Source organism: Amphibalanus amphitrite, unplaced genomic scaffold, assembly GCF_019059575.1.
Source record: "Amphibalanus amphitrite isolate SeventyFive unplaced genomic scaffold, NRLGWU_Aamphi_draft 001082F_arrow, whole genome shotgun sequence".
Classification (NCBI taxonomy): Eukaryota; Metazoa; Arthropoda; class Thecostraca; order Balanomorpha; family Balanidae; genus Amphibalanus; species Amphibalanus amphitrite.
In genome coordinates, this window is record NW_024882576.1 from 1 (window position 1) to 239,863 (window position 239,863).

The 239,863-nt window shown below is 52.2% G+C and overlaps 18 protein-coding genes and 2 long non-coding RNA genes across 28 annotated transcripts; 9 read left to right on the top strand and 11 right to left on the bottom strand.

Annotated features, from left to right (window-relative positions):
- Nucleotides 1-2,575: 2,575 nt before the first annotated feature.
- On the bottom strand, nucleotides 2,576-24,135 carry LOC122369889 (cyclin-K-like). Its single transcript, XM_043344997.1, has 9 exons — nucleotides 23,872-24,135; nucleotides 22,059-22,320; nucleotides 21,684-21,815; nucleotides 21,290-21,395; nucleotides 20,957-21,058; nucleotides 7,882-8,010; nucleotides 5,525-5,713; nucleotides 4,182-4,518; nucleotides 2,576-3,951 (listed from the first exon to the last, which is right to left on the bottom strand). Exons 2-9 carry the CDS (start codon nucleotides 22,275-22,277, stop codon nucleotides 3,762-3,764), a joined length of 1,404 nt encoding a protein of 467 aa, XP_043200932.1. The 5' UTR covers nucleotides 22,278-22,320; nucleotides 23,872-24,135; the 3' UTR covers nucleotides 2,576-3,761.
- A 4,441-nt stretch (nucleotides 24,136-28,576) lies between these two features.
- Nucleotides 28,577-44,280, top strand: LOC122369890 (dol-P-Man:Man(7)GlcNAc(2)-PP-Dol alpha-1,6-mannosyltransferase-like). Of its 2 annotated transcripts, XR_006254486.1 has the most exons (10): nucleotides 28,598-28,806; nucleotides 29,096-29,278; nucleotides 29,583-29,712; nucleotides 40,209-40,382; nucleotides 40,680-40,833; nucleotides 41,239-41,383; nucleotides 41,711-41,937; nucleotides 42,303-42,542; nucleotides 42,765-43,381; nucleotides 43,446-44,230. XR_006254486.1 is itself a non-coding variant. In XM_043344998.1 (9 exons), the coding sequence occupies exons 1-9, from the start codon at nucleotides 28,792-28,794 to the stop codon at nucleotides 43,297-43,299; spliced, it is 1,803 nt and encodes a 600-aa protein (XP_043200933.1). In that variant the 5' UTR covers nucleotides 28,577-28,791; the 3' UTR covers nucleotides 43,300-44,280. The 2 variants fall into 2 exon arrangements, 1 of the variants encoding a protein (XP_043200933.1); XM_043344998.1 differs by having other exon boundaries at nucleotides 28,577-28,806; nucleotides 42,765-44,280.
- Nucleotides 31,986-35,457, top strand: LOC122369893. The gene is made up of 3 exons (XR_006254488.1): nucleotides 31,986-32,471; nucleotides 33,889-34,052; nucleotides 34,400-35,457. It is a non-coding gene; the product is annotated as an uncharacterized LOC122369893 (long non-coding RNA).
- LOC122369892 lies at nucleotides 35,915-38,987 on the bottom strand. Its single transcript, XR_006254487.1, has 3 exons — nucleotides 38,782-38,987; nucleotides 37,727-37,800; nucleotides 35,915-36,786 (listed from the first exon to the last, which is right to left on the bottom strand). It is a non-coding gene; the product is annotated as an uncharacterized LOC122369892 (long non-coding RNA).
- A 42-nt stretch (nucleotides 44,281-44,322) lies between the features above and the next one.
- Nucleotides 44,323-47,053, bottom strand: LOC122369891 (cytochrome c oxidase subunit 7A, mitochondrial-like). The gene is made up of 2 exons (XM_043344999.1): nucleotides 46,802-47,053; nucleotides 44,323-44,663 (listed from the first exon to the last, which is right to left on the bottom strand). Exons 1-2 carry the CDS (start codon nucleotides 46,814-46,816, stop codon nucleotides 44,409-44,411), a joined length of 270 nt encoding a protein of 89 aa, XP_043200934.1. The 5' UTR covers nucleotides 46,817-47,053; the 3' UTR covers nucleotides 44,323-44,408.
- A 94-nt stretch (nucleotides 47,054-47,147) lies between these two features.
- Nucleotides 47,148-57,937, top strand: LOC122369894. 3 transcript variants are annotated; one of them, XR_006254490.1, is made up of 14 exons: nucleotides 47,148-47,442; nucleotides 47,877-48,208; nucleotides 49,112-49,244; nucleotides 49,645-49,807; nucleotides 49,928-50,337; nucleotides 50,593-50,826; nucleotides 50,989-51,285; nucleotides 51,637-51,828; nucleotides 52,100-52,222; nucleotides 52,378-52,578; nucleotides 52,759-52,899; nucleotides 53,175-53,996; nucleotides 54,279-55,280; nucleotides 57,843-57,937. XR_006254490.1 is itself a non-coding variant. In XM_043345001.1 (13 exons), exons 2-13 carry the CDS (start codon nucleotides 47,919-47,921, stop codon nucleotides 54,939-54,941), a joined length of 3,669 nt encoding a protein of 1,222 aa, XP_043200936.1. In that variant the 5' UTR covers nucleotides 47,427-47,553; nucleotides 47,877-47,918; the 3' UTR covers nucleotides 54,942-57,310. The 3 variants fall into 3 exon arrangements, 1 of the variants encoding a protein (XP_043200936.1); XR_006254489.1 differs by having other exon boundaries at nucleotides 47,427-47,553; XM_043345001.1 differs by lacking the exon at nucleotides 57,843-57,937 and having other exon boundaries at nucleotides 47,427-47,553; nucleotides 54,279-57,310.
- Nucleotides 57,938-58,906: 969 nt separating this feature from the next.
- On the top strand, nucleotides 58,907-60,226 carry LOC122369881. Its single transcript, XM_043344987.1, has one exon. It carries the CDS (start codon nucleotides 58,907-58,909, stop codon nucleotides 60,224-60,226), a length of 1,320 nt encoding a protein of 439 aa, XP_043200922.1.
- A 4,964-nt stretch (nucleotides 60,227-65,190) lies between these two features.
- On the bottom strand, nucleotides 65,191-117,678 carry LOC122369895 (tyrosine-protein phosphatase non-receptor type 14-like). Of its 4 annotated transcripts, none has more exons than XM_043345005.1 (18): nucleotides 117,576-117,678; nucleotides 111,053-111,511; nucleotides 97,996-98,114; nucleotides 92,199-92,379; nucleotides 90,586-90,761; nucleotides 89,450-89,618; nucleotides 88,130-88,288; nucleotides 87,602-87,823; nucleotides 86,822-86,956; nucleotides 86,183-86,439; nucleotides 85,193-85,343; nucleotides 84,648-84,784; nucleotides 82,917-83,082; nucleotides 72,883-73,011; nucleotides 69,193-69,957; nucleotides 68,161-68,285; nucleotides 67,345-67,438; nucleotides 65,191-66,199 (listed from the first exon to the last, which is right to left on the bottom strand). In XM_043345005.1, exons 4-18 carry the CDS (start codon nucleotides 92,376-92,378, stop codon nucleotides 65,546-65,548), a joined length of 3,519 nt encoding a protein of 1,172 aa, XP_043200940.1. In that variant the 5' UTR covers nucleotide 92,379; nucleotides 97,996-98,114; nucleotides 111,053-111,511; nucleotides 117,576-117,678; the 3' UTR covers nucleotides 65,191-65,545. The 4 variants fall into 4 exon arrangements, with proteins under 4 accessions (XP_043200940.1, XP_043200939.1, XP_043200937.1 ...); XM_043345004.1 differs by having other exon boundaries at nucleotides 69,193-69,960; nucleotides 117,576-117,677; XM_043345002.1 differs by lacking the exons at nucleotides 97,996-98,114; nucleotides 111,053-111,511; nucleotides 117,576-117,678 and adding an exon at nucleotides 95,577-95,928 and having other exon boundaries at nucleotides 69,193-69,960.
- Nucleotides 98,042-109,251, bottom strand: LOC122369882. Its single transcript, XM_043344988.1, has 3 exons — nucleotides 106,410-109,251; nucleotides 98,672-98,786; nucleotides 98,042-98,114 (listed from the first exon to the last, which is right to left on the bottom strand). Exons 1-3 carry the CDS (start codon nucleotides 109,249-109,251, stop codon nucleotides 98,042-98,044), a joined length of 3,030 nt encoding a protein of 1,009 aa, XP_043200923.1.
- Nucleotides 109,370-110,141, bottom strand: LOC122369897. The gene is made up of 2 exons (XM_043345007.1): nucleotides 109,470-110,141; nucleotides 109,370-109,397 (listed from the first exon to the last, which is right to left on the bottom strand). Exons 1-2 carry the CDS (start codon nucleotides 110,139-110,141, stop codon nucleotides 109,383-109,385), a joined length of 687 nt encoding a protein of 228 aa, XP_043200942.1. The 3' UTR covers nucleotides 109,370-109,382.
- Nucleotides 117,679-118,279: 601 nt separating the features above from the next.
- On the bottom strand, nucleotides 118,280-127,853 carry LOC122369896 (beclin-1-like protein). Its single transcript, XM_043345006.1, has 10 exons — nucleotides 127,700-127,853; nucleotides 127,159-127,317; nucleotides 122,329-122,522; nucleotides 121,588-121,800; nucleotides 121,026-121,213; nucleotides 120,627-120,746; nucleotides 120,204-120,357; nucleotides 119,793-119,909; nucleotides 119,590-119,687; nucleotides 118,280-119,301 (listed from the first exon to the last, which is right to left on the bottom strand). The coding sequence occupies exons 2-10, from the start codon at nucleotides 127,265-127,267 to the stop codon at nucleotides 119,163-119,165; spliced, it is 1,332 nt and encodes a 443-aa protein (XP_043200941.1). The 5' UTR covers nucleotides 127,268-127,317; nucleotides 127,700-127,853; the 3' UTR covers nucleotides 118,280-119,162.
- Nucleotides 127,854-131,339: 3,486 nt separating this feature from the next.
- LOC122369888 (ataxin-10-like) lies at nucleotides 131,340-139,610 on the top strand. The gene is made up of 4 exons (XM_043344996.1): nucleotides 131,340-131,749; nucleotides 136,744-136,857; nucleotides 137,342-137,463; nucleotides 137,749-139,610. The coding sequence occupies exon 4, from the start codon at nucleotides 137,977-137,979 to the stop codon at nucleotides 139,312-139,314; it is 1,338 nt and encodes a 445-aa protein (XP_043200931.1). The 5' UTR covers nucleotides 131,340-131,749; nucleotides 136,744-136,857; nucleotides 137,342-137,463; nucleotides 137,749-137,976; the 3' UTR covers nucleotides 139,315-139,610.
- LOC122369883 (rhythmically expressed gene 2 protein-like) lies at nucleotides 134,949-135,650 on the top strand. Its single transcript, XM_043344989.1, has one exon. It carries the CDS (start codon nucleotides 134,949-134,951, stop codon nucleotides 135,648-135,650), a length of 702 nt encoding a protein of 233 aa, XP_043200924.1.
- A 750-nt stretch (nucleotides 139,611-140,360) lies between the features above and the next one.
- LOC122369887 (zinc finger protein 574-like) lies at nucleotides 140,361-150,091 on the top strand. The gene is made up of 2 exons (XM_043344995.1): nucleotides 140,361-140,504; nucleotides 146,120-150,091. The coding sequence occupies exon 2, from the start codon at nucleotides 146,131-146,133 to the stop codon at nucleotides 149,173-149,175; it is 3,045 nt and encodes a 1,014-aa protein (XP_043200930.1). The 5' UTR covers nucleotides 140,361-140,504; nucleotides 146,120-146,130; the 3' UTR covers nucleotides 149,176-150,091.
- Nucleotides 150,092-150,441: 350 nt separating this feature from the next.
- On the top strand, nucleotides 150,442-160,943 carry LOC122369884. Its single transcript, XM_043344990.1, has 4 exons — nucleotides 150,442-151,404; nucleotides 153,148-153,160; nucleotides 160,116-160,163; nucleotides 160,920-160,943. Exons 1-4 carry the CDS (start codon nucleotides 150,578-150,580, stop codon nucleotides 160,941-160,943), a joined length of 912 nt encoding a protein of 303 aa, XP_043200925.1. The 5' UTR covers nucleotides 150,442-150,577.
- LOC122369899 (glucose dehydrogenase [FAD, quinone]-like) lies at nucleotides 160,750-169,201 on the bottom strand. The gene is made up of 11 exons (XM_043345012.1): nucleotides 168,855-169,201; nucleotides 168,050-168,205; nucleotides 167,503-167,708; nucleotides 167,066-167,255; nucleotides 165,812-165,943; nucleotides 164,578-164,873; nucleotides 163,936-164,092; nucleotides 163,546-163,715; nucleotides 162,961-163,155; nucleotides 162,352-162,554; nucleotides 160,750-161,750 (listed from the first exon to the last, which is right to left on the bottom strand). Exons 2-11 carry the CDS (start codon nucleotides 168,192-168,194, stop codon nucleotides 161,129-161,131), a joined length of 2,316 nt encoding a protein of 771 aa, XP_043200947.1. The 5' UTR covers nucleotides 168,195-168,205; nucleotides 168,855-169,201; the 3' UTR covers nucleotides 160,750-161,128.
- Nucleotides 169,202-174,394: 5,193 nt separating this feature from the next.
- Nucleotides 174,395-180,466, top strand: LOC122369898. Of its 2 annotated transcripts, XM_043345011.1 has the most exons (3): nucleotides 174,395-178,000; nucleotides 178,196-178,364; nucleotides 178,740-180,466. In XM_043345011.1, exons 1-3 carry the CDS (start codon nucleotides 175,358-175,360, stop codon nucleotides 179,837-179,839), a joined length of 3,912 nt encoding a protein of 1,303 aa, XP_043200946.1. In that variant the 5' UTR covers nucleotides 174,395-175,357; the 3' UTR covers nucleotides 179,840-180,466. The 2 variants fall into 2 exon arrangements, with proteins under 2 accessions (XP_043200946.1, XP_043200945.1); XM_043345010.1 differs by having other exon boundaries at nucleotides 174,395-178,364.
- A 2,981-nt stretch (nucleotides 180,467-183,447) lies between these two features.
- LOC122369880 lies at nucleotides 183,448-186,142 on the bottom strand. The gene is made up of 2 exons (XM_043344985.1): nucleotides 183,900-186,142; nucleotides 183,448-183,729 (listed from the first exon to the last, which is right to left on the bottom strand). The coding sequence occupies exons 1-2, from the start codon at nucleotides 185,598-185,600 to the stop codon at nucleotides 183,670-183,672; spliced, it is 1,761 nt and encodes a 586-aa protein (XP_043200920.1). The 5' UTR covers nucleotides 185,601-186,142; the 3' UTR covers nucleotides 183,448-183,669.
- A 306-nt stretch (nucleotides 186,143-186,448) lies between these two features.
- On the bottom strand, nucleotides 186,449-188,914 carry LOC122369886 (nascent polypeptide-associated complex subunit alpha, muscle-specific form-like). The gene is made up of 3 exons (XM_043344993.1): nucleotides 188,665-188,914; nucleotides 187,851-188,381; nucleotides 186,449-187,199 (listed from the first exon to the last, which is right to left on the bottom strand). Exons 1-3 carry the CDS (start codon nucleotides 188,728-188,730, stop codon nucleotides 186,555-186,557), a joined length of 1,242 nt encoding a protein of 413 aa, XP_043200928.1. The 5' UTR covers nucleotides 188,731-188,914; the 3' UTR covers nucleotides 186,449-186,554.
- Nucleotides 188,915-194,382: 5,468 nt separating this feature from the next.
- On the bottom strand, nucleotides 194,383-227,246 carry LOC122369885 (echinoderm microtubule-associated protein-like 2). Of its 2 annotated transcripts, XM_043344991.1 has the most exons (17): nucleotides 227,031-227,246; nucleotides 213,840-213,989; nucleotides 212,846-212,969; nucleotides 211,463-211,693; nucleotides 210,886-211,011; nucleotides 209,761-209,832; nucleotides 202,196-202,351; nucleotides 200,987-201,136; nucleotides 200,209-200,278; nucleotides 199,118-199,315; nucleotides 198,614-198,848; nucleotides 198,146-198,300; nucleotides 197,551-197,808; nucleotides 196,339-196,587; nucleotides 195,853-196,036; nucleotides 195,465-195,595; nucleotides 194,383-195,246 (listed from the first exon to the last, which is right to left on the bottom strand). In XM_043344991.1, exons 1-17 carry the CDS (start codon nucleotides 227,134-227,136, stop codon nucleotides 195,121-195,123), a joined length of 2,721 nt encoding a protein of 906 aa, XP_043200926.1. In that variant the 5' UTR covers nucleotides 227,137-227,246; the 3' UTR covers nucleotides 194,383-195,120. The 2 variants fall into 2 exon arrangements, with proteins under 2 accessions (XP_043200926.1, XP_043200927.1); XM_043344992.1 differs by lacking the exon at nucleotides 210,886-211,011.
- Nucleotides 227,247-239,863: the final 12,617 nt, after the last annotated feature.

Here is a 239,863-nt window from a genome sequence, read left to right on the forward strand (position 1 = left end):
CTCTATCTCTCTCTCTCTCTCTCTCTCCTCTCTCTCTCCCTCTATCTCTCCCTCTCTCTCTCTCTCTCTCTCTCCTCTCTGTCCCTGGTCTCTCTCTCTCTCTCTCTCTCTCTCTCTCTCTCTCTCTCTCTCTCCTCTGTCCTGGTCTCTCTCTCTCTCTCTCTTCTCTCTCTCTATCTCTCTCTCTCTCTCTCTCTTCTCTCTCTCTCTGTCCCTGGTCTCTCTCTCTCTCTCTCTCTCTCTCTCTCTCTCTCTCTCTCTCTCTCTCTGGTCTCTCTCTTCTCTCTCTCTCTATATATTTTCTCTCTCTTTTCTCCCTCCTCCCCCTCTCTCTTTATGTTTTCTCTCTGTCTCGTCTGTTGTCTGTCTGTCTGTCTGTCTGTCTGTTCTGTCGTCTGTCTGTCTGTCTGTCTGTCTGTCTGTCTGTCTGTCTGTCTGTCTGTCTGTCTCTCTCTCATTTTCTCTCTCTTTCTCCCTCCTCCCCCTCTCTCTCTCTTTATTTTTCTCTCTGTCTGTCTGTCTGTCTGTCTGTCTGTCTGTCTGTCTCTCTGTCTCTCTCTCTCTCTCTCTCTCTCTCTCTCTCTCTCTCTCTCTCTCTCTCTCTCTCTCTCTCTCTCTCTCTCTCTCCCTCCCCCCCCTCTCTCTCTCCTGCACTGGTTGCAACAAGATTAGTGTCCCCCCACGTCCAGTACAGACGACCGTCCACCTCACCCCGCCTGGATAAGCTCCCCCGGCACCCTCCGTCTGCCAATGTGCGCAGTACCATGGACGGTCAGAGACGCGACCTCCTCGGCCCAGGCACGCACCGGAAACCCCCGATACATGCGCGGCCGGCGCGCCCGAGATCAAATATAACACCACTCCTCCGGGGAAATCTTACAGATTCGGACACACTTAGGACAGCTCGAGGAAAAACCAATTTCACAAAAAGACGGCAAAGGTCACTATCTCGGTTCTGATCTGGGTCAATAAAATATTAGTGGACGACCTTTCACTGAGCCTCTTTTGGTCATAGCCACGATCACAAAGCTCTTAGAGCTAAATTACCAATATCGGCCTGTCCGAGCGCAGTGGACGGGTCTAAACTCCAACAAAGCGGGACATTGGTTGTAAATCTCCCTGTCGAAAACTCGCCACAGCACCCCATCAGCTCCCTGGTACTCGGCCGTCGGATCTATGATGTGTCGGGCCGCGGGTAGGTCTCTACAAGTCAGGTCACTGTGCCGGGACGGTGGGAAGAGGTCCAGGTGTAGAGGTCACCCCCGTCAGGAGGGACACCACGCGTTGCCGGTGCCCAGGGTTCGATAGACGACTGACAAGCACCGGCCAGAGACGTGACTCTCCATCCTGCGGCGACGGCGGCGAGGGAGACAGCCCGCCACCAGCGGCGGGCGGCCGGCCACGCCGCTACATCAGTGGCGCTGTTAGATCAGATCGCATTAGGTGAATGGGGGCGGCAAATGGGCGCAGGGCGAGGCGGAGCATCGCTCACGGCACCGCCGCCGGCTGACCCAGGGGAGCGCTCCCGCGGCGGCGTCGTACGACAGGGGCGCCGGAGGTCACAGGTCAGTAACGAGGGAGGGGCCTGAGAGGCCACAGATCAGAGGGGCGGGAAAGACCCGAGAGGTCACAGATCAGTAGCGAGGGAGGGGCCTGAGAGGTTACAAGTCAGAGGGACATGCCAGGGGAGAGAACAGACGAATGGAAGGGCTAAAGGAAGAGTCAGGAAAACTGTGTACAGGTTATTCGAAAAGGGTGGATTGGTAAGCTTTATGTAGGCCAGCTATGGAGTGAGGGCACGGGTGAAGAGGATGGTATCCGGTAGGACCACAAGACGCCTTATCCGATTTGTGCATTACCCAGCTCCAGACTTTGTTTGGAAGTGTTAGTGCCCCGCTGGTTCAAAGCCTCTATCGGGTGCTGCCGGTTCTCGTTACCTATACTTTATCCTCTCCTGAATATGCCATGGGAAGTGGGAGCCACCACAGGGACAGAGTTTTCGAAGGTTTGACCAGAAGGGACCCAGCGAAGTTGCTTGGGTGCAATAAAGTTAGAGCGTCGTTGAGGCAGGGTCCATCACCATTCAAACTATCCAGAGGTGAAGTAAATGCATTGCAATGCTATTGAAACCTCACAAATATGACATTTAAAGGTTACATTGGCTACTCAACCTCTCAGAAATCATCTGTCAAGTACTGCTGCTCCAAAACCGCATCCTGCTCGTTCAGAGGACATTTCTCCACACACCTACCCCAGAGAACCGGACTACACTCGGCCACAGCGACCACATACCCCTCCGACCGCCCCCTACCCGTCCAGCCCGACGGCTCTGACCCGACCACTTCCGAGAACAGTGTCGAGGTCCGGCGACCGACAGCGGCGAGCACAATGCACGCCTCATGTGTCGGCGCGCATTAACGGCGGCTGTTGGCGCGCGGCGTGTGAGTGCTGCCGGGTCCAGTCACGTCCCCGATCGCTGACCGCTGACCACTGGGGAGTGACCGGGGTGGCATACGAGAGAGAGGAGAGGGAGGAAGAGGGAGAAACGGGAGACAGACGGAGAGAAAAGGCCGAGTGGTGCGCTATAACAGTGTATTGTCAGCAAAGACAGAGGCGGGGGAGGGTCGGAGGCTCGGCGGATCACAAATCCAATCGGTACGGCCGAGTCGGCGGCAGTGGATCAGGACAATGGGCGGCGGAGCGAGCCAGTCGGCTGCTGACTGGTGGTCTGCTGTGAGGTACACAGTCAGCAGCTGACCGCTGATCACAGTCAGCAGATGATTGTGAGCCAGTGTAAGCAACAGTCAGCAGCTGGAGGCAACCACGGAGCCATCAGCAGCCAGACCAATTTTTGTGATATCGACTCTTACTGAGTCCAGAATTACCGCAGGGACTCTAACTATCACGGCACAGCAAAGGAAATAATGGGTAACAAGAGGGCACCCGACGCACAGTGGAACAGCCAGCACAGCACGCTTTAGTGCTCGGAGGTCAGGCGGCTCTGCCACTAAATCGCTCCATCCACAGCACAGCATTCCCATGTCGACATCGGCCGAGATAGCCCTTCCATCCGCAGTGCTCACGTCACCGCACTTAACAACACCTGAGAAATATCGGGCGCTTAGCCCGTTTAAGCTCAATCAGGAAAGAAGCTCGCTTAGAGCTATAACATCGACTAGCCATTAATTAACGAAAATTGATGAAGAAGCAGATCTAACGGAAACAGTAACAGCCACGAAATACACAGGATAAACACATCGCCGGAGAAGGAAATAGGACATCACAAGGCTGAAGAGATCAACAGCTCATCTGCTTTGGTCACTAGATAACACACCTCACATGAATGACTAGAACAGACATCCCGATCCCTGACACTAGGCCGCTCTCTTTGGGGTCAGTCTGGCCGTTCGCCACACCACTCGACGTCCGGGGTCAGGGTCGTCACCATCGATATTCAAGGAGAACACTTGTGTCGGAGGTCGATAGCGTCTGCCACACGGCCTCTCAGGGATTGGAAAATGATCCAGCGTAGGATCTGATATCGGCACCGCTCGTCTGGTAAGCGGCAGGACGCCGGTGGGCAGACTCACGTGGGTGGACTTCTGGGTACGGTAGGATCGGCCAGGGCGCTTGGCTCAGAAATGCTCTGGGATCAGGTAATGCAAATTAAGGCGAGGAGCACACATGACCCTGTTCAGCTCCATCGAGAGAGCTCAGCGACACAGCCGGAGCCGCAGTCGCTCAGCGGCGTCCTAAACCACCTACCCTCTGTTCGGTGGCATCCCGCCGGGCGGGAACGGTGGTGGCGGCGGCGGCGGCGCACTGCTGGGCGGGGGCGGCGGCGGCGGCGGCACGGACGCGCCAGGCGGCGGCGGGTACTTGGATGCCGGCGGCGGGGGCGGCGGCGGGGGCACCGCCCCACCCTTACCGTCCGCCGGGCCCGACGGGAACCTGGAAGAGTCGAGAAGACAAGTGTCAACAATTACTTTAGAATATTACTGTTATCGGGAACCACAGCATTTAGACACATGAAAAGCACGACGAACTATACCACAGCGATGTATGGGTTTTGGCACCGAGTCCCAACACTATTCTCCACTGCCATTGGCAGCACAGAGGGACAAACACCTTCCCGCGTCTAACTCCGACACCGAGCCCGCCCTCTTCCCTCTCCCACTCACCCGAACGGCGGGAACTGGGGCGGGAACGGCGCCGCCGGGCCGCTCGGTCCCGGAGGCGGCGGCGGCGGGGGCGGTGGAGGCGGCGGCGCCGCAGCTCCCGCGTGCGGCGGGTACCCGTACCCAAACGCCCCGCCCGGCGGCGGCCCGTAGCCAAAGCCGCCGAACTGGGGCGGCTGGCCGCCGGACGCGCCGGGCGGGCCGCCGCCGGCGGCGGCCGGGGCGGGGGCGGCGGCGGGGGCGGGGGCGGCCGGCGGCTCCGCCTTCACCTGCAGCGGCGGCGTGGAGGGCGCCGATTTTCGCAGCTCCCGGCCCGGCGTGAGCTCTGCGGCCGGCGCCGCTGCAAAGATAGTCCGGGTTACTGATGAGAAACGTGGGGTACGGAAGACAGACACAAACACATTACACTCACTTACAGACAAGCAGTAATCGCCACGCACTTCAGAATGTGGATCGCTCATGGTTGTTCAATACAATACAATACAATACAATACAATAGGGACAGGCATACAGAGAAGCATACATACGGCAAATACATCCAATAGCAGTGAGGAACGCAATATAAAGAAAGTATATACAAAACCAATAAGTCAGCTGCTAGCACACCAGGGCAGCTCCAATGAAGCGTAATGGTTTTTCCTAGCCTCCGACCAATCAAAGCCTGTCCGATCATAGACACATTCCCAGGTCATTTAAGCTGGCTTCGCACAATTCCAGACCACGCGTGTAAGCACGCACGATGCACGTGTATGAATAAGGAGAAATACAACATCAGCCTGACTCCTGAACACAATTTGGCATCCGGAGACTGCGTGAGTGAGTGAACGAGCGTGTTAGTGAGTGAGTGAGTGAGTGAGTGAGTGAGTGAGTGAGTGAGTGAGTGAGTGAGTGAGTGATTGCTTGATTGATGGATTGAGTGAAAGAGTGAGTGAGCGAGTGACTGACTGACTGCTTGACTGTCTGACTGACTAGCTGAACAAGTGGGATGTTCCTACCCGGCAGAGTCTGATAGGAGAGGCCGTTCCGCGCCCCCCGCCCTGCCATGACCGTCTGGCCTACCGGACCTCCTCCCTCATAAATAGACACTTCTCCGTATCGCCCGGCCCCCGTAAGTAGGCGCATCAATACTGAACGGCTCTCCCGGTCCCGCAGGAGCACGAACGTGCCCGTCTCCCCGTCCGGACGAGGCTGGTCAGTCTGAGGCTACGTGTAGGCACAGGTAAAGTCTACCATGCCCCGGCCGACCGTGGCTAGTCAGTCTGAGGCTCCGTGTAAGTATGGGGGATAGCCTGACCGAGCTAGGGTGCCTCTCGGCCAGTGTAAAGACAGTAGGAGGTGGCACCTACCCAGCGATGCCGGGTCGACTGCAGGCGCCAGCGGCTCTTGCTTTGGCACAGCGGCCGCAGCCGGAGCGGCCGCGGCGGCGGGGGTGGCCGGGGCGGGGGCGGGGGCGGCCGACGACTGGGGCGGGCTCTCGGCAGCCACACCTGCCACCTTGGTCTGCTGGTACAGGTCTAAAACCTGGTGACAGATGTCTGAAACAAAGAACAGACGCTAGTTATCTTCGGTGAAAATCCCGCTACGGGCCGCTACCCTGTTGGGCGTAAAGGTGCAGATTTCTGGAGTTCAATGTATAGCGTTCTCGGTTTCCAGAAATAACATATTTTTCTGCTCACTACACAAAAAAAAAACCGAAAATTGTTTCACCGCACGTCTGTAGCTACAACAAAATCTCCAGAGTTTTTTTTCCAGACTAGCCTATTTTGTTCGGCTCCACGTGGGCCATCTGGCCATCTGGACCCAGGAACACCCGCTAACCAGGAGATCGGTACCAACTACAAACTACACCCATTGGGCTACAATTCGAAGTAGAACAGCCTGAGCGCCGCTAAAACGCCCACCGAACACGGGCGGACAGGTCACCGGTCGGGGCCTGCACGACTGACTCCCACCGCTTCAAACTCTGGGAGGTCGTGTTCCGGCTCCGGCATCGTTCGTTACTGCTGTCAGCGGCCAGTGGGACTTTCATAGATAGAGGATGAAATGACTACTGGTTCCAGACAGCTCAGACCAGCGCAGACCAGTGCCGACCAGATGAGGCCAGTTCAGCTCACGTCAGATTAAGTCGCAAAAAATCTGGCCTATATTAGGTCAGTTCGTATGAAATTAAAGTCAGCTTACTCCAGGCCAGGTTAGTCTAGAGCTTAGCCTATGGTAGGTCAGTGCAGAGACACGCCAATTCAAGGAACTGTACAAATCAAAAGGTCGTGTCATATCAGACTACAAATAAAAAATCAAAAGGTCGTGTCATATCAGACTGACAGAAATTTACGGAACCAATTTGACCACCTTTGGGGATTCACAGCTGAGTCTAAAGTCTCCCGCCGAGTACCCGCCGTTAGGTGAACCGTAGCACTCCATACTCCGAGCGGCAGATGGCTGGTCCAGAGGCCGGCGCATTCTCCCAGTACCGGATCAAAGTAGCTAGACAGCCACCCAATGGATGACGCTAGTGCGTGCCCGGCAATCGCAAATCCCCCACGGAACGATTGCACAATGCTCAGAGGCCGGCGACAGAGGCACACACGGGAGACTGTTGAGCCGGTACAATAATAGCTACCTGAACCGGGGATATCCTGTGTCAATGTCCAGTCCACCGCGTCCCTGATCTAGGACCGGAGACACTGCCGCTCCGAGCTATCTACCGTGCTTCCCCAGTAATCTACCGAGCAGCCCTCTACCGAGCGCCCACAGCGTCCCTGATCTATGATTCAGGACACTGCTGCTCCTATCCCTCTACCATGCTTCCCCAGTACTCTTCACACGGCGATCTAGTCGCCAGCGCCGAGACCGGCCGGCCGAGCCGCCGTCCGGGCACCAATCGTCTACGGCCGGCCGGCTGGAGAGCCCTTCAGACCGGCTGACGGGGCCTCTCCGGAGCGGAGGCTGGTCCTCTCCGGGGCGGACGGGCGCGCCGGAGTCAGCAACACAGTCACCGCCTGGGGAGGTGTTGGAGTTGCGGATGGGACGGGACTGACCAGAGGTGAGTGGTGAGAGCGATAGAGGCCAGAGGGCAGGGCCAGGGACCTCTCGGGATGGCTTAGAAAGGCAGGTCGATAGCCAAGGCTAGATGACTAATGACATGGTGATAATAGAAGCAGAAATGGCCCCAGCTTATCAGCTGAACTCCGGCCTCCCTCACGCTCCCTGCTTCTCCTCAACAATTACTCTGCCTAGTCAGCTGCACACCACTCTCAAAGTCAAGACCTCATCACGGATGCCTCCCTCCCCCGTCCCCTCCTGACCCGGAACGGCCGCACATGACGACAGGCGCCGGCCGCCGGCCGGCCGGTCGGGAACAGTGCGGCTGCCCGAACCCCAGCCGTGTCACCGTCCACCCGATCAAAGGAGCGCTCACCCCGCGCCGAGCGCACCGACACAATAGGCCGAATCCAATATCGCCGCGCCAGCTCCGGCCGCCTTCACAATGTAATGCAATCAATCGAACAACGCCAAAATACGGGTCAGATGCACATCTATCCACCAATGACGCGATCTAATCAGAAATGTTATGCCGTAGCGCACACATACAAAAACGACCAGGTCCGGCTGCTATGTAGTTTGTTCATATTAGAGCTGGACATCAAACAGCTCGAATATCACGTTCGAATGAGTCTGCCGAGTTATAGCTCGACACACTCACCCTCCATCAGTTCCATAGAGATGTCTTCGACGAACATGTCCCACCAGCGCAGGTGGTGCGGCTGACGACCCACCCAGTCTACCACCTCGAACTTGCTCAGCTTGCCGGCCAGGTACATCAGTGCGATCGCTGCGAACATGGAGAAACGGTCAGTGGCATGGCGGGAACAGGACTAATAACTGATTAACTGCAAATTGATCACTGATTAACTGCAGCACATCGCCCTATGATACAGTTTGCTGATCGTCACGCGGACGTGGATTTTCAGAACGCAAATGAAAATTTTTCGCAGTAAAGGTTTCACGCTGAAATGTGAGCTCAGCTACCTACTTTCGCTGGTATTCTCGGGATAAGACGCACACAGAACCAGCGCGAGCGCTGGGGAAATAAGAGAATGGATTGCGTGCCAGTGAAACATAAAGGCACGGGTAGTGTTGAACTTGGCGAGCACAAATCAAATGACGGGAACCATATCTCATCGTAAGCCGAGAAAGGTTCACACTGCAAGACACAGACAGATAACCGCGTCCGCAGCATCACTAAGACAAACATAAATCATCAGCGCAATAACTCATACAGAACTTCGAGTCGTCGCCCGCCGCCAGGCTAGCGAACGATGAACGGAGCCGGATGCCTGTATGGATAGGCTGTACCGGACTACACCAGTGTAATGCGGTACAGTCTACCAAGACCACAGCGTCTAGCGCAGAGCTAGAGGGACAAGTACAAGTTTCTGTTCGTTCGATGGATCGTCACGCAAGAAACACGAAACAATCTCTCGGCCGCTCCTCCTCTGTCTCAATATCTGTCCCTGGTTCACGCTGCAATCACTACCGCAGTCAAACAACTCGCCTTCGGGGCAGCTAATTTTCCGCGCCTCCAAGTAGAAAACTCCTGGCTAACATAGTTAGTCTTGATATCTGCCTCGGCGGCGGCCGCCGCGCCGTGTTTCTGGCACGGACGGAGGTGATACCGGCCCCGCCTGGTCCGAGTAGGGCCCGCAGAGGACGCGTACCCGACTCTCTGTTGGCCTAATGTCGGCCATCGGTCAGTGCCGCCGGGGGTGACGCCGGGCCGCGCCCCCGACACGACGGTACGGGTGGCGGAGACTGCGGAGATTAGAGGAGAAAGGTGCCTCATCCGACGATAAAGATGCCTCCCTAAATAACAGAAAAGGGTACCTCCTCCGATAGTGAAAAAGTGGATGCTAGTGCAGACAATCTTCGGCTTGTTAATACATGAGACGTACTTGAGCTCAGACCGTCAATAACTGATCATTACTGGCACCGAAAAGCCGTTGTTGGCAGCAAAAATTGAAATTGCTATTGTTTGCAGAAATTGCTAGAAATTGAAATAGGTAAATATAGGAAAAAATTGATGAAGATTCCTTTACGATCAATACCAACACAGTTCTCAAACAGAATGCAGTTTGCGTGTTCCATCCACCTCCCCTCGGTTACCCTCGGTGTCTGTCTGACTCCGTGCTGGGTCGGTCAGCTGACCCCGGCAACTGAGTGCCTGTTCCACTCACACGCGCTCTGATCCGATCTGATCCGGCCGCCTTTCGGCGCTCGGCGCCGTTCGGCAGTGGCACGCGCCGCATACAAACGCCCTCATAGGGAGCGGCCGAGGAACGGCGGCGGCATCGGGACCCCAGCGGCCGCGCACGGCGGCACAGCCGCACACATTAGCAAACATTGCCACTGCCGGCGGCCGCAGAGGTCGGCGGGCCGGGCCGGGTCGGGTTGGGTCGGCAGTCGGCACCCCGCGGTGGGTGACCCGGCGACGACCGTCCAACGGCGGTCCGACAGCTGAATGCCGACCGCAGATAGCGAGACAAAGGCGGCACGACAGACGGCAGCGGCGGTCCACAGGGGAGACGGACAGAGGAGAGACAGAGGGAGGGGAGAAGAGAAAAGAGGAACAAGAGAGAGCGAGTGACGAAATACCAAGAAGATACAACAGCTCTAGAAGCAGCCATGGAGCAGAGTGGCAATAACTTTTGACGCATCATCAGAGCGGCAGTCGTTTCTCGGGATTGATCGCTGGCCGTTTAGCACGATGGCACGCTGAAAGCCATGCAGAAAGGCACGCCCAGCGGTGAGGAGCCACCGTAGCGCACGTAAGCCCGGGTTGGGTCAGCTTCACCGGCCAACAGCGCCATACCAGTCGCTCACCCTGTCTGCTCGTAAACTGCCCGAATCGAGCAGGGTCAGACGCGAGTCCAGCTCTCCAGGAAACAACTCAGTGGATGGCTCATCGGCCGAGGTGAGGCCTCTCTGCCACCGATGTTCCATACTCAGCAGCAGCGTCCTTAGCTCACAGATCATAGACAAGATCAAACTCCAACGGAATACGAGAAGAAACGGACAATGGACATCGCTCCCCTCTAGCACGCAAAACCAGGCACACCGAACTCACTGCGTTTGTCGGATGTGATGCAATATAGCTCATCCCGAGATAAATAGCGCAATAAAGCATGATTGAGAACAGCAACAAACAAGTTAATTGCATATTTACATTCAGACACTGGGCTTTCCGCTAATTGCTGGCGAAATGGGAAGCGAAAGAAGCACGCTTTATTTAATTACGTAGCTCACTGCATTTCAATGACCCACCCGGCTTATCTTAGCAAACCGAGTCTACAAACGTAATTTATGAACGGAGCCCACATGCAAGTGGTGCAAAATCATGTTGACTGCCAATGACGGTGCTATCTGCAAAGAAGAGAATTAGCTATTTGCAACGCAACATATCAATTGCACTGTCCATGAGTGAGCTGCATAACGTTCAATCGTCAAAGCTTACGAGTTGTATTCCCAACTATGAACTACACCTTCAATCCAGTACCTAAATATAAAAAGATGGCTCAAACTCTTTTTGAACCAGTCAACATTTGGGAATCGTAGTTGCCGTTATTATGAACCAGATTACCAGTGTCGCCCTTGAACGTCCCATTTCACGTGCCTCGTGATCAATGAGCTAAGTTACTTTTTCGAAGTTACTGACACTGGCCCATTTTTTACGATACAATCGGGCAACTAAAATGGATTATATCCTCAATTCTGTTTGCTGTGCGGCATTCAATTTACGTCAATAGCTTACCTCACGTCACACACAGACGAGGGATATAAAAATCGCAATAAACATTGAGAGGAATGGTATTTTATTGTATTACTTGCACGTCCGCTGTTCGAGAACCCTGCAAACGGTCTACATTACCTTCAGAGTAATGGCCGCGTGCTTCATATAAACTGAAGCGGATGTCTCGGCATCGCATTCAACTTCGTGGAAAAGAGCATATCAACGATCGAGCCTGGGCTTTCAGGCTACCTACGCACTTAATCTCAGTAGGGTGGCTGGCCAATAGTCGCGACCGTGGGTGTAGCTTTACGAAAATCATTGGGGTGATCAATATCGGTATTTACCAAAGATACCCTGAATCTATGCTCCCACGTTACTCCCTTTGTTAAAGGGACCCTCCCAACTTAACATCAGATTTGAGTTGAGATAGCCAAAATGGGGTCCCTGGTTCACAATTACTGGTTTCGGCACTCACAACATCGAGCAATGCCTTAAATCGGAAATATTGAATTTCAAAATTGCAGCATTTTGATTCAGAGGGGCTAATGCAGAGGAATACCCCTCTGAATGTGTGACGTCAGCGCAGATATCTAACGATTTTTAAATGCTTTACTAAAACGTTTTGTAGCACGCGGTGGTATATGCTGCTTTGCGCGCAACAAGTGCCGCACTTTCAGCTGCCAAACTATTGCTTCCAAATAAGATCGCTAGGAACAGCGGAGATCCCAAAAAGTAAACAAAAGTAAAAGTCTAATATCTTGAAAACCGGTGAATATTTTTCGGTGAAATCTGGTAGATATTCGTTTTCGCTCTTTCTGAACCGAGCGACATCACTTTCATGCCAATTCATAAACTTTTTTGAAGGTGGGAGGGTCCCTTTGATTACTCAAAGGATTCTTAGCTGAACATTGGGGCGCTCAATCACTTACAGAGAGATGTAAAGTTGCACCTGTGGCCCTGCCTAGTTGATAGTTCGCTTAGATGTACAGCCGCCTGTTTCAGCACACCACTGGGAAAGCAAATACCTTTAAATCATCGAGAATCGATTGTCCGAGGGTAATGACTAAGCCCTATTTCACATTTTGCCCACAACGCATCATAGATTGCATGACACCGAAAATGTTAGCCAGTCTTCTGAGAACGCCGTTCGACAACTTGATCTACTACTCCTGAGAAGGCTGACACAGTAGCGCACATCCTGGTCCTATTAGCCGGCTGGTCTGCAATCATCGACGGCGCCTCATCTATAAATCAGTTCTGCGAATCGGGGCCGAGGCAGACGCCGTCAAACGGCCCACAATTGAGCCGTGTCTGGGTCAGCAGCGGTACATCGGCAGCCGCCGCCCACAGCACCAGCTTTGTTGCCGACAAACTAGGCAAATGTCGCGCCGCCGATGCCGAGACGAGCCGCCGCCGCGCCGCCCGTCACCTCGCCCCGCCGGTCCCGCCGCCGAGCCGGGCCGCCGCCCGCCCAGCGGCCACCTGTCGCCGCGCATGGCTTTTTTCTGAGACAGAAGCAATGGGCCATATCGACGCCGCGAACGGTGGACTGGCGTCCCCCTGTGACCCTGCGACCCGGCTGACCTGTCACCTGTTCCGAATGGGGCAGGCGGGGCCCTGGGCCTGGGAACTGGAGGGGTGTGTGAGGGGACGCGGCGTGCCGGCCGCCTTTTTTGTGCTCTGTGTCACGACCCCTGTATCGAGTGACATTTTGGCCGTGTATTTGAACCGATACCGGGCTCTGCTCGGTCTCACTTCACTGTTAGTCGCCGACGAGCTCACTTCGCTCTCAAACGCGGACGGCGGCGCTCTGCTGCCGCTCACGTCTAACTTTTCTAACTACTGTGTCTGTGCTGTACTGCTGCCATCTCGCCGTCTTCGGTCAATAGCGAACTCTTCTATTTAGAAGACTGTGTTTAAGTGGTGGTGGTGTGAGTGAAACCGAAGTGGCGAGTGGAGGAAAGGAGAGCGGCGCGCAGCTCACAGTTCTCACGGTGGCCGGGTCTACTCACTATTCCTATCAATCCTCTGTCATCCTACATTATATGCATGCCGCGAGGTGTGCTCCTTATGCGCTCTGAGACGGGCGCTGTCGAACGACCCAACACGCATGCCGCGAGGTGTGCACCTTATGCGCTCTGAGACGTGCGCTGTTGAACGACCCAACATGCATGCCGCGGGGTGTGCTCCTTATGCGCTCTGAGACGGGCGCTGTTGAACAACCCAACATGCATGCCGCGAGGTGTGCTCCTTATGCGCTCTGAGACGGGCGCTGTTGAACCTTTGATCCGTAAATTATTCATCCGTGTTTATTTATTTACCGATTAGATACTTCCCTTCTTCATTATTCGTTCACTGCCTCTATTAATCCTACATCCTCTCACAATTCCCCCCGGCCGCCAACCCGAATGCTGCGAGACGTAACAAACACTATACAGTCCACACAAGAAAGCCAGAGACGTCCGCAACATTCGCTGGTCCTCCGGGCCGGATCGTATCAGTTAAGAATGTAAGAAGTCAAGAAGAGAACGTACAATAAGTCGATACTGTGCGTGAACGACCGTCCGTGACGTCGATAAGTTCTGCTCCCACCGTGTCAGTCGGATTGAGAAGTATTGTGGACCGATGGAAGACGCGATGGAGACGGAGCACCGGGAGACGACGCCTGAGAATTGCGAGCCTGCAGGGCAAGAGGAGACGGAGACGGAGGACCGGGAGACGATGCCAGAGAACTGCGACCCTGTAGGAGGAGAGGATGGAGATATCACCGCTGAACGGAAAGCATTAAAGCTTCATCGCGGTCGCAAGGCGGCCATGTTCACACGCTCGTGTAACAGGGCGGACGCGCAAATAGCGCGGCGAGCCAGTGAAGAGGAATGGAAGAAACGGCTCGAGACGCTGCACACAACGCTGGACACCTTCATGGAGGCAAATGAGGAGTTTGTAGAGAAGTTGCAAGATGTGAGCGAGCTGGAAGAAGCGGAGGAGTATGCCACAAGAATAACAGCACGGCACGCCGAAACGGTCGCTAGAATTGAAGAGGCGATAACTCGTCCACCAGCGAGCCGCTCAGCGTCACGCACAGGAATGCTCCCCCTACCATCGGTGCAACTTGAGGAAGGAAGCAAAGTGTGCGGGTCTCACATATCACGAGGCTCAAAGGCTTCAGCCACTTTCAAGGAGGCTGAAATCACCGCGGAATTGAAAGCTCTCGAACTGAAGCATCTCAAAGCAAGGAAGGAAAGAGAACGAGCGATGGAAGAAGCAAGCCGAGAGATGAGAAAACAAGAAGATTTGCTGGAAGAAAGGGCTCTAGAAGAGGAAGTGGAACGTGCGACTTTGAAGGCGCGTCTCTGGAGGGCCGCTGGCAACGAGTTGGAGTGGGAACGAAGACACGACTTTGAAGATGAGGTCGCTGTGGAAGTGGCGCCTAGTCGTCAAAACAACACCGGATCCGGCCGCGAGAAGGGAAACGAGCAAGAGCAAGGACGCGTGATCAGTGGCTTGGGAGAGCTCCGGCGCGAGCCGCCGCCACCGAAAGCTACTAGTACCTCTCCGATGGCCGACGAGACGCCGAGAACTGCCAACCAGGACCCAGCCAGCTGGGTGACAGCGTTGGGTTCCGAGCGGCGATGTGACGTCCCGGGTCCATCAGCATTCGTGAAAAGTATACCACGTCTGACACTGCCTACCTTCCGAGGCAGCCCTCAGGAGTGGCCTCGCTGGATCGGCCTATTTAAGGCTCTCGTCCACGACCAGCCGTCTCTATCGGACTCAGAGCGAATGGCTCACTTGCAGAACGCAGTAGAAGGGCCGGCAGCCCAAGCTATTGAAGGCATGCTGTTCAATGGCAGCCTCTACCTGGAAGCTCTGAGAACCCTACAAGAAAGATTTGGGAGAGAAGAAGACATCATCCAAAGTCACTTGAGGAAAATCTTCACTTCCAACCCACCAGCTCTCACGGATCTTCCAGCCATGGAAGAGTTCTACGCCATCGTTCATAACACAGTGACCGTCCTACAAAATCTTGGCTATTCAAGCGATCTGTCCAGTAGTGAGAACCTCAGGAGAGTGGTGGAGAAGCTGCCGAATGAGCTGGCCCGAGAATGGGGTCGTGAAGTGTTTCGGCTACGGCCAGAACGACCCACTCTGAAGACCTTCAGCGAATGGCTTCAGGTGCAAGTCAGCATCCTCAGCTTCTCGGCAGTACGGCCTGGGACGTCGGAGCGGAAATGTGTAGCCGGCACGCAGCGTGAGGGAGCGGTGCGGAGGACAGCGCTCGCGACTGGAGCGACTCATGAAGCTGGAGAAGTAGAACCACGTTCGCCGCCACCCTGTCTGGTGTGCGGCGACAAGCACAGAGTGGCTGACTGCCCGTCATTCAAGAAGAAAACATTGGAAGCGAGAATGGAGATGGTGTACGAGAACGGTCTTTGCTTCTCATGTCTGAGGAAGGGCCACTGGACCAAGAGATGCAGATCCTCACGGAAGTGCGGGGTGGAGGGCTGCAAGCTCACTCATCATCCAATGCTACACAAAGGCTCAGGAAACGCGAGACACGAGGAGGGAAGCTCAAGGGAAGAAGACTCTCCGAGCGGATCATCAACGGCTGCGGCACCACATCCGCAAGCTAAAGGAACGGGAAACTCGCCGTTTGTAGCAGCCTCCCTGAGCAATGAGACCGACACACTGCTACAGGTCGTTCAGGTGCGCGTCTACGGAGCGACCAAATCAAAAGACGTCCTGGCGCTGCTAGATACCGGAGCTCAGACATCACTGTGCAGCGCTGATGTTCTGCAGGAGTTGGGCATCACCGGGGACCTTCGCCAGCTCTGCATCCAAAATGTGGAGGGAAGCGGAGCTCAGAAACCATCTGAACGCGTTACCCTGACGGTTAGCGCACTCGGCGATGGTGTGAAGAGAGGGTACATCGAAATCCCTGAAGCCTGGGCTGTACCATCACTGAATGTGACTGCCCCAACGGTATCTCACCGCCAACTCAGGCAATGCAAACATCTCCGTGGACTAGCATTTCCGCAGTATGATGGCGGTGAAGTGAAACTGCTGCTCGGAGGGAACGTGCTGGAAGCTGTTCTCCAACAGGAAGTACGAAAGGGTCATTCCAACCAGCCAGCAGCTATAAGAACCGGGTTTGGATGGGCACTAGCTGGTTCCATATCAGCAGTGGAGCCAAGCAGCCTGCGCCAGGTTATGTTCCTGCAACGCAACGCCCAGAGCAGCGACGACGAGCTAGCAACCACCGTGAAGGACTGGTGCACGGAGGCTTTTGGGACCAAGTACGACAAGCATGTAGAACAGTCCAGGGAGGATGAGCGTGCGCTGTCAATCCTGAAAGGCAAAACAAAAGAGCCTCCGGACAGGTATGAAACAGGCATGCTGCGGAAGGAAGACCGGGGGGAGCTCCCCGACAACAGAAGGATCGCAATGAAACGGCTCGAAGCCACGGAACGAAAACTCAAACGCAACTACGACCTGACCAGAAAGGAGCAGTGCCGTCACGTGTCAGGAACGCTGAATCCTGTAGACGACTGCTCAAGAGAGCTGCCCGCGTCTGAGCTAGCGCCAGACTGCAATCGGCTCCGCGGGCGCAGTCTTCTGTGGCAAGATGAGGAAAACCGGCTATCAAAGCAAGACGCAAGCCCGCTCAGACCAGGACAAGAGGCAGTGAAGGAAGAGAACTTCGCGGGACTCACAACGCAACGACAGCCTGTGCTACCAGACGCCATGAAGAGCTCGTACTGGCTCCAGTACCGTCGAGCGGCGGCCTGTGTGAGACGTTTTACTCACAGCACAGCCATATGCGCCTCAGACGATGAAACGCGTCTCAGCGAACCTCTCAGTGCCCAAGAACTCAGGGATGCCGAAATCTGGATACTCAAACGGGTGCAGAGGACAAGCAATCCGGAGGAAACCCACAGTCGGGCGCTGGGGAACGAGCTACCTGGGAAGAGTGATCTGCTTCCGCTGTCACCACACCACGACGCAAGGCGAGGGAGACCATCAGTTATCCTCTCCGATAACGGCGTCAACCTCGTGGGAAGCTGTCTCGAGCTAAAGGCGGAGCTGCAAGCCATGGAAAGAGAGATCGCAGGAAAGCTCATTGTCTTCGAACTTGACCGGCTCTTCAACCTCCCGGCTGCTAGCCACATGGGGGGAGTGTGGGTAAGAATTGTGCGATCGGTGAAGAGCACGCTGAAGAAGGTGGTGGGTCCACAGGCGCTCACAGACGAAGGGCTTGTGACGGTGCCCACTGAAGTTGAGCACATGGTTGACAATCAACCCCTGATCCACGTCAGCTCGGAGCCGCCAGACCCAGAAGTTCTTACGCAAAATCATTTTCTGCTCGGTGGCGCGTCGAGGCATCTCACGCCAGGACTCGGGAAAGACAGAGACATGCTGCAGCCGACGCCGATGGAAGCATGTCCAAGCCGTGGCGGAACATGTGTGGAAGAGGTGGACAAGAGAGTACGTACCGACTCTCATCCCGAGGAGCAAGTGGCGCAAAGAGCAGAGAGTCCTGCAAGTCGTGGACTTAGTGCTGGAGGCAGAACCAAACATGTCTCGGGGCTCATGTCCATTGGCCCACATCTGCCGCGTGTTGCCGGCAGCGGGTGGCAGAGTCCGGTCGGCCGAGCTTCAAACGGCTATCGCGAAACTGCACACGCGACCAGCCACCAGGATCTGCTTCTGAGAAGAGGAATGCAAGTGAACCTGTGCAGACGGGGAGAAGGAGGATGTCGAGAAGATGAAGGAAGACGAAGAAGGAAGGGGACGATGAAGTAGAGGACCACAAGTGAATTGAAGCTGAGAACGAGACGAATCGAGAGGAGAAAAGTCAACGCATGGCGAGCGAGCGCCGTGTTGGTCGGCCTGGTCTGGCTTGGCTTATTCGCTCGGCAAATGTCTGATGTCCATGTGTGCCGCTTACTAGTGAGTAGTCATAGGAATAGCGTGTGAGAAGTTTGTCGGTCATTTTGGGTGTGTTCGGAACGTACATCCGAACACAGGGGGGAGTGATGTTGCCGACAAACTAGGCAAATGTCGCGCCGCCGATGCCGAGACGAGCCGCCGCCGCGCCGCCCGTCACCTCGCCCCGCCGGTCCCGCCGCCGAGCCGGGCCGCCGCCCGCCCAGCGGCCACCTGTCGCCGCGCATGGCTTTTTTCTGAGACAGAAGCAATGGGCCATATCGACGCCGCGAACGGTGGACTGGCGTCCCCCTGTGACCCTGCGACCCGGCTGACCTGTCACCTGTTCCGAATGGGGCAGGCGGGGCCCTGGGCCTGGGAACTGGAGGGGTGTGTGAGGGGACGCGGCGTGCCGGCCGCCTTTTTTGTGCTCTGTGTCACGACCCCTGTATCGAGTGACATTTTGGCCGTGTATTTGAACCGATACCGGGCTCTGCTCGGTCTCACTTCACTGTTAGTCGCCGACGAGCTCACTTCGCTCTCAAACGCGGACGGCGGCGCTCTGCTGCCGCTCACGTCTAACTTTTCTAACTACTGTGTCTGTGCTGTACTGCTGCCATCTCGCCGTCTTCGGTCAATAGCGAACTCTTCTATTTAGAAGACTGTGTTTAAGTGGTGGTGGTGTGAGTGAAACCGAAGTGGCGAGTGGAGGAAAGGAGAGCGGCGCGCAGCTCACAGTTCTCACGGTGGCCGGGTCTACTCACTATTCCTATCAATCCTCTGTCATCCTACATTATATGCATGCCGCGAGGTGTGCTCCTTATGCGCTCTGAGACGGGCGCTGTCGAACGACCCAACACGCATGCCGCGAGGTGTGCACCTTATGCGCTCTGAGACGTGCGCTGTTGAACGACCCAACATGCATGCCGCGGGGTGTGCTCCTTATGCGCTCTGAGACGGGCGCTGTTGAACAACCCAACATGCATGCCGCGAGGTGTGCTCCTTATGCGCTCTGAGACGGGCGCTGTTGAACCTTTGATCCGTAAATTATTCATCCGTGTTTATTTATTTACCGATTAGATACTTCCCTTCTTCATTATTCGTTCACTGCCTCTATTAATCCTACATCCTCTCACAATTTCCCTCGGCCGCCAACCCGAATGCTGCGAGACGTAACAAACACTATACAGTCCACACAAGAAAGCCAGAGACGTCCGCAACAAGCTTGTTACCGGACATTCAGAAAACTGACCTACCGACGACCAATCACAGCTCGTCCTTAGACAGCTGGCCCGGTCAAGGTCATCCGATCGCGGCGGTGGAAGTGCAGGAATCACCACTAAACGAAGCAGATCTCGAAGGCTCACACAGACGTTGAAAGCAAACCATGTTGATCAGACTTAACACTTACATATTTAATAACAGACCACTATCATTGATGAAACAATTACCATTGGAAAAGAAAGAAAAACCGCCAAATCTAGGGATGAGGCACGACAGAAGACATACGCCACCATCCCAAGCCCCACCGACAGAGCTGCGGGATTAGGTGAGTGGGTGGTGCCCACTGACGAGACGCCGCGGAGACGCGGACACCCAGGACTGTCATTACCGAGGACGCGGCCAGAGAATGTCAAACAGCCCCACACGGACGCGACGTCCGCATTCATTGCACGGTGTCCGCTTCTATTACATTTGCTGGTATTCATGTTGCCGAATCGTGAACAAATACGTCCGAAAGATGATAAAGAAATAGTGTTTTTTTTTCGGCAGATGATGACGATCAGAGCACAAAAAGTGTGATAATGACGGTCCCTAATATGTGAGGCATGGTCACGTCACAAATACAATTATACAGGTAGCGCTGTGCCACGCTCGCTGGTGATCGTCAGACAATTCAACCGGACAGCGAGGAGAAGATAGAGAGATGGGTGGCTATGTATAATTCTCTGAGAATCAGCGCGGCAATGCACCATTGGAATTGGCCACCCAGCGAGTGACAGTATTTGCTAGACAACGACTGAAAAAAGTAAGCCACAACGGGTACATACCTAAACACACCAGAGAAGACTAACCAATGGCAACATGGAGACTGGATATCACACTGCACTGGGCGACTGGAACGAATATACCAGCACAAGGGCATATGACAACCCGAGTATCCCGTCGCCAGGTGGACAGATATACGGGCATTACAGGAACCGACCGGCAGCCTGACTGGCCTGTCACGATAAGTCCGGTATGAGTGGCGTCAGGAAAGTTCAGTGGAACTGTGACAGGATCTCGCGAAAGTGCTGCGGCCATGAAAGACTTTCGAGCAACTGACAGCCGTCACCAGATCTCACAAAACTGCAGTTGCCGCGACAGTAACATGTGAAACTAATGACGACTTGACGGCCTGAGTTCATTTACTGTCAACGAGATTGCTAAAAAAGGAACCCAACTTAGCCCACCCGGACACCAAGTTCCATTATCCGGATAAACGAGTCGCACGTTGACGAGCCTTCAAACCGCACCAGTTCAGGCCAGTGTGGTTACTGATCGGGGACGGACGGACGAACGGGAGCGACGGTAGGTGGCAGCATAGAGCACCCCGCTCCGAACCCCGTCCGCCGGCACCAGAGGAGCGAGTGGGATCGGTGTATCTTCTGTACCGACTGGACTGGGCTGGACCGCACTGGATTAGACCGAGCCATATCGGACTCAACTGAACAGGCGGGATGATCGACAGATTTGTGCTGGCTCGCACGTAATCATTGTGGCACGATTATGCATAGAGAGCCAAGACCGAAAGTGAGGGTTCAAACCACCGCGAACATCCTCCGTCACCTATCATACGTCATATATGGAATGTGAGCCTTTGAAACAATCACACATCTGAACGACTAGGAGATGCGCATTTTTTTAAAGCATAATCTCCATTTTTTCATTCTCTGTTCGACTATCTTTTCATCATTTCTCAAACGTCCATCCACAAACTACGCCAGGCTGGATGGTGGTCTGAGTGCTGTTCAAGTGTTCAGGCGTTCATATCCCCAGACACCCTGTTCGTTGTCGAACTCACCGATAATCTCCGGCTCCCACTGCAGACTGAGTGTGGTGCACAGCGAGTCGTTGACGAACGTCCACGCCATCTGTACACACTTGTGCAGTTTGACCTTGTCGCCTGCCGGACAGACTGTAGGATTATCACAGAGCGGGGGTTCGAGAGAAGGACAGGGAAAACGGCTGATAGCAGCACGGAGAACTATGTTACGACTCAGTACGGAGACAGGGCCGTAAAAAAAACGAAAAAATGAACTGAAAGACATCTGTAACCGGCTCGTTTGTCGTTACATTTAGAGCCCACTGTGTTCAGCTCCATATAAAGTCGCAGGACCAGCGCGGCAGTCCTCACCTTTGAGACACTTGGCGTATTTGATGAGATAGGTGTAAGGGTGGTCGACCTGGAGGTCAAACTTGATGGTCTGGAGGAGGATACGCTCCATAGTCATCACCTCCTCCTAGGGGAGAGGGGGAGGTGGGTTAGTAACGCCTATAGACAGCGGCACAAACGTGGCGCGACACAGATGTGGCATCGTAACACAGTGGACAAACATTCTATCATCACTGAGCTGATGCAGGTAGTTAGCGACACAGAAACGCTAGTTTTATCGAATGGGATTGCCATCAAATAGATATAAATGGCTCCAACATTTCAAATATGTTCCATTCCAGCTTCTAAGCACAACAATGTGAAAAATCCAGAGAATAACAACTTCACCACACACACGTTGTTTCGAACAACGCACCTTGGGATCGGCGCCAAACGCGGTGAATTTGGTGTCAGGCAGCAGCGTCTTGGCCACTTTGATGATGTCCTTGCACTTTTTGGGCGTCTCCTCGACCTTTCCGGCTAAAAAGAGGCAGCAGCAGGCCGTCACCTGCGGTGTAAGATGTACCGGTCAGCTGGACATACCGCCGGGCGCCGGCAGCAGGGAGCAGTGTGCTTGGGTTTACTGTCAAATGTTGACATTCACCAATCTACGTTCTTTACAAAGTGCATAGCCATTTAAGATAGTCATTAACATCGGAAATCGTAGCCCGTTTGAATCCAACCACGCCAGCCCCCACCAGATCGGCCCTGGCCCCTCCCCACGCCTGTCCCCAACCTTCCCATCACTCACATATCTGTCAAACTCCTTGAACGAGTGGAACATGTAGAAGCGATGCATGAACACCACTCCAGTGGCCACCGTGTCGTAGCGCAGGCCGATCTTGCTGCCCAGGTTCATGATGAACCGGGCGCCCTCGCGCCGGTACCGCATCTCCGTCTCCTGACTGACCCCATCCTGAGCCGATGGCGTGGCCTTGAGGTCGCGCCGGTTGTAGAACCAGTACACCATGGCGAGGACAACTCAGTGCCAGTGGCAGACAGCTGTGGAACTGCTGTGGAAAAGGACAACAGCGAGCCCATCAGAGGACGTGGCAGCATGAGTCAGGACTCTGTCCAATAACTGTCTAATTTCTCTTCATTATTTTTTCATAAATATTTTTGTTGCCTGACCCAGGCTTTTGTCGTAGTTGGGTTAGTACAGAATATACACAGCAGTGGTGAGTGGTACAAAGTGTTTCCGGCACCCGCTAAGCGGGACAGCCTTGACCACACACTTCCTAGTTCCTGTCACCCACCGGTGACATTGGTGTGACTGTGGACGCTGGGGCCATCCCGATTTCTCGGGCCTGGAAGGTCAGAGGGCTGCTCCGTGACAAAAATGGAGGCAGTGCCCTAGGGACATGTCACTGGACCTAAGGATCTGTGTGAAGGCGGATCAGGCCTGTAGGTATACCTACAGACAGAACAGGAAAATCAACTTTCTCACTTTCCCTCAAAGAAGAATGCTGTTTCGGTCAATCATGAACATTTTTTTATACATTTAGTTCGAACCTTTTGATAGGAAGGATTCACAAGGACAGAGCCACCGCTAAGCGAAGCTTGTTGTGGTGACCTTGCCCTCTACCCTCCGATCGCGCAATTCCAGTTCTATGGCAGAATTTAGAGTCCAAAGTTTAACGTCCGCACATAGCCGCGCACGGCCGGTCCCCTCACTGACTTCGCCTGGCTACGGCCTGCCACCAACCGCAACCATACCTGTCAAGAGGCCCATAAATGTCGAGCGCCCCTCGCGCTTCTAACCCGGACTGTTGTAACCGGGAACGCGTGCTCTCACCACGCGGAGTCCAACGCTCTTCCAACTGAGCTACGGGACCGGCATTGAATTGTCTTGCAAGAGAACTTAAAAAATCCCCAGCAAACCAAGATAAATTAGGTACGTGTTTTAACATGGGATGGGCATCTGTACATCATGCCATGACATTACATCTCAATGACCAAAACTACAAAAATGTCAGTTTCTCATGCTTTGTTGTCTATAGCAAAATATTCCTTTCCCCAGAAAAGTTGCCCTATGCTATTATAGCGAGGAAAATGCCAAAATTATGTCACAAAAAATGGTAAAAACTCAAATTATCCTCCCTTTTGCTTTGGAGTCGCCAGTGCCCAGCGCCCCAGCGGCCAGCCTGAATCATCACTCATCAGCAAGGGTGGAGCTTCCTATACAGTTGGTGGAGCAGCTGCCCCACCAACTTGCCATTTTGCCCCACCAATAAGCACTTTGCCCCACCAACTTCAGCCCATTTGTAGGACTTTGTTGCTTTACAAATCAATTTTTATCGCATTGACAAACTTTTGAATGTCCATGTTTAATTCAAAGATTATCTCCAGAATAATAGGAATTGTTTTAGTTAGACATTTTATTCAAGTTGACAATCTAACATTGAAGGTTTGACGACTTTTTGCCCCACCAACTTCCTCGGAAGTCGGACTAGGCTCCACCGGCTCCACCCATGCTCATCAGTACAGTTTGATCGTAGTGACACTGCTACGCATCTATGACTCAACTCAACCCGACCCAACCAGCAAATTGTTATTGTACTTACCTTATAAGACAGTTAGAATCTTGGATAATACAGCTACTGGAAACATCCGTAACCTCCCCTCCTGCCCCGCGACCCGCGACCCTCTCGTGTGTTTACGGACCGCGTCACCACTTCGGATACTTGATGCCTAAATCTAGTGATGTTTCGGCCAATGGCAAGCACAAGTACCACATAAATTATTATAAAAAGTGCATTTTTCACAAACAAAATCCAAAACCGCCCAGCACATATCTTATGTAGTCAAAAACACTTCAAATTGGTTCTATTTTCTCGCACTTGTTGAAACATCCAATCATTTTAATGAAACAGGTACTTGTGACAGACCAAACCTTGCAACATCACTATTTGTAAATTACAATAATGGCGTGCTTGTTGCAGTTACAAGGTCCTAAGCGCGTATTTACAAATTGCAACCGAGCTCCGCCGTAGGGTATTTTATTTCCGCCGTAGTGTATTTCATTTGGGGGATTTTCTACCATACATCCGCCTGAGCTTAGGGTAATTACAATTTGTCGGCGACGTTAAAAAATGATACACTTTTTTCGCAGTATAGGATATCGCATGTGCATATTTCTGCCTTTTTGGGTGCGTTTTATCGGTTTTTCGTGAGTAACTCGCGTAAAAACCGTCCGATGGCGACGAAACTTTCAATGCCCCCGATTTTATCAATTTTACACCTACTCTGAAAATTTCATGACCTGACCCAAATAACCTTTGACCTGTGACCTATTTCTCGAGCCCATGATTGGCCCGAATCGCGATTCGGCGTATGTCGGCTCGCATCAAGGCCGTGCTCGCATTAGCCGCGCGGTTGCAGTCTTCACGTGGTTTCAACCGTTGAAACATGTGATATGATGCTGGTCCCATGCATTAGGGTGGGTGTCAAGGTCACCTGAAGGTCAGGTCAGCACGGTTCGTCGGAAGGTCATCTCAGGCTCAAAAGAAACGATATATACCATTCGAAAGCTGACGGTGAGCTGAATCCAAAAATGTAATTTTTATCAAAATCGATCGATGGCCTTTTTTGAAAATTGCGTTTTTGTAAAAACTTAATAATCTTTTATTCAACGGGCTGTCCCGGACATTCTTGAAAACATAAACATGTATTTTTGAGTTCCAGTGAAAGCTGAACGCCAAAAGAACAATATTTAGCGAAGCAATATTTCCTAACATTAATATGCGTCTCCCACAGCCGACAATAAGGCGCAATGACACAGCTCAGTGTCACGATGGACCAAAATCAGCCACACAGAAGCGTGAAATGACCCTTATCGACTCGCAGACCCGGCGCTCTCGGCCCGCCTGACCGGCCACGGAAATAACGTTCGGCTCTCGTTCTACTAAACAAATGTCAAATTTGTCAGTTTAACTGTCCACATCGCTGTTAAAGTTATTCAGGATACCTGTGAAGAAAATTCATTGTTCTGTCATCTTCACATCATGCATTAATTTGCATTTGTTCATGTCTACTGTGCTCAATTGAGCTTGGTATCATGCCCATATAAGGAAAATTGGCCGCGCTGAAATGTCAGAGGTTGCACCGGCCTCAGCTCGGGTGGAGTGGTGGTAGCGCCCGGCGGGGCAGGGTAACCTTTGACCGGTCGCACGGCCGAGCAGCTGTCACCAGTACAACCTCTGACAGTGAAACCCCGCTCACTTCCCCTGCGCGGGCACTGATCGCAGCTGGATGGAACAAAACATGTATAAGAAAAATGTAAATTAAAGCATGTTGTAAATCAAGCAGAACAATGAATTTTCTTCCCAGGTATCCTGAATAACTTTAATAGCGATGTGGACAGTTAAAGTGACAAATATGACATTTGTTTAGTAGAACGAGAGCCGAACGTTCTTTTCGTGGCCGGTCAGGCGGGCCGAGAGCGCCAGGTCTGCGAGTCGATAAGGGTCATTTCACGCTTCTGTGTGGCTGACTTTGGTCCATCGTGACACTGAGTTGTGTGATTGCGCCTTATTTTCGGCTGTGGGAGACGCATATTAATGTTTGGAAATATTGCTTCGCTAAATATTGTTCTTTTGGCGTTCAGCTTTCACTGGAACTCAATAATGCATGTTTATGTTTTCAAGAATGTCCGGGACAGCCCGTTGAATAAAAGGTTATTAAGTTTTTACAAAAACGCAATTTTCAAAAAAGGCCATCGATCGATTTTGATAAAAATTACATTTTTGGATTCAGCTCTCCGTCAGCTTTCGAATGGTATATACCGTTTCTTTTGAGCCTGAGATGACCTTCCGACGAACCGTGTCAGCTCAATGACCTTTGATGACCTCGGTTCATTTTTCGAGTTTTACATGTTTCTAGGCTAGTTTTTGGAGCTGATTTCGAATTAAGCAACCATTTGAACATTACAGGGGGTGTAACGAAATTATCCGGACACCTTTCTTGCAGCTGTAATTAAAAAGCAAAACAATCTGGTACTTTTTCTTTTAACTGAGCTTGTAGCCACCTTTCATAAAAACACAGTGGTGAATGTTCTGAAGTATTTCAGCCAATGAATTCTCCAGCACACTGGCTTTGATGCGGGCCAACGCCGTCTAAACCTGTGCCTGCGGTGGAGCAGTGCTTATGGCGGGTGGCTCTTCATGCACCTCCTGCTGAACAAGAGCCCACAGGTTTTCGATTGAATTGGGATCGCGACTTTTCCCAAGTCATAAGCGTTAGCCCAGAATGATTGAAGGTTCTATCGGCATCACTTCCCGTTCTTTTAGGGACTTTTAAGTAGCGCGCCGCCCCGCATGAAGACATCGTGGCTTGAATCAGGCATCAGTGCGCGTTCAGAAACCGTGCCCTCCTATGCCGTCTGGTTGAGCGCCTCCAATCATGCTCCACCACCTTCCCTGGAAAAGCTCCACCCTTGCCTATGGGGCAAAATATAAGGGACAAAAACACAAAACAAGACAGATAAAAACAAAGCAAAATTAACTCATTACCTAATGAAATTCAGGCTGGAGCAAATACATAGGTAATAGGTATCTATGTCAAATTAGAATGAAAGATTAAAATCAACCTGACCAGTCCTTACGGTCTGGCCTGGTCCTAACCACCTTACTTCGCCTAACTTAACCCAATTCAACCTAGCCTACCACAACACCTGCAGAGGTACCTTCCTGGGAAAATGACGCCCAGGGAGGTGACAGTCCAACTTATTGGAATACTACCATGATTGCTTGTCAAAATGTGTGTCATCATGCTCTTGTTTGACAAGTGATGTATAATAAATGTGATACTCAATAATTATCTCCTGACTGTTGACTGTTAAGTGGTCAAAATATTCAAATAATCAAGGCACAATGCTGTGCATAGTGCACACTATTCATGTTGTTTTTTGTGTAAGCCCTCTGCACATTGTTGTGTGCATTGCTATGTGCACCTTAAGTAAAAAAGTGACTGGTGGACGGTGGTACATGACAAAAGGTTGTGCAACTGTGAAGTTCATGCCCTTGGTCAAGCTGGTGCCAAATGCCTATAGCTATAGCAGGATCAGTGAGGGTTGTAGACATGCTACATACATTGTGCATTGAAGATATTGGCACAAAGTTCATCCGTAATTACTATGCTTAACACCTAACGTAAGAAGCGACGTAAATGCCCAGATGATAAAACTCTCTGGTCAACATCACACAAATTTATTGACATACTTTGCAGGTACATATTTACATTCATGGCAAATACTTTCGATTTGATTCTGATTCAGAAACTAGTTGCTAGTAAGCTTGCATTTTTGTAGGTACAACAACGGCCATATATGAAATAAAAAACCTTCTCATGGCATTCATCACATACCTTTTTACCGAACAAGTACCTAGCTACCATGCAATGATTCTGATTTTTTTCCGCAATCCATCTTTATCTCAACTGACACAATGAATTTGAAATACCCTAACAAAACCTATAACTGTACATAAGAAGAATGCAATACTACAAGAACTATGAATTTCTGAAGTTATTCTCACATGCTGGAATGTTGAAACTCTACTTTTGTCGTCCATTTCCACGTTTGATTGAGCCATCATGTCGAACTGTTTTCGTTCTTCAGTCACAAGCTTTCGCACAAATCTTGAATTTTTACGCATCATCTTGAACCATGCTCCAGTGTTTCCAACAAGGTACTATGTAACATCAAAGCAATTTTGATTTGTTGCAACAGCTTCAGATCATGATAGGCTTGAGGTTTGTTACACCATTTGCCAGACAAATCTCTACAAAATGTGTATCAATTCCCAAACTAAGTAATTGATCATATCAGTATTTGCAGTTTCCACAAAATATTTCATAATACTTTTCTATGTTTATATAAAGAAACTCAAATAATCCACAAATTGTTATTGAAACACTCCCACTTCAAGAATTCACAGCAATAACAGTACCTACAAGTTCAGAACTTACTTGTACTTGTTGGGTTAGGGCGCATAGCCTCGTTGGGCTCAAGCGTCCGTAGTTGTTGTCATCAGTGCGCCATTCTTGTCTCGATCGAGTAGATGTTGCAATCGGTTGCAGCCAGATGGTGCAGAGGGAAACTAAGCAGATGAAGGAAAATGATAGGTTTAGCATACAAGTTCAGAAGCAAACAAACATTGCGCCAGATTTCGTATGAAACGCGCCATCGTCCTGAAGTTTCTACCACAGACGGTAGTTCAACCGCAGCCGTAGTGCAAAAACCCCTGCCCACCTTACCCCACGGCGGAGCTCGGTTGCAATTTGTAAATACGCGTCCTAAGCACGTCCTAAGCGACACAAAAAATTACATTTCATTTTAGTCATTTTCTTTTATTGTCAGGTGATTTCTATGGAGCCATGAAACAATAGCAAGATGAAAGAATAATCAGATATTATCATACAGTCTTAGCTTCTGATAGCTTCAGTGCCTGTTTTAATTACATATGCATTGACATTGTAGTATCATCATGAAGAAGGACAGGGTAAGTGTCATTTGCCATTTGACTTGTCATTTGATTTGATTTTCTGACCCAGAAATATACTTATATTATTTTTAGCATTCCACATTGTAAAAGCCTTAAAGCTGCTGGTGTGATCCATTTGGACAGTTGATGAAGCTACCTTTATTTTGATTAACATCAATTGGTTGCTTGCATTAATTGCTGTCAAGTGTCAAGTTCTGCTCTCTAACCCTTGTTGTTGAAATGATGGTGCTTATTTATTAGCATGGAAGTCATAATCTGATACGACACTTTCACCGTTCCCCACCAGTCTGACGAGCCGGGAGTGGCCGAGGACGGAGACCGGCCCGGCCTGCCGGCTCTGCCAATCGAGTGCGCCGTCCTGGCCACGGTGCTGCTTCACTTGGCGCTCTGCCCATTCACCAAGGTGGAGGAGAGCTTCAACATGCAGGCAGTGCACGACATCCTCTACCACCGCTTTGACTTCAGACAGGTGCGAGGACGAGTCCGATCGGCGACGGTCTCACACGCCCGGGAAGTGTCGGTGGCGTGTTGGTAAGACCAGAGCTGAACTCGATGTTTTCACACAGGTGCATGTTTTCTGGATGCGATAAGCCGCATCGAGCGTTTATCGGTATAAGTGACGCGTATTGGCTGTAAACCCCAATCACCAAGTCCGTTATAAAGACTGGCTGTGCGATGACGGTACCAGGAGGCGGAGAAATCAGCCTCCCGACTCCCGAATTCTGACTGCACTGCCCATGTCTCCTAACTGCAGTATTTGTGTGTGCCCCCAGTACGACCACCTGGAGTTCCCCGGCGTGGTGCCGCGCACCTTCCTCGGACCGCTGGCTCTGGCCGTCCTCTCGGCCCCCGGAGCCGCCATACTGTCGCCCTTTGCTGGAAAATTCGCCGTACAACTGCTGGGTAAGTGAAACTATGCAGCGAAGGACGTGTTGAGTGATGAGGACTGACTCACCTTGTTAACTCACCTTGTCGGGTCCCGCCTACTTAGCAGTCTGATAGGATATAGGCAAGTGAAAAGATAGATAAGGAACCCATATAACATAAAGCGCGCCAGTTCGATAAAAATGTAACGGTGAACAGGCAGACAATAGTATTAACTGGAATTAGCGCTTGCAAACAAAATGGCAGTGACATTATCACGATAGCAACAAAAACCAGCGAGGTAACATAATGATACAGAGTACATCCTATTCATGTTACACATAGGCAAACAATCTGTTTGGGATGGCCGTGGCCAAACCACGTTTAAACAGATGAATGTTTGGGGCAGTGACAACTTCGGTTGGGAGGCTATTCCATAGTTTCACACATCGTTGGGAAAAGAATCGCTGTCTGATCTCGGTATGAGCACGGCATACATTGATTTTGTATGGGTGGCCTCTCGTGACAGAACACTGCGACTGTGCAAACATACAATCCGGAGTGATTATTGAAGCTCCGTGAAAGATTTTCCAATATTGTATTAGATCTGCTCTGACAAGGCGTCCCTGAATGGAAAACAATTCTAGTTCGCGCAGTCTCTGTTCGTACGAGAGGTCACCCAGACCTTCGATGCGTTTGGTCCATCGCCTTTGTACACGCTCAAGTTTCCGTAAGTCCTCCACATACCCGGTGTGCCAGAGACAGGAGCCGTACTCCAAGATGGGTCGGATATGGGTTGTTAGAAGGAAGAGCATAAGTTTACTATAGGAGTGCGGCATACAATGGACTTGAGGAAACTGTGACAAAGCGCCGAGACTCTATGTGCCAGAACGTCTATATGCTCATGGAATTTCAATGCGGTGTCAACCACGACCCCCAGGTCACGATACGACTTAGGGGTCGGTAGTGTCTTACCGTTCAGAGTATACTGGGCGGGAGGGGCTTCTCTGTGTCCCCTCGAGAAACGAAGTACAGCACACTTGTCGACATTTACATGTAGGCCCCAAGACTGGGACGCAAGACTCAGTGTATCAATATCTGATTGCACCACTGCTTCGTAGTCACTTAGAGAAGAATCGCTGCTGCGTCTTTGAGCACTAGCATACATTTTTAAATCATCCGCAAATATCTTGTAATTGCATCTCAATCCGGACCCCACATGGTTTATGTAAATCAGGAATAATAGTGGACCCAAAACAGAGCCTTGTGGTACACCACTGCTTACCGGTCGGGGTCTACTTTTTTGGCCTTTTACGCAGACCTGCATCGTTCGGTCCGTCAAAAAGCCTTCTACCCACTTCAACACTTCCCCCTGGATCCCTATCCTGTGGAGTTTTTCAATGAGTATCTGGTGGCATACAACATCAAAGGCTTTAGAGTAGTCAAACATCACCACATCTACCAGTTTATCATTGTCAACACATTCCGATACTTCACTATAAACCAGCAGTAATTGGTCCACTGTAGAGCGACCAGCTCTGAAACCGAATTGATTGTCAGATAGCAGGTTGTTGCTCTCGAGGAACTCTGTGATGTGGCTGCAAACTAGTCGTTCCATGGTTTTACAGCAAACTGATGTTAGACTAATTGGACGATAATTTAGGGGGTCGTATCTGCTTCCCTTTTTAAAGATGGGCACCACTGTTGACTCCTTCCAGGCATCGGGAACAGAACCTTCAGCCAGGGAGCGAGAAAACACTTTAAATAAAGGATAAGATAGCACATCGGCACAGTTTTTGAGCAGAAGTGGATGCAGTTCATCTGGACCCATGGCTGAGTTTCCATCTATGCGCGATAACAGAGTTTTCACGTCAGCTGTTGTGAAGATCAGGGGAGCCAGCCTTCGGTCACTCCGCTGGTGAGGTTCCTGGTTTGGCGGGATGTCAGAGCTGTATATAGAGGCGAACGCTTCAGCTAGGCACTCAGACATTTCCTGTGAATCAGAGCACACACGTCCATCCACTGTCCGTAAGGGTCCGACATTAACAGGTGCCATTTTTTTTTTTGTTCTTATATATGCATGCAAAAGTTTTGGTGACTCACTCCAGTTCAACACCAGCCCATCTTCATAGCTGGCCTGGGAACGAGCAGCAAAGTTAAAGGAAAAGGGCCACCTTTAACATGGGGATTGAAACTGAGATAGCCATCTTGTAGCCCGTGTCCGAAAACCTCTCTGTCTACCTCCTTACGGCCGATTTCGGCCTCCATTCGTAGTTATCGGCAATTTTAAAAGAAAATATGCCAGGAATGCGTTCTTATCCCAGGAATGCGTTCTTATCCGACAATACAGCCACCCGCGGCGAGGCTTTGGTTTTTAACCAATCAGCTTGCAGCAGTACTGATCAGGCACGGATCCCTGTACTAGCGAGCAGACCACGAGCAGTTGCGTTATTTTTCGTTGTCTGTTCTGGCAATCGGCCGGCGGATGAACATCCGCAATCGAATCTTGAAATCCGTCGCGCTGATTGGTGATGAGTTTCATGAGCTACTTTCATGAGGTCTATGAAAGTAAACCTATGCTATGCCCTGAACAGATGACATCTCGTTTGGTAGCCAATTGCTAAAATGCATTTTTATCTTACGCAAGGCAGTATACCATATTTTATACCGTGGCTCTGATCCGAAATCAGGGCATTTTTGTTCGAACAAATACCTATAATAACGATGAAGAAGTGCGTGATCCGCGGAGCAAACGACCTACGTCGGGTCGGGACTGATATGCGTGTGACTGTGCACAAGTAAGTACCTAGGTACCTAGGTAGGTACCTAAATTCTTATTTATTGCAATGGCTCTTCTATTACTTTTGTTTTCACAGAACTCTCCCCTGGATTAGCAAACCCTTTTGAACTGTTCAGGCTTTCACAACTGAAATGCCAGACTGGATAAAAAAACGCAAGTTATGCCGAATATGTCATGCGAAGTGGCGTGATTGCGGCGTTGCCCCGAAAATTTCATCGCACATCCAGCATAATTTTGCATGCGTCAAATTCAGCGCATGGTGGCAGCTGAATTTTTAGGCGCAGGGTGACCGCATGGCGCATAATGTTTATGCAAATGGCTGTCACCGAATTTTTTGACATGCTGTGGTCAATCTAGCAGCAGACTTGCCCTGCGGGCGCTGGCAGGTCTGAAGAGAGTCGGAACTTCCGGCCTGGGCCTTGTTTCACCTTAAGATTCTACAGTGTGCCACACAAATTGTGGTATTGGGTTTTCATGGGAACATTAACTAATTCAGACGCAGTGTCCCAAAATTGAGTTTTGTCTTGGGTGTCAGAGGGGAAAATTACCCACCAAAAATAGGGGAGAGAGAATGAAAAACTGCTGATTTAATTAGATCCAAAAAGAGTGAAAAACAACAAAAAGCATGCATTTGATTCTAAGGTGTAGGATGCTTGATGCTAAGCTGGGCATCCACACAACTGCTCTTTCTACAGGCAAAAAATCTAGATTTTCTTGGTTGGGAGTGGAAAATTGTTCTTAAAAATTGGTGGCGAGAGTGGAAAATGAATTTCATTTGGATGTCTTTACCCACCCAAATCGACAAATTTTGGGACATTGTTCAGACGCTCAGAAAGGGAAGAGCGTCTGACTCCGAGGCCCCGGAACAATCTGTCTGGTTGATATAGCCTTGGTCGGTAGATATGCACATGTGCTTTATGTAAAAGTGGCTTAATTTTGGTGCAAACAGGCACCCAACTTTCAGTGGAAATCATGCACTGGAATTTCAGCTCAAAATTGCTTGCTTCAAATTTTGGCGCATGAGGGGCTCACGGGCATCCGGCGTAGTGTATGGATGTTTTCCAGTCTGGCTGAAAGGCAGAACTCAGACACATTTATCCAGCCCTTCAAATCCCATTTCCTGGTTGTGGTAACACCTACCTTTCCATGGGGGTTTGGTTCATCTCTTGTCTACACAGTTTCCTTTCACTTATGTGCTGACAAGAAAAGGAAACTCACCAGAGCCCAGTTTCACCAAGTGCGGTAAACTCAATTTGGGGTAAACTACCAAACTACCCCACTACTTAACTACAAAAACTACCCCAAAATTAAGTTTACCGCACTTGGTGAAACTGGGCTCAGTGGAGCTATTCAGCTTAATACACAGAGTATGTGTTGCATGGACTAAGCATGTGTTGACCCTTTTTTACTTTTAGGTTCCCGCTAAAAAAAGAAGTACAGAGAAAAGTGGATGAGGGTGTGTGGCATGACCAATGAGCCAAGACCACATGACCACTTAAACTTAACAAGAAGTGCGCACCATGATAAGCACAGTCAAAAACGTTTGCGTCTAAAGAACAGTGCTGTGCCGGATCAGAATGTAAGTTATTTTTTAAAAGTGATGAAAATGCCTGCAAAGTTATCAAAAGACTTTGAATATTGCTTTAGTAACACTTCACTCTAAAGTTATTCCTAGTACCAGACATTACAGCTTTAGTGCAGAGTCTTTATTTGTGATATTTTTAGCCAAAAATTATTACTAGTACCCAGCCCTTACAGCTTTACAGCCCTAGTACCTTGCCCTTATTTTTTATATTTTTTAGCCATTTCAACCTAACCGAATATCTGTATGTTTGTATGTTATTGTTTTGATCTGTATTTTATGCTACCTCCCTATAGGTAAGTTTTATTAAAACATGTAGTAACGGTGTGCTGATTTTTTTACAGATTCTGTATACGCCTTGGGTTGCTGTCGCTGCTCGGTCACCCACCACACCATTCTACGCTGCTGTCGCTGCTGTCGCTGCTCGGTGGCGGCCGGTGCGCGGGCGCTGCCGCGTGGCTGGTGGCCGCGGCCCTGGCGGCAGCGGCCCGCTCCTGACCCGGTCGCCCTGTGCCGAGCACAGAGCGCCGACTGAGGTCAGTCTTGTGATCGAGCTTCCGCGCCGGAGGTGGAACAGGTGGAGCTGGCGGTCACCTGCGCGGGCTCGGCGGCCTGTAAGCCGTGCCGAGACGAACCGCGACACTCTTGCTAGATCTGCACCCCATTGTAATCTTCTGTAGTCGATATTCGGTAGGTACTCAATGCTCATTTTTCTGATATTAGACGAGTGGCGGGTTTTGATGTTACATTGGAGACTGCTGTCTCGGGTGGCCCGACAGTGTTCGATTGTGGTGTAATGTAGATACATAGACGGGATGCCGCGGCTCGGATTCGTAGCTGGACTACCATGTGCCTGTCGATTGAGATGCTTTGCCTGGCGATTGAGATGATTCGGGGCGCGGCCCCACACTGACGCCATGGTGCAATGAGTGACTGGCGACAACTAAGCAATTATGTACTTTTGTAGAACACATGTTTTCATGGATACGAGAGGCAGTCCTTTTTTCGCTAGCAGTCATTTGGTTCACGATACTTTCGATACCGACAAATATGTTCGGGCGGCCGGTCCGTCCACAGCTAATGCGTGCTTGCCCGCCGATGCCCAACGGAGCGCTGTGCTGTCTACGCTCACTGGTCGCTGGCCCGAGAGCCGTTCGGTTGCTGCTGTTAAAACAGTTCTCACAAAAACACGCTGGCTGGCTGCCAGTTCTTCACCAATGAGAGGCCCAGTAGCATCAGCAGGTAGCATTGTTAAATATTACTATTCCATTTTGTTTACCCATATGTCCGACCTAGAGCCGACTGGTAAAAAGCGGCAACCGAGCAGCCCTCCGCAGCGCTGCAGATCATGTACGCTCGATTATACACAATATATGTGTCTTTCTTGCACACAGAGACATGACGTTTTGTAGAGCTTTTATATCGCTTGTGGCTGAAAGGAATATTGTACATTTTAGAGCTTTCATATACGCGAGAAAATATGGTGCAAAAAAACATTTATGAAGCCTGTTGAATTTTAAAGGTTGTTGGGGCATTTCACAGACTGTGTCGGTGGGCAGGGCAGCCCGGCCCCGGCCGCCGCCGCCTCCTTCACTGGTATGTGGCAGGGACGGAAGCTTCGTATTGATATACCGGGGTGCAACTCAAGCAGCACATCACCTATCAAACAACCTTCGGTTATGAAGTGAATGAAAACTAAATATTATGTATAACTGTGATCTGCGCTGCGGTGTTTCCAAAGTGGAGGAAGTACGGGGAGCTGGACCCGGACTCGATGAGCCCTCTACTACGGATCTGGGTCTTCGCAGCTGATCGTCTGTGAATGAGAGATCATATGATACCAATGCATACCGAACGGATCAAAAACAGTGCCATTATATATTTGCAATTCTACAGCTTTACGTAAGCCCATCCTAGTGAATGCATTAATACGCGTTGATTTGACAACTGACATCCGGTTGAAGGCGTTTTTTTTTTCGGCCAACAGCCGGCCAGCAGTTGTTGCAGGCCGGCCTCGTTGGGAAGCAGGTTCATTTTCCGACAGCCACTGCGTGCGGAAGCACTCTCTGATGGCGCGGACGGCGCGCGCCGGCTCCTGTTTCTGTAACGTGTAGAGGCGGGTGTCGAGCAGCTGGGCGCGTAGCGGGCGGTCCTCGAGCACGCGGAACGCGGCCGGCTGGCGCGGGTACAGGCGCTCCCTAAACAGTTGGCCCGAGTGGTGGCAGAGTCGAGCGTCGCGGCGCGGCAGAGCGCGCGGCGCGGCCGCCGTCTGTTCCAGCTCGGCGTCGGCGCGCCCCTCGGCGAACAGCAGGTGCAGCTGACGGTCGGCCAGGCAGAAGCCGCTGATGCCAGGTGTGCTGACGTCGCCGGGCCGGCGCGGCGCGGCGCCCTCGGCCGCCGCCGGGCTGGGCGGCTCGTTGAGCTGCTGGATGAGCTGCAGCACGCCGCTGCGCTGCAGGCCGCGCTGCGAGACGACGGCCAGCAGGCGGCCGTAGGCGCAGCGCGCCGGCGCCGGCCGCGGCAGCAGGTCCAGCGGCACGGCCAGCGACACGGAGACGGACAGCTGCGCCGCCGACTGCAGCAGCTGCAGCGGCCCGAACGGCGGCGGACACGTGCCGCGCTCAATGTCGGCCGCCGGAGAGGCAGCCGGTCCGGCCGGCACCGCTGTCAGCGGCACCTCCACACTGAGCAGACGCACGCCGCGCGTCAGGGCAGAGACGTCCACCACCACCTGCCGCGCACACAGAGGGCCGACAGTGGTGACAGCGCGCGGCGGGTCAGACCTCACAGTGGGGATAGCGGCAGCGGGTCAGACACCCTTATAGAACAGCACGGGGCGGAGCCGACAAAAGAGGACGAGGAGACGGTCATACAGCCGACTGAGGTCCGGGCACCGACTGACTCAAAGTGCTGAACATGTCACACATTTCTAAATGGCTTCTGTAGGACGGAATAGTGTCTCTTCCTTCCAAGGCTTACTTGCAGAATAATATGGAAAGACACAATTTTACAAGTTGTGTTTTTATGACATAAGTTCTTTATAACATTTCAACACGCAAACATCATACCTTGACAATTGTTCACGATGAAGATCATGCAGGAACATTTCATATTTAGTCACCCTTGATTATTTTGTTGATAGTGATGCGAAAGGCAAATTACCAAAGTATATATTTGCAATTATTTGAGTTAATAATTTCAACTTTTTTTGTGTTGAAAATTGACTTTTGAAACAATAAAGGCAAATGAATTATCAGTGTCTGGAAAGGTGCAATGCTGAAAGCTTCTTATTACATTCTAATTTATATCTAAAGCTTTGTGATATCCAAACTCTCAGAAATAACCAGGGACGTAACCAAGGAGGGGGGAGGGGCACGGGAGCCATGCCCTCGTGCCCCTTCCCCCCTCGGTGATGGCGATTTTTTTTTAAATAAAAACAGCTGTGACACACCCCCAAAATAGTGGGCCCAATCAGAGAAATTTTCCTTTTTTGGAGGGGGTACAACACTAGGCCACAACCTGTGACCCCCCCCCCCCCCCGAGCAAAATCCTGGCTACGTGCCTGGAAATAACAAAGCACATCCTATCCTTTGATGTTGGACGCAAGAGCCAAGTTGCTACGCGCCCTAACCCATAACAACAACAACATCCTATCCTTTGATGCCACTTACCAGCAGCTTTGCGCACTACCAAACAGCCACCTTTGGGCCTTTGTTGTTCTTGTTTTGGGCATTGTCAGTGGTAACTGGAAATAACAGACATGATGGTCAGAGTAGGGAATGTGACTACAACAAAAATCATTTCATTCCTATAAAATAGACATGATTTAATAGAAGACCTTCTTCTTAAGAAAGTGTGTCATGGATACCAGCTAATCTGTATGGTATTTATCTCCAGTATTATCATATAGGTATAACAATTATCACCACCCGCCACCATTGAATGTAGGTTTTAGGTTGTAGGTTGTAGGTGGTAGGTTGGGTATCGGTAAAGCTGGTGTCACCGTCAGCGCTAACCGGTAAATGTGTAGATAAAAGGAATCTTAAAAATAATCTAACCTAACCTAACCTTACCTACTGACCTGCAACCTACCTACCCACAACCTACCAAACTAATATACGCTGACAGTGATGCCAGCTTTACCAATGCCGTACGTTGTAGGTTGTAGGTAAGGCTAGGTCAGGTAAGATTATGTTTCATTATATATTTACTGAGAAGACGGCTGAATGCTCTTGAGACGTGGCTATACATTTACATTTTGTAAGTAATTTTCAGGTTTCAATGAATATTTCCTAGTGGAATGTTTTGAAAACCATTCTAAATGATGACCTTTAGCATTCCATAGTACTTTAAAGCTAATTAACCACATCGCCAATGCTAGGTCACATTGCATGCCTACTTCCACCGGCAGCTCCATGGGATATATGATAGGCAGGGGTAAATGGAATATTTTTTATTAATATTCCTGAAGAAAATTATAGGCATGAAAAGAAGATGATCTGCCTTTGAGATTGATATGTGATGCCTACTTTGGAGGAACATAATCATAATAATTACACAATCATAAAAAATGCAATGTAACCAAACAGCCGCTTATGCCGCAAAATGAGAATCAAGCCAATCACTGAGGACAAACAATTTCAAACCACCAAAACTATATTCTTGCTATTCACCAATAATCCTAAAATAGCGTTCCATGGCCATTATATCCATCTTTCACCCTTACCTTCGACAGATAACTAGCGCCACGGGCAGACACACGGGGCGACAAGTTGTTTACAACCGCTACAGTCCGACGAGTCTATCCTCCTCAAGGCTGATTGGCTTGAGTGTGACGTCATTGCTATGACATCATACAGTAGCTGCGGTAGAGAGTATAAACATAGTACCAATATGTTAAATAGTTTGAAATACTTTTTAGCGAATTATGCACTTCTGGCACCGGTTTTGAAAAGAAAATGGAAAATAATAATGTCAAAATAAAAACCAACGATATCTTCATATTTCAAGAAGGTGGCACTTTTCCTTTAAAGGTAGTGTGCCAGCTTTCTTGGACCGTATGGAGTTAATGACCCAGATAAGGAGAACCGGATTTTTAGAACTTATCCATACCTTCAAAACTCATGGAAACGTCTTAAATTCTTCAAATTTTGAGTACCCCAGTGCGAAATTCGCCCCGACGGGTTGTCGGTCGTACCCCAACCACATTTCACACCACTATGAACAATAAATGCACACACTGAAATCGCTATTACCGATATGCTCATCCAATCAAGTTTCGATAAACCCGTTCATCATCAGCTCCTGCGGTTTCGAACACGCCTGTTAGTTGGCTTCTGATGCTCGTCGAGGTCGGAATTTCCAAATACGCGTGGTGCGTCGGGCCGCGCGCTCTGACTTCGGCCAAGAAAAATGCGTCAGCTGATCATTGTCATTTCTGGCACTTACGTGTGGTGAAATGGGGTCATAACTTATAAGACGGCTTTTTCATATCAATTATTTTACATAAAATCATATTTCAAACCATAAATAATGTTCGACAGCCAAATAAAAGAAACAATACCAATACGGGCTTACAGTTTAAGGCTCGACATTGTGTTGTCTACGATTAGACAGCTGATAACTCATTCCCGTACGTCGTATGGTCGTAACACTATAATGACCTTTGCTTATTGTCACAAGTGCGCCGCATTCGCGATTGTTGCCCGACGCCTGTTTGCAGGTGAGCCCACTACAGTTGTTATACATATCTAAAAACCGATAAACTTTTAGGCGAAAAAGGCACTATTCCAGGCCCATTTTTGATTTTTTTTGCGATATTAGGTAAAAACAGAAGCTTCTTATCCTAGGAAAAATAAAATGGGAAATCTTTCAAAGGTGGCACACTACCTTTAAGGCACTGTCTATTGATGGCAAAAAAGTTGGCACAAGGATTGAGGATTGAGGAGTTCGTTAGCAAGCTGAAATCTGCGGCATTAATGAGAATCGCCTTGAGTTGAGTTAGAGTCTGGTAGTTTGAATAAATGATTGTTTTGTTGCGAACATGACGGAACCGCTCCACCGCTTTACCGGTTAGGGACGTAACTGTCAGCGAGCCCTCCCTCCCATCCGCTACCACTGGCTCTCTGCTCTGATGACTTTACCTGTTCCCAGTTCGGTTTGTGCTCGGCGCCGTCTCGGTGGCGGCGTTCTACCGATTCCGGCAGAGCGTAGAACAGGTGTTTGGCCGTCCGGTGGCCGTGTGGCTAGTCTGCATCACCGTCACCCAGTTCCACTTCATGTTCTACCTGAGCCGCGCCCTGCCCAACATGATGGCCATGCCGCTCGGTAAGTGCTCGATATTCACGGAGTCGGGATTGTGTAATCTTATTTCATATCTTGCAGATCTAAAAGATTAAACGCTGCGCTCAAATATGGTGGACGGTTAGACAATGTGAGGAGGAAATAGACAGATGGGCTCGGGTGTTCATTGGAGCTTTAGCGGGTGCCGATTGCAGGGTTATTTTGGGCTTTCTGAAACGTGAAGAAGAGTCATAATAATTATACTCGCCCTATATCTACCCGCGGCCCCCTGCTGCACTGCCCTGTGCTCTAGTTACATCTGCCTGTCCGTCCACCCTCCAGTGCTGATGGCGGTGAGCTGCTGGATGCGTCAGGAGCACACCCCGTTCCTGTGGTGGTCGGGCGCCGCCGTTCTGCTGTTCAGGGCCGAGCTGACCATGCTGCTCGGTATCCTGCTGCTGATGGAACTGGTCACCGGACGACTGCCGCTGCTCAGGTGAGTTCCGGATTGGTGAAAGGCAGAGGAATGGTGATATAAATTTTCTGATACTGAATGACAAGTGAGAATTTGATCTTGGCGCCGCAAATCTGGATGTATGTCCTGTGGCTTGGTCAGGATCTATAGATCACTGGAATTTGCAGTAAATTCTAGACTGTTGCCTCAGATATATCGCCATCTGTCTTGTTTCAAACATTGATCGGACGGTTCCCTTCTTCAGCCAAATTCACTTCACTCACCGCTATATCTATCGATTCCTTTAATAACGCCGCCGCTTTTGTGACCAGTACATATTGAACGTCCCCCCTCCGATTGTCCCCGTGCCTCCCCAGATGTCTGAAGGTGTGTATCCGGCCGCTCCGCTCCACCTCTCGGCTGACTGTCCTTGTTGTCTCTCCCCAGGTGTCTGAAGGTATGTATCCTGGCCGGCCTGGCGCTGCTGCTGCTCTCGTTCACGGTCGACTCGCTGTTCTGGCGGAGACCCGTCTGGCCGGAGGGCGAGGTGCTCTGGTTCAACGTGGTACTCAACAAGTCCGCAGAGTGGGGCGTATCCTTTAACGAGTGTTTGAGATGGGATGTCTGTTTTTCTTTTCTAGCTGTGTGTTTTTTTATTGCCTAGTGTCGGCCTATATCAAGCACCGTGTAAGAATATCAAAATAATAGTTGATCAGCTAATTTGCTTTGTTTTACTCGTAATTAATTCCTTTCTAAGCGAAGTGACTCCGGCCATGCCTGGGTTGCTTTATATCGATTGTTGCGTACTACCGATTCATGTCACGTCAGTTTTTCATTTCGTAACACACTAGAAGTGTCCCACAATTCACGTGACGTCACTCTACCTGTTGCCCGATTTCCTTGACGGCCGCCCTCTCAGACCCTCCCCGCTCTGTGGTACTGGTACTCTGCCCTGCCCCGAGCGCTGGGCGCCAGCCTGGCGCTCGTCCCGGTCGGGCTGGCGCTGGACCGCCGCGCCCGCCTCCTGGCCGGCCCGGCACTGGCGTTTGTCGCCCTCTACTCGCTGCTTCCTCACAAGGAGCTGCGGTTCATTATCTACGTGGTGCCGCTGCTGAACGTGGCGGCGGCGCGCGCCTGTCATGCCATGTGAGTAGACGGGAGCCGGTGGATAGCGGAGCTGGCTGTCAGAAGGCGCGGTGGGGTGAAGGGTTGTACTGTTTGTGGGTTGAATTGGGCCTCTGGTATGTGGAGTTGATCGCTCGATAACTGGCATCGTCTGAAAGTTGCGCACCGCGGGAACTCTGGCCTGTAGACCATGCCACGATCTAAATTATGCACATTTTTTTGCCGTTCTTCCTATCTCGAACCGTGGATGCGTATAAGCAGTATGCAAACTAGTTCTTTGGATATTATTTTCTATAGCTATTTTATTCATCGCCACGGGGCACCACTGCACGTTTATGTGTATCTCATTCAATAACCCTGACCACCTCATCGTTCCCCGCCGACAGCTGGGAGGGCCGGCTGAAGTCGGCGTGGCGCTCCTACCTGGCCACGGCCATGTGCTGTCACCTGCTGGCCAATGTGGCGCTGACGGCTCTGCTGGCGGCGGTGGCGCGCCACAACTATCCCGGCGGCGCGGCGCTGGGCCGTCTGCAGCACCTGGAGCCGGACGCCGCCTACGTGCACATTGACGTGTACAGCGCGCAGACCGGGGTGACGAGGTTCCTGCAGCACAGAGACGACTGGCGGTGAGGAATGGGTTGGGGTGGGCGGGTCAGATGAGATGAGGATAGTACAAACTGCAGGATAGGAGGGAATGAGCAGCCGAGACTTGGGCGGCTGACTGGGGCTAGTTCATTGATAGACGGGGCATGTAGTATATGTTGTAGATGTGGTAGGCGTGCGTTGTATATTGAGCATGTTCTGTATACCAGTGTCTTTTTACCAGCATGTTCTGCGTCCTGTTTCAGGTACAACAAGACTGAGAACCTGGCGCCGGGATCTCCCGACATGCACTCGTTCACCCACCTGCTGATCGAGGCGCGCGGTAAGCGCTCCTCGGCACTGAAACCCTACGAGGAGACGCACATGATCCTCGACTCCGTGGACGTCTTCTCACACATCCAGTTCAACTACGACCACTTCCCGCCACTGCGACTGCGCATGCGCCCCGCCATATTTCTACTGTACAACAATGTACCGGAGAATGTGCGATGGCCGAAGGACGAGGAAGAACCCCAGCCGCCACCGGAGGAAAGCGAAAAAGTTGTAGAACCCGAGACAGATGATGTTAAAGATCCAGTTGCTCAAGAAGATGCTTCTGAAGTAGAGGAACCCAAGGCAGCTAACGATGAGATAGTTTTTACTGGCGCGGAAGAGAGCGACAAGGACTATTCGGATGACATGGTAGCTAGTGAAAAGGCCGCCGAGCTGTTTCTGCCGCCGGATGACGGCACGGCTGATGAGGCACGGTTGTCGGACCTGCCGGCACAGGTGATTCGCTAGCAGGGCGGCCACTGCGGGCACACAGCTCCTCAGGGGCGGGTCACCCTGCGCGCTCACAGCTCCTCAGGGGGCGGGTCACTCTGCGGGCACACAGCTCCTCAGGGGGCGGATCATACTGCGCGCTCACAGCTCCTCAGGGGCGGGTCACCATTGCAGACCGCCGGTGGACCGCGCCGGCCGGGCCGCGGCAGTGGACCAAAGGTCAGGCGGCCGGGAGGGGCGCCGCCGCTCCCCCGGGCCGCTGTAGGACAGTGCTGTGATAGAGCTACTAACACTTGCCTCCGCGCCGACTCGTGATAACTCCCGGGGGCGGGGCGGCCACCCAACGCTCCGGTCCGTTCTAGTCACCGCGCTCACGGGTCCTTCCATAATACACCCCGCCGCAGCAGACGCAACTGTTTGGGGGAGAGTGAACCGACTACAGATGTGTGGATCAGCAGGTGATTACGGATCATGTTCTGGGACATTTGTGGAGTTTGTGCAATCGTGGTTGATGGTGATTCTTATATTTTAACCTCGAATGAAGACCTCCAGTGTCATGACACTTTGCCAAAGCAATTTGAATGGAGTCGAACCATCCATCCATTGAATAGCTCCGTGCCACCGATTGAAGAACTCGGCGCTTTTTCTCCCCGCTTTATTCCTATCCCACAGGCCTAATGAAACAAGGAAATCGTTATGTGACGCAATAGGGTGAACAATAGGGTGAATGCCATCGTTGTTGACACTGACAAGCTTTATTAACTGAACCTATTAGACTGTTGGATATGTGCCGCATGGCTGATGTTATTGAACGATCGCCAATATTCTGGTCTCGCCATGCCTGCCTGTTGCCAGGTGTATGATATCGTTTCCCCTCGAAACCTATGGTGATTTCTCATAGCTCGGAAAAATCAACAATAAAATTAGGGTACAAGAACAGCCTTCACAAGTTGAGCCTAAATGTGTTAACTAGTGACTGAATAAAACAGGGTTCCACAAGCCGGGTAATTCTCGCCGCCAGCGCAACCAGTACACACAGTATTCGTCTGTACACAGTGTATATTTCCTATGTTTCCAGTACAATACAGCTCCCCGCCCCTTCATTCACTCGCCCCGCCGCGCGCCGCTCACTTCTTCTGCGGGTACGCCATCTTGTAGAAGAGCGTGTAGCTGACGGTGCCCACCGCGACCGCGCACAGCAGGTAGGTGAGCGAGGCGAGAATCCTGTCGGCCGGGCCGCCCTTCAGGTGGACGGGCACGCCGTCCTGCACCTGGAACTTGGCGTACTGTTCGCGCAGCCGCAGGTAGCCAGGGTGAACGTCCTTGGGCGAGGAGCGCACCGCCGCAGAGGTGGTGAGCCGGCGCGCCGACTGCAGAGCGATCTGACGGAGCGGGGGGGGGGGGGGCGTCAGTGGGGGGCTGCTGGAGGGGGAGGGGGCAATGGGGCAGCTAGAGGGGAGGGAATGGGAGTGGGTAAAGTGAAACACTTACAGTCAAAAGAGGATATAGCTGGTAAAACCTGACTGACTTGGCCTGATATCTGACAATATAATCATTTGATGGCAGTATGGATATTGATAAGAATTACATGCTGTATATAGTTATTTGTATGTGTATGTGCCAACTACCTGATAGGTATCAGTATTGACATAAAAAGGCATGGTAAAACAGGTCACAGGTCAGTGAGCAGCACTGGCACTATTTGGAGGGTGATGCATTTTAGCTTTAGAGTATCCAATGGTTCCTTTCAATTTTTGTATTTGCCACTTGGTGTTTTACTCAGGGCTTTGAAGAGTGCTAACAAAACAGGCAGTTCTTTAAAACGTTATCATCATGCTCATAAACAACCTGAATCAAGCAAAACATTAACCTATGTATCTTAATGTTTTTGAGAAAAGACAACACTTTAAAGGTTGATCATAAACTTAGGGAAAGAATATAAATTTTTCTTACACATCTACAAACACATAAATAGCTCCATTTAATTACCTATACAGTGTGTCAGTGTCCAAAAACAAAAATGAATGATGAGCATATTACATGCCTAAGGGTGATAGTAAGGTAGATATACTACTTTATAGAAATTGCAATGGAAATGTGACATGTAATACAAGACTAATTTAAGGGATCATTTGTACTTTATTACAAAAATACAAATTACAAACACTACACCAGTTGCATTTTGATAGGTGATCATATCTGCATTAGCAAATGTAAAAGTACATTTATTTAGCATCTCTAATCACATCAGTTGTCAGCATCTCAACATTCAAACATCCCAATTTTAATTAGGTAAATGTCAAGTTTAAGTCCTAAGAAAATTTCATTGATAAATTTTTCATATTTTTACATTATTTGACATCGTGAATCCAAAAATAATACTCATATGCCTTGCAAATAAAAGAAAAAACATAATCAAACCTGACCTAACCTTACCTACTTACCTATAACCTACCAACCAACAACCTACAAACCTACCCTAACCTAACCTACAAACCTACCAACCTACAACCTAAAACCTACAAACCTAACCTAACCTAAAACCTAAAATTTTTGCTGTTTCATATTCGTATCAACAGCATCACAATTGTATGGCCTGTTCCAGCGCCTCCAGAAACCTCCAGAAACCTCCAGAAAGCTCTAGAATCCTCCAGAGAGCGTTCCAGCGCCTCCAGAAAGCTCTTGCCAAAGCTCCAGAAACCTCCAGTAGCCTCCAGAGAGTTGGGAGGTCCAAATTTCTCTGGAGGCTCTGGTCTACAATTATGGCGCACATGTGACAATCATGAATGTAAACAAAGAACTTTTGACTGAGAATTTTACAACTTGAATGTAAAGAAAATTACATTGCTATAATTTTGTTAATCTTTTTTACTAAAATTGAAAACAAATTTTGCGTTTCAAGATAGAACAATCGTCATTCTTTTGGTATCTATGACACCGATCTCCAGAAATCTCCAGATTGCGTTCCAGCGCCTCCAGTAAAACCTCTGGTAGAGCCTCCAGTCAAGAATTTCTACTGGAGGCGCTGGAACAGGCCCGTAGTTAGGACCTAAACTTGACATACCTATACCTTTTGGGTATGGGGTGGACATGTGCCAGATTAACTTTGAGTCAAGCTTTTCTTTTGACCTAGAAAACTGACAAAACTATCATGTTTAAAGCATAGATACACCTACTCGCTATCTGGTGAGTGGTGATACTTGTACTGTTTCGGTGTTTGAGACAAAGGACAGCTCGTCACAAGTATGAATCAATATTTATACATAAAACAAACAAAGAAAGATCAACAAGGGTTTATGGATGCTATTGCATAAGGATTAACTCATGCCCTTGCTAGCGTTTATTCATCATCATGACTTATCTTGACTTACCTAGGTGCCTGCCTACCTTGCGGTCATCCTGATCCTGTCAGCAAGCTCAGCAAAGGTAATGCTTGTACGATTAATAAAGATGACAAGAGGTATCAAAGTGAGCATTATTTTTTATAATTTAATCAGCGCAACAAAGAAAGCAGACTTACCCGTGAGAAGTTCATGTCTGTCGAGCGGGAATAAGAAATTTATCAGTTCCAGACCAGCGACGAGCTCGAAAGAAAGACAAATGGCGGACGAAAGGTTTTCTCAAAGATCAAAATGTTCAACAAGTTCGCTAGCGAATCCCAGAGCGCTACGTCATTTGATAAGCACCTGAAATCCGCTCGTTCATTGGTCTGTTTTCTTTACAATGACGTCATATGCTTACTTTTGATTTGCTTACAACTTATTACCATGGAAACAGGAAGAACACCTAGCGATTCGTTTCATCTCTGAACATTAAAGTTTTGCAGCAAACGAATCTTTTGCGCTAGTTTTGCAGCAAGAAAAATTAGAGATGATCAGATGAACTGCAAGTACTTTAAAGTACTTTTCTTGAAAAATAACTGAGTATTCATAAGTTTTTCGAGCTGATAATGCAATCAAAAACTCTTTATCCTGCAACACAACAGATAAAACACTTATTTTGAATTTATTTGAGCAATTTCGCTCTCATATTTACGCCTCATTTTGGTACTTTTCAAGTTTTCCATCACTAGTACAACATGGCGCCGCCCACAATCCACTTGTATGTTGATAGATGAAACGATAAATTTATCATTGTTCGTAATTGTTTTTACTTTTGAAGGTAAGAAAATTGTGCAAATACTCGTATGCAGTATATCCATTTCGGGGATTTTCCAGGGTTAAGATTCTGGATGGGATTTTGAGTCAATTTGTGCAAAGAATTGCAAACAAGGTTTGTAATCTGCTTCAGACCAAATTATAATCTTATTGGCTGTTTTTGTTTGGTATTTTTTCAAGCTTCTTTGATATGAGCTGCAGAGTTAAATCTTCTCTCATTTGTCAAGAACTTGCCGGTCCCATAGCTCGGTAGAGCATTGGACTCCATGTGGTGGGAGCATTTCTCTGTAATGCTATTTTCATGCTTCTTTGTGGCTATTTCATGTAGCCTCATGCTCTAAGTATAGTTAGGTACTTTCCCAGTCCCAATTTAAATGGATTCTTGCTGGACTTAAATCATTTCACTGTGTTGATTAACAGCTGCTTTTCGTCCCACAGAACACAAGATCACAAGACATTGTCAATTTGTCTGCTCTGAAAATGAAAACCTTTTACTCTCAGCTGGCACCAATAGCATCACCTCAGTGCACAATCTGTTCAGCTATCGAGACAGTGCCAGGCAGTTGGACTAATCTGTCAGCCTCCACTACGGCCCCGCTGCTGGCACGCCTGACAGCAGCACTGGGACGGCAGTGGGCAGCTGACCTCTGCTCCGCTACACTGTGTCTGAGCTGCCTGCGTCAGCTGCAGGGGGTGGAACAGCTGCGGGGCCGCCACCAGCGGCTGGAGGCCTCCCTGGCCAGGGTCTGCAGGAAGGCATCTGATTCACTGTGAGTTGATGGTGTGGTGTATGATAAGACAGTGGTCAATGAACCCCTAACCCCTGAATTATTCCATGGCTGTACTTACAATAGTCACCAGTATAACGCCTTTTGGGGCGACTAACGGAGCGAGCGAGAGGGTGGGCCTTGCACGTGCGAAATTGCGAGGGGGTACCTCCAACTGACTTGTGCACGGCACCCTACTAACTGGTCTCTAGCGATGTGCCAAATTTGGGCACAATCGGCCCAGCCGTTCTCGAGATCTGGAAGCGACACCCTGCACGTGCGCACGTGCAAAATGGGTCCCAACTGACTTGTGCACGGCACCCTACTAACCGGTCCCTAACCGTGTACCAAATTTGAGCGCAATCGGTCCAGCCGTTCCCGAGATCTGGAAACGACCCCTGCACGTGCGCACGTGCAGCAGCACCCCAACTCTGGCACATGTATATGCAGTGCCTAGTGGGTGCCTACCTACATGCCAACTTTCAGCGCAATCGGCCAAGTAGTTACCGAGATATTGCAACAATTACAAAACTGACACCTCTTCGTATTTCACGTGGCACGTGCATAAGGGGTCACCCACATGCATCGGGAATAGTCCAATACTTGGTAGAAGGAATGAAGCTACCCTACAAAAATTACCGCGTGTAAATCGGTCAAGTGGTTGCTGAGATATAAGCCTCGCAAAAGCGTGACCACGGCCGGCCGGCCGGCCGGCCGCTCATACTCAGAAATTTCTGTTAATCTAAGGAAAGACTACGCTCGCTTCGCTCGCTCCGTAATAAAAATGGCTCAGTTGTATGAGATATTACACAGAAATCTAGTCTTGCAATGCTCTTATGGAAGCTTATTTGTTATTTTCAAGTAGCATTTGACATTGCTTTTGAGGGCTGTTTTTGTTCATTTCAGGGATGCCTCAGCCACCTCCTGCATAGCTTGTCATTCTCTGCTCTCAGTGCATGATACTGCCAATGCATTCTGGGACAAGGCACAGTTCAGCTCAACCTTGCTGGCTAATATTCTTGCAAAATTTATGACCAAGGTAAGCTGAATTGGTACTATTATTTGTCTAATATTAACATTAAGTAATATATGGTTCTGAGGTGTGTAGCTGCATTCTTCACACAAAATTTAGTGATTCTTCTTTATTCATTACTCCATCCATCCACTCACTTATTGTCTGATTCATTCATTGCAGCTCCCATTCATTCATTCATTCATTCATTCATTCATTTGTCATTTATGATAATTACTAACCTATACCATGGCCCATGCACAAATGACTATAAAAGGACTGTAGGAATTGGTTCTCTCTGTCACTGATGTTATTTAGTGTGTTGCCTGTAGTAAAATAACATATCATTATTTTCTGTCATTTCTGGAGCCATCATTCAAAGACCTGTACCGTATCTCAGAGAGCTCCCACCTCCCTGTGTTCCCAGCCGCCGGAGCCGGGCTCGTCAGCGGGCAGCAGGGTGTGTGGCCGCTGTGTGGCCAGACTGAACCAGCTGGACTTACTGGCTGTGAGGGCCGACCGGAGGGCGCGGGCGATGGGCGGGCGGCTGCGGGCCGGCGCTGCTGCTGCCGGTGCCAGGAGGCCTAACGGTCAGTGAGATGGGATGAGAGGTAGATGGTAACGCGATTTCTGATGATGCCTGTGAACTATCTATCTTTGAACTGTCAGCACCTTTCAACATGCAACTAACGCCCATACTCTCTCACCAGGTCCACCCGACTCTCAAGCAGTACCCGAGGATCCGGCGGGCCACCTCACCCCTCTGGACGAAATGCTGCTCCAATTAACCGCCGACCACGAGGAGGAGGCCGGCCTGCCCTCGCCGTCACTACCGCTACTGACAACAGGAGGCCCGTCGGCTGACCGGAGCTCGGACCTACTGAACATCAGCGGTCGGCCAGACACGGGCGGTGGACTCGAGAAGGCCGGGAGGGGTGACGGCCTGAGAGGGGAAGGATTGGAAGAGTACGGCCGCAATGACGGTGGGCTGGAAGCACCGGTGGATGACGGGGTTGGGGAATTGCTTGGTGATGTTCAGGCTGTTGAAGGAGGACCACAGAAAGCTAACAGCGACCGACAGAATAATAAGGACAGCAGGGACTTTCGCCCCACATCCAAGGTAAGTCGGTTATGTGTCGTAGAGCTCGCTGAAACTAGCACGAAAATCATAATGCTCTGTATTTCGGTGATATTTTTATTCGGCTCGTTTCTAATGTGCTCTTTTAAGAGCTCTTTTTTTGTTGGGATTGTAAATCCGGAACTGAAATTATGTAGTTCGTGACTCAGTTGCGAAGTGGCTCTTGGACACTCATCTTGCGCAGTTTTTACCGTCTCCATTGTTTGTAAAACCCATGTATCGTTTGATACTATCCAGGTGGTGCAGCCCGTCTCATCTGCTGCTGCTGCCGCCTCCCAGCCACCAGACCGGCCTGTTCGCACCATATACGTCCAGTTGGTGGCCGGAGACGCCACGGGCGCTGCGGGACCGGCAGAGGTGAACGAGGTCCGCGCCGCGCCGGCTACCGCCCCCGCCCCCGCCCCCGCCCCTGCTGTAACCGCCACCAAGGGCCGCCGTCCGGCTAAGATCAAGGTGCAAGAAACGGTCCAGGTGAGTCGTGTATGTCAACCGCTGGCGTAGTTTGGAATCCCTAGGAGCCTCGCTGACCTGCGATAGCGTTGCACTATGGCGTGAATGGTCGTAGATCTAGGATCACCAGTGTATCAGCCACTGCCCACCGCTGACCGATTTATTTTCCTTGTCTCTCGTCAGGTGGTCCGCCTGGGTCCTTCCGATCGGCTGGTTCCTCGGCCTCGGCCCTACCACCGAAAACGACCCAAACCGCCGGCTGCTGATAACTCCACTGAGGACGCCGACGACCCGTCGTCCGCTGACGGACCGTCAAACGCTGACGGGCTGTCAAAGTCAAACGATCCGTCAAGCGCTGAGGATCAGCAGGCAGTTGGAGAGTCACCGGCGCCTCAGCCCCCGGTCAAGCGCGGCAGAGGTCGTCCCAGGAAGACACAGCTGGATGGGACACAGCGGACCTTCAGGGAGCTGCACAGGAAGGTAGGTGTGCAGGGCAGGGATCTGCACAGGATGATAGCGCAGTATAACCGGGCATAACTCAGTGTAGCTCAGTATGCTTAGCATAATATCGGCCGGCTACAGAAAAATGGGCAAACTTATGACATGCAAGGCTGTCTTTCTGTCTTTTCGATCTCGAATTGTATAAGCACGATCATCACGTATCGTGGTTTGTAGCCTTTATGCAGGAAAATGCATTTATTGGAGTGCAAACTCAGTTTGCAACTTTCGTTCAAACGATTGTGTATGCATTGTGTTGCCGCGTCTTTGTCAGCTAATTAGACACCGCTTCACTATTTACTAGTTCCTCACTTGGTCCCCGTTTGTTTTCAGTTACAGTATATGACGGCCAGAGCTGCCCTACCGAACCAGGTGTCTGACCCGATCGGCCCGCCGTCCGGACCGGACCGCCCCGTCGGACCGGGAACGGCGGCCAGCGGAGATACAGCTGTGAAGAGCGAGCGGGAGGAGGGAGGAGAGCAGTGGCTGGAGGCGCAGGACAGAGTGGCGGAGCGGGATAGTCAGGTCAGTTGAATTGCGGAGTGGTGGTCGGGTGCACTCCCCAAATCTGTGCGGGATACGTGTAGGTGTAGCCTGTACGATGTCATTTTCAATTATCAATTTCAATTATGCCTAGACCAAATTTACTCTTTGCATGTCTACCTCAAATCGTTACGTACCTAATATTTTTATCGCCACGACTGTCACTCCTAAACACAAAACATAGAGCATGGCGCCAGGTGTATGTTTGGTATATGCCTCTGTCTCGTCTCTGACCGCGCGTCTCCGCCCCCAGGTCGTCGGGACGGTGTCCAGCGCGACGCTCGGGTGGCTGGGCCCGCCGGCTGAACCCTCCCACGTCACCCACCGCCGCCGGCTGGCAGAGGCCATGGAGCGCGTCAACAGCCGCATAGCCGAGGTAGGGCGTGATTGTAAACAGCATACCGCGAGATCAGACAGAATGTTCGAGCGCTACATTTGAACTCTCGCTAATCGCCATCATACTTGAGATAACGTAGGCTATGATACTTGAGACACCATAGGCTGATTACATTTTCGGTCCTGTGTTCTCAGAAGCGCCTTAAGTCATCTCGATTTGCTGCAACAAAGGAGGACAGGGAGGACGAGAACGTGGAGCCGAGGGAGGACGGTGAGGACATTGAGGAAGAGTTTGAGGACGGAGAGGACACTGTAAAGGCAGAGCAGTCAGAGACCAGCGAGGAGTGGACCGTTTCGGTCCGCAGCCGGCGCGTGAACGGGCTCTATGTCTGCGAGGTTCGTATGAAACTAGATGCAGGAATTATGGCTATGGGGTTTGACCTAAGTCATTGCACCTATGAGGCTCGTCTATTTAGGAAGAGGTACCTATTACGTCAGTGTGAGGTCGTCTAAAGAAAGAGAATCGCTGTCCGTTCTGCTCCACCATTTGTTCTGACGTCGATTGTTCTTTGTCAGGTGTGCCACGACTCGTTCGCGATGCTGCGGGAGCTGCTGAAACACGAGCGGACCCACACTGAGGCCAAGTTCCCCTGTCCGATGTGTAACAGGTCGTTCACCCTGCCCAAACTGGTGCGGAGGCATCAGAAATTCCACAAGGTATGTTGTTATTGGATGATTCAAGGCCATATGTATCCCGTGTCGCCTTTCTTGTTGTAAAATAGTGTACTTTCGCTGCACCCCAGCTTATTTTATCACTGGTTTAGGTGACAAAGCAGCTAGTAATTGCATATTTTAGTTTTCAAATGGAGTGTCTTCTGATTCGCATCTGTCCTGTGTTGTGAAGTTACTACTCCTCGATATGTTCGCTTTCTGTTCACTGTTCTCCATCCGTACCCTGTTTTGTGACGTCCCGCTCCTGTTCTCCGCCGCAGGTGCCCCGCGCCTACCAGTGCGGCGAGTGCGGCCTGCGCTGCCGCTCCCAGCTGGTACTTCTCGACCACATGCACACCCACACGGGCGGCGAGCACATCTCCTGCGGCCAGTGCGGCCAGACGTTCGCCAGTCGAGTGCGCTACCGCTCCCACCTGCGCGCGCACAAGGGCCGGCCGGGGCCGCCGCACTGCGCCGAGTGCCGGCTCAAGTTCGCCAACAAGGCGGCCCTGCAGCGTCACCAGCGGGAGCAACACCCCGAGCCACAGCTGATCGCCTGTCCAGAGCCCGACTGCGAGCGACGCTTCGACTCGCAGAAGAGGCTGACGCACCACCTGCTGCAGCACTTGGCCGGGCCGCCCTGGCGCTGCAAACTCTGTGATAAGGAGTTCCGCTCCAAGTACTCTCTGAGGGACCACGTGCGCACCCACTCCGGACAGAAACCGTTCGAGTGTGAGATCTGCGCAATGCGTTTCTCCCTACGCTCTAACCTAGCCATGCACATGCGGTATGTCCACCAGAACGACCGCCGGTTCAAGTGCACGCTGTGCGGGAAGGGCTACAAGCGGCGGCAGCTACTGCAGTACCACATGCTGTCCCACGAGGGTGTGCGGCCGCTCAGCTGCCCGCACTGCCCCATGAAGATGATCTACCCGCAGCATCTGAAACTGCACCTGCAGACCCACTCGGGCGAGAAGCCGCACCGCTGTGACGTCTGCAGCAAGGCGTTCAGCAGGCGGGACAACCTGCGTGCCCACATGTTCACACACAGCAACAAAAAGCCCTTCGAGTGCCGCCAGTGTGGCATGGGCTTCGTGCGAAAGGTGGGTGGATGGGTGAATGGATGATTTACTGAACGAATGAATGAATGAATGAATCAATCAATCAATCAATCAATGAACAAGGGCACGAACTATGGAATGAATAAATGAGCGAATGAACGAGAGAATGAATAATAAGATGAAATTATGAATAATTGAACGAATGAAACTTTTCCCCTCTAAGTTTCTTAGCAATGCTGGCAATAACTAATTTTTACGCAATCGTTGAACGTTCCGCCGCCCTTGCGTTCCCCTTCCGTGACCAATTCTCCACTCGTCCGTCAGATGGCTCTGCTGCAGCACATGGAGCACTTCAGTCACGGCGAGCATCCGGACGACTACGTCATCAACCGTACCCTGGTGACCAGCGAGTCGGCGCCGGCCGGCGAGCAGGCCCACACCATCGAGCTGCTCGACACCGCCGACGGGCCGCTGGTCCTTCTCGTCGACTCCGACGGCAATCAGGAGGTGCTCGTTGCCGACGGACAGGCGGGAGACGCGTCGACGGCGGCGGCTCTGCGGTGCCTCACCTCCGCCGGGCGGCGGTTGGATCTGATTATCGATGAGTCCGGAGCGGCGACGGTGCGCGGTGGGGAGGAGGACGGGGAGCAGCTGGTGCTGGCTGACGGTGCTGCGGCAGATACGGTGGATCTGATACTGCAGGAGGCTGACGGGCGGCTGGTGCTGAGCGGGGACGGCGCTGACGGTCAGCTGGTGCTGAGCGGGGAGGGCGCTGACGGCCAGCTGGTGCTGAGCGGGGAGGGCGCTGACGGGCAGCTGGTGCTGAGCGGGCAGGGCGCTGACGGCCAGCTGCTGCTGCAGGGGGCGGACGGAGACCAGCCGCTGCTGCTCCAGGAGGGAGTGGAGGACGGCGCGGCGCCCCACTGGGAGCTGCCGGCGCCGCAGGGCGACCCGTTGGAGCTGCGGGCAGACGACGTTCGCGGATAGCGCCGTGTAATCTCCTCAGATACTGCTACTGTCGCCGCCACTGGTCAAGGGCGGCTGTTGTCGGCTGTGCTGCGATCGATGTGTGCGAATGTCCCTGAGTCCACCGTCCTACTCTCAGCTCCACTTTGCGAGTCAATGCAGCTCTAAACATCGAGCTAATGATACGGTGATAAGTGGTTCTACTGTGTGCCTATCTGTGGCATGCCCACTTCACGGCTGGGAATCTTATCGCGGTTGATATGAATGTGCCGAATCAGGGGATTTTGTACCAATGCTATTTGAGGCTGTGTGCCTTGACAAGTTCTTTTCGCAAGCTGAGAAGCTTTCTGAGCCGTATGCGTAGCACCACAGATAACAGTAGTACTGGATTGGAAACAGAATATTGGCAGTTGCAGTAAGAGGCCGAATGTTTTTATGCGACGGCGCCAAAATGGGATTCTCGCGTGCTGCTGGGTGGATAATTTGTGTGTTGTGTATTGCAAGAAATCGTCATTTTTGTGTTTTGTCGTTTACATTTAAAATCGAAGCTACCAATGTTACTTTCATTTGCTTAAAAAATTAAAGTATTTCACTTTTAATTTGATTATTTAGAGTGCACAATGCGTGGTGTTTTCTTTTGAAAACAAAGTGTGGTGCAAAGCCTTACATACGTATAGGTACAGCCCACCGCTTAAGTAATGTAGGGTTTTACCAATCTCAACGGTTGGCTTTGACTGGCGATTGTTTAATGCGGAGTGATCGAAAAGAAGATGTCAATAGCTAAAGTTGCAGCTGCAAGGGTGACGATACATATAAGCTACATTCAAAGTTTCATTGTAGTCTGACTAATCGTTCCTAAGCTTCAGAAGCAGAACATACCCATGACTGAAACCCCACATTACTTCTGCTGTGGACTGTACATCAGCAATGGAGGAGGGGAATGAGCGGTAAAAACCTGCCGTTCTGGCTACAACCCAACGATCCAAGAGGAACAAAAAATTAAAACAGGAGAATCTGTCTCACATGCCACCTATTCGCTTTTCTCACCGAAACATCTCTACGGGCTCAGTGGGTTGGCGCCATGGGTCACCGTGACCGGGCTGAGTGAAATCAGGACTATTCCGCTGCATGTGTGAGCTGCATTTCAGAAAGGAAGATTTCGAAGATGATCGGTCATTTCGCACCGGCATGCAGAGACAGCGCCGTCGGCTCAAGAGCGGCGCAGTCCTGTCAGTATTGACCAGCGTGGATTACGCGATGCCCCCTGTGCACGAGCGGCCAGCGAAACTAGCCATGGCATCCGCACGCCACTCACACCAGAAGCAGGTTATGAAAGACCAGACCGATGCGTTCTTAACGAATGACAATGTCAGCTATCAGGTGGCAACTACAACTGGTCGAGTGTCCGACAGTTCCTGGAGAATGAGGCGGTACTCCGAAGTCGAACTAAGGGCCTCAGATGGTGGTCACTGGTCACGTTTCAGCCCCGCCGACGCCTCCGCCCGAATGGCACCATCAGCATCACAGCAGGAGCGACAGCAGGATGGTGCTCTTGTCATCCAGGAGCCAGTGGCCGCGGTGGCGAAATCCACTGAAATGGAGGACCTGGATGACAGCGCCAAGGCCTCCCTGGGACACAGCTCTGGCGCCTTGGCACGCTCGGCCACCAGGCGTAACAAGTACGGTGCCTCCGCCAGCCTGCTGATCTATCTTGGGGCTACGCCGCTGGAGGTACGACTGGAGAAAGACGAGGAAGACATCGACCTCACCGTGAGGATCTGCCATATTTGGAGGCAACTGCCGAAGATGAAAGCTAACAGGAACCAGCTGCTGGTCTGCGATCAACCAAGAAGTGACGAAGATAGTCCTAAACCGGGATGTCGAACTGACCGGAAGTCGTTTGCAATGATAGCCACGACGTCCTTAGGAGCCTCCTTCCAGAGATGTATGCGACGGTTTTCAATCTATTTGCTGGAAAGTGTGGAAACATGGTAACTGATAAATGAGGCAGACACTCAAGACCGTGCCTGTCCATCGAAAGTCAGGAAGCAGACACCCCAGCGGCAATTCGGTTGCACCCCAGGTGCAACCCGATCGAGGAGCGACAAGAGGCCAAAGCTCAGCAGGGTCAAGAAGATGTAAGGCGGGGAAGTAAGGTCGCTGATGAAATTGGGAGGGCAGGCGAAGCGAAGTGACACTTGAAGGGGTGTTTTGTGACGTTGGTTTGAATTGTGACGTTTGGATGGTTTGTTGTGACAGGACTGGTGTCGATTAGCATGTAAATAAAGAGATCAAACTCCCATGTACAAGTACTTTTTGTGGATGAGAGTGGGAAATCAGTATAATCAAATCAGTGGCATACGTTCCCTCACCACGGCGAGGAAAGTGTAACCAGCAATGTTTAGTAAAATAAATTGCGAGAAGTATGCGCATCTGGCTGACCTTATCCTCACTTCTGTATGGAAATATGAAATTGCCAAAATAAATTACTGTATTAAAAGTCGAGATATTTCGACTTTTAATACATGTGGCAGACATGTATTATGACATGTGAATCGACCGACGAAGAGCTGTGCTCGAAATATCTCGACTTTTAATACAGTAATTTATTTTGGCAATTTCATATTTCCATACAGAAGTGAGGATAAGGTCAGCCAGATGCGCATACTTCTCATGATGATATTCCTCAGAACGCTTAACCACTTACGATTCTTTAAAATAAATTGCCATTATGCAAAAATGCAGCACTAAACACGAGCACGGCTAGATTGCTTCTTAATGAGTTTCATTCACATAAACCAATTTTTTGTTTGCCTGTGTGAGAAGATATCGAAGTCTGGGCACGAAATATTCGGTTCTGTTTTCGGCCTCTTACTGCAGCCACGGAATCCTGTTTCCAATCCAGTACTACTGTTATCTGTGGTAGCACTGTTTGCTCCGATAAATGGAGCGAACCGTTGTGGCCGTTAAACGGAACTGTATGGAACGTCCCTGTATGGATCTGGTTGTCACATGAATGATGTGTGTGATTGTGACAGTATCGCGAACAGTTGCCGGCGTCACGACTTAGTGATACCGCCAATCGAGTCGGTGGATTTAACGAGCCAGATTCGACCCTACAACCGGTGACGCCGGCGGTTGCACTCAGCCGTAGACCTTAGCTCACCTTCTGAGTTGACCGCGGCTGACTCGTGGCCTCTGGCGTCACTACTGCACACCACCACCACTCGACCATGAAACGTGAGATATTACGCTCACTACTCTACCTTCACTTCCTGGCGACCGTCCTGCACGCGGCCCGGCCCGCCACAGCGCCGTGGCGGCTGCGGCGCGCTCCGGCGCTCGATGGAGGGGGAGGTCAGCTTCCGCGCCCCTCTGCCCCGGTGCACGCGCACTCTCCGAGCTTCCGTGCGCGCCCAGCGACCACTGCCGCGCCCACCGGGACAACGCCTGGCGCCGCCGCTGACCCGACCGGTTGCGCGGCGGGGGAGCGCTCCGGCGGCCGGCGCCACCGATGATCCAACTACCGCGGATGCAGGGGCGGCGCCAGATGGAGACGCGATCACCGAGGAGAACTCCTAATCGGACAACTCAACTGTCAATCGTTGAAACACAAACTTCCAGACCTACGTCACGATTTACCTGAACTCTACGACTTTGATGTACTCGCTCTCAGTGAAACGTGGCTCGTGCCCAGTGTCCCGAATCGTCTGATCGGTGTCGATGGCTACACGATACACCGAACGGACAGGCCTGTCTCCAGCCGACTACCAAAAGGACACGGCGGTGTGGCAATTCTAGCCAAGCAGTGTTACAGTGTGGCAGTGCTACCAACCCCGGTCACCACCGATCGAGACAGGTCAAACCTTGAGATTTTGTGGACTAAGGTCGGAGTGCGGCAGAATCGGCAGCTCCTGTTCGCAGCCGTCTACCGGCACCCGACCAACACCCGACAGCAGGTCGACGCCGATCTCGACGACTTCGAGATGCAGCTGCAGCACCTCATGGCTCAGCACCCTGGCGCTACTGTTGTGGTTGCTGGTGATTTTAACTTGTGCATAAAAAAACGAGAACCTCACTTGGGTGCTCAGCTGACGCAGTTACTGTCAACTTATGGTTTTCATCTCGCTAACACGACTTGTGCTACCTATCGACCTGCCGGCACACTCCTCGATATAATCGCTACCAACCGACCAGATGCAGTGACTCGTCGAGGCGTCACCAGGTGCCACTATGGATCACCTCACGATTTTACCCGAATAGTGCTGCGTCACGTGAGTGCTGCAGGTCGGAGGAGAGCCGTTACCGAGGCGCGCCCGATCTCTCGCATCGACGACGCCGAGTTCAACTGGTTACTGTCAACCAGCGACTGGTCCGACCTGCATCGCGCCGCCTCGCCGGACGGCAAGTGGGCTGCGTTTCTCGGGACATTTACATCTCTGCTGGACCGCGTGGCGCCCCGCCGGCGCGTGAGACTCCCTCCGCCGGGCGCCCCGCGTATCACGGACGCGACACGTGACCTGCTGGCGCGGCGGCGCGCGCTGCTCGGTCCCGGTCAGAACCGCGCTGACTACAGGGATGTAAACCGACTGTGCCGAGCCGCAATTAGGAGAGACCACGCCGCCTACTACACCGACCAGTTGCGGGAAGCCGGGCCGACGCGAATGTGGTCGGTGCTGCGGCCAGTCATTGGGTCGGGGAAGGGTACCGCCGCTGCCCCGCCGGCCTGCACACCGGACGCTCTCAATGAGTGCTACGTGCGTGTGGGTCCGACAACGGCGGCCAGTGTGCCGGCGCCGCAGACGGCGATACCGAGTTTACTCCCGCGTGTGATGTCCTGCGTTTTTCGACTGCACTCTGTCGGTTTAGATACCCTGTATAGTATTGTAAGCTCTATGAACAAGTCAAGTCACACAGGCTTAGAAGGAGTAAGTGTCGACATGTTTAGACGATTTTTTCATGGTGCAGGACCAGCACTAGTAGATATTGTCAACTGTAGTCTTGAGACCGGAATAGTGCCAGCAACTTGGAAACACGCATTAGTTACCGCCTTACCAAAAAGCTCAGACAGCCACAAACCGTGTAACACGAGGCCTATATCAATGTTACCAGCCATTATGAAGGTCTGCGAACGTGTAGTACAGGGTCAGCTCGCCGAGTATTTTAACGATCATCATTTATTTACTGACGCACAGCATGGCTACCGGCGAAATCGTTCCACCGAAACCGCCTTATCTGTGATAACCGACAAAGTGTACCGTGCGATGGACAGTGGCGAAATATCCATTTTAGTGTGGCACGGCTGAGAGTAGCCGGTCGCCACTTGAACCGCTAGCAGTGTATACCGCTAGTAGTCCACCTCTCGTTGTGAGAGGGAGTGAAAGGATTGTCAAGGCAGAGACTACCATCCGCCACCGTCGGCACCACACAACTCCAAGGGAGGAGGAGACTCCCGATGTGGGCCCGTGTCGGTAGCTCTGAGCTTGACTAGGATGAACGAGTTACCGATCGTGGATCGTACTGATTTATTGAACAAAAATTGGCACACTATATTTCTAGCAAGGCTACCTTGCATAGGTAGTTTCAGCGTCTAAATGGTAATATTACAAATTCCAGTGACAGTTGGACAAAGAAAAATTACTCCACACCTGCGCTCCTAGATTACCCTCTTAAGGCGTGACAATACAACAGCTACGGTTACAAGAGATAACATATAAGGCAGAAAACAATCACAAGACATATGTGTCAATCAATCACTGACATCTGCGTGCATCAAAAGGATTTACTAGTTTACGACGCCGCCGCTGGGTTGCACACGCTACGGCGCCGTCGCGCTGGGTGCCACGGACGCCCGGGTGTGACAGGCTGTGCAAAAGTCGGAAGTAGGGTCGCCGGAGGTCCTCTGGCAGCAGTGGCCGAGGGCGACCTGTAGATTCGTCCACCAGCAGCGTTGAACCACTGGGCAGCTCGACGGAGCGCAGGCGGAGGGAGTGACGAGTGGCGACGAACGCCTGGAGCTCCCGATCGGTCTGCTGGGCCGTCGCCAGAGTCTCGAAGTCGTCCAGGGGTGGTCGAGGTTCGGAGAGCACGGTCGTGATCCGAGAGAGCGCGTCCGGCACTACGTTGTTCCGTCCGGGAACGTGACGGACATCAGTAGTAAACTGGCTGACGAAGTCCAGGTGACGAGTTTCGCGAGGAGCGTGACGATCGGAGCTGCACCCCACAGCCGACACCAGGGGTCGATGGTCCGTGAACAGGATGAACTCCCGGCCCTCGACACTGTGGCGGAAGTGCCGGATGGCGAGGTAGCAGGCCAGCAGCTCGCGCCCGAAAGTGCTGTAGCGCGTTTCGGCAGGCTTGAGCGTCTTGGAGAAGTAGGACAGCGGTGTCCAGCAGCCGTCCACGAACTGTTGGAGGACCGCGCCGACGCCGACATCCGAGGCATCCACTTGGATGCTGAGTGGTGCACCTGGCAGAGGGTGTGCCAGTCGGGTGGTGTCCGCCAGGCGCGCCTTGACGGCGGTGAAGGTCGACTGGGCCTCGTCAGTCCAACGGACGGGCCGAGCGCTCTTGGCGTTGCGTTGTGTGATCAGCCGGTGCAGAGGGCGAAGCAGGGCGGCGGCGTCGGGCATGAATCGGTGGTAAAACGTTACCATTCCGATGAAACGCCGAAGGTCGCGCTCGGTGCGAGGCAGCGGGAAGTCCCGGACGGCTGCCACCCGGTCCGGCAGTGGGGCGATGCCGTCACAGTTGACGTCGTGTCCCAGAAAGTTCAGCCGCGGAACGCCGAAGACGCGGCCCACTGCGCTCGCTGCGCTACCGTGGTCCGGGGGTTAACACTGTACACTGAGAGCCCGAGACGACGCACTGCTCCTCCCGGACCTGGCCGCTGCCCACTACGCTCGCTGCGTTACAGAGGTCCGGGAAGGCATCACAATCCGCTGGCGTGTTGATGGCGTACCCCCAGTCAGCGGCGAATCCTGCGTGCTGCGGCGAATCCTGCGTGCCTTGGGGGTCCGCGCCGCAGCGAGAGAAGGTGGAAGTCCGAAAGTGGCCGTCTGGCAGGTGAGCAGGCCAGTAGTGGTCCGTACCACAGCGGGGCCAGTGAGACGGCCAGGAGTAAGTGTCTGGCAGGTGAGTCCAGAGTCGGGTGTCACCAATGTGGCACGGCTGAGAGTAGCCGGTCGCCACTTGAACCGCTAGCAGTGTATACCGCTAGTAGTCCACCTCTCGTTGTGAGAGGGAGTGAAAGGATTGTCAAGGCAGAGACTACCATCCGCCACCGTCGGCACCACACAACTCCAAGGGAGGAGGAGACTCCCGATGTGGGCCCGTGTCGGTAGCTCTGAGCTTGACTAGGATGAACGAGTTACCGATCGTGGATCGTACTGATTTATTGAACAAAAATTGGCACACTATATTTCTAGCAAGGCTACCTTGCATAGGTAGTTTCAGCGTCTAAATGGTAATATTACAAATTCCAGTGACAGTTGGACAAAGAAAAATTACTCCACACCTGCGCTCCTAGATTACCCTCTTAAGGCGTGACAATACAACAGCTACGGTTACAAGAGATAACATATAAGGCAGAAAACAATCACAAGACATATGTGTCAATCAATCACTGACATCTGCGTGCATCAAAAGGATTTACTAGTTTACGACGCCGCCGCTGGGTTGCACACGCTACGGCGCCGTCGCTAGCAACGGAGCGCTGTTGCACCCGCTACATTAGTACTGCTCGACCTTTCAAAGTGTTTCGACGTAATTTGTCACGACAAATTGCTTGCAAAGCTTCGCCTTTACAACATTGACGCTCCATGGCTAAGCGATTACCTGCGCGGACATTCACAACAAGTAAAAATGCGACATACAGACGGTTCATACACATACTTAAAGACGCTCCCCATCACATCCGGTGTGTATCAGGGCGGTTCCCTCAGCTGTTTGCTATTCGCCATTTTCGCCAATGATATGTGCCTGCATGTTCCTGAAGTCAGCATTGTTCAGTTCGCAGATGATACGCAGATTTTAGTGACCGGCAAAAAAAACGAATCTGAGTCAATTAATATCGAAGATGGAACGTGCACTATCAAAGCTATTTGACTGGTTCTGCGCTAATGATATGAAGGTGAATGCGACAAAAAGCCAGATGATAGTGTTTGGCACCCGCCAGATGCTGCGAGATATGCCTCCCGTGAGCATCCGGTTCGCTGGGACTATTATGCACGAGTCCGAAACTGTGAAAAATCTAGGCGTTGTGATGGACAAGCACTTAACTTTCCATAGTCATGTGAACCATGTCGTCTCAAAGTGTACCGGATCACTCCTGGCCTTAACCCTCGCCGGACCTATTGGTTTTCTACATACGCCCCGGCCGAGGGGGGGGGGGGGCGGGTACGACCCCCCCCTCGCCGTTTCGCCCCTGGTGGAGCTAGCGCGTCGCGGAAAAAACGAGCGTGTGCGCCGTTACGAGACGCAGAGATTGGTACCCGATTTTAAGGTCCTAGGTCAACCGGTGACCTCTGAGGTCAGGTCAAGTGCCCCAAGGTACGGTTCAGTTTTTGGTGAATAACTTCGCAAAAAACGGCCGCAGAGCGCCGATTTTGGCAGCATCGTGTTCGTCTCGCTCAGGCGCGTCGAATGATATACTTTTTGTCCGGGTCAGGTCAACTTGGGGTGTTGACCTCAGGTCAAGGTCAGGCCAGCACCCCCAGGTCACGAAGTTGGTCGAAAGAGGTCATGTCGCATATCATTCGATTCGGCAGGTCTTCCTGAGCCGATTGGTGGCTTTCCCGACTCGCTAGCTCAATTTGATCAAGAGTTATTGACGAAAAACTAATATGACCTTGATGACGTCATAAATGACGTCACGCAAGGTCAACATTACAAAAGTGACGCATCTAACCTTGCAAGGAGTGCATAAAATCACGATTTTGTGTGCTTGAGATAGTTGGAGATCGTTCCCGGCGCCAGAATAGCAGTTTTCATTTTCCCCCATTGACTTATAATGGTGAGGTCACGAAAATGACCTGACCTCATATGACCTTTAGGAAAAATCCGAGATATACAAGTTGTGGGACTCATAATGGATACTAGATCCTGCAAGTTTCATTTCCCTGTGACAACTCCTCTGGCAGTGAGGGCGTTGCGAAGTTGCGACATCTGAAGACCGTGCAGAGGTTCACTTATGACGTCATAGGTCAGTGACCTGACCTGACCCAAAAATGCGGTTGGTGTCAAAAGATGCGGCTTGGATCAAAGGTCAGGTATGCCAAGTTTCAGCTCTCTATCGCCAGCGTGTTCGGAGCTATTGCGAAAAAACCCTATGGGGGGGGGCGGCACCCGCCCCCCCCCCCCCCTCGGCCGGCGAGGGTTAAACCACGCGAGGCATGTATTACCAACACTGACCATGAAACCAATCGTGACCTCGTTAGTAGTATCAACTCTGCGTTACTGCCTTTCCGTGTATGGCACCTGCGGAGCTATAGAGCGGCGTCGACTGCAGAAAGTGCTGAATTTCTGCGCTCGTGTGATAAGTGGCCGACGGAGGCGAGACCATGTATCCGACGTGTTGCGCAGCTTAAGATGGTTGACGGCTGACAACCTGGTATTGTACCACAGGGTGTGCGGTGTACGACGCATTGTCGAGTCCGGCCACCCAAGCGAGATCGCGAGCACGTTGGTCACCGCTGCCGGCCATGGCCACAACACGCGGAATGCCGGCCGACTACGTTTCCCGCGAATACGTACCGAGGCAGGTAGGAGACAACTGGTGTACGGGGGCGTGGACGAGTACAACCAGTTTTGTGAAATTTATGACGGCCGAACATCTTTTAAATATGCGCTCAGAAGATTTTTACTTCTGAAGCAGGCAGCATAACAATTTATCACTGACACTGACATGGCAACTCTTCTGCGATGTTTTGTACGAATGTATGTGTGTATGCTCATTTATCTATAACTACTCGTTTTTACGTTATATGACACTGCGTTAATGAAAAGCCGCGAAAGCGGATTAGCGTGAATAAATGAACTGAACTGAACTGAACTGAACTGATGCCGAATATAAACAACAGGGTAAGAGTAAGTTCGTAACCATGCTTTCTGTGGTTGGTCAGCGAACTGACACTGCGAATGTTCTACCGTTCTCCAGTCTGACCAACCACTGCGTAAAACCATGACCTCGGCTCCCTGACTGGTTTACCACAGTGATTTTGAGCCCTGCTACCGCACTGGCGCTCGCAACTCATCCAGAGATCAGAACCGATGATATGTACCGTATATTGGTCGATAGCACGCTATATGGGATGAAACAACGATGACGCGGAAAAAGTACATGGCACGGAACGACTGAATGGTGGAAATACAGCTCAACATGGGACATACACACGCGCGGGCTGGCTCACGAACGTTCATACATAGTCACTCGGGCTAAATCGCTACTCTGCTCTCCAAATCACAGTCGGGGACGGAATCAGGCGGCCTGCGAGCCACATACACAGCTGCCGGTCCAGCAGCGCTAGGCTAGGTCAGCAACATCAGCAACATGACCAGCATCATCACCAGCAGCATCATTGCAGTGGTGAACCAGCCAGGGAAGGCTGGCGCGACATCAGCGGTCTCTAGATGAGCCGCGACCGTTTCAGGTAGTGCGCCAGCACCTGGTAGACAAACTTGTACTGCGTCACCGTCTGCACCATCAGCATCCTCTGCTGACGCAGGTGGTGCAGCAGCTTCGGCACGTCCACCTCCAGGTTGTGGTCCAGACAGTGGAGCAGCACGTCGCACATGATGGTCACGCCGGTCCGGCCCACTCCGGCTGAACAGTGCACCAGCGCGGGCGTGTTGCGGCTGCCGCCGGGCGCCACGGCCATCTCACTGGCGGCTGTCTGCCGCAGAGTGGCCATCTCCTCCACAAACTGCACGAACCCAGCCGCGTCCTCTGGACACCCGTGGTCGGCCCACGCCGTGAACTGCAGGTGCCAGACGACCCGCGAGCGGCGCGAGCCGCGCTGAGTGAGCACCAGCCGCGAGGTGACGTACGCTCGGGACGGCGTGGACACACTGCGACTGATGGTGAACTGATCACACTCCACACTGGTGTTGTCCTGCTGGGGCCAGTAGGGGAAGGCGCGGTCCTGGCCGCGAGTGGCGTCCGTCAGCATCACGATCAGGTGCACGTTGTTCTCCCAGACGGCCTGCCAGAAGTGCAGCAGCGTGGTGGGCAGCGGACCCTGGGCGGCTATGTAGAAACGCTGCTGGCTGCCCATAGTTACCTGTGAACAGAAGGGATATAAGGTCACACTACGGTCGCAGGCACAGGACGAAGCAAAAGGCAATAACGACTGACAGCGCAGACAATGGTAACAACGATCATCACAGACGGTCCCAAACTGTCCTTCATAATCTCGAGCGGCCCGAGACGGTCCCATGAGGTCCCAAGCCAGCTCTGAGCTCCCCTAAAGCCCCTTTAGCCGACCTAGTTCCTGCGCCACCATTAAATGTTATCCGCTACCGATGGCCCCTCTAATCCAGGGTGTGCCACTCGCGGCCGTATTTGAACCCGACTGAGCCAAAAGTGTGTCGTGGCGCCGAGTGAGCCACTGCATCGTCGTAACATCGACTCCACAACAAACAACAAACAAGTGATCCTCACGCCACGCCGACGGGCTGGAAGACCTTACTAGGAGCGGTTTGTAACTGAACCTCCACGTAGCTGGTGGGCTTATACGAGCAATATGGACAAATGGAGAGATATCGAAAAGCAATCATGAAATTGCCGCGAAATTACCGTTCGGGAGGATTTATGGGCATCGTTAAGCAGGGCGTAAGAGCAATGTGCTAATCATTTCATCGATGATCGGTAATGATGATCAAATGATGGTCAAGTTAATCCTTATCTGGAACGTAGTGCCAGTCATGTTGTGCCAAACTCTCATATTAAGTTGATGCAGAGCAAACAAAAACTTCGAATCATCCCTTATAATGGCACAAGTTATCGGTGTGCTCTTGGGTCCAATCACTATTTGTTCTATCTGATTTTAACATTTGCCAGATCTGATCAGAAACTGCTGATCGCCTGATGGGTTGGAAACAATTACGGTTGCCAAATACAACCCCGTGCTGCCTGTTCCCTACCTGTCACCCATGACCTCGATTTCGGCTGGCAACAGCGACGACCGAGGCCGCCGCAGTCGCCGACAAATGCTAAACAGCACATCTACTTCATTACGACTCACAGCCTCCGATGCCTGCTGGAGCTACCGCTCTCCTTACTGAGATCCAAAGGGAGATAAATGACATTGCCACGAATTCTATCTAGCTCCATGGCTGCTCCTAACACACGGAGAGGGGATACTCGAGACATATTCTCGTCAAACCTGAAAGTAAATCTCGTTACCCAAGCCCGCCCTGCACTCACGCTGATGTGTGACGCGTTGATGTAGCCGTAGGGGTTGTCTGACGACGGCGTCAGCCTCACCCGGTTGTCCTCGTAGGGCAGCACGTCCTTAAACCTGCCGGCAGAGACAGTGGAACAGTCAGCAGAATTCGTCATAGGACGGCAACGTCACGGTCAGCCACCAGATCACTGAATACACTGGGTAAGACTAGTCGGCAACACATCGAGCCGCATTCAGGGCACGGATAGGAAGCGTGACTCACGTGACTTGACGCCTTTCCGTCTAGATTATCTACGTCTACCTCACACCTTCCGCATGTAACCCGTATCAACTTTAACATTCCGACCCGACCCGAGCCAAGCAATTGTCTTTCGGCTGAGCAACACGTCATACTCTCACGTCGCGCCCATGCCTGCCGCGTCTGGCGCACCCATCACCACCTTACATACCCCCGTCCCACCGGTGAGTGTACGACACGGCCCGGTAGGCGGAGGCCGGCCGATTTCCGGGGTGATATCTACTCGCTCCCAGCCCCACCAGCCTACTGTGATATAGAGTGGAGCCAATGAAGGAAAATACAACCTCTGTCGAGATTCCAGCAGCCGGCGGCGGAGAGCGAGCATTGAGGTCACCGGTGCTTACCCATAGGAAGTTCCATTAATACACACAGCACAGAGCACACAACAGGATGCTCACTGAAAGCACCCCAAAACACCCCTACAAAGGTTCCTATCCCTCTGCCGTCCTCCTTCCACCTCCCTCTGTTTTGACTCTGATACTCCTTGTGCCCACATAGGCAGCTAAGAAAAAAAAAACTAACTGGTAAGCAGACGCACCTGTTTTTGTTTTCGTTCTCTGGCCGCCGCGCGGTGGTGAAGTCGGCCGTCTCTCGCTTCTTCACGACGGCCTCAAACTCGCGGAAGAAGCCCGGGTCACTGATACGGGCCTCGATCGCCTGACACTGAAACAGGTCGAGACAAGGGCCAGGTCAGAAACAGGCCAGAGAAGATACTCGATGATCTGGGAATCAGTGGAAAATAGATAACTTGTTCGGAGGAGCGATTGGCAAGACATTTATTATTCAAGTAACAATATCACCTTTCATTTTACCGTTAACAGCTAGTCAATACGACTGATCCAACACTATGACCGTTAAACACGAGCGCTGCCAACATTCCTCAAACAGCAGACGAATTACGGCACACTTTGTCTTGAGGCAAACGATAAGCATCAGTTGGAATATACGATCAGACGAACCAGAGGGTCACGTCAGCTCAAAGTGAATTGCATGGGCTCGTGATCCTTTGGCCTGACGTTATGTTATTCGTCTTTTTAATGGATAATCCGGACACCCCATCCATCTATCACCATTCAATCGAATTTAAGTGTTTGTGTCGCAGTGACACGAATTTCAATAGCGGGTCAATGACGAATTTGACTCGTCTTCGTGACCGGTCTGGGACAAAGTTTATGCATTCCGTGGGACAGCAGCGGGCACCAGGTCAGACCACATCGATGGACAAATCGATAGCCTCTACCGTCGCCCGCCACAGCGTAGGTGACCGTTAGCTCGCGCTGGGCGACAACGAGGGGAGGGATTGGAGGGGAGGGACAGAGTGAGTCCCTGCCAGGACAATGCCGTGTTTAGCATGTGACGCATCAGTATCTGGCAGGGTCCAGCCGTCTGCAAGCGGCAGGGACACCAGGTACAAATGTAAACGGCGGTGGTTGTGATACACAAGTACGGCGAGCACAGCGGTACACGTGTTCAGCGGACATGACGATACGCGACTGCAAGTGTTGCAGAGGTAATCGTGTTGTACCGCGTACAATGACGGTACGGCGGTACCGCTCCCTTAGGTACTCACCCGCTGTTCCCGGGGTATGGCCGTCGACTCTCTCTTCACCACCACATCAGGCGTGCGGTGGCTCAGCTCCGAGCCGGAGCCCGAGCCGGAGCCGCCGGAGCCCCGCAGCCGCGGCGTCTCCCGCGAGCGAGTGAACGTCTCCTTAATCTTCCGCAGTGTGTTCGACTTGACCTGTTCCGGCGGGGTCCCCTCCCCGCCGCTGCCGCCGCCCCACCGCTTCCTACGCCGCTTCTCCAGCGTGGACGAGTTGGAAGCCGTGGGAGCGTGGGTGGGTGTGCCCACCCCCACTCCGATCTCCTGCATGGCCGCTGCCGGGATGGGTATGTCCCTGGGCGGGGCCACTCCGCGCGCCCACCGCGACTCGGTAGGAAGAGACGCCTCGGCCGGTGTCCCTCCCGAGCAGCCCGTGTACGCCCGGCCGCGCTGTATGAACTCGACGTTCTCGTAGATCGGCTCCTCCGGCGCGGCGGCCGCCGGCGTCGGACCCACCGAGCTGACCCGGTTGCCGCTGAGGAAGTGGCTAGGCGAGCCGGGGCCCTGCGGGTCGACCCCGGGCGGTGTGAGCAGCGCAGCCGCCGGCGACGGGCCCGGACCGGCGGCAGAGACGGCCGGCGGCTGGGGGCCGGACGGCGGCGCGGCCGGAGACTCTGCCGGCTGACTGCGGGCGATCTCCGGTACCACGGCCGACTGAGTGACGAACAGGGCAGATACCGAGGCCGGGCCCACCGGGTAGACGCGGTCCAGCTCCTCCGAGCTGAACGCCGCCTGCTGTCGACAGACGGACACATTGATAGGTCAGAGAGCGGCTCAAGGTGCTGGTCAGAGCATAGGTTATGGACTATGGTACAGGTCAGGGTACAGGTATGGGACGGGTACGCACACACGCTAGTATACTGGTCGGGGGTAAGGGCCGTGCCATGGGTCATGTCAATCGTCACGGCACATGTCAGGGTACAGGTCTGGGTAGTGGGTACAGCCGACTACACGGGCCAGGTGCCATTGCACAGACAGCAGCACAAGAAACATGACAAACATGGCCGCTCAGGAGACATGTCAAGATACAGGTAGCACGCGGTTCAGGATGCATGTCAGATAAATGTTATCTATTCACTTCAGCATACCAGTCACTCAGCTATCAATATCAATACAATATTACAGTATCGTGTTCAGTGCTGCACAGCTCAGCTTCAACCTACGAGCTTACGCGTTAGACAATACGCTTGCACGTACGTTAGGCAATAAAAACGGCACCAAAGTTTGCAACAATCACTGGCACTTGTTCCGTCTGCGTTTTCTCAGTGGGAAAACACACAACATCGAGCCCCTCGCGACTTGGGAGGTTCGGGCAGGTCGATCGATGACATCCCATGTATCGATCGATATCCGACGTGTCGTGTCGCTCCGTGTGTGTCACCCGCGTGTCACAGTGTGTCACTGACATGTCAGTGTAACAGTGTGTCACTGACATGTGGAGACCCGCACTAAGGGCGTCAATACATGGAGCGAATCCTCGCCAAACTTCGTTCGGCCACAGGCCAGTCGCCCGCAGCCACAACAAACCCGGCGTCTGAGTCACGGCTCGGCATACCATTCCACAAATCACTGAGTCAGCCGTGCATACGCGGTGTGCGGCGTAGTCGTAAGTTCACGACGGCATAACTCCAGAGAGGTGACGGAATAACTCTCTCTAATTCCCATTCTGACATCATCTCATGACTGGTAACGTCAGTGCTTCCGCTGAGGCGCCGGCGGCGGGATGAGTTGGCGCTGTCCGAACTCATCGACTCATCGACTCAATGACTCATGAATCAGGTGCGCCTGGGATCTGTTGCTATGTCACTGGTCATCCAGGGAACTCAGGTACGCTAGTCGGTCAGTTGACATTGTCGAAATGGACCACGGCACAGCACGACATTCTGAGCACGGCACTACGCCACTCAAAGTAAGGCGCGGTCCGAGAGGAAATCCGTCATTGCTGCACGCTGCCAATACCAATGCACATTACACGGGCATTAAAATTTATGCTGCGCAGTGGATTCTGCAGCAGTTCCCATCCGCATCAGCCTTCTAAACCAGTCACTGGCATGGTGCCTTCACCACTTGGTCGCTCTCCATCCCCGTCTACTGTACGCCTCCGTCATACCAACATTTTTCATTTCCTCACGCCGCGGCACCCCGTATTCTCCAATTCCAACTATTCCAGCGCCAGAGTCAGTGGCGGCGGTGGTGACGGCAGTGTCGGGGCCGGGGGAGGGGGGGGGGGGCGGTGTCACGAGCGCGCGCGGCCTGTTTTGGTTCCGTCCCGGCACGTGACCTGACCGGGAGTCACGCGTGCCCCCCCCCCTTCCTCTGGCGGACGGGGCGGCACGCGGCACGCTATCCGATGCCAGTCCCCGGACCAACACAGGCTTCGAGCCGCAGGTAGCCAAGGCCAGCAGCCGCGCCGGAGTCTCCATGCGCCCCGGCGCGGTGTGCCGGCGGGACAGACCGGTCGGCCGGTCTCCGACACCGCCCCTGCCGCCGCCGGTCGTCCTTCGCTCGGTATCCAGAACGGTAGAACGGTTACCGCCCCGGTGCACGGCGCTGGCCGCTGGGTGCCGACCGGTGACAGGCCGGTCGGGCCGACACCGGCTCGGCGCCTATCTCCCCTGTATCGGCCCGGCGCCGCCACGCGAAACGGTAATCACAAACAAACCAGTCCAGCGACTGGTGTCGGGCTCCGAGCGGCCGCGCACCCAAAAATACAGCGATTCATTGAGAATGATGAGTTGGTTTCGAAAGAGCGCTCCAATAACAAAGGTTATTTTGCGGCCAGATTCATTGAGAAGGCGGGGCCGCGGGCAGGGAATTCGATCCAGAATCATCAGTTTACTACACGATTACCAGTAGTTGATGCCGCATCAGATGAATAATTGTTATTCAGAGTATTCGTAAGGCCATTCAAGCTACGTTTATAGTTCCAAAATCTTGTCCATCTACCTGACCGGCCCAGCAGTGTGACACATTGGTGGTATGGCACGAACCCTTCTGTCCCATCCACCTCATCCACAGTTCAGGTGGTCTGGGATGAAGCCCACAGTCCCATCACACCGGGTGCGGCACCCGTCAGTCGGTCGCTCCGGTCGACAAAGGTCAGTCCGACTGGGTCCGGTGGGGGCGGGACAGCGGCGCCAGAGGGGGCGGGGCTGTCAGGGTCGGGACTGTCACATGCTCTGAGTCAGCTCTGTCATTTGTCCAGAGTCAGATCTGTGGTTGTGAGTCAGATCTGATATGAGAGGCCAACTGCCCAGAGTCGACGTGTCAATCCACACACATAATTCGCTCAGAATTAAAGCATAAACCACCCCGTGACCAGGGCCCAGACTTCTCTAAGTCTTCATTTCACATCCTGTTGAGCACAGGTGTAGCTGAATATCCAGGGTGCTGTAGTTCAGCTGCAACTCCAGCCATTCCCTATGCGTCTTACCGATCAACTCTTGCCTTACCGATCAACTCTTGCCTTCTATTCTTCCCTCACGCAGCCTCGGAATCCCTTCAACCCCTCCACAGACACATGTTCAAACTCTGATCGCTACCCAAACCAACCGAACCCAGCCACCATTTATAGGTGAGACACCGACCTAACCAGCCCTCCCGTGCTTCTCACCGATAAGAAGCGCCAACCCAACCACGCTTCTCCCCCGCACTCACCGGTGAGAAGGCGACGGTGTCTGCGAGGTTCTCGTAGGTGCGGTGCGTCTCCCTGCTGAGACCGGCCGCGGCCCGGGGCTGGTTCAGACGGTTCTTCCGAGACACCAGGTCGGGACTGGAGCGGCTCACCTGCCGGGGACAGAGAGGGGAGGTGAGAGGGCTGTCTAGGGAAGGTGCTGCCTTCGTGAGATGCAATAAGATCAACAATTCTTACCACAAGGTGTGATCATCACTGTGCCATAGTTTTTCGGTATGTCGCATCCGCAACAGCGCTTTTTTCGTTCCCTTCAGGTGTGCATCGGAGCATGCCAGCTCCGACTGCCGTGGTATGTCCCACCCATGACCAGGCAGACAGGGACCACAGTATGTGTGTCCCACCACACCCTGGATGGTCTGACAGAGACTGGGACCGCACCTTTACACAATGCCGGGGTCACCGCAGCAGCTGCCTCTAACCGCCGGACGACGGAGGACACACCCGCTGCCATGCCACTGCGCATGCAAGGAGTGGCTAGGGAGAGTCCCGAGGACAGAGGCCGCTCTGCACAGCAGTGTTTGAAGATATGACGTCTAAGGAGACGACATGGCCAGCCAAGATCCCTGTGGTGGTGAGCTGTACGGCGGTGGCGACGGACAGCGGAGGCGGACGGACCCGCAGACTCGGGGAGGAGCGCCGGACTGTCCCTGACCCGGCCACCGCAGCACGGGTGTGTTCCGTGCTCAGCTCTCCGTGTATGTGTGTGTGGGTGCAGCCGGGCGGCGGCGGCGCCGGTCCGCCCAGACGGTCGGGCGGCGCACCTTACCGGGCGGCGGTCCGCCCGATTCCGCCCTCCCGACCCTGCGAGCGGTGAGCACAGCCGCCCGGCCAGCCGGTGTAACTGCTGTGAACAGTGAGCAATGAGCGAAGAGCACACCCCCCGGACAGCCGGTGTAACTACACTGAGCAGGTAACAATGAACAGCGAGCACACCGCCCGGCCAGCCGCCCGGGGTCAGACGGACGCGGCCGGCGTACGGACAGTAGGGAGCGTCCGCGGGAATATTCTCAGCGTTCGCCTTCAGTAGCGCCCGCCCCGTTAGACGGACGGGTGGCTCAGGAATCAGCTCAGCCGTCACGAACACTGCCGGCCCGACAAACCAGGCAACGGGCGCCGACTGACCACCCTGCTACAGCAACTACCAAAGCCGATCAGAGCATAGGAGAAAACACTACTTTGAGACATTGGAAAGGTCAAGAAAGAGCCAGCCTCAAAGTCAGTCAGTCAGTCTCAGAGTCGACAAACTGAGGAAAACAGTCGCCGAGTCGCCGTTGCGCAATCGATGGTCCGTTGGCCGGCGGCCGTCACTCACAGTCAGCGACGGAAGACCCACAGAGAACCTGTTTCCCGCTTAATAAATAGCGCGATCGACACCAGATAGCGAAAAGAACCGGACAACATACCGGCCCGGCGACTACCTGTCCGGCAACTTTGCACCGCGCCGGCAAATCCAGGCGTTGCGTAAAGCCAGAAACACGTCCGTTTTTCGCTATGACGCACGTTGAGCCTACCTAGCGAGCACTTCTGGAGGTGGCGGCAGGCACAACAAAGAGGAAATGAAATGGAGCGAACAGGCATAAGCCCGGATCAGAAATCCGCAGTAGCCCAGAGACCCACGTTGCGTAAGAACACGATGACTCGACTTGGAGGCTGCGTGACTGAGACTGTACGCGGAAAACCGCATGCCGCCGTCGCCAGACACGGATGGAGGGCAGACTGGGAAACCACAGTGCTGACGCTAGTCTCTATCCTGGGATAAAGACTAGTCTATATCCTGGGATGAATACAAAGAGGAAACACGCGGGTGGGAGTGTCAACGCTCACGAGACACCGCGAGGCACAGGGAACAGGTGAGAGTGTCGAGAACGCTCACCAGACACCAGCGCGGCGGCACTACTGAGCCGAGAAGCCCTACACTGAGGCACCCGCTCACAACGACTCACACTGCGACACTTTGTAGTGAGATAGTGCACAGTGCACCAATTCACCCCTGAAACACGCGGGCGCCCGGGCACGAGCGTAACTCACTGTTCAAACAAGATAACGCACACACTCCTGCACCTCGCACGACACAGTCACGCTGTTGTACTACGATAAACCATGGCGGCGTATATCACCGGCTCTGACAGGAGTTCGGGCGAGTCGAGCAGTTCTTACCCTGCGCAGGGCGGCCAGCGGTGGTGGCGGCGAGCCCGTCTCCGCACCATGGTACTCGCGCGTCTCCAACAGACTGCTCGCCACCATGACAGACGTCCTAAGACTTCCTCAGATTTCCTCAGACTTCTCTTAGACTCTATCAGACTCCAGGGTACGACAGTTCGTCAGGTTCTCCCAACATCCAAAGCACGACTCTCCACACAGCTCTCGGTTCACACGGCCCGCGCCGGCGCGGCTCAGCGACTCGACTGAGGGCAGCGTCCAGTCAGCCGGCCGGTCGGACGGTCTCGTGACCGGTCTGCGCGCCGCCGTCAGCGCCGCCGCCGCTGCTGAGGCGCTGTTTAGCCAGCAGGGTGCGCCGCCAGTCGAGGTTACACGCAAGGTGACTGACCAAAAGAAGCGCTGCGCCCCCGCTCTCTCTCTCTCTCTCTCTCTCTCTCTCTCCATTCATCCATCTCTCTATCCCCGTCGCCTCAGTGGTTTGACGGCTGTGGGCGGCATATGACGCATGAGAACCGATAGCGTCAGTGTGGAGTTCTCCTGACCGTGCCACTCACGCGTGAATCAGTGTCACGACTGGTGACACACCAACATACCAAGGCACATACAAACGGAGCGGCATGTGTGAGGTATGCAATAGATAACACACGACACCATGCAGCTTTAGTTGGTAGTGCGAAACTGGCCAGTACTTCACGGACCCTTGTGACTAAGAATCACAAACTCATGAATAGATAGAGCCCAATGTATGCAGAAACCCCGAGAAAGGTCAGCTAACTGCGTTACATTATCAAGCCGACCTTCACGACGCGACTTTCCACTTCGTGATTTTCCACGGACCGAATCATCGACCACGCTGTCCGACACGGAGGTGCCATGTCCCACATGTTCTAATGTCAGCCAGCTTGACATTTCCCTCAGCTCGTCAGTGAGACGTGAGACACGCAGGTCGGGTGGACCTCATCGTGCCCCGACCCGACCGCAGACCATGGCTAAATGGCACGACCGGAGTCCGGGGACCGCAGACCAGAGGGCACGCCGCGGACCATGGGCTAGGACCACGGCGTAGGACCACGACCACGAGCATACCACAGCCAGTGACCGCGGTCTCACGACGCCGACAGCGGGGGAGTAGCAGACGTCGCGGTCGCCAACACGCGCCAGGTGCGTGAATGCAGCAGGTGCAGGTGGTAGGCGCAGAACAGTCAGAAAAAGAAATACCTATCGGAGCTTACAGTCTGCGTCCAGAGTATCGGCAGTCGCATTGCTCCATACCACGCACTAAAACAGACGAGATGACTCGACAATCAATTAATTATCATCGCAGTCCAAGCCCAAGTGTCTTTTCTTCCCAACAGAGATTGCCATCTAAACGACAGCTCAGATCCTGCAGCGTCCCATCCATGCCTCACCATCCGCCATGCCTGCAAGTAGAACCGTAATTGCCAGCGTGCCGGTGGTATGATTCAGGTGTCAGAGGTGGCAATGACACCCCACCGTGGGTGTCACCTGACATCCCCCCGGCCATGGTAAGACCTTTTGTATGAGTCAGGGACGACCCCGCTGGTGTGCAAACTAGCGGGATGGGGCTGCAGCAATTGGCGAACAGAATGTCCCCCGGCCGGAACAGGCCGGTTTGCTTTCAGTTACAGCACGGCTCAGTGCGAGCGATGTATGTACAGCGCTGGTTTGGGCTAAAGGCCTGGCAAGATAGGCAGAGCAAGTGGCCTTCAAAAGAAATAGTTATCAATCCTAATTCCTAATAACGACGACTGGCAAAATCGTAAAACAAAGCAAAGTGAAGGCCCAGCCACTCTCACACGCTGTTCAATCTAGTTTCATTTGTTTAAAATATTTATAACACTCAAGTTCGAAAACGGCCATATCTAAATGATTACTTTATCGCGCAAGCACAAACAAGGCAGTTGCAGATTGTGGCGCCACTTTAACAAGGCCATTAAGGTAACGTCTGATCCCGCTTTGATAAAGCAGTGAGCTTAGAAGAGCCAGGTATCGGGATAGACTGTGGTTCTGTGCCGTTGTCAGGGAAAGGTCGCATTGGATTGGTGCCACGTCAGAGCTGGCCATACCTCTTGCATGTGATGTGATACAAAGCCACAGTGCAGCCGGTGTAACTTTCATACGTTCGAGAAACGATCTGATGAAATGGTGGATACAAGAAGAGCTAGACGCAGAATACAATGGAAACGATGCCAAGATGACTCCTATATCCAACTAAGGAGAGAGATGAGAGAGACGAAACAAAGAGAGAAGGAGAGAAAGAAAGAGAGCGAGCGAGAGAAAGAGAGAGAGAGAGAGAGAGAGAGAGAGAGAGAGAGAGAGAGAGAGAGAGAGAGAGAGAGAGAGAGAGAGAGAGAGAGAGAGAGAGAGAGAGAGAGAGAGAGAGAGAGAGAGAGAGAGAGCACATCACGGGACAATAGCCGCCCGTGCCACACAGGGTCGACCCCGCCTTCTCCACGCAGAGAGCCACCAAACAGACCTTGAGAGACCGGTGGGCTGTGAGTCAGCTTTTCAGACTCTGTGACGTCACAGACAGGTAGTATGATGTCACACCAGGAAGGAATGGCCGGTCGGCGCAGCACGACGGAGGGAGGGGGAATATCGCCCATACAGAGCAAGCGAGGCATAGCTATGACGATGAGCTGCTCTTCTGAGACACAGAAGAACTGTTGCTTCAGAGACGAGCTACTGGATTTTCTCGTAAAAACTAAAAAATAACTGATTTTGAGGCCAAACATTACTACACTTCTATATTGTGCTGAGACACAAGCGTAGCACCGCACCAATTTCCTGAAACCGAATCCCTCTCAACTTCTCTGGATAATGAACAATTGTTATGACAGCCATTCAAATTAATACGATGCACGAAACTGCATCGATCTGCCATTCGTCATCATCGGCTACGATGTCGGCCATGCTAATCCGGGGCGCAAATAGCCCGTGCGGCGGCTGTGTTCGGCACGGGTCGGCCCACACCGGATCCGACCGGCCTGATGGCGCATTTAAACAGGACCGCTCGCGCTGCCGCCACCAACGGTGGAAGGGGAGGGCGGGGTGCTCGGATCAGAGCACGCATAGCATAGCACGGCAGCTCCATATCATGTTTCGGCTGAAGGGAGATAAGAACCATAGCGAAGCTTCTGCAACCGGTCATCAATAAAGGTACCTATGTTCTGTGAACGAGTTTGAGCACAGTATGACCTCCAAAAAGAGAGACGAGTACAGAAGTAGGCATAAGCGAAACATAAGATATTGCAGACGCGAGGATAGGCTGCGAACCGAGGGTGAAAATAAGCGTAACTTTTAGTAAGCTGTGCGTGGGAATTCGTGCATGAATGAAGATCTAATGACATGCCTCTCATTGACATAAGCGTCACAACAAGTCGGCCGGCCGGCCATCGCTCCCACTCGGTCAGTCGGCCGGGATTTGAACAAGGTTACTGGAGCGATCCGCTGATGAAATTACCCGTAACAATGGCCGCGGATCACCCACCTCGCTCCGGAGGTCTCCGAGCGGTGAGCTCACAAAAAGGAGCACACGGAGGCGATCACTAATCGGGATACCGGACGTGGGCACGACAGGAGACCAATCAGAAGTCCCAATCGAGGGCTGATCAGGGGTGTTCGAACAAGAGATCCATCACCAGGCGCCTCGGTGGGCCTGACTGGAAAGAAGAACTTAGCTGGCAGAACTCACAAGTAGACAAGACCGACGGGGCTTAATTCGCAACGAGTTTTCCAGGTGGGCCAGTAAAGTACCGATGTAACGGAGTGAAATCATGCATCAGTTAGAGACCAGAGCTGAAAGGAGCGCTCCACAATAACACTGTATTCAAGGTATTATCCAGCCACTCGAGCCCGATCGATACCGTGATCATCTGCCCGCCCAGACTCAGTAAGTTCTGGAACTCGGATCGATGAAGATGCCTGGCGGAGACAGACACGGTCGCTTCATATGAGGATGATCTGGTGGTGCACCGCAGTCGATTGGACAGAAGCACGCCTAACCAGCCGATCCATATAAAGGTAACAGGAATACAGCTGACTGGTGGGCGGATATGATACGCTGAAGCCATGCCGAGCGCGGTGCAAACGATACAGGCGGTTGATCAGAAAGCACATGGTCAGAATTACTGGCGTGCCACACCCACATTTGGCAATGTGGCCAAAAACGTTGAGCCTGAGGTAAAGCGGAAAAATAAAATAACGAGTAAAATGAGAAACACCTAAAACCGACCCAACTTCACCAGCCCCACGATTCGGCTACATGCTCACACTATCACGGACTCCGTCTCCACACCGTGCTGCAGCTCCCAGCCCAGCAGCTCACAGCTCCCAGCCCAGCAGCTCACAGCTCCGACAGCTCACAGCTCCGACAGCTCTGCCGTGGAGCGCGGTGACTCGACTGGCAGCCCGGCGGAGACTCGACGCTCTACTGACCCGGCGCCCGGCGGCGGCGGCGGCGGCGGCGGTGGCGGTGGGAGTTGGGAGGTGGGCGAGCGGTACGGTCGTGGGACAGCGAGAGCGCCTCTTCCGGCAGACACAGCGGTAGCGTGCGCCCGGCGCCGGGCCTCTCACGGCCAGTCAGCGGGCGGTGAAACACGGCGGGCCAGGGGTGGCGAGACGCCCCGCTAATGGGGTGAACTCAGAGCGATGAGCGAGAGCGGACGGAAGCGAAACTGACGGCGAGCAAAGGCGAGAGACAATCGACCGCCATCAACCAACACAGGCGAAAGGGCGAACGGAAACACGGCCGAGTCTGAATATCTAGAGTTTTTCTCGTTGAATCTGGTCGTGCCCAACAGGAAAACGTCATGGAATAAAGATTAACGTCTCAACGGACGCTGATTTTATCAAAGGTCGAAGGCCGGCGACCAAACGGGTTCGGGAGACCAAACCGGAACCATGGGAGAAAACGGTACGGCCACGACTCCAGCAGCGCTGCCGCCGTAGGAATGTTCAAGGTAAAACGGCATACTGCCGGGCTGCACGATCGAGCGCCGTATACTGACCATTACTCACCGATTAATCCCCTGGCCTCCGCAGCATGCAAGGAAACACAGTCAGAGCTCCTGGTAGCAACTCAGGCGGAACCATGCGTGACCGGCCGCTGGGCTTCCGGAGAGTCTGCAGCGTCAAACGCTGACTTCCGACGGAACCACGCAACATACGGCGGCCTGCACTGCCGGCATGCCACAGCGCAGGGACCCCATGCCTCGGAACCCTACAAAGGGCACGGTAACCGCGCCGCGCAGTGAGCGGTCTACCCCTTCCCCTCCTAGCCCCCTTCTGACGCTGCGGTTACATCACAATGCACCGTGACGAGGCGGCTGAGCTATGGCACAGCTCTATGAGGTACCCGCGGGCACTGGAGCGATCTTTCCGCTCCGTGGCTCCACCGGCCGCCTCAGACGGCGCCGTACGCCTCACGGCACGGATAAGACACGCGCTGTGGCGGCGCCGTCACGGACGGAGACTTCTTGCGCCCGAGAGCGAAAGGCAACAGGTGGACACAGACGGGCATTGCGCAAGGATGGTCCGGGCTCTGGTTTTAAAAAGGGTTCGTAATTGCCAGTATCCATACCGTACATTGTCCGCTAAATATATTCCTGAAATTCGCTGCTTCCGCTCGATAGTCTGCATATGAAGACCCAGCCTGTAGAGCTGTTGCCGATCCTGGGGATGATGGTAGCGAAAAAAAGTTGAAGCAAAAAGGACGATACCTTGAAATGTCTCCTCGCAGCATTTGGTAGCGAGGAGGCTTCCAAAAGTGCATGAAGCAATTCAGTTCTTCCATCAATGATTAGCTACGAAAAACGGGACATCTTGTGCGAAATATCTAAGTCGTGGCATCAACTTGATATAAATACCCAATTTGTCAATTCGTCGCCCTCCGTTCTGCCGCCTACGCCCGATGACAGCTATCACCACTGACGGCTACTGACGGCCACCCCCGCCGACACCCCGCAGCGAGGACGGGCCAAAGGTCGGCCGACGTGCGTCACGGCAACGTCACGTCACGAGGGGACGTCACGGGGCCGTCGGTAGGAGAGGTCTCGCACCTGTGACACCAGCGACATGGTCGACTGCAGCCGGCAGCGCCGATCAGCCGACGGCGGTGGCTTGGTGGCTATCCGCTGAATTACGGACAATCGATGGCGAACCCGCGGTGTAGCACCGAAACCTTCGGACTGATGATCACAACATAGAATTTTGTCATGCCCTTCCGCATAATAAAATGTAGACACATTATTTCTAAAGAAAAAAATTGTGTGCTGACTTGGCTGGCAAAATAGCCGACTGTAAAATAAATGGCTGCAGAGACCGCCAACCAGTAGGCAACTCACCAGCCCAGGGTGAAGAGACGGCGCCGACTGTTCGGCTGACTTGGGAACCGGCGGGGCGTTCCTCGACTTGCGAGGCGACGGAGACCGCCTGGGCGGCGGGGGTGGCAGCACAAGACACTTGGCCGGCTTCGCACGCACCACAGGCAGCTCAGCCGTATCAGGAGACAGCACGAGCCGCTCGACCGGTTCACGAGACACTTCGGCTCGTCTTGCCTCAGGAGCCGCCACAGGTCGGCTCGCCTCAGGAGGCACTTCCATTCGCCTCGCTTCAGGAGACTCTTTAGGTCGGTTTGCCTCAGGAGACCTTTCGGATCGAGTCGCCTCCGGGGATGCAGACCTTCTAGCCGGCTCAGGAGGCGACACAGGTCGCTCGACTGGCTCAGGTGGCACAACAGACCGCTTGGTTGGCTCAGGAGGCGGCATAGACCGCTTGGTTGGCTCGGGAGGCAGTCTGGTCGGTTCAGCAGGCAGCACATGCCGTTTGGCCGGTTCAGGAGGCACCACGGACCGTTTGACAGGCTCCGGAGGAAGCACATGCCGCTTGGCCGGCTCCGGAGGCCGCCGTCTGTCTGACTCGAGCCCTGGCATTGTGAAGCACTGACGAAGAACACCTCCGCCGGAGTGAGACAATAAACTGTGAGAGGTTCGCTCTGACCCACTGCGGCCGGCGGTGCTATCTAATCAACCGCCGAGCGCGGGAGACAGATAGCGGGAGAGTAGCACTCTCTACACACACACGGCTCCTGGGCTGACGGTATGTCGGCAGCACCGGCGTGTCGTTAGGTCTCTTCTAGGACCGCAGATAAACCTCACAGCCTCCAGAGCCGATACAGAGCCGCGCTGTCCGCCACGAGCCCGTCTCGCACACCGTCAATCACTGTGCTCAGCTGATCACAGACAGACGGAAGAGCCCCGCCCCCGACACCTCCCGGCGTGGCCCCCGGCCCTCAGGCGATGGCGCAGCGGCTCCACATTAGAAAACGGCCCATTTCCGGCGCCGTGCGGCAGACGGTAGCTCGCTCCTGCGCCATTAATGCCACGGTGCACAGCGCGCTGCCGTCGACCGGGGTCGGGTCAGAGGTCACGCCGTGGTCCGGTAGGGTCACTGAGGTCGGAGATCGGAGCAGGCCACCCACCGCACACACCGCATTTACGGCCAATGTAACCCCAGAGCGGTTTGGTCAAACGGAACCGGTGTCTTCATAAAACACCGCAATCTGCATATGAGGGAGAGCATCCGAGAGACAATCACCACTGTTTACATGCGTGAAAGCATCCAAGAGAGAACTGTTCCATGCGATACTTTCAAGTGGACTGTCTCAAGAAAACGGTGATTCACCGTGACGCTGTTTCTTGCTTCCATCTTCGTCCCTCACGAGGCCAATCAAACCCACTACCATTACCCGTCCTCCCGCCCCATAAATCACCCCTCCACTCGCCCGGCGCGCAGTACGGCGCAGTCCGGGACTCACCTGCACATTAGCCGAGGCCAGGTCTGGCGTGGAGCAGCTGGCCAGCTTGCTGTACGGGTAGGGCGGCGGCGGCTTGTACAGCTGGTGCTGGAACAACTGGAGCTCTGACGTCATCACGGGGTCGGTCGTGACGTCGCCGAGACTCTGAGAGGCCAGCTCGGGCGTGCTGCGGCGGAGGCGACGGAACGCGGGGTTAGTGAGTGAAGGACAACCTCGCGTCATACATGGACATAGTAACATCATGGATCAAGGTCGGTCAATGGCAAGACTGAATTCCCATCATAGTGTATGCATCTCAGCATAACATTCAAATGTGGATGCAATTGAAATTTGCAAAAATAAATAAGGTAACTGCATTCAGGTAAGCATTCCAGAGAAGTACATGTGGCTTAAAGGGACTATCCCACCTTTAACATGGGGTTTGAGTTGAGATAGCCAAGTTTGCGGCGAGGTTCAGAAACCACTATCTATCTAGGTTGCAACCCCCGCGGCCTCTTAGTGTTGAAGAAATTCGTTCCCTTCATTTGAAAATGGGTCTTGTACAAGGCCCTATCTTCAACATGGAGCGACCGTTAGTGTGACGTCACTTCGTTTAGTCATTCTGATTTAAATGGGTTTGTTCGTTGAAAAATCGCTTAAAACTTGGTCTGAACTTTGTTGTGGTGCCTACAGAGTAAAAAGAATCAGCTTTATGACAGTAATGTGGCCTGGGGAAGGAGGTAATTTTGGGCTGTGACGTCACATATTTGAAAGTTTGTGTTTGGAATATGGGAAGCCTAAGATGTTAAATGAAAAATAAATGCCAGAACCGTGTTCCTGGTCATCCAATCTGTAAAGTCGGGCACAATTTAACTGGTTTTAACAACATTTTAGAAGGTGGGATAGTCCCTTTAATTGAAAGTGATGTTTGAGAAGGTGGCTCGGAGCTTCCTACCAACTGCCACTTGTCGGATAATTTGTCACGGAAGAGGTGTAATTTGGAAGTTTACGAAAGCCGAGGTTAAACACCGGAGAAGCAGCTGCGTGACTGAAACACTGTTATTAACCGGAGCGTCTCTCACTGTTAGAACGGTGTTCGCATAGTCTAAAACTAATTACAAAAAGTTGTCACGCAACCCTCCTACCAAGCCTCTTGGAATAACAAATCTAGGCCGGGTGTTTTGTAAATTAAGAGTGTTGGTTTGTGTAGTTTACGTTTTATTTCATTAGCAATTTTCAGCATTCAGAAAGCCAATATACCTGAGCGCCTTGATTGATATTACGACATCCAGCATGTCGGGTCAATGAAGAAAGGTTTTGTGGATTTTATTAAAATTGACAAGCCGATCGCTCTGTTCATATAGTCTCAAAAACATCAGCCAAACAAAGGCGCTTTATCGTTGCTCTCTATGTCAGAGGAGACATGCGGTCCACACTCAAACACACATTATCTAGCCACACTGAAGCCAGCAAACCACTTAAAGTGAATGTCTTTACACGCTTCTACCGGATAAGATAGGTTGATTCCGTCATAATCACATGACAAACACATGACCTTGATGCCGTGCAGGCATTTTATAAAACCAAACATCTGTGAATATTGTTGAGGCAAATAGATCACTTTACATTGAATAGCCTCTATGTAAAAATGCTCAGAAGCAGTCACTTACTTTGCTGTCTCCCGTATCATCACAAACAGAACAGAGGATCCGATCTAACGCTCCCCCACCGTCCCACACAACTCTCACTGACCTGTACGTGTGGACACTGGAGTTGATAAGATCTCCAGCCGCTGGCAGAGCCTGCACCGCCGCTCCGTTACCAAGGTAACCGAACGAAGGCAGGTGAGACAGATCGGCATAGTTTTTGTACTGTGAGAAGTCGGTCACCTGAGAAAAAAGGAAAATTGTTAGGCGGCGGACATGTGGATTGTGGAAATAAGTTCCACCAAGTAGCAAAACGAAAAGTTGAAAGTACCTAGCTTGTTCTCTCCGACAAGTTGAAACGAGATGACTGCAAATTGCAATCAAGTATGACTTTGTCCTTGGAGAGTGGATGTGAGCCAGGCGAGTTCGCAAGTGGCTTACTCTTCACCCACTCCAGGATTGAACCATGGTCCTTTTCCGTGCCCCAGCACATTCCTCTATCTCAGCATCTTCTCCCATGTTGATCTACCGTCCGATGTCCCAATGATACTCTTCATCGCTTGTTACCCCGCTCCTCCCGCGCTTCCTCCTGCCCGTCACTACCCCAGCCTCCTGTTTCCCATCTCGTCTCTCACTCTCCCCTACACTCACATCCGCCGGCTCTGTGTGCTGGATCTCCGGCTGTGACCGGTACATGTAGGAGGGCTCGGCGGCCGGCGCCGCGGCCACGCTCGCCGCCGAGTACATCTGTTTCAGGGCCGTGTCGTAGTCGGGCGCCTGGCGGTACTGCGGCAGCAGCGCCCTGCGGCGGACGGACGGGGAACTAGAGGTTAGACGCGTCTGCCAAAGACAGGCGCTGTGCGGCAGCGCAGTGTGCTAGTGCAATACTGTTACACACAATATACCCGCGACAAATACAAGACAGTCGAACAGGTCTCCATCGAACCCTAGCCTCCCATGACAACAGCCACACATCCTCGGCTCATGTTGTTAAAGTTAACCAAACCGAGCGGCCAATTAGTCCAAATTCGTCCACACACTCCACTCTGAAGTGAACATGTCTATATGAGGACCCAGGCCATAACCCGACTCCGCCGCTCCCACATAGCACTGACAACGCCGGCACTCCAAGTCCAAAAACATGGTATCGTGGCCCTCCGACTGAAACAGTCAACGCTGGAACACCTCTGGTCACTGCTGAGCAGCGAGCTTACCCACCTTTCAGACAGATTATCATCTGCGTCGGCCTTATAGTTATGTGAGTCCATCGAGGCTCAAATAATGTGCCTATGATCAGCCAACAAACAGAAAACGCCGACAAAAGGCTTATATTATCCACTTTGAATCAATATTTGGCAATTTCCTCAAGGCGGACGCCTTTCTTACGAGTCAGTAGCAAAAAGACAAAAAGACGCAATGCAAAACAGGGCCGCAAAAATGGACGGGCTGGAACTAATAGCACGTGCACCGTTTCCGAGGATACCTTCATCAAGGAAAACAACGCCTGTGCTTGGCCTGTCGTTCAACGCAGGGCATATTGAATCGTGTTCGTCCTTCTTCGGGTGGGACTAATTAACATAAAATTAACCATATTAACAAAACCAACAACTATTGAGCAACTTTATTTCATCAGAAACTGACCTGGCCTGAGACAATTGTTGCTGCTGCTGCTGCTGCTGCTGCTGCTGCTGCTGCTGCTGCTGTTGCTGCTGTTGTTGCTGCTGCTGCTGCTGCTGTTGTTGCTGTTGCTGCTGTTGTTGCTGCTGTTTCTGCTGCTGCTGACCCAGGCTCCAGCTGCTCTCCGTGTGCGGCTGACTGTAGCTGGTGATCAGCCCGTAGTGAGCGATGCTGGTGCTCTGTTCAGCCCGGTAGCTCGGCTCAGAGTGGTAGGTGGGGTCCTGAAACCAGACCCGGCCGGACGTCATCACAAATGGAGAGACACGGGGTCGGCTAGGACACGGTAACAGTCCAGGAGACAGCTGGATACTCAGGGTGTCACGTAACACACGGTGAGTAGGAAAAGCGTACTCGTACCACACTAAACACAGATAATTCGGATGCAACGTGACACCACATAAATAGGGAGGAGTCGACAGGGATCAATGCAAGCCTTCTCTCATAAATCGGCGGCGCCGCATAGTCCACATCTCGTCCGAAAATTATGACACCTGCGTCAAAGAATAATCTTTAGAAATAAGGAAAATGAAAGTCCAAATCACCACCCAGGCCACTACCATCCACACGTCTCACCAGTCACCAGCTCCCCATTTGGTAGCTCACCTGTCCAAAGGGACTGGCCCTGTCCCTCTCGGGCACCATCCTCGGAACGGTCGACGCCTGTATGTCGGGCGGAGGCAGCCGCGAAATGGTAGGCTTTCCCGACAGAAGCGCTTGGTTCGTATCGAAAAACTTGTGCTGCGCGGAGAGGAAGTGGTCAGGTCAGTGATCAGTTCAGTTCAGTTCAGAATAGGAGTGGTCAATTCAGTCGATGCGGCCATAATCATAGTCTGTTCTACTACACTAAATTCCAATGTTTACTCCAAGCTGTTCAATGTTCATTGTTCGGTAAATGATCAATGAACGATGCACATTGCATGGTGGAACAAACTACAGACATCAGTTACGGTACACCCTTGGAAAGCAGCCCACACAGGAGCTGGTTCCCATGCATCAGAGACGCTACATATTCATGCCACTGACCATAGTGTAATAAATAACCCACTGACTAATCCACCTGCTGGCTGGTCGGACCACACTCAGGACTAGCTCCACGAACCGTTTGGTGACGTCAGCACACAAAACACGGGCCCAACACGGCGGCGACAGCTGCCTCAGGTCTGATTTACAGCGTAAACTGGAGCTGTGTAGCACATTCCTCATCGCCCGAGCCATTACAAACAGCTGACTCAAAAAACAACACCTCCGGTTGACCAGCTTCCGTCCAATATAACCACCGCGTACCTAAACCCTCTCATCATTCTTTCTGTCACCAGTATCGCTCATCCCCAAAATATCTCTACCCTCTCTCTCTACCCCTGCCTCCCTCCCTCCCTCTCTCACCTGTTGTACGGAGACCTTCCACACATATTTCGCCAGCTCCTTGTCGTCCATCACAAAGTTGGCCGCCCGGTTCTCAGTCAGCTCGATGCCGAAGTTCCGTTTGTGGTTGTGCAGGTTGGTGATATCGGCCCAGCGGTAGAAGGTGGGCGGCTGGTTACCGCCCAGTCGGACCACGATACCGGTCAGCGAGGCGCCCACCAGCACACCGTTGCCGCTGTCGTCCTGACGGGCATCGGGTCACAGGTCATGTCACATGGCATGGGTCAGACTACGGGTCAGGCCACATGGAGAGTAAGCGGCCAGGAACATGACAGGTCATGGGTACATTTGGGTCAAGTCATACGTCCGATTACGGTTCAAAAATCAAAATGCGGGTCAGGTCACATCTAAGCTGACAGACCAGATCAAACACTGATGCTGACCAAAAGAAGAGAATGAGACACCCAGAGACGGGGAAGAGAAAAATCACCGCGTGCCAAGACAGAATCCTTCTCTCCTCGCCAACCCTCTGCATAACCCTTGTCTCACCCGGCAGACAAAGTGCTCCTGCCCGTATCCCTCGAGCTGCTGCGCCTCGATGATGTAGTAATCCTCTGCGGCCTGCTGGGTGAAGCCGCGCAGAGTCGAGTGCGACTGGAGCGCCGCCTCTGTCAGAGTCTCACGACGCTCCTCGTCCAACACCATGTGCTGCAACGGGGCAGAAAGGGTCAGATAGGGGGTCAGATGAGGTCAGAAAAAGGGTCAGATAAAGTCAGATGAGGTCAGAAGAAGGGTTAGATAAGGTCAGATGAGGTCAGGGATGGTCACAAAGATGTAAGCTCTGGTAATCTAGTCAGAGCAATATCGTCAAATAACGATTGACTGTGTCAAAACTGACGTTACAGTCGGGTGTTAACAGAGTGATTTGACATACGGCGAGTCAGTCGGCAGACGGCCAATGCCAGGCAATTAGACAGACACGGTGTCATAACACTCAGGTGAACAACACGATATGATGACGTGAGGCATTCGACACGTGAGCTACCAACACACGTTGCTGGAATACCACACGCTAATGACAGACTAAACACAAACATCATTATTCTCTCCAGACACCGACATAGCGGTCCGACAGCTTGACGCTGTACCAATGGCATCGCCCGACCGTCGAGAAGGAACCATGCCTGCTCTACTCTTCTGTCTGTTGTAATAAACCCAATGCTATCCAGCCCTCCAGGCTGTCCTGGCTGTGTCGCTAGCCTGTACCGATCAACCAGTGTGCTTCACCAATCGGGAAAGAAAGCTTAGCTCAAAGGTTAGACGGTCATAACCTTAAATGGCTTCTTGGGGGAACGATAGCGCAATCTAATCAGCAAACAGCGTGCTGCGTACACAAAGTGGATAAGATTGGCAGGACAAAGGCGATCCAGTACAAACAAGCACGGATTTAGCCGAGATAGGTTATGCACACATTCCATCTATTAAATGAAACGTGGAGCTTCCGATTACGATAATAACAATAGTAGAATATCAGACCAGCATTGGCCTTTCCTGTCTACATGTTTGATTCCACTGCGTGTGCAAGAAAATCAGGAATACAGAAGCAGAGCAATTGATAACAATAGCCATCTCATGTCCCTAACATAGATCACGTTCTTGAATAACAATCCAACCGTTCAGGCATATCATCCGTCGAAGACTGCCTACTTCACGCTCCGAGTCCTACCCTGGAGAAGAGCTCCGGGATACATACTGGGCCGTGTGGCCGTGTCTCACCCTGGGGAAGAGCGCCAGCTCTACGCGTTGAGTCTTATCCCCTGGGGAAGAGCGCCAGCTCCCTCATGTACTGTGTATTGTGCAGAGTCTCACCCTGGGGAAGAGCGCCAGTTCCCTGATGTACTGCGCCGAGTGTCGGTCGGCGTCAAAGTCTCCCAGCTCCGCCTGCAGGCTGTAGCTGGCCAGCATCACTGCCTGCTCGTAGTTACAGTGCAGACGGCACTCGAGAACGTCATTCTTCAGCTGAAGAAAGTACTGAGTGCTGTGAAAGACACAGGAGGAAACCGTCAGAGGCATTCAATCGGCAGGATATTCCGGATGTTCATTGTTCACTCAACGCAACGCATATTTCGAGCAAAGAGCAAAGCTAGATACGAGAGGTACCATAAAAAGATGTCCCCTACCCATACATTGGCATAATGCATACTGTAACATCCAGCCATGCATATAAGTAAGAATGATCACGGAGCATTTGCACACTCCACACTGCAATTACGAACGCAATGTTCATCTGCCTACAATAATTGAGTAAGTGGTATGTCACCACCGGAAACCCTCAGCCTTGCTCAGCCGCGTAACTCAACATTATGGGGCAGGGATCATAGCACGGAAGCCACAAATGTGCGATAACTCGGCGCCACCACCACAGCTGAGGAGGGCCGGGCCGAACCTCACAGCCTGGGAACGGTTTGACGTAACGCCGCGGTCACCTTCCCATCGTAGAGTAGTACGGGTGGTTCATATTGGCGGTGAGGCGATACAAACCGCAAGTAAATCGGAGCTCGGGGCTGTTATAAAACCAGAGCTGAGGTCCATGGACCCACGATGGAGACGGAGAGGTATTGATGAAACAGATGAGCAATGAGAACGCAGCAGAATTAGACCGCAAATTGCAACAAACTAACACTTCAAACGGAGAGAGCATTATTACCGAACTGGAGTCATATGCTAATTAGAGAATGGATACCCTTCTATGCAGAATGCACACGTTGCAGGCCGTTTTCATTTACCACCTCGGTCTCTGTACCAACTCCGAACGAGGTTCAAACCTTGGGCACAGGTCACGACACACCGATGTATGAAATACGTCGGTCAGATGCTTATAACCATGAGCTTATCACATTTTGTAACTGCTTACAAAATATTTATAATGCCCTCCTGGTTTGATCTTCTTCTAACAAGCACACCCATCCCCCTCCAAACGTCAAGTTCTCCTCATCGTCTCTCACCGCGTCAGCTCGTCCTGCAGCGCCGAGATGTCGGAGACGTAGAACATGACGCCCAGGTGGAGGTTGCTGGACTCGGCGAATCGGTCCAGCTGCTTCTTCAGCGGCCGGTCCAGGTCGAGCCACCGGCGCAGCGGCGGAGACCGGCGCGCCCGGTACTTGAGGCCGAAAAACTTGGGCTGCGGACACAGACGGGGAGAGGCGGTCAGTGGATGATAGCTGATATTAGCGAGGGAGCATCCTACACCTTTGAGATAATAGTGGAGGCATTGAGGGACAACTGTTCCCGAACAGTTGCTTGGTATGTCTTTTGTAGTCTGTTTGTTGCATCTCAAAACAGACATTCTACATCTACTTTAAATATCAGAGCCAAGCATAGCAGAAAAATAAGCCATCAACGATTATATTCAGCAAAATACGCGGGACATCTGCACGCTTATATGGCAATACGTACGATGGTTCAGCCGACATCAACATACGTTACATAACATCTGCATACATTACGTGAGGCATCGTCTACACGTCGCATACAGCCTGCACGCGTTACGGCTCGCGGCGGTCGTTTGTAAAAGGCGCACATCGCGCCACGTGTCGGCTTTAATCAACATGACAAAGGGCCCTCATTGCCAGAACTATTATGCTCACGTTGGCTGCCGAAGGAATGGCCCAGAAGGAAGGTGCTGAAACTGTATGTATAAATTCCTGGTATGACAGGATGCCTGTGTGGGTATCTATTCCACCTGGAACGCCTCAGTATTAGCCAAATGGCAATCATACTTCCTTGAACGAGCTTCAGGTTATCTGTGCTCTAACATGTCCTTGGACAGGATCATGTTTACAACTATCTACCTTCCCTACAGTGCCGTGTTTGTTTGCACTACCCCGGACATCTGTTTGTCTGCTCCGTCCCTACAGCGTGCGTGCGTATGTGTAACAGTGATCCGCACCTTCCGGACACAACAAACACCTACGATGCCGGTCTCACAGCGCACCGTCCCAGGGAGGTGTACCATACCGGCCAGGGAGGAGGTGTACCGTACCGCACCGTCCGGCCGACAGACAAAGCGGTCCGGCCGCTCTCCGTGCCAGGTTCAAGGCCGGGAGACGGACGGACGGGGGCGGGCACGGCGGGCCGGGGATGCAGCCGGTGCCGCGCAGAGCCGTCTTATATGTACAGTGGCGTCCGTGTTGAACGGTGCCGTATGAGTCGTAGGTATTACGTTGCCTCGTTCCAAGCCGTGTTGCAATGCACCATACCGTGATTGTTGTGGTACGCCGAGATTGAAAGCAGCGCACTATAGCGTTTGTTGCATGTTCTGCCGGCTACAAGACGATTTGTGCCGTGCCGAAGCTTTGTATCACAGAATTCGTTACATAGGTAAATATTACATAACATCCATCACTTGGCTAACAGCAAGACGCCACCTTTTTGCCCGTGACCTGTAACCTTTTTAAATGAAATATCAACTTCGACAGTAGGTATACGCGCAGATACAAGGCAACATTACCAATAACAAGCAACAGACTGGTACCATCTCCGTCAAACACTCATGTCAACGCCCTACCAGCCCTACCACTACCCACACACTCCATACCTCACAGCTCCCAGTTCTCACCTGTTTGATACCGGATCGCTGACAGACGCTGTTGAGACACTCCTGGCCCGAACTCTCCGAGGAGAGTGTACACTCGACCGGCGTGCCGTCCAGCAGCTCCACCCGGATCACCATTAGCTCCTTGGAGACCACATTGTATTGGCGAGACTTCTTCACGTATAGCCGCGGGAACAGCGGCATCCTGAACGAAGGAGAGAGGGGAGGTTAATGCAAGAAACCCTGGAGATGGGGAAGGCGGCTGATATGTGTTAAAATGTTTTGAGATAGAAGCGCTAGCGCATAGCTAAACTTAGTGAATATGTATCAGTTTAAATGTGTGTGTTTAAATGTCGCCAAACTATGCACGGAACTGGGCTGTGGAACAGGATGCAAATGACAGCCGTTTAGCTGGCAATGTCTCACGAAATAGGTACCTCGAACGATTATCGCCGCCGTGTATGAATGTTGACGCTAACAGCGTGGTTGCAACGTCTAATTGAGCCGCTCTGGCCTCTAAATCACACTTAATAGAGGCTGTTTAATTATGTGAGAAGTTCAGACAGCTCAGTGACATTATTTACTCCGCAGAGTAAGTGGCACTGTTAACAGCATGGAGGCATGGTAAGTGGTTTTCGTGAGCACCTTCTAATGAGGCTGCTGACCCGACCACAGGAATGAGGCGTGAATCCAAAGCTTCGTGTTCATATAAATGTAACACCATACCAGCCCATTTAGCATCATTTAGCATCAAAATGATCCCTCGCGCGAAATAAACAAGCCAAAAGCTGAGCATTTTTTTATTGAAACATTGAAATGTGCTAACAAAATAAAGTTATGCAAAACGATCAAACACGGCCGGAAAACGGCATGATGAAAAATCATAGCCCGCCGGCCGCCACAGCTCCAACGTCCCAGGCCGACAGCTGAAACCACAGGTAATGGACAGCGAAACCTCAGCGGTGTCCACGAAATCCGACACCGACAGCAGAAATTCGACACCGGTCGCCGGAAGCCGCCCGGGCGTCGGGCGGACAAAAGACACCGCCGACGGCGCAAAGCAGAAGCCATAAAGCGCGCCCCGGGGCAGGTCTGACACCTGACCCCCAGCGGCGTCACCTCTGGGTGAGCCGTGACCAGGTCATGACCCCAGCGCATCCTCAGCAGGGGCCGGCGGCTACTGATGGCATGGAACACATGGACGGATGCCAGGGAAAGAGAGAAACCGAGGCAGGACAAAACAAACAGGCACGGGAGGGAGGAGAGGGAGAGGGAGAGGGAGAGGGAGAGGGAGAGGGAGAGGGAGAGGGAGAGCGAGAGCGAAAGCGAGAGCGAGAGCGAGAGCGAGAGCGAGAGCGAGAGCGAGAGCGAGAGCGAGAGAGAGAGAGAGCAACGAACCCGAAATCGACGACTTATTGACGCAAAGAGGCCAGGAGAAAGCAGCTATTGAAAGTCGATTGCGCTGCACAAAAGCCAATAGAAATCCGAGATGAAACGAACTGACGAATGGCTGTGACATGAAAAGGTGAAACTCGAAGAGACAGCTGTACTTCTGAACACTTCTGAATGCACTTCAGAAGACGACGGGGACTTGACACATGCCAAGGAACAAACGCTCGGTCGATGCCGAGCGCTATAGCTCGGATTTGAGACGTGAAGATTACCGGCATCGAACTCGGTCAAGCCAAACGACGCTTATTTCCGACGGCCACAACACAGGAAGCTGAAAACCAGCATCCTCCATTACCTTGCTCCCAATCTAATGCTTTATTTCAAAGCCAATTTCCATTGGCACTTATTCCAAGGCACTTATTTTCATTTCAACCCAGCCTTTGTGCGCTGATGAGATGACCTGAGACTACATATGTTATGCCATGGCATGGACCCATGACATCAGGGGTAGAGAGGAGACGGTAAGCCGCATGTGTGGCTATCACCAAACGTTACATCAGGTGTGGCTCATTTTAAACAGTTTGCAGTTGAGAAACGATGAAAGAATGCGGGCTGTATCCACCTCTTTCCCACTCTCAGCATTCGGCAGCACTGAGAGAATCCCAAGTGCCCTGCCATGAACAGTTGAGCAGCCAGGCCACTCCGAACACCGCCGCCGTCTGGCCAGACAGCCATCCGTAAACAGGCGGTGTGCACGGCACCGGCGCCAACCTTCAGGGACGGCAGAGCGGTCGGCCGGTCGGCGGCGGGGACCTTGACCACGGCTGCAGCGGCCGCCACCCGTCCATGTGGCGACTGGCCGGCCGACGGACACGGTACACGATGGAGCCACCCGGCCGGGAGGCGACAGTGCTGGCAAGTGGTCTGACTAGACAGGGACTGACAGACCGTGAATGCTCCATGGTGGAGCGATGTGTGAGCAATGGTGTGTGTCGAATACTGGATTTTGCCCACCATAACCTGATCACAGCAGCTAGCGGAAGGATTTAAGACGCATTAGACCGTGTTAGCCGTACCCAAGCCCGGTTCCCAAACCGTATGAATTTTCACAGGCTCGCGCCGCCGAAATGTTGGACTTGTAAAAACTGGTCTCATGAGATCCTTATCGTGTTTACGAATCAGCCAGTCGGTGGTGTTTGCGTCGCGAAGACACCCGATGCAGGTCATGGTGAACGGGATACGGGAGTTGCTTTATGATACGCAGTCGGCGAGCACTGCAGGTCAGAGCAGGTCAGGTCGAGGTAGCACACCGGGACCAGGTTAGGGTCAGGGTCAGTGGGGTCCAGTTACGGGCCGGTCGGAGATCGGGGGAGATTTAATCGGGTGTGTTATTACCGCCCGATCCACCGCCGCCCCAACTTTCGCCTTCTTCGATACCGGCGACGGTGGAGGAGATGGAGATGGGACGGCGACCAGGGGTCGGATACAGGTCACGCGACCCATCCTCTCCCTCGGATGGTTTACCAGACCCCGCTCCATCATTACCGACACGAGCTGATCCCGACCCCAGACAATGACGAAACCACGAAACCCCGAGAGAGCCGCTCAATCACAGGTCGCCGAGAGGCTGCATCAAACCCGATACTGCGCCGGCGTGGAAAGTGTTGCGTCACTGATGTGTGTTCCACGCTAAACACACGGTTAGAAGTCGATCGGATTTCGGAGAGGAAAGTGTCGACTGGGAATCGATGCGGTACGAGTTTCCGTGATGAGCCTGGCACTAGACGGCTCGTTAGGCTGGCGTTATGCTTGATAATGAACGGGTGAAATAACGATATCGTGCTGATATTACAGCACGGTTTCGACATTCACGCCTAAGATCGATTACGTCAGATAATGTCGGATATAAGCGCATCGTGCAGAGCGGTCCGCATAGGCATTGCCCTCGTCGTGTCAACATATCATGCGACTCCAGCAACGAATGTTCTAAAAGTCGTTCCATTGACTTACCCACAGAACTTCATCGTGAATGTCCTCTGTGACTTCCGATCACTCCAACAACCAAAAAGTCTTCACAGAGTCCATCAAAATTCCACCGCAAGACGCTGCTTACACAACGGACAGCCACGCAGGCCGTGTCCACTCGTCCCAGCCACAGCCCGAGCGCCAGCCAGCGACCACTGTTGACCGATAACACCTCTCGATGCCAACAAACAACTCCACTCTTCACCCAAATCACACCGCTCACTTCCCTTCACTTCCACTTATCACCACTAATAGCAAAGAATCCCCCGAAAATCACCCCTACGTCGCCGGTATTCGAGCGCGCCCCTCCGTTGGCGGCCGCTGTCCACCACAAACTGCCCACATCGGCCGGCTCCACCACTGCCGCCGCCGTCTGTCCGTCAGGGTGCCCGTCCCGGTCCGCGGCTGTTTGTTTATCCTGTCTGTACTCGGGCCTGCACGGTGCGCAGTCAGTACCGCCACTGCCGGGTCATGGGCGGAGAGTTGGGGGAGACGACCCGACACGTGGTAGAGGGTTGGTTCACACCCCGGGGTTTTTATCAGAGCAGGCACAACGCAGGTCCGTTCGCTATGCTACCATACTCGGTCATTGATGGGGTTAATGATAAATTCCCAAGGTTAGTATTCGTCACGCTTGGAGTCGATCGGCGGACCATTCAGCGGTCGTTCCTTTCACATTCCACCGCTGATCTATAGCCAGTCAGTGTCGAGTGCCAGCCTCGCCGTCCATTCAGACGTGCACCAAGCACGTGATATCGACAGTTCCCGAGCTCTCTGCGATGCAGACAGGGGTATGTCGTGCCTTTTTACAGAGTCGCGTGACTGCACGGAGCCACGGCGGGGCACTAACAGACCTGCTAGAAAGCAGCCCCTTTCTGAGGCCGGCCTGCGACGCCACGGCCCCACTGCCGACGGCCGGACGGGCCGGGGAGGGCGGTGGCTGCCTGAGTCCTCCATTCCAGTCCACTGAATCAGGAGGTGTTCTCCTACTGGACCGCATGGGCCTCTCAGCTCTCAGCGAGTTGTCAGTGGTGCGCAGCTGTGTGAGGAATTCTCCCCAGAGGCCGCCATGAGGGGCATGTTCCAAATGTTCTGGCCTCTGGCGACTACATGAAAACCCCATCGGTTCCCAGAAAGGCCCCTTAGAAGCCCCATGTTCTGAGGGGCCCGCCAGATAACCCATGTTACGGCCGACAGCTCAGAGCTCAACTCTGCACCTCAGTAGCGACTAACGAGCATCTACGATACAGAAACCAAATCGAGACCAACGGGCGGCGACCGGCACTGAATAAAAGGACTGCCAGAGCCACCCCGGACGCCTGAGACGGCAGCAGCTCCGGCCACGAGCTAAGATGGGCGGCGTTGACCCTGTTCGTGCCACCCCCATCCGTTGGGCGGTCTCCACCCAGCCCATCCCGCCCTAGTTTGGCACGGTACGGCACGCCTTATCCGGCGAGCAACAAGCCACGCCCGGGCCACCTCTGACACCGGGGTCTGCAATGTGTGAGCACGAAAAATGCAGGGCATTGGTCAGGCTCGGTAAATGTAAAACTGCCAAGAGCGTCTGAGGAAGTCATATCAAGCCACCATGCGAATCAAGCTATATAACACATGGTGTGTAATGTCAGCTGCATTCCGAGACAGGTGGTGTGGTTAGAACACCTATCTCGGAATGAGGGTTGGTGTGCGCAAGCCATTCTAGGGGTGAGGTCCATGACTTGACGTAGGCGTATGGAGGTCGTTCACCGTACCACCATCGCACATAAATGCGGGCATGACAATGAGCTATTCCAGAGGCAAATGAAGATTGATGGGTTTGCTCGAGACGATGAGTCAGAGGGGTCCGGGTGCATCCTTAGCACCTTGTGGAACTCGAGGTTACATAACCGCAAACAAACCTACTCACGTGTGTGTGTTTTCTCATCAGTCAGCCATAGATTGACTGGCAACAGACATGACACAGAGCACACGATATTTGTACCTTGGCGTCCTCCCAAAATAAATACAGCGATACCATCCGCTGTTCGCTGTTCGTCCATCGAGCAATCGCCTGTCTAAACATGTCAACAGCATGCCACAATAACAGCACGCAAACTACAACCATCAACACCGGGCAACATTCCAGGGTTCGACGAAATCCGACCGGCCCCTGAAATCCGACCTCTACGTCCGTGACAGCTCACAAAGTCAGACACACAAGCTGTGCGCACGGAGGGCGTGCATCTGCAACACACTAGCTGGGCGCCGCGGACCGGCTACCTATCCAATTTCGGCGGCCCGCCCACCTTCGTCGCACAGAGGCACGGGTCATCTGTTCTCCCTTCGCCTCGCTCCTACGCCCTGAGTCGGGAGTTCCAGGTGGGTCTCACTGCCCCACGGCGCCGCGCGGACAACTGTGACCTACCTGGATGTTGGTGGGGTCGCTGATGTGAGCGGCCAAGTCCAGAGTGTCACCGACAGGTCATACCCCGCTGGTAGCAGACGCGGTCGGCAGCGCAGACCGCGAACGTCCGGTCACCGTTACTGAAAGTGAGGAGATAGCGGGTTAGTATACGACCAATATGAACGAATGTAGATGCAGTGACTTGACGTTGGATACAAATATCGGTGAGAAAATAGGATGAAAATGTCAAGGCATATAATTCAAAACAAATAAGTAATTAGCTCAGCGGAGATAATGGTGCATTGCGAGTTGTAATATCACAAAAACGCAACAACAAATTGAGAAAACATTGCTCGTTTAGCTCACATATCATGAACCGCTCGATCTATCAAAAAACATCCGTCTATTCTATGCTTAGCGGCAACAAGTCCGCTGCACGAGTGAGCCCGCTCAGCAGCCGAATCGTCGTACCAAAGCCGGGTGTTCAACACGACTCAAGCCGGACCTGACACAAGCAAAGGTGTAACTCCATACAACCCGCTCAGCACCAGTCCAACAGATCGAGGAGCATAGTCAGCGGGTTAGACGGGGACAATACCTATACCTCAGTCCCCCTTCCTGTTCCCTGAAAGTCACGAGCACCTATTGACGCAGCCCCAGCCGAGGCGTCGGTAGGCTCTCTGCCGTGACCGCGTACCGTCGCCGGCCGACTCCCAGCAGGGACACGCCACCGGCCGCGGTCGGGACGGACCCGTTACTCGGTCGGCGCTCGGAGTAGCTGGGAGCGCGCGTGTCTGCCCGCGGGCACGGCGCTGCGGCGTGCCGGTGGTGGGTGAGGCGGGTAGGAGGGCGTGGGAGGAGGTATGGAGGAGGCGCGGCAGGCGCCAGGCAGTGTAGGTAAGTTGGGGGAGGCGAGGTATTCCGAGAGCTTGTCTTGCTGCCGATGACTCGGACCACGCTTCAGTATGAAAACCTCGAGCATCCACCCTGTACGTTAAACAGGTATTGAGCCTGGACAGCATTTCATAATGAGTTGGAGAGCCAGGGCAGTCAACAAATATGGATATTAACAGTAAGCACATGTGAGCACGATGTGGAATCGTTACATTCGAACATTCCTGCGCAACGTCGTGCCATAGTGTGCGGTGTACCCAGCCGGGAAAATGCAGTACGAGGTATATGCAGTCCTTGCAATCTGCTTCAGCGAAACCAAATGAATCCACACACCACTCGTCACTCCGTGGTATGCCTGGCACATGTGACCGGCGACCGAGACCACCGCGTCACCCTCTGCTCCGAACTCGGAGCACCACGGCCTGACCTCAGGAACGCCAGCCGTGACCTCAAGAACGCCGCTCGGCCTGGCCGCAGTGGTGATCTGGTGATCTCGTTACCGATACTAGAGCGCAGTTCCCGGAGGAAGACGTGGCAGATTAGCAAGATGAGCGAGAACACAGCGCACTCAAACATGTCCGCGTATAGAAACCGAAATACAGCTGTGAACTGCACCTTATGCTGATCCATGAAGGAGAAAGAACACGAAGCGGTGAACACCAATCTCCGTGCTGAGGTCTGAATTCCAGCAATGCTAAAATCAACATCTGTGCACTAGAATGTCAATGATTTCACTTGCATAGAATGTGTTGATTTAAAAGCAACGTAATGGCGCACCAGCGGAATCCGGACTTCACGAAGGCATTTGAAGCCCTAAACACGATAACTTAGCATGGATACTGCGAAAACTAATGTAAAAATATTACCTATATTATTTGACTCACCCTCGTACAAAACAGCATAAGAACTAAAACACGATCCAGATGCAACAGTTTAGGAGCGATTTTACCGCGAATCACAGCTGAGGTCATCCTATTTCTGGCCCTCGCCTACAAAACAAAAACACCCGGCAGAAAACATGCCAATGTTATCATTTACAGCAGAGTTGTTTGTGCCTTTTATATTTCAAAAATAAGTGCTCGGCAAGAGACTCAAGGCTGTTGGCGCCGTGCATATGTTCCGAGCTCCCCGGTGCCAAAGTCAATAACCCAGGCGTCCACATTTGGCCACCCCACAGGTCATTGGCAATTCTCCTGTACTTGTCCAATGCCAATCCTTCACTGATTGACGCAGGTTGTAAGGCTGCATCACTCACGGCCTAATTTGTGGCATTGCCGTATGCATGGCGTCCTGGCAAAGACGCCGTTTCATGGTTTATCCGTCTTAGCAGTCACTGTTTCGTCACGTATCTACAATCTAGTATCTACTATGTCCCTCCTCAGCACGACCGCAATTGCCCAGCTCCATTTCACTCTGCCCTCCCGCTCTCACCCTCATCTGCCGACCATGGACACTCCTACCGACCGCTCCCTCTACCGACCGTCCGCCGAGCCGACGGGGTCACGCCGGGTCACGGTAGCGTCTCGACTCGACTGGAGAGGTCGAGGCGTGGAGATCGGCCCGCCGAGCGTGCGGTCCGCGCACTGCCAGAGGCCATCCCCGCCGCACGCCACCCGCACACACACGGGCGATTCGTCTTCACTGGAGAAAGTCGAACGGCGGCGGCGATGGTTATGGAGGGTGGGGATAAGGAGGAACGGTCTGTATGGGCTCTCTGTAGAGAGAAACCTTCTGCGGCACCGGAAATGCACCCACATCCGCCCACTACAGGGTGCTGAGATAGCCTCACCGATACAGACACACCCAAATAAGTCACGCGGAGGCCAGAGGCGCGCCGCGGACAATGGTCAGTGGTCACCCCAGCCGTCACCCCAGACCATCGACTGACCGACGGACGCCGGCTGGTAGACAGCGGCCGCTGCCAAACTTCCGGCGGCAGTCGCGCGGTCGGCCAACAATGCGCCGTTATTACGCCACCGGGAGCCGTCACGGCAGACTCACGGAACGCGTCACGGCAGACTCACGAGACGCGACACGGTAGTCGGATCGGAGACCGAAAGGCGCTCGGTGTAGAAAAGTGTCACGTGACGGACATCCTGTGGCCTTCTGCACCAAGGGTCCCTGGCATTGTTCGGTGTCAGTGCAGCGGGGCCGGGGTAAGGGTGGAGAAGGGTTACAAACGCCAACGTAACAGTGACGCAGCAGGATCAGAAGCGATGAGCACCGAGGCGTTCGGCTGAACCCATCAGTCCCGCCCGAACCCCTGGCACAAACCACCCAACTCCCTGCCACCAGCTTAGAGCCGGCAAGCTCAAAGGCAGCGGCTGGGTCTATGAAGCTACGCTTAAGCCATTTGGCCGTGCAAACGGCTTCATCCGCGGCCATCATGGGTGTCGTGTGCAAGCATCCAAACGGCTGAGCAATACCGCATTCCAGCGGCTACCAGCGTGCAGTCGGGGAGAGCCAGCCGAACTGTGAACACGTGTAAACAATAGAGCTGAAATCCTTCCTAGTGACGTGCTACATGGATTGAGAAGTAGCAAACTGCGTGACATATACCGAGGAGTCATATAACGGAATGCGTTCAGTTTATGAAGTCTTGGAGCAATGTAGCGGCTGAAAAGACCAATGGATAGCAAAATTCGCCACAAAGTTCCAAAGTAGCACGGACGGTGATTCAAATTGCGTCACATTTTTAGAAACACAACATAAGGAAGCCAGAAGAATCGATGGGCCACGGGTGAACTATGCGCATTGCAGCAAGCAGAAGGGCAGGCGACAGCGACAATAAACTGAATCATTTGCTTCAGTCGGTCGCCGTTCTGGACTTAACAGCCGTAGGGTTGGTCAATGGTCAACGGCGTGGTCGTGCACATAAAACTCAGCGATCAAAAGTCGGTTATCACCTAGCTTATCCAACTTCAGCTTCACATCTCAGAGCAACTATTAAGAGCTCGAAAACTAACAACGAACTACTATCATAGTCGCTCCCACGTCAAAATGGCCAATCTCCGCCACGTTTGACACCCGTTCGCATTTAACAGATCAGTCTACTGTCCAACAATGACAAGCCCTCTGCCCTTCAGCAGCTACTGTGCGAAATTTAACGAAGCACCGCCTGAAACACTAGTCAGTAGTCACACTCCCCTGATAAAATCTTATATCAGATCGATTTACTGCGAGAATCCCCTCAGGAATCGCCGCTACATACAGCGTCTGTCCCATAAACCGACATCAGCCACTCCCAATAGCGCCCACACTGTCATAGTGCGTTACCTCCCGCGTCTCACAGCTCACGTCCGAGGCACGGCGAACATTCCTGCAGAAGCCCGTCCCATGTCACCGTGCCGTTACGTGCCGCGTACGGCTGGCTATATGGTGCACGAACTGCAGGGCTGCGGAGTCGGAGTCGGTCGGAGTCGACAGTTGTGACCGGAGTCGGAGTCGGAGTCGGAGTCGGAGTCGATTTTAGAAACCCGAACCGGAGTCCGAGTCGGAGTCACCGAAAATCTGTCGACTCCGCAGCCCTGCTAGGTCTGCGGAGTCGGAGTCGGGAGTTGGAGTCGGTCGGAGTCGACAATTCTGCCCGGAGTCGGAGTCGGAGTCGGAGCTGGTTTTTGAAAGCCGGAGTCGGAGTCGGAGTCGGAGTCGCCGAAAATCCATCGACTCCGCAGCCCTGGCACGAAGGACCAGGACAGTGGACAACTGGAAACGTTGAGTCTGTTTTATAGAAGTGTTCTATCGTAGAGACTAGAGACGCACCCGTGAGACGTGACGAGACTCAGCGAGCACCATCAGTGCTGGGAGCGACCCACTCAAGATTTTGAAGGTTCTATCATGGTGCATGATTCGCTTCAAACTGATCGGTCGTCAACAATCATCGAAAATTAGTTTCATATTCCTGGTAGACTCAACAAGTTGATAATCACTACCTACGTTCAGCTGGTAGTCGCCATTTATTACCACCAAAGTCCCAGCCGTCACTGCCCCCATCAGCTTTCGTCAATCAAAGCCATTGATATGAAGTCGCCTGAAGTCACCAAATGGAATCACAGCCGTGACCAGCGTGCAGATAGCCACGCGCAATAGCGACGTCAAATTCTTCAGCGTCACCTGATAAGTGACGTCATGGGATGAGAGCAGCCAGGCGACGTCCGGTCGGCGGCCTTAATGACTCAGTAATGGCACATCGAGCATTGAACGCATTGAAAGTCGAATGTGACAATTGACATTGCGTGGAACGCCACATGCGACATTAGAAAGGCATAGTTTAAGAAAGGACGATGTAGAAATTCTCGATGTCCATCACTGATCCTGGATCAGCAGAGAAGAGAATCCTGATAATCCTGGATTAGCTGTTCGGTAGACTGGTCTATCTATCGCAGCTTTCAGATCACAGCTGCACACACGGAAGCTTCGTCACCCAGCGGATGTGCGAACGCAGGCAGGTAACTAACGCACCCAAATGTAGCCATCGGACCACAGCCAGCCGTCACTAGCCACGGCGCCGCCACTTCCGCTCACGACCCGTGGGCGGGGGCGGCGGACGTGTGGGCGGGGGCGGCGCCGAGGGCGGCGGCGGCGGCGTTCCGATCCGCTGAGTCTCCGAACGCGCCCGTTCGGCCCGGCCGACGGTGGACAGAGGGCCGTGGTGGAACAGCCGGTCGGCGGCCGTCCTGCGCCGTCACGTCGCCGGTGGTAATTATACAGAGCCCGGCCGGCGACCCTGCGACCGCAGACACCGTCCGGCGCGACCCGGCGGCGGCAGGGGCGGGCCCGGCGCCGTGGGGACGTCTCCCGCGTGTATATTGTAAATGTAGAGTGTAGTCCACAGGGCGGAGACGCGTCCGATAGTCCTGTCATCAGTGGTCGCCGCCGGCCGCCACAGACCGGCAGACGGAAGGACAGAGCGACAGCGGCAGCGGACGGACGATAGTAACCCACAACGGGCAACGGACGATAGTAAAACGGACGATAATATTCCAATAACGGAAGCAGTTCGGTACAACCCCGCCCGGAAATGAAGCCACCGACGGCGGTCGTTCAACCGTCAGTCACGGCTGAGCCGGCAGACACGGCCGAGCCGGGCAGACATATAGTCTCACGGTCTCACGGCAAAGAAGTGTCAAAGGACGGTGCCGCCGGAACCGAAGCCGCCAGCCGCTGACGTCATACGAGCGTGCGGACTACTGCTTTACACACATGACAACATAAATCCCTTGTCTGATTTGTTGACAAAGCCTACACACCAGGCCACCATGCGTCATCCAGGAAGCCGAATTACGCATTAATGACGCGTCATAACAACCACGAACAAAGGGCTGGCCGACAGCTGCTGGTCCATCGTGCTGGAAGCTCGTGATTCAGAACTCAGCGGCTCAGGATGACCGGGACGACGCTCCTCTTCCTGTCTTCACATTCAAATTCTGGCGACATTCCCTGTTCCGCTTGTTGACGTCCGTTGGCAGACGGGCACACCTGTGTTAACTCAATCCCCCTGGAGGGGAGGGGAGGGGAGGGGAGGGGAGGGGAGGGGGGCCTGCACACCTGCGCGTACTCCCAAGTCCCACCACGTTCACACCGATCGAAAACGTCACAGCGAGTCACGTGACTCGCACGTCCGGCGGCAGACCCACGTGACTGAGCGGCATGCCGGCCTGACACTCACTGGACAGTCACGTGATCGATTTAGCGACTGTTTGCGCGCCGTCTGACACCAATAAGTACTGGTGAACCAGCGACTGGCGCATGCTGACAGCAGGGCCTTGCAGTCCCGGACAAATCCAAGGACGTGACCGGTTATACAGGCCCCGTCGTGGGGAAGGGGCTGACGGGCGGATCGGGACCCGGCTCGAACGTAGCTAACCGGCGACAGCAGACGACGGAGCTACCGGCGGAGCTGGGTTACGCAATGTTGACAACTCGTTACCGCTGCTGACCGGCGACAGCTGCTGATGAAGTTCCCTTCACCTCCTATACCAAACCACTATTGGATAGGAACACACAACACTCCGTGCGCTACCTGTCTTCCCCAAAACCGCTCAACAATGACAACTGTCATACCCGACACATTTACCCTCCAGGCAAAGACGCACCGTCACCCTTCCCCCCCCCCCCCCCTCCTTCACTGACAACTGTCATAGCTCATAGGTACCCCACACATTCTCCCCAAACAAAGACGCCCCGTCACCCTTCTCTCCCCTCCCTCAATGACAGCTGTCATTTAGTGAAGGGAGACTCGTGAGACAATCGTCCGAGCGAACGCGCGGCACCTCTCAGACTTTCGCTGACGGCACCGCTCGCCTGTGATGCTGTTTGTTGTCTCGGGGGCAGCCGAGGGTGACCGGTGCCCGTCAGAGCCGGGGGACTCCACCCTAGTCATTCTCAGGATTGGTACGTTCAGAGAACAGTACTTCATGGATGGAAAGGACTACGACGCAGGAAGCGGAGGAAGACAGCAGCGGAGAGCCCCGAGTAGAGAAGATGAATGAATAAGGTGGTGAGCAGTAGTAGGTACTCATAGGTACACAACATGACCCAAGGTTTGACTGTTGCAGGGGTTCGTCGCTGAAGAAAGTTAAGGATTGCAAGGTTTTGACAGTTGCATCTCTTGGCAATAACCTGATTTGTGTCCCTTCAAAATATCACCTGACATATTCATGACAAGAAAATTCCTATTTTAGCAACCTTCGCTAGCTACATTCCCGTGGGCTAAACAAGTTAAGAAGTTCCTTATTACCGAAAACCAGCGACTAACTTCCCGTCAAAAATTCCAAAAAGGGTCGTAGCCCTAACCGCGGTGAACCGGTAAACCACAAGGCAGTAACTGTGAATACTACTGTGAACTGTGAATAACTGTGAGTACTCTGTGAATGGGAAGCGTTCCGTTCACGGCATAACATCTTATTTAAGCGTTCTCCTTCTGTTACGTCCCGTCTCACCAAACACCTTCTGTTACTCAGTAACAGAACTCCGTTACTCCGAACTCCGAACTCTGTTACTCCGCGAGAACGCTTCCCATTCACAGAGTGCTCTGTCCAAAACATAATATACAAGTTAAATAGTCTCAAGTAAATGAGTCCCAACAAAGGAAGGTGGCAGAACCAAATCAGTAGATTGTAGTAATGCCAAAAGTCCAGTACACTCAGATGCCTCTATTCACACCCGTACCCGCTCGTGTCCCGGAGCGCACTGCCCGGCTTCACCACATTAGCCTAGATCATACCTCTGTACACGTCATATCACGTCATATCACGTCATTCTGAACCCTAGACAAAGGCTGATCAATTTCTCCCTCCGCCGACTCACCGGCGCCATAAGACCCTGGCTCGCAATACGACGCGCACCATCATCGCTCGAACCACGCAATGACTAAGACACAGACTACACCTCACCCTGATCCTCAAGATCATCACTTCCGCTGCTGCTGTTTAACGCATCAATCGGCACCACGTGGCCGAAGAAGTCAGGCGGCCGCCGATTACGCTGACCTCGGCGCACCACCCTTTCGCCGCTGTCGCTCTCAGACCGGCCGCACTCACCACCCGCATCATCAGCCTCCTCCACCGGGCGCCCCGGCGCGCCATCGCCCTCATAACCGAATGTCATGACGACCGGGGACCCGGCACGGTCCTCCTCCGCTTCCTGTGGGCCCCCGCTGCCCCGGTCGAGGGTCCGAGGGCCTGCTGCTAGTCCCCCGGTGTCACCGCAGTGGCGGAGGTCTCTGATGTGCCAAGGCACGCCGCCCACTTCAACCACCTGCGGCGACACCACGCCAGACACCGTTCCTCGAACCGACCGCTCGGTGCAGCGGGTGCCCGGCCGCCTCACCCACACGGCGTCCCCCACCTGGAAGTCACCCTCCCGCCGGGCTGGCGGCCGTCCTATCACGGCCTCCTCGGACGCTCCGGCGGTAGCTCTTTGTCTCACGGCGTCCCTCACAGGGTAGCGGTAGATGCCGTTGGCGGGCGCCTCAGCCGCCGTCCCGCCGTCACGGGGCGTGATATTGTACAGGTGCACGGCCTCTCCGATGCCACACTTCTTCCGCGCCGCGATCACTTTGACACTGCGGTGGTTCCGCTCCACGATGGAGTTCCCGCTGGGGCGATGCACTGCGCGGAAACGCAGCAGCACTCCCCAGCGGGCAGCGAAAGCGGCGAACTGACGACTGCGGAAAGCGGTGTCGTTGTCCGCCAGAAGCTCAGCCGGTGCGCCTCGCTCCGCGAACACTTGTTCGAGTTCACTCGTGACTGTCGCCGCGTCCGACCGCCGCAGCAGCCTCCACACACAAAACCGTGACGGGCCACAGTCTATCACCGACAAGTAGGACTGACCACCGTAGTGCGTGACATCGATGGCCAGCCGGTCCCACGTCCCCTCCACAGCCAGCGACCCGTGCCTCCAGGTCACCGGCGCCGGGTCAACCGCGCGGCAGACGTCACAGGCCGTCACCACTTCCCTGACCACTTTCCGGGAAATCGACGATGACACATCCCGACGCGCGAAATACAGCGTTCGTCGGACACCCGGGTGACCCGCCCTGACATGTACGTCAGTGACGGCCTGTCGGAAGTCCACGGTAACGGCGCCGCCGCCGTCTCCCACTTCCGATCCAACCACTGCCGCTGCTGCCACTGGCTGTCCATCGCTCGGCCGCTGGTCCGCTGGCTGCGAGTCCTGACGCAACCACAGGGACGGCACTCGGGTCAGCGTGTCCGAACGGTTCTGAGACGAGCGGACTAGAGACACGGTGAGAGAAATGCCCAGCTCTGCGACCAGCTGCCTGATGACGTCGACCCGCCGGCGGATAAGCATCTCTCCATGTGCCTTGGTTCGCAGTCTCGCGCGCCCGCTCAGAGCGTCGCTGACCCACCGGTGAACAGTGGCGGAGTCCGTCTTCAGCTCGATGGTCTTCATGTCCCACGCCAGGGCCAGGTTGATGCCCCGCACGGCGGCGTCGAGCTCCGCCATGTTGATGTGGGTGGCCTCGTCCCGGCGGAGCCAGCACGCGTCCTCGATGACGTCACCTCCCTCGCTCTCCAGCACGACGCCGGCGGCTATCGAGCTAGCGTCCGTCCACAGTACGGCGCGGTGCCCAGTCACGCACCACTGCCCACGGGCCGGGTCCTCGCTCGCCAGTCGCTCAGCCACGTGCTTCAGCTGTTCCCGCAGGGCCGCGTCGTGTGTGACGTCATCCCACCCGCGTGTGAGAGAGTTGACACGACGCTTCAGCCACGCTGTCGCTGGTCTCAGCCAACCGCAGACCGGCAGGTGCGCCACGATACGACCACACCATGAAAACACGGAGCGCCGCGTCATTGCCGCGGGCGGTGAGCCGACTGGGTTGTCACGCCTCCAGGCCAGCCCACCCCCGACTGGCTCCACACGCAGTCCCAGCAGCCGCGCTCCGTCCGCAGCCCGCTCCGGCGGCTTACACTGGAGCCCATAGCTCGCGAAGTGGGCGATCACGCGCTCCGCGCTCACCACGTCCTCATTGACGCACAGATCGTCGACGTACGGTATGACGGCGCCCTGCATCACTGGGTCCTGTTGCAGCACCGTCCGCACCACCGCCTTCATGATGAGAGGCGCGACGTTGAGCCCGAATCCGACACGGGTAAGAGCGTACCTTTGGCCATCAATCACGACTGTCTGAAACGGCCACAGCCGACGATCGGTCCTGAGCTGCAAGTACGCCCTCTTCAGGTCGACGACGGCGACGTTGGCCCCGTGCCGCCGCCATTTCCTCAGCGTGTCGGCACATACGTCAGCGTCGGCCGTGTGTGCCTCCACATGGCTGTTGAGCTCGCGGCAGTCTAAGACTGGTCGTACTTTAGTCTTGTTCTGCTGTTCAACAGCCATGAGAGGGATCAGCCCACGCGGCGGCCCGTCCACCGTCTCGTCGTACGGCTCCAGCCAGCCGTTGTCGATCCATGTACGGAGTTCAGCATCAAACTCCTGCCGTGCCTCGGCCGGCACGCCGTACTGGGGGACACCGTTCCTCAGGCACCCTGGCTCCGCCCCGTTCCGCCACTTCCACGCCACCGTCCAGTGTTGACTTTTCGCGTCATAAGTGACCGTGAAGTCTCGCTCTTCCACGGTCAACGCCGGGGGCGTCACGGCGCTGCATCGCGGCGGCACCCCTCCCGGGCCCGGCACGGCCACGTCGGGCCTCTCGCTGGCACCGAACACCACATCGTCCGCCGCCCGCACTGTCACCCCGCCCAGCGCCGCGATGCCGGTCATCCCCACCAGCATATCCACGCCCAGTGGTTTGTCCGGCACTACCACGGCGCTGAGCGTCACCGCGGGCCCGCCGCTCTTCAGCTGAACCGCCACCTCCGTTACTCCGCTGCTTGGCAGCCGGGACCCGTTGACGGCCATTACAGTCACGCCGCACCGTCTCCAGCTCGCGCAGCACGACTCGTGGATGATGGTGCAGCTGCAGCCCGAGTCGATGACAGCCACTCTGCGCTGCCCATTCACCAGCAGCTGCACCGTCGGTAGCGCGCCTCTTACTCTTGGGCTGCCCGAGAGGAGGTTGGCGCAGACACCGCCTCTCCTGACGCGTTTCCCGGCATCCGTTCCGGGCAGCGTGCCGCGGCGTGTCCTGGCTGCTCGCACCGGAAACAGATGATGTCCGCTCTCCTCTCCGCCCGGCAGTCACGAGCGAAGTGACCGGCTCGACCGCAGCGGTAACACCGTGATGACGCCGGCGTGTGGCGGGAACGGGCCGGCGCAGCGGCGGCAGCGGCTGCAGCGACGGCATTCTCTGCCATCAGCGCCCGAGCCCGCTCCACCAGCTCGGCCAGCGTCAGGCTCTCCATGCGGCAGCCGGCCCTCAAGGTATGCCTCGCCGCATCCGGGAGACCGGCCACGAAGCCGCACATCAGCGCCGTGTCGCCGAGCCCGCCGAACAGGGAGGCCAGCCGCCGCAGGTCTGCCAGGTAGACGTCGACGCTCTCGCCGACACGAAGTCTTCTCGCCGTGAACTCCTCGTACGCCTGGAACTTATCCACAGCGAACGCCCGCAGCAGGGCAGCTTTGACGGCAGAGTACTGCAGCTTCTCCTCGGGCTTCAGCTGCTGGTAGACGCTGAAGGCTCCGCCGGTCAACCGCAGGGGGACGACGGTTTGAATGTCGGACACTCCGCGCAGCTGACAGACGAGCTCCGTCTTATCCAGCCACTCTTCCACAGAGGCGTTACCGCCATCGAACTCGGGGATTAGCCGCATGTCCAGCGCAGAACTTGCCACAGCGCTTTCCTGTGACATGGTCGCCGAAATAGCTTGTAGTAATGCCAAAAGTCCAGTACACTCAGATGCCTCTATTCACACCCGTACCCGCTCGTGTCCCGGAGCGCACTGCCCGGCTTCACCACATTAGCCTAGATCATACCTCTGTACACGTCATATCACGTCATATCACGTCATTCTGAACCCTAGACAAAGGCTGATCAATTTCTCCCTCCGCCGACTCACCGGCGCCATAAGACCCTGGCTCGCAATACGACGCGCACCATCATCGCTCGAACCACGCAATGACTAAGACACAGACTACATAGATACACACAAAATGGCAATAAAGCGCCCAAAAACATCATCGCTGACCGCTGATGCGTGCGCCCCGCCCCGTCTGTGATCTCGTGGGTGTGCGTCTCAGTCTAGAGTAGACCTACAAGCGATGCTATACCACCAAGGACCGCCCCACCGAGGGTCTCGGAACCGGTCCGGATATATCTGGGCTCGGTCTCACGACATCACCGCCGATACCGGGTTCGTGAGAGAAGAGCCGGTAAAAACGGTCACCGACGCCTCACGAGACGGGCGAGCGCCGCGAGATCGCGGGATCTGGTCGAACTGGAGCACTGCCCGACCGGGCCCAGGCAGAGCTCATGCGACTGAGCGCTGGCTGGCAGAAGGCCAAATCAAACGATGACCGGTGGAGAGGGAGGGGTGGACTGAGCGGAGTTTCTCAGTGAAATGCAAGCGGAATTCGGCAGGTCTTTGCTGAAGTGTGTATCATTGAACGAAATCCGCAGGGTAAGGCACCACAAGACAATAGACAACTGCTGTGAGCCTGTGAGTGTCACCGACTCAGGGGCAGTGCTTGACTGGAGCGACCCGACCCTACCCTGGAGATGCCCTCAAGGCACGAGTCTACCTCGGGCTCATCCGACACTCACCTGCTATCCGCGCAGTCCTGACGTCTTTATGCTCTCTCCTGTGTTATCCACTTGCGTCTCTTTTCTCCTCCCGCACACCACTCTCCACCAGCCACCACCGCACGCCACTCTATCCACAGAGCACACACCACACTCTGACCCGCGGCCAGCGACCAACTGCGCGTACGTGGGAGCGCGGCACGCGGCCCAGCCGCCGGTACGGTCTCTGACACGGTCGGCCGCGCCGCGCACCTGGCACCGCCGGCCTGTGCCGCGGCGCATCGGCCGACGAAGCGGTGTCAGAGGCTGGCCGCGATACCTGCTGATAATTGGACCGGCGGACCGTCGGACCACGAACCACGGGCCACGGACCGGCGGACCGCGGGTGCCGGCAGACGGCGCGGAGGTGAGTCTAAAGACGACGCTGGAAGGCCGGCAGATGCCCACTGGCGGCCCGTTCTCAGTCTCAGTCTCGTCCTCCTGTGAAAGGGGAAAAGATATTAAACACGTCACTTCAACCCGCCCAAGCCCTTGGGAACTCCTCACTTTCAACAGGGAACATACATCACGACCGATGCTAGTGCTAGCGGGAAAACGTGTTACCTACGTACCAGTACCACAGCCATGGCTTGCTGACAGTGATTGGCTTCATTGCAGAACAAGAAGTAGCTTCCCGAACGTTGATACCTTGTTTTATCGAGGAACGCCTTCACTCCAAGCCTTATTATGAATTAGAAAATGATGAGAAAAGATGGCATCAAATAATAAATATGATTCCAAAATTGAACATTCGCCTTATCACATAGAAGACGTTTGTGAACCAGTTTTGCTTCGCTGAACCATTTTTCGCTCCCCAATTCTCACGCCGAAATTATGCGCGTAGGAAGTGGAACGGAATGCAGCCACAGGCCCGCGCGTATTCTACTAATGACTCGGTGACGTCGGGCGCCGCGTTCGGGATAATATGCTGAGACAGTTCGGTGAAGTGGAAGCCACGAACAAATGTGAAGCGACAACGTTCCACCGAGGTCCCTTTCGAGCGACTCAATCACCAAATCATGGGAGCGTCTCGAAAGAGCGACAGGAAACTCCCACGCTCAACAATGTTTTCTGAAACGACAAATAAATGCAGCAGGCAGTTAGCAGCACAAGAAACTAGGACCGTAATTCGACGTCCGCCGGCCGTCGTCGCCAATTATCAGCCCCAGGCATGGCGGCCCAACTTTCAATCACTTTATTCGACAACAGACGGAAAGACGACAGTAAGAAGCATGCTGCTATGTTATAGGTACACTCAAGATTACTTTACTTATAGGTACACTATCCATTAGGGTGTGTCATCAGTAACAGAACCAAATGCCGTAAAGAAATTCCTTGGCACTGAGACCTGCAAACACACGGCATAGCAACCGTTTTTGCAAAAAATTAAAATTCGTGCGGCGCCAGCCGTTCAAAGTTTTGGCGCCCGGCGTTGCAGTCTCCAATGCTGAGCGTCACCCAGCACTGCGAGTAACACCAAGTATTGCAGCAGGTAATAATGCAAAATAACTACCGCTGAAAATGATGCTTTTGAGCGCTTCTAAGGCTGATTGTTGCAAAAAGCATGTCATTAGAGTGTCCAATTACTGTTTTTATTGTGCTCAATGAATTAAATCGAGCATTGCTACTGAAACTAAAGAAAAAAACTGCCCGATTTTGAGAAGCGGGCGGGGTGGAACTGGAGGCGGAGACGGGAAGTGACTCAGATTCGTCTTCTGAAAACACCGACTCCGTGGCATCCTCTGGGCGGTGCTTCTTCTTCTTCTTCTTCTTCTTCAGCATGTCATCTCGTGTGACCCGGCCCGTCTCCACCAGGAAGTCCCGGATGAGTCCAGCCTCGGTGGAAAGGATCTCCCTCAGCGTCGGCAAAGGGCCCCACGGGCGGGTCCGTGGCCCCTGGTAGGCGGGGTAGTCGACCAACAGGTGTTTGGCCGAGTCCGGTTCGTCGCAACGGACTTTCTCGTCAGACTCGGCCGGACCAAGTCGGAATCGGGTGTCTCCGGTGAGTGGGGAGCAGCTCACGCGGAGCTGTGCCACTGTGATCGACGCTCGGCGGCCCAGTTCTCTCTCCGTGGCCCAGAGCGCCACATCGTCCGCATTCGCAGATGTGTACCTCCAGTTCCCGAGCCGCAGTTATAGCCGGTCATACGAGCCTGCAGGGTTAGCGTCCGATGGCTGCGTTGGTCCTTCAGGAAGACAGCCTCCTGCTGAGTGACTCAGTGGGCGATGAGACTTGTGCACCTGCTCTGAGAGTTGCATTTGCATTTGGCGATATCCAGGAGTTGTTGAATTATGCAGTGGCGGCGCTTTGTTCCTTCCTGTGTCTCTGGTGTTTTGTTCAGAAGTCTGTAGGGCTGTCTGTAGGGCTTATAGCAGTCCCTTTTGATCACTTTCGTCGTGTGTTTTACATAGATCGCGAACAGGGATTCCTTCATTAGTTCAGAGTTGCCTTGTCCTTTTTTCGCCACGGCCCTAAATGCACTATTTGTTGGATTTCTTCTTTGAGCACTCAGCCACCTGACATAACTGAAGGCCTCTGCTTTAGTCAGCAGTCGCTGTTGGGACAAAAGTGCCGGCTGTCCTATCACGAAATGTTTTGTACGCGGCCGTGTCACTTTCGGCAGGGCCCTATGCTATCCGGATCATAACTCACGAGGCGAAAAAAACGTAGCTGATTAGGAAATGCCCATACGACAATTATAGCACGACACAGGGAACCAGCAAAGCGCCGCCACTGCACAATTCAACAACTGGATATCGCCAAATGCAAATGCAACTCTCAGAGCAGGTGCACAAGTCTCATCGCCCACAGTCACTCAGGAGGAGGCTGTCTTCCTGAAGGACCAGCGCAGCCATCGGACGCTAACCCTGCAGGCTCGTATGACCGGCTATAACTGCGGCTCGGGAACTGGAGGTACACATCTGCGAATGCGGACGATGTGGCGCTCTGGGCCACGGAGAGAGAACTGGGCCGCCGAGCGTCGATCACAGTGGCACAGCTCCGCGTGAGCTGCTCCCCACTCACCGGAGACACCCGATTCCGACTTGGTCCGGCCGAGTCTGACGAGAAAGTCCGTTGCGACGAACCGGACTCGGCCAAACACCTGTTGGTCGACTACCCCGCCTACCAGGGGCCACGGACCCGCCCGTGGGGCCCTTTGCCGACGCTGAGGGAGATCCTTTCCACCGAGGCTGGACTCATCCGGGACTTCCTGGTGGAGACGGGCCAGTCACACGAGATGACATGCTGAAGAAGAAGAAGAAGAAGAAGCACCGCCCAGAGGATGCCACGGAGTCGGTGTTTTCAGAAGACGAATCTGAGTCACTTGCCGTCTCCGCCTCCACCCCGCCCGCTTCTCAAAATCGGGCAGCTTCTTCTTTAGTTTCAGAAGCCATGCTCGATTTAATTCATTGAGCACAATAAAAACAGTAATTGGACACTCTAAGGACATGCTTTTTTGCAACAATCAGCCTTAGAAGCGCTCAAAAGCATCATTTTCAGCGGTAGTTATTTTGCATTATTACCTCCTACAATACTTGGTGTTACTCGCAGTGCTGGGTGACGCTCAGCATTGGAGACTGCAACGCCGGGCGCCAAAATTTTGAATGGCTGGCGCCGCACGAATTTTAATTTTGGTGGACTCGGATATGGATGAAAATTCATTATTGATCAATGTGCCAAGGAAAAACCTTACGGCGTTTGATTCTGCGAGAATCACCCCCTCGATGACACACCCTACTATCCATGGCATACAACAGTAACAGGCGGTTTCGAGCAGGAAAATCAAGAAACTGATATTTAAAAAATGAGCAGCTGCTAATTCATTTTAAAAATGTCCAATAAAGGTACCATCACTACCATACAGTAAGATCTTCAGCTGTAAAATTTGTGCTACTCATCATTATTGAGGACTTAACTGCACAATAAATAACTTACATGATTCCATTCCAATTCTAACAATCTCCTGTGGAGTACAGTTTGAGTTCTCATGAACTTGAAGTTGAAGTTGAAGTTGAGCATTAGTGAGCTGTAGTAGACTAGGTCTATTCAATGCTCACATCGAGCCGGACTAGGAAATGAGCCATAAGGTCAGTTGTGGCGTGAGGATGCAGGTTTGGCAGCCCTGTGTTGGTCTAGTCTTCGTTTGAACATGTTTGTAGAAGTAGCCTCCACCACATCTCTAGGCAATCCATTCCAGTCATTAACTACTCTGTTTGAAAAGAACTTCAGCCTGTATAGATGACTTGATCTGCCTTTTTTCAGCTTCAGATGATGCCCTCTCGTGCGGTCTTCGTGGTCGACTTCAAAGAACTGATCACTGTCCACCTTAACCTTCCCTGTCAGGAGCTTGTATGTTTCAATGAGGTCGCCTCGACGCAGTCTGTCTTCTACGCTAAGAAGTCCAAGACTGCGGAGGCGCTCTGGGTAGGGTGTGCTCCTTAAAGAGAGAGAGAGAGAGAGAGAGATTTCTATATTTGCAGACTCGAGGTCCAATAAAAAAGGTACATGTAAGTAAAAGATCACTGATCAGTGATCGGCTATATGCTATATATTTGCAAACAATGCAGTGGACCAGGTCTGTCGAATTGACGACAAAAAGCGAAGATCCCCATGAAATAGGGATGCGATGATGCCATTGCGTGATTGTTAAAGGTTTTACAAGCTTTGTCGCCCTCCTTTGAACTTGTTCCAGCAGCTTGATGTCCTTTGCAGTGTACGGGCCAACAGCCTGCATACCATATTCAAGATGTGGGCGGACGTAGGTGGTGAACAGAGGTTTGAAGTTGTCGAGATCCAGTCTATCAAATGCTTGCTTTAGCATACGTAGGGCCGACATACCCTTAGAAGCAGCTTTCTGGCAGTGGACTGATGGCTTCAAGTTGTTTGTGATGTAAACTCCTAGGTCCTTCTCCAGGGTACTGACTTGTAGTTTTTTACTGGTTGTGCCATCTGACATGAAGTAGTCTACACTTGGATTGTTCGAGCCACAGTGCATCACTTTACATTTTGCCTCATTGAATCTCAAAAGCCAGTCCTGAGACCATTTCTGCAGAAGTGATATGTCTTGTTGGAGAGTCTCAGCGTCCTGTTTTGCTTGAATAGGCCTGTATATCTTGGCGTCGTCCGCAAACATTTTCATGTTGCTGCGCACAAGATCTGGCAGCTCATTGACAAACATGATGAACAGGACTGGTCCCAACACTGACCCTTGGGGGACCCCACTGATGACTGAACACCATTCAGAGTGATCTGTCCCTACCACCACTCGTTGTCTTCTGTTTGTCAAAAATGCACTAATCCAAGACAATACATTTCCCTTGATACCATATCCGTAGAGTTTCTTCATCAGTCGCTTGTGGGGTACACTGTCAAATGCTTTTTGATAGTCCAGGTACAATATATCCACACCTCGTCCTTCATCAATAGCTTTCGTCCAGTGTTCGAGGGCCTCCAGCAGGTTGGTCTGACAAGACCTCTTGGATACAAAACCATGTTGTTGTTGGCTCAGGAGGTTGTTTCTCTCGAGATGAGCTGTCACACTCCTTTTAATCAACCTTTCCATCACTTTTCCAACTTGGCTGGTCAAGCTTACAGGTCTGTAGTTCCCTGGTTTATTTCTGTTACCTTTCTTGTGGATTGGGACAATATTAGCATCCTTCCAATCTTGTGGTAATTGGCCTTCTTGAAGTGACTTTGTGAATAACTTGTAAAGAGGTCGAGTTAGCTGCTCTGCACACCTCTTCAACACAATGCTGGGGATACCATCAGGACCAGGTGCTTTTTGTTCACATAAGTTGACAAGTTCGTTTCTGATTGATTCAGTAGTCATCTCAATGTCTGTGATGGCTGCCTCAGGTTGCACGCGCTCCTCGAAGTCTGGTAGAGGAGTATCACCCTCTTTCACAAAAACAGATTTGAAGAAATCTTGCAGGGCTTCAGCAGTTTCTTGATCATTTGAGGTCAAGCTTGTACCATTTTCAACTGCATGTATAGCTGGTTTGACCTTCTGCTGGCTCCTGATGTACTTGTATAATTGTTTTGGATTTTGCTTGACTGTTCTGTTGTTACTTGTTAGTTGTTACCCTCTAAAAATGTTCATAAAAATCACGAAATACCTACCTAGCTGTAGTTTGATTGGGATTTCTAATTAAAGCAATACCATAGCATTACCTACTGAGAATTAAACTAATTTACCTATAACTTATAAGCTGGCAAGCATTGCTCGGTCATCCCAATCCAAATCACATTGCCCAATTCTGTTGATGAATAATGCAGGTGAAAAAGAAAAACAAATGAGATAGTAATTGCAATTTCAATTCAAATTCGCAAACAACTAGCTGTAGCAGCTTAGCAAGTCACATGGCAAGTCACAGTCAGGAAAGGGCTGAAATTGAAATGAAAATATGAATGAATGCTGAAATGCTTCATGTACTAAATAAATGACCTCTGACGTATCAAAATACACGTATGACAAATTTTTACATACTTTATGGAAGTACTTACACAACTTGACCCAACTTTTATCTGTCAAAAAGCGATGAACCGGATGAACCGACCGGTTTATATAGCCTTGAACCGACCCAACAATAATGATAAGGTACGACCGGTAAGACGAAAGCAAAACAAAACAACGAAAACAATTATGAACCAGAAACGAAACATTTGCGCAGAGTTAGCTACCAATCAAAAGAAGAAAGCTGCTACTAATTAAAAAATCGTCGTATATTTCGTGCTGCATGCAAATAAAGTCAAGTGCGAAAATAATAATCACATTATTTGCCCTTCTCAGTCCCTCACATTCATTTCAATTCATCATACCCCGTTTTCAGTTTCCTAAAAAGTGAAATAGTCCCAAAATTCAAAGTTCAATACTTGCTCGCCGATTGAGGATTTGATTATAAAATGTCCCAGTGAAATGCCCGTACTGAGGAGCCTGAGGAGAAACTAGACAGGCACAGTAGGTACTACAATTTTGTTTTGCATATCATTCAGCGTCCGTTATTTATATTATTTCATTGTTATTTTAACAAATATTAAATATTTTTTTACGGGTTCACCACCAAAACCGGCATCTCCATTCCTGATGTTCATCCCGAGAACAGGCAGAACTCGCTGCATCCCCTTACCATACCACTGATCCCCGAGGCGAAGACATTGGTTCCCATTTTTTGAAATGTAAGAAAGTTGGTTCTAGAAACGTCAACGCATACGCACAGATAGGAATATATTCCACACACCTCGTTGACATTTGTACATTTCATCGGGGCAAACAATCACTCGTTATACTAACATCGTACAGCAAACACCACTGGATATAATTTCACACGTGACAAACATGCGTTCAACAGTCATGATGACAAAATCCTAACCATAGTACTGCAAATATACACTTTACTTCTAAATGGTATGTATGGGCGCAACTTATCTCCCCAATCGGTACACACTGGCCTATTTACTCCTCTTAAACGGTAATCAAACTCCATCTGAAAGCACACAACCCACGGCTGATGGAATACATACACACCGCAGCAGTCATCACACAGCGATACCAAGAATACCTCGCATTCATGCATTATAGTATAGGATAGGCTAAATGTTACACGGCAAACAACCGGCAAATCCCGCCCGTCCTCTGTACGAACCACGACGGCCCACTGGGCCAGAGCTCAAGTCCATGCAGCCACTCTTGTGACTGAGACCAATCTGAAGGGGTAATCAGTCACTACCCACAAGCTGCAAACGAACTTCATCACAGCCAGCCACCGGACCAGACGTCTCGGCGGCGCCTTCGACCGTCAAGAAGACAGCCGAGAGTCCCCTCCTCCTCCCCCCAGCCACTCTCCCCACCCCGTGTTCGCTTCTCCGACTGTAATCTCTCGCCAGCTTCGAAAGTTCTGACAGAGATCACACCACGGTCGTTAAGTCCCGATATCCATCTCTCTCACATCATTCTTCACCGTCGCGACGTTCAGCTTCCACGACCGTATGCGCCGTGACGTTGGTCCGCCTGCGCCGTGACGTTGGTCCGTCTGCACCGTAACGTCCGCCTTCACCATGACGTTGGTCCGTCTGCGCCGTGACGGTGTCCGTCTACGTCTGCTCGCCGGGTTCGGGCGGCGCCAGCTCTCCCAGCGTCGAGTCGGCGCACACCCAGGCGATGCCCCACTTCAGGTTGGTCAGCATGTACTTGAGCGCCTTGGTCCAGTGCTCCTCCGAGTTGAGCTGGATCCTGGGCACAGAGACGGCGGTGTTGGTGAGAGCGAAGTCAGTCACACTCCCCCCGACCTCAGTATGGCACAGTCGCGATTGTCATAGAGCATGGACGATGTATGGTTGGTCAGAAGTGATTAAATACGCAGGCACGCACCTATCCATCATAATTCAACCGATGACCAGCGATAGTTGCTGAGCTCAGTCTACCGCCTCCAGGCACAATATACCGAAATTCATGCCACCATTCAAGCCCTAAACCTACTGTATTCAATGGGTGGCGCTTTCTCGGACACCCTGTACTTACTTGACAGAGTATGCGGTGCCCGCCTGAGGATCCTCGATTTTCCCCTTTGAAACTCTGTACGGCAGACGGAACTTTGCATCGCCGGATTCTATTTTCTCCTGTGCACAAGGAGTAGAACGTCAAAGCTGGCCACATTTCGTCAAAAATCAAACTCAACGACAATTAGCCTTCATGGGTGCGACCTGCGACAACCGGAGCCTGACCTGCAGCTCCTGCAGACACTCGAGGAAGGCCACCATGGCGGCGTCAAACTTGGGGTTCCAGATGAACTTGAACCCGCCGGCGCCGTACAGCGGCAGCTCGCGGCCATCCGCCAGCACCTGAGCATGGGGAAAAGAGAATGGGACCGTCACGACACGGAGATACGATACTGATTTCTAAAAGGAGTCGTTCTGGCGCGAGGTTGGGTGTAGTTGATTCAATTCTATCAACAGTGTGGAGAATGTCCAACGACCCCGCCCCATGTCGAAAAGCGTACTGCTACGTTTACATCCGTATCATAAATCAAATCGTTATTAAAAATGTTACGCATGCTTCAATCAATGCAGTATCAGTAAGCGCGTTCAATCATGAACAAGTTCAGTCTCCTATTGATCAGTCTACCGATAGCTCACCTGCACATAAGAGTGGTTTCCGAAAGGCACGATCTTGTACTTTGAGAACTGGAGTCCGATCTTGCGCGCGAGTGCGGTGAGCAGGAGGGCGGTCTGTCCCCAGGCAGCGTTAATCTCCCACCAGTCGACGGGAACGCTGGGCAGGCGGCCCAGCCTGGAATCGGAAAATATCTAGTCAATGCGACTTTGTCACAATAGCGGTAGTAGCATGTTCGATGAGGGTCATCAAGACGCAACAAACTGGACGCCTATAGCCAAAACCGACAGATAAGTCGTTGTAAAGCCCGGAATGCAAACACAACTTATGTCATTCCACCTAGTTTAATCGATTGTTGAGGGTGAAAATTCCACACGCAAATATAACGTTGCAAAAAGTGTCAAAATACCGAATCACAAAGCTGAGAAAGCATGCCTTCCGCGCACCGGAAGTTGTTGATGGTGCCGAAGTGGCCACTGTGCCAGATGTGGAACGTGGCGTTGAAGACGTTCGTCTTCTTCAGCTTCTCCAGTTGCCGAGTGGTGTAGTCCAAGCGGTTGGACAAACTGCAGGAAATATATTCAATAATTCGCCAAGTAGACGACCGACGAAATATTGGAATCGAGGCGAGCCCATATGCGGGCCAGATGCGTAATATGGGCCAATTGTTATTGACATTTGCAGCTCAAAGACGAAAAAAGACTAAGCGTTTCCTGATCTAGACTAATTAAATTTACCTACCACCATAAATCTACCAAAACCACGACCAATTATCAGGTTTATGGACTATGCCTTGTCTGCAGTATGTGATCTATGCAAAGTTACTCCCTCGCTGCCCGCCCTACCTGCGATAGTCCTCGTCTGCAACGATGAGCTGTTTGCGGTATGTGCAGAACTCCCTCCAGAACTGCTCCTCCTCCTGTTCGAGCCGCTCCTTCTCCTTGTCCTGCTGCTCCAGCTCGTGCTGCAGCTGCTGCTCCTCCTGTTTGAGGGTGCGCAGCTCACCGAGCAGCTGCTGCTCCTCGGTGGCCAGCTGTGGACAGACAGCGGTGGTGAGCTCCAGTGCGGTCAGGTTGGCCGGCTCGGAGGGGAGAGGGAGACGAGGAGACCGGATAGGGGGCACACAGGCTATGGAAACTAATTCACCCTACAGACGAGAGTAACATAGGCTAGCTTGGTATAGGACGGCGAGTAAACACAAAGCCTGACCACACTCAAAGGCTGTCCAGCAGGAAAGACAACAGGCAGCAGACAGGAAACAAAGCTGTCGTCGACATTAGATAACTGCTTCCTTTGTAAGTCTGTGACTGTGACTTACAAAAGAAGGACTTAAGTCTGAGTCTTACGAGTCTTAGCTAACGTGACGAATATGCCCCTCCCCCGCACCAGCGGACGCAGCGTGCGCACCTTGGCCAGCTCGGCGTCCAGCGCTGCCTCGCCGTCATCTGCCGGCGGCTCGCGCCTCAGCTTCTGCACGAACTCGCGGTAGAGGGCGGCCTCCTTGCGGACGGTGACCAGCTCCTCCTCGAGGCCGTCCGTCACCAGGTCGGTGCACTCCTCGCACATCGGGTGGTCCACCTCGGTACTCGTGGACAGCATGTCGAACAGAGTGGCCGCCATCTGACGACAAAACAGACCGCAGTGGGGCCATCTAAAGTTCGATGCCACGAACTGCTATATTGTTTGAAGATCATGTTAAGTACAAGATTTATCAAAACTAGTACAAGAAGACGTATTACATTCTCACGATATTCTTTGCTATTTGACGGAAGTCGTCCGTGCCAGAACGATGCCTTCGACGATATTTTGATCTTAAGTGATAAAGAAATTTGCTTACAACCAAGTTGACGGGTCCCACCTATCGATGTAGGCTGTTAAACGATGACGGTGCTTTATAAAACAATGCTTCATTTACCCCGCGTTCGATGTCTCTCGGACGGCGAAGGTTCTACGTCGTCCGGCCAATCAAGTTCCATAACCGCAGCCGAGCCCCCGCTAACCTTGAACGGGATTGGCCGGACGACGTAGAATCTTCGCCGTCCGAGGAGATCGAACGCGGGGTTAATAAGGAGCCTCAAAAGTGACGCTTCTCTAACATGACAATGACCTTATGCGGCAGACTGGATTTAGGGGCAGACTGTCACTGACCTTGACCTTGTGCGACAGGTGTCCGGAGGGGGTGACGCCCGGGTCGGAGAGCACCGTGAAGCCGGTGGAGTCGGCGCCGCCGCCGGCGGCCGGGTTCGAGCCGCAGCTCTCGGTCCATCGCACCGGCGGCACCACCTTGTCGAAGGAGCCCGCCCCGGAGCCCAGGTCCGACTCGGTCGCCGGGTAGATGGGCACTGCGGAGGGAGCTTATCGGTTATAACTAGCTAAAACTGTATACTTGGGGCTATTATACAGTAATGAAAGAGAGTGAGACTGATTAACTCGTTGTTCTAACAAAAAACGTGCATCACACCAAGACACGTCACGTAGGTACGAAAATATGCCTAGTCTGCTAAAACAAAGCAGAGTTCGACGAAACCTCGGAGTGTAGGCAGACAAGTCTTCCACTACCTCTGTCAAGTGTGTAGTTATTACCGACAGTAATCACGGGTAGTGATTCGGGCACTGTGCGCGCACATTACGCGCCCACAGAAGTGGCGAGTCACCGTGCGGGCACAGAAAGATCGAAATCGATACGGGAAAAGATGAAGGGTTCGGACTGGCCCCAACGTATCGATAAACGGTCGGTAAAAGATCGAAGATCGACAATAGGGCTGAATGACTGATAATGGGCGGATAAGATCGAATATCGAAACTGACGCCAAAAAGTTTATTTCTGAGCAGGGTTGGATGGGAACTAACAATGTCACATTTAATAATTTTTATTAAGTTAATTGGGTTTGTACAAGTTGTGCCAGTTTTGAATAAAAATGCATGCAACATGAGCAATGTGCATGCCCAAAATTCACTCAGGCACCCTTGTTCAGGCAAGAGTGCACATTCAGATGGGCAAACATTCTCAGACAGAAGTTCTGAGAATGTTTGCACATCTGAATGTGCACTATTGACTGGACATGGGTGCCCAAGTGAACTTTGGGCATGCACATTGCACATTGCTCATGTTGTGTGCATTTTTTTTCAAAACTGGCACAACTTGTTCAAACCCAATTAACTTAATACCAGTATAGCGCCTTTTGGGGCGACTAACGGAGCGAGCGAGGGGGTGAGTCTTGCACGTGCGAAATTTCGAGGGGGTACCTCCAACTGACTTGTGCACGGCACCCTACTGACCGGTCTCTAGCGATGTGCCAAATTTGAGCACAATCGGCCCAGCCGTTCTCGAGATCTGGGAGCGGCACCCTGCACGTGCGCACGTGCAAAATGGGTCCCAACTGACTTGTGCACGGCACCCTACTAACTGGTCCCTAACCATGTACCAAATTTGAGCGCCATCCGTCCAGCCGTTCTCGAGATCTGGAAACGACCCCTGCACGTGCGCACGTGCAGCAGCACCCCAACTCTGGCACATGGATATGCAGTGCCTAGTAAGTGCCTACCTACATGCCAACTTTCAGCGCAATCGGCCAAGTAGTTACCGAGATATTGCAACAATTACAAAACGGACACCTCTTCGTTTTGCACGTGGCACGTGCATAAGGGGTCACCCACATGCATCAGGAATAGTCCAATACTTGGTAGAAGGAATGAAGCTACCCTACAAAAATTACCGCGTGTAAATCGGTCAAGTGGTTGCTGAGATATAAGCCTCGCAAAAGCGTGACCACGGCCGGCCGGCCGGCCGGCCGGCCGGCCGGCCGGCCGGCCGGCCGGCCGCTCATACTCAGAAATTTCCGTTAATCTAAGGAAAGACTACGCTCGCTTCGCTCGCTCCGTAAAAAATCATAATCATCTGAGTCAGAAAATGACATAATATCCAGTCTTGCTTTCCCTTATCAAACAAATTATCACTTCCTTCATCAAACAATGTGGATGAAGGCATATGCATTCAACAACAGTACTTGGAGTTTAGGCTGAGCTCATGAGATTGTTATTTGTTACTATACCAGCAAGCAGGGATGCGGAGCCGTGGAAATTTCAGACTGCTCCGGCTCCGGCTCCGGCTCCGGAGAAAAAAATCGGCTCCGGCTCCGGCTCCGGCTCCGGGTTAAATGTTATGGTGGCTCCGGCTCCGGCTCCGGCTCCGAGTAAAATGGTCCGGCTCCGGCGGCTCCGGCTCCGACTCAGTACATCTCCTATGCAATCAATTAAATACGGGTGGAATAAAAATTGGATTGGTACACGTAGCTTCTGTATTTACATAACAACTAACAACTAAGGCTATTTTTCTCAACAGCACATGCAATCAGCGAACAGGGTATATAAGCACGTGGCGAAATGTTATGACTATACGGCCGCGTTACTCTTTGCCATGACCGGCTCACCGCGTCCCCGCGCAAACGCACCTCGGAGAGAACTGGCAGAACAAAGGACTAGAAAGCATTGGAAAGGACATTGGAAACGCAGTCGCCGCGAATCGGAGTTCACTGAACCATCGTAAGCTGACACCCGTCTCGGCTGCATTGGGGGGTGGGGGTGGGGGGGGGGGCACTGGCGGATCCAGGCTTGCGTTTTGGGGGGGGCCAACTCATGCAGGAGCCAAACCTAGGGTACCCCCAAATCCTGTTTTCTCATCGGATTTAGGCCACTTATTTTTCGTCACAGCCCTGACACTATGAATATTTTTTTTTTACTAAAAATAAAAATATATAAATGGTAGCCCACCCGACCCATGCCTTTATATTACTTTGCAAACACTTACCATTGCTTTTGTCGACCAGTTAACCCGCTTCGAGTCAGTGCTTGGGTCCCTTTGCGGGCCGGGAGGTGGTAAAACACCCCCTGTCTAACTCGGCTCCTGGGCCACGCACTGATTGAACTATGTTTCATTATCGTTTGGGGGAGGGGGCAAACGGGCCACTTTAGGCCTCTGGGAAGGGGGCATGACCCTCAATGCCCCCTCCCTGGATCCGCCAGTGTAAGAGACCATTGGAGCTGCAGTTGGGTACCTCAGACGTCAGGGTACGCCCTCAGATGTATAGGACTCGAGTGGAGACCTCTTATGCTATAGTGGACTGAAAGGACCCAAAGGAGCCCGTCTAGGGCTCCCGGAGATAGACGTGGGCCCTCAGGAGCCCGCCAGAGCCCCCAATAAGGGATAAGTGAGGGATACCAAGTGCCTGCAATTGCATATTGCATAAGCCATAACGTATCAGTGGCAGATCCAAGGGGGGCCACATGAGTCATGACCCCCTTGGTGCCCGGGGGCACCACAGGCCTGTCAGGGGCACCACCGACCTAGCAGGGGCACCGGGCACCACCAGCCCGCCAGGGGCACCACAGGCCTAGCAAGGGCACCACGGGCCTGTGAGGGGCCCCGCAGGCTTGTCAGGGGCACCCCAGGTCTGTCAGGGACACCAGAGACCTGCCAGGGGCACCACCGGCCTCGCAGGGGCACCATGGGTCTGTCAGGGGCACCAGAGGCCTAGCAGGGGTACCATAGGCCTTACAGGGGCACCACCGGCCTTGCAGGGGCACCTTGGGCCTGTCAGGGGCACCATAGTCCTGTCAGGGCCCAGGGGCACCAGCGGCCTAGCAGGGGTATCACAGGCCTGCCAGGGGCACCACCGGTCTAGCAGGGACACCACCGGCCTCGCAGGGGCACCATGGGCCTGTCAGAGGCCCCACCGGCCTCGCAGGGGCACCACCGGCCTCGCAGGCATCACGGCATCACGCAGGGGCACCTTGGGCCTGTCGGGGGCATCACGGGTCTGTTGGGGGCACTTTAGGCTTGTCAGGGGCATCACAGTCCTGTCAGGTCCCAGGGGCATCAGCAGCCTAGCAGGGGCACCCTAGGCCCGCCAGAGGCACCACAGGCCTGCCAGGGTCCAGGGGCACCACGGGCCTGCTGTCAGGGGCACCTCAGGCTCCCGTGCCCCCCCCCCCCCTGGATCCGCCAGTGATGCCACACCACGCGAAACACCGCCAACTACCAGCTGCCGCGCCATAAACACGTGCCAACCAGTCTTTTTTTGAAGGTGGCAACTCCGCTCGCGCAACTTTTGACTGACCCTCACTGCTACCATATTGCCTCCATATTATGCTGTGGAAAGCTTTTCTTCACCAAGTGGCTAAAAACCTCCATCAAGGTGTATTTTCTTAGCAATTTTTCTGACGTTTTGGGGGGGGCCAAACAGGCCACTTTAGGCCTTTGGGGGGGGCCATGGCCCTAAATGCCCCCCCCTGGATCCGCCAGTGGGGGGGGGGTGGGGGTAGGGTGGGGTGGGAAGAGACGGTGTTGGGAGTCGCAGTCCACTGCACTGGCTTCAAAACAATGGCCGTCACCTAATGACCGGTCCTCATGTTCTGGGGATGCAATAGACGTGGGGGGGGGGGGAGGAGCAGACAGGAAGTTGATTGCGTACTGTGGGATGCTGGGGATATTCGGCTTTTTTCATTCACTTGATGGCCCATGACGTACTATTGGTCTCAAGATAAGGGCCCAGGCGACCTGTAGTTTTGATGCAGTGAATACCCTTACCCTCGCCATAACTCGGGCCGAGTGCACCTCTCCTACCAGCCAGCGCCACCCCCACTCGAGTTGTGGCGAGGGTGAGGGTATTCACCGCATCAAAACTACAGGTCGCCTTGGCCCTTATCTTGAGACCAATAGTACCATATGTTTTACTGCCTTTTACTGTCAAACCAAACTACATAGGTCAATTATTTTTTTTCCTCTTCAAAAAATAAAAAGGAGCCGGAGTCGCCCCCTTTTTTGGCGGCTCCGGCTCCGGCTCCGGCTCCGGGCTATATTGTTTCACGGCTCCGGCTCCGGCTCCGGCTCCGGGCAAAATATGCCGGCTCCGGCGGCTCCGGCTCCGACTCCGGCTCCGCATCCCTGCCAGCAAGAAAATTAGGAGTTAAGGAACTTACATGATAGCTCAGCCAGTGTATGCTCATTGGGATTGAGTATTGTGTCATCCAGTCTCACAGGCATGGAGCACCTCTGGCAGATGAAACTGACACTGGTTTGACGCTCCATCCTCCCAGCCACCACGTATGATTACAGACAGAAAATGGGCTGCCAATAACCTGAAATGGTGGCAGAGGGTCAGTTTTTTCATTTCTTTTGTCAATTCAAATAGCACTCACACTCGTACATTGTGCGTATGACGTACTGGTACACCCAACACAAGTACCCATGTTACTTCTGCCATAAGTTTCTTTGCAGTCCACAGCACCAGATTGATTCGGTCCAACTAAACCCCAAGGCCCTATATACCCTAAACCCTTACTGTCATCTGATCCATTGTTGTATGATTTTACTTCACAGAATGGTGCAGAAAGTCGAGTAAGGTGTTCATGTTTATAGCCCCCTGAAAATTGTAGCATACCACAAGTCACAACCTACATAAAAATACACACCCGTCATTCTCAGTCCTCAGATGTTTTGGTGTAATATTAAAGGCCTTACCTAAAAGCGTGGGAAGCTTAATTCCAAAAATTTGACATTATTCGACATGAAAACCACAATTTCCAAATCACAACACACTACTCCCAATGTTTACCGGACACGCCTAAGAGCTGGACTTTTTGATGACGTCTTCGGGTGACGTCATGTCGTGTGTGACGTTTCGTGAGCAGGTAAGGAAAAGTCACCACCGCTGGCGAACATTGGTGCGGTAAATGGCAAACACAAATGCTGCGCAGAAAAGACAAATGTGTACAGACAACATTCGTTCGGACGACAATGTCAAGGCGAATCAAGAAGCTCTTCATGCGATTGTTAGTTATCTGTCGTGCTACTTTAGTATGATTGTTATTAGCAGTTGATTTGTGAAATGTATTATCAAAATCAATGTTTATTGAACGCAGATTCAGTTTATTTTCAGAAGTACCTTGGTACCCTTACACTTCACTCATCTCAAGCTGTTCAAACACCCTTGACAAAGTCGATTAAGATGAAACGTTGGGTATAATTTACACTGTGTTTTCTCTGCATTATTAACATATTCATCATATATACAATATAAGGGCCACATGCTTTTTACAGGGAGACATGTCAGACAGCCCAGTAGGATGAGGCTTCGTCAAGCGTCATTTTTAGCAAAGCTTTTCTTGCTTAAAATCCATTCTGCAAAACATGGCAGGGCTTACTTTTGGCTTACACTTGACTCCCAGCTGTTGTGTCTTTGCTATGCGATGTTAAACATATAAAACATCTTACTATTCATGTATGCGCCATGACTCATGTAATCTTTTCACAGCCAAGACGCTCCTAAGGTACTGGGAATGTGGAGAGTGTAGCAGCATCTGCAGCACCGATGGTCGGATGCGACGGCTGCGATAAATGGTACCACTTCCGTTGTGCGGGACTGACTAAGGAGCCAGGTAAGCGCAAATGTTTTCTGTCTCATTATTTTTGTTGCAGCTATAGTGATCAATGAAATATTTTCCGAACTGTTCAGCCAAACATGTATTTCAAACAATCTGCTTCCCAACCAAGGGCGTCGCCACAGGGGGGGGGGGACGGAGGGGATCTCGTCCCCTCCACCTTTTAAAATTTTAACATTACGCCTATGGCGTTGCATGGAAAGAATCGACTTGAAATGGTCCTCATCCCCTCCAAAATGGTCAATGTCCCCTCCAGTCGTCGTACCGTGGCGTCGCCCCTGTTCCCAACTACACAAATTTAGTCAAACAATGTGCCAATGTGGAATTTTCAGGTTCAGTTGAATGCAATAGGAACAATGATAATTGTAGATTACGTATACCTGCAAGAGAGGAAAACAGAATACATTGTATTGCTTGTCCTTCACCGATACTGTTATTTTTCCATTTCTAGAAACACCGACATGGCGATGCAGGTGGTACTGCCTGGTGAGGCCGCGTTCTCCGGAATCGCCTGCAGACGAAGTCACCTGGCGTCCATCTGCACATCACTTGCAGCAGTGAGGCCTGCTGACAGCGTCTGGCAATGTCGGCAACGTGCCAGCCAGCTATCTGGAGTCCTGCTCACCGCAGGTCGCCGACAGGAGGGGCGACGCATCGTCTCCGAGGTCGCCTCAGCAGCAGTGAGACCCCACTGGCCGTCTTCTTAGGCTTCAACTAGATTGCGAACAAACTATGCTGAGACAACGCCCATGACGTGTGATCGGGTACCGCTACCGCACTGCGTGCCTGTGCCCGCCGTGAGCCGCTAGTGCATGGGTTCGACCATGAGAATATGTGTTTATGTTGCTTTTACTATTGTTTATACGTTGAAGTGACGAATTGTTTATTTTTCGCAAGCCTCCGCTGTCCGGTCGCCTGCAGCTCCATGCAACGCCAGCTGTACTGTTGTTTTAATGTTGTCTCTCCGCTCAGCTGTACTGTTGCCTCTCCGCTCCGCTCATAACAACCTATGCTGAGACAACGCCCATGACGTGTGATCCGGTACCGCTACCGCACTGCGTGCCTGTGCCCGCCGTGAGCCGCTAGTGCATGGGTTCGACCATGAGAATCTGTGTTTATGTTTTTTTTATCCTATTGTTTACACGTTGAAGTGACGAATTGTTTATTTTTCGCAAGCCTCCGCTGTCCAGTTGCCTGCAGCTCCATGCAACGCCAGCTGTACTGTTGTTTTAATGTTGTCTCTCCGCTCAGCTGTACTGTTGCCTCTCCGCTCATATATGACACCCTCTATATGAATGGCACTACTGATTGTCACACCCACTGCCCGTATTGTCCGTAGTGGTGTCTACGCCCATGTTAATACAGCGTGCAGAATCCAGATTCTATTGAGGAGAGTTGAGCCAAGTCACCATAGGCTCGGGAAGAGAGCAACGTGGAGGCCCACTGCCCCTTCCCCGGCCCCCACTGGGGGCGCCAGCCACTCCAACTTTTGACTGGATGTCAAGAGCGTCGCCACGAGGGGAACGAGTCGCCGGCCAGCCAAGGTAGCCAACGGCGTGTGAAGGTTGCCTGACCTCCAGGAAACTGAGATGGCACCAACGGAGGTTTTGTTAAGTAGGCGACCAAAATTCGAGCGGCAGCAACCTGGGCACCTTCACAGATAGCAGTGCCGCGTATCAGGGCGCCTTCGACGTTGAGATGGGCGCCGATCATCAGGACGCCGGGGGAATATGACCCAATATCCCCCGTAAATATGTGCCTCGGAAGGGAGACCCAACCATAAAACTGAAAGCTCGCCGTATTTTATCCACTATTTTTCGAGCAGGTCCATAGATTTCCGTCCTCAAAAGTGCGGGGATATTCCCCAGTGTTTGAGTTGGATGGGACTATAGTGGCGTTTACACCGACAGGAGATTCCCATTGCCGGCTGTGGGAAACTACTGTCGGTGTAAACGCCATTCATATTTCCTGCGTCACCCCTGTGGGGACGCCCTTACTCCATGGTGCTGAGCTTATCAATTTGGATGCCAATGGAATCAAAATCTTATCGATCGATGAAGAACTAAATTACCCCGACCCGGAGAGCGTCTTTGGAATCAAAACAGTAACACATGACGCAAGACTTCAGGCAAATAAATCCTTCTTGTCTGAAATAAAACATTTGTGTATTGATAAGCACGTTTTATAAGCAATGGGAGCAAGATTCTCCATGTATTTGGTTCAAGTGATAATTTAGTAGCAGATACTTACCGTCGCATTTCGTTATTTTTAATTAATAATTTATATTGTCAGACTTAGCGACATGTCTCTTCACTCAACAATAATTACAAAAGTGAAAAGGAAATGATAAATTGCTTATATTTTGGTGAAACTAAAAATTAATTCAGCACACATTTTTTTTACAGCGTTGAAGTCCAGCTCCAAAGGACAGCTGACGATCGTAGCCGAGCAGGCTGTTTGGTACTTCTTCACTACTTCTTAGAAGTACCCGTTAGTACCGATCATGTCTCACATAATAAGCTATTGGAACAAAAATATCCATGTTCTTCTAACTATTCTCCTTTCAGACTTTAAATAAATACTTTTGAAATGTATTTACTAAATAATTTCACAAAAACGGCTTGAAATTTTACAACGTAAAAATACTTATTCCAATTTCCACCACGAAACCACCACTATATTACTTGCTTACAGAACCGTGCGCACAGTGCGCGCAGTTTTATCGTGACGTCAGAGGGTGCTTCCTCAGTGGCGCCCCCTGGCGGGGAACGCGTGCAAAAAGTCCAGCTCTTAGGCATGTCCTGTTTACCGTTTCATGCAGTTTCATGCACTTTACTCATAGCTCTCAAGTCATTGGAGAAGAAATCAATGACGTCATTCTTTTATAAAGCAATCGAAGGCTTCTATTGAAAATTTCAACTTGCTAGAGAGTCAGTAGCACTCTCTTAATTTTTGTCGTCATCATTTTATTGATCGATTACTTGAAGGCTTACATGAGAATAGACAAATGCGACAATTCGCTTATTTGTCAAGTGTTGTCAAGCTAGAGAAAACTGTTTGATAATAAATTCCAAGGTCCTATATACTACTATTTCTTGGAATTTCTGAGGGATTTGTTGAATGCTGGACTGTAAGTACAATAGGGGTTTTGATAGTAAAAAATGGCCTTTCACCTTATTTCTATGCCTGTCACCTCAAACTGTGCTACTTTGACTTCCTCAACAATTGTCATTATTCTATTTTGTTCACTGTCTCAGTCTCCCTTCACCTTGGAATCATAATAATAACAAACCAAATTATTACAAATGCATTCAAATATATTCAAAAAGACACACAAAGCTTTCGGTTCATGGAACCTTGATCACTGTGCAAATGAGTATACCAATCGCTGTAACCGTCTAAAAATTCTTTGAAATTAATCAGCCGCGTGTTTTCTTCTTCTGCTGGTCTACCACCGATTTTGCTGCCATTGACGACCATGTGATAAATCCGCTCCTACTGTTAAACGTATCACGTGTGATGATGTGGGCTGCTTCCAGGACCTTCCTTGTACCTTTCTTTATATTGTTTTCTAATATCTTCGTGCCGTCCCAGTCAGGTAAGTGGTTATACTTTTCTATATGCAGTACTATTGCATTTGATGTTCGGTGAAATTTTACATCGCTTCTGTGTTCCTTCAAACGAACTTCCACCCCTCTTCCCGTCTCCCCAACGTACGTTCTTTGGCACCCTTTGCATGGTATTTCGTAAACTACACTTTTTTCATCACTGGTATCTTTTTTGGTTTCATGGTGCTTGACTAAATCTTGAGTTTTCTTTCCTGTTACTGTAGCTACTTTGATATCTGACTTTTCAAGTGCTCTTACTATGATATCAATATTTTTCGAATTTGGGACCGAAATCCATCTCTTTCTTTTGTTGGCTTTTCTTCTCGTGTCATCTTCGTGTGCTTTGTTCGCACGTTGTTCGTCTCTTCTGTTGGCATCGTCGCCGTTTGCTTGGTTCGCGCGTCGTTCGTGTCTTCTGTCGGTCTCATCTCCGTGTGCTTGGTTCGTACGTTGTTCGAGTCTTCTGTTGGTGTCATCGTTTTGCGCTTGGTTCGTTTCTTGTTCGTTTCTTCTGTTTTGTTCGTTTCTTCGATTTTTGATTTTTTCGGCTTTTTCTTTTTGTTTGATTAAAAATCCTCTGGGATATTTCAGTTTTTCGAACGAAGTATAAATATGATTGAACTCTTCCTGAATGAATTCATCGCTGCAGATTCTTAGCGCTCTGAGAAAGAAACCGATAACTATTCCGCTTTTCGTCCTTTGACTGTGTGCTGAGTAAAAGTGCACATAATCCTCTTTGTTTGTCGGTTTTCTGTGGACTTTGAATTTGAAGCCTGAGGCTGATTTTACGATGCATGTATCTAAAAACGCCATCTTTTCTTCTTGTTCTTCTTCAACTGTAAATTGTATGTTTGGATGAACAGCATTCAGTTTGTTCAGTGTTTCAGAAATGTCAGTTTCTTTCGGAATGATTGCTAGTACGTCGTCTACGTATCTTAAGCCAAGTAGAGTCGTCACCAATAATTTTGAGAAAATGCTCTTCTTCGAGTACTTCCATAAAAAGACATGCTGCTACTGGGCTTAATGGGGACCCCATTGCAAGCCCACTGTGTTGGGCGTATTCATTTCCTTTGTATGAGAAGCAGTTGAATTTCATGCATATTTTGACAAAGTTCTAGGTAGTCGTTTTTCGGAAGAGGTAGTTCGTCGTCGGCCATGCGTTCGACTACTTTTCCTATCGCCTCTAATGCATCGTCAACTGGGACGTTTGTAAATAAAGACTTAACGTCAAAACTTGCTACCTTTTTGTCACTTACATCTGTCACTTCACTAATTTTGTCCATCATCTCCGACGTGTTCTTGATGTGGGTGTCACTTATGGAACCAAGAGATCTAGAAAGAGGTTTGGCTAGCACTTTGGCTAGCCTGTGAGGTGCGCTTCCGATTCCAGACGTTATAGGTCGCATCGGCATCCCTTCTTTGTGGACTTTTGGTAAGCCTTTCATTTTGGGTAGAGTTGGCGCTTCTTCGAGTAAATGGTACAGTTTCTTTCCTCGTTCTGATTTTTTAAGGATTTTTCTCACATTTTTGTTGAAACTTTCTCCTTGGGTTTTGCCGTGCCCTGGTTTCATCTTTCTGTAGCTTGTTTCATCATCGAGCATTTCTCCCATTTTCTCGTCGTACTTTTTCGTGTCCATGATTATTATTCCCCCTCCTTTGTCCGCTTGTGTCACAACTATGTTTTTATCATTAGCCAACTCTTTCAAGGCTTTCATGTACCTTCTTGGTAAATAGCTTGGCTCATTGTCTGCTATTTTGACATGGTCAAATAGCAGACAATGACGGATTTATCACATGGTCGTCAATGGCAGCAAAATCGGTGGTAGACCAGCAGAAGAAGAAAACACGCGGCTGATTAATTTCAAAGAATTTTTAGACGGTTACAGCGATTGGTATACTCATTTGCACAGTGATCAAGGTTCCATGAACCGAAAGCTTTGTGTGTCTTTTTGAATATATTTGAATGCATTTGTAATAATTTGGTTTATTATTTACATCATCATCCAACCTGTCATCGATACTCAACAATAATAATAACATTTATAATAGAAATAATAATAATAATTCATGGTACGTGATTTGGATGAATTTGTCTGCCCGTCTAATTTACAGGTTAATAAGCCTGTCTCGCAGTCTAGCTAGCTCTATTCCTGAGCATGGCACTTCAATTTCTTCAACTCCACCTATGCACAGCTGAAAGTGTGTAATTTACTTGAAGCATAAGTCTATTAAATGATGCCCTGTGAGGGTGAGTAGGTAGTAACTTACTGGGTACCTTAAACTACCTACCTACCTACCTACCTACCTACCTACACAGTATACTGACTTATTTTATTATGGTGTTAACATAGGAAATGGCAATGCTTTTTTCTTTTGCTTATGGTAGTCTAGTGAATAATGGCTGTCATGAAAATTATACCAATGCTGCTGTGAAGCAAAGAAGTGTAGCCAACTGCTACACTCTAATTGTCATTAAATATATTTATTAGTGAAGGTCAAGGTGCAGACTTCAGCAAAAGGAGCAAATATATTATTTTATTGTTGCCAAAATGGTCATGCCCACCTAGCCTAGAGAGCTTTGGTCACCAACACCTGTCATCTGTGCCAGCCAGAAGCCAAGCCAGCTATACATCTCACAGTTTGGAGCCAAGACCTTGGACTGTGTTCCATTAACTCAGATCCTGCTGCAGGAGGACGTCTGCGGTCGTCTGTAGCACCACCATGAGTCGCCTAGTCACGTTTGACGCGACCAACACGCTGATCCGGCTGCGCTATTCGCCGGGGGATTACTACGCGGCGGTGGCCGGCCGGCACGGACTCGTGGTCTCGGCGCCCGAGGCCGACCGCTCGTTCCGGCACCACTTCCGCACACTGCTGGCGGAGGAGCCCAACTTCGGGCGCGGCCTGGCCGGCGGCTGGCGCCGCTGGTGGACCACGCTGGTGGGCCGAGTGCTGACGGACGCCAGCGCGGCGCCGCCGAGCTCCGAGACGGCCGGCGCCGTGGCCGACCGCCTCCTGGCCGACTACGCCGGCGTGGAGTGCTGGCGCACGGCCGAGGGGGCCGTGCCACTGCTGGAGCGACTGGCCGCGCGCGACATCCGACTCGGCGTCGTGTCCAACTTCGACCCGCGCCTGCACCGGTTGCTGGAACGGTTCGAGCTGAGCCAGTACTTTGACTTTGTGATCGCGTCGTACGAGCATCCGTTCTGCAAGCCCGACCAGCGGATTTTCGAGCTGGCGCGACGCTCGGCGGGTGCTGACCGCTGCACGCACGTGGGTGACAGTGTGAGACTGGACTACGAGGCTGCGCGTGCCGCCGGCTGGGAGGCGGTTCTGGTGGGGTCGGTGCCGCCAGAGGCGGGGGTCGATCCGGCGCACCTGTGTCCCCGGCTGGCCGATCTAGAGAAATACCTGAAGTTCTGAACTGATAGCGACGAACGGAACTTTCCGTGAAACGACTGAGCATGCTGCTGATAGATAGGACAAAACTGGGGTAAACGCGCTGGGATCGCTAAATCGCTAAGCTTATGTGCTTTTAACATGTAGTGGACATAATTCTGTTAAGTTGTTTGTCGTTTTACGGTACCTACTACGAATGATGGATGGTATACACCGGCCTATACTGGTGTTTCATGGCAATAAGCGGTGACGGGTAGATAAAAATGTTAATGCCGCAGGCCAGCAGAGACGTAGATTGTGTGTGCGATGAGGTGCATAATGCGGACGTGGTAGATTTATGCCGAAAGATAAAGGAAGCGCTGACATATTACGGGTCTAACTGCACATGAAATGTGTTAGATGGAACAACAAGAAGGCATTTATATTGCAATGTGACTTTAAAGTCTGTACATGCCTGGTCCGTCCAAGATGATAATAGCGATAAGTGATAACTTTACTAAAAGGGTTCTGGTCGCGCGTCGCAAGCTGCTGGATAGCTCTAATGGTGGCTGGTGCAATGCCTATCTGGTGATGATGCGATGCAATGCAAATTATATTGCATGTTTTAAGGTCAATACACCAATTATTGACTCTTCTTTGGGTGTCGCATGACAATGGACAACGGAAATATCTACGAATTCCACTTCGTAGTGAAATTGCGGGGTTGTGCTGGCTGGTTAGGGTGAAAATACGCGCATAGGAGCCAAAAGTGAAAACAATGCGCTCCGATCAGAACGGGGAAAACGACCCACAGATTGACGGCGGCTCACATTAATCTTGGCTTTGATAATCCATGTCACTGGAATTCCACTGACCAGGGCCGACACGATACCGAGTCCCTCCACCGACAGACAGTCGAAAACAATCAGACTACTGGTAGTTTAAACTACCAGTAGTCTGATTGTTTTCGCAAACCAGGTGCAAGGGCATCACTGCTCGCAATTTATACAGACAAGGGCACAAGGTCTCTTGACTTCCCCGACCCCAGCCACCCAGAAAGATCACACTACGAACTTTGACATTTTCCCCCGTTTCCTCTGCCACATATGCTTCCCTGACATGTGTGCCTCCGTTTCAGGTCTGATTATCTCCCGGTCTCCCCGCTGAATGGATGGAGGACGGCGCTGACGACTCGGCTCTACTGGAGCTGGAGAGGAAGGACTGGCAGAAGGCTCAGCGGCGGCTGCTCACGGTACGTCCCCGCACGGAACAAAGGACGAGACGAACTATACCGTGTGCATTGCGCAAATGATTTCGGGTGCGCGCTTTGTCACGAGATCATGCGGTGCACGCCATCATGAAGTTTGCGATAAAATGTCCATTTGTTTATGTCTGTAAATACGATTACGTTGGTATGGGAAATGAGGCAAAATCGCACGAGGTGTCCTTTGAAATGGGTAGTGCACGCCATCATGAAGTTTGCGATAAAATGTCCATTTGTTTATGTCTGTAAATACGATTACGTTGGTATGGGAAATGAGGCAAAATCGCACGAGGTGTCCTTTGAAATGGGTAGTACTGCGATAAAATAACAGCTGAAATACCGCTTCACGCTTGCCAATCGTCTTTGTTTTGTCTCTCCTCTTACCTACTTAATCGTCAGCATGTGAGCTATAAATGACTTGTCACCCTCCTGCGGATATTGTAACTGACGTGCCACTCGGGCTCTTCTGTAGGACGCCTACAGGGAGGGCCGCTCGGACGGCGAGGAGTCCAACCTGCAGCAGCACTTTGACGTCGGCTACAAGGACGGTCTGGAACGGGTCTGGCCGATCGCGCAGCTCAGAGGGCGGCTTTGGTGAGTCTGCTGCGACTTTTGCTGCTGCCTCGGGAGGTTGACCGGTGGAGATCACCTGCTTGAAAGCTGGCCATGTTTCAAGCAATTTGCCATGAGGGGTCCTTGAGCACAATTACCTATATAATGTGAATGATGGGTACTAAACTGTTATTTTACGAACTAATTGTGCCTCATTTTTTAATATGATGCTTGCCTTCACCGTAGCTGACACATCTCTGACCGCTTGTAAGTGGCATTCATCACTGTCATACGTTCTGATCGTGTCCCTCGTCTATCTGTCGCCAGTGCTGCGATCGCGGTATCTCACCTGCGCGAAGACCGCCCCGAGCTCACCGAACAGGCCGGGGAGAGCGTCTCTCAGCTTACCGAACTCGAGCGGAAACTAGGAGTCCAGCGGCGCTGCGGAGAGGAAGACCAGGCGGACATAGCGCGTCTGCTCTCCGCCGGCGAGGTGGCGCTCGCGCGGCTAGTGGGACCGCGGGCTGAACCAGAGGGTGACGCAGTTGCAGAACTATGAGTGCTGAGGCTGCTGAGCGCGCGGTGAGGGCCGGGGAGTGGCCGGAGGCGGAGCATCATCTGGCGGAGCTGACCGCCGGTCTCCGCGCCGACCCGGACTGTCTGTCCGCGGAGGGACTCGGTATTGTGTCGGCACTGGTCAGGCTGGCGGAGGCAGAGGACGCGGCCGTAGTATCGGCTCAGACGGAGGCGCTACGCTGCCTGAGGAACGCGGCCGCCGTGTCTGCGGAGCACCGGCAGCGACTGGCCGCCGACAGGGAGCTGATTGGATACCTGGCCGCGCTGCTGCGCCGGCCGCGCGACTCTGAACCGCGGCTGGTGGCGGCCCGCTGCGCCGTCCAGCTCCTGGGGAACATGGTGTCAGCCGGCCAGTCGGCACAGACCGCCGTCTGGGAGGCTCTTCAGGATCAGATCCTCGAGCTTCTCTCGACAAACGACGAGAAACTACCTGCGTATGCCGCCACGTTGATGTTCAACACGGTCAAGGGTAACGGAGAGGTGCGCGCGAGTCTGCAGGCGCGGCCCGACTTCGGCTCGCTGGTCTCCATGCTGCTGATGCTGGTGACACTAGACTCGGAGTTCGCGCTGTTCTGCGTGGAGGAGCTGTGCGCCGCCGACTTTGTGTCCGTGTACCGTGCCGTGTCGGAGGTGCACTATGCGGTTCTCCTGGACCTGGTTCTGGTGGCGTGCGAGGCCGGCCGGCTGCAGCTGCCCGCCGAGGCTGCCACCTTCCTCTCTGAGCGGTTCCTGACGCGCTCTCAGTCGCCGGTGGCGGCCGCCGATCCGATCGAGATGAAGAAGATCCTGGAGCTGCTGGGGGTGCTGTCGGCGGAGGACCGGCTCAGGCCGGTGCTGCAGAAGGACGACGTCCTGCTGGAGGCGGTGGTGCGCATCCTGCGCGAGGTCCACGAACTCAGCAAGGAGGAGGGCACGGCGTTCAGCACGCTGGGGAAGCTGGCCGAATTGGAACGCACCGGCGCCGCCGAGGAGCTGAGCGCCGAGCCGACGTTCGGCCTGAAGGCGCAGCTGGTGCGCCTGCTGGGGAACCTGGTGTGGCGGCGGCCGTCCGCGCAGCACGCGGCGCGCCGCTGCCGGGCCATCCCCGTGGTCCTCGAGTGCTGTAACCTGGACGCGCGCAATCCGCTGCTGCAGCAGTGGGCCGTGGTGGCCGTGCGAAACCTGTGCGAACTGTGCCCCGAGAACCAGCGCGAGATCAGCGAGCTGAAGATGGAGAGCGTGGCGCCGGCGGCCGCCGAGGAGCTGCGCAGGATGGGGATGACTACCGTGACCGAGGCGGGCCGGATCCGCGTGCAGTCGGTCCCGCCCGGACAGTGAACGGGCCGCTGTGGGGGCTCAGCTCTGGCAGCTCGGTGATAGGCGAGTGGTACGGGTCGGTGGCGGAGTCGGTGATGTGCAACCTGCGATAGCGATACTACTCCCGGTGTTACCGTCGTTTGCATTCGTTCGCGGGACGCCATTTGACACTGCTTCTTGTAGCTCACTTTGAGCTTGTGAGCTGTGATACGCTGCCAATTCGACAAATGACGAAATGGTGTTCTTTATCACCACCAGTTACCTCGTTCCCAGCATTCAAAGATCTAACATGCAATACAGTTTCAGGTGATATGGATTATGCGCCAGATGTCTGGATGCGGTTTCTACAGATGGCCGGAGTCTACATAGGGGCGTTCTTAAGTAGCTATTTGTGTTTACCATGGGACCGCCCTTCGATAGTCAGTAGCTGCGTCAGACCGGTATTTCAACAGCTTTGAGATGCAGGGCTTGGCTTTAATATGGAAAGAAATCCGTTCGGCACCACTTAGCTACACAAACGGAGAATCTCACAGAACGCGAAAGGACTTGGCAATGGGTTCGGAAAACTCGCGCATCACGTTTGAGCTTGCATCAGTTTTGGTTGAGTTCCGCCCATAGTTTCACTGGCACGCTTCTTATACGGCCCTGCACTGCACTTTACCAGGACCGGGGATTCCCAGCGCGGGAAGTCCCTTGGAAGTCCCCAAGTCCCCAGGAAAATCCTACGCTCCACGCAACACTGAGGTTTTCCCTTTTCGGATCGTTTCTGCTGCGGCTTTAGAGATGCTGATATATTACGTCATAATTTTGTATAAAATGTTCGCTTTTGAAGTCGCTGTTTATATCATAGAAGATTTTTTTATCAAAATACCATGAGAATACCTAAACAATTATACATTCTGAAATATTGATAATGTTTTCAAATTGTCCCAAATGTTTCAAACTGAATGTGTGCACTTATTTTCAATTGGTTGAAAGACGACCAGTTTTCATACGTCATTGGCCCATCATTCATTGTAGCTGCTGCGCCAATGCTCGCCACGTTATTTTGCCTTATTTCCTGAGGCGATGCTGTTTGAGTTTTGTTTGTGTTTCACTGCACAGTGCACGTTCTGATATATTTAATAATGATGATGCGACTATCCTGCATAGAGTAAGAAGATGGATTTGCTTCTCAAATCATAGCAAATCAGCAATCAAGAGGCTTTCAGGTGAGGGCGGATGTTGCCAGGCCAGTTATACTGAAGCTAGGATGCATTTTTACCAGCAATACTTTGCCTTACCTTACCTTACCTTAGGTGTACACGGAATTTTGAGGCCTATATATATAGGCCTGTTGGACCGGATCTTTACTGTAAGTACTCGCTCTGTAGGTACTGGTTGGTATCAGTTGTCGAAGACGGAGGAAAAGCGGATCGCTTTCCAGTGGATGTCGATTCGGGATTTGAAGGCATTGAGAGAGGGGGCAGAGACGACGTGTAGAGGCAGACTGTTCCAACTGTTCACTGCTCTGACGCTCAGGAAGCTCCGTCTTGCTCTGGAGATGGCATGGGGCTTGTGTAGCTTGAAGGGGTGACCTCGAGTGGTTCTGGTCTCGGCGAGGCGGAGAAGCCCTTCTTGAACCTGCATGGCGCCGTGGAGGATCTGGTATATAACTATCATGTCGCCTCGAAGCCGGCGGTAAGTTAGCGACGGTAGGTCGAGCAGACGAAGTCTCTGAGAATAGGGTTTCAGACGTAACTCAGGTACTATCTTGGTTGCTCTGCGCTGAACCCTTTCCACTAGCCTTTGATCTCCTCTTGAGAAGGGTCCCCAGACACAGTTGCTGAACTCAAGGTGTGGCCGGATCAGAGACCTGAAGAGCACTGGCAGGGACTGTTTGTCGAGGTTTGCGAAAGACTTCTTGATGATACCAAGGATTCTGTTCGCCCTGGCGACAGCTGCTGCCGTCTGCTGGTGGAAGTCTAGCAGGCCATCGACAATGATTCCCAGGTCTCTCTCGCTCTCAGTGGTCTTCAGGGGTCTTCCCAACATCATGTACGTCGTGTTCGGGTTGCCCGGGCCTACGCGAAGGACATGGCATTTGTCAAGATTGAATGGGAGTTGCCACTGGCTCGACCAGTTTCCGAGTTTGTTCAAGTCCTCTTGCAGTGTATCGCTAGCCTGGGAAGAGTATACTGGATGGTACACTTTGCAGTCGTCAGCGAACAACTTGATACTGGAAGAGATGTGGTCTGGTATGTCGTTGATGTAGATAAGAAACAGAAGAGGTCCCAACACAGATCCTTGAGGTACTCCACTTGTTACTCTAGCTCGTGTGGACACTGCCCCTTCAACCCGGACCTGTTGAGTTCTATCAGTAAGAAAAGCTCTTATCCAGCCCAGGGGTTTCCCATCGATGCCGTGTTCCTGAAGTTTCAATAGAAGTCGGCCATGGGGCACAGAATCAAATGCTTTTCTGAAGTCCAGGTATACTGCATCCAATGGTTGCTTGTCTTCAATAATCTTGGTCCAGGCGTCCATTGTTTCCAGTAGCTGGGTGCTACAGGAGTGACTGGGGCGGAACCCATGTTGGTGTGGACTAAGCAGATTGTTCATGGCAAGATGGTCCATTAACTTGTCTCGCATGATTGCTTCCATGGTCTTGCAGATAATGGATGTTAGACTGATCGGTCTGTAGTTGCTTGCTGACTGTTTTGATCCTTTCTTGAAAATAGGTACTACCACAGCATGGCGCCATTCATCTGGGACACTAGAAGTCTGGAGGCAAGCATTGAACAGCTGGGACAGAGGAACAGCGATCTGTGGAGCCAGTTCCTTAAGCACCCTGGGATGCAGTCCATCAGGCCCCAGGGCTCCCGACACATTCAGCTTGAGCAGTTTCTGCATGGGCGGCGCCACCGGGGGGGACGGGGGGGACAGGTCCCCCGCTATCGAAAGTTAGGGGGGTACAGTACCCCCCTATCGGCGAGGCCCGTTCAATAGTTGATAATAATGCATTATAGAGCTATCCGTCGCATTTAATGCATCGTTGGTTAATCAAGGCAGGTTCTGAATAAAGATTGCTGTTGGGATGCATCGCAGGGGGTCCTGGCCATCTGCAAAAGGTGTGGAGCTGTGATGCCTGTACATAGTTATAAGGTGATCGGCAGGGCCTCGGGGATCGTGCCCCCTTTTTGGGGCGCCAGGCAGGGTTATTACTTATTACCTCCTCACCCCACTGCCAGACCCCATTGCCGATAAAACCAAGTTCACTGAAATTCCATAGATTTCCGTTACTATATGAAAATTTTCCATTCCTAATTAGTCAAATTCAAGCATGGCAGTTCTACCACAGGAACCATTTGAAATCTATGCCATTTAACCCCAGCACTTGTGGGGAGAAGTGTTCGGATAGATCACAGGCACCAGGCAGGACCAAAAAAGCACGCAGTAGCCCAAGACCTTATAATTGGATATAGCATCGGCTCCCTCTCGTCAAGGGGTTCGATAGCACTCGGTTTTTTTTTCTGCAAAACTAAGTTCGGTCGGCGGCCGAACGGCTGGGGGCCCCCCATCCCTCCCCTTCTTACGTCAGCGGCTGTGAAAATGCCATTACCAGCTGTTGAAACATGGCAGTTGCTTTTGCATGAGTGCACGAAAGGGTTTTAGGTCCGTGATACGTGAAAGGTTCTACATGAAAATTGAGATACACCAGCTTATCAAATTGTGCTCACTGTGGTGCGCTCGGTTTTACCTTGACTAGTCTTTGAATTCTGGGGTGAAACAGACCAGTCAAGAAACCTGTTCCATAAGGAGAGCCACTAATGCTAAAGAGATGTGGGATAAGGTTTCCAGAGACCTTCATTACCTACCTCCCAAAGGGGGTGCCCCGCCATTTGCCAATCCCTGCTGTAGTTGTTACGATTGGAGGGTGAATATGAGAACGATGCAGGTCGTGCCAGCTCGATCATGACGCACACAATGGTGCCGACATCACAGCTCTACTGCCATTTTTGACGAAGTTAATCAACAAGCACCGAAATCCTACCCTGGGGCATTTCACCTGCAGAGGTCGCCGGACCTGAGACCCTTTCACTCAATTTTTTCAACGGTGCATGCGCTCGTTTTTCCCGCGAAGCTCTTGGCAAGTAAAATCCATCAGAAAGTGTGATCAAATAACGGCTGGTGACCTTCCATGACCTAGCATGTCCTTTTGAGTGACCACCGATGACATGACCACTGACGGCTAGCCATTAGCTGCACCCTGCCCGTTGCATATGGATCAGGTGGTGATGTCATGATTCTGAAATTATATTGCAGTTTTGGCGCACTTGTCAGAGCAGAAGACATTCCCACTTTTCCTCCATGACTATATGATGGTGAAGCCCTGAAGCTGACCAGACATAAGATCGAAAATTTGAAAGTACGAAACGTAAGAATAGCTGGCACTGCTACTCATACCTAAGCAGTTCGCAGCTTGTAGGAAACCAGAGGGCTGTTCACGGGCCCTGTGTGCGGTCGGACCGCACACAGCCTCCAAGCTCCGCCCACTGCGTCCCTACGTCAGCCTTCCGTCACCGCACACAGCGACCGCTGTGGCCGGTCGGGACTGGCCACAGCGAACCGTCCACCGCACGCAGCCGTGACGTCAGAGCCGCCTACCCATCCCCTACCCCCACGCCTGCTGGACGCTCCGCACACACCGCACGCAGCAGTGTGCGGTGCCCGTGAACACCCCTCAGCTTTGAGTTGGCAAGACTGCAAATTTTGATTTAGAGGCAAGGATGCTTGAAAAGGTGATCGATCTTAGGTGTCCTAGGATAAGTTTGGAAACGGGATGCACCATTCGATGTGTTTTGGGCCTTGCCAAGTTTCGCGGCGTTACGTGCCTCGTTTTTTTTTTTTTGCATACACGATCAGTATCTACTTTTGGGATTTTCAATTTTCGGTCCCCGTCCCCCCCTATCGAAAACCCGTGGCGCCGCCCCTGAGTTTCTGATAGACTTCTTCTGAAGTTATAGCTGCCTCACATAGTCTGTCACCAAGAAAAGGCTGGCTTCGGGGTACTGGCATGGTGGTCTGATCCTCTGTCGCGAAGACGCTGGAGAAGAACTTGTTGAGCAGATCTGCTTTGTCGCTGGGAGAGCTTTTGGGTTGCCCTAGCTCATTTTCGATAACATCAATCCCAGGTTTGGTCTTGAGGCGGGTGTTCGCATATTTCCAAAAAGCCTTAGGGTTGGTTTTGATGTCTTTTGTGATCTGGGCTTCAAAATCTCTTCTTAGCTTCCTTGTCATCTTCCTCAGCCTATTACGGCATACAATGAACTTGTTGAGATCACTGGTGTTTAGAGTCCTTGCATAGGTAGCCCATAAGTTCCTTTTCTTTTTGCGCAAGCAAAGGGCTTCTCTGTTCATGTATAAGTTCTTTGACTTTCCACATCTTGTCTTGGGCACATGTTGGTCAACTAGATCTGATATAGTCTTCTTGAAGAAAGTGTACGCGCACTGCGGATTCGCATCTTGGATTTGGCCCCAGTCAACTTTGGCTGCTTCAACTCGTAGAAGGTTGAAGTCTGCCTTGTGGAGTGCAGGTTTCTTGGTAAGTTGGGCTGAGGTTGGGGCAGTGTAGCAGTGGACTGTGAACCTGAGTAGGAGGTGGTCGCTCTTGCTGAGACCAGGCAGGTATTCAATGTTGGACACCATTCCCTCCTCAGTTGTGAAAACCAGATCCAAAAGACTCGGCTCGCATCCAGCTCTGTATCGTGTTGGCCTTGAGATGTGTTGGACTAAAAACAGATCAGCTAACTTGGTCATAAACAGGTGAGTTGGATGGTCATCTGGGGCAGGGCTAGACAAAGTGTCCCAGTTCAAGCGAGGGTAGTTGAAGTCACCGGCCAGCAGCATATGCGATGAGGAACTGTAGTTGTCATCACTTTGACTTCAACTTGGTTTATTTCAACTGACATGCACCATATTTATAATTTTTTGTTGATGTGAAATGTTTTTCTTTTATCATGCTCATAAAAATCAAAAAATGCTCATTTTTCTTTTATCACGTGCTGCTTGCCTGGGTGAAATTCAGCTCAGAAAAAAAACTCAATTTAGCCAGACACTGCGAGTAGATAAATCACATCAGGTCACTGTTGTGGCGGGAACTAATTTAGTGAACTAATTTTTCACTTTTTTTGCTCTTAGTCTTGTTCGTCTTATGCTGATATACTTCTTACCCGTGTTGTGTTTTTTTTTTCATTTCCTTTGTTGTCTTTTCTGCTGTTAAGTAGTAAAGTTATAAATGGTGTACCTGTAACTAGCTTTTGGTCATTCAATATCTTTTTCAGTATTCCCAAGCTGTTTTTAAGTCTGGCAGTTTGAGGTCTGTCAATATTTTGTTGTGAATGCTACCTTTGTAGTTTGGTAATAAAGCTTTAGTAAGCTGTGAATTGTGATCAATAGGTAAATACTTTGAAGCTGCATTCCATTCAACTAATGCCTTTGTAGGCTGTACCTAGCCTGTACTGTCACTGATCAGTGAATCTAGAGAATCTGGAGGTTTGGTGAGGTCAATGACCATCACCAGTTTTAGTTCCTGTTTCCTTTTGCATAAGAAATATATTCAAACTGTCACAAACTTGTACATTTTGTTGTCCTTTTTCTTCCTGCACTGTAGTGAATAAAAAATTGGAACTTGATTTTGTTTTAGAGTGCATTATTTCTAAAGCCAGCTGAAGCTGCATGCCAAGATATGTTGCCTGTCCATCCAGTGAGAAACAGAAAGCACTAGCTCCATGGCAGTGAGGGTCTGCAAGTCAGCAAGCCTCCAGCTGAAGACCCTGCATCCTTTCAGACGGTGGCACCATGCTGGACGAAGCCTCCTTCCTGGCACTGCAGGAGTGCGCGCTCCGATCGCGCTGGGACGAGCTCTGTGACGTGTTCCTGACACCGGAGCCGTCGGCGGCGCGGCGCATCGGCTTCCCGCGCTTTCTGCTGTCATGGCTACGCCCGGACGGTCCGTGGCCGGCCGGCGGCGGCGTCGTGCCGGTGGCCTGCTCGGCGCGCTACCTGAGCGCCGCCCAGCGGGTGCTGCGCGCCGCCGCCGACGACGCCGACCGGCTGGTGGTGGAGACCAGCGAGCGGCGCGCCGGCCGCTTCTCGCTGCGTCTGACCGAGGCGGGCATGGAGGCAGCCGTGGCAGCCTGTCTGCGCGCGCCGCCGCCGCTGCCGCCCTGTGCCGTGGTGTTCGCCGCCGGCCGGCGCGCGCTGCCGCTGCCTCCTCTGGCGCTGCTCTCGTTCTCGAGTCTGCCGCCGCCACAGCGGCTGTCGGACGGCGCGCTGCTGCTGCCCGCCGCGCCGCCAGAGGCCGTGCAGCGACTGGTGGCGCTCCTGCAGCGGCCCGCCGGCGGAGCGCGGCTGAACGCGACCCAGGCGGCGCCGCTGGTGGAGCTGTGCCGACGGCTCGGCGCCGGACGACTCGCCGCCCTGCTGCTGGCGGTGGAGGTACCCCTCACACCGGGCGCCGGGAGCGACTCGGTCCTGCCCCCGCCAGTGTTGTCGCCACTGCCGCCCGATCGGAGGCCGGCGCCATACAGCGAAACTGTACGGTGCCGGCGCGGCTGCGGGCTACCAGCCGAGGCTCTGCTTCTGCTACGGGCCGGTGTGGGTACCAGCGTGACCCTGTTGCCCGCCGGCGGAGTGCCGGTCAGCGCGCACAAGCTGGCACTCTGTATGTACTCGCCACTGGTCAGACGGACGTTCGAGACTCTAGCGGCCGCCGCTCTGGATCCGGGGGAAGTAGATGCTGGTGACGGTGCTGCCACGGCGGCCGACTGCGCGGACGATGCGTCGGTACGATCCCGGTCGCTCAGCGGGGATTCTGCGTCCGTGCGTCTCCCGGCTAGTCTCGCCAGTCCCGACCGGCTCGTGCTGCCGACGCTGAGCGCTGAGGATCTCCATGGTGTGTTGGACTACATTTACGGCGGGGAGACGCCGGCGGCTCCCTCTGCTGAGCAGTTCAGACGGCGGCTGTCCGCCTGGATCGACTTCAAGCTGCTCCCGATGGAAAAAACGGACGCAGACGGGTTGGGCGCGACCGAGACGCCGGCGCCGAAACCGAGGCGCGCTGGCCGACGGAGGACGATGACCGAGACTCAGTCGCCGACGGAGAGCTACGCACAGACACGGCTGCGGAAACGGCGTAATACGACGCCGGCCGAGTCGCCTCGGCCGCCGCCGCAGCCGCCGCTGCCTGCGGAGGTCGTCAGTGAGGTCTCGCCGGCAGGTCCAGAGGTTGTGGAGCACCCTCGCGAGCCGCCAGTGGACGCTGAGCTGATTGTGTATGTAAATCCAGGGAGCTTCCGCTCAGCGGTCACCGCTGATTCACCGGCCGTGGCGCTCGCGGTGGACCGGCCGATGGAGGGGAGGGAGCGCTCAGCGTCGGGAGCGCCACGTCTGGCGCCGCCGACTGATTCGAGTGTGTCTGATCGTGTAAATCAGCTCGACTCCAGCACTGAGGACCTGATGACTGGACTGGCTACCATCGCTCCCCTGGACGCCGACCTGACGATCACAGCCGTTCCTACGAGCCGACGTCCTCCGCTGCCGGTGCCCCCTCCGCCGCCGTTGGCAAGAGAGGACCCGGACGACCCCGACTACAAACCAGGCGTAAAGTCACCGATGGCGCTGCAGCGACCCCGGCGGCGCGGTCGGCCCCGGCGCTCGCTCGCTGCGGAGCTCGATGCGACACCTAGCCCCGTGGAGAAGACTGTCCCTACCGCAGTAGATAAATCCGCGCAGTCTGGGACTACCAGTGGCCTTCATGACTGCGAGCATTGTGGTAAAAGGCTGTGTAATGCCACTGCTCTAGCGGACCACGTGCGCACGCATACCGGCGAAAAGCCGTTTGTTTGTGAGGCGTGCGGTAAAGCGTTCTCCTCGCTGCCAGGTCTGCGTCACCACGAGCGGACGCACGGAGACTCGGAGAAAGACTGTGTGTGTGACGTCTGCGGCAAACTCTTTACCCGTCACGGCCTGTGGTCTCATCTCAAAACGCACAGCAAGCCGTTCCTGTGTGTCGTGTGCGGGCAGAGCTTCTCATCCAAACAGCACCTGAAGAACCACCAGGTGTCTCAGCACGAGCCGACGGCCGCCGAGCACGTGTGTCACGAGTGCGGCCGCGCGTTCACTCAGAGGGTGCACCTGGTGTCACATATGCGGCTGCACAACAGTGACCGACGCAAGTTCTGTGAGATTTGCCAGCGGACCTGGCCATCGGCGGCTTCCCTGCGCGACCATCAGGCGCTCAAACACGGTGACACCGGGACTATCAAGTGTGACCAGTGCGACAAGACGTTCCGCAAGCTGAGCTCCCTGCGCTACCACCGGCGGGTCCACACGGGGGAGCGGCCCTTTAAGTGCTCGTTCTGTGATAAGACCTTTAACCGGCCGGATAACCTACAGCTTCACATGCGCCGACACACGGGAGAGCGACCCCTGCACTGCTCACACTGCAGCAAGTCGTTCATCTCGAAAACGGCGCTCAACAAACACATGTCTATCTACCACCGGAAGGAAAGTGAAGACACGCCGTCGTCGGACCCTCAGGAGAAGCAGCAGCCGACTGCCGACGCTGCTGCCGAACAGACGGGAGCTCCTGCTCCTAAAGCGGTGTCGGCGCGGGGCCGGCGGCGGGTGGCGGTCCGACCGGTGTCTGCCGCTCCCGCCGCCGTCCCGTCCCAACCTCATCCCCCGCCACAGGAGCCGCCGCAGCACCAGCAGGCCGTCCAGGTGGAGACGCTGTCCGTGGACCTGCCGGTGTGTCTGCTGGAGGAGACGGCCACCGGCGAGCAGACCTTCACCGTGGACCTGCAGTCCAGCGAGCCGCAGTTCGTGTCGTACCTGACGTAGTGATGAGCCGTACCTGACGGGATAGTCTCGTACATCATACCATGTTCATATAGCAGCATGCCACTTATCGCATTACCGACCTAGCACCAAGACGAGGGATCGTAACAGCATATCCAGTGTAGCGCAGTACTGTGCCTCAGCCTGCATGACTGACGTATCCTATTCCTACTTCAACCCGACGTAACCCGACGCAGTAGTAAAGCAATCTTGGACGTAACAACCTATTCTGGTTCCCAACTCGCCTGATCTGCCCTGCGAACTTGCTAGATTAGTTTGTTTTCCATGACAGCCTTGGCTCGTAATGTGCAGCTGTGAAGCGGTGTTGTGAGTGTGAGTTACTCGACAGGCTGTGGTCACGTCTGATGTGGCCGGCGGCGGGCGGGTGTGTCCGCTCTTATCGCCGAGTATCCGCGGCTGTGTGCGTTGCGGAGCGCCGCTGGAGGCAGTGCGTCCTGTGGTGATGATATCAGTCGCTGATTGCGGCGGAGGGACACCGCAAACCGCTGCGCGCGCTGCGTCTAGTTGGATCTGAGCGCGGTGACTGCGAGCGTGCACTTGTCGGATGGAAATGTGAGTGCCCGTTCACTCTCGTCTTTCCGATGCTTGCCTTAAAGTGTTTGTTTCATGTAGCGATGCTTGAGATGCTCAAAATTGGCTGAAGGGCACGTTTACTTTCATCTGCTAGCTTTCTGTTCATTACATTTGCCTTGTGTCGTGTCGTTTTTTACATCATTTACCTACATGATTCACTCTTGTCGCTGTTGGCGCGTTGCTTGCTTTGACTTATGTATTAATTTCGTCCCAACCGTTGTTCTGAAAGTCTTGTTGCGTGCTTCCTTCATGTCAACTGGTCTTTAAGATCTGTTTTTGACACGCTATTATGGAACGTTTTCAATGCAATACAAACATTGATGTGCAAAGCTTTATTTGATAAAACTGCTCTTAGAATACCGCGGTAGAATTTTAACAACGAACAGTTGAACAATGTTTATCAGGGGCGGAAGTGAAGACATTTTTATCCAGGCCCAAGTCATACTCACTATTGCAACTGGTTATGGTTTTACACACTACACCTGCTGTCACAACCATTGGTTTTTACACTGTCCTCAGACCAGCGACTTAGCATGGCAATGACGAACACCATTCACATTATGACCAGTTATGAGGACGTTTCAGATGTATCGCAAAAGTTTATTGCATGCCAACCGCAGACTATTGGCAGTATTTGAATTTAACCAGCATTGACATGTTTTATCCCATTTTCAGACAAGATATTGAATACTTGCACGGTTCAATCTTGCGCCGGTGATCTGTTTTACCGTCGTGGACCTCAGCGCCACTGATTCCGCCCACCAAGTTTCCTGAGCTGCACATCTGCACCGAGGCCCACCCGTCCTACACCATGCCGGCCGTGAACCCAGAGATGGAGCTGGCTCGCCAGGAGGCGGCCGAACGGATCGCCAAGGGCCGCCTCGCCCAGCAGGAGGCCGCCGACAGTCTGATCCTCCAGTGCGAGGAGGCGGCGCTGCCTTGGCTCGAGCTGACGGCCGAGGTCCGCGAGCGTATCTGCCGCCAGGTGCAGCTCGCTCACAACGGCCGCTGTTACGACAACTTGGCCGACCTGCTCGGGGTGGACCCGGTGGACCGCCGCTTCTGCGCCGAACAGGTGGCCGGACACCTCAAGAGCTCCACCGAGCTGCTGCTGGAGGACTCCGCGCGCCGCCGCGCCGAGCCGCTGCCGGCCGCGCTGCTGCTGCGCTTCCTGCGCGAGCACAGCCTGCTGCGGGTGCTGGCGGACGTGGCTGGCGGCGTGCGCGAGGCGTGCGCGCGCCGCCGCCAGCAGGAGCTGCTCAGCCGCGCCTCGTGCTCGCCCATGGACAGCGGCTACCAGAGCAGCGACCATTGCGGCAGCGACATCGTCGGCGTGCTCTCCGAGCCGCCCGATGCCTCTCTGGTGAAGGCCATTCCCGTGCGCTCCGAGCCGCCGACCTCGCCGACCGCCTGGGAGGCCGACCTCAAGAAGCCGACACAAAACTCCAAGAAGCTGATGCTGACGTATGCGTACGATGGCCGCGAGACGGCGCTGGAGGTGGCCAAACAGCTGAAGGGGTTTGGTTTCCGGGTTATGATGCTCGAGGAGCAGAACCGCCACCGGTATCTCGACTCCTACTCGGCCGTCAAGAAGTGGTTCACGGGAGTCGACTACATCGTGCCCGTGCTGACCGCCGAGTATTTCGCGGCCACTCAGAATCTCTCCTCTGCCCGGGAGGAGCCAGCCCGCCGCCTGGCCGCCGACGCACGGTTCGTCTACACGCTGATGTGCGCCGAAATGGAGTCAAACATGCACGTCAACTATCGCGTGCGTGCCGTGATGCCGGACGGCGCCGCCGAGGGTCTGAGCGAGCACCCGCTCTTTGGCTCGCCGCTCTTCCGCTTTCCGTTCTCGGTGAGCGAGCTGGATATGCTGGCCGAGTGCCTGGAGGACTAGCCGGCGAGCTGGCGGCTAGTGCGAGGTGGGAACTTCGCGTCGTGTTTAGGGTAAGTACCTACATGATAGGTGTTCTATTTTGGTGGGTGATCGTTGTGGACGTGAGGTATGGCATGTGAGAGCTACAATGTGAAATAACGTATCGTTGATAAAATACGAGGTTCGGTAGTATACATAATTACTGATATTTTTACAACCAGCTGTGATTTAGGCAGTGCTGAAGCACTCTAAAATATGGATGATACTGTGCCAAATTAGCAGTCAAGCAATTAACAGTCGATGATTGTCAAATAGGGACGACGGAATTGGATGGTAACGGATGTTAGCTTGTCGGTGTATTTAAAGTCTCGTCTGACCTTTTGATTTATTGTTGATCATCACTCAACTGGCCGAACAGATCATCGTATCTGCCGGACGATATATTATTGATCATCACTTCTTTGACTAAACAAGTGATTGTACATATTTGAATTCTGATTTTCGCAGAGTTCCGGAACATCTTCCTTGACTTAGTCAATAGTCATCTTTTATACACAACTAGAGGGACAGCATTACGCGCAGCGTAAAGAGGGACAGCATTACACGCAGCGTAATAAGTCAATTTTCAATAAAATCGGCCCAGTAGCGGGCGAGTTATGGCCAGAATAAATTTGGCGTCTCCTCCTGGCCGGCGGTGCTCTGTTCCGGTATTCATTGCCAAAGGTCAGTGACCTTCCGGCTCTGATTTTGCTCAGTTTTCGCAGCGAACAATCTGAGCCTACGGCGCGTGCTCTCTGATCGGCGCCGGCCGCGGCCAAAATTCCGCAAAGATGCGCCTGCCACGTGCAAACTACCGAACCCACCCCCTCCAAAATTTAATACGACAAACAGATGCACGCGTCCGACTTACGTCGAAAATTTCACCCCCGTAGCCCGCACCGTTCCGGAGCAATGGCCCGCCAAGCGTGACTGACGCGTCACATACATACGTACATACATACATACATACATACGGACGTTTTGATTTTTATATATGGGACTAGAGGGACAGCATTACGCGCAGCGTAATAAATCAATTTTCATTAAAATCGGCCCAGTAGCGGCCGAGTTATTGCCAGAATAAATTTGGCGTCTCCTCCTGGCCGGCGGTGCTCTGTTCCGGTATTCATTGCCAAAGGTCAACGACCTCCGACTCTGTTTTCCCTCATTTTTGCAGCGAACAATCTGAGCCTAGGGCGCGTGCCGTCTGCTCGGCGCCGGCCGCGGCCAAAAATCCCGCAAAGATGCGCCCGCCACGTGCAAACCACCGAACCCACCCCCACCAAAATTGAATACGACAAACAGATGCACGCGTCCGACTTAAGTCCAAAATTTTACCCCCGTAGCCCGCACCGTTCCGGAGCAATAGCCCGCCAAGCGTGACTGACGCGTCACATACATACATACATACATACGGACATTTTGGTTTTTATATATGTAAACTAGAGGGACAGCATTACGCGCAGCGTAATAAACCAAGTTTCATTGCAATCGGCCCAGTAGCGGCTGAGTTATTGCCAGAATAAATGTGGCGACTCCTCTTGGCCGGCGGTGCCCTGTTCCGGTATTCATTGCCAAAGGTCATTGACCCGACGACTCTGATTTCGCACAGCTTTGCAAGCGAAGAAACTGAGCCTAAGGCGCGTGCCGTCTGCCCGGCGCCGGCCGCGGCCAAAATTCCGCAAAGATGCGCCCGCCACGTGCAAACCGCCGAGCGCACCTCTTCCAAAATTTAATACAACAAACAGATGCACGCGTCCGACTTATGTCGAAAATTTCACCCCCGTAGCCCGCACCGTTCCGGAGCAATAGCCCGCCAAGCGTGACTGACGCGTTTCATACAGACATTTTGATTTTTATATATGTAATCACAAAGGTCGCTACAGATCATTTACAGACCGTTTACTTTAGTCTGTGACGATAAAGGGAAGTTTGTAATGCGTGAATAAAATAGCAATATGATACAGTTAACTGTACAGTAAGGCACATCTGATAAAAAACAATCTCATATTGTTTTCGATCATTTGCTTTTGATTGCTAGTTGTGCTCAGTGTACGTCATATGGTTTACTGGTGCCGGCCTTGCTGGTCCGGTCGGTTTCGCTGTCGTGTCATGTCATCTAATATGTTTACTGTGTTACGCGTCACGTGACGTTTCTCGTGCATGGCGTGACGTCGTGTTTGTGACTCGTGGTGGCATGACGTCACTGTATGCGTGACGCGCTGTACTGGTGTTTCCCGTGATGTCCACGCTCTATGTCGTATTGTCTTGTGGACCATTTTAATGCTGCATCAAAGCGCTTTATACCAGTACTTACTTGACACATTTTTTTATTATCTTTCCGGACGTGCACTTTTTTATCGGAAAATTGTGTTGAATGATGTATGGAATGGTTTGAAAGTAAGTTTTTGGCTTCTGCCGTGAATCTTAGCTACCGCAAAAAGAAAATGTAGGAAGCGTGCCATTGCAGATATGACTGAAGAGCATAATACGAGAACATGTTCATCAGCTTGAACATTGAGGTACTGGTACCAAAAATATGTCGCTCTTTTCTGCGATTAATGCATGGTTAAGGTCGGTATCGCCATTGGTCGATACCAGCAGAAGCATAATTATGTGTGGCTCGTGCTGTGGATTCTGAGCATTTGCGTGGTATTTGTGGATTGTTCAATCGGTGTTTATGTCGATGGCATATGGCAATGTTGAGAGTTTACTCGTTACTTATGTCCAAAATTTTAATATACAACCCACCAGGGCATTGTTTTATTCATAAACAGCACAATTAGGCTAACGAAGAAGTTGGATGTCCAACGGTGTACCTATCAAAACTAGATCACATGAATATAGCATGCGTGCATTTATTGACTTTCATGCATACACCATTTCATAACAAAGGAACTTAACAATGCAACAGGAACTGCTATGAACGTAACAAAACCAAGCGAACGCAAACCATATCCAAAGGCACATCGTTACCAAACAGAAAGAACCATTGCTCTCCCCTGGCAGATAGATCTTCACATAAATACCATCCGATATTTGTGCAAGATATTTTACACAAAGGAAATTAAGTACTGACTTGTTCTGAGTAAATTAATCTATATAATTTACCCCACAAATTCAGATTGTCGATGAATATCTCGTTCTTTGTAATGTAAACTACAACATAACATAGCCGACGCGAACAACAATAAACGCGTGAAAAACAAAAGTTTTTTTCAGCCAATACACATTTTGTTTAGTGTTGTAATAGCCTAAACCGCGTTCGGAGAGGGAGGGAAGTTTTTAATCTTTATAGTGAGCGGTGATGGCACACCACGACCCGACTCGACTCCGGTTCAGGGGTCAGGTCTGCCTGTGGGAACCGCGCCGCAAATGACCCATTGACTGGAGCCCCGTACCGGTAGTGGCACGGCTGGCCCGTGTCGCGGTCGATTTTCACATTGCAACATCAGGGAACTCACTATTGGCCAGAGCCCGGTTACATTTAGCGAGGGGAGGCTGCTGCCTGCTTCCTGGTTATCTTCGGCAATCTGCAGAACACATAATTCATTTAAAATCGACATTCACGTTATGAATGTCGGTAACAAAGTTTGCCATTGTTAGGCTTGATAAGTGTACTGACGCTGAGGCTCCGGCTGCTGGAAGTCGGGCCTCACCGGCGACTCCGTCTGATACCCTGACTACTGGAGCGGATTCGGGGGCCGGTATCTCAACTGCCCTCGGTTCTGTGCTTGATAGCCAGCCGCTTCCGGGGCCCCCGGCTGGTATCCGGACCGCTGTTCCTGAGGCTGATAGCTCGTGTTGGCCTGATAGGTTTGCTGCAGCGGCGTTTCTGACTGGTAATCTCCAGACTGTTTGAGACCCTGGGTCTGATAGTCCAACTGGTTTTGGGCCTCGGACGGGGAGCGCGATTGAGGCTGAAGATCGGGGCGATAGCCGCTCTGCTCCTGGCCTCGGGGCTGGTAATCATCTAGCTCCTGAGTCTCAGACTGGTAGTTGGTCAGCTCGTTGCTTTGAGGTTGGTAACCATTCTGGGACTGAGGCTGGTAGCCGTTTTGTTCCCGTCCCTGGAGTTGGTTGCCGTTCCGTCCTTGATCGGGAGTCCGGTAACCAGTCTCGCCTTGACTCACATATTCCTGATATCCAGCCTCCGCCTGAAGCCCGAACTGCTGGTTACCCGTCGGCTGCCTCCTCCCATCAGACTCCCGGTAGCCAGCGACCACCTCCCTCACTCTGCCTGTCTCCCGCTGTCTGTACTGGCTACTCTCTCCGCCTCCGCGAGGGTACTGCGCCTGCCCCTCGTACCGCACATCAGCCACGAAGCCGCTCTGGCCGTCCACGCGGTAGTTGACCGTCTGTGTGCGCGTGTCCGGCAGCAGGACGTAGTAGGAGCCCTCGGTGAGGTCCCCGCTGCGCGCCTCGCGGTGGCCAAAGTCGGCCCCGTCGGCGTTCTTGACGCCCCACTGGAACTCGTAGCGGGCGGGGTCCTGAGGGCGGAAACAGAGCACGGGTGCAGGTGAAGTGTTAATGCCTTTGATCATCGCCACTGAACTAGATTAGCTGAATATGATAGCTTCATTCAGCATGTCAGTTTTACTGGGTTGTATAATTTCTGTATTAGATTTATAAGCTTCATGTTATTTGAGTGCTTTGAACTCATTCTCACCTGCATGTAAGCAGCCGGATTGTAGGCCTCTGGTTGCTGTTCAATGAGCTGTTGTTGCTGATCCCGGTATTGCGGCTGCTGGGTTATGGATTCTAGTCCATTACCTCTGAGCTCCTGCTGCTGATTCCTGAACTCCTGCTGCTGGTTCCTGTACTGCGTCGGCTGATCTATGAATCCCAGCTGATTATCTCTGAGCTCCTGCTGCTGATTTCTAAACTGAGGCTGCTGGTCCCTGAGCCCTCCCTGTTGATTTCTATATTCCGGTTGCTGGTTTCTGAGCTGCTGGTTGCCGCCGTCATACACGAGGTTCCTCTGGATCTGGGCAGCACGGGCCGCTCCAGACAGGGTCTCGAGGGCGGTGCGGTAGCCCGCCTGAGGCCGGTCGCTGGGCCGCTGCTCCTGCTGAGGGCTCGCGATGGGACGCTCCAGTTGCAGAGAGCCGGGTCCGGGCACCGGGCTGGGAGAGACGGTGGGACGGGGGAGGGTGGTGGGTGGAGCTGCAGCTCCTTGAACGTAGTTGGGGCGAGGGTCAGGAGGAGCAGCGTAGTTCTGCGCTGGTTCGAGGGCAGAGATGGTGTTGGAATTGATCCCGGCGTCAGGGGCGAGATTTGGCCGAGGAATGGGGATCGGAATAGAAGTGGGGCCTTGTCCATTATAGTTTGACTGGATGTTAGGGGCAGGAGCACCTTGAAGCTTCACCACACGCCCAGGACTTGAAGCCGAGTTGTAGCTCTGCTGCGAGCCAGCGGTGGGCGCGTAGGTAGACGGCTGCTGATCAAACCGCCCCTGTCGTCCGCTAGCTGAGCCGAAATCACCTGCCGTTCTGGCCAGGGCAGCGAGACCGATCAACGACTCGGGAGCGCCTCTGAACACTCCTCTCACCTCATTCTGGAGATTGGAACTCCCGACACCACCGAATCTCTTCGACCCCCGGGAGTTAGCTCTCCGCTGCGGGAGTACCGTCGGGGGCACGCTCGCCTGGCTCGTGCCGGGACGGGGGGTCGAGTACCGCTGCTGCTCCTGCTCGGAGGGGACTCCTCCGTAGGCCCGGCTGGGCACCGCAGTGGGACCGGACGGCGAGCGGGCACCGAATGGAGCCGCGACCAACTCCTGCTCGGTGTAACCACGCTGGCGCTTGGCGCGGCTGATCGCGGGCAGTGCGAATACTGCCGGCAGCAGCAGGCAGGCCCAAATGAGAATCACGGCGCTCTGAAAGAGAAGGACGGGAAGATAATAGGGTGCGGTCTGCCGTCGGTGCGGTCTCTACATACGGAATATCAATATTGCAATATTATGCCTTACGTATTTATCCGCGCTAGTGTAACAAACTGCAGGTAATCAGATATGAAATACGCGTATCGTTATTCTACTATTGATGTGTGTTTTGTTCATTTAAAGTGCACAAAGTTGACGTCGGTGAAAATACCGCAATTAAATCATAGGAAGTCATTGCTATCGAATGCTGAGGCTTGAGGCATCTGCGGCTGCCGGGCCGATTAGCCGACTCCACTGTACGCTCGTCGCTTACCTTCCACATGGCGCTCCTAGTCACACTCCGAAACACTGACTCCGAGTCACTGACTACACCTCCTGCGACGCCGCACAACTATATACCGTCGCTGCACTCGTCACTTTCAATCTACCCTGTGCACCGTCTGATGGGCCACCGGTCACCGGAAATGGGGTCGCCCAGGTCACCGCCAGGTCACCGGGGTCGGCTGCAGCGCATCCCGCCCCGCCCGACTGGTGGGTCTCAGCCTTCCGTGTGACTTCCGAGCGAGCTGGGAACGCGGCACGGTCTTCCGGGTGTTGTCACCGGCTATTCAGCAGCGGAGGGCGAGCGGAATAGTGACAGCCCTGCATGTGTGACCCAGTGACGTATTCCGTAGTTGACCCGGCTCTTGTTTTATATGTGACCCGCCTCTTGTTCTTTCTGTGACCGAGAGTGTGTTCCCTTCGTGACCCAGGGCGTGTCTCGGCTGAGACCCAGGATGTGAAGGGCTGCACCCCGGTGGTGACAGCGGTGTCGCCGTCTCCGCGTCGTGACGACGTCCAAAATGTCATATATTGTTTTAACATGGTTTTGTAATTTCCGCTTCGGGTGCATGCCGTTCATCCGCAGTCGGTTTCATTCTGAAACGGGCTAGGGATACCTATCAGAAAATATATACGCATAATTATTTTTTATCATATCTACCACCTACATACCAAATACATGTAACTATTAGGAAACATTAACGGTTGAAATTCCCCAAAGGTTCAAAGTATGCAAACAAAATGACTTACTTGAAAACACATTTCCTGAATCCTGACAAGACGGCAATGTTGTTTTGTAGGGTTAGGCCCTTTCGGCCTGACAAAACCTTTCCAGAGCCGAAAGGATGAAGGGAAATTGCAGAGTGGTATGTGTTATCTCTCATCTGTATGGTAATGCCAACCTATCTCTGTTTAAGATATGAGCCCGGAACATTCGTGACTGTACCGTTGTCTTTCGATAATACAAGTCAAGAGCTCACGAATGTCGTATTGATCATGTTCCGGGCTCATATCCCCTTTGTCATTGCACGATGTGAAATTGTTTTTATTAAATTCACTAAATAGAGACTTATTTGTTCACTGCTGTGCTTTGTGAGTTAGTTGATCAGAAATAAGGGAGACATTGGTCAGGGTGCGCCGCCCCGGTTCGTTGCCGGGACTGAGGCCAACTAGCCATGGACAGGCCAAAGATGGACAGGCCAAAACCAAGGGAATATGCTGCTAAAGTGCTTAGGTACCTACCTGTTGAATGAAATTCCTCTATTACATCGGCGTTCAAAAAACGCTGGTTTTATCATTGTAAGGTACCTTTATTGGAAACTAGTGGAAAATCATTAACGAAATACGCTGCCTTCACCTAAATCCCCTTTATTCCCCGCTGGCCGGTATTCATTGGCATAACGCATTGCGGCACAGCATGTTTCAGGCGCCAGAAGCTGAAGCCACCTATCGGCCGTAATGAGAACTACACCCGGTCTTGCGGCACAGCGTATTTCAGGCGCTGAAAGCTAGCGACATCTGTCGGCAGTAATGAGAGCTACCGCTTGTCTTGCGGCACAGCATATTTCAGGCGCTATAAGCTAGCGTCATCTATCGGTGGTAAAGGGAACTACCGTTTGTCTTGCGGCACAGCATGGTTCAGGCGCGCGAACTCGGTGCCACTTACTGGCAGTAATGAGTACTACCACTTGTCTTGCGGCACAGCATGGTTCAGGCGCACGAATTTGGTGCTACCCATTGACAGTAATAAGAATTACTACTTGTCATGCGGCACAGCATGGTTCAGGCGCGAGAAGTCGAATTCGTCTGTTTATTGGCTGTAATAATAACTCACTACGACTGTAGGACAAAGTGTGTTAATGAAGCATACCTACGACATAAAGAAAGCATACCTCGCCCGCACATGCCATTTTCCCATCCTAGAACGCACATGGGGGGGGGGGTTACCACCACCCCGCGCCATTTCGTTCCTGTTGGAGATAGAGCTTCGCGGTAAAGACCAAAAAGATTCTTTGGGAAGAGACGAATCCAATGATACCCAGTTTTACCTTCTCAGGTCAGTCATTGAGCTTCCAGATCAGGTCAAACTAAAAAATGTTGCTGCTTTGGGTCACCGTTGGATATCAAGTGCGCTGCTTATCATATACCGATGACGATGCCGTTTTCTGGTGCCAAGCCAGCTAGAACCTCTTTGTCACACTATCCGACCAGATTTTTGCTGCTGAGGTCATTTCAGGTCAAGTTAGGTCAAGGTCAATGATATGTGTTTGTATGTCTGTGTGTGTCTGTGTGTATACTGATGTGTGCACCGAGTGCTTATGTGTCCATATTACATGAAATCATGATCTGAGAAGCTTTTACCAAAAATGCAGTAAAAAAACGCAATTATTTTAGATGAACTAGGTTGACCTTGACCGGTGACCCTGATCTTGACATGTGCACATCGCCGAACAACATGTTCCATGGTAGGTGGGAGGTAAGACTGGCAAAAAAGGCCGAAATCAAGGTGTCAAAAGCTCACAAGGCCCATAGCCAACGCAAGATGTTGAGAATTGGTCATTTGGGTCATGACATGACCTGAAAAACGAGGTCATATCTCCGAAACCAAAAACCACAGAAACCTCAAATTTTCAGTGGACATCAAGAAAGGATAGAGGAGCAGCTATACGAAAAATCAAGCTTCTAGCTCTAAAAATGTGCAGTGCAGAGCAGAAAGACTACCTGGGGAGGGGGTGTCAACCACCCCCCCCCCCCCATGTGCGGGCGAGGGTTAATGGCGATCAATCAACCGAAACTATTTCGTTAAGATTTTCGTATTTCTAGTCGATTCACATGGACAGTGAACTGCATGAAATACCATGCGCATGTTTAACGCTTTTTATTGATAAACACATTGGATACATGTAACATGAAATATTTGATTTAACACAATCGTTTATCACGAAAACACATAGTTCAGTACCATCGTCGATTGCGATAAAATGTCGCAACTCGCACTATACCTAAGAAATAACAAAAATGGCATGGTAACAGCTCAAAACCATGTTCAAGACTTAGCACAAACTATTTACGCATAAATAAAGCGAACCATTTGCCTAAGCTACACGCATTCAGCGCAATATGCGCATCCGTGGCAATATGTATATATGCATATGAAGGCGATCTCGATAATCATTTTCATGTACCTAAAATATGCTTATAATGTTTACTCGTAGTTCGCAATAGTCTAGCAGCAGCTCTAACTACAACAGTGATTCACTTTTCTGCATGGCGTGCAGCAGCCGCGTCAGTTTCCGCCTCGCCACCGTCACCATATCCACTCGCGCCTTCTGAGTCGGCTGAAACCCACAGCCGAGCGCGTCGCCCTCATCGGACCACGCTCCGGCCCACTCGGCACACGACTCTCCCTGCAGCTCGCCGCTCAGCTCAGCTCCCGACTCAGCAGCACCAGCTCCTGAGAACAGGCTGCGTCCCTGAGGTGCTCCCAGCTGACCTCCCTCCGTCACAGCAGAGCTGCTCTCCGCCGTCCCGTTCCAGTCTCCGAACAGCTTCACTCCCTCGGGCACTGCGCTCTCTGCCTCTGCCTCTACCCCTCCATCTCCTCCCGCCCTCTTCAGCACATCAATAAACTGCACAACAGGCCCGGTGGGGTCATACAGCTGGCCGCTGCGCCGGTGCGGGTACAGCACGTGCTGCTCCACGAACTGCTCCGGCTCCAGGCCCAGAGCGATCGCCCGCCACCGGGCCCGCACCAGGTCGGCCGCCTTCTCCGCGATCATGATGGTCGGTGCGTTGGTGTTTCCGGAGATGATGCGGGGCATTACTGAGGCGTCCACCACTCGTAGGCCGCTGACGCCGTATACTCTGCCGAAACGGAGAAGAGGGGGATGTGACGTGGCGCGGTGACGGGGGAGAGGGAAGAAGTGAGATCATGATACAATTATCCCACAAGCTGCACCTTACCAAAACTGAGTGATGGTGTAGTGATACCACTCATAGAACACTGACACAGTATGTATACCCCTCCCTGCATGTGTTGGAAGGAAGATTGACCACTGACCGGTAAGGCGAGTGCCGCAGTGACATTTATAGAACCTGCATCACGCGATAGCATCTGAGTTTCATGAAGAAAACAAGCTACATAATAACACGGAACAAAAATGATAGACGAACGCGTTTCGGCTAAATCGTCGTCATCAGCGTCTAAAAGGAGAACATGAGGCACACATCGAGCTTTTTTTTGCTCGATGTGTGCCTCTTGTTCTCTTTTTAGACGCCGATGACGGGAATTTAGCCGAAACGCGTTCGTCTATCATTTTTGTTCCGTGTTATTATATGTACTTGTCTCAACTGAAATAAAACAAGCGACATACCGCAAACGTCTCACAACGACAGACATTTTATGATTTTTACTGTTTTTCAGTAGCACCGTGACCCGACTTGCACGCTCTCAGGCCGCTCTCACCTGAGCTGGTTATCTACCACCGACCAGGGGTCGTACGCCGGGCCCATTGCGCACGTGCTCGTGTCGTGGTAGATGGTCTCGGAGAAGACGCGCGCCTGACACTCCCACCAGGGCCCGCTGCGGGCGCCCAGAGCGCCGCAGAACTTACTGGGCACCAGACTCGGACGGGCCCCGACATGGCGGAACGGCGCTGACAGAGCCACCTGCAGGGCGAGGCCAGTGACATGGGTGGGGTCAGTTGGCAACAGGACGAAAAGACGGATTGAGGTAAACCGGACAGACAGACGGACAAACGGTCAGCTTACAGATCGACAAGTATGTAAACGATCAATTAACCACATTGTTGTCAGACAGATAACTTAGCGAGATGCAGGTCATTGATATATTTCCGTGCCAATTAATATGTGATATTGTGCAACGAACTACGAAGAATGGGTCGCAACTCGCAGATGTGCTACTTTAGATGCTAAACAACCGCTTCCTCTTCAGTGAAAATATATCAACCATTCTCAGCTTTAATTGAAGTCATATGATGGCTCAAGACGTTGTTAGACGTCCGCGGATTACCGAGCAGACCTACTCTCTGCTCATTAAATCGGCGTCACCCACCTTTTCGGCCATCAGGCCGGCCTCTCGCAGCACGGCCACGTCCCAGGGGTCGTCGAACAGGCGCAGCTGAATGGCCGGGTCCTGGAACGGGTTCCGCGAGCGCAGCAGCACCCGGCCCCGGCTGCGCGGACGCAGGTTGATTGGCACGATCCGGAAACCCGACCGGAACTTGTTGGGCGAGAATTGGCTCCACAACTGGACAGAGAAGGTGGGAAATGGGAATCGGTGGTTAGGTGTGCACATGATCTTCTGCACATGATTGAATGAATTTTAATGAGATTTAAAAGGATAAGTGGCATAAGATAGTTTATATAAATAAAAAGTGTACTAATTGAACACGATTTCTAAGTTCGGAACGTTAATGAAGTGCAATGCCTCTTCGGTTTTCAGATGTTCGATATAAACTAAATTAACTTTGAAGGTAATGATTTCTATTTCCTGTTGTTGATACTCACTACTCCGACAGCTGGGATTTTCCACTCAGCTCGTATTCAAACGACAGTCACTTGCGTTACCATGCCCGTCATGGAACGACATTCGAAGTGTCAATAACCAGTCTGAATGACCGATCTATTTCGAACTCACCTTGTTGGACAGGCTGAGGAAGTCTCTGAATATGATGCCGCCGTCTGAGGCCAGCTGAAGTGGGTAGAAGAGGAGCTGCACGTCCGGCCAGTCAACTCCGTAGCTAACGTTATTCAGCGGCGAGCTCAGGAAGGCCGTGCCCTCAATACCCAAGTTCGTTGCCAATGGACCTGTAAATTAAAGGGATATCGTAATTAAAAGGAACACAATGCAATCATTAAAGCTTAAATGCATTGTTAAACATTCTGTTGAATGTAATGCCAGTTCATTGCATTACTTTATATTGACTTCATATTTCACCCTAGCACCGATTATCATTCAATCCATCGTAACTAACAAATGCCAGGTATTCCTTATTGAAACTCTATGTCGTCTTCATAAGGACCATACCCTTTCGTTTGAAGAGGTAGTTGAAGATATTGACAGGGTTAATGAGCTGCAGCAGCGTGAGGCCGCGGCCCTTATTGGTGAGATATTCGGCACCTCCCACTCCGAAATGACTCTGCATGTTCTCACCGACCCCGGGCAGGTCGTGAATGCAGGGAATCTGCCGAAGAAAAATGTCACTCTATGGCGTGTGATAAGCGTAATGGCTTAGAGGGTAGGTACAAGTTAGACGTGTGTTGTGGAACTGCCTACGGTGCAAATCTGCTTGTTTTTCATTCAAGTTAGGAGCTAGTGCATCGTGAATATTACACGGTGAAGTCCGACCTGGACGCGCCACTGCGATGGCGGTCACTGAATGGTCACGCACCCCTGACCGCCGATCCGCCATGTGGCATCCTGTGGTGACATCGGATTCAACCCGAGGCCTGTGGAAAGTCTCGCTAGGTTTGAACAATGCAGAGAGATCACGTAGCACGCAGCTAGCGATGATAAAAGCTCGGATATGCTCTCTGTCCATGCGATGTCGGTATTGTTTGTGTGACATCCGTTATGGGCTGTGAGTGCCTGTGACAATCACCACTAATACATTATTATTAGGTCTTAGATATTTAGTATGATAGGCATCGACTGAAGACCACAACTAACCTTAAACTTCTTCAGCTCGTGGCACGGCCCGACTCCGGACAGTTTCAACAGCTGGGGCGTCTTGAAGGCGCCGGCGCTCAGGATCACCTCCTTCCTCGCCCACACCACGTAGCGCTTGCCGCCCTTGAAGAAGACCACTCCTTTGGCGCGCCTGGTCACCTGGTCGACGATGACCCGTGTGGCTGGAGCGCGCACCAGGATGTCGAGGTTGTGCCGCTGAGAGGCGCCCCGCAGGTAGCCACGCGCCGTGGACCACCGCTCACCGTTCTTAGAGGTGGTCTGGTGGTGCATGAACCCTGCGGGAATGCAGAAATGACGAGTTACAAGGGCGAATGGAATGCACGCGTCTACTTATAATAAACTTTACCATAGATAACATGAATCATGTTATCTATGACTTTACTTAACAAGCACAAAGTTCCTAGGGATGATCATTTATCACGGCCGCACCATTTTAAATTTTGATAAGTCGATAAGTGTATCTGTAATTGTTGAAAAAAAACTAATCGAGCTAACACAGTAAATGTAAGGGGCAAAGCTGTCCGGCGCGCCCTAAAGCCCCAATTAACAAACAAACGAAAGCTTTGTTCAGCCCTAACGCTTTGATATCTTATGCGTCGGCATAACTGATGCATAATATCCAAAGCGCTGGCCTTCTTCGCCATGTCAAGCGTTGAACAAGGTGATTCATTTTATTTTACTACTCAGAACTCTGCGCTCGTCAGCCGCAATAGCAACTCCCGCGCGCCGGAAGCCACACTCGTGTTATAAAAGGTTTGGCTCGGGGAGGGAAGGGAATTGCTCAACTCAGCATTCAATTATGAAAACAAGTACCGCAATGTCAAAGGATAATGATTATCATAAACGTATTTACATCGCATCACTACAAAGTTCCCTACCATAGTTAGATATCGGCCGAATGTAATACGCACTAAACATTGCTGAGCGTTTTTCCGGAGCTATGCAAGCTCATGCCACATGCATGAAGGCCCGTTTCTGCATCTCAAGTGTATGTAACCTCCGCGCACACTCGATGTCAATGACCTCGCACAGTCACAGGTCACAGGGGACCACACTTCAACGTGTCCCGTCACTGACCAGACCAGTAGACCACTAACGGAGGACGGTCACCACTCATGGATACTGAGTCCAGAGAACGGAACCGGGTCCTCCAAAAGAAGAGCTCACCACTCTGGGTATAAGGCCCGCTAACAGGTAACAGGTCACCACTCACGGGTCTGCAGTGCGCCGTTGACATCTCCGACCGGGTACCCGAGCGATAGCCCAGCCTTGAGCCAGATTCGGCCGAGGTCCGAGATGTACTGTGGAGGCGACACCGCCAGCGGGCCGCCCACAGCGTGAAATGCTGCGAAGCGGATGGAGAGGGGGTGTTACTTACATAGTTACCGTGCGCAAGTGAGCCAGTAATCGCCATGCCATGTGTACATAGATCGGTCGTTATCGTTAAAATATGCACACATACAGTGCGATTTAGTTCACAGGCTCACTGCAGATGTGAATGGAAATTGGAATGCCGTTCAAAGGGGTGAACTATGCATATTTTTCACGCTTACATATGTATATTGACACGAGATAGAAAATTGGTGTCACGTTGTGGGCGAAATTTAACACCGATACACGCGTATGATGTACAAATATAAGAGCTTGGATGGAGAAGATGTGAATACAAGGAGTGTAGAAAGTTGACTGGTTCAGTAACTTTTTGAGTTAAATCATTCCAATTTCCACAAAAATATATACTAGGCTCATGCAAAAACTAAAGGATCCCAAAACGTAAACATACCAAAGACATTATCTAAAAAAAATCCTGTTGCGAGGCCTAGTTCTCATGAACTGCCTTGATGGCGACACAATCTGCATCAAGGACACACATTAGATAACATAAAAGAATGAGAAATATGCGACTCATGACACACTTTAACGCCTAACTAGTCATCCAATCTAACGTCCTATCGCGACAACATGTAGTCAGGCCGGATGTACGATTTCACAGGATGGCTGCACCGGTGTTGTGGTTACTGCGAAACGGAAATATGTGAAAATACGTGAAAACTGAAAGGACTACCGCTGATTGAACATATTTGAAAGTAGCCAAACCTTTCACATTTAACAACCAGTAGCTATGTCATCTTGTGTCAACAGTTGTTATCGGTAAATATCAAACCTGTTTGTTTAGAGTCTGTCCTTATTTTTGGTGTCCCAGCAGTCCTACGTTTCACCATTGTTGCTTGATCTGTAATCAACGATTTCTCTCGTGTGGAAAGTTATGTTTAACACATTCAGATACAAAGGAAATAAATATTTCAAATATTATGTCAGTTGTTAAGATATTATTATTTCATGATGGAAACAATTTCAGATAGGTACCATAGGTAATAGCCCACAACGTTCTGAAGAATAAAACGTCACTCTGGATGCTGCAGTTATCCAACAGGCAGACTATACGACCCCCTCGTCTGTCACTCACGTGAGTTCCTCAGCCTGGGATCCTGATTGTCCTCCGCCTTCAGGAAGTAGGGCAGCACGTCCTCGTACCCCCAGCCGGGGTTACCCAGCCGCTCCCACTGGTCATAGTCCTGCCGGTTGCCTCGGATATACATTAAACCGTTGACTGCCGACGAACCGCCCAGCATCTTGCCACGGGGCAGCACACAGACCTGAGTGGTGTAAATCAGGGTCAGAGCGCTGAGTGACAGGATGGTCAGCATCAAATGGGTCCCAGCTGATTGGGAAAAATATCCACGAAATGATGCGTAAATCACCATCAGTATGGCTGTGAATGATATACTGTACCGCAATGCAGCTGCGATCTGTAGACTGCGCCGCACTACACACAAAAGTATTCTAACGAACTATGACGAACACATATCGGGACTCAGTCAATGTGTAAGCCAGAGAACTCACGCCTCCTTTGAAGCCCTGACAGGACCGGTGGTCGGGCGTGGCCCTGAAGCCCCAGTCGTATCCCTCTGTGCCGTAGACGAGGGCGGTGAGCAGGGGAACCTCTGTGAAGACGGTGCCGTCCTCTCCGGCCTCCAGGAGAAGAACTGAGTGGTGAGGGTCCTCCGAGAGACGACTGGCCATCACCGCACCGGCTGAGCCGGCGCCCACTGGGAGAGGGAGGGAGAGGGAGAGAGAGGGAGAGAGAGAGAGAGAGAGAGAGAGAGAGAGAGAGAGAGAGAGAGAGAGAGAGAGAGAGAGAGGGAGAGAGAGACGTCAGATGTGCCGGAGAAGGCGACCGGATTCGATACCAGTGACGGCAGATTCCAATTCATTAAAGTCGCAAACAGAAATGCTTAAACTCACTAATTCCACCAAGCAGCCCTGTTCGCATGCCAACCAATTAGCCTTTTATCTTATTATCTCGAGAAGGGAACAGGAGTAGGTATTCGAAGCTCAATCAATACACCTCATGTACGCCTCACACATGCCTTCTCATTCATTGCCTTACCGACGATAAAGTCATATTCCTGTCTGATGGGCTTGTCGTAGACGATTTTATGCGGGTTGTCCAGCGGAGCGATCAGCGCCAGAGTAGTGAGGCTCACCCCCAGTATTCGGAGCCGGGAGATCAGTTCCAGCACCTTCACACCCATCGCAGTCGAACCTGCATTGACAGGTGTAACTTGTTGACGCTTCCTCGTTATGCAACATACGCAAAGTGGCGTTGCATGTAAGTGCTGTTTAGTGCAATACATTTCAAGTACGGGACGCTACCACTTCACTAATCGTGCATGTATGAACACACAGTTAGAAACGGTTGGATCAAGAAATATCTTCGGCAAGACTCGTGCCTAGTGGGATCAACGAACACGAACCCAAACCACTTATGCATGTTCTATGCATTTTCTAAGTACCTGCTTTTGAATAAGCAGTTTTTAACGGGTTATTTTAACGTCCCTGTTGAGTAAGTTAATGCAACCAGCAGCATGACGCGCAACATTCCATCTCGTGTGCTTTCTGACGGTGTGTTATATAATCAACACCCGACAAACCAGCTTCTGGTATTGAGATAAGCACAATAAAAACACTTCGCACCCTGAGGGCACCTTTGGCTTTTCATATTTTAGGAAAATCGCTTAGTCATTTACGTTATTACTTTATAACCGGAAGAATTTAATATATCATTCAACGCATTTCTCATGATCATTGCGACTCTATCACGAACCGAATGTATTGTCATTGTTCATGGATACTGACGTATTCATACTCACATGCACATCTATAACTAACTATGACACAAAAAAATAACTTACCAAATCAAGCGCTCCGTAGCAATGGGGTACTGGGTTAATCCAATTCGTCAGAACGCACATACGCAGATGAACACACTATCAGCTCCCAAACTCTCCTCAGTACGCACAACTGCACTCACTCCTACCAACCACACTCCTCTCAGTGCGCCATTCTCACCGCTCTCACACGGGCCTCTCACACCGCCCCCGGTCCTCTCACCCGACCTCTCCGCGCCGCTCGCGGTCGGGACTGAACTGCCGCGGTCGCCGCGCGCCGCCTCACAGGGTCCCGTCCCGGCCACAGACCCCGCGGCTGTCGCGTGCACACTGCACACCTTTCCCCACCGGTGGCCGCCTCTGTGCGCTGGTTACCAATGCACGCGGGCTGCCAGCACCGGCGGCAGATATAACACTATACGGCCGGATGGAAGTGTTGCGTAACACACGCCCCACTTTGTTTTTAACGTAATCCGAGAGAGTGGGTCACCGCGTGGCTGGATCTCCGGTTCTGCAGAACGACATTCTTGTCCTGTGCTGGCGAGAAATTGTAATGACAACAAAACATGATGCTGATTTCCTCAGCCTAAATATGAGTGATGAAGGCTTCGATATTGCGGGAAAAGTGGCAGAAGCAAACCAATGAGTGCGTGCAATGACGTTTATTCTAATACGCTGTCTCTGGAATGCGTAAATATGCGAATTCCTGAGTTATTCTACAGCAAAACAGAGCGCTTTAAATGCTTGTGAGTCCTGCAAATAACCACGAGGCTATGCATATAACTCAAAACATACGTTTTCCGGTGCACACACATACACTTTTCCCTAAATGCTACACACCTTCTACCTACGAACGCTAGTCCCAGGAGGCCACCAGCTGACACAAAGCGCGTCGTTCTTTCCGTGCGTGTTTGTGACACGACCCAGACACACTTTCACCCGGCCGGCTGCGCACACACGCCGCGATGGCCCCGCTCGGTCCCAAACTTACCCGTCACGGGACTCTGAGCGCGGCCACGTAACGCCCAAGGTCGGAGTTTCACGGTCGAGGACGAGGGAAGTGAAAGGCTCCGAGCAGCGGAGGTCTGATCTTATGGAAAAAAGGGTTCAATGGACGGAGATGAGGCGTTGTAACAGATGAGTGTTTTCATCAGTCACAGTCAGCTCAGTGGTCGGTGCTCGAACTAGTGAAGACAGCGTCTGATTGCTAAGCTTATCTATCCATGGTTTGTTGTGCGTCGGGTCAGTAGGGAAACCCGATTCAGGTCGGCTCGGCGGTCGTTATTTTGTAATTGTGCTGATTGGGTGAGCCTGTATTCATAGCAGTGGTCATGTTCCCGGAATAATGAACCCGGCGATTGTTGTGTTGTTATGTGTGATACGAGCATTGCGAAACGTTCGACTCTTAATCCTTACGTCGGATTGTTTCTGACTCCTGAAGTTCGCCTATTAGAAACATTTACATTGAATTAATAAGGGGGAATATTTGTTTCTGGTCCCTAAAAAGCTGTTTCTGGCACCTAATTGCTGATCAGCCCCAAAATGCTTATTCGACCCTAATATCTGAATCTGGCACCTAATTGCTTCCACACAGCCTAAAGTTGCAGATCGTCTAGTTGAACTCCTTATTTGCTGTTTGCTGATTCAGCACCAAAACCAAAACATCCAGCACCTATTTTATTCCACGTTTGCCTACCTAATTCGCGTAATCTTCCTGATTTTATGTATCCTAACAACATGAACGTTGCATTCGGTGATGTCAAGTGCCATTTTCGCCAGTGGAGATAATGATTAATGCCATTTCTAGCCAAAAGAGAATCACTAGCCAGCTATGGTGCAGCATAGCAAGACGCTCCTATACCAGCCCGCTATGTAGAGACTAGAGATTATTGCACCCTCAGCCATTTTAACGTGAAAAGTTTGGATCCGTCACTTCCAGCCAGGCTCTCAGGTCATAAACTGGAGTAAAGCAAAATGTCAACTCTGAACAGACATGCCACGCAACCGGCCCTCTTTTCAATATTATTAGCTTTCTGCAATCATCGTCTGACTCCATCTCGATCAAACGCAGCATCCGGTTTCTACAGGGGCGTTTGACTGACCGGCCACACAATAACCAAAAACAAAATCAAAGCTTCATGCACACATATGACATAAGTAAGAAACGGATGAAAAAGGCACAACCACGGCACAACTCTGCGCGGCAAACAACGGACAATGTCCCACGCAAGATCCCGCGTTTCTTCAGCGGCCTTGAACGGAATGAAAACATTACATTTCTTTTTGGAGCTATTTGATGACGTCAAAAAATACAATACCCGTTTTAATGGTCAAAATCGAGACAATTACTCACAAAAATGTTTCCCTTTAAGCATTACAAATAAATACTTTTAAATATTTAAATGACATTGTTTTTTTTCAAACAAATCAATATTATTTGCTTACTTAAACGTCATATACAATGCTGAGATCACTACGGGGCTGTCTTAGAGTGTAGCTGCACTGGAAACCTTTAGGCTAGACTCCAGGGGTCATTATACCAGAACAACATGATTCTACCAGCCAGTAGTTCATTTTTCTACTAGATTGGTGCTACGCTCAGCATTTAGGTGCCAGATTCAGAAAAAAGAGTAAGACGTACCGATGAATAGGTGCCAGAAACAGCTAATTAAGGTCATTTTCCATGATTGGTGCTGGTATCCACCAAATAGGTGCTGAGGACCAATTTTGGGGCGAGTCAGCTTTTAGGTGCCAGAAATAGCTTTTCTGGGACGCAATTAAATGGCGTCCATTAATAAGTCAGTGCAAGACAAAAAATATAGAAATCAAATCGCATACTTCAGAGCGGCGTGCAATAGTTACATACTCGCAAGCATATGCGACTAGACAGACAGCGTTTACAATTGATTTCTCCTATTGAGGTGCAATGTCCATGGCACGATGTGCAATGAACAGATCTTTAGAATTAGAAGTCTCTGAATTCTACGTCACCATCTCAGCTGATTTAGGGCTCAGCTTCTGCTAAGACGTATCCGAAGTTGCTCCTAGGGCTCCAGAAATACTATCCAAGGACTCCAACTGACGATTTCCCATGCATTTCCCGGGGCTGCCAAATCCATTGTCCCACAAACTGAACGGGACCCTTGGCCTTCATGTCGCCAGTTTCAACCTGATGCTTATCGTGACGCTCGTGTGTTGCCTTATTAATCACAGCTTCAGCAATATTCGACACAGTGTGGACGTGTGGTATTGGAATTTGCATCTCGCTTGTGTGCTCGGGTGGCCGGCCGCGAGCTGGCGGCGCCTCGGCTCGCCGGGCGGCCGGCCTGCCCTGGGGCGGTGCGGGCCGCTCGGCGGGTCGGGCGGCGGGCGGCGCGGGGAGTCGGTTGCGGGGCTCGGTGGAAGGTGGACGGTGAATACAGGCGTGGAACGGCTACATGTTTTGACGGTGAATGAAGACGGCGAACGGCTACATATTTTGGGGGCTCGTCTAAAAGCCTAGCAAGTTCACATGAAGTACGTGCCTGTGATTCCACCGCGCTGTGATTCCACGCTGTGATTCCAAGCTGTGATTCCGCGCTGTGATTCCACGCTGTGATTCGGTGTTGAGATTCAGCGTTGTGAGTCTGCGTTGCGAGTCTGGGCTGGAGTCGCTGCGTCTCGAGTCGAGAGTCGGTGTCCAGCAAGCCAGCAAGTTGACGCCTAGCAAGCCAGCAAGTCGGCGCCCAGCACTCGCGCTCACGTACTGAGCTCTACATTATCCGCGCCACGTTGGGTCTGCGCCGCACCGCTCCACGTCGAGCCTGCTCCGCGCCGCGCCACGTTTGGCCGCGCCGCGCCACGTTTGGCCGCGCCGCGCCGCGCCTCTCGTCGTCGAGCCTGCTCCGCGCCGCGCCACGTTTGGCCGCGCCGCGCCACGTTTGGCCGCGCCGCGCCACGTTTGGCCGCGCCGCGCCACGTTTGGCCGCGCCGCGCCTCTCGTCGTCGAGGCTGAGCCTGCGCCGCGCCGCGCCACGTTTGGCCGCGCCGCGCCTCTCCACGTCGAGCCTGCGCCGCGCCGCGCCACGCCACATTTGGCCGCGCCGCGCCACTCCACGTCAAGCCTGCGCCGCGCCGCGCCACGTTGGCCGCGCCGCGCCACGTTGGTCGCGCCGCGCCTCTCCACGTCGAGGCTACACCGCTCCGCGCCACGTTTGGCCGCGCCGCGCCTCTCCACGTCGAGCTTGCGCCGCGCCGTGCCACGTTTGGCCGCGCCGCGCCTCTCCACGTCGAGCCTGCGCCGCGCCGCGCCACGTTAGGTCTGCGCCGCGCCACGCCACATTTGGCCGCGCCGCGCCTCTCCACGTCGAGCCTGCGCCGCGCCGCGCCACTCCACATCAAGCCTGCGCCGCACCGCGCCACGTTTGGCCGTGCCGTGCCGCTCCACGCTGAGCCTGCGCCGCGCCGCGTCCAGTCTGCACCAGAACGCGCCGCTTACGTCGGGCCTGTGCCGCGCTCTGCCGCTCCGCGGGCTCGCCAGTCGCCACCATGTCGGACGCCGAAAATGACAGCAATCGCGCGGAGGAACTTCATGAGCTGAGGGAACAGCTGGCGACTGCTCTTCAGCGCATCACTGAGCAACAGCAGTCCATACGTGACCTGAGCCGGCGCCTGGAGCTGTCGCTAACATCAGCGGCAGCGGCGCCCGGTACGGCCGGGGTGCCTGTTCCCGAGTCTGCGGACAACCGGGGAACCCCGGCTCCGGCTGCATCATCCGGTGCTGCAGCCGACGGACTAACAGGTCAGCCTCTAACACTGTGTATGCCCGTGTGTCCGGATGAGAATGTGCCTCAGTTCACGCCGAATCGCTCCCAGACTCGGTTCGTGCCGCCCAATACCGACTCTGTACCATCGACTCGCTTTGTTGTACAGCAGGTTCATGAGCTGGCCAGTTTTTCTTTGGGTGGCAGGCAGTCCCTCGCTCACTATCTCGATCGATTTGAAGAGCACTGTGAGAATGTGTACGCAGGAAGTCTTGACCAGGCTCTGCCGTTGCTGAAATCCAAGCTTTCAGGACAGATTCTTGATGTCTTTGTGGCCTGCGGGGACGTCTTCAACCCCTACCAGACGGTGAAACGTCGGATGCTCGACTGGATGAAGCGGCAGGAGCTCTCTGGTAACTGCTCGGCACGCGATCGTTTTCGGTCGTGTAGGAGGAACCAGGGTGAGTCACTGGCACTGTTCGCGCTCAGAGTGGCCTCTGTGTATAACGATGCGTATCCCGATCAGGACATACAAACGTCTCAGGAGTTGCGTCAGCACTTGCTTGACAACCTGCCGCATCGTGCTGCTGACTACCTACGCCGACAGATTCACTATACACGCGAGATTCATGGCATAACCCTGACGTGGCAAAACCTGCTGTCCCTGTTGGAGCGTGAGAGGCTGGATGAGGAAGTGGTGTCTAACGCCGATCCATCTCTCTTCTATACAGCCGAGCAAGCGAACAGGAGCCGTTAATCACGGTCACAGCAGAGGAGGATGGTGTCTCCAGCCGCAGCCGCCCGGCGCCGGAGACATACGACGAGCAGCGAGGAACAACAGCGCGTCCAACAACCTCATCAACGAGAGCATTCCTCGTCTAACTCTTCAGCGACTGGCGATCGACGCCCACTGCTTCGCTGCTTCTTCTGCGGCCGCTTTGGACATGTTGAGCGTGAGTGTCGTCGGAAACAGGATCTCTGTTTTTCTTGTGGCCGCCCTGGGCATTATATGCGCGATTGTAACGTGCCCCGTTCGCGTCAGAGATCGCAGAGTGCCCCTCGCTCCCGTCATAGATCTCCAGTGGAGAATCAGAGAGCGAGTTCAGGCCCGAGTCAGCAAGTGCCATCTCCGGACCCCCCTGGGGGGAGAAGGTCAGGGTATGGTCGAGGGACCCGAAGACGGCGCAGAAATGGGTCAGAGAGACACAGGGATGGTTCCCGTTCAACTGGTTCACGTGTTCGTGATGATCGTTCGCCTTCTCCGGGAAACTAGCGGGTCCCACGTCTCCATCAGGGCAGGACGTGGTGACCGACTCGAGCCCTGTCTCCACCGAGTCTGTTGTGTCTGGCCGTTCATCAGGAGCACCTGTGTCGACCGGCTCAGAGCTGGATTCGGTGTTTGCGTCCGCTCTTGAGCCGGAGCACCTCCTTCGTTCCCGTGCCATAGTTTCAGGGCGATCAGCTGATGTCATCATTGACTCCGGCTCCTCACGGACTCTCGTCGCCAGTCATGTTGTATCTGATGGTGTCTTGCTTGCCAGAAGTGCTGCTCGGGTGCGTGCCATTGGGGGTTGTGTCGTTGAGCCACTGGGAATTGCGACAGTCGACCTGAATCTGCATGGAGTGCACCTGGAGCTGACCGACTGTCTGGTGTTGTCTGACGCGGAGTCGCCCACAGATGTCATTGTTGGCCGTGACACGCTGGAGCGGCTGGGCTTGTGTGTGGACGTCGCCCGAAGATCGGTTTCTGGACGCAATTCTGATGGTTCCCATTGGACGGTTTACATGCCATTGAACCTCCAGCAGCCTGAGTGTATGATTTTTGTTGCTGACATTCCTTGCCGAGCAGCAGAAGATGTTGATATCGCCCCAGGGTGCTCAGTTGCTGTGCCCTACACCGTTCCCGAGCAGCCGCGCTGTTCAGAGTGTACGATCAGCCAGCGTCATCTTCTGTTTGAAGCACAGCCTGGTCTTGATGTCAGTCTTGTTCCTGGACTGGCGTGTGACAGTCAGCCCCGAGTTCTCGCCTGCAACCGTGGTCGGATGGCTGTCCGTATTCGCCGTGGTGAGGTTGTGGGTTACCTTGCTACTGCTGCAGACGCCAGCAAGGACTTGGAGCAGCCATGTGACGTGTTCTCAGTGAGTGAAGAGGAGAGCTGTGACGTGACGCTGTCATCAACAGAGGTTCCGGGACTGACGGTGTCGCAGCGCGCTGCTGTAGACGATCTATTTCAGCGTCACGCAGCAGTATTCAGCAGTTCTGCTTCTGATCCACTGCGCACGTCCCTGACTGCACACAGGATCGTCTTGAAGGACGACACGCCGGTTTACGTACCGCCCAGGAGGATGTCGCCGCCAGCAGCAGAGGAAATCGAGCGCCAGTGCCTGGATCTGGAGCGTCTGGGCATCATAGAGAGATGCGACTCTGCGTGGTCGGCGCCCGTTGTGCCAGTACGAAAGAAGGACGGATCTCTACGGCTATGTATTGACTACCGTCGACTCAACAAGCAGACGGTGGCCACCCGCTTCCCGATGGCCGACGTCACGGACTCAGTGTACAGCGCCCACGGCATGAAGTTCTTCACCACGCTGGACCTGGCCAAGGGCTACTACCAAGTGCCCTTGGAGGAGTCATCAAAGGACTACACCGCCTTCTCGACAGCACGGCAGCACTGGAGGTTCCGCAGGTTACCGTTCGGCTTGAAGAATGCTCCAGCAGCATTCCAGCGAGAGATGCAGACGGTGCTGCAGGGGTTCTCCAGGCGAAACCTCGTCATCTACTTGGACGACCTGCTCCTGATGGAGAAGAACTTTGAGAAGCATCTTCAGCTCGTGGACGACGTGCTCCTGGCACTCGAGTCGCAGGGCATCAAGCTGAATGCCAAGAAGTGTGTCTGGTTCCAGCCAGAAGTACCCTTCCTCGGCCACGTCATCAGTGAGCGAGGTCTGCGTAGATCACCAGAATACATCAAGAAGGTGCGCAGTCTGCCACGCCCTCAGACCGTGAAGCAGCTCCGACAGTTCCTGGGGGTGATCAACTTCCAGAGGAAGTTCGTGCGCCACTGTTCCAGCATCAGCAAGCCCCTGACGGACCTGACAGGCCAGCCAGGCCCCACAGTCATTACGTGGACGGACCAGATGACTGACGCCTTCGAGAAACTGAAGCAGGTAATGGAGGAGGAAGTCACGCTGGCCTTCCCCGACTACACAGAGGACGCGCAGCCTCTCACTCTTTGGACAGACGCGTCTCAGGTTGGGGCGGGGGCCTGTCTGACTCAGGAACAAGACGGAGAAACTCGTCACATCGGGTTTGCCTCAATGACCTTCTCTCGCTCACAGCAGAATTACTCAGTCACCGAACTGGAACTCGCAGCTCTCCGTTGGGGTGTCGTCAAGGCCTTCAAGCCATTCCTCGGTGGCGTGTCATTTAGAGTCTGCACGGATCACCAGGCACTGGTGTACATGCACAGCATGCATCTTGTCAACAGTCGGATCGCCAGGACGATGGAGGAGCTCTCGGAGTTCGACTTCACGATCTGCTATGTGCCAGGGTCATCCAACATCGCCGCAGATATGTTCTCTCGTGCTCACCCACTGCCGACGGAGCTCCCGGCTGTCTGTCGCCAGTTGCCAGTTGGTCTGGATCTGTACTACAGAGCTGAGGGAGGAGGTGATGCACTGATCGACTGCCTGTGCCACTGGATGGAGGAGAATGACCGCCGGCCTGCACAGAACCACCTGCTCCGAGAACTGCTGGTGGGCGAAGTGATGAAAGCACCGGGCAGGTTCAAGATGAAGTTGGATCGACGCGCACGACAAACACTCAAAAGCATGAAGGTCCCAGGTCAGCCGTTGTCTGTTGAGATGGTGGCGGTGTTCGCTACTCTGATGAGGGTACGGGTCATCGTCCACTTCGGTGGCCATCATCCCATGATCTTCACCGGTCCAGACGGGGAGGAAGTGGCTGGTCAAGCTCTTCATCTCCAGTGTCTGGGAGGAGTCCACTTCAACTTGCTGAAGGAGAACAAGAACTTCCAGACACAGAACACCGTCCTCGTGGCTCACATCCAAGAACAGGTGAGATCACAAATGATGTGTAGAGTCAAACTGCCAGAACGTGTCACAATGTGTGCGACTGAAGAGGGTGGTTCGCCTGAGGACGGTCTGCTTGTACACCCTCTCTGTGATCATCAGTCCAGCGCTTCATGCGCTGCGACCGTATACGTGAATGACAGACCAGTCTGTGCCCTTCTCGACAGCGGAGCAGCTGTGTCCATGGTCAGCCGCGCAGCGTTGGAGCTGATCGGCACCAGGGAGGCGGATGTGATTCCCAGCGCTGTATCAGTTCGAGGCATCGGAGGACTCACCAACTGCACCGGCTATCTCGAAGCAGACGTGGCCTTACCTGGGGACGGGGACCCACAAACGGTACGTCTGCTGATTGATTCAGATAACTCGTTCGGCCACTGTGTGTTGCTGGGTGCAAACTTCCTTACGTCTGCTTGTGTCGAGTTGGATTTTGGAAGGCGGCTGATAAGCAGTGTTTATGGGGAGCACGCCATGAGCGGTCACTGTGCTTTCAAGAACACTGCAACCGGTCTGACTCTGGTGACGTCCTCGCAGGAATGCAGTGACGCTGAAGACGTTCTTCTGCCTGACAGCCGAGAGCGAATCCCAGACATCGCCTCTGTCCGAGAACACCAACACCAGGATCGTCTTCTTCATGAGCTCACTAGCCATGTTCGGCAGAAGCTGACAGAACAAGAATTGCCCAGAGAACTGGAACATTTCGGTAAGCATCTCAATGATCTGTTTGTCAGCAATGACTTGTTGATGTACCGTCACAGCAAGTATGGGGACCTACCTGTCATTTCCAAGCTCTGGCTGGCGGAACTTGTAACCGCAGCTCACCAGGGGATGGCTCACATTGGCAGGGACAAGTTGTTCGATCTGATCGCCAGCCAGGTGTTCTGTCCAGGATTGAACAAGGTTGTAGCCGATGTTGCCCGAAGTTGCCGTCAATGTCAGCTGTATAAATCGTCCCCTCAGAGGATCGCTGCACCTGTTCAGCGCCTTCAGAGTCGAGCACCTTTTGAGCTGGCTGCTGCTGATCTTGTGATGTTCCCTCGCACCCCACGTGGCTTCATTGGATGTCTTGTGGTTGTAGATCACTTCTCCAAGTGGGCGGTGGCGGTACCAGTAAGGAGGAAGACGTCTGCTGCGGTTGCAGTCGCCCTGGAACAGCGAGTCCTGCCAGTTCTTCTGCGCAGGCCTGCGCGACTTCTGACGGACAATGGTGGCGAGTTCGTGGGTCCGGAGCTTCAAGAGGTGCTGAGGAGGTGGGGGATCCAGCAGACATTCTCTACACCCTACAGACCGCAGGGCAACGGAGCTGTCGAGCGGCTGAACCGCACCCTGAGTCAGGAGCTTCGCATGTTGTCTGCCGACAAGCCTGGAGACTGGGACCTACATCTTCCGAAGGCCATGGCGACCTACAACGGGACCAGCCACTCTCAGCTTGGTGACTCTCCAGCAGATTTTCTGCTGAAGCAGAAGCACGGTGGCGTCAGCGTTCCGCTGGTATCGGTGGAGCGACAGAGCTGCTGGCGGCCTGGAAACCCGAGCTTCGCGCCATTCGAAGTGGGCCAGCTGGTTAAGCGGGAAACGCAGCGACCTGGTAACCTGCTGACTGGCAAGTTCGAGCAGCGATTCGACGGTCCCTTCAAGGTGAAGTCTCGGAACAGCAATGACGTCACCTACACTCTGGAGAGGGACACCGGAGCCGAGCTGAGGGCGCATCACACGCAGCTTCGCCCGTGGATAACTGCACCGTCCTACCTGCGCCGGCTCGAGGAGGTGCGAGAAGATGGAGAGGGCAGAGGCTGCAGCATGCACCCTCCTCTACCGGCCGGTGGGGTGCTGACTTCTGTTGGCTCAGCGGGCGAGCGGCGTCTTCCAGGCATCTTGAAGAACACTCGTCGGGCCCAGGATCGGTCCCAGCAAACGACGCCTCCTCGTGTGAGCAGCAGTGCCCAACAGACGACGCCTCCTCCTCGTGTGAGCAGCAGTGCCCAACAGACGACGCCTCCTCCCAAGAACGACGGCGCTCAGCTGGCTGTCTCCCGCCCACCGGCTAGCGCTCCTCAACAGAGGACTCGCGCGACCTCAGCGGCTAAGCGGACTGTGAGGTTTGATGACGTGGGCCGGGAGATACCCAGGCGGTCGGGCCGTGTCAGAGAAGCGCCAGATAGGTGGGGCTATAGTTAGAATGTCGTGTGTGATTCTTCTTGTTTTTGTTTTGTTGTTTTTCTTGTGCTGCCGGCAGTAGCCGACCCAGCTGATCCAGCTGCTGCTGCCTCCCTCTGACGTGCTCTTCGACTGGTTGTCGAGCACGCGCCTGTTGGTTTCTCCGCGTGCGCGGTGGACGTGACGCGTCACCCCACCGTATAATCGATGAAGCAGACGACCGCCTTCATCGTCACGGTGGCCGAGCTCGTCCTCAAGTTGTGTTGTGTTTTGGTATATGGCATAGGCGTTTTGTATCAGCGTGAGCGTAATGACGTGTTGGAAGAGGTTATGTGAATTGGCGCTGTTATACTGTTATAACGGTGATTCTTGTGTTTTGGTCATAGCGGTGATCCTTGTGTTTTGATGTGGGCGAGATGCTAAAGGGGGGAGATGTGGACGTGTGGTATTGGAATTTGCATCTCGCTTGTGTGCTCGGGTGGCCGGCCGCGAGCTGGCGGCGCCTCGGCTCGCCGGGCGGCCGGCCTGCCCTGGGGCGGTGCGGGCCGCTCGGCGGGTCGGGCGGCGGGCGGCGCGGGGAGTCGGTTGCGGGGCTCGGTGGAAGGTGGACGGTGAATACAGGCGTGGAACGGCTACATGTTTTGACGGTGAATGAAGACGGCGAACGGCTACAACAGTGAAGAGCGAAAAGCCCGTGATCAAGCCGACCAGGCCGCCAAGATTTGCCAGGAGTGTCGGCAGGGTGAACGTTCCCGACTCTTCCATTTGGTCTGCCGCCAGGTCCACGCGCAGAGCCAGAAGTGTTTCGCACGTGCCCAATGCGCCGCTAGCGTATACATTTGGTCCAGTGACGTCTTCCTGCAGATAATAGGTGGCTTGTTGACAGGCCGGCTGGCAGTCACAGCCCTGGTGGTCAGACATCAGCTCAAACGGGACGTGATGCGTTGAGTTCGGAGGCGAATGGCATTTCTCGGAAAGAAAAGGAAGACGAAGCCGTGAGATTCGTCTGGTTTCGTTGCTGGTTTTCATTGATGCAAACCTTCTAGCACGGATTTTTTCGAACGGTGACATAATAAGCTCATTAGACACATTGACGTTTGGTAAGCTCCAGCCAAAGCTCTCCTTCAGACAAGCTTCATCAGTGACGTGACGACAGAACACCATTCGCCACCTTTCCCTTCCGACGAATTTCCTACACAGAGGCAGCTGGTCGACGGGTCCGCGAATCTCCGGCAGGTAGGCATCTGCCGCCACCATGTGTGGCAGCCGGCAGCCGATGTGCGCCGCCAGCCGCCGCCACAGACACTCCTTCAGACACTGGGTGAGCGAGTAGCCCGGCTCCGCGCGGCACGGACGGCGGCGCAGGTTGGCCAGCCTGCGGAGACGTGCTGACACCCGAAGACTGGCTCCCTCGCTCTTGCGGAGTTCCCTGGACGTGGTGGTCGGTACAGACACGCCCAGTTCGGACGGCGGCGTCAGGTCTCCGACGTTCGGTTCGTCGTCTCCGTGGACATAGAGCCGGTAGGAGATATCAGACCTGCCGGTGAACATGGGCGCTATGCGCAGCTGGAGAACCATACTGACGATGTTGGCACCCAGGCTGTGCAGATGTTCGCTGGGATGGAACGTGATGCACCTCATCGGGGCGACCTTCTTTGAGAGGGAATCAACAGGCAGGTAGAAGCGAGACTTCCAAACGCCGAGCGGTCCTTCGCTAGGGATGGTGCTCACAATGCTCTTGCCGTGCTTCAACATCAAGTTGTTGATGCTGTTATGGGACTTCAACATGTTCAGAGATGTCTGATTGTAGAACTCGATGATTGACAGGGAACCTTCGGCGAGTTCCTTCAGTTTGTCGCGCATCAGTGCGGTGTCTCTCAGCTCCCCGCCGGGACAGAGAGTCAGTCTGGGGAAGCGCGCCTGGCGTCTCACCACAGTCGAGCTGAGAGGCTCCGAGAGAAAATTCATCGCCTGCTCGAAAGTCAGAGTCACCAGTAGAGAGAGCAGACCCAGGCGAACTGTCCATTTTAAAACCAATGCGACGGTAATAGAGCCACTTCTTTGCCGGCTGACCGAATGTCTATTTTCTATTATATTTCTCCGAGGGAAGCATTGTGCTTCTGATAAGCGCCTTGAGGATGTGTGAATCAGCTCCTCTCTGTATGGAATTGTTTCCATCGTTGCAGAAGAAACTGACCTCGGCAAGTGAAGATGGTGCTGAGTCTCCTCCGTTTCCCTTTCTGTGGCACGATCGGCCACATTCAGAGTATGCATTCTCGACCACTAATACAGCCACTGAAGGTACCCTTGATCTTCCGCCATGAGCCTCAGCCCTGCGCTTCTTCCTCGTCGAGGAAGCGTCAACTTCTGATCGGTACGCCTACCTAAGTGCGACATAACTGCGACTTTACGCTCCGTATCCATCGCAACACAGTCAACAAACGCAGGTGGCTGCGGCCCACACGCTCACACACCAATTAATGGGAGGACACAACAGCGGGCGTCAAAGGTGCAGACGCTGAATGAGCATTAGCCGCCCATTACTAGCGTTCTAGTCTGTGTGTGCCTTTACAGAGCCTGGTCACGAACATCATTCATGGACTATGTATTCAGTAAAGATGCCTGCCGGGTCTATTACGCAGCTCTCAGGACCCGGTTCGGTCGACATAATTAAAGTCAAGAATGCATGCGCCAGCTATGTGCTATCTAACCAGGGTTTCCCACGTCTAAATTTGTAGCTGTGTTGAATGACAAGTATGCATGTCTTTATTGAATGGTATAAACGTTCACCCTCTCGCAAACGTTCCTTCCATTGCAAAACAGTTTGAACAATTGTAAAATGAAACATACGTGATTGTTTTAAATAAAGGTTACTTTGTTTTTCCCTGATTTTTGTGCCGTCTAAATTGATTTAATATGCTGTTTAAATGTCAGCACAACATATCGACACCTTTTTTTAAACCCCACATCTGCTCTCCCGTGAATTTCCGGGAGGCACGAAAGATCTCCTTTTAAAAGTGTCCAATCGTCCGATCCTGATCAAATATGTGTGTTCGTAGGCCTGTTCTGGTATTGCTTTATCTGCCAGGACAGACAAACTTGAGAAAAATCGAGTGATTGTACCTTTTTTGAAGGTCTCTAACCAACTTGTCTGAAATTCACCGGAGAACAAATGTGGGGTTTGAAAAAAGGTGTTGATATACCTAGTGCAAACTAACCCGATCGTCACGAGTTACCAAACCGGCAAACTTTATAAAATCTGATGGCCAATAGTTGCAAACCAAAATGATAATTAAAATCTAAATCCTTTGTATTTTGATATGTATTTTAGATATTTGTATTTTGGATGTTATTTTAAAATGTGATTTGTGACTTAAGGTATATTTTACTGACGATGGCACATTGTTGTCGAAACGTCTAAAATACAAAAAGATTTAGATTTTAATTATCATTTTGGTTCGCAACTATTGGCCATCAGATTTTATAAATACCTATGTCTAACAATACCGAACAAACCGGCAAACATTTCCCTTCTTAGATTTGTTTTACTACATTACTCAACACTTTACAGTTACATGCCTAAAACTTCAGTTATTTCTTTTCAGCTGTTTCACAGATACCCTTCCTACTTAATATTATTTGTTTGTTAGACGTTTATTGCGTAGAAAATCAATTCACGGAATTTTCATTCATCGCGCTACGCATCGGGGCTGAAGAATTTGGACGGCAGCAGGAGGTAGGGCAGGACGCCTGCCACCCGCGACACTCCCGCCCGCGTCGAGCTCGGTCCCAGGAACTGCAGACGCTTCTGCTTCTCCTCTCGCTCGTAGTCGATGGCGGCCAGTACGTCGTCATAGTTCTGCAGCGGCGTGCCCAGGATCCCGACTTTGGTCCGGTCCACCTTGAGCGACTCGTCTTCCTCCTCGCCTGCCGCCTCTGCAGGCAGTCGGTGCGACAGCGACTGGCGCAGCAGCGGCGAGGTGTTGCGCAGGAGGCCGTAGACGGCGCACTGCGGCGGCGGCGGACCTGTGTACAGGCCGTACACCTTCTTCATGGAGACGTGGGCGGTGGGAGGAGCGGAGCGGCCGGTAGCGGGTGGAGGTGTCGCCGAGCTCCCGGGCGGAGGAGACTGCTGCTCCGAGACGGCCGAGGAGGGTGTCTGGGCCGGCTGGGAGTCCGGGCTGGTAGGCTCTTCACCCCCACTCGGCTGAGCTGGTGGACTGGCCGAGTGGTCAGCGCTGGCGTTCGGACCACCCTCTGGGGTCTCCGTGTTACGTGTGCCGCCCGAGTTGCCACTGGACACTCTCGTTCCGTGACTCGCTGAGGACACATGCTGAGAGGTTTGACGAGAACCCGAGTGTGGCGCAGGAGAACCATGATGCTGACTGGGGCCCGACGCACCAGAGACGTGCCTTCGTCCGCTGTTCGCGCCGGTGCTCTTTCGGAGGGTCGTGTCGGACTGCCTCCGTCTGGAGGACCCGCTCATGGAGCCTCCCAGCGCTCCGCGTCTCTCACCACCTCCCAGCCGGCGATCGGATGTGGTGCGGGGACTTTGACGGTCACCGTGGTTCTCATTGCTGGGCGTCTCCCGGGCGCTTCCTGCGCTTTTGCCTGGGATGATTAGCGTTCTCGCTGAGGTCAGATGATCGAGAGGCGGTGGCACCGCTCGGCGGGACGGGTCAAACCCTGCTGTGCGGAACAGTCGGCCCAGCTCCCTCGCTATGACGGTGACGTTGGGACGCCGGTAGACGATCCAGACGCACTGCGCCACAAACGCGTTCAGCGCCTCGAAGATCTGTCGGTCGGAGGCGGCGGCGGATTTGTACCCGGCACCCTGCTGGAGATGGTGAAAGTCCAGCCCGCAGCCGAGCAGGTAGGTGCTGTAGATTTGACCGAGCTCGCTCACGCACACCTCCATCCTTCTTCGGCGCCCGTCCAGCTGACTCGAGTTGTAGAGCTGACATTCGAGCTGCGCCATGGTCTCCTCCAGCCTCCGAAGCTCGAAGTAGTGGTGGAAGTACTCGATCGCACAGCCGAGGACTTCGTCGATGTGCGGCCACTCGTCGAAGAAGTTCGGGTGTCGGTGCACGCGGGGAAAGAACTGGCCGACAGCTCGGGTGGCCACGCGTTTCACGTGCTCCAGAGTCACCACCCCGGGCCGCCGGGCCGGCCGGGCGCCCTCCGTTTTCTCCAGTATCTTCCGGTTGGGTCGGTAGTAGAGTCCAGCGCCGTCCCGGGGCACAGCCTTGGTGCCGGGGTTCGGGTACTGCCGGTAGCGCAGGCCGTAGACGCCGTACCGGTGGCATCTCCACATGTCGTCCAGCGGGATCAGGTAGAAGTCCTCCACGGGGTTGGTGGGGCGCGTGAACACGCTGAAGAGTACGTTGGAGCGTGCGTCCATCAGCCAGCGGCTGTGTGGCGGCAGCGGGCTCTGCAGCTCGGCGGGCAGCTCGGGGTCGTGCGGCGGCGCGACGGCGCGCAGCAGCGCCGGCCAGCTGCGCCGCCACCGCTCCCGGCCGCCCGCGCCCGCCTGGCGCGTCAGCTGCCGCAGCGTGCCCGACGCCGGCTTCTCGTCGTCGCTCTCCTTGATGGCTCGCACGGCGCGCGCGGCCACGTAGCGCTGGTACTCCTTCTCCCGGTTCTCCAGCAGCAGCTCGACGGCGTCATCGGGGCTGAAGTCTTCACGCAGGGTACCCGAGGGAATGCCCGTCGCTGGCAGCGAGTCCTTGCGCATGCTGCGGTGAGCTGGAGAACCAGCCTTTGAAGGCTGATTTGGAGGCATTTCGACTGAGTGATGCTGCTGACTCGTTTTAACACATTTTCCGTCTTTGTATTTAATGACAGACACTCATTTTGAAGCAGCGCTGAACTAACATAATCTGAATTTTAAGGATTTGGGATCCCCTCGAAGCACGTCATATCGCATTAAATAGCCAAGTTCACCGTCTTTTCCTGAATACTCTCTTGATGCTGTCGCAACAAGCAACTATAAGTTATCGCCATCTTACAATTTAAAGTTTTTCAAAGCTTGCTGGAGCTTGGAGACCTCTTCAATACCTTCCATTGGTTTCCTCATGCTTTTCTAACTGCGAATGATATTTTGAAGGAAGGCATCGCCCCCTCTGGCTTCTTTTCCATCGTTACATCACGATTTAGCTTTATCTTCTCTTGAGTTTTAAAGATTTATTTTTTGCTCTAAACGTGAAATAAAAAGCATTGCTCTAGTCACACGAATCATTGAATTTGCCTTCGTGACTGATTACAGCCTTCGCCCTACAAGCCCTAGGAAAGCTATTTTGGTTTTGGCGCCTACCAAAATTTCAAAAGGCCTGAAATTTTGATTGTTTTGATCGTTTTGATCAATGAAGCTTACCAGCTAGTACAACTCGTGACTTCTTTAACGTCTCTCCTTTCACATATCAACAGATGCGAGAAGTGTAACAAAATGATCGAATAGTTCTTCCGTGCAAGCATCCGTAGTTTATAGTTTGTTCATTATTGATCAATATCAGTTACAACCTATAGCCGTTGGAAATGATAGGCATTTCCCTCATTGCATCGCACTCATGAAGTTTTTCTCTGCAAAATGCATGGTCAACGTTCAAAGTGGTGTCAAGTAATGCAAAAAGCGATATGTTGTGCGGTTTATTGCTCAATCAAAAACAACAAATATTCAGCATAAATCTGATGACCATAACTGTTCGATAGTATAATCTGACAGTCTCTGTTCTTATTTCTACCCCGAGAAATACGCCCACCGCCTATCATTAGCACGATCGTTTTGCCAGCATCTCTCGCAGTCGGGCAGTCGGTCCGGCGTGTAGCCCTTCTCAAAACAGTAGTCCAGGCTCATCCAGCAGCAGCCTGTCGCTAGCGGTCCCACGCAGGGGATCATACACGGCTCGCACTGGTTGGAGGCGATCACTGACTGAACGCCCCCGCTCGGATATGGGGCTGGGGAGGCGGGTTTAGGAGTCGGGGGCTGAGTGGGTTTTGGTGTAGGGGGAGGCGTGGTCTTTGGTACAGACGCCTGCGGAATCAACCATGTGTTGTCTAGAGACTGGTCCGAGGCTGGTTTGGTCGTTGTGACAGCCACAGGCTCGGGTCTCCGGGTAGGTGGTGTGGTTTTGGGTGGCGGTGGGGTAGTTACCACTTCTATGTCCTGGAAGCCCAGGGAGGGGGACGTCTCCTGGGAGGTCGCTCCCGTTGGAGGGGTAGGCGACGGTGGCAGTGGAGAGGGAGAGGGAGAGGGAGAGGGAGAGGGAGAGGGAGAGGGAGAGGGAGAAGGTGATGGCGAAGGCGGGGGAGAGGGAGAAGGCGTTATATTCGTGCGGATCTCCTGGTCCAGCGCGGAGCCGATGGCGTCCGCTCCCCGCACCGCCTGTCAAAACGTCAGAACGTCAGTGCACTGCCCACGTACAGACCTGTCCGTGGGGGGGGGGGGGGATAGGGGAACATTGCTCGTATTGATCGCTGTTCCGATAGATAGACCTGAAGGCTGATAAGTATGTTGATTAAGAGCTGGCTGATCTATGAAGGACTATCCAAATGCGAGACAGATTTATCGCAACAATGAGTTTGATGTCGGATGATTCATTTATCGTCACAGCGTGTTTTATGTTGATTGTCGGATGATTGGTACCTCTATAGTTGGCTTATCAATTTGGAAAAAAATGCGAAAAGCGAGACAATGATGAGATATGCATAATGCTGCTTTTTCTGCATAACTGAATCATAAATCAATATGATACAGATATCTAGCACCATTTATGAACATTTTTTACTTTTAACTGAAACAGCCATTTGCACAACAATTACACCTAATGCATACACAACGAAATAGTTGAATGATACAGATCAGCCGATAAAATGTAAGAACGTAAAGGTAGAATTGTTGAATTGAATAAGAGAACTAAGAAAAGAAAATTATGGTCATTTAACTAAGAAAAGCAAGAGTACGGTCATTTCTATCATACTTTACCATCTTTCTATCGTGTGATATGCCTAGACCGCCACCATCCATCCCGCTCACCGTTGTGGTTCCGTTGGACCAGGGCTCGGAGCCGTTGACGCTGCGCGACACGGCCACGTTCTCCCTGCTGACGGTACCGCCATCCCCTGCCGTCACGGTGGCCGAGTTCACCAAGCTGCGCGTGCTCTCCGTGCCGGTCCGGTCGTCCGTGCCCGTGAGCGTCACATTCTCATCACGGTCCGTGCGCAGCTGGCTGACCTGGAGCGCGGTGCCGCCGTCCGGCTCGCTGACGCTCAGGCGGTTCTCGCGGGTGCGCTGCGCCGACTGTATCCGCGACGTGCCGCTGGGCCCGGTGCGGTTGTCGTCTTTGAGCTGGGTGTCGGTGCGGCCGAGGTAGGCGAACCCGCCGTCGGTGGTGGACGAGGCGGCGCGCTGCTGCTCCTGGCCATTGCTGACCGAGGCCGTCGACCGGCTGGTGTTGGTCGTGTTGTGGAACGCGCCCGAGGTGATCTGGCGGGTCTCCGAGCTCTGCGAGGTGCTGGTCTGGGAGCGCGTCACGTCCCGACTGGTGGTTCTGCTCACCACCTCACCCTGCAGTGGAGGAGGGAGCGGTGAGCGAGGTGAGAACATCGCAAAGTAGCGCACGTTTTCATCCTGGATACAAACATCAGCTTGTCTTCGAAACTTTAGCCACAGGTAACTGATCAAATCAGACACAGGTAGGTACGCAAATGAGACGTCGACCCCGGAAGTCAGAACCACGCAACAGCCGATACTCAAAAATCGCAGTAAACCCGCCCTTTGAATTACGATCAGAGCTTTTTACAGCTCTTAAACCACACCAGACCGCTAACCCTGAAGACCCAGAGCTCACCTGCCCGAGTGTGGCCGGCAGGCCGGTTGCTACGAGCACCACCAGGAGCGGCAGGAGGGGCGCCATCGGAGGGTGTCGCCGCGGCGCCGGCAGCCGGAGCGCACCGCTCACTGCGGCCCGTCGTGACGGAGCGCGGCGGACCTGTCAGCGACCTCCGGCTCAGGCCGTGACAGCAGCCCCCCGCCCTGCCCGCTGGCCACCCACGCCGTCCCTGCTGCTGACCGCGACCCCGCGCCTCTGACAGTCGCCCACCCCGCCGCCGCTCGGCCGACCGACCTCTGAGCTGCTGACCTTTACGGCAGAGCCCACGTGGGACGGAGCGCGGATCGTGCAGCGCGGCGCACACGGACGTCGGAAACGGCGATCCGGGTCGGCCGGTGGCAGGGTTCAGAGAAAGGAAGCGAACTGCGAACATCGCGGCTTGGTTTTGGTGTCGGGTACAAACTTGGGGCAAACAAGCCAGGGGTGAAGTTTATCAGTTGTCACTTTTCATGACGGGAAAATAAAGGGAGAATAACAGAAACGTAATATGCACTTAGGCTACATGCTATTAACTTTATCATAGCACTTTTTTTGCACGTTAAACCAGGAGTCGACAGCTTTGCCCGGAGTCGGAGTCGGAGTTGGAGTCACTGAAAGTTAACATTGCATAGCTCAAAATCATGCCCTACGCCTGTTTGCTTGACGATATTTCGCTCGTTCTGCGTTCACCTTTCAAAATCGGATTTTGTTGAAGCGGAAGACATACCCCTGTTTTGGACGAGCGTTTTCGTCGAAAAAAGCTGAAGAGGGCTGCTGCGTCAAAACCTGTTTTGCATGCTATTTAAAAAGTGTTTACTTGCAATGCAAGACCTTGGAACGTTCAAAGGATCGCTCCTGGCAAGATAAAAAGATCTCCAACATTTAGTTAGTTTCATTATATGAACTTCAGAGCTATGTCCACAGTCTGGTCTCGAGTCGGCGTCGGAGTCTGAGTCGATTTTTGAAGTCAGAGTCGAAGTCGGAGTCGGAGTCACCTTAATTAATCCATTGACCTTGCAGCCCCACGTTAAACCCATTTGGCCAGAGGAAGATTTAAGTACACGTTCTTTAAAAAGAAAATATTTTTTCTTCATTTGGAATGAACCATGATGACAGCCAAGGTGAAAATGAGCGCCGTTGACCTTTAACGATGTTCCCGCCCACATAGATATGCTCGTTCCTGACACGCAGCCACTGGCGCCGAACAGATTTGCCGTCGGCATTTTCAATCGACGGGTCTGGCCGGTCTGTCAAAGCAGTACTGCTTCTTACGTAAACGGCTTCATGTTGAGCGGGATCTAACGGAGACGCCGTTTTTCTGACTGTTCAATGTTCATATAGCTAATTGCAATGCTAAGCTAATACGCTAATGTTTTAGTTTAAAAGACACAACTTGTTTGATTTTGATTTGCTCGTTTTTCTACGGTAGGTAAGTCGGTAACGAGGAGCATGTGAATAACACATTCATGTAGACACCATATAATGAACTTAAACCAACCATTTAGCTGTATACTTAAGCATATTGTTATTTGTTTGCATGTAGAATGTAGAGTTAGAAGTATGAAATAATGCTTAGTGTAAGCAGTTTCCGTTCAGGTTTCAACGATGACCTCAACACATCGCTTCAATTTGCTTTCGAGCTACAACAGGGAAAGCTCTGCGTGAGGGCCGCGACCGCATCATTTTCAACCTTTGACTTTCAACCTTCAACCTATAAGGTCTTATAAAGGCTTATAAGCAGAGTTGGCCTGCGCTACGCTACGTTATGCACTACGTTACGCTACGTTTGCTTTTTTGGCCAAAACTACGATACCGAACGAATTACGATACGTTATATATTGCTACGTTACTGAATTACGGTATTTGTTAATTAACGCAGCAAATTATTTTATCGTACTACGTTATGCAATATGTCATCATCCACTACCCAGTGGAAACGGTTAGTCTCTAGTAAGCCAAATACTGCGCACAATGATCGCCGGCTTTGCAGCATCGTCGGTGCGGCGGTGCCTACGCGCTACTCGCTAGATGCGCTGGACTTCCGACAGGGAATTCCATGGGACTCCCCAGTGGGAAATCTCTGGTGTCGGTCCGGCCGTAAGAAAGACTCAGTGGTATTCATATAGCAGGCGTCTCACATCCGTTTAAACGGCCGGAGGTCTGGTGACGATATGAGTAAACTGAAAAAAATTATGTACCTTATGCTTATGCAAATACAGCTGACATGTAATTGCTACGGAATCCATTTCGTAGTTCCTCCTACGTTATTCTATTATTTTCCGTAATACGCTACCGAAACATCCCAATTACGCTACGAAACGGTACTGACAGCTACGGGTTACCGAAAACTTCAAAATAACGTAACGTAGGCCAACTCTGCTTATAAGTCCCATTACTACATATTTCCCAAGTGTCATTCTTAGTGGCATTCATTGGAAAGAAATGGCTGCATATCACAAAATAATCACTTTCCTATAAGTATGCTGCAAGTGCACAATGTACAGACAGACATCTCAATACTGACCCTCGTGTGAAAATTCGCATCGGTGAGAAAACATGGTGAATGACGCTAATGCAGCTACCCGTCTACATAACGACCATGTGCGCACCACGCACCACCAGCTTCGGAAGCACGTGTTATAGACGTGCCATTATAGTCACATAAACTGGTGCGGCAGGGGATACAAGTCATGTGGCTGACGAACTGTGTGCATTTTACTGATGCCGCGCCGTAACTCGTAAATTAAAGAGTTTACGTGTAAGCTATGATGGTTCCCAAACGTCAATTGACCGAGTGAGAAGAGTGTCACGGCGACTGTTTTTTATTTGCTTTATTGATTATCCAGGAGTATAATTCAGGATACATTCTCCTGAAATATGAATGCAGGCGTACACATACACATGTCGCATGTAATCTGAGGCTATATGGGGGCGCCGTTTATTTTCTCTCCTACGTCAGGTCAGGTTGCCAGCCTTTCTGTTCAGTTTCTTTTTTTTTGTCCTCTTTGTGGCCGGAATGTCCAACTGTTTACAAGCCACCGGATTGTAGAGAAACTGCGGACTTTTCCAATGTAACCGCATTGTTGACAACGCATTTAATCCTCAGCAGACCCCCCAATCTAAGTTTTCTATATCTGCTCGAACGCGGGACATTGGTAAAGCTGCAACATGGCTACACCATAAGGTACCCTCTCCTTCCTATGGAGCTAAAACGTAACACTGGAGAGGAATGTGCTATGATGAGAAGCAGGAAATTATGGCACTTTTTGAGATGCTATGTGAGTCAATGAAGCCAGTCAAGTGAGCACTTCTTAATTCAGCGTCAGTCTCACTCTAGCAGACAACATTTCGATCTTTAGACCTGCTAAAATGGAAAACGACGAGAGACGAGTAAAGACCAGACCTCAGTGACTCTTCCCAAGTGACACACCAGCCACCATCGCAGACATTTTGTTCAGCGCCTTCCCGAAATAACCTTATAAAACATTAACTCAAACAGTAAAAAAAAAAAAACACACAGTCGGGTTGAAAAGGTCCTTTAACCTTGTAAAGTGGCTGCTCTCGGTTCGGACAGCACCATGAATGTCAGGAGGCCCTGCGGGGCAGCGACGGTCACTGACATTCATTGCGACACATCTCGCTGTCAATCCAGAGTTAGACACGCAGCCAAAAAGTCGAGTTCGGGTGACGGCCAGTGCCGTGGTACCACTCTGTTGGCCAGAGGCGCGGTCAGCGGACCGGCCGACCACCGCCGACCATCAGTGGACCATCAGCGCGGACCATCAGCGGACCATCACAGGCCGTTCCTGGTGTGACCACTGCCGAGAGCGGTCTGACCGACTCCGCCGATCCCAACGATGGTGGGCAGGATGGCCTGCTGGGCTGTGCTGGTGACTCAGGCGCTGTTGCTGAGCCCGGTGGCGACCTTAGGGGACGTGACGTCATCCAAAGTAAGCGGGGGTGGTCGAGTTTGGCATCGACAACAGGGAACAGGGTCAGGGTCGTGCGATTTTTACGTGGGCGTCGATGGTTTGATGCGGCACTACATGCTGGACCCTCTTAATTTGTGATATCGTAGGTATTCAGTAATCGTTATACAATTTGGAAAAATTAAAATCACATTAGAAGTCGATACCTAATTGCAAATATATTCAATGTTCAGTAAAGGCTCTTTTTGCCGCATTTCTACTTCAGGCATAACGTGTTTTGTCTTTCTTCCAGGCTCCTAAGGTAACCGTGCCGGATCAGAAATCCGACAAGGCCATCGATGTGAACAAGACCAGTCCGACGTCTTCATTGGATGGAGGGATAATCATTATGACAATCCCAGGCGGCATTGTACACAAGCAAGGTCCGCCTCCCGCTCACCAGCCGGTCAAAAAGAAACATTGTCAAAAACCATGCATCGGAAAATTATACCATGCGTATCAAACACACGCTGCTGCAGCTCCAATCGACTCTTCTGTATCTCAAAATAAAACTGCCGGTGTTTCCGCCAGGGCTGCCCCAGCTCCTAGCAAGCCCTCGGCAGCTCCAAGAAGGGGTGCCCTCTTCCTGCCGTCCCGAGCTCGTATCGCAGTGGCAGTGCGATTCGTTCGCACTCCCTGTAAACTCGTCAAGAAGCGCAACTGCTGCCTGATCGAAACCCTCGGCAGTTACTCGTGCTCTTGTCTCAAGGTGGATAAGAAGTGTTTCGAAATTAAGAGGGTGAGGGTGCTTGTGCCGTTCGAGACCATCTACCCGCCGTGTCCGAAATGCTACGATCTGTGCGATCACAACCGACGAATCTGCTGCCGACTGTGGCCCTGCAAATGACCGATCCAAACACCGACCTGTGTTATTACTGGAAATACAAAGTCCAATAAAGTGGCTTGTCTAATGACTATGTGGAGCAATTAACCATTAATCACGATATTAACCCTTCTACCTTATCGATCAAAGGAAGTTTCACGAGAAGCCCGCCGATCGCTACCATCCGGCAGACACTAGCAGAGAAGTGCACCTATTGGATGTCACTTCTATGGGTATGTTCACGGCCCTGGCACGCTGTAAATTCTACGCCGACATGCCCCCTTTGACGAGTTTGCCTTTCTACGAAACATGAAAATTATCAGCAAGCACAATGCCTCCAGAATACATGGGAAAATAATATCAAAGCGATATTACATCTTCGCAAGCTGTCAAAGGCATTTCAATCATTTTAAACTAGAATTTAGAAATGAAGCCAGAGCAGATGCCCACACTCATCCAATGCACAAATGATGAATAAAGTAAATGAGCTCAAAGAGGCCATCGAATCTAAATGATCCATTTCAGGTTGAGCCAGCTTGTCAGTTTCGAACCACAAGCGTATGCTGGCTTATGACATGGAATGCGGGGGCTTATGGCTGTCCGCCCACTGCCATAGAATGTCACCAAGTCACTGAAAGCGCGGCATGAACCGGTGGTAGCGGCGGCCAGGACTATCGAAACCAGATCGGGGTTTCAAGTTTCAAGTGAAACCAGATCGGGAAGCAAGTGAAGCATTTGAATATCATGTATTACATAGGGTTTAAATGGTCCTAGGTTGTGAAAATCATTTACTCCCACGTAAAACTTCTCATACTGTTTGCACTGGACGTCGTTTTAAACGCAACACAACTTGAATTCACTCGCAAATAAGTATCATACATTCACGCTTCACCAGGCAAACACAGCTTATTAGCGTAAGCCTTTATTACAAAATAAACTCCGAGCAAGACATGCGGCTGACAAACATGAAAAGACATCACAAAGTATCGTTCGTGGCATAGCTCATCTACAGGAGTTACTGCCTCTTTTCTACGCGTCATTAAACGTCACGGAAATGTGCGCGTGACATTTACTCTCAGATAGCATTACACCGCTCTTCTCTTCGACTCCGGTGTATAATCCGCCTCGTATTATCGTTGAACATACTCGTATACTAGTAAGTAAGGTCGTAAGCACTTAGCTAGTGATAGCCACGAACAACAAATACAAGAAAATATTAAAGTGCGACATCAATAATTGACCGCTTCTACGTGATGCACAAATTGATTAGCTTTAAAACACCGCAGTAAGATTGACACGCGATTTGCAGAAATAATTTCGTTAAGACGATACAGAGTTACAGGCAGAGCAACATTGATGTGCTGTTGTTACTAGCATTGGGCGACACCAACGGCCTGAAACCTGAAATAATAAGTGTTTGTGACAGCGTGCATTACCTAACAGGAAACATTTGATGTCACATTGCTCTCTAAGCTGATTGACAATAGCGAGGACAAAAATCTGTATAGCGTTTCAGAAGAGACTCGCATAGGCTGTATAACCTGTACCATTTCTGCCACATCAAAAACACATATCGCAAAGGAATGACCGGTACAGCGAGTGACGCGCCGTCAGCGCTGCGGCGGCGGATGGGCGAACTAGCGTTTACTCGACGGCCCACTGGAGGACAGCCATGTCGCGGCCGCCCGTGGACAGCAGCCGATCGTCCTCGGCGAAAAACTCCACATGGGTCACGTGACTGCTGTGACCCTGGTACGAGTGGTTCGTGGTCTGAAAAAGGACGAAGAGTTATGAGTATGACATCAACTTCCTAAATTAGTACGTGGCGCATTATACGATTACAGACATAATAACATACACCTTTTTACAAAAATCACGAGGCACTAGAGGCAGAACGGCGAAGGAAGAAACCGATGAGCTACCGTATTCTGACCAGCTGGAACAGCGGAGGACACCCCCATCCACCAGACACCTCCCGTCCACCTTACCTTGGCCTGGTTGGCGGGGTAGGGGAACAGTTTGACGCGCCCCCAGTCGTCTCCCGCTGCCATCAGGGAGCTGTCGTTGGAGCGACAGCACGTGTTGACGTCTGTGCCGTCCGCGTCCTCCGGGTAAATACCTGCCAGACGACCGGGAAGCAGGTGAGAACCCAGAGAGCTCAGGCACTACTAATGCGCTTTCCTAACAGAGTGGGACCTGTCAGGAGGCATGACTCTTCCGCCCTTCGAGGCAGAGAACTTCAGGGTAGATCATAATGTACCCGCAAGGCCAAGAAAATTAGAACCTATGCATCTCCTTAACAACATCAGCCCCTTGTACGCATGTCACTTCACTTTAAAGCCTTCACCGGGGTCAGCTGACGGTGCTGCCACCTACCGACGGAGTTGAAGGCCAGCGTGCAGGTGTGGCTGGCCCACTCGGTGTCGCGTAGCTCGGAGGCCTGGGTGAACTGGCGGCCGGTGGCGGCCGTCCAGTACAGCAGCTCGTAGTCGCCGGAGTTGGTGCGCAGCAGGGTCGAGTCAGCCGACCAGTCCAGGTGTGTGATGAAGCTCGAGTGGCCCTGTGGCGAGAGGAGTCGGGTTAACGGTGACTTCGGGCCAAAAAGAACCGAAATGGCTAATGGAATACGGTTGAGACTAGTAACGACTAGGCGAAATACGGTAAAATGTAGAAGAAGCTAGGTGGGTAATGCTATCCAAATGAAGAGAATATTTGTATCAAAACTGAACCACTTAAAATCGCAACATTGCGTTACAAGCATCCAAATATGGCACTCTGATCTACACACACCTGGATGACCAAAAGACTCACCCAAACTCTTATCCCTGAGATTAACCCCTCCATCTCTCCGCTCTCACCTACCGTGCACTTGGCGACGCGGTTGAACCCGCCGTCCCCAGCCTCGTAGATGTAGACCGTGTTGTTCCTCGAGCCCAGCGCCAGCATGTTTCCGTCGGGTGAGAAGCGCAGTGTCTGAATGGGCTCATCGCCGTCCGTCCGCGAGAACACCGTCTCGTGGGAGTCAGCGTCCAGCACGTCCCAGCGGCCGGACACGAGGCCGACGGCGAGCTGGGAGCCGTCCGGGGAGAAGGAGGCGCTCTGCACGCCCTCCTGGGGACAGAGCGGGACACAGGGCAGGGGCGGTTAGCTGGGAGCCGTCCGGGGAGAAGGAGGCGCTCTGCACGCCCTCCTGGGGGCACAGAACGGAGCACGGGGCAGGGAGGTTAGCCGGAGCCGTCCGGGGAGAAGGAGGCGCTCTGCACGCCCTCCTGGGGACACAGAACGGAGCACGGGGCAGGGGCGGTTAGCTGGGAGCCGTCCGGGGAGAAGGAGGCGCTCTGCACGCCCTCCTGGGGACACAGAACGGAGCACGGGGCAGGGGAGTTTAGCTGGGAGCCGTCCGGGGAGAAGGAGGCGCTCTGCACGCCCTCCTGAGGACACAGAACGGAGCACAGGGCAGGGGCGGTTAGCTGGGAGCCGTCCGGGGAGAAGGAGGCGCTCTGCACGCCCTCCTGGGGACACAGAACGGAGCACGGGGCAGGGGAGTTTAGCTGGGAGCCGTCCGGGGAGAAGGAGGCGCTCTGCACGCCCTCCTGGGGACACAGAACGGAGCACGGGGCAGGGGAGTTTAGCTGGGAGCCGTCCGGGGAGAAGGAGGCGCTCTGCACGCCCTCCTGGGGACACAGAACGGAGCACGGGGCAGGGGCGGTTAGCTGGGAGCCGTCCGGGGAGAAGGAGGCGCTCTGCACGCCCTCCTGAGGACACAGAACGGAGGGCGGGGCAGGGGAGGTTATCTGGGAGCCGTCCGGGGAGAAGGAGGCGCTCTGCACGCCCTCCTCGGTACACATAACGGAGCACAGGGCAAGGGAGGTTAGGTGTGGGGTTCGGGAAAAAGGGAAGTCCTGGGTTTGGTGGTAATGCTTTATCGAATGATCCTGTAAGAAATGCCATCGTCCTGAAATTTTACAATCGATCGCAACAGCCAGGCGAATGCCAGAAATACATCCACTAACTACCAAATCCGTATTCAATATCTCAGAGTTACCACCCCTACCGTTTGTTTTCCTCACTCACCTCAAAGTCCATGGTCCAGACGGGCGCGTGTGTGACCAGGTCCCACATGAACAGTCTGCCGTCCCAGCCGCCGGTGGCGAACTGGGGGCGTCCCGGGTGGGCGGCGGCTGCCCACACCTCGTCCGTGTGACCGCGGACGATGGGCTCCGGGTCGGCTGCCCACTCGGCCGTCAGCACGCAGTTACCGGTGGTACCGACCAGCAGCTGGCCGCCGCGGCCCGGAGACACCATACGGGGCGAGCCGTACTCGGCAGGCAGCTGAGGTGGAGGTTAAGGACGAGGGTCAGATGCTGCGAGGTCAGTCACATCTTAAAAGCTAGAACACTACATAACTATGTCTATGAACCAGCGAGGTGGCAATTCGCTCACAGCAATTGACAAATTAAGAGTGATAATCGAGTTTTGATGTTTCCATTTACCGACGGTTGCTTGCTGACGGCAAGACGCTCGCATTTTTTTCTGCAGCTTAAAATTGCATATAAGCATATTACTAACATTCAATAAGTTGCTATCCACAGGTAACGATATGAACATCAAGACCTCTCTGCCTATTGGAGGTCACCCAATCCAGCTGGACTCCGGATCAGACCCTCACCTCTACCACGTTCCCGGTCTGGGTCATCTCGCGGTCCCACTCGATGATCTTGCCGTCCTTGCCGCCGGAGACGACGTTGCCCGTCTTGTCGACGAACAGGGTGAACACGGTGCCCTCGTGGGCGTCGGCCACCGTGTTTGTCACCGTGGTGCCGCCTGGCCGAGGCAGGTCACACGGGGTCAGAGATGGAAAAAGAGGGAGCAGTTGGGAGGTCTGGGAAGCTGAGGCAGAGGTGGAGAGAGTAGAGAGCAGTTGGATGGCAGGGTGTTCCGGCTCTCGTTTTGCGTTTTCGCACCTTCCTCCCTCGTTCCCTTCCTCTCATTATTTACCCCTCTTTAGCTCTAGCTTCTCCCTCGTCATCTTGCTTCCCCTCCCTACCTACTCTCTTACTTCCTCCACATATCCCTCTCTTCCTCTCCCTCTCATCCATTTTCCTTACCCTTCTCTCCGTCTCTCCCTTCCTCTCACCTCGCTCCCAGAACAGAATCCTTCCATCTGAGTCGCCCGTGATGAGATCTCCAGAGTCGGTAAAGTCCATGCAGGTGACGTATTTGGGCCGGTCGCGGCCTCCGAACACGCCCTGCCGGCGCTGCAGGGAGCCGGCCTCCAGCAGCCAGAAGTTGACGTGCTGCCGTCCGCAGGTCATCAGCACGCCCTTGTCCAGCGGGTGCCACTGGACGTCCACCACCGTCTCATTGGCCGCCTGAGCAAGGGAGGGGGGATGTTACGGCAGGTCCAGCAAGGTCAGGCTAGAGTGTGTCATATCAGGTCAGACAAGGTCAAGTTGGTTATTCTACCCGGCGAAGACATGAAAATAGCTGCAATTATGCATAATTTGATGTTCATTGTTCTCCTCCTCGCCCCTCGCCTTCATGTCCCGCTTTGTTAGTTTACCAGCTCGTAATTTACCTTCCCTTTCATTTTCATTTTCCTTTCGTGCCTTGTATTCTTGGGTTTATCACCGTACCGTACCTTGTTCTCTGTGACTTTGCTCTCCTCCTGCCAGTCCCAGACAGAGAGAGTGCGGTCCTGTCCCTCGTCCACAATGGCCAGCTGAGCTCCGCCGTCCGTTAGACTGAACGCCAGGCACGAGACGCCGCGGTCCAGCTCCCCCTCGCCCAGCACGTGCAGCGTGTTCAGACTGGCCGAGTCCCATACGTGCACCTGAGGCTGTGGAGACGACAGAAGGGGCCTTGGATGTTGATGGGTGCCATCACACACAAACGGTTGTGAAGAGACAAAGGGGAAGCGCGGAGTGATATTTTCCTGACATTCTTAATGTCGAGACTTTCGTTTTGTAGCAGACGTCACATGCGCTTCATATGACCAGTTCCCGGTAAAATCGATAGTTCGCGGAACGCGCTAAACACTAGCGACCACTGACTATCGAGTCACAATGGATGGTTATTGATCGAACACTGCCTACGCAGTTCAGGCGGGAAAATCGCGCAATATTCTGAGAACGGCCCAACAAGTCCATGGAAGTTACGGTTACCCACATGCAAATAGCCCCAAGGTGCTGGAAATGCAACCGTCAACGACAGAGAGTGTTACAAATGAAAAATATGCATTGCGGGTCAGAAGTAATTTAAATTACCGATACCGTTTGAATGCAATAATGCTCTTTTATTTGAAGAGAATATGGCGCACCCTTACCAAACCATCCTCCGCACCAGAAACTAAATACACGCTGTGTCAATTCGTCCGTTAGGAATTCAGTCAGGTGGAGAACCGTATTTTCTATCGATCTCATGTCCAGCAGGCGTGTAACAGACCAATCGTTCAATGAACTGTATAACCTTCTTTTCCATCTCATCCCGCACTCCATCCAGTACCGGTGAGCCTTCAGTGTGCCCTAATGTAATCTCCACGCTCATTGCTCGGCCGTCCGGCTTCTCCACGCGTCCATCCCAGCTCTTCCCTCTGCCCTATCCGTCCGTTTCATCTCTCCTGTGTTCTCTGTCCTGTGTCCACCCCGTCTCTTCCCTATTCCCTATTCGTCCGTTCCATCTCCTGCGTCTTCTGTCCTATGTCCGTTCCGTCGGCCGGTGCCCGTCACTGACCTGAGCGTTGGACTTGGTCCCGGCACACTGGCCCGTGGCGATGGTTGTCCGGTTAGGATGGATCGCCAGGCTGGAACGGCCACAGGCACAGTCAGACAATACAGTTCAGACACTTCAGATAATCGGACAGGGTGGCAGGGAGGTGATCAGACAACATTTCCCGGACAACCTGACATAGGACGGCCAGGGCTGTCCACATGGCATAGACACGGACAAGCACAATAAACAAAGAAACAGTGTGAAAGCTGCACAGCGTCGAGCAGCAACAATTGCAAACACAGTCCGTCACGCTTCTTGGTAAACACAAATGCGACCAATGACAGTGCAGCAGTCACACAACGAACATGACGGGTTAGCAGTCAGGTGCAGTGACAAAAGACCGAAAATACCCAGAGGAGACCATTGCGTGACTGCCCTAATCACGCTAATGACAAACCAGTCGATACTCGGAACACGCACCGAAGTTCGGTAACACCTTCGATCCCGTTCGTCGAGCTTTCGAAGGTCAGTATGTCCTTTTGGTTAGACGGCTGGGAGTAACAAAAAACATGCTATTACCGAGCCATCGATCGAAATCATCGATTGTAGCTTAAACTTTAACCCAATCACGGGTGTGTTATCACTGAATCCAAACGAATTTGGTCGACAGTTTTTCACTTTTTTAGCCCGAACAATGAACATCGATCGACAGCAAAGGGGGAATCAATAGAATAACACACCAGCACACGTTATCAATGCTATGTGATACCACAGTTGACGCGTTTGTCCATCGACTCACCATTTGACGTCATCTGTGTGTCCGGTGTAGTGGCGCTGCATCTGGTCGTCCACGTTATGGAGTACCACCACGCCGGCCACGAAGTATACCATCTCGCCGGTGGGCAGCAGGTACAGGTTATTGCGGCAGTCCTTACCGCGGTAACCGTAACTGAGAGACACCGACAGTCAAGGAAAATACCGCAAGGTGGAGTGTGGAGGCGCCGAATTTTCGCGATTGAATCGCGAATAAATAAACGTAACACACAGTCGCAACTGACAGTTATGAAAAGCGTCGTAGCCATTCGAATAAGTACATAAATCGCAAAGACATCAAAGCTTTGAGGACCACCCAAGGCCCGAAATAATTCGCTCCACAGCACGGAAATCGTTTCCTGTTCTCTACGCAACCACCCAGCACCGTTCGGTAAACGTTCAATTCCACTTCCCCGTCCACAGGAGCGAGTCTCACTCCACCGCGCCGTCCACCGCCGGCGGCTACCTCCGCCCTGGGAACCGGCCGACCGTGACCGGAAGTGGGCACTTCCGGTGGTGCGCGGGCTCGCGCCGGGACGCCGTGGCGCGTGCAGAGACGCCTCACGGACGCCGTGAAGCAGGCCCGCCTCTGAAGCGTGTCAATATGGAGATTGTCCAAGGTCCGGCTCGAGGTTATAGCTAATCCAGATCGGTGATGTGAAGGGAGCATCCGTTCTGCTAACCAAGGCACGCCACTAACGTTATACTGTGGTTATAAACGATGTCTCATGCATTATCGTTACGTCGGGTGATGTCATGCCCGATGTGACATTACGCACAGCTATGTAGGTGAGCTAGCCCGTCGAGCCTTTAGTCGCTGAAACGATTATGATCGGAATCCTTCCATGACGCACCATTTAAAACGAACAGAATGGAACAAAACGTCGTCACCTTGGTTATGACAACGCCATTCGGGAAAACTCACGTCTATTGTTCAGCTCCTTTTGGCCCTCACTTACTAATGCTCCAATGCGTCTGGCATTTCTTTGTTATTTGCCGCCCCAAGCGAGCATACCTAAATAAAATGTCACTTATCTGCTGTTCAATCGTTACTTATCAGGTGCCCTTAATTACTCGCTGACATGTCAATGGAACATTGGTTTAAGATTTAGATTGGATCGATCTTTAATTGTAAAAGAAAATTAACTTCTTTCAGCGCGCCGTTCCCGTCCCGGTTTTCGGCACCAAAGGATACGCCCACTGGAGAGCCAGCTGTTTCTCCGGCGCCGGCAGCACCGCGTTGAGATCGTACTCCTCCATGACGTCAGAAGGCGCGTACAGGTTCACCGGGCGACCCTTCAGAAAGATCTTCAGCACGCCGTCCTCGGCGTTGTACGACATGTCCCTCGTGCTGGCGACAGAACGGTAACGGCTCATGAGTAACATCTCATTAGAAATACAAGGTAAATGTGAATGTCGTTACTATATTTGGGTAGTGATTACGATTTACGATCATAACGGGAAAATGGAATATAACGGTAAATGGTAAACGGAGTGAGACGTGAAGGTAAAACACCCATTTGAGACTTGAGTGTAAAGCGAAGATTTGAATTAAGATAATACCTACATGTGGTAAAAACTGTGAATAACGGTATCAATAATCATCCATTGAACAAATTCCAACTCAGCATATAGCATGACTCCAAGTGTTATTTGTATCATCTGCAGAAGTGTGATCACTTTGACCTTCCTCACTGCCTGACGCATGTTTTCGAGGAACGTCACGCTACCAAGCGCATCACGCCACAGCTCAGACAATGGGGGAATGGGCCCGGCCAGCGGACGGTGTCGAGACAATGAGGGCAGCGGCGTGGCGGTGGGACTGCATGGGTCGATAGACGGTGGGCCATTTCAAGGGAAGCCTGTGACAGTGAGAGAGCTAGCCGCCGCACAGTGGCCCTTTTTCAGAATTAGCACGCATAAATTCAAAATATTTTTTCTCTTCTTTTGAGTAAAAAGCAGTCTAATCGTGTGCAAAACATTCCAAACTATCCGATGGTGCCATTTTTACCCCCTAAAAAATAATTATCTTTGGTAAAACTGACCGCAAAGTCGAAGTTTGTCGAGAGGCGCGCGGACACCACCGGCGGACCCTAAAAAGTAGAGTGAGATGAACATCAATTTGTAAGACTTTCGATGCGAAAATATGAAAAATTAGTGGCATGGCTGTGAAGCTGAGTTTACGTAGAAGCCCTAGAAACCACCATTTTCATTATATAAGCTTAAATAGACCACTTTTGCCGAATATTGTGGACACAACAACAGGACAATTATTAACTGGAGATGGCGGCATACATATGAAGCTTTATGTTAAGTGGCACACTCTAGGACATGTCGTATCATACATCGTTCGCATTGCCGATCTCTTCTGACCATGTCCACCAAAGGGCATCGCGCCATTTTGCGCCATTTTGCTTCTACGGTGGATAACGTGAGCCAGTTCAGTCCGCGAGCGGCTGTGGCTCCTGTTCGATACGACTAAGCTCATTGACCTGGCTCGAAGCTGGTGTCACCAGCTGTGCGTTTAAATGTGGCTTGACTTTTGCCATAAGATGTGCTAATTGAAATTATACTAACGTGGCTGGCAACAGCTGTAGATGCAGTCACGTGACGCCCTGGGGCGTCCTGGCGGTCAGTGCAGCGCGGTCGGCTGGCGGGCTCGCCACACTTGCGTTCGGAGCGGCCTGGCCGGCGGGCGAGCCGTGCGAACGTGCGCCAAATCTTGGGCCGAGCGGTCTGTCGCTGTTGGGCCGAATCTCCTTGGGCAGTTCGTTTCTTTTCTTCTCTTTGCATTGGCAGGGAATACGTCCTTGATCACGTGGTGATGTCTAGCACCACTTTCAGGTAATGTGGGAATTAATGCGTGCTAATTCTGAAAAAGGGCCACTGTGCGCCGGTTACGAATTATCGCTGAAAGGGCTCGGCCTGAGTGGGCTCGATTGTGTGAGCGTGGTGGTGTCCGCCCCGCCGGTCGCACTGTTGTGGTAGCTTGCGATGAAATATTTCAGAGGTCGATTCTGTATGGAGCGTGCCCTCCTGTAACTGGTCGGAGCCGGCCAAAACTAGATGTGGCCAGCCGAAGCCGGGTACCACCAGCCTCAAAGGGCCCCGCTGCCTCGGGGAAACTGCACAGCGATGTCAATGCAGCGCTCACTCGATGGCCACGACCTGCACTAAGGTTGATGACCTGACTGCTTATAACTAAGAATTAAGGAAGAGGGGATTGTGTATGAGGGAGATTTAACTTCTCATTTCCAGAATCGCTCGAAAAAGAAATCTATCAAACCAAAGTGGGAACATTAGCCACCCACGCCTTACTGCGGGAAAAGAGAGCAGAATCTGCTCCTCCCGAATCAATGTAGCATTTTCGAAACGTTTTTTGCTTATCATCTGAAGCTTTTAGTACTTTATCCCCAGTTGAGCACACGTATAACGCAAGCCGTTGGGTAGTAGTGGAGGGGAGAAGGTAAACCTTTCAAAGCTACGCTACTTAGCTTTATGCCAAAGGGTAAACAGATTCAATAAATGTGCCACTCTGGGTGCAATATCAGTTACCTCGTCGATACCGAATCAATAACGCCGACAGGCAAATACAGACCGAGCCTGATAAGCCTGAGGGCCCATGGTCCAAAGTCCTTGAACCAGCGCCAAGTTCAAATATCGGCATGACGGCAGGCCGGGAGGTTGAGCCTCCCGGGTGACAAATTGCTAACTACACCGGCAGCTGAAGTCTGAACCCGTCTTTTGGAGATTTGAATACTTCGGCCCAGAATCCGGATAGCAAGTTATGTTATTTTCACAAGCAGGAGAAGGCGTACTATCAAAGTCGTGCAGCAGAAGAGTCGTAGCAGACAGCAGTTAGTAAAATAAACGTAAGTGCAAACCCTTATTCGGCGGTCGGCACTACCAGCCAAGGCACCAAAAGCAGCCGTACTGAGCGATGACGTAGCAAAATAGAAACATTCAACTAGGGGTAGCATTGTAAAGGTGGACCCCATATCTCCTCATATACAACATCGCAGTCAGGCTACATAATATAGTCTGCTAGCCTGAGAATGTATCGTTCCATAATCCATATACATCAGGAATACGACCGACACAACCTATTCCACGTCTGTTACTTACTCCTTGAACTCGTCGTCAGCCATTTTATCCGCTCTGGCTCTCCTCCGGTACCAGATAACACAACCACACCCCTCCCGAAGCACTCCCGGCCGGCGACTGCGCGGAGTTCTATAGCCTTGGACTGCGCCACAGCTGACGCCGCCACCGCCCCACCCCGACCCCAGCGCCGCCCCTATTCAGCGGCAGACGGCGGAACTAAAGTGCCGCGTCGTCCAGCCGCCTATCTCCCCGGTGAGTCACCGTCGTGCTGTTACCGGCTCTCACGGACCAAGGTCAACCAGCGTTACGGACTGGGGACCGGACACCCGTTCTCGCTCCCGACAGGCGAATTTAGAGACGGCGATTTAAATCGGCGACATCGGGGAAGGGGCCTCAGCCCGCAATCTGCAGACCATGTACTGAATTAATTTGCTTCATCTGCTTACCGGGAAACCTAGATAACTCTCAAAATCAACTGAGCAAGCGAACCACAAGTGGATTGAACTAGCAAACATGATACTACTAAAATAAACGATCACGGGTGATATCATATCATTGCAAACACCGACGAGATCGTTGGCGAACACTTACAAACATACCTAAGTGACATGGCAGATCCTGAGCATTGGCTTCCGACTACCGGCATATGATCAGTCTGACTCAAAAGATCGGAACAACTTTATTACAACAAAAGAATCAGAGCAACACTGAACAGAACGTATGACTTATCATGGGGCTCCCTAAAAGAAAACAAATCACCTGGCATGTAGACTGTACCGCAGCACATGGTTGTAATGCGGCACAGTATCATTCCACCGCAGTCGGCAGCTAGATGAATAAAAACGCTCACCTCCACGCAGCGGCGTATTTAGAAAATCGCGAAGGGGGGGGGGGCCAAGGGTTTGGAGGGCGCCACCTCACCCAAGGAGGGCGCCATACGGTCGCGAGATAAAAAATCGCTCAGTGGGGGTTGGGGGGTTGGGAGGCGTTTTTTACCATGCCACCAGTTTTTTTTTGCGTAACCTCGTATAGGTCGTGCTGCATTGATTTTGCATCGTGTGTATTCTTTATACTCCAGGTCACAAAAGGTCAAGTGTTCTTGAAATGCTGCGCCGAAGGCGCGCGAAATTTTTGAAAACAACCTTTTCCTCCGCTTTTTAGGCACGCCTTTTATACGATCACTGTTCAAAGCTCCTCTCGCTCTTTTACCAAATTTGAAGGTGTAAAAATACCTAAGGTTTGGTCGGGCCGCTGCCACACAAACTGTACAGAAAGCTTGGCTCATGGGTGTCGATGTATAAAAGTTTATTGGCGGTGGCATATCTACGCACCAGATCACCGTATCGGATTGATACCGGAGCGCGAGATGCGTAAACATCATCCAAATTACCTCAGACCAGCCTTCATAGCCTTCTCACAGATGCATACAGTGTACCCACATAACCAGTTTCAATCACCGAAACTTCAGATGCCTGCTGTTGCGCCCGAACCTGTTGACAATACTTAAAGGAAACAGTTCACTTTCCTGAAATTAGTATTTTGCTATTTGATTTATGATTTTTTATGCTCAAAATGATCATGAAATAAAATAAAACCTTTTTGTAAAAACAATTATTTTCTGTATTTTAATATAGGACGAACTATATTTTATGTAAAATAATGTTTGACGCGGAAGCTTATTACGCGTTGACCAATCATATCGCGTAGTTCAAACCTACGCATACTGCATTGGCTGTAAGCAGCATGCTGATTGGCTGACGATGACGTGGCTGCATTCCTTTGCAAGGCACACATTCCTCTGCAAGACACTCTTTTCGGAACGAGAAATGGAATATCTTCGTCTAGGGTGATCATTGAGCCGTAAAAGCTCCTGATTTGTGCTAGTGTCAGCTCAAGCTACGAAACTGCTATTCCAGTTCAAAACCCCATGTTAAAAGTGAACTATTTCCTTTAATCGTAATCCATATAGATGCCATGATGCACGTAAAGTAGGATCAATCCGTTAAGACCAAAGACGTGTTTTATGCATCGTAGAGCGTAGATAGTTTTGGTAGGTATAGATACTTCATTCATTGTGCTGAATGCACGTTCATTTGTGGCAGTTTTCACAGGCAAGACATCAACTATGTGCAATAGAACGACTAAGTTGAAAAACATGCCAAAGGAGTAAATAAATGATAGGAGGGCAGCGATCAACGGATGTTGCCAATAGGTAGAAGGGCTGCGATCCACAGGAGGGCACTAATAGGTAGAAGAGCCCCGATCAACATCCCGAGTTTCGACAGTAGGGCACCGATAGGTAGGAAGTTGGCGAGCAGCAGGAGGGCGCCAATGGATAGAAGGGCAGCGATCAACAGGAGGGCACCAATAGGTAGGAGGGCGCCGATCAATAATCAACAGGAGGGCGCCACCAGGTAAGAGGGTGGCGAGGAACAGGAGAGCACCAATAGGAGGGTGGCGATCAACAAGAGGTCGCCAATAGGTGGGAGGGCGGTCATCAACTGGAAGTCGCCAATGAGCGGAAGGGTGACGATTAAAATGGGGGTGGCAATGGTGAGGAGGGCGCCTTTGCTCAAGAGGATGACACGAACAGGAGGGCGTCTGTGCGGAGGGCGCTGGTCAACAGGAAGGTGCCAGTGGATAGGAGGGCGGTGATCAACAGGAGGGTGCCAGTGGTTAGGAGGGCGGCGATCTACACGAGGGCGCCAATAGGAGAAGGGCCCCGATTAACATTCAACAGGAAGGACTAGGGAACCAATAGGTAGGAGGGCGGCACTGAACAAGAGGGTGCCAAAAGGGAGAAAGGCGGCCTTCAAAATTTCACATGAGGGCTCAATAGGTAGGAGAGCGCCAATAATTATGAGGACGCCGATCAGCAGAAGGGCGGCAATGTGTAGCAGGGTGGCGACCTACAGGAGGGCGCCTTCGGGTGAGAGGGCGCTTATTTACAGGACAGCGGCTTACATAGGCGACCACCGTTACGCTTAGAGAGCTACAGCCTACAAATGTGGTTGGAGGGCGCCCGAGGGAGCCCTCCAACCGTATTTGGAGGGCGTATTTGGAATGGGCGTCCTCCGAGGGCGCCCTCCATCCGTATTTTCCCTGTAAACACATTCGCGATTGGAGGGCGCCCTCCAGTCGCGATTGTTTTTCGATTCGATTATATCACAATTGCATTTGCGATTGGAGGGCGCCTTCGGCGCCCTCCAATCGCAAAGGGCGCCTTCGGCGCCCAAGGGGGGGGGCCATGGCCCAGTGGCCCCCCCCCCTGCCTACGCCCCTGCCTCCACGGACGACTCGGGAAGTAAAACGAATATAATTAATCTGATTACATAAAGATTGGTGTCGCCATTCATCAGACTACAGGTAAAATATGACTACACGAATCACGATTCTCGCTTGCGGCGCCCAAGTAACCCCTATATTCACGCTGCCATGAGCGCGGCCGGCGCGGGCTGGCTGGCTCATGGCTGGCTGTCTGCCGCCCTCTCCCGGCCGACAGCCGGCAGAAGGGCCAGCAGATCGATCCACGGCCGCGACCTTGACCTCAGCAGCCAGCCCAGATTACTGCAGGCGTCTCTTCTCCGTAAAGGCACTCACGCTCGGTAGTTAAGGGCTGGTTTAGTGTGAGGACGGAGGCGCTGAGTTGAACTTTAACCAACAGCTTCGGCTGCCACGGTGGTTCTTCGTGCTAGAGTACTGCAATAGATACATGTGAGGAACTCGGGTGATTGTTTATAGAGACCAGAGGACCTTATCTGTGGCTGGCACATTATGCAAAATTGCGAATAGACCAGATTGACGTTTACGGAACCGTTCTCTTTTGGAAGATATCGAGACAAAAAGAGAAGGGTCTGGATTGAAAGGCCCTCCGCTCCATGGTCATGGCCATAGAGCCATGACAGCGATATAACTAATCGCTGCACCAGACCGGGCCATCTGCAGTCCACACAGCGCTGTGCAGTTCGCATGCAGGAGGCGTTCCCGTGCAGCGGGCGACCGTATTAGAATTGACCGTTACTGCTCTGCTGTGTGCTAAATATGCTTACACCAAGACGGTCATCTCATCCGTAATGTTAACAGCGTCTGGTGAAGTGAAAGTTGAAGACTGTCCCGTCCAGGCGCTTGGCGGATTGAAAATAAACTACAGACCGTCATAACTCATAAATGGGCTGAAATTATGTTTCATAAGAATATATAAACCATTCAATTATGAGCGCTACGTAAATACGTTGCTATAAATACGCCATTTACGCTGGTATAGGTATGTGCAAGGCCTGCTTGGTCTTATTTCCTCAGTCAATTTCCTGTTATTTTTTTGCCATTTTTAATTAAAGCATGATTTACCTAATTGACCGGAATAAGCATTGCCAAAATGAAAACACTGTTCAGTAGCGGCGGAACACCTTCAACTAAGGGGGGGGGGGGGGGCACTGCCAACTTTTGGTCCCATTCCAACGCCCATAGGGCTAATGTTAAAATGCCAAAATCCAAGATCCAAGGGGGCACGGTGCCCCGGTGCCCTCTCCGTTCCGCCGCCTATGACACTGTTGATCTGTTTTATTTTACACCCATTCAGAATAACTAATTCCCCCGAAACTTCCGTCGCCTCCCTTAAGTGACCCCAGCCCTACCCGGTGAAGGCCCTTTTCTTACCCTGGACGATGGCTGAGCCGGCCCTTCCCAGCCGAGTTGTGATGGTGCGTCATAGCGCCCGCCGACGACCGTCTGAAAAGCGCGGTTCACATAGCGATTACAATTGATTCATCGTGGTTCACACCGAATCAGAGTGAGGTCAGCACATGATACGTGACGTCGCTTTTATAAGGAGGACGCAATCGCTGGGATCGTTACCGACGCATAAATTATTTAACCCCAAGTCATACCTGAGCGTAAATTAATTCGATTGTAAATAAATATAAACATTCTCTCGGCGATTAGCAAGTTAGGCGATGACGGAATCAGAAGCCGCTCCACATAGGTATAGTTTACACAATACACTGTCACTTTACATCATGCATTCTTATGCAGCAAGCGTTAAGCGAACTGCCTGAAAAGGCAAAATAAAATAATGCATCCACTCACCGGAGCACAGCCCCCATCGCTACAGATTTCTACTTTCTACACCGAACTTTCGGACACCCTACACCAGAGTAAAGATAGGTATGTGTGCCACGGAACCCCACCGTTCGCGCCGGCTTAGCAGCGAATGCTGTGGAATTCGTACCAACGGCACTCCGCAGCGCACCTTTATATTTCATAAACCAGCAACTACTGCGAACGGGGTTGGCGTTCCTCGTTTGCAGAAGGTCCGAAGTATTACGCAACTAGCGAATAGCTCACGCAATTCCCGGCAGAGCAACGGTGACATTCTTTTAATGTTTGCTTGGGACGCATAGATCAGCGAGTGATAAAGCTTTGGAAGCTTTGGAAAATAAACTGTGTGACAGTATGGTGACATTAACAATGCAGGTTGCTTAAACAAAGTAGGCACCCTGTCCATTTCAAGCTTTATATAAGCTACATAAAGCTAGCTATCGAATTGCGCCGAAACCGACAAAACTAAGCAAGTTGTCATACCAATTTGCCAAAAAGCATATTCAAACGTCCCTACACCTTTAAAGCATGCATATCATAGAGTCAGTGGTCGTTCTGTGGGTAAAAATATGTATAACAGGTACACAGGAAGGGTAAAAATATCGAATTTTAATATGAACAAATCACAATTTAGACAGCTCATGACCCTAAAGTCTCGTCTTTCGTGCATAATGCAGCATATACCGGGTGCGAGGCGTCGTCTGTGGTTCCGAGTTCAGTCGCCAGATGTCTCTGGGCTCCTCCACCAGGGTTCCTCCGGCGTACGACTCCGGTCGTCTCGGGCGGGCCGCGTGCGAGTGGCGGCGCATTCTACAACAGAGACGAGTGCAGAGGGCCATGTGCAGCGTGCAGGGTACAGAGGGAGAGAGGAGGGGTGGGGAGGTACAGAGGGAGAGAGCGGGGTACCGTACCACCACCTCCACCACCACCAGTGTCGCTGGCAAGGGGCACGCGAGGGAATACTAAATACTGAAGCCTCGAGACACCCATGACCCAACGATTTAGAAATCGTAAGAAAAAAATGACATGCTAAAATTGATGCAAATGATGGACATATTTCTATCATGCTAAGAGGTTCCATCCCATGAGAGCCACTAACTAAATGTAAAAAAGTAAGACGGTGAAAATAAAACGATAATGAAGTAAAACTACCCGAATCAAATCCGTGAGCGCCTGGCGAGCATGTATGCCATACAAAATACCCATTTTCAAAAGCCAATCACCAAGATCTGAACACAAGCACCCGATCAGCTGGACTTACTTGACTTGCAGTGGAGTGTGGCTGACGACCGGCGAGTGCCGCTGCTGCTGGTGCTGGAACTCTGTCGCCGAGCTCCATCTCTTGGTAAGACTGGCAGTTTTGTTTGGCAGGTGGCGCTGCTGTCGCGCGGCGGCGGCCGTCGGGCTCGGCGAGGTGGCCGGGGAGACACTGTTGCTGCTGTGACCGTCCGAGTGCAGCGAGCCCGTCGACTCGTGGTGCCGGAACCGGTGGCTGGAACAGACACAGCAAAAAAAAACTCAGCTTCGCAGCGTTTGAGTGGTGAGTTGACAGTAAAATCAGTTCGACAACCCAGCCAGCAGAGTGCCTGAATCACAGGCAGTGGTCTGCGGAAAATACCGCACTTTTCAACAAGGATCTGTTACAATAGGCTCGGACCATGTCATAGAAAGAGCGGAAGGTTTCCTGAGAAACATTCGGCCGGCACCGTTAGAGACTGTTTTCCCTGCAGGAAAACATGTCAATTTAATGTAATTCCACGACAATGTGATCACACCTCGACGAAAGTTTTAACCAGGCCGGTGGCAAGTGGGCACAATTTTGAGATATTTCGTTGGTTTTTACATCGGCGCAAATAAAGGTAGTAACTGTTGGTCGCTCGGCATCCCAGCCACTACAATGCATGATCCTATACAAAGCGTAGTAGGTGCTTTTTTGCTGTGACAAGTGAAGCTTTGTGCCCGTAAATGCGGTATACTTCGGTACGCTGATCACCGTCTACAGAAAGTACCAAGTTGTGGCTTCGCTGACCACTGAAGCGCAAGGCATTATCTGACACCGTATTTATTTTCCAACGCATAGCTTTAAACAGACCGACCGACTCGTGTGACAATTTAAAAAAATCTGCAAATGAATCCTTTATCGGGAAACCCACAACAGGCTGCTGGAATTACCACGTCGCGACTTGTTCACAGTGAAACGTGTCGGATCACAAAGGCTCATCAGCGCACGACTGTGCCATCCCGCCTGGAGTGTAAAAATGGCCCCGCAACCGTCCGGCATAAGGCGTGTAAAAAACTCACCTACACGCCCCACTCCTGTTACAGGGTGTACGGTAGTTTTAGATCGCACCTCATTTATTTACCACGCTGCTTTTTCACATGATTTATGTACCTACGTCACGGATCTAAGATTCTTACACATAGGTATACAATCATAGATTAAAATACACACTACATAATTAAACGACTTCAATCAAATTTGTAACAGAACATAACCCCCGAGAGCATGGTTTACAGATAATTCTCGCCAGATTCTCACATCAACATATGTGGCGACTCGTGCATCATATTACAAGTTTCATCATACTCGTGATTCGTGCATTACACTCGATACTTGCATCACCCGCTGAACCTTTTCACTCACCCATCTGGAACGCTGAGTTTCTTTTTGGGCGCCTCCAGTCTGGCGATGCCGCTGTGTTTTCCGTTGACGAACCGCTGAGTCGGGGCCCGCAGGCTGGACACTGCCGGGGACGTTTTACCGACCGCTGGGGACCGGAAAACCAGCCGGTAATCAGACCGATCAGCGGCAGGTCAAAGCGCCGGCCGACTGTGTGATTGTGGTGCATAATGCATATAGATAAGGCACCGGGCCTTGCCAGCTCCATGTCTTCACAAAGGTGTAACGCCTAATTTGAGCTCTTCACAAAGGTGTAACGCCTAACTTGAGCGAGACTTTGAAATACCACCGAACAAGGAATGCATTTGAGGGGCACAAAAACAGCAGTGTCTCCTTTCTCCATTATCTGCACAGAATGGCTAGCCTTGACATCGTCTGCAGCTGGAGTGTTGCGTTTCACTTTTCCCTCGCAATTCCAGAAAGCCTCACGATAGGTACCAGTGCCAGGCCCTTCCTCACTGACCTTTGCTTCATTATCCTCCCTTCCATTGATCTCTCAGATCCTTTCCTTGTTCCCGCTGTCCCTCGTTAGTCGTTACCCACTGACATGAAACCCCTTTCCCTATTGACCTCCCGGCAGACTCTCCCCTCCCCCTCCCTTATCCCACTGACCCCACCAGCCCTTACCCCACTGACCTCTGAGACCCTCCCCAACTGACATCTAGTGACAGCCTCTTCTGCTCCTCCCATTGACATCCCGCGTCCTCCCTTGTCCGAGCTTGTCCCTCCATCTCCCCTCTGACCTCTGAGCCCCTCCCCCACTGACCTCTCCGGTCCTCCCCACTAAACTCTGAGACCCCCACTGACCTCTGAGACCCCCCACTGACCACTGAGCCCCCTCCCCCACTGACCTCTCCGGTCCTCCCCACTAACATCTGAGACCCTCCCACTGACATCTGAGTCCCCCTACTGACCTCTGAGACCCCCCACTGACCTCTGAGACCCCCCCTTCACTGACCTCTCAGACCCTCCACCTGTCCCAGGCGCCGCTGCAGATCAGTCACCGTGCTCTTCAGCACGGCGATCTCGGCGTCCTGTTCTCGGACGAGCCGCTCCAGGTCGAGCACCCTCAGCGGTAGACCGGACACGTCCGCACCCAGAGGGTCATCTGAGGAGGAGCGGAGAGAAATTGTGAGATGCGGGTGAGGCTGAGAAAAGGTGGGGCAGTTTGAGCACGAGGGGGCATCGATCATTGTACTCGTATCGGTGCTAGTTGTACGACTTCTGAACTGCAATGTGTCGAAGGAAACACACGGCATGCAAACAATCACGCACGATAAACGAAATAAGATTTCATGACTCAATGACTAGTGGGTTTAGCTTACAAGCCTAAACATGCACGGGCGTAGTCGCAGCATTTTTTAGACGCTGGATTGGCAAAGGAGACACAATGCATCTGCTATTATCAATTTATTTACTGCAAAACCAAGGACGATGCAGTAAAACCAATGCTCATGTTGTAACAAGTGACTAGTAAATTTGTACTGTTTTTACGAGGCGAGGCAGATATATCTCAAAAGTATCAAAAGTAGTTTTAGTGTCGAATACCAAAACAAAGTTTTCTATAATACCTACGCTGGATGAAGCAGTAGCCTACTTTTATGCGCAGAGCGAAAGTGAGCGGCCGAGTATTATACCAGCATTACATCCATTCCGGCTCCGAGTTCAGCCATTCACATTAAAGTTACAGAATTACAACGCCTTGTCTAAGAAAAAAAAAACATCATTTTATCCGTCGGTAAAAGCCTAGATAAAGCCTTGATACCGTTCTGGTACACTCATGGTGCCCGCACTTGCAGGAATGCACTTTGAACCGGTTTTACATGATGCGCTTTCCTTTCGACGCCAGCACTGCGGCTATTCACCTTTGCTGCACATGGAACCGGGAACTGACCGGTATGTTAGGAGCCTCTGCTTGGGTCCAGAATCTACACACCACTGTGATACAACAGCTTCCGCCAGCACCCACTCTTTTCTGGCGTGTTGCTGATCTCAGAAGATCACAGACACAGAGCACCACATCCCACGATGATGATGCTAAACGTTTACAGCAATAATCCTTGCTGCTGTTGGCTAAAACATTCAATTGCATGGCTGGTTAGAAATCCCAGACGAAAACCAGGACGATATAAAACGTATGCAGACAATGCACTACTTTCCCGATCACGACACTATCAGAAACTGATCAAAACTGATCGTGTCACAAGACATAGATCACGAAAACGTAATGCCAAAGTCATGCAGAGCGAGCGTGATATAACCTCCACCTCCACCTCGTTTCCAGCATATCTCCGCAGAGGATATCAGCCCTATCACCGAGTCCCCACCACCTTCTAGTGACCCTGGGCCTGCAGAATGCAGAGCCGTGCCAGTTTGGTCATGGTCCGCCCACGCCCTGTGACGGGAGCGCCTCTGCCGCCGCGGGCAGGCCGCTCGCCAAAGCCGCTCAGAAGATAAATGTCCTCACGGGCAGTGTCACCAGGTTTGGTTTGTTGCTGGCGGCACCGGACAGCGCCATGCTCAACAGACGCGCCGCCCGCAGCAATGCACAGCTCTGCAGCCCATGGAGACAGTCACACAGCGGTGGTGTGCCCCAGGGCAGCGTCGCAGGTCCATCCTGATTTGGTGGCGATTATCCGGTAACGGGTCGGGCTGCTTTCGCCGGAGCTGATCTGGAGCTGCATCAGTTTTATTATCTGTATGGTGTACAGAAATGTCTGTTAGTCACTTATAGGCTATAGCAGTACCTAACGGACCAACAATCATCACTCGTCATTCGTGGTTGATGGGTTTTCAAATGCAGAATCCTCGTAACTTTGTACATCCTGTTTCATGGGAACAGGATGAACGGTACGAACACGACTTCTGCTAATCAAAACAACTGACAGACACTCGAACGCCAATCCTCTATATTTGACTCAGTAAAACAAAACATTCACTTTTGCCTCTCTGGACAATGTTTGTCAACCCTCTCGCTCCTTAGCACAAGCACAGACTCCCGGGCTGCTCAAGCCCACACCATTCTCTCGCATACAGTCACCAAAGGCACGTCCCATGAGCCGGAATGTGACGCACCTCACAAAAAAGCGCTGGAGCCATCTGCTCGGCCTAGAGAGCAATCATAAAATGCCGGTTCTCACAAGCTTTTGGGAGGATCACGTCACGAAGCTATGACAGTCATCGTGAGTCATCACGAGTTATCGCGGATTCATACGACACGGCCAAAGAAAAGTCACGAAGTGCCTTGCAGCATGACCTAGTCAGACCCTGAGCAGAAAATTGTTTGAACAATAACCCGAAAGTGAAATCGCTTCAGCTGGCTTCAGTTGGGAAGACGTAGTGTAAAAAAGTCTCGCTTGAAAAGGTCGCCCTGTCCTCTCCACGGTAAAAGTGAAATGACCAAAAAAGTAATATATATCTAAAGACCAAAAAAGTAATATAACGCAAACTGCAACATAATCGACATAATCATGGAAATTTTGGCTTAGCTCGCCGCAGACAAACGAAACAGCTGCACGAACATTTTAAGCACGAGGTTTGCAACTCGCACCACAAACTGTAGCTATTTTCAGAACGTTCCATTTCATTGCTTGACAGCAGCTTTCTGGAACCACTGAAGTTAGATCACACTGCAATATTATGGACTCCTGAGAATTATGGACTCCTGAAAGTGTTACACAAAGCAGACACATCTAACAACAAAGCATACAGTATACAGCTACACCACCATCAGAGTTGGTGTCAGCGATTTCTGAGACTGCAGGAGGACATGTGTATATTGTTTACCCAGTACGTAAATACAGCTACATTAATTGTGCATTAATTGCATTAATTAAATAAGTATAATGTATTTGTATAATGTAGAGGCGGGCGATCTTCGGTCATAACGGAGAGTACCGGCACAGACTGCGGAGAGTACCGGATCACAGACAGCGCTTGCGGGTTGTGAGCAGTAATCCAAACTTCAATGGTCAGTAGTTAGTAAAATGAACCGCATTGATTACGGAAAAAACAACGTCGTAGTAAACCATCAAAACAAACATACTAACTAGGCGAACAAAAATACTGTTAACTTCGAAAACCGGTAATAATACAGGAAGTTCCGTTATGTAGGTGAAAGGAGGAAACCGCAACGAAACCGGACCGGATGTGTTTTTGGCAACAAAAAAATGTTACAAATACTTTTGGATAGAACAGAACCAAAACAGTAAAATACACAAGTTCCGTGGATTTTATTACGATGAAAGCAAACTGTCTTTGACAAAAACGTTTTTAGTTTAAATAATTTTAAAAAAGTTCGAAAAGGTAGAATTTGTCTTCTGTCTGTTGGTGAAGATTGACATTTTGCTCGCAAATTTTAAGCAAAACATTAGCATTTACCAATCGTCCTCAAGTAGGCCGTGTCCCTTATCAGCGATCCAAGTGAACGAGCAATGCCGGATAAAGCAAAAGTTCGACGGTGCTCGGCATGATGTGTGAACTCATGAACTACCCTGTGCGGCCCCACCCTTACTCTAAGCTCCAGCGTGGGTCAGCGGAATAACGGTAATATCCGTGTTCATTGCGAGCTACTTTTCTATTTCGAACACAAGCCAACACGCTTAATACGTGGCTGTGAAGTTCAAGGCACTCGACAAACGTTAGCGGTTAAGAGTAGTTATGTTTAACACGGCTTAACCAGATTACGATAGGAGAAAAAAAAACCAAGAGCTACAAAACCAACGGTTACTTCCTGAAACACAATTTCAACGGATTAGATGTACCGTGTTACAGCCACTGAGCAACTCGATGTTAATGACTGAAAAATCGCCTAAACACGCTACGATACTGTTATTTTCACTTCATAACAGCCAAAAGCCCAGCAAAGCCGCTTGCCATTCGTCATTTAACCTCAGGAATGACCAAATGACCGAGCCACCTGACACAAACGAAGCCGGTGTAGCCTTGGAGATGCATCTCCGACACCTCTGCTCAGTGAGGAGTGACGGCGGCACCCTTCGCTGACACGTCCTCCGACTCCGTACAGGGCCGGTTCGTGCCGCTCACCCTGTCCTCCGCCGAGGGACGCGGTGTTCAGGCGGCCAACAGCGACACGCTCTATTCATATTCAGGAGCGCAACGCCCCGCCCCTGCCAAACATCACAAACTGAAGTGAGAGCGGTGGTCCTCTCAGCCAGAGAGATGGTGGTCCTCACATCTGACGGGGCTGGGTGCCAAAGAAAATCGATTAACTTGAGTGGGCCTGGGGATGAGCTAAATGGTAGAAATCGACTCCAAGAATGACTGGATGCAGATTTTATGTCGTAATTGGCTTATCTGAATAAATTTTGCACCCGTGAAAATGGTAATGGACGGTTAAAACTAGTATTTTAATGACATCGCATCCTGATACACATTTATATGGTTCGGAATATCGTTTCAAGCTCAGTGCAATTTGTTTCTCATGCTTCCAAAGGCTATGACTTTGGTTACGGAGCGAGCGAAGCGAGCGTAGTCTTTCCTTAGATTAACGGAAATTTCTGAGTATGAGCGGCCGGCCGGCCGGCCGGCCGTGGTCACGCTTTTGCGAGGCTTATATCTCAGCAACCACTTGACTGATTTACACGCGGTAAATTTTGTAGGGTAGCTTCATTCCTTCTACCAAGTATTGGACTTTTCCCGATGCATGTGGGTGACCCCTTATGCACGTGCCACGTGCAAAACGAAGAGGTGTCAGTTTTGTAATTGTTGCAATATCTCGGTAACTACTTGGCCGATTGCGCTGAAAGTTGGCATGTAGGTAGGCACCCACTAGGCACTACATATCCATGTGCCAGAGTTGGGGTGCTGCTGCACGTGCGCACGTGCAGGGGTCGTTTCCAGATCTCGAGAACGGCTGGACCGATGGCGCTCAAATTTGGTACACAGTTAGGGACCGGTTAGTAGGGTGCCGTGCACAAGTCAGTTGGGACCCATTTTGCACGTGCGCACGTGCAGGGTGCCGCTTCCAGATCTCGAGAACGGCTGGGCCGATTGTGCCCAAATTTGGCACATCGCTAGAGACCGGTTAGTAGGGTGCCGTGCACAAGTCAGTTGGAGGTACCCCCTCGCAATTTCGCACGTGCAAGGTCCACCCTCTCGCTCGCTCCGTTAGTCGCCCCAAAAGGCGTTATACTGGTAGGTATGCACTGCAGCACCTAAGGTCTAACCAGGCTTTCACAACATGCGCATTGCACATGGCACATTGCGCAGGATAATAGGACCCATCCGAGACTCGTAATTGTTGTCTAGGATCGCAATTTTTCAATCAAGTAAGGGGTCACCACATTCTCCACTGGTCTGTATATCGAGAGGAGTGTTCGGATGTTGTCGGACCAGAGCAAAGCACGCCTCTGGTTGCTCAGTCTGTGGACGAGAACGGCGCGCGAGGGGCGATCGGGTGGAGGAACCGGTCCCCGGGAATTTATCCAAACAGCGGCTCTCAGTGGCTGCCTGGAGCTCCGAGCCTGCAAACGAGTAGAAATGAGGAGCTGACGGGAACTCTAACCGAGGGCAATGTTTGTGATGTGCTCGATTGGCTGAAATGACGGTGAAACGAAAAGAACGAAATGATAGGCATCATTCATCAAGCCAGCCACTTGAAAGGATGTTGTGGCAATTTGGCATCCTTGTGGCAGATGTGTGGCATCATGTGGTAACGAATTGTGGTGAAACAGTATCTTCATTACCGTCTACGGTTTACCGAGAAACATGTAAATCAAGATCGGAGGTGGAAATGTGTCTGGGGCAATGCTAACATTTATTCAAAGAAGATTGATTCCGCTTCTTTTTGCTACCGTTTGGCTTGCCTGCCATTCAGCTCGTGCCTAGTGATATATCTCCGCTTCGAATGCGGGGTAGCCTGCGGACATTTTATCGCACTCCTCCAAACTACCTCACGCTGGCTATAAAACCATATCGGAAATGTGTTTGCTAGGCGGCAAGCTCATAGTCAACCAGCTCTCGACTCTGTTTATGGCGTGAACATGTTCTCTACCGACATGGGCACGTATCTCACGTCCATGCACCGCGCATACAGCTCATGCCGCCGCCGCCGACACAGCTGTTAGCTAGCCTGTTTGAGCACCGTTGCGTCAGCGCTTTTATGTCCGTGGCCGAGCGGGATTGGCTATCGCCGACCCACGCATTCACTGGAGTGCATACACAAACCACGGCGTTATGAATTTAGCGCGTGATTTATCCCGAGGAGACTCGCGGCCATGGGTATCTATACCGCCCACAGTATTGAATCGTTGAAAGCGTTGGTCGTAAACCTGGGGCGATCGTTGGATTGGGTACTCTGATCAGCAGTTGTGTATTCAGTGGGGTTTCATATGTTCACTGTTCAGGTGATGCATTGCTTGTAACTTGTAAGCTGGTGGCTGTATATTTGATTGAAGTTAAATTGATTTTTACAAGGTGCTTGGTCAAAAAGAATTTCACTCATTGTGTTGTATGCAATCAATTTCATTGTCCATAGCACCTATATCAAACTTTTCACTTATTTGTTGGTTCTAATCTCTGAGGCTCTAAAGATTTATTTTCATTCCTCCCATAAGTGCATTTGAATTTTTTTAGTCTCTGGCGGAAATCGCCATCGTTCGGCAACAAACAGTTCTTAATAACTGAAAGGCACTCCATGCACGATAGCTCCTAATTACACCCGTGCCCAGTCCTGCAGATCGCCAATCAATCATAAAACCGAAAGGAGTCCGGACGGGGTGCCTCTATTTGATGAGCCTCAATCTACCGAGTTACAGCCATCAGCAGTCGGCAATCAGCAGTCGACATCAGGAGTTTATATAAGAAGGACCAGTCTTACTGTGTCTTCGGTATCGAGTGCACGAGTGCCGTCAGTCAAAAGCCGCACTGAGCTGTGACGCATTCAAAGAACGGTCAGTGGCCATTACCAGGAGTTCTGAAGGGGAGAGCGGTCGGTAACCAATCTCAGCACCACAGCCCCCCGACCACAACCACAAACGATGACCTAAGCAGGTCACCGGAAACTGACACGGTGCAGTAGGTAACCCCTCCCTCCCTAAGCCCTGATACAGCAGGCCGCGGGAGAAGGGACAGAGGAGGGGGGGGGGGGGTGCACAGTCAGCGCCCGGTCCGCAAGAGGGTTGACTGACAGACATAGGAAACTTGAGACGAGTGTATTCAGCAGGAGGAGCAGGCAAGACGTCATATGATACGGAGAGCTGGCACTGTTGACTGCTGATGTCATGGGCGGAGTTGAACAAGCAACAGGCAATGACAACAGCAGTCCCGGATCTAGAATGAAAGTTATAAAACATGGATAAAAACAAAGGAGCACAAATCATATGTTTGCACTTGAATACCATAAACACTTATCAGGTCAGCCACAGTAATAATCTAACTCATTTGTGTGTTTGTCGTGGTTTGCACCTTTTTGCAACTTCATTCATCTTTGTACTTCTTTAAACTAAAGTCATCCTACTTCAGTGCACAATGCAAGCAAAGCACGGTTAGTCTTCATGGAATCGAGCATGAACAGGCATGGCCCTCGACAAACGCTCGTCCGGGCGACTCACAAAACCAGGCAAGGAAGTCGAGTCATTCTTCCTGTAGCGTCTAAAACCACCAAGGCCATTGAGTGTACCGCAATTCATGAACGCCACGAGCAAACTTTACCACCTTGAAAGCGATGAATAAACTGGGTCAGAAGAAAGAATAATAAATCTGTCATTTACCTGCTGGCTGCTGGAGCCGTGACATACCCTCAGAGAAACCCAGGTCTCTACCATTCACCCTCCGTGCAGGATATTCTTCTGGGCTCGTCCATTAGGCACTGCGCTCCATTTATTGGAATGACGCACCGCACGACCGACCTAAAGAGCGGCCACCGCGCCGCGCCACGACCCCCTGTCGTGAGGCGAAACTCCCAACATTCGGCACAAGTCGAAGCGAGGCGAATTAATCCATCTATAGCCCGACTTCCATGGTCACGCCAGCCTCGTCCACTCTCACTGAGCTCCAGGGACCGTCTCAGGGTCCCAGACAGACGGTGGCGGTCTGTACAGACCACAGTCAGCCGCACCTGACCCCAGGCGGGGGTGGCCGCCATCGTCAGCCTCGGGCGGGTTACGTGATCGACTGGAAAGTAGCGACAGCCGTGGAAAGCGCCACTGCCGACTCAGCAGCCGCGGGCGTCTGATTACACACGGCACTGGTAAGGCAGGTGAAGAGTAGACATGCTTGAGAATGTTGCTTTTACTCGCGATTGATAGCTCACCAATTGCTAATACAATTGCACGCCAATGGACATCGTGATCATCCGAGGTCACTGTTCTAACACAAAACTCGTACATCTGCCGTTATCAGCGTTTCGGCGGTCAGTTAAAGTTGGCTGCAGCGCAGACGTGGCAGGAAGTCTGCTGAGCTTTCCTGCGGATGGTGACCTAACGAGATAGCTTACCAGAGCGCTGACCTCGTATCACGGCAGACATTTTTCAGAGCCGTAAAGCGTGGCCTGTTGTCTATTATCAAGACATTCTGTCAGCTCAGCTCAGAAGATCAAATAAATAAACATCTGTCATAATCAAGGACCTAAGAGCGATAGATATGCATACATTTGGTCGATAAGCAGATTTTGTTTAATAATTGGACTTAAAACCGTGGGATGTGGTGCCCCTCCGGTCGATGACATATGATCAAGGGTCAAAACTAAGCTCATCAGCAGGAACCTAAAATAAACGAATGCTTCAGATGCGGCTGATGTAGCGTGATTAATAAGGCAAGGAATTAATCTCTGGAATCTGTCATCCCTGTAATCCGAACAAAGAATGATGAACAGGCCCAACAAAGTAATAACAGGCGGACCGGTCTCAGTTGCTAAGGCCAGTGCCACGAACCAGCTCGGTCTGGACATTGGCACACCTAGGCTGCTTCTCCGTAAGGTCACTTATTCCGCCAACCTCAGATTTATGCATGCCGAGTCACCTTTTATACGACTGGGGACTCATTGATGCACCGACCATCACCGACACAAAAATTACCAACACAAATACCGCACTCCCTCGATCCGGCTGCTTGGAGTTTGACTCGTGAAGACTGACGAGCCGGTCGACCACCATTGGCCATCCCCGCGGTCCGTTCGGCTGTCTGTGAGCCGAGCTCGACCGATTCCCACGTGGACCGAGTCCGACGGACGCACAATCAGTGGCGCACCGCCGCCGGGCCGGAAATCGGCCTCCGCCCGCTCCGAGCCGGCGCGGCGGTAACGGACAGCTCCGCGGCGGTTCGACGGCGGCGGTTCGGGAGCGGTTCACCGGCGGTTCGTCAGCGGTTCGGCAGAGGGTTGGCGGCGGTTCAACGGTTTTAGGCCGGTCGTGAGAGCGGCCGGAGCGTCCAGCCGTGGCCTCACGGTTGGACGGACGTTTCCCGTCATGCATGGCGGTGGGATGGATGATGGACGGACAGAAGCGTCGGTAGGGTCAGGGCTCTCGGGATGTACAGAAAGAGGAGCATCAGAGGGGGTCAGGGCTTTCTGAGAAATATGGCGAAGTCGGTACGATGCACAAATGGTCCGAACACAACGGGCCGAGGGTCAGGATGCTGACCAATCGGTCGTGACTCATCACTCATGGTGCTGCTGAAGGTTACAGGTCAGCGAAAGGTCGGCGATCACCATACGGCATCACATGATGTTTGAGGCTACAGGCGAAGGTCAAGTCAATCATTCCATCAAAAGACACAGAAAAAGCCCCACGGCAAACGAAGCACGAGCAGTACCTGCTCAAAGCCATATACCTAGATCTCGAGCAAACAATGCCTGGTACCGCCTGTCCGTATGATGCAAACAAGCTAGCCAACTATAAATGGACAATCATCTCATCTGTACAGAGCACAGAAGCTCCACAAGATGAGTTATGCAAGGCCATGAGCTTCACAGCCTGTGCGCTGCCTGTCACTCTATCAGAACGTGGGAGGCTGAGCGTTGATATATAAATGCATCAGGACCTTGTGCGATGTATGTATAGTGTATACCTAAACCTATGTATGTATATGTTACATCGCACGAGGAACATCCGCCGAGAAAGAGAGGAGGGGAGCGAGAGAGGGGAGACAGGGGAGAGAGGAAGGGGAAGAGAGAGCGAGAGAGAGAGGGAGAGAGAAGGCGAAATAGAAAGAGAAAGAGAAAGAGAAAAAGGAAGAGAAAGAGAAAGAGAAAAAGAAAGATAAAGAGACCTTGAAGAGATCTACGATAGGTATCGACTTGATGTGCGATTGTGCGATAAATGTGCAAAAAGACTAATCGATCACCTCACTAAGGCGATTACCCGTCTTCTCTGCTTCAAAACAGCGTGAATCCAACTAGCGTAAAAACCACATCAATCACTTGGCTGACACGTCAGCGGAAAAGCAAATGTGTCGACACTCGACAGCATGTCTTGAGCGCCTCGTATCCTGGACGTATCGACGTACGTACTACCACTGAGTCACCGATTCTCACACGTGTTTCGTGTCGTGTCGTGAAAAAGTGTGCAGTACGGAACGGTACACCTGTGCTCGCATACCAGCACGGTGCGGAGTTCACGGCACAAAAATGTTCTCAACGTTTTAGCACCTCCGCTGCAGATAAATCGGCAGAAAAACAGTCGGAAACCTTGACTACAATGCGCTAACCTATAAAGTACTTGAAACATCTACATGCGCGTATGGCACCCTTTAAAGGATATCAACTTAACTCGTACCGCGTGAGCCGTCGTGAAATTCATTCTTACTCACACAATCAAAGCTCCCTTCCGGCACGACAGGAGCCCGCTAGTTAAGGACCACCTGCATTGTACCTATAGCCAGCGGCTGTTTTTGTATCAAGTAATCACTGACTGGTTTCCGGCCTCCGTGCTGATCACACCTCCCCCTCTCTCCTCCTCTCCTCTCTCTCTCTCCTCCTTTCCTCTCCCTCTCCCCTCACACCGTGACCGAACCGTGCCTGAGTGCTGGCCACTTGCATCGAATTCTCATATTTGAGCAAAGTGGAGTGGTATTTTTAATACCTACTCTGGTCTGATGACGGATTTATATAGCTTCAAATATGACGGCGTCAGACTGGGCTATTAAGCATGATATTTTCACAGTTCAGATAATACGTGAACTTTCCTATCTGATGAAGCTATCAGACAGCTAATAAAGATGTAATTATCGCCACCGATTGTCCGCTAGCCAAGACCGACAAACAGGAAGTGCGCTCTCTACGCTCGGGCAGCGGAGGGGTCTCGATTTCCGGACGTCCAGCTCTCGCCTCCCCCATGTCGCGTGTCGCGGCTGGACCCGGCCACAGGCGGTGACCCAGCCCGCTCCCGGACATTCCCCGCCGCCCCCGGGCCGTGACCGAGCCCTGCCCTCCCGGCCGCACAGAGGTGCGTGCCCTGCCACCGGCCACCCGGCACAATAGAGTCGCCGGACGTCGCGTGCGCCCGCCCGCGCCCGGCGGCGAATTTTTGGACAGATCGTGACCATTTCCCATGGCGCTCAAAGCACGGCGACAAATGTAAGCGAGCTTTGAGTTTTGGGTTGAATAGGAACTAAGGAACCAGATAATAAACACGATACTAAAAACACTGTTGAGATCCGCGAAACAAGACAACTGAGCTTTATCCCCACATTGTGGCAGTTTATGCCTCGTTCCCACAAGGAAATTGTCATTTGCCTGGCCGATAGAGGAAATACGTGTCAAATCACGCTCCCTCCGAACTGTCGACAGCTTTACAAGATCCCAATCTCCCCTGACCTTGGCCGGACAATTCACGACTGCTCGCCGGCTTTCCACGGTAAAATTATCATCTCTCGTCCAATCGGCGACCAGAGCCTCGGCCGAGGAGCACGGCCGGCCGGTCCTTCCCCATCTGGGCCTTCTCATGACACGCCCGGTGGGGGCGCATTACCGAGAGATCGCGCGGGGAAATGGGCCTACTCACATGAAAAGGGCAGATTTTCAGAAGGGGTGGTAGGGCAGCGGAAAGAGGACGACATCAAAGGCGGCACAGGATGGGACAGGGAAAGGAAAGTGGACGATTTTCCGCACATGCTGCGCTTGGGTTGTCAAGCGTATGGCTTAGTGATGAGCAGAGCATCATTCTGTAGTTGGGGGTAGTATAAGCTCGTTGCAGCATGTAATGCACGTAGCGGCTGATATCCCACACATTTGACGAATCTTGCTTGGACATGATGGCCGCATACTAATAATTAATGAGCCTTAGATACCTGTGTGGTTTCTTAGAATCTCAATGATAAATCAATAAACAAAAAAGCTTCAAATTTGCGATTCATCATTCCTGAATTTTCCGGTGAAATAAGCTTAGATAAAAGCACTTACGCCGAATAACAACAAAACAAAACAATAAGCAAATATATTATGAGATACGCTCCAATAATTAAAAACGTTCAAGCGAATAGTGTTACTCCGAGAATACTATATACAATACTTGTGAGCTCCCACTTGCCTCAATCACACCAAGGCACTCAGACCACAACGCCTCCGGAATCGATTCCATGAGAAGAGAGCTCCTCTCCGTGCCGTTCAGACGAGGCGGCCTCCGCCCCTACGTCCGCCGGTGATCGGAAACGGCATTGGCTACACCAGTCGTACTCCACCCCGTTTTAGTATGCATTGCATATCAATCATACTCGGTTGAGAAGTTAATTAACCTTTAAACATAGTAATGCGCAGAGCTTGAGCCAACTTGAACGGCATATATCACCATTGTCTGCGATATACATGCGTGTAGAAATTATAGCAGCTAGGGTGGAGTAACCATCGATAAATTCGCCCGAAAAAAGAAACGAAACGCCCGACGTGAAACGTGTTGAACATCACAAATTAATATTTCTTTGCAACATACGTTTTTCATTATAGTCAAGCACCAGCCGTTTATCGCAAGTAGAGAAAGTGAGTATGTACTTTAAGGCAGCGAGCTGTTGCTAAATGGCTGCTAGTTTTGATAATCCCTGACTCGTGAAATAGGCCAGATGTATTTGGGGAAGATTCTCCGTATTATAGGCACTTCGCACAATACTGTTCTTCCGATTAGTACCCAGAATGAGCGGCAATTAAACGCCATAAGTGCATCCCCTTCCTTAGAGTCCTCCCCTCAGAAGTCCTCACCTGTGTGGCTAAGCCGGCCCGAGGATAGCGGAGAGGAGGTCGTTCTCTCCTCGCCGTCGTGCGAGTTCCGACCCCAGGAGACGCTGCGTCTCTCGTCATGCTCCATGGCCGCTGAGGTGGACCACTGAGGCTTCAGTGGCCGGTCGACGGTCAGGTACGAAACCGCCGAACTCCGGAGGAAAAGAGCACCTCTCTGGACTCAGACAGAGATCATGACACTGGAACGAAACGGTATAATTAGACACGGGGATGCGGCCAAACTGCAGTCGCCGTGTAACACCATCCTGTAAATTCACTTAGATGGTCGTATAACTACAAAAGTGATGGCTCCTAAATACACAGACCTTTTCAGACGGAACCGCCCCTCAGTCAAACAGCCTTATTTATACTGGGAGGTATGGGGTAGAGGCACGAAATGCGTTCTGCATATTAATGTCTCTTCACGTAAACGAGCCTATTCGTGTGTTTTCCACCTTAAAAGGAGACTTGTAGGTATATTGAATAAGGAGACTCGATCCTAGTTTTCGATTTAGTGAAAATACAGAAAATATAGCACCATGCATATCAGATCATTCCATGAAAAATTAATGGCAAATACGGGGTGAAGCTTTTCTCGAGTCGCTAAAAAAATCTGCAATCCAGAACGTAATTGTCAAAACAGCAGCACCACTATCAAACTTCCGATATAGGAGCAAATAGATGGACGAAAAATCACCCTGCATGTCACCTAGCGCCGGTTGTTTTGTGCCTTCACATACAGTAGGGTGGTGGGTTATCAAGATCCACCCGGGAGGTCTCCTGGTAACACGGCCACCAATGTGACGTGCGAGGCTGACAAATGCAGTCGGATATGATTCACATAACGGCGCCGCACTGCAGCAGAGCTACAAATGTGGCGCACGAGTGTCAAACATTGGCGCACGGCGACGGATGCCAGGTGGTCGCATGGCCGCCCACATTCATCATTCATTATTGCAGGCTATCGGATCGATTGTTTGGTCAGACGTCGGGTTGTTATGGTTTCGATTGCCTGATAACACTTTCCAGGCCCTCAAAAAAATGTAACGGAAGTTAGCAGGGATTCAGCAGGGGTTCAGCAGGGATTCAGCAGGGATCGACGGCCCCTACGATTTCGCTGAATTTTGGTGGAGAGGTGCAGAATGGTGTCCTCTATCGAAAATCCTAGTGCCAAAATGCGGGGAATCCATCAGGGGGGCCACAAATCCCAAAAAACAGTATGCCCTCAGGGCACAATCGACGAACTTTGGAAACCCTACTTCTAGCCGTCAAAACAGCTAAAAATGCACGTCATTCGAAAGAGGACAAAATTTTACGTGCAACGGTACCAAATTTAGGGGGCTAGCGCCCCCCTGAACCGAACAAAACAGCTTCAAATATATGGGCCCGGGAGTATGCCCTCGGGGCATAAATAAACGTTTTCAACAATTTCAGGCCTATAACATCGACAAAATCCAGCAATATGCACATCATTGGAAAGAGCGTAATTTCCCAAACAAAAAACCCAAGTAACATTTTTCGATGGGGCCCACCTGGGGCCCACGGGACCCAATTGAAATTTGGGGCCCAATGGGGCGGCCCCTACGATTTTCTTCAAAATTTGCACAGACACTCTCCTGGGCCCCCTCTTCAATCTGGCTGAAGAAACCTACCGGGGAATCCAAAGGAAGGGGCCCAAAGAGGGCCCCAAAGAGGCCCTTTCTAAGTATTGCCCCTAATTTCGCGACCAACCCCGGCAATATGCACATCATTGGAAAGAGCGTAATTTCCCAAACAAAAAACCCAAGTAACATTTTTTGATGGGGCCCACCTGGGGCCCACGGGACCCAATTGAAATTTGGGGCCCAATGGGGCGGCCCCTACGATTTTCTTCAAAATTTGCACAGACACTCTCCTGGGCCCCCTCTTCAATCTGGCTGAAGAAACCTACCGGGGAATCCAAAGGAAGGGGCCCAAAGAGGGCCCCAAAGAGGCCCTTTCTAAGTATTGCCCCTAATTTCGCGACCGACCCCGGCAATATGCACATCATTGGAAAGAGCGTAATTTCCCAAACAAAAAACCCAAGTAACATTTTTCGATGGGGCCCACCTGGGGCCCACGGGACCCAATTGAAATTTGGGGCCCAATGGGGCGGCCCCTACGATTTTCTTCAAAATTTGCACAGACACTCTCCTGGGCCCCCTCTTCAATCTGGCTGAAGAAACCTACCGGGGAATCCAAAGGAAGGGGCCCAAAGAGGGCCCCAAAGAGGCCCTTTCTAAGTATTGCCCCTAATTTCGCGACCAACCCCGGCAATATGCACATTATTGGAAAGAGCGTTATTTCCCAAACAAAAAACCCAAGTAACATTTTTCGATGGGGCCCACCTGGGGCCCACGGGACCCAATTGAAATTTGGGGCCCAATGGGGTGGCCCCTACGATTTTCTTCAAAATTTGCACAGACACTCTCCTGGGCCCCCTCTTCAATCTGGCTGAAGAAACCTACCGGGGAATCCAAAGGAAGGGGCCCAAAGAGGGCCCCAAAGAGGCCCTTTCTAAGTATTGCCCCTAATTTCGCGACCAACCCCGGCAATATGCACATCATTGGAAAGAGCGTAATTTCCCAAACAAAAACCCAAGTAACATTTTTCGATGGGGCCCACCTGGGGCCCACGGGACCCAATTGAAATTTGGGGCCCAATGGGGCGGCCCCTACGATTTTCTTCAAAATTTGCACAGACACTCTTCTGGGCCCCCTCTTCAATCTGGCTGAAGAAACCTACCGGGGAATCCAAAAGAAGGAGCCCAAAGAGGGCCCCAAAGAGGCCCTTTCTAAGTATTGCCCCTAATTTCGCGACCGACCCCGGCAATATGCACATCATTGGAAAGAGCGTAATTTCCCAAACAAAAAACCCAAGTAACATTTTTCGATGGGGCCCACCTGGGGCCCACGGGATCCAATTGAAATTTGGGGCCCAATGGGGCGGCCCCTACGATTTTCTTCAAAATTTGCACAGACACTCTCCTGGGCCCCCTCTTCAATCTTGCTGAAGAAACCTACCGGGGAATCCAAAGGAAGGGGCCCAAAGAGGGCCCCAAAGAGGCCCTTTCTAAGTATTGCCCCTATTTTCGCGACCAACCCCGGCAACATGCACATCATTGGAAAGAGCGTAATTTCCCAAACAAAAAACCCAAGTAACATTTTTCGATGGGGCCCACCTGGGGCCCACGGGACCCAATTGAAATTTGGGGCCCAATGGGGCGGCCCCTACGATTTTCTTCAAAATTTGCACAGACACTCTCCTGGGCCCCCTCTTCAATCTGGCTGAAGAAACCTACCGGGGAATCCAAAGGAAGGGGCCCAAAGAGGGCCCCAAAGAGGCCCTTTCTAAGTATTGCCCCTAATTTCGCGACCAACCCCGGCAATATGCACATCATTGGAAAGAGCGTAATTTCCCAAACAAAAAACCCAAGTAACATTTTTCGATGGGGCCCACCTGGGGCCCACGGGACCCAATTGAAATTTGGGGCCCAATGGGGCGGCCCCTACGATTTTCTTCAAAATTTGCACAGACACTCTCCTGGGCCCCCTCTTCAATCTGGCTGAAGAAACCTACCGGGGAATCCAAAGGAAGGGGCCCAAAGAGGGCCCCAAAGAGGCCCTTTCTAAGTATTGCCCCTAATTTCGCGACCGACCCCGGCAATATGCACATCATTGGAAAGAGCGTAATTTCCCAAACAAAAAACCCAAGTAACATTTTTCGATGGGGCCCACCTGGGGCCCACGGGACCCAATTGAAATTTGGGGCCCAATGGGGCGGCCCCTACGATTTTCTTCAAAATTTGCACAGACACTCTCCTGGGCCCCCTCTTCAATCTGGCTGAAGAAACCTACCGGGGAATCCAAAGGAAGGGGCCCAAAGAGGGCCCCAAAGAGGCCCTTTCTAAGTATTGCCCCTAATTTCGCGACCAACCCCGGCAATATGCACATTATTGGAAAGAGCGTTATTTCCCAAACAAAAAACCCAAGTAACATTTTTCGATGGGGCCCACCTGGGGCCCACGGGACCCAATTGAAATTTGGGGCCCAATGGGGTGGCCCCTACGATTTTCTTCAAAATTTGCACAGACACTCTCCTGGGCCCCCTCTTCAATCTGGCTGAAGAAACCTACCGGGGAATCCAAAGGAAGGGGCCCAAAGAGGGCCCCAAAGAGGCCCTTTCTAAGTATTGCCCCTAATTTCGCGACCAACCCCGGCAATATGCACATCATTGGAAAGAGCGTAATTTCCCAAACAAAAAACCCAAGTAACATTTTTCGATGGGGCCCACCTGGGGCCCACGGGACCCAATTGAAATTTGGGGCCCAATGGGGCGGCCCCTACGATTTTCTTCAAAATTTGCACAGACACTCTTCTGGGCCCCCTCTTCAATCTGGCTGAAGAAACCTACCGGGGAATCCAAAAGAAGGAGCCCAAAGAGGGCCCCAAAGAGGCCCTTTCTAAGTATTGCCCCTAATTTCGCGACCGACCCCGGCAATATGCACATCATTGGAAAGAGCGTAATTTCCCAAACAAAAAACCCAAGTAACATTTTTCGATGGGGCCCACCTGGGGCCCACGGGATCCAATTGAAATTTGGGGCCCAATGGGGCGGCCCCTACGATTTTCTTCAAAATTTGCACAGACACTCTCCTGGGCCCCCTCTTCAATCTTGCTGAAGAAACCTACCGGGGAATCCAAAGGAAGGGGCCCAAAGAGGGCCCCAAAGAGGCCCTTTCTAAGTATTGCCCCTATTTTCGCGACCAACCCCGGCAATATGCACATCATTGGAAAGAGCGTAATTTCCCAAACAAAAAACCCAAGTAACATTTTTCGATGGGGCCCACCTGGGGCCCACGGGACCCAATTGAAATTTGGGGCCCAATGGGGCGGCCCCTACGATTTTCTTCAAAATTTGCACAGACACTCTCCTGGGCCCCCTCTTCAATCTGGCTGAAGAAACCTACCGGGGAATCCAAAGGAAGGGGCCCAAAGAGGGCCCCAAAGAGGCCCTTTCTAAGTATTGCCCCTAATTTCGCGACCAACCCCGGCAATATGCACATCATTGGAAAGAGCGTAATTTCCCAAACAAAAAACCCAAGTAACATTTTTCGATGGGGCCCACCTGGGGCCCACGGGACCCAATTGAAATTTGGGGCCCAATGGGGCGGCCCCTACGATTTTCTTCAAAATTTGCACAGACACTCTCCTGGGCCCCCTCTTCAATCTGGCTGAAGAAACCTACCGGGGAATTCAAAGGAAGGGGCCCAAAGAGGGCCCCAAAGAGGCCCTTTCTAAGTATTGCCCCTAATTTCGCGACCAACCCCGGTAATATGCACATCATTGGAAAGAGCGTAATTTCCCAAACAAAAAACCCAAGTAACATTTTTCGATGGGGCCCACCTGGGGCCCACGGAACCCAATTGAAATTTGGGGCCCAATGGGGCGGCCCCTACGATTTTCTTCAAAATTTGCACAGACACTCTCCTGGGCCCCCTCTTCAATCTGGCTGAAGAAACCTACCGGGGAATCCAAAGGAAGGGGCCCAAAGAGGGCCCCAAAGAGGCCCTTTCTAAGTATTGCCCCTAATTTTGCGACCAACCCCGGCAATATGCACATCATTGGAAAGAGCGTAATTTCCCAAACAAAAAACCCAAGTAACATTTTTCGATGGGGCCCACCTGGGGCCCACGGGACCCAATTGAAATTTGGGGCCCAATGGGGCGGCCCCTACGATTTTCTTCAAAATTTGCACAGACACTCTCCTGGGCCCCCTCTTCAATCTGGCTGAAGAAACCTACCGGGGAATCCAAAGGAAGGGGCCCAAAGAGGGCCCCAAAGAGACCCTTTCTAAGTATTGCCCCTAATTTCGCGACCAACCCCGGCAATATGCACATCATTGGAAAGAGCGTAATTTCCCAAACAAAAAACCCAAGTAACATTTTTCGATGGGGCCCACCTGGGGCCCACGGGACCCAATTGAAATTTGGGGCCCAATGGGGCGGCCCCTACGATTTTCTTCAAAATTTGCACAGACACTCTCCTGGGCCCCCTCTTCAATCTGGCTGAAGAAACCTACCGGGGAATCCAAAGGAAGGGGCCCAAAGAGGGCCCCAAAGAGGCCCTTTCTAAGTATTGCCCCTAATTTCGCGACCAACCCCGGCAATATGCACATCATTGGAAAGAGCGTAATTTCCCAAACAAAAAACACAAGTAACATTTTTCGATGGGGCCCACCTGGGGCCCACGGGACCCAATTGAAATTTGGGGCCCAATGGGGCGGCCCCTACGATTTTCTTCAAAATTTGCACAGACACTCTCCTGGGCCCCCTCTTCAATCTGGCTGAAGAAACCTACCGGGGAATCCAAAGGAAGGGGCCCAAAGAGGGCCCCAAAGAGGCCCTTTCTAAGTATTGCCCCTAATTTCGCGACCAACCCCGGCAATATGCACATCATTGGAAAGAGCGTAATTTCCCAAACAAAAATCCCAAGTAACATTTTTGATGGGGCCCACCTGGGGCCAACGGGACCCAATTGAAATTTGGGGCCCAATGGGGCGGCCCCTACGATTTTCTTCAAAATATGCACAGACACTCTCCTGGGCCCCCTCTTCAATCTGGCTGAAGAAACCTACCGGGGAATCCAAAGGAAGGGGCCCAAAGAGGGCCCCAAAGAGGCCCTTTCTAAGTATTGCCCCTAATTTCGCGACCGACCCCGGCAATATGCACATCATTGGAAAGAGCGTAATTTCCCAAACAAAAAACCCAAGTAACATTTTTCGATGGGGCCCTCCTGGGGCTCACGGGACCCAATTGAAATTTGGGGCCCAATGGGGCGGCCCCTACGATTTTCTTCAAAATTTGCACAGACACTCTCCTGGGCCCCCTCTTCAATCTGGCTGAAGAAACCTACCACCGGGGAATCCAAAGGAAGGGGCCCAAAGAGGGCCCCAAAGAGGCCCTTTCTAAGTATTGCCCCTAATTTCGCGACCGACCCCGGCAATATGCACATCATTGGAAAGAGCGTAATTTCCCAAACAAAAAACCCAAGTAACATTTTTCGATGGGGCCCACCTGGGGCCCACGGGACCCAATTGAAATTTGGGGCCCAATGGGGCGGCCCCTACGATTTTCTTCAAAATTTGCACAGACACTCTCCTGGGCCCCCTCTTCAATCTGGCTGAAGAAACCTACCGGGGAATCCAAAGGAAGGGGCCCAAAGAGGGCCCCAAAGAGGCCCTTTCTTAGTATTGCCCCTAATTTCGCGACCAACCCCGGCAATATGCACATCATTGGAAAGAGCGTAATTTCCCAAACAAAAAACCCAAGTAACATTTTTCGATGGGGCCCACCTGGGGCCCACGGGACCCAATTGAAATTTGGGGCCCAATGGGGCGGCCCCTACGATTTTCTTCAAAATTTGCCCAGACACTCTCCTGGGCCCCCTCTTCAATCTGGCTGAAGAAACCTACCGGGGAATCCAAAGGAAGGGGCCCAAAGAGGGCCCCAAAGAGGCCCTTTCTAAGTATTGCCCCTAATTTCGCGACCAACCCCGGCAATATGCACATCATTGGAAAGAGCGTAATTTCCCAAACAAAAAACCCAAGTAACATTTTTTGATGGGGCCCACCTGGGGCCCACGGGACCCAATTGAAATTTGGGGCCCAATGGGGCGGCCCCTACGATTTTCTTCAAAATTTGCACAGACACTCTCCTGGGCCCCCTCTTCAATCTGGCTGAAGAAACCTACCGGGGAATCCAAAGGAAGGGGCCCAAAGAGGGCCCCAAAGAGGCCCTTTCTAAGTATTGACCCTAATTTCGCGACCGACCCCGGCAATATACACATCATTGGAAAGAGCGTAATTTCCCAAACAAAAAACCCAAGTAACATTTTTCGATGGGGCCCACCTGGGGCCCACGGGACCCAATTGAAATTTGGGGCCCAATGGGGCGGCCCCTACGATTTTCTTCAAAATTTGCACAGACACTCTCCTGGGCCCCCTCTTCAATCTGGCTGAAGAAACCTACCGGGGAATCCAAAGGAAGGGGCCCAAAGAGGGCCCCAAAGAGGCCCTTTCTAAGGATTGCCCCTAATTTCGCGACCAACCCCGGCAATATGCACATCATTGGAAAGAGCGTAATTTCCCAAACAAAAAACCCAAGTAACATTTTTCGATGGGGCCCACCTGGGGCCCACGGGACCCAATTGAAATTTGGGGCCCAATGGGGCGGCCCCTACGATTTTCTTCAAAATTTGCACAGACACTCTCCTGGGCCCCCTCTTCCTCCCCCAAAGAGGGAAAGGGCCTCTTTGGGGCCCTCTTTGGGCCCCTTCCTTTGGATTCCCCGGTAGGTTTCTTCACCCAGATTGAAGAGGGGGCCCAGGAGAGTGTCTGTGCAAATTTTGAAGAAAATCGTAGGGGCCGCCCCATTGGGCCCCAAATTTCAATTGGGTCCCGTGGGCCCCAGGTGGGCCCCATCGAAAAATGTTACTTGGGTTTTTTGTTTGGGAAATTACGCTCTTTCCAATGATGTGCATATTGCCGGGGTCGGTCGCGAAATTAGGGGCAATACTTAGAAAGGGCCTCTTTGGGGCCCTCTTTGGGCCCCTTCCTTTGGATTCCCCGGTAGGTTTCTTCAGCCAGATTGAAGAGGGGGCCAGGAGAGTGTCTGTGCATATTTTGAAGAAAATCGTAGGGGCCGCCCCATTGGGCCCCAAATTTCAATTGGGTCCCGTGGGCCCCAGGTGGGCCCCATCAAAAAATGTTACTTGGGTTTTTTGTTTGGGAAATTACGCTCTTTCCAATGATGTGCATATTGCCGGGGTTGGTCGCGAAATTAGGGGCAATACTTAGAAAGGGCCTCTTTGGGGCCCTCTTTGGGCCCCAAAGAGTTTCTTCAGATTAGGTAGGTTTCTTCAGCCAGATTGAAGAGGGGGCCCAGGAGAGTGTCTGTGCAAATTTTGAAGAAAATCGTAGGGGCCGCCCCATTGGGCCCCAAATTTCAATTGGGTCCCGTGGGCCCAGGTGGGCCCCATCGAAAAATGTTACTTGGGTTTTTTGTTTGGAAAATTACGTTCTTTCCAATGATGTGCATATTGCCGGGGTCGGTCGCGAAATTAGGGGCAATACTTAGAAAGGGCCTCTTTGGGGCCCTCTTTGGGGCCCTTCCTTTGGATTCCCCGGTAGGTTTCTTCAGCCAGATTGAAGAGGGGGCCCAGGAGAGTGTCTGTGCAAATTTTGAAGAAAATCGTAGGGGCCGCCCCATTGGGCCCCAAATTTCAATTGGGTCCCGTGGGCCCCAGGTGGGCCCCATAAAAAAATGTTACTTGGGTTTTTTGTTTGGGAAATTACGCTCTTTCCAATGATGTGCATATTGCCGGGGTCGGTCGCGAAATTAGGGGCAATACTTAGAAAGGGCCTCTTTGGGGCCCTCTTTGGGCCCCTTCCTTTGGATTCCCCGGTAGGTTTCTTCAGCCAGATTGAAGAGGGGGCCCAGGAGAGTGTCTGTACAAATTTTGAAGAAAATCGTAGGGGCCGCCCCATTGGGCCCCAAATTTCAATTGGGTCCCGTGGGCCCCAGGTGGGCCCCATCGAAAAATGTTACTTGGGTTTTTTGTTTGGGAAATTACGCTCTTTCCAATGATGTGCATATTGCCGGGGTCGGTCGCGAAATTAGGGGCAATACTTAGAAAGGGCCTCTTTGGGGCCCTCTTTGGGCCCCTTCCTTTGGATTCCCCGGTAGGTTTCTTCAGCCAGATTGAAGAGGGGGCCCAGGAGAGTGTCTGTGCAAATTTTGAAGAAAATCGTAGGGGCCGCCCCATTGGGCCCCAAATTTCAATTGGGTCCCGTGGGCCCCAGGTGGGCCCCATCGAAAATGTTACTTGGGTTTTTTGTTTGGGAAATTACGCTCTTTCCAATGATGTGCATATTGCCGGGATCGGTCGCGAAATTAGGGGCAATACTTAGAAAGGGCCTCTTTGGGGCCCTCTTTGGGCCCCTTCCTTTGGATTCCCCGGTAGGTTTCTTCAGCCAGATTGAAGAGGGGGCCCAGGAGAGTGTCTGTGCAAATTTGAAGAAAATCGTAGGGGCCGCCCCATTGGGCCCCAAATTTCAATTGGGTCCCGTGAGCCCCAGGAGGGCCCCATCGAAAAATGTTACTTGGGTTTTTTGTTTGGGAAATTACGCTCTTTCCAATGATGTGCATATTGCCGGGGTTGGTCGCGAAATTAGGGGCGATACTTAGAAAGGGCCTCTTTGGGGCCCTCTTTGGGCCCCTTCCTTTGGATTCCCCGGTAGGTTTCTTCAGCCAGATTGAAGAGGGGGCCCAGGAGTGTCTGTGCAAATTTTGAAGAAAATCGTAGGGGCCGCCCCATTGGGCCCCAAATTTCAATTGGGTCCCGTGGGCCCCAGGTGGGCCCCATCGAAAAATGTTACTTGTGTTTTTTGTTTGGGAAATTACGCTCTTTCCAATGATGTGCATATTGCCGGGGTTGGTCGCGAAATTAGGGGCAATACTTAGAAAGGGCCTCTTTGGGGCCCTCTTTGGGCCCCTTCCTTTGGATTCCCCGGTAGGTTTCTTCAGCCAGATTGAAGAGGGGCCCAGGAGAGTGTCTGTGCAAATTTTGAAGAAAATCGTAGGGGCCGCCCCATTGGGCCCCAAATTTCAATTGGGTCCCGTGGGCCCCAGGTGGGCCCCATCGAAAAATGTTACTTGGGTTTTTTGTTTGGGAAATTACGCTCTTTCCAATGATGTGCATATTGCCGGGGGTTGGTCGCGAAATTAGGGGCAATACTTAGAAAGGGTCTCTTTGGGGCCCTCTTTGGGCCCCTTCCTTTGGATTCCCCGGTAGGTTTCTTCAGCCAGATTGAAGAGGGGGCCCAGGAGAGTGTCTGTGCAAATTTTGAAGAAAATCGTAGGGGCCGCCCCATTGGGCCCCAAATTTCAATGGGTCCCGTGGGCCCAGGTGGGCCCCATCGAAAAATGTTACTTGGGTTTTTTGTTTGGGAAATTACGCTCTTTCCATGATGTGCATATTGCCGGGTTGGTCGCAAAATTAGGGGCAATACTTAGAAAGGGCCTCTTGGGGCCCTCTTTGGGCCCCTTCCTTTGGATCCCCGGTAGGTTTCTTCAGCCAGATTGAAGAGGGGGCCCAGGAGAGTGTCTGTGCAATTTGAAGAAAATCGTAGGGGCCCGCCCATTGGGCCCAAATTTCAATTGGGTCCCGTGGGCCCCAGGTGGCCCTATCGAAAAATGTTACTTGGGTTTTTTGTTTGGGAAATTACGCTCTTTCAATGATGTGCATATTGCCGGGGTTGGTCGCGAAATTAGGGGCAATACTAGAAAGGGCCTCTTTGGGGCCCTCTTTGGGCCCCTTCCTTTGGATTCCCCGGTAGGTTTCTTCAGCCATATGAAGAGGGCCCAGGAGAGTGGTCTGTGCAAATTTTGAAGAAAATCGTAGGGCCGCCCCATTGGGCCCCAAATTTCAATTGGTCCCGTGGGCCCCAGGTGGGCCCCATCGAAAAATGTTACTTGTGTTTTTTGTTTGGGAAATTACGCTCTTTCCAATGATGTGCATATTGCCGGGGTTGGTCGCGAAAATTAGGGGCAATACTTAGAAAGGGCCTCTTTGGGGCCCTCTTTGGGCCCCTTCCTTGGATTCCCCGGTAGGTTTCTTCAGCCAGATTGAAGAGGGGGCCAGGAGAGTGTCTGTGCAAATTTTGAAGAAAATCGTAGGGGCCGCCCCATTGGGCCCCAAATTTCAATTGGGTCCCGTGGGCCCCAGGTGGGCCCCATCTCGAAAAATGTTACTTGGGTTTTTTGTTTGGGAAATTACGCTCTTTCCAATGATGTGCATATTGCCGGGGTTGGTCGCGAAAATAGGGGCAATACTTAGAAAGGGCCTCTTTGGGGCCCTCTTTGGGCCCCTTCCTTTGGATTCCCCGGTAGTTTCTTCAGCAAGATTGAAGAGGGGGCCCAGGAGAGTGTCTGTGCAATTTTGAAGAAAATCGTAGGGGCCGCCCCATTGGGCCCCAATTTCAATTGGATCCGTGGGCCCCAGGTGGGCCCCATCGAAAAAATGTTACTTGGGTTTTTTGTTTGGGAAATTACGCTCTTTCCAATGATGTGCATATTGCCGGGGTCGGTCGCGAATTAGGGCAATACTTAGAAAGGGCCTCTTTGGGGCCCTCTTTGTGCTCCTTCTTTTGGATTCCCCGGTAGGTTTCTTCAGCCAGATTGAAGAGGGGGCCCAGAAGAGTGTCTGTGCAAATTTTGAAGAAAATCGTAGGGGCCGCCCCATTGGGCCCCAAATTTCAATTGGGTCCCGTGGGCCCCAGGTGGCCCCATCGAAAATGTTACTTGGGTTTTTTGTTTGGGAAATTACGCTCTTTCCAATGATGTGCATATTGCCGGGGTTGGTCGCGAAATTAGGGGCAATACTTATAAAGGGCCTCTTTGGGGCCCTCTTTGGGCCCCTTCCTTGGATTCCCCCGGTAGGTTTCTTCAGCCAGATTGAAGATGGGGCCCAGGAGAGTGTCTGTGCAATTTTGAAGAAAATCGTAGGGGCCACCCCATTGGGCCCCAAATTTCATTGGGTCCCGTGGGCCCCAGGTTGGGCCCCATCGAAAAATGTTCTTGGGTTTTTGTTTGGGAAATAACGCTCTTTCCAATAATGTGCATATTGCCGGGGTGGTCGCGAAATTAGGGGCAATACTTAGAAAGGGCCTCTTTGGGGCCCTCTTTGGGCCCCTTCCTTTGGATTCCCCGGTAGGTTTTCTCAGCCAATTGAGAGGGG

Coding starts and splice junctions, on each gene's coding strand:
- LOC122369889 (XM_043344997.1), bottom strand. CDS start 22,277: ATGGTGTACTGGTTCTACAACCGGCGCGACCTCAAGGCCACGCCATCG. Junction 4,519..5,524: donor AGTCGACCCGGCATCGCTGG/GTAGGTGCCACC, acceptor CTATCTTTGCAG/CGGCGCCGGCCGCAGAGCTC. Junction 3,952..4,181: donor CCCCAGTTCCCGCCGTTCGG/GTGAGTGGGAGA, acceptor CGACTCTTCCAG/GTTCCCGTCGGGCCCGGCGG.
- LOC122369890 (XM_043344998.1), top strand. Junction 29,279..29,582: donor ACCGCTTTGACTTCAGACAG/GTGCGAGGACGA, acceptor GTGTGCCCCCAG/TACGACCACCTGGAGTTCCC. Junction 40,383..40,679: donor CATGATGGCCATGCCGCTCG/GTAAGTGCTCGA, acceptor TCCACCCTCCAG/TGCTGATGGCGGTGAGCTGC.
- LOC122369894 (XM_043345001.1), top strand. CDS start 47,919: ATGAAAACCTTTTACTCTCAGCTGGCACCAATAGCATCACCTCAGTGC. Junction 51,829..52,099: donor TGGCGGAGCGGGATAGTCAG/GTCAGTTGAATT, acceptor CTCCGCCCCCAG/GTCGTCGGGACGGTGTCCAG. Junction 52,900..53,174: donor GGCATCAGAAATTCCACAAG/GTATGTTGTTAT, acceptor TCTCCGCCGCAG/GTGCCCCGCGCCTACCAGTG.
- LOC122369881 (XM_043344987.1), top strand. CDS start 58,907: ATGCAGCTGCAGCACCTCATGGCTCAGCACCCTGGCGCTACTGTTGTG.
- LOC122369895 (XM_043345002.1), bottom strand. Junction 87,824..88,129: donor AGGAGCACTTTGTCTGCCGG/GTGAGACAAGGG, acceptor GATGCCCGTCAG/GACGACAGCGGCAACGGTGT. Junction 68,286..69,192: donor CCATACCCCGGGAACAGCGG/GTGAGTACCTAA, acceptor GACCTGTTTCAG/TGTCAGGCGATCGAGGCCCG.
- LOC122369882 (XM_043344988.1), bottom strand. CDS start 109,251: ATGGCCGTCAACGGGTCCCGGCTGCCAAGCAGCGGAGTAACGGAGGTG. Junction 98,787..106,409: donor GGAGGCTGATGATGCGGGTG/GTGAGTGCGGCC, acceptor GGCACGCCGCAG/CGCCGTGCCCGCGGGCAGAC. Junction 98,115..98,671: donor CTGGGAGTCGGCCGGCGACG/GTACGCGGTCAC, acceptor CCTCACTTTCAG/TAACGGTGACCGGACGTTCG.
- LOC122369897 (XM_043345007.1), bottom strand. CDS start 110,141: ATGTCACAGGAAAGCGCTGTGGCAAGTTCTGCGCTGGACATGCGGCTA.
- LOC122369896 (XM_043345006.1), bottom strand. CDS start 127,267: ATGGAGCGTCAAACCAGTGTCAGTTTCATCTGCCAGAGGTGCTCCATG. Junction 121,801..122,328: donor ACCTGTCGCACAAGGTCAAG/GTCAGTGACAGT, acceptor TTTTGTCGTCAG/ATGGCGGCCACTCTGTTCGA. Junction 119,910..120,203: donor GAAACCACTCTTATGTGCAG/GTGAGCTATCGG, acceptor CCCCATGCTCAG/GTGCTGGCGGATGGCCGCGA.
- LOC122369883 (XM_043344989.1), top strand. CDS start 134,949: ATGAGTCGCCTAGTCACGTTTGACGCGACCAACACGCTGATCCGGCTG.
- LOC122369888 (XM_043344996.1), top strand. CDS start 137,977: ATGAGTGCTGAGGCTGCTGAGCGCGCGGTGAGGGCCGGGGAGTGGCCG.
- LOC122369887 (XM_043344995.1), top strand. CDS start 146,131: ATGCTGGACGAAGCCTCCTTCCTGGCACTGCAGGAGTGCGCGCTCCGA.
- LOC122369884 (XM_043344990.1), top strand. CDS start 150,578: ATGCCGGCCGTGAACCCAGAGATGGAGCTGGCTCGCCAGGAGGCGGCC. Junction 160,164..160,919: donor TGATATGTGTTTGTATGTCT/GTGTGTGTCTGT, acceptor GCATGGTAACAG/CTCAAAACCATGTTCAAGAC.
- LOC122369899 (XM_043345012.1), bottom strand. CDS start 168,194: ATGGGTGTGAAGGTGCTGGAACTGATCTCCCGGCTCCGAATACTGGGG. Junction 164,874..165,811: donor CAACGGCGCACTGCAGACCC/GTGAGTGGTGAC, acceptor GCATTCCCGCAG/GGTTCATGCACCACCAGACC. Junction 162,555..162,960: donor CCGGCCTGATGGCCGAAAAG/GTGGGTGACGCC, acceptor CTCGCCCTGCAG/GTGGCTCTGTCAGCGCCGTT.
- LOC122369898 (XM_043345010.1), top strand. CDS start 175,358: ATGCCATTGAACCTCCAGCAGCCTGAGTGTATGATTTTTGTTGCTGAC. Junction 178,365..178,739: donor CAGAGAACTGGAACATTTCG/GTAAGCATCTCA, acceptor TTGTGGTTGTAG/ATCACTTCTCCAAGTGGGCG.
- LOC122369880 (XM_043344985.1), bottom strand. CDS start 185,600: ATGCCTCCAAATCAGCCTTCAAAGGCTGGTTCTCCAGCTCACCGCAGC. Junction 183,730..183,899: donor CTCCACCCGCTACCGGCCGC/TCCGCTCCTCCC, acceptor GGAGGAAGACGA/GTCGCTCAAGGTGGACCGGA.
- LOC122369886 (XM_043344993.1), bottom strand. CDS start 188,730: ATGGCGCCCCTCCTGCCGCTCCTGGTGGTGCTCGTAGCAACCGGCCTG. Junction 188,382..188,664: donor TGCCGGCCACACTCGGGCAG/GTGAGCTCTGGG, acceptor CCTCCACTGCAG/GGTGAGGTGGTGAGCAGAAC. Junction 187,200..187,850: donor GGTCCAACGGAACCACAACG/GTGAGCGGGATG, acceptor ACGTTTTGACAG/GCGGTGCGGGGAGCGGACGC.
- LOC122369885 (XM_043344991.1), bottom strand. CDS start 227,136: ATGGAGCATGACGAGAGACGCAGCGTCTCCTGGGGTCGGAACTCGCAC. Junction 200,279..200,986: donor CACACAGATGACGTCAAATG/GTGAGTCGATGG, acceptor TGGCCGTTCCAG/CCTGGCGATCCATCCTAACC. Junction 196,037..196,338: donor ACCGCGTCGCCAAGTGCACG/GTAGGTGAGAGC, acceptor CTCTCGCCACAG/GGCCACTCGAGCTTCATCAC.